The sequence below is a fragment of the Diabrotica undecimpunctata genome, chromosome 1, assembly GCF_040954645.1.
Source record: "Diabrotica undecimpunctata isolate CICGRU chromosome 1, icDiaUnde3, whole genome shotgun sequence".
NCBI lineage: Eukaryota > Metazoa > Arthropoda > Insecta > Coleoptera > Chrysomelidae > Diabrotica > Diabrotica undecimpunctata.
In genome coordinates, this window is record NC_092803.1 from 134,249,363 (window position 1) to 134,537,720 (window position 288,358).

The following is a 288,358-nucleotide window of genomic DNA, read 5'->3' on the forward strand; positions in this document are numbered from 1 at the left end:
ATTATTATGTAAATATGATCCAATTTAATTACCTATGTTAAGTTTAAAATAATGAAAAAAGGCCAAAGCACAGATCAAAGTTAAATTGAAAAGAAACAAATAAACAAAAACAATAAATAAAACAAAATAAAATTAATTGAATCAAAAGTTATAATTATTTATTTTTCGGCTCGTAGGACCAAATGTTTTGTGTAAAACTAGAGGTCGGTGGTTAAATAAAATTAGAATATTAATAAAGAAACAATGTAATATTTTGTCTGTAAATAAATTGGCGAAAATTGCAAATATTAATTGTGAATAAATTACGAAAATTAGCTGGCTTTTACTCATTGCTGTTACCTGTACGAAGAATGGGAATTACTTTTGACATATTGGTGTATTAATCGTTGTAGTCAATGAAGTAGAGTTGTATCTGCCGTCGTGACCGACGCCCGGCGTCAAGTCATACAAAAGGACGAGAATCGGTAAACTGGGTGCGTTTCGTTTTCTGTCTCGGTAGAAAGTGTTTCTTGAGAAGGTCAGAAAAAACGTTCTGGTCATTCTTAGGTATGGTAGGTCTACGGGACAAGTGCTCTTCCATAAATCAGCGCTATTGTATGACGCTTTTGAATGGCGATAATCTAACTTAATAGTCACTTAAATATGATACTTTACAGCGGTTTGTGTGCTGGCGACATAATTATTTCTAAAACAACAAAATAAGTCAAATTCTTTGAACGTAAAAACAGACTAAATGTGTTTAATCCAGTTTAGCAATGAGATTTTACTAAATAACAAAAAATAATATCTTTTAAAGCAAATGACTAGTTAAAATAGAACATTAAATAAGACCATAATATAGTACAGTAAAAGAAAAATATTAAATCTAAAATATGAAAATAAAGGCTAAATACTTTCTAAAACAACTCCCAAAATCTATTAATTCAAACTATCCACAACGTATGCTACCAATTAAAAGATAAGAACGAATTGCTTTATATTAATTGGACTCCATCTATTTAGACGTAGATATTACAGGAAATAAAAATGCAGATCAAGCGGCTTAAGAAGCATCCCGTTTTCATATTGCAATAGAAAATATTCAACTTGGGGTAGATTTACAAAAGACAGTTAATCTAATGTGTTTAAGAGCATGGCTAAACCTCTGGAATAGGAGAAGCTCAAAATCCTTATACCAGCACTTTGTAGAAGGGACAAATTTTTCATAATAGGACTAAGAATTGGACATTACCGTGTTACTCATGGTTACCTAATAAGTCAAAGTAATTTTCCTAGATGCCACATCTACAATACTCGTGTCAGCAGCAAACACCTACTAGTTGAGCGCCTGCTATACACTAACACTCGAAGACTAAACAAACTGGATGGAAAACACTGTTAGTGACAATAGAAACGTTAATAATGTGATAATATTTCTCAAAGCCTGTTAGTTATACTGTTCCATATAGGTATTGTTCTGATCATTTTGCTCACATTATAATTCTTTTTGAATATACTGTATACTCTTATTTTGTAACCGTGTCAATGGCCTTTGTTGCTGAGACACGTAAGTATTCAAAAAACAAGAGTGGTGTTGTAGTAATATAAACCAATCACATACTATCCTTACTTGTCTAATAAATATTTTTAAAATACTTTAGTGTTTCTTTCGTATTACACTGCTCCAAGAAATTAACGCACCACTTTAAAACTTACCATATAACAGGAAAATATTAACTAAAATGAAAAGCATTTTATTTCGTCTTACTTTACTTTGTAAAACAAACGTATTTAGTGATGTTGTCGCTAACCATCTTTAATATTCATAAATTTAACACAATCTTAAAACAATTAACAACAAAATCTCTAATTCTAAAAATAGAAATTGTTAATTTTTTTTTGCTTAATAAGACGTATTTCCACCCCTGCTACGAATGACAGCTTGGCATCGACAATTCATACTTAAAATAAACGGTCTTAAGGATTCTGATCCAGTTCATTCAAATTTAGATACTACGTTGTTCCAGTTCCTGCAGAGTGTTTGGATGATTAGGAAAATTCCGTAGACGTCTACCAAGCAAGTATCAAACATTCTTTATAGAATTGAGATCGGCACTATTCGCTGGCCATTCCATAACGTAATTTTGCACTATATTTGCAACGTGCGGTCATGCATTATCGTGCATTAGAACAAAATTTTCGCCAATATAAGGAGCAAGTGGCACAACGTGGTCTTGAAGAACGTCAACGATATATCGGTGAGCGTTGATGGTACCGTTATTCAACACCTCCAAGTCTGTACGACCCGTTAAAGAAACGCCATCCAGACCATAACCGACCCTCCACCGAATAACGTCGTTACTCGCATGTTACACTGTGGATACCGTTCGTTCTGACTTCGGTACATGCGAATACGCCTATCACAATTGTAAAGACAGAATTTGCTTTCATCTGTAAACAGAACTCTATTCCAATCAGCCTCCAACCAATGGATATGATTTCGTGCAAATTCTAAACGCGCTCTGCGATGAGCTACGGTCAAGGCTGGCTCTATGGCAGGTAAACGATTTACCAAATTACCTTTCTTGAGACGTTGGCGAACAGTTTCACAGCTGATTCGAACATTATGAACATCTTCAAGTTGGGATTGTAAGCTTCTGGTAGTTACAAGTCGTTGTCTTTGGGTGCGAAGTCGTAAAAAACGGTCTTGAACGGACGTTGTTACACGATGTCGACCTTGTCCTGGACGCCTAGAGTGACTACCGGTCACTTTATACCGTTCCATTATTCGTGAGACCGATGTATGGTGTACGCCAAACCGTTCCCCTAAATTTCTGTAACTCCAACCTTCTTCGTGCAAAACCACTATTTGAGCATACTCTTCATTAGTCAAATTTCTCGTTGCATTTTGATTAAAAGAATAGCAAAATGTTACCACCAAACAGCAATAGTTCAAACAACGACTGAAAAATGACACTAACCTCTTATCGACATTAACAAATTTACAGCACCTTTGTTTTGTGTTGCTTAGAAACCGGTAGAAACAAAAAAAAAAAAAGAATACAAGTAACCTGATAAAAACATTCCAAATACATGGTATATTCCATACAAAAATGAATCGTATTCCATACAATTAAATTTAAAACTCCAATAAATCGTTTTTTTTTGTTTTTGTAAATGGTGCGTTAATTTCTTGGAGTAGTGTAGTTTCCTCTTTTAATAAATCTTTTGTCCAAAAATAAAAGTATCGTAAAATATTTTGTAACTGATTTTTAGCTAACTAGAATATCAACAAATCTGCCTTATACATAAGTAAATAAATGTGTTTGCTTTATTTCAAAATAAAACTAAATATACATAGTAAATGTTGTATCTCTTTTTACCTAAAACAATACAAATCACTACAAAAAGACCACTAAAAGATACGATCAAAGAAACACTACTGTATTTTTCAGAGAAATTGCATCATCTTTCTTGGCGTCAGCCGTGTGGTGATATACATCGAGATGTTCCAGCTTTATATTGCCCACTCATTCACTTTGAATTTGATTTGATTGCAAATCTTTCGATATCCGGATCCACTATCGTCTGCATATCGTAAACTGGAGATTTTTCATTTCATGTCTCGTTTTGCATGCAAAATATATTGGAGATGAATGTTGTGATCCAACGACATATACGAATTAAGTAGTTTTTATCGTAATCGAGTTTCGGTACAATGTTGACGAATTTAGTACCTTTAATAGGAATTAATCAAAATTGAGTTTAAAATGCGTTTATTTTGACGTATGTCTTTTATTTTAATACTTGGATAGACAAAAAAATTCTTTTAATAATCTAATTTTATCTACCGCATTCATATTGAGAATTCAGACATATTTTATAAATTTTAAATAAATGACTTTAAAATGATATTGTCAATATTTTTGAGTTCCTGGGATGACTCTATTCGAAGATATACTAAGTGACATAGAAATCCGAACACCCAGTTTAAATGATTTTATTTTAATAAAATTTTGTGTAAGTACTTAATGAAGCATAATAAGTAAATGATTAAAATTTTAAAATGATTGCATTGCTTTAAAGCCCTTTTACCTTTTATAATGTGTGGATGCACCCCGATGTGTTACGCATTCTCTAACGCGCCTAGGCATGCTTCTGATCAGGTGGTCAATGTCCTCTTGTGGTATCTCATTTCAGGCAACTACCAACTCCTCTCGAAGTGCTTGTAGAGTCTGAGGAGGACGTTGCAAATTGAGCAATCTCCTACCCATCATATCCCACACGTGCTCAATTGGGGATAAGTCGCCATTGGCCATGCTAACAATGTGACATCATTATGTTAAAAGAAGTCTATTGTGACTCTTGCAACATGTGGTCGGGTATTATCTTGTTGGAAAGTTGGATTTGCCAGGCTGTCAAGATAGGGTGAAAGGTGGGGTTCTAGAACTTCTTGGATATAACGCTGCGCGTTCATGTTCATACCTCTGATGAAGATTAAAGGTGACCTGGAAACATAAGCTATAGCACCCCAAACCATAACTCCAACAGTGTGATGAACATGTCTTTTAACAAAAAACTGTGGATTCCCCCTTTCACCACGTCGCCTTATAACCCTCGCTCGACCATTGTGCATGCATAAACAAAATCGAGACTCGTCACTAAAGACAATACTGTTCCATTCCCGATTCCAGAGTGACCGTTCTCTGCACCACTGAAGGCGATTACGGCGGTGTTCTGGAGTTAAAGGGAGGACCCAGTGTGGTCGGTATGAAAACAGGCCAAAACTTCTCGTTCGTCGGTAAACACTTTGCATGCCAATAGGTCTTTCGTGTTCTGCAAACCATTCATTTGCAATGGAGCTGGTAGTGGAGAAACGGTCTCTTAAGGCCAATAATCTTAGGCGGCGATCTTCACGGTCTGTTGTTCTACGGTGGCGTTCAGTGCCCCTTGCTCTTTGCGTACAACCTTCTTGAAACCATGCCTGACAACACATAACCACGGTGTCTACACTTCTTTGCACTCTAACTGCAACTTCCCGAAAAGAAAGTCTAGCTTCTAATATAGATAGAGCAAAGGATAATATTTTTTTATTAAAACACATGTTAACTAATTTTTCTCTTCGAATTTTGGTTAAAACAAGTAATTTTTGCAGAAAGACGGTATTAGACTTAATTTCAATGCAGGACATCTGCAAGCCGCTTATACGTATTTCAACCACATTAGGTCTCATCAGAGCCACATATGCAGGTGCTCTTAATCGAACCAAAATCTCTCCCGTCATCATCATCATCAATGGCGCTACAACTCTTCGTGAGTCTTTGCCGCGTTTACTATTGCCTTCCATGTTTGTCGGTCCTGTGCCAGTAATTCCCATTGTCGCACTCCCATTTTCTCTAGATCTTCTTTGACTGCATCAAAAAAAAAAAAATCTCTCCCGTCATAGGACAATATTTATAAAAATAATTATTTACAGACGTTACAACGCCATCTAATAACTCATTATTAATTTCTCATGAAGAAATTATTTTGACTTAGAGCAACTACATATGTCGCTCTGATGACACCCCCCTCCTCATTTTTTTCTCCTTCGTAAGGTTTAGTGGCGTCATGTAATTTGTTTGACCGTTTCTGTCCAATTATCTCTCTCCTGTGCGTATTGTTTTACTTCGGAGAATAAGTAACCAGTAATCTTCTTTATTTGGTCCGACCATCGAACTGGAGATCTTCCACTGGATCTTTTACCCGCTACGTTACCTTCAACTATCATTCATTCCATGATTTCTCTTCTTCTAGTTATATGTCCAAAATATCTCAGTATATTTTGGTTAATAGTTGTGATAAGTCTAATTTTTATGTTTATTTGTGCGATGAGCGGTCCATGGTATGCGCAACATTCTACGGTAGACTCACATTTTAAATGCCATTATACGCTTTGAATCGGCTTTTTTTATTGTCCAAGTTTCTGAAGCATAGTTGGCGATAGGAAATATCAATGATCGAACAAGGCGTAATTTTGTGTTTTTTGTGATGTCAGTGCCAAGTTTTTGTGAGTTATGCGTCGACGGATCTCGTCTTCGCTTTCTTCGCTGTTAGTAATAACGGGGCTTAAGTAATTAAATTGCCTGACCACTTCGTAACTTGCCGTGATTATTACCTCTGCCTGGTTGTTTCTAATTCTATCGATGATCGTCACTTTGGTTTTCTGCATATTTATTTACATACAAACCATATTCCGTACTTACCGTGCCTAGCCTATTCATAATTTGTTGCAGTTCTTTTGGTGATGACGCCAATATAACAGTGTCATCAGCATAATGTAGGTTTTTGATTTTTCTTCCTCCTATCGTTGCTCTACCTTGCCATTCCTCAAAAACTTGACGCATCATATTGTGTTCACTTTAAATATTGAATAGAATATGGGATATTGTGCATCCCTGTCGAACTCCATATTTTAATTTGAAGTTTATCGAAACCACAATAACCACATTATTAACTCTTATATTAGCAGTATTGTTTACATATAGTTTTTGTAATAAATAGATTAGATATTCTGGCGTATCCATTTCTCTAAGTATATGCCACATTTTATCCCATTTTACGAGATCGAAGGATTTGGAATAGTCAACAAAGCATAAATATGTTTCTATGTTAAACTCTCGGGATTTTTCGACAATTTGACGAATATTAAGAATATGTTCTCTTGTTCCTTGATCTGGGACCTTATTGTTCTTGGGGAATTTGTGGTAAGAGAATTGATTTTAGTCTTTCATTGATGTAGTACGATCATTACTGCAATCTGTCGGTGAACGTTTATATATGTGAATAAATGTATGTTTACCAAAGTCATATGACCACTTTCCAATATACCAGATCTCATTGCAAATTCTAAGCACTACTTCCGTCCCTAATTCTTTCATTTCTTTGAGTGTTTCAGCTGTTTTTCCATCTTTTCCTTCTGCTTTTCTGAATTTTAGCTTTTTAAAGCATAAAAACATAAAAATGTTTTTTACGGGGGTACCCAATAATTAACATTTGTTACGCCAACGACACCGCTATAATCACAGACAACGAACATAATATGCTGTTGATGCTCAATAAAATAAATACTGTATGAAAAATATATGGCCCAAAGCTAAATGCTGAAAAGACTAAATGCATGGCAATAGGAAAAAATGCCCTTTTAAGTGTACAGCTGCAAGTAGATAACAAGTGAAAACATTCAAATACTAAGCAATCGTAGTGAATGACCTATGGAAATACTTGGGAATCAACAAGAAAGAAAATGCCGTACCCAACAAGCAAGATAAGGTTTTATTAAATTTAAACCCCCACTATGTAACCGCAATCTTTCCTTAAATCTCCGCTACAGGACAGTGAATTGCTATATATGGTCCATATTGTTATACGGCATGGAGACTTGAACGCTAAAAATATCCTCCAATAATAAATTGGATGCCTTTGAAATGTGGACCTTCATTAAATATTCAGCATACTATGGACAGATAAGGCCAGAAACAAGGAAGTTTCAAGAAAGAAAACTACTGAGAGAGAATTACTCAACTTGATCAATGTACAAAAAATTAGATATCTTGAAAAAAATACTCAATGCCTCAACTAAGCATCCAAGGAAAGATTTAGCGCACGCGTGGGTGGCAAACAAATGTAGTGGCTACGAAATATAAAGAACTGGATCATCATCATCAATCAGCCAGTCCCGTCCACTGCTGGACATAGGCCTCCCTCAGTTCTTTCCAGTGTTCTCTACACTGGGCCGCTTGTAGCCAGTTTCCCGCTACTCTTTTTATGTCGTCGGTCCATCTAGTCGGTGGTCGTCCTCGGCTTCTTTTATAATTTCTGGGCCTCCATTCTATAATTTGTCTTGTCCATCGTCCATCTTGTGTTCTGGCTAAGTGTCCTGCCCAGTTCCACTTAAGTCTCGTGGTTCTTTCGATGACGTCTTGAACTCCTGATCTTTGCCTGATTTGTCGGTTTGTTATGTGGTCTCGGAGGCTTACATTCAGCATTGCACGTTCCATGGCTCGTTGTGTAACTCTTAGTTTATTCGCAGATTTCTGCGTGAGTATTAAAGTCTCTGCTCCATAAGTTTGTACAGGCAAAACACATTGGTTATAAACTTTTCGCTTGAGACACATGGGAATTGAACTTTTTAGAATATGGCTTAGTTTGCCAAATGCTGCCCATGTCAGGCCTATTCGCCTCTGTATTTCATTTGTTTGATTGTCTCTGTTTATTTTGATCTCGTGTCCCAGATATTTGTAAGTGTCTGTTTGTTGTATGGTATTATTGTCGATAGTTATATTTCCACTCATTACGAGATTTGTCATAAGTTTAGTTTTCTCAAAGTTTATCTTTAATCCTGCTCTTTCAGACAGACTTTTAAGCGAATGTAGCATAGAAACTGTATCCTGTAAGTTATCTGCGATTAATACGACATCATCTGCAAACCTCAAATGATTTAATCTTTCTCCATCTATATTGATGCCCATATCTTGCCATTGGGTGTTCTTAAATATTGACTCTAGAGCTGCCGTGAACAATTTTGGTGAAATATTGTCTCCTTGTCTTACTCCTCGACCTAAGCTGAATTTTTCTGTGTCTTCGTGTAGTCGTATACTTGATGTAGCGTTCTCGTAGATGTTTTTGATTAGTGACGTGTACCTGTAATCTATTCGGCTTTGATTTAGGGCTTCCAGTACGGTTTCAAACTCTACAGTATCAAAAGCCTTCTCGTAATCGACAAATGCAAGAACCAGTGGTATGTTGTACTCGATGCATTTTTCAATTAAGATCTTTATGGTGTGCAAATGGTCATTTGTGCCATATCCTCTCCTAAAGCCTGCCTGTTCTTTGGGCTGATAGAAATCAAGTTTAGGTGTTAGTCTCTTTGTTAAGATTTTCATAAAGAGTTTATACATATGTGTCAAGAGGCTGATGGGTCTATAATTTTCTAATTTAGTAATATCACCTTTTTTGTGTAACAAGACTATCACTGCATTGTTCCAGTCTTTAGGAATCGTACCCGCATGTAAGCATTTATTAAACAGTTCGCTTACTGATTTTAATAGAATTTCTCCTCCTGCTTTTATTGCCTTTATAAGAACTGGATACTTATCAATAATATTGGCCGTAAGATAATTCGCCAACGCATTATAGGTGCACGGCACTATAAGAAGAAGAGGAGTCAAAATTACTTGTTCTAACGAAAATTATTTTTCAGACGCCAAAAATGTGTTAAAATCTGTTTTATTAAAATCTGCTTATTTTTTGTCGTATATAAATAAAAAATTTTACAGAATAGGAAAAGTGGAACACAAAAACATAGAAAGAGATCCCATATCATTTCCAATAAGCAATAGGAGAAAAATAAAAATACCGTGCATAAAAAAAGGAACAAGTGATGCCTTAAGTAATATTTCAGAGAGCTGATAAACTCTGGGGGATTAGAACAAAAAAAGATCGGTGAAAAAAAAAAAAAAGAATTAAAAAAAAGAAATAAGTAACTCTTCTGAGTTTACAATCATAAAAATAAGAATGATCAGGGAGGCGACGCCAGTTTCTGATTCTGTCTCTGTACCACATATTAAGCCAGAGAGTGTTCTCAGAGAAACAAACTTTAAGTTAGTAATCAAGAAACGCCTCTCTGAAGCTCATAAAAATAGAATGGAGGAACGGACAACAATGGCCGTTGAACCATAAACCATAGCAAAACCGTATAAAACCAATGCCGTTGTACCAGCAAATCCCGAGAGTAAAAAGAGACCTCGGAAGAATAACAATACCCCCGCAGCAAAGATTTGCTAAAAAAACAAGTAACCCTAACAAGCAGACTATAGATTATATAGCAATGTCACAAAATTATTATTTAGGATGCATGCTAGCGGCACAGACATTATCCTAATATTCAACTATATCAGGATCAAGCAGACCTGTTTATCAACAATATTATCAACAATAATATTACCAATCGCCAATGCTCACTCGCATCACCACAAAAAAAAGCTGATAAAGCAATTATAAGGACCTGTTAAGGAAAACAAAATAATAACCTTCAGACGGAAAATGGCTGTTGAAAAATTGTAAAATTGAGGAGAACGCGTAAATCTGAGTGCATACAATCGACAAGTTTTTCTGCAAAACATTAAAGGTTGCTTATTTAAAGGAGTATTGTAGATTTAAAAAAGACATCCTTTAATGACACCGGAGGCCTTAATCGATCCAATGAGGATCCTGGAGGGTAAACTCCAGCATAGTAAGGAAGCTTCGGCAAAATTTACCGTTACTATGTGAACATTAGATGCAGCTTTGATACAAGAGTCCTTGGTTTACAAGGGCAAAATAAGAGGACAATCAGGCATTGGTGGAGACCTTGTATATAGCCTACCTGCCGATATGTCGACGACTTGTATAATATTCAAACGACATATTAAAACACTACCGTTGATGAATCCTTGTTTAAGTAGTTTCACGACGGCAAAGATAAAAATCATAGAGAAAGTATCAAGAAGATAATTCTCCAACCAACACCAAGGAGTTGGAACAGCTAGTGAGAGATTGCAGGAAAAATAAAATGCAACTGATCATGATGGTTGTGATTCGAATATGTACCATACCAAAAACTTTACACAACAAAAAGTGTCAGATAGATCTTGTTTAGACCATCAACATACCTGTTTTGAAATAACAGGTAATGAGTTTATCAAGAAAATTCACCGCCATAATCGTAAAATATACTGAAAAACATATTAAGCAGACCTTAAATATTATTTAGACAGGGTTAAAGGAATGATAAGTTATACACTAGACCTAGATATGACCGCCGAATAATTTCAAGAGGTTGTTATATCTGTGTTTAAAGACAGTTGTAAGGAAACGGCAAGAAACTTAATGAAGAAAGTACTTTAATTAAATGACAACCTTGTAAATTTAACAAAATTCAGACACTAATTTCAATCTGTCAAAACTAAAAGGAATAGATAAAACAACATGAATTAATTATACACTGAGAAGGCGTGTGCTATATACAACGTTACTGTAGGATGCAGTGTCAGGGAGTATCGGTGACGCAAATCCACTTCAAATGTAGCACTTAACGTAAGCTCCCAGAAGCCCAAAACCATGAAAGTTAACTAAGTTGAGAACTTAGAGGAATTGGGTTCTCTAAGCCTAAATGGTACAAATCTAAATCTGGTTAGTAAACTTTTCTATAGTATTATTAAACTCGAGAATTACTTGGAATCAGCATTTAGAACAAATAACCAAAAGAGCGTTAAATACGCTTATGCTAGACAGACGCACTCACAGCAACATATGAGGTTTAAAACCAATATTGGATTTATACCATGGTGATAAAACCAACAATTATATATACATCAGTAGTATAGTGACCGAAGATGCAGCAAAAAATTTCTAGCTTATGTATATTCAAACTAAGCAAGGTGCAAATACTTGCTTGCCTTGAACTCTCAGAAACTATAAGGAGCATACAAATGGTAGCTGTGAAGGCCTTAATGATATTTGCTCCTTTACACATAGTTACAAGATGGAAGGCTAAAATGGGATTTATAGACTGTAGGAAAACCCCAAGCAACGTACCAGTTAAATAAGAACATATGAACACAATAAATTAAATTAGGGAGTACGAATTGATCGTGATGTCTGATGATGATGTATGATTTGCATACAAAAAGGATGCGACAGAGAAAACCCTGGATCTTGATTGCAGAATCTTACCATGTACACAGAGGGATCTACAACTGCATAAGAGTCACGTGCAAGAATATTTAGTAGTGGTGGAAAATTAAACATTTCTATTGTACCAGAAGAATATAGCTCCACATTTTTAGCAGAGCTTTTTAAAATCTTGGAATATTCAAGAGAAATTGACATAAGGGCTTTCGAACTAAAGCGAATCAATATATGTACCGATAGCAAAGTAGTAACGGGAGCTCTACAATTTCGGGAATACCGAGAGGAACTCGACGGACTGGACGAACTGGCAAAACATAACAGTGTGATATTGGTATGAGCTCCAAGATCAGAGGGGAGTATACGGCAATAAAAGAGCAGATGCACTTGCCAGAAGAGCACCACCTACAAAATACTTCGGTCCAGAGTCGGCCATGGGATTACCAAAATGCATTATCCGCAAAGTCCCGATCCAAAGGCAACATATCTCCCACTGGGAATATACCTATTCAAACACATTGGCAAAATGTGTATTGGACAGACATGTGCTAATAAGGCAAGTGACTCCAAATATATATGTTATCCATCCACTTGACCTGTAAAAGCTGGAACAGGGTTCCAGAATTCTAGAATTAATATTATAAAGGAATGGTAGAATAAGCCAACTGGCTGCAGTCCAAAGGATTTGCCACAGACAGCTTTTATGTAAATTGTGAACATTAAATTATGTAAGCCTTATGTTATTTATGTGATTATCGTAGTATAGAAAAAAATTAAACTAAGTTTGTCAATTTCCATTAAGAAGGAACCTAATAGAAAAACAGGAAGAAGTCTGTCTTAAATTGTGCCATTTTCAGCAGCAAGAATCTGATGAAGCTCAATAAGGTTTAATTATCAGTCAATCCTCTAATATCCTACTGATAATTTATTTTAAGATATTCTAATAATTCTTCCTTTTTCCATTCATAAACGCATTAATTTCAAGCAGTTTTTATTTTAAATAATTATTAATAGCTTCCATCTTGTATGCATGTTATACTTCTTTATTTGTATAGATAAAGAAACTAAAGTATAGTCTTTACATCTATTCTTCGGAGTAGAATGTTGGTTTCAGTGGTATTTGAACTCAACTGTAAACAAAACGCCTCTGTCAGAACTGAAATGGGTGATACTGAAACCATAAACATCCAAAGAGGAGTTAGACAAGGTTGTATACCTTGTATCACCGTTAATATTCAACTTGTACTCAGAGGACATCTTTGAACATGCTCTAGATGAAGCACAAGAAGGAATAAAAGTCAATAGAAAAATCGTGAACAATATCAGGCATGCCGATGATACAGTACTGATTGCTGGCAGTGAAGAAGCACTATAAATTCTGTTAACCAAAGTAGTGCGAGAAGGAGAACTATACGGCCTTAAGGTGAATGTAAAGAAAACCAAAACAATGGTAATTAAAAAAAAACACACCAGTTATAAACATACTAGTCAACAACAATCTAGTTGAACAAGTAAAAAAGTTTAAGTATCTAGGCTGTTGGATATATGAAACCTTAGACCAAGAACAAGAGGTTAAATGTAGACTAGAACAGGCAAGAAACACCTTCTTAAAGATGCAACAGTTACTAACTACCCGTAATATTGATTTGTCCCTACGATACCGCATGATAAAGTGTTATATATATAGTGTATTATTACACAGCGTGGAAGCTTGGACGTTAACAGTCAACTCGATACGACGTTTAGAGAGCTTTGAGATGTGGGTATTTCGTCGTATGCTAAAAATTCCATGGACCGACCGCGTTAGAAATGAAGAAGTTTTAAGGTGTATGAAAAGAGAACTTGAACTCACAGAAATTGTCAAGAAGCGTAAAACGTCTTCTCTTGGACACATATTTAGACACGACAGGTATAACTTCCTTCAGATTATTATAGAAGGGAAAATAGAACGCAGACGCGGCCCGGGTAGACGACAAATGACCTGGCTGCGCAACATCAAAGATTGGACAGGATTAGGCTTTCAAAGTTTAATAAGGAAAGCCCAAAATAGGGAAGACTTTGCAGAGGTCATCGCCAACCTTCGCTAAGAAGACGGCACCTAAAAAAGAAGAATGTTGGTTTCAGTGGTATTTTAGTTTTTAATAAAATTGTCCTCCTGGCTGGGATGGTGGCATGACAGAAACCATCAGACAAATTAAGGAAGAAATTATTACTCCTTTAACTTTTCTTATTAAGGCATTTTTTTACGTTGGTTATTTTCCAGAATGTCTGAAAATAGGCAAAATTAAACCTCTGTTTAAAACACGAAATAAAGAAAACCTGATTAACTACAAAACAGTCTCTTTGTAGTCTTTTTTTTTCAAAATATTTAAAAAAAATAGATTAGTATGTTTTTTGAAGAGGTTTAGTATAGTATCGGATTGCCAATACGGTTTTAGAGAAAGAAAATCGACACAAGATGCTATTTGTAAACTAACATCACAAATATCAGAAGATTTTGAGTCAAATAAACATAGTTTATGCATATTCGTCGATCTCTCTAAAGCGTTTAACACGATGTCTCACGTGATCTTGTTGAAAAAACTTGAGAAGCATGGTCTGAGAGGACGGGTTTTGACGTTACTAAAAAGTTACTTAACTGACAGAAAACAATTTGTAGAAATTGATGGTGTCAAAAGTGGTCCTGAAGTAATTAATTATTTGTGGCGTACCACAAGGGACCGTTTTAGGCCCTCTACTTTTTACGCTCTATGCTAATGACATGCTTAAACTAAAAATTGTTGGAAACATAATTCGTTTTGCTGATGACACCGCAATTTTTTATATGGCCGATAATTGAGAAGATCTTAAAATTATAGCAGAACAAGAATTCAAAATTATAAAAACATGGTTTTAAATAAACAAACTCACATTATATTATGAAAAAACTAAATATATACCTTTTGCAATATATAAAAATTCCCTACCAACTTTTATTTACATTAAAAACAAATAAAAAACAAAAAATATTTAAAGCAGAGTACATCAAATATTTAGGAGTTTTAATTGACACGCACCTTAAATGAGGCTTAAAAATTAAAAATATTATAAGAAAAATGCAAGGACTGCTACCAAAATTCCGCTATCTAAAAGAGTTTTTGGATGTTGAACAGCTTAAAATGCTTTACCTATCTCTAGTACAATCTCTATAGATAAAGTCACGTTGAGATGGCAGTGTACGGATATAGGATAACAGCGTTGCCAATTCTATTGCCACTGTAAGTTTTGCTACTTTTGTAAAATAAGCAGGGCCAAACTCACGGTAAACTAAGATATGTTTAGGTAAGCTAAAGTTGTTAATAGAAAATTCGTGAATGAAATAAATGGTAATAATTCCTAAAATGCTTTTATACATAATACCGCAGTTAATAGGGAAAAAATATGAAAAATATTCTACAGGTTTTTTAATGTTCTAAACGGTAGATAAGGGATAACTGATGATAATTCCTTGAAGAATTACAGCCAATTTTGCTTTGTTTATTTTTTAAAGAAAGATGAAGTTTGGAAAAAATCATTTTTTTTGCCTATTTTGTTCCTCGTGCATTTTAGGGAAAAATGTTTTAAATAAATGTTGCAGATCTTAAACAGTTTTTTAATTTTTTAGTTTGTAAATTAAAATACATAAACAAATGACTGAGATAATTGCAAAAAACCCCTAATTGAGGCCCCTAGAACACAAGGGTGTAAGTGCAGTTGCTTATCACTTAGCAACTGATATCTAACAACAGGCACGTACTTTTGGCTTCAAACTTTCTACATTAACAACAATAACACCATCAAAAATTACATGTCATTGAAAACATGCTGAAAACTGAAAAAGTGCTACCTAGGTTTTTAAATTTATATCGAACTTTGAACAAAGATTTTTAAAAACTTTGTTTTTGGCACTTACACCCCTTGTGTTCTAGGGGCCTCAATTGTGCACTAATTTATTAAATGTTCAAAACTTTATTTTTTGCATAATGACGTCTAATATAACTACTTGAAATTATGTCGATTAATGAGTTATTTAAGTGTGCTACATTTCAACCAGATCAACTAAATATTTTATTACCTTTACTGAGAAAAGAATACCCCCGAAAAACAATTTTCAATCATCTTCATTTTCATAATCTAGTTCATCTTCAGAGTCATCGTTTAATGAAATTCTAATAGGTTCAATGTCATCTTGAATGTTGTCTACTGTCCAAAAATTATTCTCCAATTTTATAACATGGTTGACGTAATTTTTCCAATGTCCATTGTTCTGTACTTTATCATAACCTTCATAAATCAATGTTTTAACGTCGTTTTGTTTGAAACTTGAATTCTTAGAGGACACGTACCGTTTCACTTCACTCCACACCATTTCTATTGGGTTCAGTTCACAGTGATAAGGCGGAAGTCTTAAGATATGTACATCTACGCGGCATTGTTCGTCACTGTGATTCCTGTATTTTTCACCAATACAATCAATTTTGTATTTGTCATAAATATTTTTAAATACATTAGCAGTTTCCAGAAGTTCATTTTTTAAGTAATCTTCTTCAAAATAAATGTCCTTTTCATAGAGCCACTCCTTAATTTGACGTTTCACCCAATATTGTTTGGGAAAATTTAATTTCCTAGAGTGATAAGATGCATTGTCCAAGATAATGACATTCTTTTTATTTTTTGGGAGATTCGGTATTAACATCTCTTCAAACCATTTTTCAAATAGATCTCCGTCCATCTCTTCATGGTAATCTTCAGCACCTTTTTTTGGCAAGAAAAGTGATGTCAGCACCTTCAACAAATCCGTCTTTGTTTCCTGCATGGACTAAAACAAATCTTGGTCCTTTTCCGGTCGACGTTTTTAAACCTGTGGTAAGTCCATTTACGAAAGCCTGTCGGCTATTTTTTATTGTTGTATCTTGCCATACTTGCCCATTGGTTATTCCAGTATTAACCCATGATTCGTCTATATAAATGATATTGGCTCCTTCGTTCCTCAGTTTCTTTATTTCCCGGAGATAGTGACGCCTCCAAGCGACTATTTCTTGTTTTTCTATTAATATTGAATTTCTACCTTGTTTGCCATATATAAAACCCATGTCGTGCAATAGTCTTCTCAACGTACTCTTGGAAAAATTCGGAAGATGCTCCATTTGCTTAATTTTTTCTAGTACTACGTCAAGGGTTGGAGGAATATTGTCCATAAAAAAACCGTGCACTACTTGTCTTATTCTAGACCGAGTTGCTTCATCATATCTATTCTCACGACTATTCAAATAACCGGTTCTTTTTTTTCTTATAGAAGTTACGAGTGGACCATTTTTACTTTCACTTCTATATCGGAATATCGTTCGCTCAGAGACTCCAGTCATAGCAGAAACTTCCCGCACTATTGTTGATACACTTTTATCATTATTACTGTTTGATAAATAGTTAAAAACATTTAACACTATTTTTTTGCATTCACTATTTAACAAATTACCGTTTTTGAATTTTATTACACTCGCGGCCATTTTGACACTGACACGACACAAACGTCTGATATCAACTGAAAATTCTTTTAATGACTCTCAAGTATTTACCTGAATTTATAATTGCTGGCATTAGACAATAATTTTGAATTTATAAATAGGTATATTTTTTTAATTCTAAATTATTTTTTAATGTCTGTAACTGTAAATGCAGGTAGAGAAAGTGTGTCATTAAAAGGACATTAAGATCAAAAACGGATTATACAAATAATTATTTCATTTCCACGAATTGTAAACAATTTTGAACAGAAGATATAATTCCGAAAAGACCAGATTTCCGAAATATAACTTTCTATTTTTAAAATATCAACAGAAAAATTATATAATTAAAAAAATGTAGTATTTTTCCGTTTCACGTTCATAAATATTTCCGAAATTATAATTCTTTTATAGGAGCCGGCCCATAACGTACGATTGTAGGTACGATTAAAAACTGACAACAATGTAGTTATTTCTGGCATATAGAAAGTACAGGCCTATCTCTGGAACGCTGCCATCTGAATGTGAATTTATCTATAGTTGATTGCTATCTAGTGACGCTTTAAAATACTTAGAAATGGTTTCTCAAACTAATATTATGGAAAACGAAAAACATATCAGACCAACTTTTTTATGAAACTCAGGTTTTTGATGTTCGGCAATTGTACTGGTTAGAGCTACTTAAAAATATTCATAAAGATAAAATTCCTCTTAAAATAAAAGTGTCAAATTATGAAAAAAGAAGAAAATTGAATGTCGAATGTCTTCAAACTTTAAAAACAATCACGCAAGGGTCAATTAAATATTTTGCTTTAAGAATATACAGTCAATTGCCCATAAATTATAAAAATATCAAAAAATTTTATTTGTATAAAAAATTAATTACTGCTTGGGTAAAAGAAAAACGGGAATTGTGTAACAATTTAATAAATTTAAATTATACTAGATAAAAAAAAATATAGAAATTAGAGTAGAAACTGTGAAAATAAAATAATGGTTTGTAAAAAAAAAACAATAAACATAAACCTATCAATATTAGACATATTAAGTCAACAAGCATGTTTATGCTTTTAAGCTTTTTTTCAGGTTTATTTTATTGTAAGTAAACTGAAATTTTAAATTAATGTAATAACTATTGATTTAAATAAATGTATATTATTATTAATATCGAATAACCTCTTATTTTTATTCATTTAAAATAAGATGTTAATACAGGTAAACCCTACATGTATAATTTTGAATTAAATTACTTTACGTAGGAAAAGTGCCAGCAAATTGGTTTAAAGCTATAAAAATATATTAACATATGTAATCTACAATAAACAGTGTATGGTCTTTTAGCGAAGTTTATCAAGTATAAAACAAACGATACCAACTAAAAAACTTAACCTTGTACACTTGGTTTTCCTATAACATCCATTTTCCTTAAAAGGAATTTGTATCCTGTTTCCGTTTGCAATTTAGTGTAACTCGCTTTGGTTCTCTCAGTGAAAAACATCCTTTTAACTGACACTTAAACAGGATAAATTAAATTATTTACTAAAGTGGAAGTAAATTCAATGAATCAAATTATAAGGTAGAAGCAATGTAATTAAAACAAAGCAGGTCTTCATTTGGATGCATTAAGTTGATAAAACGATAGAAGCTGAGTAGGAACGACAGCTATTAAATTATTAAATAATTTATGCTATGTAGATATATAAATATGCATAAAGGAATGGATACAAAATATTTACTGTAAACGCGGACTACTTTGGCCCATTTCTTAAAACCTTTTATATCGAATCTCAATAAATCTTAGCATTTTTCTACTACTAAGCTGTTGTCACCTGTTTTACATTAGTAAACTATTATCAAATAATATGCATAAAGCGTTTTAGTGTTTAAAAAAAATATTGCCTTTTCAAATTTTTTACCTGGACCAATGTTATCCTTATGTTATTATTACTTCGGCCCAATATGATTTTACCTACTTTAAATCATTATATACATAATAATAAACAGTTCGGTACCTCGGAGGTAAAGGACACTATGTCCATTTTCTTACTTTTTCAGGACAGCAGTTTTAAAAATTTTTAAATTTGTAATCAGTAAATACTCAAATGTTTCTTATATTTAACCAAAATTAATATATTATTATTGTGGTGTGTATAATCGTTTTTCATTTCATGAAGTGTTATATACCTGAGGTTTACCGTTCATTATTTAAAAATTTTTTAAAATTGTGTAGTTGGACATAGTATTGTTTACCTCTAACAACTTTTTTTGAATAATGTGGCATTGAATGTTAAGGTCTTTACGAAATAAACAATACAAGCACAGTAAACAGCCTATACTTTTATTTTATTAGAGGTAAATATTATAATGTTATAATAATTAAGTAAAATTATAGAAGTTTCAAAAGTGTTAAAGATGCTCCATATCATCTTCATCTTCTTGTAGGTAATCGTTTGTGTCTACATCGCTATGTGTTAAATTTTGATAAAACGCATGACAAACTAACGGAACAAAAGGCAGTAATGCAATTAAGTCATTGTACTTTTGTTTTGTGATTGGTATTGGAATTACTAAGACTTGATTTAATTGGGCTGGAAACGTTACTTGCTGTCTTCGATACCTCATGAAGTCTACTTCATACATATTTTGATTATTGAAATCGGTCTTATAAAAGAACTTTTCAATGTGTTCTTGTTGAACTTGTAAGAAAATACATGTTGACAGTAGAACAAGGTCTTTATCAACATTTTTTTTCTACTTACAAAATGAGGATTAGATGAAAATTTCGTATCGAACAGCGTTTTAAAGTTTTTGAAATCTGCAAGTTCCATATTGTGCACTGTGTATTTACCTGATGTTTGCCTAACTAGTTGTTGCCAGTCCCATGGTGTCCAAATTGGAGAGTTTCATCCTTTTTCTATCGATTAAAGCATGAACAGTGTCTGCTTCCATATGTGTGTGCCCTTTAAGTAAAAACTTTTGAGCGATCGTCTTTATTTGCAGTATCCAAAAATAGCACATTATAATACTTATATTTTTATTTTGTCCATAGCAGTTATTGGTCCAAAGAGTGATATCCTCTACTTGACTACCTGGAATTGTATTGTAAGCCCATTTCAAAATTGACGAGGCAATTTCATTTGCACCTCGGGTTCCTTTCATTTCGTCCCACATTATACATTGTCCAGAAGAATCACTGGCATCGTGTAATGTAAAATTTAATATCCAAAGCTTCCTTTTGTAGAAACTAATACAATTGTTTTTTAGTGGTGAAGGCAAACATTTTTGCAAATCACCAGATAGTACTTTGTATTTTGGTGACTCTTTAGCTATTATAAAGTCCAATTATTTTAAGTTATACCGAGTTTTAGATTCAATTAGGTGAGCATCATGATCAGCCTGTACACTGGTTAGTTCATCTGCAGTAAGATTATTTTTTAATTGAGCGGTGAATGTACTGCATGTATCGCAGATGTCTCTTTCGGGCGGTTTAAACGAAATCTTGAAGTCTTATTTAAAAATATCTGCGTACAACCACTTTTTTGCTCTGAGCTTTGGATCTACATGTCTTTCATTGCATTCATCAATGTACAGTTGATACATCTTTTCTATTGTAAGTTCTGTGCCCAGATAATCTCTCTTACTCCTTTCTCTGGAATAATAACTCTCGTATTTTGGGAATGATTTAATATTTTGATGTATACTATTTATGGTTTCGGTAGGAGTTTTATTGGTTGGCGTGTGTGTGCACCTCTTTGATCAGCTTTTATTAAACCTCCTGGCTCAATTTTTTTCAACATATTTACTACTACTAAATTTGATATACAAAGTGTGTTTACAAACATAACCTTGCACACCTTCAATAGCTGATTGTTCACTGTAAAATGGTAGTGTAGTGTATTATTTTTAGATTTGGTAGAATTTAGATCTTTTTTTATTGGTCGAAGAGTAGGTTGAATGTCGATACATGAGAAAATAAATTGCTTTCTAAGATCTGAAACGTTTGTCTTAATCCAGTATGAGTTGAAAATTTTTTGTCTTTCGTATTCTGGCCATCTTTCAGAGAATTTCATGCGACACATGCAAGGAGGCTTTAACATTTTTGCAGGCATGTCTTTGCCTCTTTTACTGAGACACTCTTTCCCACCAGCTATTTTTCGTTTGCGAACATTACAGGCAAAATTTTGTTCATTTACTACACGTTTTTTACCTTTTTGTTTGCACTTAGTTATATTTTGTACATTTCTTTTAACACTTTTCTCTTCTTCTAAAATAACTTCATTATGTTCATTGAAATTGCCTGCATCACTGCTTAGGGATAAATCATCCTAAAGAAGATTTTTTTTAATGCCCCACTAATCGCTTATCGTAGGAGTAATAATAGCTTTCTCTTTTACCTTTGTTTTCGCTGGTTTACTTATACGTCTCATATCATTGTCGTCCGATTCTGAGCATTCACCACTTAGAGGCTTATAGATTTTATCAATATCCAGCTAACAAATCAGCTAAAAGAAGGTACTTGAATCGTGTTTTATTATAATTTATGAAAATATTATAATTCAAAAATAATGTTAAAAAATAAAAAATTTGGACATGACTTTAAATTATTATGTTTAATTTCAAATCGAGAGCTGTCATTCGTTTCTCGTAAAGTGTAGCACAAAACTGTATTGAGTTGTGGCGTACTAGAATAAATAAAAGACACTGAAAAAATTAAAAATTTAATTTGAAATTAATACAAAATGAATAACTTTTACAGTGAACAAGTCTGGAATTTAAATATATGTATTATAATTCAAAACTGCTGAAATAATAGTATTTTGTCATATCTCCATTATTAAAAAATTCTTCAAACATTTTGGACATTAACTCAACCGTCTCTCTGGTTATTAAATTTATTAGATACCGTTTTTTGGTGTTAATAAAAAAAATAATATTTATCTAAACACATTTTTGAACGTTATTTTTTTTATTTAGATTTAGTGCAATTCCGTTTTCTGTGATGGCAACAATGAATTGTTTCACGAACCATTGTCTTCAGTCTGAACCATAGATATGTAAGAGAGGCTCTCTTATATCTCTGGTCTGAACACTGGTTTACATTGGGAAAAAAAAGTGTACCATTTCTATATGACGGGAAGTATAGAAGAGTACATAACACTATGCACTGTGCACACATATAGTAGAGGTAAACAAGACCAAGTCCACATGGTGTTGTTTACCTCTGACTGTAAGTGGACTTGGTGATTATTAAAAAGTCGGTAACTTGCCGTAAAATTGTCTCTGGACATAGTATGGTTTACCTATGTGTAGAGCCAGAAAAGTTATATTTAAAAGTGCAATAATCTAAATTTCGATAAAAATGGACATAGTGTCGTTTACCTCCGAGGTACACAGTTAAAGAGTTCAAAGAAAGCATGAGTTTATTTATTACAATATATTTATATGATAAAAATATGTATCTCAAATAATGTTTTTTTAGAAAAGGTACAAAAATGAAGAAAAGGTGCAAAAATAAAGCTTTAGCAAATAGATCATATTTTTTACAATTGCTACAGGAAATTAGTACTCTTTTTAACAGTTTTTTGGATAGGCCTTTTTTTTAATAGCACTCTTTTTTTAGGTCAAAGAGACCTTTTTTTTTTTGACCACTTTCAAAACTTCTTGGTACGTCCCGTGCATTCAACAACAGCACCTTCTTCCAACACACTAACAGCTATCCCAGGAATCTGTATTCTTATTTCATTCAACAAAAACTGGTAGAATTAAACAAACATTTGTTCAACAAATTACGATGGCGATCTTCCTACCATTTAGAGCGTACTAAATCATGTAATTATTTCCAAATCGAAGGACCACCTACTGACGAGGGAAATAAGAACACAAGCATTTTAAACAATATGTAATTTAATAATTGAATGTTACTACAACTAAGTTGTACTTGTAAGTAATGGTACTTAAACCATCTAAGATATGCAGATGACGTAGTGCTAATAGCCGACAGCTGGAAAGAACTGAAGACGATGATCGATGAGCTTCATACGGAATCCATAAAAAAAGGACTGAAAATGAATCTGAGTAAAACTAAGCTAATGTCGAATAAAGATGATCAACCGATGATAACCATCCAAGGAACAAAAGTCGAACATGTAGAAGAATACATATATCTGGGTCAGAATATCAAGGTAAACAAAGAAAACCAAACTACCGAAATAAGCAGACGAGTAGGAATGGGATGGGCCGCATTTGGAAAGCTCTCATACATACTGAAAGACAAAAAGATACCCCAAAACCTTCGAACCAAAGTGTTCGATTCTTGTATCCTTCCCGTTCTCACTTACGGAGCTCAAACCTGGACATTCACAAAAAAGAACATGGACAAGATTCGAAAAACTCAGCGAGCCATGGAACGACAGATGCTTGGTATCTCACTAATAGATCGGCAAACGAACGAAGCAATCCGGAACAAAACAAAAATAAAGGACGCCGCGAAACAAGCAGCTAAATTAAAATGGAAATGGGCTGGACACAACGAACGTCTCGAAGATGGTAGATGGAACAAAGAAGTCGGAAACTGGCGACCGTACGATGCGAAGAGACCAAGAGGAAGACCTCAAATGCGCTGGAGCGACGATATCAAAAGAGTCGCAGGACCAATGTGGAAACGCCTAGCACACAACAGGGATGAATGGCGAGAAATGGGAGAGGCCTTTCAAAAAAAAAAAAAACTAAGTTAACATCTAGCCAAGGTTTTAGCGCAAAGTTTTTTATTGAAACCGCCGATCACTGTCCACCTTACATTAGTCCGCGAAACACTACATGAGCACTGATACAGACTAAAATGTTACTAATGATTATCACTTTAACTAAGGATGTTTTTTTCGATATTAATATAATTGATTAAGAATGAGTGTTTAGCTTTTAACTATAAGCTTTGAAACAATAACTAGGTAACTACTTAACTAAGCGACAGTTAAAACTCTGAAGCAAGAATGTGTGTATGCGATACTAACTTATAACATTAAACTTTCTATCAAAGTAAGTATTTGATATGTCCACGATTTTCTTCAATGCATTTATCAATACGTTCCATAAAAGATCGTTAAATAGCATCACTGGTTCAAAAAAAAACTGCTGCAGTATTTATTTTTTCCCAAAGTTGGTCGCGAATGTTTATAATATTATTCTTGTAGACATGTTGTTTCAATGGCCTTATACACCAAAATCGAGCGGATTAAATTCTGAGCTACATAGTGGCCAAGGAAAATTACTACCAAGACCAATACACTGCCCTCGTATAATGTGGTGGTGTACCATCTTGCATAAACCTTATATTTTGCCTTAAATTGAATAGCAATTCTACCAACCAAACAACAAAATCATTGTTTTAAAAATGTAAATAGTTCTAACCATTCAAATAATGAGGTAACTCGCATGGTCCTAAAAAATAAACATCAACTATTATTTCAAACCATACGTTAATCTTAAATTCATGTTAGAAATGCATTTTATCAACGAAAGAGTGGTCAAGATTTTGACTGTTTCGGATATCACTATTTGCAAATATGCAGCATAAAGCTGAAGCTGCTGGTAATAGATTTTGCACAGGTGTAAAATGGTAAGGCTGAAAATGCTCACGGTGTGGGATTTTTAAAACTGAAGTTGTGCTGATAACTAATGATGAAAATGAACATCGTGTACTTACTTGAAAATAGTCATCAACGCGAACCATTACTTCATCTTCTTGATCACGCGTAATCATTTTCGGTCGGCCTAAGTTGTCATGCTTGGGACGAAATGAACCACTTTCGTTAGGATTCCGAAATAAATGTTGAAAGGTTGGTGATTAGGTTGCAGTCTGTTTGGGTATCTTTTTAAATACTCTCTTTTTGCTGCATGCCAGTTAAAGTGATGCTGACAATAAATAGCAATCCTATCTCTTATATCCATATTAGAATAATTATAACGCTTCTGCATTTTCTGCTTTCTCTTTAATAAACCAAAATAAACTAGGTATTACAAAAATCACTGATTTATAAAAACGAGACTTATTTTTAGTTATTAAAAGCATTCATGATATCAGCCTACTATGTTAAAATTTCCCTTAATGCATTGGGGTCTTCTAATGATGACATCAAAACTGACCTCAAAAAAAAAAAAAGATTTTAGGTACAGTAGTAGTTACTGTAGACTAGCACGAAGCTTCATACTAATTTTTCTATATTTTTTAAATTTAAATAATATTTTTAAAATTTAATAAAGTAATTTTAAACAAGTTATATTATAATAAAGTAATTCAATAAATTATTATGTTTGCTAGTAGCGCCACCTTCCAACGTATCCACGAAGTATACGTTGTTTACTTCTGACAAAACCATCAAGGTCAGAATAAATATTAAATTATTATTAAAATATAAATTTGATATTTGATCATTAATTTATTAATAAATTTAATTAATATACAAAATTAATAAGATGTTTAAAAATAAAATTTGATTATAGTTTAAAAGAAATTAATTAACTAACCTTAAACAAATATATGATGACCAGAAAGGAATTGATGGAAAATAGTAAATTGATGTGAAAACCGTTTTTTCCTGTCGTTACTTGTGACGCCGTCTCGTGGCGCTTCTTTTGTGACGCTCGCCTTAACATTTTACTAAAGCGAGAAAGTTATAAAACGCCAGTAAAGAAACTTTTAGAAGCGATGAAGAAAAGTTTCAGGAAATTGTAAACATAATGACGGCCAACATCTGAATACGCACACGGCACCTAAAGAAGATAGAAGCAAAGATTTTCTTCTTTGGCAAAATGCATAACAAAGTATTTTGTGATATTACGTTACCATATCTAAATTATTCTTATAACAATAAACTAATAATTATGCTGATCCACAGGTATTCAGAGATTTAGCGCACAAACATCACAACTAAGAATTATTATAATGCAGCTGATTTATATTTATTGCAGACAGCTTTGATCAGACACAGATATTGCTCCAAGAACTCCATACTGCCACAAAAAGAGTTGGTCGTAAAATAATTTTTTCAAAAACACAATTTATGACAAATTTAGTCCACAACAAAAACATCTCAGTAAAAGACAAAGATATTGAGCCAGTTTACTCCTATAAATACTTGGGCCATGAGATCAGAATAAGTCGAGACAAAAAAACAATCGAGCTGAAAAGAACAATAAACCTCGCTTGGGCAGCATTTGGAAAGATGAAGGATATTTTTAGGTCTAAGATTCCAATGTGTCTAAAAAGAAAAGTATTTAATCAGTGTATTTTGCCAGTGATGACCTACGGCGCAGAAACCCTAACACTCACAAGAACAACAGTAAGTAAACTACAAGTTGCAGAAAGGGCAATGGAGAGAAACATAAAGGGATTTCTCTACGTGATAGAATACCCAGTGTTACTATACGCAAAAGATCAGGAGTAGCAGACGTTATTGAAAGGATAACAACACTAAAGTGGAAGTGGGCAGGTCATGTAGCAAGATCAGTTGATGACCGATGGACAAAAAGAATTTTGGAATGGAGACCCCGAATACAAGCTAACAGAAATAGAGATCGACAGATGATATAAAACGAGTGACTACAAATTGGATTCAGATGGCGCAAAATCGGACTAAGTGGAAAAGAATGCGAGAGGCCTATGTTCAGCAGTAGACGTTAGAGGCTAGTTAATGATGATGATTTATAAAATGTGATTATCTCGAAAACTGTTAAGTTTTTAAGTTATTATCAGGTATACCTTTTGTTGTTAATATATTGTATCTTAAACTTTTTTGACAAAAATAGCGCAACTTGAAGAGCAAAAAAGTTAAACGTAAATGTATGCCACATATGTGGCATATGTGGCGCCCTCTGTCATCTACATCAAAGTCTGCTTACAATTATAATTTTTCATACTCAAGAGCACCCAGTTGTAAATTTTTAAACATAAATGTTTACAAACACGAAAGTTACAGCGAAACATAAAATTTTAAATTTCCACTTTAACGAAACTCAGCAAGATCTAAATACTCGTCTGTGTTTTGTGGGAAGGGACAAAAAGACTTTGTGGAATAAATTTCCCGTAGCTGTTTCAAAAAAAAAGGCCCTGAGCAAAAATATAGTGACTCAATCTTCTGGAGTAATTGGAAAAGCCAGAGAAGCAAAAACCATTATTGATGCTTGGTAATTGTTTTTTCCAGACTCCGTCATCAGCGAAATAGTTGAACACACAAACAAATATATTCTAAAGCTTAGGACAAAGTACAGTAGAGAAAGAGATGCTTCCAGTACAAATATGGAAGAAATTAAAGCACTTATTGGTCTTCTATATTTTGCTGGAGTCTTGCGGTCATCAAACCTACATTTGAGAGATCTGTGGGCACAAGACGGAACCGGCGTAGAGATTTTTCGTCTTACAATGGGAATTAATCGAAACAGTACGATAAGCTATCTCCTATAAGATAATTTTTTGATGGATTTGTTGAGCGATGCAAAGCCAATTATACTCTTAGTGAATTTGTAACAATTGATGAAATGCTTGAGTCATTTCGCGGCAAATGTGGATTTCGACAATATATACCGAATAAACCAGCAAAGTATGGAATCAAAATATTAGCGCTTGTTGATTCCATGTCATATTACACTTATAATCTAGAGGTGTATGTTGGGACTCAACCAGATGGGCCCTATAAAGTTGACAATAGCGCCTCTTCAGTCGTACAACGATTAATTAAACCAATTTCTGGAACTGGAAGAAATGTAACTTTCGATAATTGGTTTACGTCGATACCTTTAGCCTTAAAATTACTAAAAAAACACAAACTAACTGTTACGGGCACAATTCGCAAAAATAAAATAGAAATTCCTGAAATTTTTACTGCAAAGTTAAAGGAGCGTAAAGTTACTTCGAGCATTTTTGGTTTCACCCAAGACATGACTTTGGTATCCTACAAACCCGAGCAAAACAAAATAGTTACATTATTGTCAACAATGCATTACAAAGACGAGATTGATCCAGAAAGTGGCGATGCATACAAGCCATCAATGATTATATTTTACAATGCAACAAAGGGAGGTGTTGATACTGTTGATGAGCTAAAAGGAACTTACTCTGTGTCACGAAAAAGTTGTCGATGGCCTCTAACATTATTTTTTACTTCCTTGAATATATCTGGAATAAATAGCCATATCGTTGCTGACAAAAATAACAATACTCATAGAACTCGCCGAAACTTTTTGAAATCATTAGCAATGAGTCTCATTACACCGCAACTTGAACGTCGTCGAGAAATGGTTATGTTACCAGTAACTATGAGAAGTCGTATAAAAGAAATGTTGGGCATCCAGGAGGTATCTACGTCACATAGCCAGTATGACGTTCCAGGCAGATGTCATTTTTGCTCATCGAAAAAGAACAGAAAAACGAAGATCCTATGCGTACAGTGTCAAAAGTATATATACCGAGAACATACTTCCCAGGTTTGTACTGAATGCTATAAAAGCCAACAATAAATGAAAAATTGTAACGTACGTTTAAAATAAAAGATTTTTGGTATATATTTAGATTCTACTTGTTTTTTTTTATTAATTAAAACCAAAACTATGTCTACGGTCGATTTGACCGTGCGCGTGTTACAACTTAAGTTTTTTGGCGCGTGTAATGTCGGGTTAATACACTGTATCTCTCTTATAAAGTGAGTTGGCTTAAATCGTAATATTTTAAAGTGTTGAGTCTACTGTTTCTTTTAGTACAATTACTTAAGGACCATCCTGTACAAAAGCTATGTGAATTCTCAAAGATATAATATTATATTTTTTTAGAATGAATTAGAAGCAAACTTCAACTTTGTTTGTTTATGTAAAAGATTAATTAATTTTACAAAATTCGAATGAAATACCCGGGAAGGTCATAAATAAATAAAAAAAGATAGAATGAAGAGCAGCTTTTTTCGTTCACTGGAATACGATGTTTTAAATCCCTTCAAAATAAATTAGTACGGCACGTTGTACAAACACACCAGCTGATCTAATTGATTTATATGTACATAACCATCATGCTTTTGTTCTTTTTTTATTTTTTATAGCATGTAGTTTTTAGTCAGGTGTGGACTTTGATATATTTAAGCGGCGAAATAATATAATTCGAGCACATACATATACGCCTCCACGTCTATAAATTGACTTCAACGTTTAATGTATTAAGCTTTGTTGGCAGTTATAGGAAGATATTTTAGTACTAGCGTCAAAAATATTTAAATTTGTATTACTATTGCTTAGAAGTATTAACGAGTTGTTCCTGCGGTGTCAAGTGAAAAGGGGAGGAGTCTGAAATCATAGATTTTCGGAAAAACAAAATTACATTATTATTCATAATATAAAATTTTTCCTATTAATCTGTAAGAATCGTTATTATTCATTTCGAACGTTTATATAAATATTTAAGTTATATTATTTTGTCCTGTTAATTACTAAATATATTTTTTTAGTATTATAAAAAATTAGGAAATTTTGTCCTACCATAAAAAATTTGGAAAATTACTTATCTCATTCTTGCTAAATCTTTTTTTAGTGGAAAAATTCATTTTACGTACTAGTAATTTTATTTAGGAATAATGTTTATGTGACTGATTAAAATAAAGGGACAGGTAATTAGTATTACATAAATATAATTGTTCAAAACGTTAATTATAGAGAAAACATCAGAAACTAATACACATGTAAATACACATTGTTTGTAATATAAAGTTCTTCGTACTCCTCTAAATCAAGATCTGAATTACTTGCATTAGCATACAGGGTAACTTTTTATGAAACTCATGATTAGATTTTACAAAATATGCATACAAATTTTCTAACAAAAACTTATGGCTTCTGTCTGAGTACATATATTTATATATGGAAAAACTTCGTTCAACATCAACTGATGTAACGGGAGCATTTTTCAAACTAACCAAAACATTTGGTTCTAAATTAATTGTTTCCGAAATATTTCCAGCTAGAACACTGACTACTTCAGAAAGAATATGGTAACCTTTATTTTTTCCATAGTAGCTTCAAATTTTTTTAAAATATCTTTTCCAATATTACCTCTAACGTTCCGACAACATGACGCAAATTCTTTTATTAATGTTGTACTTTCGAACAATGACAGTTTTGGTGATTCTAACTGAGTAATTGTTTTTTTGAACAAAACTAAAATTTGATTTTATAAATGAAAGTTCTTGTTGAAGCAAGTTACTCTGAAGAGTTTGTTTAGAATCCAAAAGAGATTGGAAACTTTCATCTGTTAACGTATCAATTATGTTCTTTATTTTAACAAAATGATCTGCATAAAAATTAGCTGCTTCTAACCATGTTCCCCATCGCGTTAAAATAGGTTGTGGTGGAAGAGGAATGTTAGGTAGCATTTCTTTATAAAGTTGAATTCTTATAGGAGATTTAAGAAATACTTTTTTGACACTGGATATCATGGTATTTACAAGAGGAAACTTTTTTCGTATTTCCTCTGCAACTCTGTTTAATCCATGCGCTAAACAAGTAACATGTATTAAATCTGGGAAAAATATTTTTAAATTTTGTCCTGCTTTCACCATATAAGGAGCAGCATCCGATAAAATAAGCAGTAATTTATTAGAAGGAATAGTTGTCGGAAGAAAAAAAGTTGCTAATGTTTCTTGTATAAAACGCGAAATTGTTAAAGCATTTGTTTTCTCAAGTTGCTGGCATGAAATAAGATGAGATTTTGGTAAGGTATCTTCTTTAAGAACACCAATCAATAAATGAGCAATATACTTTCTTGAGGAATCAGTGGTTTCGTCTACAGATATGTAAAAATAATTATCTGCAATTTCTTCCTTAATATTAATTAACACCGACGAGTATAGCCCGTTCACATTATTTCTTCTTAGAGACCGATCACTTGGAACATTAAGTTTGCAATATTTTTTTAGAAACGAACTAAAATTTACATTTGCTAATTTTGAAAGCGGTATGTTTGCAGACACTAATGCGCGACACAAGTCTTCATTAAAAGTTTCTTGCTTATCTAATTTTTTTGAAGTAGATTGGAAACATTTAGCCATTGAAGTTTGATGTTTTCCTCCTATTTTTCCTTTTTTTGCAATGTGTGAAGCAGTTCTCACATGTTGGTCTATCTGAAATTTCTTCTCACATGCTATCTATAAATAAAAATAAAAACCTTTATTTTAACCCAACCTTTAAAATATAAAAATATACAAGGTGTTTTTGGTTAATCAAATAACTGGTTTGGAAAAAAAACACTCGCTAAGTGTTTTAAATGCAGTATTAATCCACAAATTAGTTTTTGTTACTAACCATTAGTACATCATATAACTTATTTTAAAATTCAACAAAAGTTTTTTTTTTGTTAATTCAATTACAATAAAAATAATTGTGTTTTAGAATAGCTGACTTCATAAAAAAAACTAAAGGAGAAAAATTTTTCTAAATACACACCATTGTATTGTACCATGGACAATTTTTATCATGTCTACTCATGATACTCAGCTTCAATTAGGTGTAATATGCATAGAAGATCCTTTAATTTATCTTGGATTATTGAGTATTGTGATAACCTTTATTTGATAATAAAGTAGTCTTAAGCTTCCCTCTTCAACCAAATAAAATTTGTTTAAACGGTTCTGACTGGTTTATTTAGACTTGTTTTGAACTTTAGTTCACTTGAACGTTTTTTCCGCTTAAGAACAATCATTTGATATGGCTCTAATAAAATTGATCACTACAAATATCGACTGTTCGTAACTGCAATGGACCTTTGTATAAATCTAGAATAAGTCCAGAAACATATCGTTCTTCATAAACACAACTCGGTAATATTGTGACTTATCGATCTTACAAGATTAAACCAGTCACTTGGCAAGTGAATAGTCATATTTGTTTTCTTCTTTTCGCGCTGAATTTGAGCACGAATGAGGTCACATTCAATGTGCGTGTGTTCTGGAATCAGAAAATTGTGAAAAAACTTTAAACCTGGTCTAATTTTATTAAAACATAGAAACATTGCATCCACATGTTTTTGTTTTTGTTTCGACCACCCCCACGTATGTGAATAAACGTCACCGTCTTTACACAGGAAGGCAATGACAATAAAACCTGATAAAAACACGATGCTATTTGATTTGCTCCGCGGCCTTCTTCGTTTTTGTGCCACTTGTACTGTATAAATTTCTTACTGCAGTAGTCATATATGGTTAAATTAAACGTCAATAAAAAGCGCTTGTAAAAAAACCGTGTTAGTCTTTAGGTACGGAATTAGAAGACACTGTTGAAGGTCAAACTAATAAAGTCTTTTTGACTCATTGTATTCATTTTTGTTAGCATTTATCATAGAATGAGCAGTATTGGTTTTCAATAAGTGGACGTCATATTTATTTTGAAATGTTGCTACTTCTTGTGCTGGGGCTTATTTTATTTTTATTTTATATGAATTACAAGTATCCAATGAAGGTTTCTTAAATCACAAACCCATTGAACGGAACACATTTCCAAAAACTAATACAACACAGGTTTGTCAATCTTCTTCTTGTAAACTTAATACATAATCGCGATTGATAGACATGATAGTAAATATGTTTAGTTAGTATATTATCGGCCGTAATGTGATTCATACAAAAGAAAAGAATTTATGTGATCGATTATTAACTGAACCTCATGGTCTGAGTTACAATACTGAGTTAGAAATGAAATTAAAAATAATAAAACCATATGAGTTGGTTTATTACAGAATAAGTGTAAAAGCACAGAGAAAGTTTGTGTTTAAGTTAGTTGCATGTTAGTTAGTTGCGTTATTTATTATATAAAGTAATCGTAGGGTAAGCTGCATAGGGTAACGATTATGCTGCAGAAATAAGGGTCAGAATTAAAAAAGCACTTGCCAACTTCGTGAAAACGAAAAAGATTTTATGCAGCAAAGATCTGACATTGGCCATCAGAATAAGGCTAATTAAATGCTACAGTCTGTCCCAAACCCTTCTTTTAGTGCGTCACTAATTTTGACACAATATAGGATTTTAAGAATGTCGCGAATTATTGCATGACATTTTAGTTAAATTGGACAGTTGCAGGATCGTAATTCGTAATCCCTCTTTTTCTAATTGAAAATAATTTAATAATTTATTAGTCTTTGTTCTTTCTCGATATATCTCGGCATATTTAAAATATTTTATGACAATTAATACAAAATTAAATTTTCACTGTAGAATATCTGATAATACTAACCTGGAATGACAATTATTTTATCAGTTGACGTTGTGAAAGTAGTGTGACGTTAATTGTAATCAAATTATATTTATGTGCATCATTGGTTGGATATCTATTTAGCGTATTCTAAACTCCAACCAATTATACATCCGTAAGTAGAATTAGCTTTACGATAAATAATTTTCTAAGTTCTATATATAATACTCACAGTCTCACGTTTTTCTCTGTCACTTCTAGCTTAATGTGTTAGAGAGAATTCAATCAACTATGACGCACTAAAAGAAGGGTTTGGGACGAACTATATGTAAACAGTGTACTCTACTATGGAGCTGAATCATGGACTTTAAACCGGAATACAATAAATCGACTTAAAGCGTTTGAAATGTGGACATTTAGAAGATTGTTAAGGATTCCATGGGTAGATAGGGTCACGAATACAAAAGTGTTAAGGAGAATAGGCAGAGAGAGGGAAATGGACAATACAATAAAAGAAAGAAAATTGCAATATCTCGGACAAGCGTAGAAAGAAGACGCATTTCCTGGATGAAGAACCTGAGAGAGTGGTTTGGTTGAAGCTCAAAGCAATTGTTCAGAGCAGCCGCCTCGAAGGTCAGAACAGGCATGATCATTTTCGTCGCGGAGATGGCACTTAAAGAAGAAAAAAGCTTTAATAATTAAGTTTCCGTTACTACTTTAAGATACTAAACTGAAAAACTACTTATTGGTCAGTATTGACCAGATCTTAACCATCAGGCACAAGCTGATTTAAAAGTTACACATCACACGCATATAACTGTCAAAAGAACCGAGTCTCTGCCATCGTATGCCAGGTTCCTATTTATAAATCATTGAAAAAAAATTTTTTATGCTTTCAATTTGTTTAAGTTTAAAGAAATATTTATTTACAGTTTAGGCCATTTAGCAAACTAAATTACAATTTTTGTTGAACTATATTTCTAATTTCATCCAATTCCTTTTTTTTATTCTCTTAGAGGACATCCGTTCGAATAGGGCTTTGCAAATGTTCAAATAATAACTAATTATCTAATTTTTGTAAACAATCGCTTCGCCAACCATTCGGATTATTGGTAGGTATTTTCTTTACAAATAACGAAACTGTATCAGCAATATTCAATCAGCTATAAAATATTGCCAGTGGCCACCTTGCATATATTCTCGCCCCCGAAAAATTTTCTTTATTTCAAGAATAGCGTCGTCAAAATACACGGAAGGCAGCTTCATTATTTTGGGTTTAAAACATATTATTGTTACATTTTCAGAGAATCGAAAAATCGAGCAAAATAAAGATATATTCTTTATTTGTAAGAATATAGGGCGTATTTTTTCTAAACGTCGATTTATTACAGGTATGAATGTGAACCAACTGTAGAATGTCACGTTTCTTCCGGAATCCTCAATTCTCTGTGTTAATCTCATGACTCTGTTCACTGGTTTATTACTTTGTTGCTATAAAAATTATATCGGATAGCCAGGCGGCATTAAAAGCGCTGGAATCGAATCGAACTCAGTCCAAGTTAGTTTGAAATAGTCTGCAGAATCTGACTGCGATCACAAAAAGTAACAAAGTGAGCTTACTCCTAGTGCCTGGGCATACTGGTATTGGTATTGCAAAAAAGCAGACCTAATTGGCAAGGGGGGGGGGCAAAAGAAAAATCTATAGGCCACGAAAATTTTTTTAGCATAGCAAGAAGAACAGCCAAATGAACGATATCGGACTGAATGAAACTTAATCACTGGTACGAACAAGTGGCTCCTAAATATCCAAAGGCTTTTATACATAAACTTTTAAAGCAGAGATCCAAAGATCTACCATATATGAATAGTTCCTAATAGAATACTGTCGTTTCAAGGGGCACATGAATAAACAAGGACTGAAAAAAAATGCGGTTTGCAGATTTTCTTCAGGCTGAAGATTAGACTGTAGAATACTTTCTGTACAACTGTCCAATGGGTATAATAAGGCTCAATACATATAAGCATTATGAATTCAAGTCCTACGATTTTGTAGAAGTGTCACCAAAGGACATAATAGACTTTGTTAAAAATATTGGGTTGAACAGAACAGACTTTACCTTAGGGATGAACCACAATGGACATCTTAGGTCTAGTGGAAGTGTGGTTGAGCACCCACTCATATTAGACACAACCGTAACCTAATATAATTTTATGTATGATCCATATTATAAAAATACACAAAGATTTTTTGCATTTAAACTCTTGATCTCTATTTAAACACTTCTTTTAGGGACGTTCGTAGCATCTCTCTTACTGTGTACGTTGATCCCCTAGCTTAAAAAGGATTAGATATTGCTGATCGAGTAATCTTTTAATCTACTCTTTCTATCTGTTTAATGTGATAACAATTATTAAAATGTATCTTTGTTAATTTAGTGGATTGACTTTATCAGGGTTACAATGTAGAATAACAACAAACACCTTTAAGGCACTGGCATTGATTATAAACATTTGATGATGATCGTGAGCTAACATCGCCTTTTATTTCTGACAGAATTATTGTAGAGCATTTGGTCTGTGTTATCTACCAGATGTGTTCTTGTGTTTGTTTTTATCCTTGTGCACTATATTCGTAGTGTATTAAAAAAGAATCATCATTTTGTATATTTTTTCGTATAAAAAAGAACTTTGAATAAAGTGAACCTTTATATTTTCTTATTATTTTGTATATAAAACATAGATAATAATATAAAAACGTATTTATATACAAATAAAAGGTTAGAAAGAACAAAGACCTCACTAATAAAAAGTTTTTATCAGCTGATTAAAGCACAAACAATATAGTGTTTAAAACTGGTATTTGTAAAGAAAACAAGAATGTCTTCAGATATAATAACCTTAAATAACCTATTATACCTTAAATTGTAAAACGAATTCCACAATTGGGCAAAACCGACTCATTTTATTTGCTCAGTGTTAAGAAAAAACTCATTATATTATCACTTTTAATTACCAAAATGTATCTTATTTTTTTTAGTCGATAACAAACAAAAGCCCAAGCTTGTTTTGCCGCAAATCCCTCTCTGTCTTTTATAGATTATGGATGTCCACGGATTATCAGACCGGTGTCATACCACGGCCGGATGTGTCAATGTGTATCGAATCGACTTTTTTCTGTTTTATTGCTACATATACAATCTCGGTGGCCTATAATAAAGAAAAATGAGAACTTTGGCTTCGGTCATTCATTATAACTCTATTTCGAAAAGGATTACATATTTCTCCATTCTCGGATACGGCTGCAGTCGATTAAGTGTTTTATAGCTTGTTTTTGCACTGCAGTATCCTATTTCTGTTTTAAATAGAGTTGCCATGTTGAAAAGTGTTCAAAGTAAATTATTTGGTTTAAAGGATTACTAAAAAATTGATTAAGCAGGAAATATTTTCCGATTGCACTTTACAGTTTTAGTTTTTAATAGTAGATAGTAGAAAATAATAAAGATAAATGCGTTTTTGGGATGTTTATTATGCAGAACAAATTTATCATTGATCTTCTAAATAAAACTTTGTTTATTGAAAATAAAGAAATTGTCCTAAATTTGGAAGAATCGATACCCCAAGAATGAGATATAATAAGTAAGGATACAGAAATTCCTTAAAATTCTGAATGTATCGTTTTAGCGAGATTAAGTCAATAACCTGAAGATATTTTGGCGTTTTGGAAAGCGAGGAACCCATTAGTGACGAAATTGTAATAGGCAGGTGACACGTTAATGTAGATCAGATAATTTCAGTAACGGTTGCTAATTTGTTTTAAATGTAGATCTAATAATTCCAGTAGGGGTTGCGAATTTGTTTAAAGAGCCTTTTACAATAAAGAATGATCAACAACTAGCATTTTGCAGGCCAATAGAAAAAATAAGCAAATGCGAAACATATTTGAAAAAAAAAAATACAGCTTCAAGTTACCCAGTTGACGCTAGCCTCGCGAAACAACTAATTAAAAATTTTAATCACTTAACAGCTAAAGCATTAAACAAAATTAACGAATTTATTAATCAAAACTACGACATTTTTAAATTCTAGAAATCTACACCAAGTATTAGTTTGGTTTAACATAGAATTTATACTGAACACGCTAAATGAATTTGTCAAGTGACACGGAGATTGCCATTTGCCAGACAAAACGAATAAAACATAATAAAAGACATGATAAATGCCGATATCAACGAATGAGCTTTGGTCTCCTGGTGTTCACCAGTAGTCTTAGTAACTAAGAAAGATGGATCTACTCGCTTTTGTGTAGACTTCAGAAGATTAAGCCAGGTTACACAAAAGAACAGTTATCTACTGCCACGTTTAAATCATACACTAAATACTTTATCAGATGCTAAATGGTTTTCGACCCTAGATTTAAAAAGCCGCTACTGGCAAGTAGAAATACATCCTGATGTTTGAGACAAAACAGCATTTTTAACCGGCAGTGTTCTCTGCAGGTTTGAGTTCTACCATTTGGTCTTTATAATGCCCCAGATATGTTTGAACGCCTGATGGAGATATTTTTAAGAGGACTTACCAAGAAAACATGTCTAGTGTATCTCGATGATATCATGAATATGTCCAAAACTTTTAATGAACATCTGAAAAACTCAAGCGAGGTATTTGATAGATTGAGAAATGCCAATTTAGAGTTAAATTATACAAAATGTTCACTATTTCAAAGAGAGATATATATTATTTCGGACATATTGTTTCGGTAGAAGGAATTAAAGCTGATCCAGAGAAGATTTAAGTTGTTAATGATTGGTCTAAACTAGGAAATAAAAAGGCAATTTTCTTAGACTCTGTTCATATTACCAAAAATTTAGTAAATATTTTGGCCGCATTGCTAGGTTACTTAATCGACCAATCAAAAACAACATTAAATTTGACTGGACATCGGATTGTTAAAATGCCTTCACAGATTTAAAAAAAACGGCTTACAACAGCACCTATTCTAGCCTATCTAGAAGAAGTCGACAAATTTCTGTTGGATTTTGACGCACTCAGCATGGTATTGGTGCCATATTATTACAAAAACAGGAAGGAGAAAAAAAATTATTGCATATTTTAGTAAGACAATGGGAAAGGCTGAAAAGAATTATTGCATTGCCAGAAAAGAGCTCCTAACCATCATAAAAGTCCTAGAATATTTTAATACAAAGAGTTAGACCTATTTGGTAGGAAATAACCAAATACAGTTGAACTATATAAGCGTACTGGGTTTCATGGGAATCTCTGTATCTTACCAATGTTCTATTGTATCGGAAGTTGGAGAGTCCTGATGGAGTACGTACAGGGCAATAAGTGGTACCGCCAAAATTACACGTTAAAATCGTGTTACAAGAACTTCGTAGCAGCCTTTCGGGAGGTCATTTCGTAGTTAAAAGAACACTTGCCAGAGTTCGAGACAAATTTGGCTGCAGATATGTAGAAGATTGGTGTAAGAAATGCGATTTTTGTAATAGTAGAAATAAACTAGAAGATGAAGTCGTGGTAAAATGGCACAATATCTTTCCAGAGAGCCTTTTCAACGACTAGCAGTGGATATTCTCGGTCCACTTCCGATGGCAGAGGGAACAAGTACTTAATGGTCGCAATTGATTATTTTTCAAAATAGCCTAAAATTGTACCCCTTCCTAATTAAGAAACGATTACAGTAGCAGGAGCATTCATAAGACATGCCGTATCAAGACATAGAGTTCCTTTAGAGTTATATTCTGCTCAAGAACAAAATTTCAAATCAGAATTATGGTAAGAATTAATGAAAATATTGATTATTAAGAAAACTCGCACTACGTCTCTCCGTCTGCAATCAGATACAATGGTCGAAAGACATAATAGAACTGTTTGTTAATACCTTTCAGTATTTATCTTTGATAATTAAAAACACTGGAATACTTTAAATTATTTCTTTTTGGAAGATTGCCTCCCAGCAAAGAAGAAGGTTCATCGCTGACGTTCAGGAAAATTTGAAAGGAAAATTGGAAAAAGTCTACGAATTTGTTCGTAAAAGTTTGCAACTTCGAAGTGATAAAGCCAAGGCCAGACTCATATATTTTATCAGTTCATTAGGTATAGCACTTTACCTGCACCTTTTTTTGTCCTTGATCGTGAACAACTTTTGAATCTTTTGTGTATTTACATGAATTTTCTCGTGTTTGGTTATTTGTAATGTGTTTTCTCGCTGTAACTTTGTCATGTCCCATTTTTTCCGTCAGTAATTTAGAGAGCCTTAGAGCGATTCAGCTTAACAATTAGTTTGTATTTATCTGTCTTTCGCCACGAAATTTCATCTAGTCCAAGAAATTCAGCCCGGATTTTTTCATCACATCTTTTGTAATGATTTCTCTTGAATCACCACTGTAAGTTATGTTGTTTTTTCGTAGGGTTTCCATTATAAATTCGTTATTCTACTTCTCGAGTTGGTTGTCATTTTTAAATCATTTACGCGAAAGGCAGAGTTACAAAGACACACACACACATATATATACATATATATATATATATATATATATATATATATATATATATATATATATATATATATATATATATATATATATATATAATTGGAATATTGTACTTACATAACTGTATAATTTTTAAAATAAGTTAAGTTTTAATGTTTTGCAAATTTGAAAATTTAATGGATTAACCTCATGTTGTAAGTTTTTTTACTAGTTTTATACAATGCTATTTAGTTCTAATTTCGTTGTATTTACTGATACCATATTTTAGCATATCCTGAAGAAGCAAATAAATTTTGCGAAAGCTTGATTAAAGAACAAAGAGTTTTACTTTCCTGCCCTATTAATGACTGCAACCTCAATATAAAACTTTATTTTACATAACGTGTCAGTCAATAATACCTAACTACTTTATATATATATATATATATATATATATATATATATATATATATATATATATATATATACTGAAATTATAATACCGAACAATTTGTATTATAAACCTATAACATATCATCAACTTTTGTTTACCTAAACTTCCAACTACCGTATCGATTACGAAGTTACTTAAGTATAACAATACGTTTATTATTTCAGCCATTAAGTATTAATAGCTCAATTAGAAATTTCCCGAGTGATGGTTTTCCCTAATGTTTTACATTGAATAGACTCACGGTCGTTTAGTTCTGTTTCTGCTAATGGCGGCGGCATTAGTAGAACTCCATCTTCTGGAAGCAATTAAAATTACTTGAAAGATAATAAATTTTATTGTTAGGAAACGGTTTTCACCGGCAAGTGATGAATTAGGAAATGTATAATTTTTATTTTAACTTAAATAAAACTATAGAGCTTTATATTCAAGCTGTGGGGATTAAAATTACGTATGAGAGTTGCTATGCTATGAAATTACTTTATTGGCAGCACTGGAGAAGAAATATCTCAGCTAGCATTAGCACACTATATAAATAATGAGAGCTATAATCGGAGTTTATAATTTGAAATCAGAGCATAAAAATATTTATATGTCTCTGGTAGGTACCAAAACGGCTATTAAACTGTGTGATTGCAGAAATAATAAATATTTATGGGTTATCGGCCGGCCGTTTTTGGGCCGGCTATCGTTGTTTGCCTACCAAGTCTTAACGAATTAATGCCAAATTATAAAAATAGAATAAACATCATCTACAAAGTGACACAAAGTTAAGTAGACTATATGAGTGAAAAAACAAGAGCCTATTTTCTTCTTCTTCCTCCCCTTCTTTTTATGTAAGTCTGTTTTTTAATGTACCGTCAGTAAGTGTTTTCTAAGTGTGACCTCTGCTATTTCTAATATCCTTTTTGTCCTGTCTGTGTTAGATTGTGTTTCTGTCGTGGTTGTCATTATTGGTCTAATGACTGTTTTGTAAATTCTGCCTTTCATTTCTCTCCCGATATTTTTCTTTCTCCATATTGTTTCTTTGCGGCAACCCGTGGTTCTGTTTGATCTATTCACTTGATTTTTCACTTCTCTTTTCATATTTCTGCAGTTAGATAATGTGATGCCTAAATATATAAACACTTGTACACACACTACCTCACTTGTTTTATTATATAATCTTTCAACTCAAATTTACATCTTAGTAAACTTGCTGTTATAAACTTTTCTGCCGGGTGTATTAAAATGGTGCAGCATACGTTGTAAATCATCTTCACTTGGAGAGAGTAGTATTGTGTCGTCCGCAGAGCAGATAATCTTAAGTTATTTTTCCCCATTTTGTATCCTTTTTTAGTTCTTGATTTTTAAATTATTTCATCCATAATCAGGTTAAACAATAGAGGACACAGAAAATCACCCTGTCTTATCCCATTGTCATCTTAAATAGGCTCAGTTAGTTCTACTTCTACTCCTACTTTTATTGTGTTGTTTTTTTATTTTCTTCTCTTATTGTGTTTTCACTAGCAGATGAATAACGAACCTTGTTGTTCTTTTGCTAGCGTTATAATTTTATTTAGTTTATTTGTTATTACTTTATTATTACTTTGGTTGTTAATTTTAGTGTTGTTCTAATAAATTAATTTCTCTGTTATTTTCTGGGTCCGATTTTTCTCACTTTTTGAAAAGAGGTATTAGGATGCTTAACCTCCATTCTTCAACAAATTTTGTAAACATGCACTATTCATCATTCAATCTTCGCTTATCCACTGCTGGACATAGATCTCCCTCATAATTTTCCATCTATTTCGATCTTGTGCCTCTTGCATCCAATTCCTATGACAACGTTTTAGATCGTCAGTCCAACGTGTTGGTGGACGACCTCTGCTTCGGTAGGCATCATCTTTTGGTCTCCATTCCAGTATCCGTTTTGTCCATCTATTATCTGTCATTCGAGCCACGTGACCTGCCCAGTTCCATTTCAGTGTTGCTACTCTCTCTACTGCATCAGCCACTCCTGTTCTTTGTCGTAGCTGGCGATTTGGGATTTTGTCTCGTAGTGAAACACCTAACATAGCACGCTTCATCGCCCTTTGTCTCGTAGTGAAACATGCACTATTAGGGCTAAAGAAATCAAGCCTTAATCAGCTTAGGGTCTTGACAGGCTTCTTTACTTAACATGCTCCAGTTAAAGAAAACCTGTACACAATAAAGATTCTTAAATAGTCAACCATATGTTGCATGAATGAAAGGCACTCTGTCGGATGTGGCAACTAATTTTTTTGAGACTTTCGGCGACTTCAAAAATTTATGGTACCCATCTTCTAGAGCTCTACAATCGGGTGGAGGGTTACAGAGTTCTGTAATGGGTATCACGAATGAATCGAAGATGTACGAAAAGCCAACTGCCTGTTATTTAGACTTAACAATATTATAAGATAAGATAGTAAAGAACCAGTTATCGATTTGCGAATTTAAGGAAAAGAGGACATGTAGTAGGTGCAACATGGATAACATTGCGAACTCTTAAAAAAATAGCCTAAAAATAAGAAAACTTGAAGATGGCAAATAAGAACAGTTTTTCATGCCTGGCAAAAAACGAGGAAAGTGGTTCTTAAAACACAATAATTAGACGATTTTAATATCAATATTTAAAGATAATATTATCAGTAACTACAATTCCTAACAGAAGCAAGTGTCCACTTTAAAGAAAGTTTATTAACAATTTTTAACAAAAAAATAGCATAAGGTAATAAAAAAACTTGGGATTTTGTTGAATAATAAGAAAAACCAACAGAGAGCCAATAGAGACAATTAAAATGAATTAATTTTTTGCAAATTACAATACGTTTTTTTCGCTAAATTAGAAATAAAAATTGATGAGAACACAAAATTTAACAAAATAAACATTCAGAGAAAAGTAAGACAAGGCGAAACAATTTCTCCGAAATTATTTACATTGAATCTAGAAGACGTTTTCAAGCAGATTAACTACGTGCCAAATAGTTTAGATATTGACAGATGCTACATGTTTGCTATTAATTATGACATCTCCACTTAGTAGACGATATGGTCATAATTAGTAGAGAACTAAACCAGCTACAATCAGTGGTGGATCAAGAAGTAGGGGGGCTTCATGGGTCTTGAGGGTGATTTTGATATAGGATTTTGATTTAGATTTTTGCACCTTTACGATTGATATGACTTGTGCCTCATGTAAGGGAACCATTTTTTTAATAATTATTTTAAGCGATATATTAAACCAATGAGTTATTAAAATCCAAATACCCTCCGGGTGGAAAAAAGGATACAACATTAAGGTGTCTTAAACTTTAACCAAAAAATAATAATTTTAACCCATATACTCTATGATAGTAAAATTAAGTGTACAAGACTATTAAACCAAAAGAAAGTTATTAAAATATCATCATTATTATCATTGATGCTACAACCCTATAAAAGAGCCTCGACCTTCCAAAGTCTATTACGGCAGTCAGTTCTATCCGTTGCCAACGGTTGCCAGTTTGCTGCGCCTATTTATCTACCATCCTCATCTACACTGTACTTCTCATATGTCTACTCAGTCAAAAATAACATTTGTTTGCTAGGATTATTCTTCGCTTGATTTCTTTCGTCATGACGTTCTCTTTGGTGATCAGGGAGCCTAAGTATGTGAATTTGTCCACCACTTCAAAGCTAGAGTTATCAACCGTAAATTGGTGGCCGATGTTTCTGGTTCTATTATTGGGTGTTGATGCCATTATCTTAGTTTTCTCCTCATTTACTTACAGGCCCATATTTTTTGAGGCGTTTGACAAAGTGGTATACATTTCTTCTAGCTTGCGTGTTGTGCGGGCAACTACGTCAACATCATCTGCAAATGCCAAAATTTGGGATGATTAATAAAAATGTTTCCTCTGTTGTCTATTTGGGCTTACCTGACCGCCTTTTCCAGAGTTATGTTAAAAAGGAGACACGCCAGCGCATCTCCCTGTCGCAGCCCAACATACGTTTCAAATGCCTGTGATCGTTTGCCTTGTATGTCGACTTTGCAAACAACTTTACACATTGTAGCCTTCACCAATCTTATCAGTTTATCGAGGATGTGGAATTCATCCATGGCTTCATACAATTTATTTCTTAGGACACTATTATAGGCCGATTTAAAATCTACGAAAAGATGGTATGTGTCGATATTGAATTCATTGTTTTTTCCAGTATTTGCCTTAGCACAAAGATCTGGTCTGTTGTTGATCGACCAGTTCTAAATCCACTATGATAGTCGCCAAGAAGCTCCTCTGAATATGCACTCAGGCGACCATATAAAATACTCGAAAATATTTTGTATGCTGTATTAAGGAGGGTTATTCCTCTCTAGTTTCTACATTCCAATTGATCATCCTTTTCGTGTAGCGGGCAAACGATCCCAATACACCACTCTTCTGGGATTTGTTTCTGATTCCAGGCTCTTAGTATGATATTATATATATGATTAGTCAGAGTAGCACCTTCACATTTAATAAGTTCCGCGGGATTCCGTACTTCCTGAATTGATCGAGGCTCCAATGGTGTATTGTTGTTTGCTCCTGGCGTGGTTGATTTGGATTTTCTACTCCGATAGTAAGTAGTTCTTTATAGTGTTCCACCCACCTTTTCAATTCTTCTTCTTTTGTATTGAGTATTTGCCATTCCTTATCCTTACATAGTCCGATCCTTTGATTTAAATTATCTTCTTGCTTTATTTAGATTTTTATAGAATTTTCTGATTTGATTTTTCTTTTTTAATGTCTCAAGTTCTTCCAATATTCTATTTTCATAAGTTTGCTTTTTCCTCTGAGATCTTTATATTTTTGTTCTGTTTCTCTGGTTTTTCTTCGCTGCATCAGTTTCTATACATTGTTCTTTTTTCTTGTAATGTCCTCGCACTCAGCATCGAACCACTCATTGCGTGGTGGTGGTATTTGCAGCCCTACAATGTTATTTGCTGCATCTTTAATGTAATTTTTACACATTTCCCATTGTTCACTAATTGGTAGATTCTCTTTAGTTATGTATTTAGTTTCGATATAGTTTTGGAACCTTTCTACCGTTTGCGGGTTTTTGATTAAAATTTATTAAAATATAAAAATATAAAAACTGAAAAATCAAGCACTGTCAATTTAAACTAGGTATGCTAAAGACAAGTAATTTAAACCCACCTACCTATGGCTACAAAATCAAGAAAAAACTAAGGGGAAATAAGTATAAACCAAAGTTAAGTAATTTAAATGCAATAACTTAATGTAAGTGTAAAAAGTGTATGGATTTAACATTCCTAATAAACTATATCTTATCGTTGGATATACGATATCAATTATTAAAAACATTAATTTATTCCTTATTGCCATACCAAGTGGAAACATAGACTCTCAGAATTACAAGTATGAGGCGTATAAGAAGCTGTGTGTTTTTTAAAGGATGCTGAAGGACAGAGCACGTGACCAACAACGAGGAGCTGAGAAGAATGAGGACTGAGAGAGAACTCCTAAATATTGTAAACAACATAAAAACTAGGACATATTTACTGAGTTATCTAGGACATATTTACTGAGGAAAAAAATATAATTTTTTTCGACTCATAATGGAAGGGAAAGTAAAAGGAAAATGAGGTCCAGGAAGAAGAAAATGCTCATGGCTTAAGAATATAAGAGACTGGACAGGCATGGACACACATACGATACTAAGAACAGGTCTAGATAGAAAGCAATTTGCTGTAGTTATAGGCACCCTTCCGTAATGAAGAAGGAACCTTAAGACGAAGTGTAAACAGCATTTTATTGAAATTAATTTATTCAACAAAAAGCATAATATAATTTAAGAATAGTTATTTCTATAATTAGGCATATCAGGCTACAAATAAGTGACATATTTTATTACTCGATATTGAAATTTTTCTCACCAATTATTAGCAACAGCTGGCAACGAGTGGTAAAGAAAAGTTCAGTGATTAAAAATACTATACGAATAAGATAGATAGATATAATTTTATAAAATGTTTTTTTTTTTGCTTATCACATTGATGAGTGTTAAACCAGTTAACCTTTCATCCGAAGTTCTATTTCTAAGCCAAGTTTTTAGATGCTTAAGCGTAGAAAAACTACGCTCTGCTGTTGCTGCAGTGACTAGCAGTGTAAATAATATTTGCAGAAATATTCTGATATTTGGATACATATGAATATCGCAGTTTTCTAATACTTCTAAAATAAAATGAGGAAGTTTTCCATTATTTTGCACGAATCTTTTTCCACTTCTGAATCCACAGTAAAAAACTCTTGTTCTACTGTGGAATATGCAGTAGATAGTCCAATAATACCCTGGAAGGTGTCAACAATTTTTTTTATTCAACTTTATCTTCTAGTGTGTGATCAGTTTTAGCTAAAACAACTCGAAAATTAAATAGATTCATAACTTTCGGTGAAAGTCGTTCTACTTAATCAGTTAAGATATTGTCTAAAAGGGATAAATTAGATCTTCGGAAATATTCTTCGCAAGAGTTAGCAGGTGGTTTTAACGACAGGTTTGACGAGAAACTGTACGAGACATCTTCAAGTCAATGTCTAGTTGTTTAGCTATTTCCTTTACTTTATAGTAAAATCTGCTAAAAACAGATTCAGCATTTGTTTTTTATTTTGAAGAATGTATTTATTGTCCTTTATGGCCTCAGTAGCCTTATTCAAATCTAATAGTTTTAAGTTAACCAGTTTCACAAATACCTTGGACAGCAGCACCCAGTTCCCTTATTTGTGTTCACTAACGTATCAGGTAGAGCTAATGCAACAACAACATTCACTTTGATATTGATTTTTATTATAGATAAGTTATAAAACGTACCACACAGTCTCAACAATTATAATACATAAATTCTACACTTACCCCTAGAATAAATGAGTTTGAATAAGTAAAATAGTTTCGAAACACAATTCAGATATCTGCCTTAATCTGAGCCTTTTAAAAATTGCAAGGCATAGCCAGACGTTGATAAAGATGTTAATAGAGACATGGGGAATCTAAAACTTGCATTCCAGGACATGTCTCCTCAACTAAGCAGAAATCGTTAGCGAATTGGTTTCTTGTACTCATACAGAGTAGATCCGAATAAAATGAAAAAGACAGTCAAGATTTCATTTCACGTACAAATCGTCTATGTATCTGTTTATACGTATTTCGCTTTATTAAAGCTCATGAAAACAGCTATTCATATAACGGATTTAATATCAGATGTCGCTATTGCATCCGTTTCGAAGCCATTTTATTGTTGCTTCTTAAAGACATGAAAGATTTATTTTTCACGTGTTGAGAACGCCTATGAATAGCTGTTCTCTACAATAAACGATTTTAGAATTAGTTCTTTAGAGAGCTTGAAAATTAATCTAACGAAGACCAATATTCTTACGTTGGAGGAAGTATTACTTTCTATAACGCATTGTAGTGCTTCCTAGGCTACAGTTAAAGTATTGGCAGAACATTATAATAGTGTTTTTTCTGCAACTGAAGAATTATGTCATCAACAAAAAAATTTAGACACCAGAGGTGCTGCATATATAGTATTATACCCGCTGTAATTTCACATTTCTTTGTTATCTTTTCTTTTGGAAAATTGTAATTTGTTTAAGAAAAACAAATTTTTCTCAGATTGAAATGCAAAGTATAGACATAACCGTTAATCAATCAACGACCTTAATAGGAGCACTCCGTCTTTATATTGAAGAAAAACTTTTTGCCACAAAAAAATTTTTGCCACCGAACGACGAATTCGACGTCAAAAACGAGTGGCTGGTGAGTTAGCTATACAGGGCTTACACTTCGAGCCGAACTTCAAAAGGATATGTTGAAAAGTTTTATATGCATATGTTGAAAAGTTGTGACTTTTACCAAGGAGAGGTATCACATGCAGACCTCCTGCTAGAAATACCAAGGCTCAAAAGACATTTACAAGCCGCCAATACTACAGCCTCTAAATGGTTAGCTGTCGACTTTTTAAAATTCAAGCAACACAAAGCATATATATATATATATATATATATATATATATATATATATATATATATATATATGTATATATATATATATATATACATATATATATATATATATATATATATATATATATATATATATATATATATATATATATATATATATATATATAGAAGATGTAATTTTACAATTTTCCGCTATTAAAGCTAGAAAAAAATATTTTAATTTATTCACAATATAAAACAAAAAATAAATAAACTGTTATGTACTGTAATTCCGTTACTTATAATTCTTAATTTTTTCGTTATTCAAAACATACGTTTATCGGATTTTCGTTGATTTTAACAATCTTTATTTTTAGGATTTGGGGTGGCACCATCGATTACCGCGTCCGGTGTCACCCATAGTAGCTATGCCACTAGCTGTAGATACTCATCTTATTTCTATACATTTATTAAAAATGATAAAGGTTTGAATCTTTGTCTATTTAATTAGTGCAGTAAGTTCTGTCAGTTTTTATTCGCATTCGGTTTGTTTTCCGTTTAAGTTCGTCAATATTTATTGTTTTTCTGCCTGGCGTTTATAAGTTTTCTTCTTTCTGTCTTATTGTTAATTCTTATTCGTGTTCTTAGCATTCTGTGATCGGTACCGATGTTTATCGTATTTAACACTAGTCTATCTACTATTACGTTCTTGTCGGTGCCTAATATAGGGTCTGTTTTATTCTTTGTTGCCCTATTTGAGCTATGCCTGATCGATCTTATTAAAATTTTATTCTGGATTTCTTATAAAGGCAAAACTTTCGATCACTGTGTGCTGCCGGTACTGACACATGGAACTGAAACATGGGCTTTTAAGAACAACTTAGTCCACAAACTCCAAGTGACTCAGAGGACATGATATTAGATAAAGAAACTTGTGTATTAATTTTTCTTTCCAGTGCAACTAGGTATTTGTCTTTTTAACTGAGATTTTAAATCATTTTGCTGTTGTTTTATTTTATTTTCTAAATAGTTTTGTTGTTCTATTTTATTAGCTAAATCAGTTTTTAAATCATTTTATTGTTGTAATATTTGATTTTTTTTATCGTTTTTTATATCATTTTGTTGTTCTTCTAATTTATCTATTTTACTAATAAGTTGACTTGCCTTACTTGATTTTAAGTAATTTAGCTTAGAAGTTTCATGACTTCGAGATAACTCATTTATTATTTCTACCTCTACTTTTCTAAGCTTCTCTCATTCCTCTTGCCTACTCGTTACGATTCTTTCTCTTCTTGTCTACGCTTCTCCTTCAGTTCTTTCTTAAATTGTCTACGCTTCTTCTTTTCTCCTTTCATTTTTAAAAATCATCCGGGGGTCGGGACGTATCCATTTCTTTGTTAAAATCAGTAGATCTTGTATTGACAATTAACAATTACTAAATATTTCTTTGATCCCAGTGCTATCACCAATGTTACACTTTTTAAAAATAACTTCAACTTTTAATTTTTTGAAATTAACGTGGTCAACAATCCGTTATTTGTCTGCAGTGGAGTACTTTGTGTTTTCCTTATTGCCCCTTTTTTCCGTGTAAGAAGTTTCTTCCGATTTTAAATATTTAACAAGAGGTTCAATCCGCCTTTTAATTACTGAAAACACGTCTTGAGAGGTCCTCTTGCACACTTTCACAATATTCCCTGATCCATTTAGAACACTAAATGAAATAGATGTTTGTTTATGAATGGATTCGGCTATTACACCTTTACGCAGACGGTTTATAGGTAAGAGATTTCTCAACCGCCTTAAGTAAGTATTTTGTACATCATAATCTTTTATTTTATAAAGTCAACAAATAACTTCAGTTTCTGTTAATGTTCAAACTGCTTGCAGTTATTTTTACATTTGCATAAAACCTAAAAGTAAAAATATAAAATAATAATTTTATACGCTTATCTACTAAAGGACACTTTTTTCGGCAATCCGTTTATATCTCCAACCCTTTAAACATCTTATTGCGATATTGTACTACAACCTTCACTAAGAATGATTTTAAAGCCGACATAACCTATAATCCTAACTTTTTATTACTATGAACAACTTGGTTTACGTTACAGTATAACACCAAGCTGGATTAAGAGTACTTATACTATAAATAAAACACTTACTTGTTCAGATGGTGGCTGCTTAGCCTGTTTAGACTGTTGATCCATTATTTTATTTTTTTAGTTTTGTAGAATATTCTTGCCAATCGCATATTTTTAAGTACGTTTGCCATGACCCTTTCCCTTTCTTTCGCCTTCGTTGTCTCTCATTATCATTCATATCGTAATAATTAGATCAAAACTCTAAATAAGAGATTAACTAACACACCTTAACACAACACAATCGCAATAAACTAATCAGAAAAGTAATGGTTGCAGCAGTTACCGACTTACTACAGCTCACACTTGACTCTGACAAGTGATGTGGCTATGCACTTGGCCCACTATATTGGAAACGAAACGCTGTATTTGGCGTGGACGCTCTATATGTTGGATTTATTTAGAACTATTTAAAATGCAACTCTCACTTGGCCCATAATAAGGGTTAACAGCTTTGTTGCATAGATCATTATAATGGCAAAAATAGAAATATTGATTTTTTGTCACTGGGCCCGTTATATATATCCACTCTTAAAATTATTTTAAAATAAGAAGTGTCTAGCATTCAAATTTACACAGGAGATTCAATTTTTTTATTAATAGTCTAGAACATGACGGTTTTCTGCTAAGAATTCTTTTTATATTTTATTTGTTTGAAATTTTGACAGTAGGTAGAAAATAGATCAAAGATCAAAATTTACCTTATGCCAATATGTACTTTTCTCTTGGGGGTGATAACCACCTCAACTCGAGGGTGGAAAAAGTGTATCAAAAAAATTCTTTTTCGAAAAGTCAATATTTTTAAAGTTATTTGTGACTAAAAGTTGACAAACAACACGTTAAAAGAGTATATTTTTAAACGGTTTTTCGCGAATAATTCCAAAAATTTAGATTTATCGTGAAACCTGTGTAGCACACGATTTCTTGGTGAAATTGATTTACAGCACAAATTTTTTGTTAAAAGTACTAATACTTGAGGAAAGTAGTGTCAAAATGTAAAAAGAAAAAAGTTAAAGAATGTAGTTTAATATAGTTTTTTTTACTATAGAATAAAAATTTAAACTTAAACACGATATTGGTACTTCAGTAAACAAAACATTTAATGAATAATCACTTGGATTTCTGATCGATTGGTTATATAGGAATAACAAATCTTTCCATATTAATTAGTATAAACAATTATTTTATTATTATTAATTACGTTAATAGATATAATCAGAAATTACTCGTCTTATTGGGTATTAGGTTTAAGCTAAGACCTAACTCACCTAACTTCTATTGTGTGTAGTAGCTTTCTTGTTTGGACTTGTTTATCGAAGATAGTGTTACTACCCCGCTAATTTTTAAGCTGCCTATTAAGCCGAATCCAAAACAAACAATCCACCGAATTGCGGCTACGACAGGGGATAAAGCTAACTCAATTAGATGAGAGTGCGGCTCCCACAAAGGTTTCTGCTGTTAATGCTACCCCAACCGTTCAATTTTACATGTACCGTATCGACAGAAAAATCAATGGACCCATTGTTTTCGTTCCGCTTTGAGTTTATTCTTCTAAATATACGAATTAATAAATACAATTAATCTAATTCTTTTAAAAAGCGTTCGACGTAGCTGTCGGATTATATAAAAGAAAAAAGGATTCGTCAGTCATGAAGCCATTAATAAATTTATGTCGAATATGGTGTTGATAAATAATGATTTATACAAAGTGACAAGAATAATTTAGATACAGATAGTCAGTTATTAACTAATATTTATCATACTACGTAATCGAGAAATCTTTTATAGTGAAATAACTAAACTTTAAGAGGAAAGACATTTTAAGCAAAAACCGTTAAAGTTTAAACACTTTCTATATTTGCTTGCCATCTTATTCAAACCTGGAAGTTATAAATAATAAACTAGTGCATCATTCTCTTATTACATTGACATACTAATAATTCTGGATATAGATTATATAGAATGCACGGAATTCCAAATGTTGCTGATTTAAGTAAGGAAATAACAAAGTTGTTTCGGTAATTTCTTTAGTATTTATGGCTCAAACAAAAATAATTTAAGAAAAATCAATTTTAAAGCAAAAGATGCTGTTCAATTAAATTTTTTTAATTTTCATGTTCTGAAGTTATTGAGTACATAAAGAGTCTCAAGGAATAACTGAGTTATGGTCCTAATAATATTCCTACATATGTCTTAAAAATATGTGTCTACAGTTTATTCAAACCTTTACATGCATTATTTATTTTCCTTTTGAGACTAAACACATCCCTAGTAAGTCGCGTGACAGTTATGTAACTCTGGTATTTAGTAAAGAGAATAGGGATCGCGGTTTTTGACAAATCACCGGTTTTCAGTTATAACGGATTTTTTTTGCTTACGGTTTAACCTAGCGGTTATAACCGGCCACCAAAAACCGGTTTTCGGTTCTGTTAATCCAATACTTTACAAAGTTACATTTACAATGTATTTTGCGATACTTCTCCAAAATAATACCTAACCTAATCCTAATCACCGTAAAAACCTAATAACCGGTTTTTACTTTGAAAATAAAAAACCGGTTATAACCGGGACAAAAAAACAACCGATAAAACCGGTTATTGCGAAGTGAAAAAACCGGTTTTCGGTTAGAACCGGCAGGTTTTTCCCATCCCTACCAGAGAAATAAACTTGTTTTGTGACACTTATCACTTATCGGGCCAAGCAAACGGCAGTTCTTTTAAGTAGTATGGACCTCTATAACAAAAACTTATAAAATTCCTGTAGTTAATTTTTTGGACCTAATTAGTTATTTACAAATTAAAGTCAAAAAACAGTAAATTTTCTCCTTTTTCGTCTATCAGCAAAAACTGAAGATTTTGAAACAAATTCAAGAGCAATAAACTCATAAATCACATAAAAACCTTCAAAATAGCGTTTTTTAAATGTTTCTATCCTAATTTGTTACTTAGAAAGTTGCAAAATAAGTCAAAAATTTCGATTTTTTTAAAACGTAAATGACTTTTTTAAAAATAAACTAATAACTAATAATAATAGCTAATATTAGCGCTACTTATATATACAGGGTATTATATACTAGAATATTCTGGAATGGTCCACCTCTATTCACTTGCATTAACGCTTCGATTCTATCCCGGTCGATACATCCGGAAGGTTCTCGAAGGCAGATCATCGTCGTCTCGAGATGCAACCGTGATATGAGCTACGTCGAAATAAACAAGTTCGCTACATTGCTCCCCTCTTACATCTGAGCGTCCCGATTAGCAACTCTATATGTAGGCCCAGGATGGCGGACTCTACACGACTCTCCAGCTTAGCATAAACCCCTCAGAAAGAAATAACAGTCTACTGTCTTTGAAGGGCACGATCTCCTTAGATTAATGAAAGACACAGTAATTCGTACGCCGGTTTCTCGGAAGATTACTTTAAGCATTCTTCTGACAATCTTCCAATCCAGATTTTCTACTGCATGACCTATCTTGGATAAGGCTAAATTCTTGATGTTAAATTGCACACGATTTTCTTCAAATTAGTTAGAGCACGCCATATATCCTCGTAGCTTGCCCTGTCTGTATACGACTTCCTGGTCGCCATATACAGCAAAAATCGAGGGCCATCTTCTAATCTCAGTACTCTTCCAACTTTAGGCTGCTGATTTTTTAACTCATCCAAACGACCGAACTTCTTTTAAAATACAGACGAGATTCCTTTAGTCATATTAAGGTCTTTGGCAATGCAGTGGACTAGAAAAACTTATGCGGGACACTAAAAAGATCCTACGGGCCTTCTGTGGTCACGCCGAATCTAGCTCTTTCTCTCTGCGCAATTTGACATAATTTCATTAGAGCTTGGTCGCCGGTCATCTTTGATCTCATGTTAATGGGTTGGTGCTTCTTCTTTTTTTTTGAGCCAGCATAAAGTGCAAGACGATTTATGTAAACTACTTTTGGTTTACCTTTCGTTAACTTCTTAATTCGTTATAATACGGCATTTATTCTCTATTTAATTTCATAGGGACCTTACCATTAACTTTGTAGTTTAGGAGATAAGCCTCGACGACGTTGTGGATTATAAGGCCAAACGAGATCACCTACATCCGGCTAACTGGATGTATTGTAGGGCAAGTTTATAAATGTTGTCGACATAATCTTCGCTTGCAACATGTTCTTCGGAAGGTCTGAAGAAATTTCTTCAATCATTTGCGAAACATTTTCAAATTGATTATCATTTTCTCTAAAGTTTCTTCAATCATTTGAGACCCATTTTTTATTTTCGTTAAAACTGCGTCTTTTGCTGACTGGAACTGGAATGTCTGTTGGTCATCTCCATTCTTGTTGAAAACATCCTTCAGTCGTTCTTAAAGGATCTTCTTGGACCAGCTGCAGTCTTTATCGCGTTCTTCTAGTTGCCCACGCAACTGTCTTACTAGCAGCATCTTTGGTCAGGCACACAAGTACTTTTTAAATGTTTTTTCTTACAAAGATGTTCTTGACAAACTTTTCATAAGTTAAAAACTCTTTTTCAAAAGTCACTGTTGAATTTCTTTTTAATTCTTACACCGTAACACCAACTGTAACGTTTTTAAATAAAACGAGCGGTTCTAATTTATGTAAATATATTTATTTATAAGTTTACAGCACAAAAAATATCTTATCAACTAACTAGCTAATATCAGCGCTACTTATATATGCAGTTTTTTTAAAAACCTTTTTAAAAAAATCTAAAACACGTCGATTTTTAAATTTAGTTTTCTACATTTACAATAAAATTTCAATATACAGGGTGATACACATTACAGTGATGACCTCATTGGCTCTTTTTTTAAATGTAACACCCTGTATTTTAGAATATTTTTAGATCGATAAAAATGAGCTGATTTTAAAAAAGTATAATACTTGGGTCTAATGGATATAATTTAAAAGATATGCGCTCAGAAAATAAATTATTTATTATCAATTGCAAAAAAGTAGCCTACTTCTAGTTTTTGGTAAACTGTAAGTATTTTTAGTAAGGTTCAATACTAAAACGAAGATCTAAATGGAAGATTGTATAAGTTATCTATTTTCAAATAATCTTAAATACGATTCAACTGAATATTGCCCATGTGCAACCATAAACCCAAAAATACTTTGTCATGAAACGGTTAACGGTTTCCAAGTAGTTATTCAGGAGTGCTCTTTTGCTATTTTTTTTTTCGCCCAAAACAAATTTTCAGCGTACGTATTAGTTGCTGCCATGTTCAAAAACTTGTAAGTAAACTTGTTTTGAACTCAGGATTATTACCAGAAATTAAAAATTAATAAAATTTGGTAAATCACTTCATAACAGCACATTATTTATGTTACGTATATTTTTATTTAAACGAGTATGTAAATCGTTAAGATTTTCTAAATTAGTTTTATCTACGGCTTCTTCTTCGTAGGCCGTAGAAAAAACAGCCAAAATTGAATACCTCGGTCACATTATGAGGAACAGCGAAAGTTATGGGTTGGTGCAATTAATTCTTCAAGGAAAAGTGGAAGGAAAACGAGGACCAAGAAAACGAAGAATTTCCTGGCTGAAAAATACGTTGAGCCTACGTGGTTCAACACAACAGCCACAAATCTTTTCAGAGTCGCAACATCTGAAAAGGATAGACACTACAAGAAGAAGATATTGAATGCACTTTACAAACTATTTGAAAAACAGAACTGTAAATATCTACCAATAGTATATTAGTATAGTAGTCTATTTAGTATATTTTAAAAATATCTAGCAATAAGCCGAAATAAAATGCACAATACTTCTTGAAAGCCTAAGCTATACTGAATTAATTATGTCATACGGTGCGCTTGACCCAAGAGTTGAGTCATCGGTCTGTAAGTATAAATCATCATGACTCATCTCTGGAGTCATCGGCAGTCAACGAGTTAAAAAAATATTATGTGAAATAAAACGTTCTATGTCAATAACACGCGTAATCGTTTTTAACTATCTGATCCCAGTGGCAATAATTGCTATAGCTCCTTAGGGTACTCTAGTGGTCGAAAAAAATTGAAAAAAAATATCAGTTCCTACTGGATGTTTACAAAAATGCACCAAAATAGTTTTTATGTTAAGTCAAAAAAGTCAGAGCTGAAAGAGTAAATATATCTTTATGTTTAAGAATATTATTAGTAATTAAATCCCAGAAATCATTTTACGTTGTATAGTAGATCCTTTAATATCAGTTATTCTGCTGGTTATAGTTAATTAACATTTTTTTATGCTTTTTCGCAAACAAAACAAATTCTCAATCTTTTAGCGGAAACCAATCATCCCCAATGTTTCCAATATAATCGAAAACCCCGTTCGCCCACTTTTAATCCAGATAACGGTGAAACATCCACCACGCAAGTATAAAAACGACCGCCGTTGTGATTCTAGTCAATATCACGAACAATGCTCTCCCAAGCATCAACATTTTTGTAATCGCACAAAATTAAAAAAATCGTAATTATAGAGCTTATTTTCGAGAAGGCCATCCAAGAAACAAAAACGTGCTGGAAACAAAAGAACTCGTTCGAAACGAAACAAAAGATAAATTATCTGCTGGTCTAATAGAAAAGGCCACACTCGGGCTTCGAGTTTTTCTTGAAAACCGCCTCTTCTATGAAGGAGGGACGGTAGTTAGGAGCGGTCCCAGGTGACAGCCTGTATTACTGGGGAGAGTAGATATTCATATTTATGGTAAAGCAGTAACAAAAGACATTGTATAACAAGAAAATTTTTTTCTTGTTATACTTCTTTTAAGCTATAGATTTAATAATAAGGTTTAAAAAATGCCAGAAAGATAAAAACCACCTTTATCTGAAAAGGCAAAAAATTTTTAAGTTAAATTATACAAGTAAATTATATTTACAGTGATACATAATTAACATTAAATAGTAGAATCACATGTTTAACAGAAAGAGATCAGGAAGTAATATCAAGAATTTTCATTCTTAACACGTTAAGTGCCTTGGTGGATAAACGTTTTCAAAAATCACCATTTTCAAAAAAGAAATATCTTTAGTAGCTGTGGTGAAAATGCGATATGCACCAGCTTAGAATTTATCTTTAGCCATGATAGGTAACAGATTTGCACCAAACCACTAGTAGTTCATTTAAAGACGTTTCTAAAATACATACAAAAAAGGTACTACACTTGGTTTCTGGAAATATGACAAGTATCTAAAAATGGTCCCCCCAAAACTTTTTTAATAACACAAATATATATTCATTTTTTTATTAAATTAAATCAATCAATAAATTTGTATTGCAAATGATGCAATGATGCAATCAAATTGCATCGCCTAAGATTATAAAGAGAAATTTAAATTGCCACAATCCACTCTGGGGATCTTATAGATTTAAAAAAAGAGAACACATTTTAGAAAATGTCATTAATAACAAGATTACTCTGCTTAACAATGGATCTGTAACAAGATTTAATTCTTTTACTGCAAACACTAGCTGTATTGAGAGAGAGAGAGAGAGAGAGAAAGAGAGAGAGATTCTTGCAGATCTTTCTTTAGTAAAAAGCATAACTTGGGAAGCTAGTAAACAACTGTATGGAAGCGATCATTTTCCTATAGTAATACATTTGGAAGACAAACAAGATATTGAACCTTACACTAAATGGAACACAGAAATGGAGGATTGGTCACCGTTTACACAATAAATTAAATTATTTGTCAGATCCATCTCCGAATAACAATATAAACGACTTAGTAAATAAATTTTCCTCCGTCTTACTTGCCACAGCAGATCATTTCATCGGAAAACAGAAAATAGTAAGAAATTTTACAAGAGTACCTTGGTGTAACAATCGCTGTCAAGATTCTATACAGAAGACTCACAGAGCTTTCAGTAGATACAAAAAACAAAAAAATATTCTGGAATATAAGAAGTTGAGAGCTATTAGTAGAAAAGTGATAAAAGAAGCAAAAAAGGAATCGTGGAAAAAATGTTTATCAACAATAAACAGTTCTACCCCAGCAGCAATAGTGTCAAAAAGATTAACGGGACGCCACACAATATCTTCAATAAGATATTTAGAATATAATAACAAACTTTATACATCTACATATTTGAGATTGGCAATGTATCAGCTTCATCGTACAAGTCATATTCAAGTAATGAAAACTTTTTTTAAGAGTTTTTAAAATTTAAAAGAAAAGAAGAATTGGTAGAATTTAATTATGATAAAAGCAATAAGCAATACTAGAAGAAGAGTTACCTGAACCTATAAATTCTATTAAAAACTCTGTTTCTGGTCCAGATTATTTTCCTAATATTTTCCTTAAAAAATTGCTTAAAAATAGGACCGCTATCGAGGTCGAAGTGCTCGAAAAATTAATTAAACAACGCCTTATTTGGACACTAGAGCAAATATCTGTTCTATCTAACAAACAAAGTGGATTTCGTAAAGATTAACTTTACAGAAATTAGGCATACAAGGAAATATTTCAAATTTCATCACCAACTTTTAAAAAATACGAAGCTTTTAAGTAAAATTAGACGATTTCATTTCTAATACAAGAATACGCAAATGATCTTATGATTTATTGTAAAGGAAGAAACACAGAACTAATAAAACAAACTTTACTATTGCTGAATTAGAAAAATGGTCAATAAAATCGAGAATAAAATTTTGTTCCAACAAAAGTAAATCTATCCATTTTACCAGAAAACGTACTGTTAGTATTCCAGAACTTACAATATTTCAACATAATGAAAGTCCTACTAAAATTATGGATGTAATTAAGATATAAGGCGTTGCCGATATAGTAAGGGCGAACTCAACATTGGGTCAAATTTTTTTGTTTGCATAATACCATTTTAAAATACATTTCCTACCACTCATAACGGTTAAAATGTTAAGTTTAACCTTGTTTCACCTTCAAAATAAACACACTATAAACACACTTATAGGAATAAATCAATTTCAATCAGACGATAGCCGAGCAGGTAGTAAGGGCGAACTCAACATTTTCGCGCGGAGCAAGCGACAGAGGCCGGCAGCCTGGTAGTGTTAGTGGACTATTCTTTATTATTTATTGTAGTTGAAGCTTCCCGCGTGTTAAGTTCGTTTATTTTACTGTGCTTACGTTTATAATTCGTGCATTTTCATTTTTTATAGATTATTATTAAGAGCAGAACTTTCCGATAATCGCATTATGTCGGGTTATTCGCGAAAGAGACCTGTTAGAATGAATGATTGGCAGAAAAATGTGTGTAAAGTGAAGCGAAATTCGGGGAACTCTTACATTTTAAGAAATACCAAGAGAGAAGTTGTTGCCCGTAAGATTGGACCTCCTTATAAATGTGGATGTTTTGAGAAAATAGGCGCAGACCAGGTAACCAATATTTTCGAGTCCTTTTGGCAAATTGGAAACTATGATTTACAGAACAGTTACTTGTCAAAGTTGTTAATATATAATGACGTTAAAAGGTCCTACGTAAAGGGGCAACCAAGCCGTACATTGAGACGCATTCAGTATAATCTGACTGTTGATCACGTTACTCGTGCAGTTTGTCGTACTGTTTTTTATAACATTCTTGGAATCTCTGAAAAACGGGTTCGAATTGTACTTGGGAAAACTAACCAGACTGGCACTGTTACCATGGATCAAAGGGGCAAGAGTGAACCAGCGAAGAAAATACAAAATGAAGATCTGTGGAAAGTAAAGGAACACATCATGGCACTACCTACTGTCACCAGTCACTATAGTCGCGCTAAAAGTCCCCATCGAAAATATCTACCAGTTGGACTTAACATTAAAAAACTCTATTCTCTCTACAACGAATGGCTTACAGAAAATTACCCTGGTTACAGCCCGGTAACTGAGCACTATTATCACGATACATTTAATAGGCAGTTTAATATTGGTTTTAAGCCTCCAAAAAGCGACACTTATAATTATTGCGATAAAATAGACATAAAACTAAAAAATAACCAAGTCAACGATTCGGAAAGTGTAACTCAAATAGAGAACCTTAAACAAGAGAAGGAGATACACCTGACTCGTGCAAAAACTGTTCAGTCCCTTCTTAAGAATCTTAGAAGTAATGCAGACGACTCACTTCTGGTTATAGCTTTTGATCTACAGCAAGCCTTGCCGACCCCAAAACTATTTACTGGGATTCAGTACTACAAAAGGAAACTGTGGACCTATAACTTTTGCATCCACAATGTCAAAACTGGTTCTTCAACGATGTATCTTTGGGATGAAAGTACAGGAAGACGTGGATCATGTGAGATCGTCAGCTGCTTGTATGATTATTTGTCTAAAACTGATGTTAACTTAAAGAAAGTTTTTATGTTTAGCGATAACTGTTCTGGACAAAACAAAAATTTAAATCTTGTTTTGACAAATCTACACTTTATACTCAAAGACCGGTTCACAGAAATTAAATACTATTTTATGATACCTGGGCACTCGTACCTTCCTTGTGATAGGGATTTTGGGAATATTGAGCATGAAATAAGAAATAGCACTGTATATACCTTAGATCACTATAAGTTAATGATTGAAAGATGTCGCCGAAAGAACCGGTTTACCGTTGTCCAACTTACGCAGGGTATGATTTTAAAATTTTCCGATCTTCAAAAGAAAATAACTAAAGTTCAGATGGTTGGTGCTAAGTTTAAAGATAGAAGGATCTTTGAATTTACAGAGAACTTCAAGCAAGGCTTCTTCGTTCATTCTGCTTATAAGTTTGAAGTGAAAACGCCAATCAAACTACAAAAAGGCAAGGGGCAAAATTATGATCCTAATTATTTTAATTTGGCCAATGAAGCATTGACGAGACTTTACAGCACCGCCATTAAAATACCAGCCTCAAAAATAAAGGATATTCTTGACTTATTGCCGTATATACCTCTACCTTGGAGTCGATACTTTACTAAAATCATAGACACACAAGAAGCGGTCACAGATGAAAATACACAAAACCATTACGTTGAGGATGATGATCAAATAGAATACAACCCTTGAGCTTGACTAATTATTTGTTTTTGTCTTATAGTTTTTTATGTTAGTTTTACTCTAGGTTTCCACCGTTTTGTGATTTGTTTCAAATACCTTAGTCACTTGAATTTTTGTAAGAATAAAACGTTTAATTTCTAAAGGTGTTTCAATTCAATAAATTTTAATACAAGTTAAATTTTGAACAGTTTAAATTAATTAAAAATAAAAAAAGTTACAGAGTACACTATCATACGTAAGTAAATAGTAAATAAGTACAAAACCATAATTTTGTCTACCTTTTGTTGAGTTCGCCCTTTGTAATTTTTTTAAACCCAAATTTCTCGAAACTTGCTTTCGGTGAGTTCGCCCTTACTATCGGCAACGCCTCATATTTTATGCTATTGACATATACAAAATCCTCATTAGATCTAAAGTTGATTACAGCTCAATAGTATATGGGTCTACCAGTTAATAACTTTTAAAAGAATTGCAAACAATCCAAAATGCTGCTGTAAGAATAACCTTATGAACTTTTTTTACCACACCGATAGAAAGCTCACTATTTTAAGTTGGAGAAATGCCTTTGGAATTAGAAAGACAATATTTTAGCCTATTTCATGTGCTAAAAACGTTTCAGGAAATATTGAAAATTCAGTGAGAAACAATATATTTGCTTCTCGTTTCCACACAACATAACTTTAAAAGAAAATATCTAAACCCCTTTTCTACGAAACACTTAATAGGTACATGACCAGTAATACTATTGTTTTCCCCAAAATATAAAAACGAACTTCTTAATCGCTTCCTCTTGTAGGTCAGAAAAGTCCCACTTCCTAGACATGAGTTTAACAAAGACTAGTAATCAACTTAGTGCTTCATCTATGGTCTATCAGAACAAGGAGTGGGATGTGCCTTCATACACAATGACTATATTGCTTCGTACAAAACCTTAACTTTTAGCACACTATGTACAGGAGAACTATTCACAATCTACAGAGTATTAAAATATGCCCTGAACGCTAACTTAGACAGATGCCTAATAATTACAGATTTCTCAAGTTCCATGAGCAGCTTAGGCATCATTTACCCAACTCATCCGTTATTGAAATTGAAAAAAAAACCATTTGTACCAACTTTAGCAAAAAACGCCTTTGTAAAATTTATATGGATTCCATCACATATAATAATGTATACATAGTAACGAAACAGTAGATACTGCCGCCAAATGTTCAACTAAAGACGAAGAGTTAACAGAAACTACATATAAAAAGATTTTTGTCGCTGGATTAACTCGACATTGAAAGAACGATGGCTTCAAGAATGGAATCAGTCTCAACAAAAACTACGAGACATAAAAATTATAGTTACAAGATGTAAGAATAAGTGTGACAGAAGGAAAAACCAAGATATAATAAACAGAACTCTTGATGTAATACAAAAGCAATAACAAGAGCAGTATTAGTACCTAACGCAACGGTTGAATTCGGACGCAATTTTAAATTTACACTACTATTGACCCCCCTAAAGGTAAAAATAATAAAATTTGGGGCAGCTTGTCATGTTTTTTTTCGTTTAAACCGACTGAACTATATAGAAAATCTTATACTGTAAGCAGAAAGCTGTCACACTTCTACTCGTTGAAAGGTTCATCGACAAATGTTACATTTGAAAACAGATGTCCAGATTTTTTATATAGTCTTTTAATTCTTTGGTTGTCCAGTATTAAGGGTTATCTGTGTGCTCTGTGTGCGCAGTCTTTTACTATGTGCCCAATCGTCTGTATCACAGCGCCGTAATCACAAGAACGCAAGAGAAGTTTACCCCGCGTGTAATAGGAGTCGGTGCATCTTCCGCAGTTTGTGCTGATTTGATTAACGGTTTTCCAAATGTTACAGTGACGTTTGAATCCCTTAGGTTTGTCGATAATTTTCATTTTTTCCTCCATCGGACATCTAAGGTAACCCGGATCAAAGATGGTTTCTATATATACAATGTTTCTATAAAGGACACTGCTATCTTATAGGTGATAGTCTTCAAAACATTTAAGTGTTGTTCGAATGCCTTAAACATGAAGAGAAATGAATATACAAATGAATGGCTTTAAGAAAAAAATATGATATTTAGTTTCCACAAGACAACCCGCCACAGATAAATTAACAAAATACTAAGACCGTTACTCACTTTAATTATCTGGGCACCTATATTGAGGTAACAAATATTCCCAAGCAAAGACATTAAGTGCAGAATTGAGGCAGCTCGTACAAAGTTTATAAAAATGGAATCATTCAACTGTAGTCATAACTTAAACAAAAAATTACGTCAAACAATAAACAAATGTTAGGTTTCGTTAATGTTTTTACATGACACAAAGACCTGGACTTAGAAAGCTAATACGAATAATCGTCTAGAAATATTTAAATGCGATTTAATTAAAAATACTCCAAGTACCATGGACAGCGATGTAAACCTATGTAGCTGTGTTAAATAACGCAAATGAAGTTCGTGAATTATTTAAAACTATTATGATAAGAAATATTTTATGCCTAGACCAGACCATTACAGAATCGTTCAGCTCATCATGAAAGATAAAATTAAGGTCCGCAAAGAAAATGGAAGAAAGAAGATCTGATAGCTCAATAGGCAGTGCAGAACAACATTTTTATTTGATGAAGACAGTAAACAGCTTATCAATAAAGTCGGGGAATATATTTGGCACAGAAAGTTACGTGTGAGAACCATGGTTATAAAGAACACTTAGTATAGCACATTTATATTCTAAAAAGTTATAGAGCAGCCTTACATACATGAGCTTCGATTGGTAATTAAACGTCCTATGCACCTCATTCATCCTTTCTCTCTACGTGCATAACAATTTACCAAACCTGTATATCATGCATACTCACTCCTTTATAATTTGTGCCTAATCTCTCTTCTTAAAGGCCTCTCCATTAAATATTCTTTTCATAATACGGCGAGCGATAACGGTCCCGTGGCCGTATAATATAAAATTCAGATTGCCCGCGATCGTTCCTATTTGTTTTTCATGAATACTTGAAATTTATGTGAGATTTCGTATCATTTGCACGTGTGGAGAAATTCAAATTGCCATTTCCAGTCTAATAAAATTTCTCCATGAAATATGGCAAATTACGGATCGTGCTTTAATATGTTTTAGCACTCGGGAATATGGGGATGCACCATCAAAGATTCCTAAGCCGTATTTTATTTCCGTAAGTAATATTATTAGGGCATTATTTTTTATGCATTAGCTTTTTAATGTGATTTTTTATTTTAAGGGAAAAACTGTTAAACGTTTTGCATACGCTGAAAATTTAATGTTTCTGGTTTATATAACCATTTCAGGAAATAGGATAATACGATTTATATTAGATAATAAAATTAAGATACACGAGAATCCATGTATAAAGTTATATAATTTAAAGCGAATAATGCTACATGAATACAAGAAAAAGTATGGTTTCGTGTAACAAAGTCGTTTTAGTTTTGTTTGTAGTTATCGTTTGATTTATTAATATATCATTTGAAAAAGATATAAACGTCGTCGTTTTGTGTCAACCTCTTGTACTGTAATTATGTGATTTTTGTAAATGGTTTTTGAATAACTAGTTAGTAGAAATAAATGACAGACTTACTTACAATATATTTATTTAGTAAGCGACGAGCGGTTTCGACCACTGCAGTTTTCTGGTCATCATAAGGTCACCGCTAAAGTACAATCTTTACAAAGCTAAAAAATTACATATTGTAATACTACTAATTTAACCAAACTTTACATCACGTATGGTACAAAAGGTGCCAATATTATCTATGTTAGATAAAATTGAGGGTGCGGTGATTGTCTTTTTATGAAATGCTAAGATGACATTAGTATAAAGATAATATAAGCACTACCTACATTCCGGTACCAGGTCTACTGTTAAGACGGCGTGTTTAAAATACTCATTTTTGGTAACGTATCGTGTATGGGTTTTCAACTTTATATACAAGATGAGTTATTAGTGCAACATCGGTCGATAATTCCATTATGGTATAGAATATCCAAAAAGCTTATTAAGAAAAAATGTAGGCAACGATATCCTGCGTACTTTAAAAATATGTGGAATTTTACAGGGTGATTAATAGCTACGTGGTGTAGCAAACATAAAATTTTTTATTCACTATGATGCCTCAATATGATGCCTCACTAAATACTTGGGACGGTGAGGCATCACTCTAATGCCACATTACAGTTTTGTATTCGGGACACCGTGACAGCAACTGTGCCCCCACAGCTATATAAATTACATTGTAAGTTGGACAGGGTGGTCCAAGGAGCAAAATAATATTTCCTGATCGAAAGTGAGACGGTTTTTACGAAAGATATGGAAATTATAAAACTTATAAAAATAAAAGATTGTATTTAGACCGTGTAAAAATAATTATAATAATATAACATCTTATTATTTTAAAACAGCATTATGTGTTGAGAAAAAACAAGAAATACAATAATGTTTCTTGCATTGGTTGCATAAAAGTTTAGAACGGGAACACTTTTTTTGAGCTTCCTTCCGCCCCAATTCATTCTTCATTCTGACGTAGCAAACCACACATCTGATTTTTCTTCCTTTTACAAGCTTATGACTGACATCCGTGTTATCGTCGATATTAGTTTTAATAGCGGACATTTCACCCAGTAGTTCTATAGTGACTTCTGTTTTAAACTCTGTTATAGTCAATTTAGTTTGTGCAACCTATATATATACAATATGAGCATTCACCAAGGCACTACCAAACAATAATTCTGTTGCTAATTTCCTGTACCATTTATTCTTTCGTCTCAAGCAATGTGAATACGCTTGTTTCTAATCTAAGAGATTAATAAAGGATTTTGAATCATTGTAATCAACAATCATTTTGGGCTTTTCAATTTCTTTGCCTTTGTGTAGACGTTTCAACATTTCATTTCCATGCTTAGTACTAATCATCAAAACATCCCTTTTGTCACACAATTTTAACATTACAACTACGGAATTACTTTGTAGGGCAATTTTTTCATTTTTTTTAGGTTTTTTTTGAAATCATCGGGACGATTAATTTTTCTGTTTGACCGAAACAGTGCCTACAAGGTGAGTTGTATGGCTGAGCAGTGTATGAACAAGGGTGACGCTCGTATAATAATTATCTATGAAGAGAGTACGACCACTATCTAACAACCCTTATATAAGTGATAGAACAACAGATAAAGAGTCATTTTGACCACCCTGACTATCTTTTCCACAGTAAATTTTAAGGTCATAAGTGTAGCCGTTTTCTATGCGAAGCTTATATAATGTGATACCAAATTTGTGTTTTATTTTTAATATATTGCTTGAATTTCAAGCGACCACGATAAGGTACCATCGTCTCGTCAATACAAACATTTTCTCTTGGAGTAACAATTTGCTGAAATCTAGAAATACGTTTTTGAACCAACGGAGATATTTTGTGAAGCCGATCAAAATCCGGTAAGTTTGGTTGTGGCGCTGTTTGATTATTGTTGAAGTGAATATTTGAAAGTAATTGCTCACAACGATTACTAGACATTTTATGTCTTATATTGGTAACAAATAAGTAATTTCTGATCCAATAGTCGCGTAATCATGGTGCTTTTAGCAATCCCATCCATATAGTTACCACAAAGAATATTTCCATTTCTTTTCTTGTAGTTGGTATCCAACGTTTACATTTAGATTTGGATACAACAGGTCGGCCATCTATCTGTTGATCTGCGTATAAATTCGTTTGATCAACTATATAATCGATCAAGTCATTAGTCACAAATAGTTTGTAAAAGAAATAAGGAGTTTCTATAAAATTGTTGTAATATTCTAGTCTTACCGGAAAATTTTTCAACTTGGAAGTGTCAACTTCGCTCCATAATAAATCTGAACTCTCCTCTTCATCTTCTTCTGCGACAACAGCAAATGCAGAAATTACAGTTTCTATTGTCTGTTGTATCAGGTCATCCTAAACAGAAATTAGGTATGACTTTCCAGAATGAACATAAAAGTTTAGTAAAACTTTGCTAATTTTCAACGGCCCGTAACGCTATTTTTGATATACCGCTAGATTGTTATACTGAAAGATTACGTTCGTCCGGTACTTCACTGATGCCATGTAATTTTCTCAGTTTCCTAGGAATTTCTTCGGAAGAATCTGATGATCCAGAATTTGCATAAGATCCACTCCTACGTCTATATCTGACATAAGCTCTTCGTATAAACTTACAAGTCTTTTCTGTTCTTTTTCGTTGGAATCCATCGAAAAAATTCGTGTAATCTCATATTTTATAGTACACCCATACAATAACCGTACGCAAAGAGCACCGAACAAAGAATGACTCAGAATATAACGTCAAATACTTCCGTCGCTTCATTCAGGAATGACCAAGTTTGAGGCATCACATAAATGCCACGCTGTCCAGACAAACAAATTTATAGTTCTCGAAAAGCGAGGCATCAATGTGATGCCTTAAAAATGTTGTGCAATAAGTCGATTGTCAAATATTTTTTTTGAAAATGAATCAGAAATGCGGAAAGGCATCCACGACTCCCGTCTTATTTACAAAAAATAAAATGCCGACCAATGGACAAGAAAAAAATTACAGTGGAGTTGAACATGTTAGTATGTTTCTTTTAATGCTATTTGAGAGTATACTGACGAAAAACTAAATATTTTATTAATTACGATAGATATTACAGTTTTAAAACCAGCCGTAGTCTGGTAGACTACACATCAGTACTTAAGGGTTAATATATACTCCTATGGTTAGAGACGGTGGGTTACCACTCGAAGGTTAATAGAGTTAATACAGTCAAATGTAAAATTATTTTTGTTTGTTTATATTTGATACAACAAGCTACATTCATTTACCTTATAAATTATTTTCTTTAATATATTACGTAGACTTTATATACACCCTGAATAGAGAAGTACTTTAATAGTGTATTAAGTTACTAATTGGTTTTTCTATCATGTATGCAAATATTCCTGATTTACTTTACTATCATCGGCATCTTTGACGAAAATTCATCCCGTTTAACCATCTTCTCAGATATTACACAGTCGAAATGATTCCCTGGCAAATTAAATCGGCCCGTGTCTTCTATCTCTTTCTCTTCCGTCTCGTGGGAATTTGCCTACAGCTAATTATCGCATTTGTCAGTCTCAATTAGAAACTCGGGGCTGAAGGGTGTGATTTAGAAGCTTTGAGAGAATTGCCAGAGAATGACGAATACTCTAATTATTTCGGTATGAATTCCATATGAAGTACTTACTGCATACGCTTCGTCAATATATAGGTAAGAGTGAATTTGCTAGTTGCACAAATGTGATTATAAACAAAGCTCAATTCGTTTCTGAATAGGAACATACATTATGTAGAATTATAAATTATAGTTTACGTCAAAGGTTACAGATTTGATTTAAGGCAGTAGAATTTAAATGAAACTATATTGCCATATATATTTAGTAAAAGCGAAGGCAATGACCAAAATGTTGAAGTTAAGCTATTTTCTTGTGGCATTTCTTACATGATTAAAAAAAAATCGGTATTAGAGTATATTTTTAAAAAAGCTTTCCTTCTTTTGGATGGGTGGTTATTCCCGTATAAAAATTCTACCTTTAATCTACCTTGTTTACAATCTCTTCTTTTTATTTTTAATATAAATTTAATGAAAATAAGATAATCCAAAATACTTTTAAACCGTTTTTAGTATTTTTTAATTTGTAGTTTTCTATTATTAATTTTATTATTATTATTTATTACATTTAAAAGTCATCATTCTCATCATTCTGGCTTTACAAACCCAATAAACCTTAATACGTGCTTGGCTTCTCCGCCAAGCACGTATTCCCATATTTCTTATGTCTTCATCGATGTTATCAAGGAACCTTGTTCTAGGTCTTCCTCTTCTTCTCTTACCAATGGGTTTATCAAGGAGCGTTTTTCTAGCTGGGTTATTTTGTTCCATTCGCATTATATGCCCTATCCACCTCAGACGTCTTATTTTAATATGTTTTAGGATATCAGGTTCCTGGTATATTCTGTAAAGTTCGAAGTTGTATCGTCTTTTCCACACTCGATTGTCATTATTTGCTTCATACATTCGCCTTAGTACTTTTCTTTCGAAACATCCTAACATGTTTTTATTATTTTTTATAAAAGTTCAGGTCTCTAAACCATATGTTAGGACTGGGCGTATTATTATTTTGTAGAGTTTTATTTTTGTATTTGTCGATATAATTGTAGATATAAGGAGAAGATTGAGCACAAAATAGCATCTGTTGGTTGTGAAAATTCTGTTTATATCTGCGGTAGGCTCATATGCGTAGGTGTAAGCACACGGCCCAATAACAATATCTGCCTTATACTGCCCACCTAAACATGCCGTTAAAAAAGAATATTTCAACACTTTAGGGAACAAATTCATTGCAGGTGGAGATTATAATTCAAAACATCCGATGTCAGGCTCTAGACTAACAAAACCAAATGGCACAGAATTAGCTAAAGCAATGTTAGAAAATAACCTGCAACAAATCTCTACTGGCGAACCAACTTATTGGCCGTCTGACTTAAACAAAATACCTGATACCATTGATTTTTGCATCACAAAAGGCAAAACTGAATACCAAAAAATGTAAAGCTGAATCATGCTTCAATTTATCATCAGACTACTCACCGGAAAAAATGACAAGGACGGAGAATACAAAAGACTAAATAGAATAATTCGAAAAAAAAAATAACCGAAGCAAAAGAGAAATGGCTGGAAACAAAATGCGTGGAAATAGAAGAACTACGACAAAGGCATGATTTTTTTTAATTAACATAAAGGGGTAAAAGAGTTTACATCGACTACCAACTGAACGACTTTTCACACCATGCTGAACACGAATGGCAAACTGCTAGAATCAACGGAAAATAAACTGAGAGAATGGGAAAACTACATTAAAATTCTTTTTCACATCATACGAGAAGAACCAAGATTGGAAAATAACAACGAAGGGCCAACAATTCTGAAATCTGAAATCATAAATGCAATTAATCATCTTAAAACAAATAAAAGCCCAGGTCCAGATGGAATATACCCAGAAACATTAAAATTAATCAGCGAAGAAAATATCGAAATATTTTTCCTTTTATTCAATAGCATTTATGATACAGGTAAAATACCCCAAGATTGGCTGGAGTCAATATTAATCCCACTAGCAAAAAAGCCAAACCCACAACACTGCAATGAGTTGCATCTGATAAGCCTTATGAGTCATGCAGTAAAAGTCCTACTAAAAATCGTACATAATCGTATCTATAGAAAGTGCGAAACAATCATCGGAGACGATCAGTTTGGATTCAGAGCATTTGATAGAGTAAGACACGACCTACTATTAGAACGTTTGTAAGAAGTCGGTTTAGATGGAAAAGACATCAAATTCTTAAAAAAATTGTACTGGAACCAAAACGCCAGAGTTAGGATCGAAGGTTCCACATCCGCAGAAGTAGAAATTAGGAGGGGAGTTAGACAAGGATGTGTTCTGTCGCCTCTGCTGTTTAATCTTTACTCCAAGTTTCTATTTAAAGAAGCATTGGAGGATTCCAAGGATGAAGTCAATGTGAATGGCGTAAATATCAACAGTATCAGATACGCCGATGATACAGTGTTAATTGTGGATTCCGACTTAGGTCTACAACGACTCATCGACAAGACCAACAAAAATATGGAAATAAACATTAAAAAAACCAAAGTGATGTCAATCCGAAAAAACCAAAACGTACCTCAACCTTGCACAATAAATGGGCACATTTTAGAACAGGTCAATAGATTTAAGTACGTGGGATGTTGGATCGATAGCAGCCTAAATCCTGATCTAGAAATAAGATCGAGAATAGAACAGGCCAGAAAATCTTTCGAAAAAATAAAAAAACTGCTTTGTGATTCTCGAATAAAACTTGAAATTTGACTACGTTTATCACAATGCTACGTCTGGTCGATTCTTCTATATGCAGTTGAAACGTGGACCCTTAAAACATCAACTGTAAATAAATTGGGGGCCTTTGAAATGTGGATCTACCGGAGAATACTCTACGGGGTCATGGACATCGCATACCTCAAACGAAGAAGTGCTGCATAGAATAGACAAGGAAAGAGAACTTTTTAACACAGTAAAAGTTAGAAAAACATCATACCTAGGCCACATACTGCAAAATAATAAGTACCAATATCCCCAACTTATAGTGAAAGGAAAAATGGAGGGAAAGAGAGGCCTAGGAAGGAAAAGACTATCGTGGCACAGAAACATCCGACAATGAACAGAACTAAATTTTGAACAGCTAATAAGAACAGCTAAAGATAGAGAAGAGTTTAAAATTGTAGTAGCCAACCTCCATTGAGGAGAGGGCACTTTAAGAAGAAGAAAAATACTCACCGTTTATAATAACAATCTTCGAAATTACCTTAAGCAAAGTACATCAACCAACTATGCATAACACCTTGACTAACTGGTCCCAATTTAGAAAAAAACTAGACAGCCTGATCTCACTAAATCTGTCCTTGAAAAATGAACTCCAACTAGAATCAGCTGTAGATAACGTAACAAAAAGCATACAAATTGCTGCATGGTATACGACTCCCAGCTACAAACCATCTCCAAACAGAAATATTGTGTCTCCCATAATTAAACAAAAAATTTCAGAAAAACAACAATTACGCAAAAATTGGCAATAGTCAAGAACGGCAGAAAATAAGACAAAACTTAAAAAAGCAACAAAGGAATTAAAGGAATTATTCCATGAAGAAGAAAACTATGGAATTCAAGAATATTTAGAAAATTTAACACCGACTGAAGCTACATATTACTCACTCTGGAAAGCCATGAAAGAACTTAAACGGCCACAACAGTATAACCCACCAATCAAAGATGAGGCAAATACCTGAGCTAGGAACGACAACGAAAAAGCTGATCTTTTTGGCAAGCACCTTGAAAAAGTATTCACGCCATACCTTTCTACAGTATCTACAGAGGAAGAAACAGAACTAACCAGATTCCTAACACCACCGTTTCAAATGGATATGCCTCACACGAAATTTACAGTTAACCAAGTAAAACAAACAAAAAATGAAGTCAACATCAAAAAAGCCCCTCGATCTGACCTAATCTCTGGCAAGAATCTAAAATAATTCTCGGATAAGTGCATAAAAGTAATAACCTTTATATTTAATGCAATCCTTCGAGAATATTAATTCGGTTTCAGAGATAAACACGGAACCATAGAACAAGTGTATAGGCTAGTCAAACAAATAAACAAGGATTTTAACGCCAAAAGATACTGTTCTGCTGATTTCCTTGACATATCTCAGGCTTTTGACAACGTATGGCACATAGGACTACAAATAAAATTAATAAAGCTCCTACCCTATCCTCACTTCCAGCTCTTAAAATCCTACATAGAAAATAGACCCTTTCTGGTGTAGCAAAGTACCGAGCACACTAAGTTATATCCTATTCACTTGGGCATCCCACAAGGCAGCGTTCTCAGCCCAATTATATATCTTTTATACACAGCGGGCATTCCAACATCTAGTACAACTACTGTTGCAACGTATGCAGATGACACTGCTATCCTGGCAAGCCACACAGATCCATCAACAGCATCAAGAAATTTTCAATCAAACCTAAATAGAATTCAGCAATGGATGAAAGTATGGCGCATCAAATCTAATGGACCTAAGTCGATACATGTTACATTCACGTTACGTAGAGAAATATACCCCTTATATATATTGATAATTGTCTAATTCCTTAATCTGAGAACGCTAAATATCTTGGCATGCACTTGGATCGCCGTCTAACTTGGAAAAAAAACATATTCGTAACAAACGAAAACAGCTTGGACTTAAATTGGGAAATATCTATTGGGTCATTGGACGCAATTCAAAAGTATCTTTAAATAACAAAATTTTACTGTAGTCCATCTTTAAGCCTATATGGACTTATGGGATTCAGCTATGGGGCACTGCTAGCGTCTCCAATACAAACATCTTACAGAAATTCCAAAACAAGATGCTGCGTGCCATAGTAAATGCGCCATACTATGTATCCAACGAGGTGATTCAACACGACATCCCCCTAGAATACGTGAAAGAAGCCATAAAACGTTTTAGTGCTAAATACTGTGAACGAGTGCTAGTGTATCCTAATGCGTTTGCTCGACAACTATATGTGCGGAACTTCTTTGAAGTGCGTAGACTAAAACGGCAATTGCCGTCCGACTTCTTCAACTGAACATAATAAGTGTATTCAAACTAATAAAATTTTAATTTTAGAATTGTAAAAAGGTTACTCACTGGAGTAACTCTCTACATGTCTGCATTTTTTACCATACCAAATTCTTAATGCCCCATGGGCAGATTGTTGTACTCAATGGAGTTATTAAAAAAAATCTCTGCGGTGGTATTATTTTCAGTGTTAAGGAGCGCTCTCAGGTACACAAATTCGTTGACTGCTTCGATAACGTCGTTTTCTATAACAAGTGGTTGTAGTATTTGTGCTGGCGTGCTGTTTTTTATATACTTCGTTTTGATGGTGTTTATTATTAAACCTATTTTTGTAGCTAATTCTTTTATTGCTACATACACCTCTCGTGCAGCGTTTTCCGTTCTTCCAATAATAATAATATTGATATCATCAGCATATGCCAGGATTTGCACTGATTTATTATATGCTGAAGTAGTGGTTGTAATTTGTGATGTATTTGATACGTATTGCTTTTTCCAGAGCTAGATTAAACAGTATATATGAGAAGGGGTCTCCCTAGTGCAGTCCGTTTATTTGTTTTAAAAGGTTCAGACAGTTCTCCCTTAATTCTTAATCTACATTTAATATTTTCAAGAGTTAGTTTTGTTAAATTTACCATCTGATTTGGTATTCCTAGCTCTTTCATTGCTTTGAACATTTGTCTTTTATTCGTTTTTTTTTTATTTACCACCTCTGAAACCAGCATGGTATTTTCCTACTATTTGTTCTGCATATGGTGCCATACGATGACAGTTCTGTGGAAAATATTTTATATGCTGCATTTAGAAATCTGAAGAAGAGTTATGCAAATCAAATTAATGAAAGAATGCGAATAATAGAACAAAATGATGATATCGAAGAGATGGTCAATGATATTAAAGGAACGATTCTGGCAGTAAACAGGGAAGTTAAAACACAGATCAGAAAGAGAAAGCATAACGAATGGATGACGGACGAAATTATGGATCTAATGGAAAAGCGAAGGCAACATAAACAACAACGTAATCAAGACAAATACAAACAGATACACAAAGAAATTCGCCAGAAAATTAAGAAAGCAAAAGAACGTTGGATGGTGGAAAGGTGCAACGAAATAGAACAATTGCAGGAAAAAGGAGATAGTTTTGGACTACATAAGAAGATCAAAGAAATATCGAATATACACAAAAGCCACCACAGAACAAGAATACGCAACGACAGAAACGAATACATAGAGTCAAAAGAGGAGATAGCAATGGCGTGGAAGGAATACACAGAAAGACTTTTTAATGAGGAAAGACCAACACAACCAACGCGCAAACTTCCTTCTGAAAACTTATCAGGGCCATCAATAATGCGAAGTGAAATAGAATATGCAGTTAGAACCACAAAGATGCATAAAGCAACAGGTCCAGATGAAATTAATATAGAAGCAATAAAACTACTAGACGAGGAGAATATCGAAATCTTGGTAAAGCTGTTCAATAGAATTTATGATACTGGTTACATTCCGCGAGAATGGCTGCAGTCATCCTTTGTGATGATCCCAAAACAGCTAATGCCACAAAATGCAATGAACACCGCTTAATCAGTTTAATGAGTCACTTGCTGAAACTCTTCCTTAGGATATTACACTCAAGAATGTACAAGATACTAGAAGAACTTAGCGGGTCAACACAATTCGGTTTTAAGGGAGGACTAGGAACAAGAGAGGCAATTTTATGTTTGAACACCTTAATACAAAACTGTTTAGATCAACGAAAAGATGTCTACCTCACCTTCATCGACTACGAGAAGGCATTTGACAATGTTAAACATGATATCATGATGGAACTACTACATAGGGCCAACATGGACCAGAAGGAGATCAGAATTATTCAGAATCTATACTGGAACCAAATGGCAAAGGTGAGGATTGATCAAGACCAATATACGGATGAATTTGAAATCCGGAAAGGTGTCCGCCAAGGCTGCATACTCTCTCCGATGCTTTTTAATTTATATGTTGAAAATATATTTGCGGAAGCATTAGAAGACACGGAATTAGGCATTAAGGTGAACGGCATACCAATTAGCAACCTACGCTATGCGGACGACACAGTGATTATAACTGATAATTTGGAAGATCAGCAGTTATTACTTGATAGGGTGAATAGCATAGGTAAAAAATATGGCCTCAAAATCAACAATTTGAAAACGAAATATATGGTCATTAGCAGAAACCCTCCAGAAAACCCGATAATATGCATAGGTGACGATCGCATAAAACGCGTGAAAACTTTTAAATACCTTGGCACCACAATCAATGACCAATCGGATCCACAACAAGAGATAAAAACCCGAATACAAATGGCAAGACAAGCTTTTGTGAAATTCAGACCGCTCCTATGTAATCAAAACCTAAATTTCGAAATACGCTACAGAATTGTCAAGTGCTACATATGGTCCATCTTGCTTTATGGCATGGAAACGTGGACTTTGAAAAAAACATCTATCAACAAACTTGAAGCATTTGAAATGTGGTCATTGAGAAGAATGATGCGCATACCTTGGGTGGATAGAGTTCGAAACGATGACGTCCTTAAGAGAGCCGGCGTGGAAAGAGAACTCTTTGAATTAATTAAAAAACGCAAGATTGGTTACCTTGGGCACATATTGAGAGGAGCAAAATATGAAATACCACAGTTAATCCTACAAGGGAAGATCGAAGGTAGGAGTGGAGCCGGCCGCAAACAATTATCCTGGTTAAGGAATATTAAAGAATGGACAGGAATACACAATACAGGCGAGCTGTGTCACGCCGCCAAGAACAGAATTCTAGTAATGAGATAGTCGCCTACGCACTTTGGTGTATGGCATGTTAAGAAGAAGAAGATTTAGAAGCCGCATTCCTCTGTGGTTAAAGCATCCAAAGATATCTCCTTTTGTGTATAGTTCTGTATATATCTGTAGGAATGAATAAGTATCTACCTTCATCGTAAAGTGGATAATAATATGTATACCATTCAGACGGGTTTAAAAAGACACCAAAGCATACCCGTCATGGGGCCAAATGACGAATGTATCGTCAATATATCGTAGCCAACATGTGGGTTTGAGCATTAATATGGATAGTGTTCGGATCTTCCATAAAGATATTGGCAATTATTAAAGATACTGTGAGCCCATTGGGGCACCATTTATTTGCCTATAGAATTGATTTTCGAAGATAAAATAAGTGTTAAACATACAATGCTTATTGAGAGATAAGCGGTCTTGCTGGATACTGTATTTATTTTTCAGAATGTTTAGAGTTTTGTCTATAGGAATGTTTTTAAAGAGTGAAACGATATCAAAACTTACTTGAATGTCTGACGGTGAGCAAGGGTATTATTGACGATGATGACGACGAAAATGATAAGAATTTTTCATGAAGGATGGAGTATTTTCAGCGACATGTTTTGTAGAGTTTTGGCCAAGTACTTGGTTAATGGTTGTGTAGAGCAGTTGTACGCACTGGCCTTGGAACGTAGAGGAATATCGGGTTCGAGAATTTTGGGTAAGCCATATATTCGAGATGTTCTAAAAGACTTTTCACCAAAAATTAGAGGTTGGTTTATGTCAAGAGGAAGAGAGGTTTTATTAATAATGGCTTTTGTTGTTTACTCTAGATAGGTTGTTGAATTAAATTACTAATTAATTAATCGTACTATCCGCGGATATCTTTCAAAACATTTTATTCGCCTCTACAGGGAGAAATTTTATCAGCTCACTAAATCATATAGCAATCTGCTGCTACGTAAGAATCGCCTTTTTGATTTAACATACCTTAAGGCTAGCCAAGTCCATAATGTATAAAGGTAAGTTATTGTTAAATATAAGTTATTGTTAAAAACTCTTCGAGATCTTATAAATGAAGTTTTAGGTTTAATTCATGATTCCAAAGCTTACAAATATTAATTTTTTACCAGTTATCTATTTTTATTGCGCGTTTTAAGACCTTAGATTGTTTACAATTTAATACAATTTAAAACGGTGCATTTAAGAGAATGTTGCTAACAACATTTTTGCACAAAATGAGGCAGTTAACCTAAAAAACTTGTTACGAACAAAAAAACTTAATTTTACAATTCAAACTATTTTGACCATATTTTCTTTTCTCGACAGATTTTTGTTATAAGAGCATTATTTCAAGTAAGATTGTGCAAGAATATGAAATGGGAATATTTTTCCTAGCCAGTGAGCCCATACTATCCGGACTATATTAAATATGCAAGGCAAATTCAAATAATGAATTTATACTTTAAGAAGTTATAATTTCTCATGATATATATTATTATGTACACGATTTTTGGTCACAAAAATAAATATGTTTTTACTAAAAAACTGATTTGTTTAAATTAATTTACAGTATATGGAAAATTGTTTTATAAATAACATTTATTTATTATACTTAATTATATTTGAAATAAATAAACAAAAAAATAACAATAAAAAGGCGACTTAAGAAAATATTTGTATATCCTGTAGTTATTAGCTCTTTATTTTGAATGAGTTTGCAATGATAATACGATAACTGTTATTAACGTTGTATTCCCGTTTAGAAAAACAAATAAAGCAAATTTGGTCCAGTATAATTCGAGATATGTCATTTTTTCCTAGCGGTCTATTTTGAAACTGTGTTGGATTTTTTGGAGAACGCGGCTGGCACTTCAGTCGGTTACCCTTACTCCTTTTACTCTGGTCGGAACACAAAGTAGGTACTCTTTGGTTACAACACTCCTGTTTAACTATTTCTTAATAATTTTGTTTGATAAATATATTTTTAAAAACTTTGACATTCTTTACAGAAAAATTCGTTTATTTTAGCCTTTAATATTGTTAATTAACGTAACATTGATTAAAAAAAAAGCTATCTTGGCTCTTAAGGATCCCAGAACATTTAATTTTATTTTAAAAGTAGTATTTTTCATTCAGCTTTTTAAATATGTTTTAGTCATTTAATTTAAACTTAATTTTTCGGAGTTATTGTAAATGTTTATAAGCTTAAAAAGAGCTCTTTATTGATCAGTAATTTTGTGTACATAGATGTAATTTTTATTTTTTTTCATAAGTTATTAGTAAACGTCTTAGAAAAAAAAATAAGCCCCGTATTTTTGAGAACCATGAAACCTAAATGCCTGAGTAGGTTCTCCAATACACAAGGACGACACAAAGAAATAGTTAAAAATAGTTCAGGGGACAGCTTAATTGAGTTCTATCAACTTTTTGGTTTAAAAATAAGAAATACCCAATGCTAACATAAAGATATTCATAAATACACTTGGAAACGACCTTAATTCTAACAGAAGTCGATCATAGACTACACAAATTATGAGACAAAAATTAATCTTCTTATAGCTAATTTTTTGTGCCCTTTAAACCATACTACAAAGAGAACACCGAAAGTGAGAGAAACAATACTACACAATATAAAAGGGAGAGATATAAATTGTACCTTTTATTTCAACCAAGTATTAAACATATTTTTCAATCTAGATTAGAGAAGGAACTAAATGAGATGAAAAGAAATATGGATGTAGAACAAGAATAAAAAATGGTTATGAAATATTAGGAACAGAGAACAACGACAAAAAATACCACGAACGACCATGGATGACAGAAAACGTAAAAGAAATGATACAAGGAAAAAAACAAAATATATAAGAAATGACTAAGAAATAAAACTTCTAGCAATACATATCAAAGAAAAAACGGAGAGTACGCAATCAAATAAAATAAGCAAAATGTGTCTAAGTTGAAAATTTAATTGGTGGTTCTCAGACTACGGAAGCATGGCGAACGATCACTAATCTAAAAAAAATACCCATAACTCCTTAAGCAACTTAATTTATATGGAAAAGTGGGAAAATTACTATAAAAATTTACTTCAAGAGTTTAGATTGGAATATATGGGAGAGGAATACAGTATGAAGAGACAACCAAATACTACTACTAACGAGATCCGTACTGCGTTAGTTAAGATAAAAAACGGGCGATCTACAGGACCTGGCAATATATCTGTACAGATACTTAAAGCAGAAGGTCCACTCCTAATAGAACGAATAGCATTTCTAATGAATCAATGCTGACAACAAATTAAAGTACCATCTAAATGGAAAACCGCACCAAGTGTCCATCTTTAAAAAGAGTAATCGAAAAAATCCTAACTGCTATAGAGGATTAAGTGTCCTACCTACTTTTGGGAGATTGTTTGATAAGATAATAAATGGAAAATACAAGATGATGTAGGACATCTAATTAGCAAAGACCAAAGTGGATTTACGCTTGGTAGATCTTGCACTGATAACTCCAACAATTAATAGAAAAAAGAATAGTGATTGGTACCGAAGTACATCTAGCCTTCATCGACTTAAAAAAGGCGTATGATATGGTTACAAGACTTAAATTGTGGCAAGCTTTACAACAACTCGGCATTAGGATCCATACCTTTTAGGAATAATCACAGAAGTATACAGGGATAACACAACTTACCTAAAAATCGTAAATAGGCTATAAGAGCCAATAAAAGTAACTAAAGGGCTAAGACCGGGATGCAGTAAAAAAAAACGGAATATTTAGTTATAAATTCAGATGCAAGGTTTGACGTGTTGATAGACGAGGATGTGGAAATCAAACAAGTAAAAAAATGTAAATGTTTAGGTGCAGTGATTGATAAGAACGGCTTGGGAGAAAAGAAACCGAAATTAAACGCCGAATTAATCAGGGACGTAAAATTTTAGGAAGTCTAACTCCTTATGGCTGGATCGCAACATTTCCAAAAGGAACAAAAAAAGAATATGGCAAACTATGGTTGAATCAGTGCTTTGTTAGGGCTCTGAAGATAACTGACTCGAGGAGAAGATTGATGGCAGTTAAAATGGATTATTTGAGAAGTGCTAGAAAATCAAGGCCGGAAAGAAAGACTAACGAATCTATAAGAAATAATATGAATGCAACAGAAACAGTCATTGACAGAATAGAAAGAAGAGGTTTAAAATGGTTTGGACACCTATTGAGAATGCCTGACGAACGTTGGCCCCAAAAACTTAACAGATGGAAGCCCTCTAGAAGAAGAAAAAGAGGTAGACCTCGATGCTCAGGGAATGAAAGAATTAGAAGAGCGATAGAATCGATAGGTTTGGAGGAGGAGCGCGCCTTGGACCGGGAGGATTGGCGAAGGAGAACGGGAATACGGCGATAGCCGTCTCCAAAATGTATTATATTTATATTATATTATTTATATAAGTTGGATCCTGTAATATATATATATATATATATATATATATATATATATATATATATATATATATATATATATATATATATATATATATATATATATGTATACATATAATGAGTTTGATGTTTTGATTGTTTATTTAAAAATATTTCCAGTAAAAAATTGATGAATACCTAGATAGGAGTCTTTTTGTAATATGTTATACTACACCTTTTAACTCATCTATAGAGTTGTGTCGAGTAAAAAACTTAACTGGATAACCTAATATTGGCCTATAATAAGATGTTGGTATATCTAAATTATACATTTTTAAATGTCCTAAATATGTAAAAAAACCCTTATTAATTCAAATGCATTTTTATCTACCAGCCAATGTTTGCATCCTTGTCTCTTATTTTAATAAAAATATTTACCATTTATTGGCTGATTTTGTAGTAAAAACAAAATGCCAATTGGTTAATTAGTAATTAATAGACTTGTGTGGTGTGCCATTACACACACACATAATCTGCAAGAATAATCTTCTCGAACGTTCTCCATAAAAGCTGGAGGCTACTCAATTATTAGGCGTAGTCCATATGTTTTCCACAATAAACGGGGGATTGAACGTTGAACGGTGTTAAGCAAGGCGACAAAATCGCGCAGATAAAGATATATTACGTATCTTTATAATCCTATTTTATTTTGACGTCTTTTGAAGTTTTCTATTTCCAAAAATTTAAACAGTGGGTTATTTTATACATTTAGCAAATATTAAATATAAAATTTTAAAATGTGTATTCTCTATAAATATATTACTGATTGTAAATATGATTAAATTTTTTGTTAGTAACATAAAATAAATCATTCTCTGATTTATGGAATTTAAGATTCCTGGATTTCCTTTCCCACGTTTTTTGCATCAGTCGGAAATATATCATCTTGTGACTTAGTCGGTTAAAAATAATAATGGTGGGCACGGTGGGAACACTGAGTGAGGCAATAGGGGCACAGCACACGCCGTTCAGAACAACGTGCGGCAGAGTGATTTATCATTCTGAGCAAATTGCTGAATTTGGAGTCTGTGGTGATGTTTTATAAACTAGAGCGCCAAACGAGTATTTTGTTACGCGTGTTTCTAGGACTATATATTTTCGGTAAATATTATTGGTACCTAACATTTTTAGTCAAAAAAGTTTCAGGGTTAATAATTTAGTTTATATTACGCGTTATATAAAACGGATTTAAAAAGGCGCACAAGAGTGGGAAGCCAAAATAAGTAAACATTTAATGCTAAGAGATTTTAAATTCTATATTCTGTGACCACATCTATTTATCAGAAAAAAAGATCTATATGTCAGTGTTAAGTCAGATCTATGATATGTAAGAGGGAACAGAGAATTTAAATGGTGTATAGAGTTTATACAATAAAATATTTATTTATGTAGTCATATGAGATTATTCGGAAAAATTAAAAAATCTACTTATTGATATTAAAATGTTTTTCTACGGACTCCAATGAAAACCTAAACATGGCATTAAGATATTAGGGTAACCAAATATTGAACATTGAGTTAGTCCAATTCGTCCTGTATTTTATAAAACACTCAACTAAGTAGAGTACACTGACGTTAAATTGAGCATCCAAACTTTGTTTGAAAGCGGTCTATTATAAACCGATCATATTGCAGTCAATTGGCTTATTGTACATTTTTCTGGAACCCTGTACCAGCTTGTACCAAATAAAGGAAAATGACAAAAATAGTAGCAAAAGAATGGGAAAAATTTAAAAATGCTAAGAAAAATACAGCACAACTAGTATGTGGGACCACAAGAACTATCAAGAAATAGTCAAAAATGAGAAATAATAAGCTGGGAGAAGTTTGGAGAAAAACAAAAAAAAAACATTAAAAAAATGTAAAATTGTTTTATAGAGTAATAAAAAACCTACAAAGCAACAAAGAAATGTAAACAACGCAGTTGATTGATCACAGGAAAATATGGAGGAAACAGAATTTATACAGGAAGAAGAACTAGAGAATGTAATACGAAAGATAAAGACTGGGAAAGCTCCTGGAATTAATGAAATTAGTCCAGAGATGTTGATAAAAATAGAATAAAAAGAAAAGGAAATATTATTCTACACATCCTAAATCAGTGCACAAAAAGAAAAACACAAGAGACTGTCAGAGGCATATCTCATAGAACCTAAACTAAAGGACGTACCAAGCGGATTCAGAAAAGGACATACCACATAAGAATATATTCACTATGCAACAGATAATAAATATAGAAAGCCTTAAAGAAAATTATAAAAGTATACGTAAGTTTAAAAAGCATTTCATTCAATCAATGGTAAAAACTATATGGGAGAACAGGATAAAAAAACAAGTATGTGAAGGCCTAATAAAAGCAACTAAAAGTGTATACATATATATATATATATATATATATATATATATATATATATATATATATATATATATATATATATATATATATATATATATGTATATATATATATATATATATATATATATATAAGCCTTGACAGAATGCCAAATTGACTATCGGTATATAAATATAATTAAACATATATACCAAAACGCAACAGCCAGTGTTAGAGCGGGTGATCGTCAAACCCAGAAATTCCCGATACAACGTGGAGTACGCCATGTAAAAGGGCAAAACTGACCGACAAGGGCATAAACATAAACGGAGAAAAGCTTAGCCATCTAAGGTTTGCAGATGATATTGTACTAATAGCTGATAGGATAGATGAGGCCAAAGAACTTTTAAATCAGCTCTACCTTTCCTCGCTAGAAGGGGGATTAAAAATAAATATATCTAAAACCCAGATAATGACAAATCTTGTAGTCAGCGAAGATATATGCGTAGGAACAAGATCCATAGACCAGGTAATGGCCTATAAATACCTAGGTCATGAGATTCGCATAGGAAAAGATAACCAAACCGTTGAGCTTCTCCGTCGTATAAGACTGACTTGGGCAGCCTTCGGCAAGCTGAACCATATTTTCAAATCGTCTGATATACCAATATGCCTTAAAAGAAAAACGTTTAATCAGTGTGTTTTGCCAGTGTTAACTTACGGTGCCGAAACGTTGACCATGACAAGGAGAACAGTTCAAAAGATCCGTGCGTGTCAAAGGGCGATGGAGCGTGCTATGTTGGGCGTTTCACTACGAGACAAGATCCCAAATCGCCAGCTACGACAAAGAACAGGAGTGGCTGATGCAGTAGAGAGAGTAGCAACAGTAAAATGGAACTGGGCAGGTCACGTGGCTCGAATGACAGACAATAGATGGACAAAGGGGATACTGGAATGGAGACCAAGAGATGATGCCTACCGAAGTGGAGGTCGTCCACCAACACGTTGGACTGACGATCTAAAACGTTGTCATAAGAATTGGATGCAAGAGGCACAAGATCGAAATAGATGGAAAATTAGGAGGGAGATCTATGTCCAGCAGTGGATAAGCGAAGATTGAATGATGATGATATATATATATATATATATATATATATATATATATATATATATATATATATATATATATATATATATATATATATATATATATATATATATATATATATACAATTATTGTTTTCATATAACCGTTATTATTTGAACCAACGCAAGGAGATAGTTTAAACCCAGTACTTTTAATTCATGTAATAGATGAGATAGTGAAAGAATGTAAGAACCCATTAAAAAAATACTATATAGAGTGTTGTAGAATGCAGAAAGCATCGAGGATAATAACAGATTAGAATGTAGAGGAAAACGATTTTCAGCTGTAAATAGAGGATTTCTCATTAACAAAAAAAATCAAGGAAAATGAAGATGACAATAATATGAAACAATATATGGGCCAACGCTGACATACTGAGCAGAAAACTCGATCTGAAAGAGAAGACACCAGAGTAGTATATAACCAGCAGATACGAAATACCTCAGAAGAACGATAGGGGGCAAAAAGGACAGACAGACTTAAAAAATCAAGAAATAAAAAACATACTTAAACTCAAACCGTTACTTGATAAAATAAAGATGCAAAAATTTGCAAGATTCTGTCATGTAACACAAATGGACAATAACAGAAAAATAAAAAGAGTGTGGGAAGCTAAACCAATACAGAAATAAAAGTGGCAGGCCAATAAAAGAGTGAAACAGCGACTTAGCAGAGATATTACAAAATAAGGGCAATCATCGCCAGAAGAAACATAATTGACGAAAAACAGAAAATAATGAAGAAAATTTATCAAACGCTAGAATTACCCTCCTTAACACCTAACGGTAGAAGAGAAACGATTATGTATGTGTATGTGAAACTTATAGAATACCGAAAGAAAGAGAAATTAACAAGTCTTGATACTATTCTCAGTACCTACTACGAGCTTGTACGTTGAATAAGAGAAAGCGCTATATTTTGACTATAATAAATATAATAAGGTTGACAATAAAAATGATATAGTGTATACTCATAATTTATCGTAGTCCAGTGAATAAAATAAAACGATATAATGAGTAATACAAATCACAAAATATCCATAATTAACTAAAAATCCGATCATCATCAACCACTTGTACTCCATCCGAAGTTATATTGTATTATCCCAATTATTTCCAAATGTTCAGTGATGCCTCTAAAACTCGTGAAGAACATGCTGCTGCATACTACAACTGAAAATACACTACTCATACTATATCCATACCTATGGACTGCTACCTATGAACTGCTGCATCCTCACAGGTGAGACCACAGTAATTTCGGAAGCCTTATGTTCACGGTTTTCTTTCTGTATACTTTGGTCAGCTGCCTCCAAAACAGTATGTTTAATTTTTCCCCACATGTCTTTAATATTTTCTTTTATTATCTTCTCTTTAGTGAGAGCTATTGTCATAGACTCTAACTGCGAGTGTACCATGTCTTCATACTTCTGTTACTGTCCTTGGTCAGCACTACTCCATGCTATTCTCTGACTGGGTGTAGCCTTGTCTACTCTTTTAATCGGATAGTTGCGACTACAGGATTGTGGTCTGAATTTATGTCACAGCTTGGGTACGTTTTTACATTTAGAATACCATTACGGAACCTTTTGTTAATTGTAATGTAGTCGATTTGGTTCCTCAAAATATTTACTTTGCAATCTTGAGGAGACCTCCACGTATATAGAGGTCTTTTAGGTAATTTAAACCATATATTAAGAACCACCAGGCTGTTTTCTTGCCAAATTCAACAAAGCGTGTGCAATAGTAATTTAATATGTTATTATATAATATTATTTAATTTATTATGTTAATAAAGCAACGTTTTCTGTAAATTAATTTACTGATTTTTATTTATTTAATTTTTAATATTTTTTAAAAAAGCTCGACGTTTCCCAATCGACTTTTTACCAATTTGACAAAAAATTTAAGTATTTGTGTGCTTTTTTCAAGGACAATATTATTGCTGAATGACACTTATTGATAAAACATGTTTTGCAACCAAAAACATGCCAGCTTAAATTTCTAATTACCCAGCTTTGCTTTTTCCAACATTTGTTTTGATTTATAACGCAACATTTAATTATTAGCAGTGCTTCAAGAAATCTTAAATAAAGATATTAATTGGTAGGATTTTGAGGTACGTTCTTTTAATTTTTGAAGCTCGGTTTCTCATTAATCCATTTCATTTGGGGAATTAATAAAATGCTCACGGAGATCTGCTTAAGAAGTATTTAATTGGATTTCTCCAAAAGGAAATTAAATACGCTTATTAAATAGGTTTGTTTAATACGGGGACTAGTCAGAAATTACATTCTTCTTGAATGTGGAATTAAGTTCGTATTAGATTATCGTAATACAGACAATGAAACATCAAACAGAAAACCAGTGCAAAAAGCTATAAACTAATTAATACAGCTGCCTATTATACTAAATCACAGAAGTCAGAAAATTGGGGAATTAAAATCATTAAAAATGCTTTTAGCTTGTAACCATTGAACGACCCATCAGAAATGGTGGGTGCCAATGGGTAACAATATAACTCACAACTTTCTCTTTCTTTACAACTAAATTGTTAGGTCTCGTCTACGGCGATTACACTTTCGTCCAAGCCCCTAAAATTGAGGTATACAAGTTCGTTCAAAGGGTCATGTAAATTTTCGTAATGCTTTTTGAAGAAGCAATTAATATTAAATATATAAATATGTACGAATCTTTGAGTTTATTCATTTGTGAAAATATTCTCAAAGTATTTATATTGCTATGGTCTTGAAATGTGCTATGAAAATCATTTATTCTTAAAACGTTATGGAGAATTTCGACAAACGTATGGTGGTAAAAAAAAGTGCAACGAAAAGAGGTGCTCCTTATTTATTCGTGAATAACTATAAATTCAATTTTGCCGAAAAGTTATAAAGTTGGGACTCACGCTGGAGATGTCGTACCAAAGGTTGTAACACTGCCGTCTACATAATTGGGGATGATGTAGTAATTTCTAGACAAAACTTAAATTATTCTCATGAAAGTCTGGAGGCCAACTGCATTAAACAACAATTTGTAAGAGTGGCAGCTAAGCGTAAAGTTGCAGAAGATATAAGTACTTAACCCAGGAAAATTTTACATCGCGTTTTAAGTGAAGAAGAAAATACCAATTTAACTATTATGAATTTGAAATCAGTGAAACGAAGTATTTATAATGTAAACAGAAAACTACTCCCAGTTTTACCAAAAACGTTAAAAGAAGTACTGGAATCATTGGAAAAATTAGAGGACCCTATCATCACGTCTAGAAATGAAAACTTTTTATTGGTTAATGATAAGATGCAAAACTGACTATTATAGTCTGTTCATAATTTGTTGATAGCTCACTACAAGTTTAACCCTAATTAGAAAACTGAAATACAGAGAGGATAGGTAATACTATATAATAGTAAAAACCAACCTAAAACTGACGGTTTAAGACGTTTTCGACTAACCCACCTTATATCTGAAGGAATACAATACCTTATAATCCTATTACGGGGGTATTTTGAATGGTTAGAGATGAACGACCAGTGTCGTAGAGTATATGATTGAAACATTTATTTGAACTAAATAAATATATTTTTGAAATTGTACTTATGTAAATTGTATTTGTTAATAAAACTTATTTATTTTATTCAAAAATAAAAAGTTTCTTGCCATTTGTAAAAGATACATTTATTTAATTAAGGAAAAAGGCGCCAAATGTCGCCTGGCAAAATTTCCAATGTGTTTTAAATGTATCCATTATTTTCGAATCCGGAGAAAACTAATAAATATTTTTGAAAAATTTAAACGCAGAATGAAAGATTATATTATTACTCAGGGCATAAAGTCCCTGAAAACTTCTACAATGTTTATTTTAATATGTTATGTAACAGAGGTGAAAATAAAAGAGAAAATATAGTATAATTTTTAATTGAAAATATTGCATTCAAAAGAAACTTTTTATTTATTCTAGAAAATACTTCATTCTGAATTTAAATTTTTCAAAAATGCTTTTTAGTTTTCTCAGGATTTGAAAAAAAAAAATGGATACATTTAAAACACATTGAACATTTTGACAGGCGACATTTTGCGCCTTTCTCCTTTAATACCTTACGATTACAACTACTATTACTTACCTTATATAATTACGATTAGAAAACTATTCAAATTCAAAATAAATAGGATCAACTTAGGAATCCGAGTCGTCTTGAGGGTTAATATTTAGGTTAATAACCTCTACGGTCGCATCAATTATGTTATCAAGATCCCACATTTTTTGTTCTTCTTCTATTACATGTCTTACTGCATCTTTCCAGTTTTGTTTTGTAATATGTTATAAAGACTCGTATAACAATTCACGTACAGCTTGTATTTTATATGACATATTTTTTCTAGCCACATAACTTTTCGTTTGTGCCCAAATGAGTTCAATTGGATTTATTTCGCAGTGGTAGGGTGGAAGTCTAAATACTGTGATGTTTCGCCTTTCTGAGATTTTGTCAACTACGTATTTCTTGAACTTAGATTTGTGTTGCCGGGCAATTTTTAAAAGTTCTGCTTTTACCATTCCATCTTCGTAAGGCAGATACTTATTCCGCAGCCAGTCAAGAATATCCTGTTTCTTTCACGCATTCGTTAGAAGTCTTTCTACTAGTCGTGAATGATAAGGTGCATTATCTAATACTATAATTAAATTTGGTGGTATGTGTTCAATCATTTGCTCAAAATACTCTTCGAAAACATCAGCTGTCATCTCCTCGTGATAGTCTTGTGCTTTTGGAATGAAATTCCAACAAACCATGCTTAACAAATCCTTTTTCACTGCCAATGTGAGAAATTATTAATCTACTGCCTTTACCAGAAGGTGGGGAGATACCAGTAGACCAACCTTCCATAAAGGCTTGCCTGGAGCTTAATATATTTTTTTTTCAAATTTTTTTTAGAGTATGACCTGAGTTTACCCACGTTTCATCCTGGTAGAAGATGGGCCTTTCTTCAGCCCGGAATTTTCGTATGAATCTTAGATAATTTCTTCTCCAACATCATCTTCTCCTCCCGGTCAATCAAAAGTGATTTTCGGTCTGATTTCTCCCACCGGAAATTTAATTCTTTTAAAACTTGCCACAATTTAGTTCGTCCGATATGAGGCAAATCCGGGTCGTCTCTAACTTCTTGTAAAATTTTGTTTAGGTTTGGTATTTCTTTTTTGAAAAAAAATCCATGAATTTTCCTTCGAATACTATTTTTTTCAAATTCATCAATTTCAATAGGCTTTTTCCCTCTCTTTAAGTTTTCGTTTGTGTTTGGGTTAGCTATACCGTGTTTTTTTCTTTCTGATAGGAACCTATATAAAGTTGACTCTCCTACGCCAGTCATGTTGGCACAACTTTCGACTATGTTGCGAACAGTGTTTGTGGGATTCTGAGAAACCAGAGCATCATGAACATTCAGGACAATAGTCTTCTCTCTTGGTAAATAGACAGACTTACTGACTGTACGCAACAGTACCGGTGTAAAACTTGATGATGAAGCCATCACAAACAATCCAACAAAACCAGCACGAGCGAAAGGTACGTATGTGTTCGTAGGTATATGGAATAAAAAATAACTCACGCATTGCATATAATTCGCAAAATAAATATTCGAGACGCTAATTACTGCCGTAGATGCGGAAACACCGATGAGCCGTAAATTACATGCGATCAAAAACGTACTAAACAAAAAAATTGTTTTCGTTCGTAATAACTTTACCCTTTCAAGTTAAGTTTTGAATATAATTATATTATTAAAAATCTGGGGAATTCCATCTTAATTATCTTGCAACGAATAGTACCTTCGGATATGAATTCCAGGTTTTCTAGTAAAGTGATTATACGCGAAGATTAGTATTGAAATATCCAAAGAGATAAGGTATTCTTATTAACAAAATTGTTAATGGTTAAATTCTTATTTTTATTAATATAATATAATAACCAACATTAGTCGTGAAAGTTTTAATTGTTTTTTTTGCTAAATATATTAGTTTTAAAATATTATCAATATTATCTATAACAGTATTAAAACATTATATTATTATTTAATGAATAAACACCTTAGGAACGCCTATGATTTACGACCGTTTTATGAGTTTGAGGCATATTTCGTGCTCTCAACAATTTGTGAACAAAAAATATATCTTGTGAGACAAATTTCAGACATTTATGTAACTATTCTAGAATATATATGAATGGTACATTTAAACATTGCCCAAAAATCTATTATCAAATGTTTACAATTCATGGATACTACAATGGCCACTACATTCCACTAGTATTTTGTTTATTACCAGATAAACTATCATCTACATATGAAACATGTTTCAATTTGATAAGGATAAAATGTTCAGAGCTAACTTTAAAGTTTCTTTCAAAAGATATAGTCATTGATTTTGAAAAATCAATTCATAAGGCTGTTAAATCAGTTTGGGGTCAATCTAAATCGGATGCAGATTCCATCTTTCGCAGGCTTGGTGGCGTAAAATTCAAGAAGTTGGCTTAACAAATGATTACAAAAACAGAACTAAACTGGAGAAATCAATTGGTCATTGCTTTGGTCTTCTTTTTCTAGATCACCAAGAAGTCGGAGATTGTTTAGTTTTTGATCTGATCGAAATTATGCACGAGAGTGTCGAACTAAATGCTTTTGTTGATTATCATGTTGCTTGTAGAAACGATTAACATGTTAATAGTTTTTAGGAAAGTTATAATTGTAGTTAAGGTTGTTGTTTGTTATCTAAATAGGGATAAATATGACGAACTTTGATTATCAAAGAGTGAAAAAAAGTGGGAGAGATAGATGAATGAGAGTTTAGCTAGATTTTAGAGGAAAAAAAGATCATGAGTTGTTTTCCAAGGGTGCAAGGCGAACAGTCGTAGTTCTTTGGCGGTTCCCAAGTGATAGTAAGCATTAGAAGTGAATGTTTGTGAGTTTTCGTGGACTAAGTGTATCCTGACGGAAGCTGATCCAGTAAAATATTGTAAGTCATACTTTTATGACGAGACCTATGAACCATACCATACCTATGAACGAGAGATTCAGTTTATCGAGAGGAGAAGAAGTTTATCTTTTGAACGATACGTGCATCTGAAGGAGATCATTGAAGACGAGAGGCTCGCAATAGTTTGTTGTAAGATTGCTGATTACCTAGGGAACTGCTAAGAATAGATAGTGTAGGCTACAAGAAACAATGATTTGAAAAACTCATCATCAGAGAGATAGTTTTTTTTTCATTCGTCAGTTTTTCCTTTATCAACAAAGTTTTTTTTTAATTGCTTTAGAAAAGATAGAATTATTTTATCAGGAGATATAGAATAACAATTTTGATTTGAAATTTTAATTTATATAGTATATAGCATTAATTTTTGAAGGTTCACGTACGTAGAACAAAATTTTGATAATCATTGTATGAAATATTTTTTGTTTAAGATATTTGAGTGTGAATTTTATTTCAATATATAATTTTGTATCATATATGTTTATTATTCCGGTATTCCTCAGACCTTACCTATCATATGTAAAGCATAGAAATTGAAGCACGAATATAACCCTGAGATAAGAGAATTAAATAGTGTGATAAAATCATAATTGCATCATTTAAGTAAGTTTAATTAATTAATTAATTAGCTAATTAATTGCTTGGCGCATCTCTGACTTTTAATATCACATTAATATATATATATATATATATATATATATATATATATATATATATATATTATAGATATTACTTATTTACTATATACTATAGAAATATTTACTATATAAAAATTTGTATAAGTTTAGAATACTCAGTTTTTAGCTTTGTTTGTAGAATCAGAAGCTTGTCACATAGGCATGTATTGATGACACATGATTTTGTCCGCATAAAACTTTAGTAAAGAAAAGTTCAATAAATTACGAGTATAAAATAGAGCAAATTTATTCCAACTAGATACACAGCAACAGTCTGATGCGTAAAATCACATTCTAAATACAGAGAGACATGTGGTACAGAGAAGTGTAATGCGCTTATATTCTTAGTGTGATTCATTTCATTTTGTGACATGTATGTTGGGACTGGATCTGTTAATTCCGCTGATATGGATTCAGTTTTAGCACAAAGCTGCCGCCTGCATTACTCAATTTAACTACTATATATTTTATGAATCCAAAAATGGCTGTAATATATTTTCAAATTACATTAGTATCGGTAGTACAGTTGAATAAATGTCGATTTTATGTCCCGGTGTATCTAATGCATTTTCAGTGTTTTATGGACGTTTTACCTTTTTGACTGACTAACAGCAAATAGTAAAAATTTATGCCATGAGCTCTTTTGTTCGTTAGTGATTAGCTACTTTTAGTTTTATCAGAATATTAAAGAAAATACTTTGCTAGTTTTTTCTTTTATAATATTTTTTTTTTCAGTTTTTTTAAGAAGTTATATCACGAGTGGTCTCTCCTAAGAAATTAAATTTAATAATTCCAAATACAAAAGTATTAAAACTTTCATTCCAAGAAAAACTAGTTAAATATTTATGTGCTAATTTTAAGGATATAAATGTGATCAATTTAATTAAACTTCCAAAATGTTTGCAGTGAAAGAGTTTCTAGTTTTCCTGATATAATGTACTTATTTATTTGGAGTGGCTCAATAACCGTTTTCAAATTAAGTAACAATGAATATCTTTTCTCTCTGAAAATATTTATCTTAAAAGAATATTAAGAGCAAAGCTTTGATGCACAATTCTACAACAAAGTTAGAAAGCACATTTAATATGAGTGACAAATTCCGAAAATGCAAATATGAGGTACGAATTTTGTCGACAAGTTTAAAATGGCCGAGATATTAAACAAAACCAATTACGCTCGCGCCTTTACCTCAAACGTACGACCTTATTTTAGCAAAAAAAAACAAAAATTATATAAAATATAATTCTTTTCATTTTTGTTAAGGTGCGTTCATGTTGTAAAGTAAATAATAAAAATATCGGCCGCGCGACAAAATTTTTAAAAGTAAAATTATAGAAAATTGGATTTGCAACAATTTGAAATATTAACATGTTTGTCAAAAAGTTGAAAATAGCGGAGATATTGAGCAAAACCGGTTCTCCTTTTTTATTTTTAAATTTAAGCTGGTACCTTACACAACGGGGAATGGAGTCGCGATTTTAAATTTATACTACTATTGAACCCCCCTAAAGGTTATAATAATAAAATTTGGGGCAGCTCGCCATGCAAGGTTAGGTCTTTTTTCATCTAACCCGATTGGATTAGAAAATATCTCATAAAACGAAACAATTTTTCCCCAATCGAGATCTTGATCTAACTATAAATACACAGTATTCAAGTATATGGCATAAAACCCTGGACGATATTCCGCCATATTCTAAAATTTCCACAGACTGACCATGTAAGAAAGTACCATAGACCCAAGGATTGGAGAGAACTAGACCTCTAAATTCTAACAAGAAAAGAACAGAATAAAGATGCATTTGCAGAATTCGCGAGTCCTTCTTGTATAATATTTTTAACCTCACATTTCTTTTAATTGTTAACGTCCACTGTATCCTCGACATCTGACAAATTATCAGCCAACTCTTGTTACTCAGTGACTGTCAAATATTTTTTAGAATTTTTATAACTTTTTTTACAATAATTTACTACAACTAGCTCTAAGACCTTAAAGTAAATTTTATCACAAAAAAAAACATGTTTACTTAATAAAAAGTAATAAAACCAGATAAAATTCGAAACCAGTTTGCTTTCATTATCAGCTAAAACTCCTATTACTTTAGCGTCTCTCTGACACGTAAAGCAATCATATACCGACGCGGTATGTGCCTCGTAAGTAGCCTAATAAGTATAGTCATTTGAGAATAGCGAGACGGACAAGCGGATTTAACTAATACACCTTTACGAAATCTTAAAATTAGTAAAAAAGCGGCGCACAGGACCGATAGCGTGCCCTCCGGAGGGTTAATATTTGTATTATTGAGAATTTGATTTAATATTTTAGCAATTTAAAATCCATTTTTATAGAACTATATATATATATATATATATATATATATATATATATATATATATATATATATATATACAGGGTGTCCCAGACTAATTTACCCACGCTATATCTCTTAAACGAATAGAGATTTTCGAATGAGACAAAAAGTGGTCTCATCTACTTGTATTACACTTAAATATGGCGTAGAAAAAATCATCCCCTAAATATTAATCCCTTAGTTACAACCCCTAACTTTAATTTTTTTAATGGCACCCTGTATATTTTTTTATAGTTTTGGATGTGGTCTTCTATCGTCTATTCAACAGATTTATTAAAAATAAAATCGGTTTGTAAATAATCAAGAAATCAATTTATTTTTTATTTTTGTTAATGGTGTCCCAGATTAATTTATCCAGGCTATATTTATTAACAAAATAGAGATTTTTTTAAAGGGACAAAAACTGATCTATTCCATTTGTAATACAGTTTAATATGGCGAAGAAAACATCATCCCCTAAATATTCATCTCTTAGTTACAACCCCTAACTTAAATTTTTTAATGGCACCCTGTACATTTTTTATAGTTTTGGATGTGGTCTTCTATCGTCTATTCAATCGATTTTTGTAAAAATAAAATGGGTTTGTTAAGTATCGAGAAAATATTAGTTTATTTTTTATTTTTGTTAAAATAATCAAGATAGCCTTAAAAAATAGAATAGAAAAGAAATATTATGCTTTATTATCATTGAAAATTTTACTATTTTAACTACGTAGTATAACTTCTTACGTGCGTAGGAAGTATACAGTCTTTTTATTTAAACGTTATTTTTAATTTTTCAAAATTTAACTAACTAATATTATTTACATTAAATGTTCGAATTGTAACCCACCTGCTGCAACACACATTTCGAATCGTTCCAGAAGATTTCTGGTACATGTGGCTCGAATCATTTCTGGAGTAATTTGGCGACATGCTTGTCTTATTTTTTCTTTTAATTCCTCTAAATTTTGCGGTTTTGATTGACAAACAATATCTTTTATCGCTCCCCAAAAGAAAGAGTCAAGAGGTGACAAATCACATGAACGTGCGGCCCACATAATTTCTGGAGAGTTGTTTGCTATCCAGTGGTTATCAAAACGGTTTTGTAGGTGGTCGCTAACGATTCTCGCATTATGTGGAAGAGCTCCGTCTTGTTGCCACCACATTTCTTGACGCTCACGAAGAGGAATATCTTCTAGCAAATCGGGTAGAATGTTTTCTAAAAAGTCTAAATATCGAACACCTGTTAGAGTGCCGTTAAAAAAGTAAGGACCTATAACACGGTCATTAAATAAACCGCACCACATATTTATACCCCAAATATTCTGAAATTTTGTTTCTATCATCCAATATGGGTTCACGGGAGACCAATAATTGGAATTGTGATGGTTGACAACACCATTATTGTGAAATCTAGCCTCATCACTTCACAATATTTTTGATAAAAAAAGTGGATCATCACTGATTTTTAACATCATTTTTGCAATAAACTCAGGACGTCTTTGGTCATCACCAGGCTGTAATCCTTGAACTAGGTGCACTTTAAAAGGATGGTACTTAAAATATTTGAGAATTCTATGCACAGAACTTTTTGGAATGCCACATTCACTGGCGAGGGTTCTAACAGACACCTTGGGATTAAAATTAACATATGCTAGTACATTAATAAGGTTTTGGTTACATCTTACTGTGCGTTCAATTGTACCTCTTTTATTATCAGGAAAATGTCCCTGTCTAAGTGAGCGTTCCAAATTCTTAAAGGTTTTTTCGCTTGGAATGTTTTGATTTGGAAACCTTTCTTGATATAATTGTCGGGAAATTCTCCTATTTTTTAGGCATTCTCCATAAATCAAAATGATATCAACATACTCGTCAGGCGAAAATAAATAAGGCATATTGAAATGTTATAGATACACAATTACAACAAATATAATTATTACTGGTCTAATACCAAACGCCAAAAATAATAATTGTTGATTTGACAGATCAAATCATGGCAACCTGAATTAAGGGTAATATCCAAGACGTAAAATAACCGCAAAAGTTTTTCAAATATTGTATTTTGTTAATTTTTGGACACTTGAAGATAACGTATGCTCCTACAAAGACCAAATTTTGAAAAATTAAAAATAATGTTTAAATAAAAAGACTGTGTACTTCGTACGCACGTAAGAAGTTATACTACGTAGTTAAAATAGTAAAAATTTTCAATGATAATAAAGCACAATATTTATTTTCTATTCTTTTTTTTAAGGCTATCTTGATTAATTTAACAAAAATAAAAAATTAACTGATATTTTCTTGATACTTTACAAACCCATTTTATTTTTAAAAAATCGATTGAATAGACGATAGAAGACCACATCCAAAACTATAAAAAATGTACAGGATGCCATTAAAAAATTTAAGTTAGGGGTTGTAACTAAGAGATGAATATTTAGGGGATGATGTTTTCTTCGCCATATTAAAGTGTATTACAAATGGAATAGACCAGTTTTTGTCCCTTTAAAAATTTCTATTTTGTTAATAAATATAGCCTGGATAAATTAGTCTGGGGCACTTAATTAACAAAATTAAAAAAAATTGATTTCTTGATTATTTACAAACCGATTTTATTTTTAATAAATCTGTTGAATAGACGATAGAAAACCACATCCAAAACTATAAAAAAATATACAGGGTACTATTAAAAAAATTAAAGTTAGGGGTTGTAACTAAGGGATGAATATTTAGGGGATGATTTTTTCTACGCCATATTAAAGTGTATTACAAGTAGAATAGATCACTTCTTGTCCCATTCGAAAATCTCTATTCGTTTAAGAGATATAGCGTGGGTAATTTAGTCTGGGACACCCTGTATATATATAATAGAATAAAGAATAGAATAGAATAATAAGAATAGAATAATTAAAATAAAGTTTTGTTTTGAGGTTGCAGTCATTAATAGGGCAGGAAAGTGAAACTCTTTGTTCTTTTATCAAGCTTTCGCAAAATTTATTTGCTTCTTCAGGATATGCTAAAATATGGTATCAGTAAATACAATGAAATTAGAATTAAATAACATTGTATAAAACTAGTATAAAAACTTACAACATGAGGTTAATCCATTAAATTTTTAAATTGAGAAAACATTAAAACTTAACTTATTAAAATTACATATTTATGTAAGTACAATATTTTAATTTTATTTAATTTTGTATAAATTCTTTATGACATTGATTATTATATTGATGTTTCATTTATGTCAGAAAGACACTCGTTTCTGTTTATTATATTTTTTGTTGTTGATAACTAGCTCTTGATTGTTATTATTACGTACAAAGTGGCGCCAAATATGAATATTTAAATTTTTTGAAATTATAGCATTTACAGTCAGAAAATCTAATATTCGAAAATTATAGTATTAATTTTCGTAAGACAGAATGTAATTATAGATATTGCTTAGTTTATCAATATCAGTTTTTTTATTAACGCATTGATATTTATTTATGCATACCATTTCTAAGAATTCTCTTTTATTTAATTGGTTTTCACGTCTTAATATATTAGTTTCATTAAAATTAAATGAATGATTTTTATTCATTGCATGATTAATAATAATAATAATAATAATAATACCATGCGAAAATTGTGGTAAGTCATACATCGGACACACATCTAGAAATCTAATAGGCAGACTAACATCACATAAAAGTGACCTTAGAAATATTAAAACTACGTGTGCACTAATAGATCATGCTTTCTCCTTATTTTATATTTTTCGCTAGTATTTGACTTCTTCGTAAGCTCTCACTATTTTTCAAATTATCTTAATTTACTATATTTCATATTTTCTTCAATCTTCTATTTCTACGTCATCCGTTATTTTTTTAGTCACCTCTTTTATACTTAACTTATCACTATTTAACCCTTCAGTGAGCCCGCCAATTTATAACATGCAGGGTCGCGCACGGACTCTAAGTCCGCACTTATTTATGACCTTGTCAATTACCTGAAAAAATATTGTATTTCTTTTAATTAAAATAAATTGTTGCTATATTGTTGATGACTATTGTCATCCTTGTATCTTTAAGATTCTTTACTTACTAAAATTGCCAGTAGTAACGAAATAATACCCGCTATACATTAGAGTTTCTATTATAACAAATAATACGCATAATCAGACTTGATCCGCTCCGTGGAAGCGGCCGACAGAGATGTGACACCGTCTCTGTTCTCCCTCCTTTCTGGAGAAATGACCCTTTTAATAAGGATTGTTCAATTTAGGATTATCCCCGATCAAAGGTTTATTTAATTAACAGCTACTTATTGCAACAAAGGTTGGTTGGGAATGGAGATAATTTTAGGTCGGGCAAACGGCACCCCGATTATTGGATATCTTGTACCTTGTTTGCATTGTACCGCAAATAAACGATCAAATATCTCCACCTCATAATCTGGGCGTTATTAGGAATAAACCTTCTTGAGTAATAGTTTTTATTTTACGCGTTAACATTACTATTATTTTAAAAGTTTTAGTTGTAGCATATGCATTGTTTTCAAAAAGTTTGATGCAGATAAACTTACATATTAATATTTAAAACAAATTGTTTATTACAAATTTAATTGTCAAATTACCGTCTTTTTACAAAATATACTTTTTACCCTTTTAATGTTATAATGTCTTCTCTCAGACAGACTAAAGTGAAATTTTGCCCTAAAATTTAAACGTATAATATTAATGTGATACAGGACTCATTATTTAAGTTGGAATTTTATGTAATTTTATATAAATTACTGCATATATTTCGTATTAGTACACAACAAATATTCTTTACGTTTTTAACATAAAATCACATCATATCATCATTATCATTTTATTCTAAATTTATAAATAAATGAGTACCGATAAAAATGCATGAATCTATTTTTAAATCACATCTGCTTAATTTCGATTATAAATTAGGACTTAAACCTGCTGTACCGTTCAAGTCAACTATGCAAATGTACTGGTCGGGTCAATATGACCCAACTATTATTTACGGTCCTTAATCGAAATCAAATAAGCTAATGGTGCTAAACAAAACTTTATTAACAAAAAATTATAGTTAAAGAAACAAAAATTATGTTGTTTATGTAAATTAAACCTACAAAATTTAATTTAGTTTACAACTGGGACAGTAATAAAAAGAATGGGTTTTACAAATATGTTTGTGGCATATACAACATAAAATATTAGTCTTGTTGCTGTTTTTTAAGCAAAATATACAGCGTGCTTGTTTAGCAGGCGGAGTTGAATTGTCCATAGACGGTTTACCAGAATTTTCATCTTCTCTACTCGCTTCTGTTCGTGTTCTTTTTACCAGTTCTTGTAAATCTTTAGTTCTTGGTCAATTTTTTCTGGAAAGGATAAGTGGTTTCACCAGGGTTTTCCCAATTCTTCAAGAAAAATTCGATGTTTTGTAAGTTTGTTGGTGTTCCATTGAGGATTTATTGATGTCCATAAAATGAACGCGGTGTAGGCAGAAATGTCCAGGATATTATAAAAAACAATCATAGGCCAGCGATTTGTCTTCCTCTTACATGTATATGTACCAACAAGCTGATCTAGAGTATCCACTGTTCCCTTACTGGAATTGTAATCTAAAATAATTTGGGGCTTTTTGTCATTTCTGTCACTCATAGCCTTATCAAGATGTAAAGTACTCAGAACAATAACATTTTATTCTTTTTAGGAATATAGTTAGCAACAGTGGTATCTTGCGTGAAGTAAAAAGACGAACTATGAACTTCTTTATTCGCAATTTGTGCTGGAAGCTCTGGCTTATTTTTACTTATAGTTCCCAGCATTGTATTTTTTCTTTTTAGAAGAAGTTTTTCTAAATTGTATGATGTAAAAAGTTATCAAAAGCTTCAAGGACAGCAGGGTTAAGCTAGCGAAGACAGATAAGCGAAATCCAATTTAACCTACGCCATATTTTTTCACCCATTTTTCACTAATTTAATACCACCCTAATCATTTTTCACCACCAAATCACCCTGAGGGGGAGCGACTCTGCTGGCTTGAGGTTTAAGTTGGCAAATCTGGCAAAATTCAAAAAAAAAAGATTTGCCTATGTCATATTTTTTTACCCATTTTTCACTAATTTATTCTCAACCCGAAAATTTTTGACCCACAAACCTACCCATAATAGATGCAATTTTGCTATATAGGCATTTTGTATAATAATATTGTCTTAATGAATTATATTGTAATAATTAAAATTAAGTAATAAGGTAAATTAAATTAGATTTAATTGTGAAAATTATGTTATTGGTTAACAAAGTCAAGTTAGTTGCTTGAATGGAGTTATTGCATGCTCTTACATTTAAGCAATGACGTAACTTGGTTGAAAAGGTGTTGCGAGTTAATATAATAGTTAGATAAATTATTGCATATTCATAATATTTATGTTTGCATAACAATGATGTATAGAGCATAAGAAGATTGAAGATAAGATATACAATCCTAGCCAATCAGCATAAGTTCGAGGATGGTATATCTCATCTTTAAATTAAATACAAGATATAACCTTAAGGTAGACCTAGACTTATGCTCCAACGACTACCCACTCGGATGAAGAAATTGGAGAATTTTATTAGGACCTAGAAACAGCGTTACATACCACACCAGCATATTACACAATAATTATGGGTGACTTTATTGCGAAAATGGGGTTTAAACAAGATGATGCAGAAGTAGCAATTGGTAAGTATGGGTATGGCGAAAGAAATAAACAAGGGCAAAGATTGCTGAACTTCGTAGACCAGGAAAATTTATGTGTAATAAACTCTTTTTCCGAATAAATGCCTTAGCGTAAATGGACATGGATCAGTTCGGATGGCAGAGTCAAAAATGAAATAGATTATATCGCAACAAAACAAAAAAGAAATAATCAAAGTCATCGAAGTACTCAACAAGTTTTCAATAGGAAGTGACTACAGATTAATTCGAGCTAAGATACTATTAAATAATAACTAAAAACTAGAAAAAAGAAATGGATTCCCCCAGAAAACAACGACCTGTATGAATATACACTAACCAGACATATTACAAGACTTGCAAGATGAAATAGAAGATTTAGAATAAGCAAATGATGGCATAACACATGCTCTGATGGAAACGAAAAGGGCACTATTCCTGACCGTTCTGAACCATAAAGAAAAACTAAGCCAAAAAACTAAAGAGCTAATAGGTAAAAGAAGACAGCTGACGGAAAAATACGGCTCCGACTACACAACAATGACGAAATTAAATAAAGGTATCCACCGGTCAATGCGAAAAGTCGTAAGAGAAAATAATACAAGAAATACAACTAAAATAATTCAAGAATACAAAAGAATAAAAGCTCTAATGCAAAATATGAAGAACATAGGCATCAAAAATATGTAGAAAATAAAAAATAAAGGTGGAAACATTACTACTGATAGAACCAAAATCCTTGAGGTCGTCGAATCCTTTAATCGCGAAATGTATGAGAGCACCGACCAAAGACAAGATCAACCCCTGCAAAAAATCACAAACCAGGAATCAGAATTAATACCAGAAATAACGCCATACGAAATCAAAACGGCACTTTTAAAAATAAAAAATAACAAATCCCCTGGCAATGACAGAGTAGTGATCAAAGCGATCAAACTAGGTGGAAATAAAATTATTCAGGCTTTGGTCAAGTTTTTTCACCCAATTCATCTACTAAAGAAAAACTTCTTAATGAAACAATGCAGTTATTATTTTATTACAAGCAAGGACACATAACAGGATTAAAAAACTGCCCTTCCTATCAGTTTGCTTTCACACATATATAAACTTTTCACAAAAATTATCAAAAAAAGACTGGACGTATTTAAGAGTGAAGACCAAGGAAGTACAGCTCGTCAAGAATTGCAATGTCTCTGAGTTTTGACAAGAATATAAATTTGGAGGGGAAGATCCGTCAGTAGCCCGAATATACTCAGTTCCATTTTGTTAGCAGAAGCAAACAGATCAGATGCATATTAATTACACTGGTGTAGGACTTATTAATCCGGTTCCGTTACAATGGAATTAAAATCAAAAGTTTATCATAAAGTTTTGAGTGGTCAATCTCATGAAATTATAGATAATAGAACTAACGAAAATTCAAGAAAGTATTTCGCGCGCAACTGGTGTTAGTGTTGGATCTGTAAAGCAAATTTCAAAGGAAATGAGATTAGTTGACGATGGTGAAAGTGATTCGTTCCATACACCCAATATTAAAAGTAAAAAAAGTGCGACCAAAACTAAGTTAGATAATATGTGAAATAAGTTTTCACGTCCATGAAAAAAAGTTCCTACATTGAGAGGCATACACAGGAAATTTGTCAATGAAATTCATTACACAGGATCGTACGAAAAGTATTACATAAAATTGGTTTCCGTTGGCGAAAAACTCAGACAAAGAAAACATTGCGTCGAAAGTAATAATTATATAATAGAAAGTAAGAATACGGACGTTATAGAGCAAAAAAAGAATCGTTAAACAATTTATTTTTTCTTCAAACGTCAAATAATGATGACATTACTTATCTAACTTGATCCTGTCAAAGTTTGATGTCTCCGCCGGCAGCAGTTTTTTTTCCCATTTCTTTACGGCGGAGGGAAAAATGTTGTCATGGCAACAATATGAAACATGTCACAAAGCAACAATACAAATGTCATTAACATCAATTAAACATCATTTTTATTTATAGTAATATTAAAAGTACAATTAGTTAATGAGGCATTTTCAAGTTGAAACCGTGCAAAAATGTTCCCGACTCTTGATACGCATTGGTAATTTTTGATGATACTGATCATCGAGAACAACTTTCAGCAATCATTCCCGATTCCCGGCGGCTTGCGAACAACAATAAGCTGTCTTTAATAATTGCAAACAACTGTCAAACAACTGTAACCAGGGAGATGCAAATCCCACCGACGACTTAATTATTTTAATTTCTAACATCTAGATGACTTTGATAGTTGTCACAGTTAATTTCGAGTAAAAATAGCGTATGAATTGTACTATTTATGGTTGAAAATTGCTATGTTTGAAGAAAAAATATTACTTTATTCGGCAAAGAAGCGACTTTTCTTGTCTTGACGTCTATTACGCGGCTCACTTCGTTCGGCGCGTAATATCGGGCGCGTCAAGAAAAGTCATGCTTCTCCGCCTCATAAAGTAATATACTATTATTTTTATATTTCAATATGATCTATACAATGCTAAAATGATCATATAAAGAAAAAATGATGGTCGACGTTTTTTAATTAAAAATAAACTAGTTATGTTATTAATAAAATTCTGGTTTTGGAAGATTAACTTGATTATAAAATTAAATGACCATTAATATATTATAAATCTTTAAAGTTTGTTACTATTCTAACAGCCACTTTACTACTTTTCAAATTTGGAAGTTTTGTTTTGTTAAGGCCATTGTCCTCCGGAGGCGTGTCAGCCGGGAGCTGACAGCCGTGCCGGACGCATCAAGGAAATTGGATATCGGTCAAAAATACTTGGGAATTCCAAGTTTGGCCAAATCCAAATTTCTAATGACTCGATGCAGGGAAATTCCACTTTTGCTACGTAAAACAAAGGATTTGTTTTACATAAAAGCAGGTAAATTTTCTCTCATCGATCAGTCGAGCTTGCCTCTTCTACTGTAGACCTAGTCGGTGCTATTATTGTTCCAACTAAGTTATTGTTTTATTTCTGATTTCCTATATACCATTTTTATTTTAGCATTATTGTATATTCAGACCTTTTCAGGTTAGAATATTACATAGATCTATATTTGTTCATGTACTGATTGTTTGATATTTTATTTAATTATTTTGATTGTTTATTTTTCTTGTATTTTGTGTCTAAGTTGTTCTTCCGTAAGTTAAGAACATTTAGAAATATTTATCTTGCTTTTTCTATTTTATATTTTGATTTGTACTTTGTCTAAGTAGTTCTTTCCGGTAAGTCAAAGAACTCTTAGAAATATTTCTCTGAATATTTGACTTGTTATTTTAATTGTTTGTCTAAGCCGTTCTTTTCCGGTAAGTCAAAAGAACACTTAGAAATATTTTCATAATCAGTGTTGCATTATTATTTCCGATATTTTATCTAAGATATTTTCTTCCTTAAGTTAAGAAAATACTTAATACATTTGTCTCTTTCATATCAATATCAATTTTTTACAATATATTTTATCTTTCAAAACAATAAAAATCGATAATTTTCATCACATAATATTACGTGGAATAATTGTTCCCAATTATTTAAATTTCAATACATATTGAGTTCAATTGGCCCTCCCCCAGTCGTAGTTCCATAATAAAATAATTTTAAAATCCGAACGCATTTGCTATCTTTTTTACTCCGAATGCGTTCTCTGTTTATTTTTCGCATCGCTAGAGTTTAAACTGAAAGACACAGCTAACTTTGACGAACTGTAAGTAATACGAAGCAGAGGACGCCCACCAACTAGATGGACTGACGACCTGAAGCGTGTCAGCAATAACTGGATGCAAGCAGCACAAGACAGAGACAGATGGAAAGAGCTGGGAAAGACGTATGTCCAGCAGTGGGCGCATAGAGATTGATGATGATGATGATGCGCACAAAACTGTGATGAAAATGCAATTGTGATGACTCAATATTTAAATATTGAAAAGTTTGACATTATTCTTAATAAAGCTTTTTAAATTGATTACAGAAGAATTAAGATTAACAGAAGACCCTGCAGCCAAACTCCAATTATCACCCTTAATGGAACTCCATTCCAACTAGTTACTCATCACAAAATATTTCGATTAACGTTTAACAGTAGGCTAACTTGGAAACAGCATATTAGTGTAGTAAAGAGCAATGCAATGAAGAGACTCAATATCATCAAGGTACTTTCAAAGTACACTTTTAATCCGCTCAAAACTGGACTACGGCAGCTTTATATACATGTCTGCATCAAAATCTGACTTAAAGCTACTGAACTCTGTGCATAACATTTCTATTCGTTTGCTTAGGCGCTTTCAAATCTAGTCCTATAGACAGCCTTTATGCGAGGCTAATGAACAACCTCTCTAGATTCGACGATAGTAACTTCTTCAATCTTACTTTGTTTCTGTATCCGCAAATCCATCCAATCCAGTCTACCATTTAATTACTTCAACATCGCCTGTGGAGACTCCGCAAGGGATCCAATCAATAATAGACATCCAGAAATTAACTCTAAGAAAAACCATAGACCTTACTAAGACACATCCCTTCCCAATTTCGGATAGTCCGCCTTGGAATAGACCAATCCCACATTCTATTACTTCTGTATTAGAATACAGTAAACATGAAACCTCAAACCTTTTTATAAGGCAACACTTCGAAGAAATCATAAGCAAGAACCAATTCCAAAAAATTATGTATACAGATGCCTCCAAAAGCGAAGCAGGCATCGGATGTGCCGTTACCGCATATGATGAAATAATAAAAGCATCTTTTTTACCGAATTTATGCAACGTATACGCTGGAGAACTTTATGCGATACTATAAGCTTTTAAAAAACTAAAAACAGATGATAAAAACCAAGCAATATTCCTCCCCCACCAAGACTCCCTGTCGTCACTACAATCGATAAAAAGTCTATACCCTCAGCATCCCTTAGTTCAAGAAATCCATAGAATTTACAATTCACTCGCTTTTCAAGGTGTAAATGTCACGACCATCTGGCTACCATCCCACATTGGCATCCCCGGCAATGAAAAAGCAGACCAAGCAGCCAAGCAAGCTTCTTGTGTAAGCAGTCAATCCTTAAAAGCCCAATATACTTAAATCCGTAATGACCTAAAGCAAATATTTAAGCAACAACAGTACAATACCTGGCAAACCCACTGGAACACAATCAAGAGTGCATTACATGAGATCCGGCAGACTGTTGAAAAATTTGAACTTCTAACAATCTCTAGAAAAGAAAAAGCTGTCATCCGAAGATTAAGAATAGGAGATCCGAGACCCGACTCACACATGAATACTTAATGAAGTCCGAGCCAACTCCCAATTGCCAAATCTGCTCAAGTGTATTAACTGTGAAACACATCCTGATCGACTGTCCCGGTACGCAAAATACAGAATGCAACATGAACTTAAGTCAAATATCAAAGACGTTCTAGACTCACCCGATCAAGTCTTTAACCTAATTGGTTTCTTGAAAGACATTCAGTTGCTCAACAAAATATGACCCCTTGTTTTCCATGTACATTACCTTTAACTTATAACTTAGTGATAAAACTGTTGTATTATTTAGTCATAGGTTCTAAGCTTATAGATTAACTGTAGCAATTAGTAACATGTATTTTTTGTAATTATTGTACATAATATTGTTTGTATCATGAATGTGTTGCTTGTGTGAGTCCATTTCAAAAGGTAAAAGAAATAATAAATTAGACTTACTCACAATCAATTTAATTTAACTATAAGATAACCGGTTTCGCTTTCTACAATATGCAAAGCATCTTCAGATCACGATACAAAGTTAAATAAATGCTGAAAATAATAAACCCATATTAGGGTGTTGTCTAATAAAGGTAAAACAAAGATAGGTGATATAAATTATATAAATTACAGTAATTATGCCAATATTACATGTCTGTGGTTTTTAAAAATGAATAAAATGTTTAAGCAGACAAGGTAAGACCCACAAATTGCTAAAATAGTCTATTAAACTGTAATGAATCCATAATACTTACATGCCGGTACTCTATTAATTGATGGTTGAAAGAACATGGTTCAAACTATCTTATATTGTTGATTGGAGAACTTAAGTCAACTATTGTAATTGTTTAACAGTAAACGGGGAAGTGACTTTAATGTTAAATACGTAATGGTATAGATTACCTTAAGTGGAAATTGATGAAAGTCAAATGAAAGTATTTTAATTGCATGTAGATGTACATTTTTTTAATGTTTCGGGGAAATTAAATAATCTATCTAAAACTGGAATACACTTGTTATATATTGTAGCTTTCCTCACCATTAAGATTTATAATATATCCGTTCCTTAGTTATTCAACTATAAGAAACAAAAAAATTATTTGCAATTTCTAAGGAATTAACTTTCTTGCACTTGCTGCATTGTGACTATTTTAGAAATGTAAGTAATATAAAGCTAATTTCTTGTTTTGAGTAGGGTATATATACTGATATCTGGCATCTGTATGACATAATGTGCGTAGTATGTGATATTTTATAGGATTATCTGACTCGCTGCTTTTTATTTTTATCTGATCTTATCTGTCTTTTTTGGTACTCTATTCCATTTTCTTTGACTCTTATACCCCTTGATTTTGTGTTTATACGTCTTTACAATATTTTCTTAAATATTTTGTGTTTTATATTATTTATTTTGAATTATTTATTATTATTTTATTTTGTTTTATTTTATTTTATTTTATTTTATTTTGAAAAAGAATTTTTATTTTTAAGAAGCTCTAATTTTATAATATTTTGTATGATGACACGATAAGTTTAATAATCGATTTTACATTTTTATTTTTTGTTATATTTTTTATAAAAACTTTATAGCTTTTATCTTAATGAACCTCTTACTAGACTGTTAATCTTTGCTACCCTCTCGTCTATTTTTGTTTCTACCTTACATTCGCGGTTAAGTTTCAAGTTCACTTAACAAATAATGACTGACAATGACAAACGCGACATGTTTTATTCAAGCCCTTTTAAAAAATTTACGGTAACAAGTTTGAATAGACTTTTAAATTATTTTACAACTGTTCTACAAGTACTTCGCTCATAGTTATAACGAATGGAGTTGAGGCACAAGTTTGAATTGTTTCAGTTAAAGTTTAACTATGTCTAGGTATAAAATACTTTAGTTTTAAACAATAACGTAGTCACACTAAGTCAATATTGGATCAAAATTTACAGAAAAGGAAGTGGTATACAATGTTTTTTAAATATAGTTTTAACCATTGGGCCTTTTGACCACAACTTCACGAATCTTTGGAAGTTTTATATATATATATATATATATATATATATATATATATATATATATATATACATATATATATATATATATACATATATATATACATATATATATATATATATATATATATATATATATATATATATATATATATATATATATATCCTTTTAATCAGCTGTATACCCAATTAACCTCAACCCCCTTTATATATATATATATATATATATATATATATATATTCTCTTTATTCAGAGTAAATAAGTTTGTAATATCAGTCACAACTCTTTTATATGGATAATAAACAGTTAAAATAAGTGTTCAAAATTTTAACTACCTATATTGGCGCTATTGATCTTGACAAGGGCTACTTAGACATAGTATTTTTTAGTATGTAATATATTCTGGATTATATTACATACGTGCCAATATGCCGTATTAATACTGTGTGAGCGATAATGATATATTTAATGTATGGATATATTTTTCCCATTCCTATTTACTATGCACGTGTTTAAAAATAATATTTGAAAAAAAAAATATTGAAGGGAAGTACTTTAACGTATGGTAGCGACAATCAAATTTATTTCTTACACTTAACGTTTTAAAGGTTATAGTAAAAAACCATGAAGTCGGGTCAGAAGTGCACTAGATCATAATTTATATTTACTTGGATTATGTGCAAAGCGTTTATTATTTTATAAATTTAATGACTAACTGTCGATGATTTCATTGTAGATAAATCGATTGGATCCCCCGTCGCATGCGACGGGCAAATTTGCTATAGTCTGTATCTCCTTGACTTTACAGTACACGGACATACGGCAATGCAATCCTTATGGGAGTTTTTAGCGCGGCGATGCCGATTTTCTTCAAAAGAATTTTCAGTCGAACATTACCAGGGTCCTAAAAATGTAGGCTCCTAAAAATGGTAAATTAAAACTAACCCGTTCCAGTCAATAGCATTGTTGTAAAACAATATTTTTCATTGTTTTTTGTGAGTGATAGTCATTTTCGAAAAGTAATCAGCAATTTTATAATCGATATGCGTAATAATTTTTTTGGTAAAGAATGTTAGAATATTAAACATTAAAAGTGGATGTTGTTCTATGGTTGTTAATTTATATATTGACAGTATAGACAGTTCTAAAGTAATGTCAAGAAAAACATAAAATAGATTGTCCGTCAAGTTTAAGTAAAGTTTTATATTGCCTTACAGTTGAGAATAAAAAAATTATAATTGTTGATTGTTGATGGTTAGTTCACCTAAATTAAATTACAACAAAGAATATCAAATAAGCTTATAATTATTACTGATAACATTGTATTGAGTAGCTCATTGCTTATTTGGAAAATTTGGATCCTAATTGCAGTTTTTTGTTATTCTTAACGACTGATTTCCAACCTGAAATTAATGTCACTTTAATGTGTTTACACCCTCATTAAAATTTATTATAAATTCTAAACTTGAAATTAATTTCAGTTAGTTCATTTTTTAGTTAGTTCATTTGACTCGTTGTTGAAGTTCATTATTTGTTGGTTAGTTCAGTTAGTTCATTTGATTCATTGAAGTTCATATCGACCACAGTTATTATTGTGGTTTTTTGTGTTATAACGATTGAATTTAGTAATGGTGAAGAGTACTCTGAAACATCTCCAGCGGAAGGGATTGTCATTAGGGGAGAAACAAATCTTAGTCAACATGGTGAATTATCGTGTAAATCAAGGATATGATATACTTTCAAAAATAATACAAACAGTGGCAGTAAAAACCGGCATTTCCGAAAAAACAATTTACTCTGTAAGAAAAGAAAATTCCTCGGCACTTGGATTACAACCAGCAGAGAGACGATTCAAGAACAAGCTAACTCCATTATCGCGTGATAAAACTTACGATGAAGGAACCAAGAATAGCATTCGTCGAATAGTGCATGATTCTCACATTCTCTATTAGCAGTAGTAAATAAAGACGAATATGTACCTAATTTTTCTGGAACTACACTGCATAGACTAATTAAGGACATGGAATTTGTGTATACAAAACGGGACAGAAAGTCAATGTTGATAGAAAAACTCGGAATTATTTCTTGGCGCCATCGATATTTGCAAAAAATTCGTACATTTCGGGGGAACAAAACTACAACATTGTATATTTGGACGAATCATGGGTAAATATTGGTCACAGTGTCAATTATAAATGGAAGGACACTTTCGTATCGTCATATAGGGATGCATTTGTTCGTGGACTCACTACATGCTAGAAACTCCCTACTGCACGTGGCCCACGCATTGTTCTACTGCGTGCAGGAGGTAAAGATGGTTTTATTAATGAAGCCAAACTAACTTTTTTAGAAAAGAAAAATACAGCAGACTATCATGACGAAATAAGTGGACATCTTTTCGAAAATTAGTTTAAAACTAAACTTCTTGCAAGTACTCCCGATAAAACTGTAATAGTAATGGACAATGTGTAATGTGTCGTATCACTCCAGGTAGTTGAAAAGAATTCCGATTAATTCTGACAATAAGGAAGAAATAAAGGAGTGGTTGCGTTTAAAGGATATTTATTTCGAAGAAAATTACCTAAAATCTGAACTGTTGGACGTTGTAATCAATCATTTTAACTTGTAGTATGATGAGCGTATCGTAGATGAAATTGCAAAAAGTAAGAATGTTAAGTTGTTAAGATTACCTCCATCTCACTGTGAACTTAATCCGATAGAGCTGGTATGAAGTGAAATAAAATGATTCGTGGCAAGACATAACACAAACTTTAAGAAGGAACAAGTAGAAAATCTAATACATGAAGCGTACTTTTAAGTTACTCCACAAAAATGGAATAATTACGTGCAACACGTAATAACCATAGAAAAACAGATGTGGAATGTCGATAATTTACTGGATAATATGAACCCAGTTATAATAAACCTGAATGACGACAATGGCAGTGAAAATGAGGAAGACGGGAGTATAGAAGAAATGTAAAATACACAGTTTAAATACATTTTAATTATTTATATAGGTACCTACGTATTTGTTAAGGTATTACATATTTATGCGCTTAAATACATTATTATACAATATGCAAATGCTTTATACAAAATTATTTTTATTTTATTCACAATAAGGTATTTGCCGAAAAAAAAAATATTTTAGAACCCCTGACAGCCACAAAATGTCAATAATATTAATTCCTAAGTTATTGGTTATTTTATAGAAAAAAGGATATTTACTTCAAACCTGTTTCTGATAACATTTGGCATCATTGTTGGTTGTATGAACCTGTACTCTTAAGTCAAGGTGGGACAGACTATAGTATCTTATAATTGTAATAGTTACCACTGCCGGTTACAAGTTTAAGATTACATAATTGAGTAATTTGTGTGTTCAAATTATTTATAAAGTTGAAGAATTTGGAATTTAAAATTGATAAAACTAATTATAAATCAAGACTGCAGATTTATTGGGCCAAATGAAAAACACGATTTTAAATATCTAAATATGGCACATACGATGATGATACAGAATTCATATCGTTAGTTTCATATACGTGTTGGCCTACATACATAGCAATTTACACGTTGCCCTTTTTGAACGCCATTGGATGCATTTGTAATATTATGGAAACTTAGTATAAAAGCGTTGGATACGCCTGCAGAAAATTGGAATGCAAAGTTGGCCAAAGCTATTATTCCGATTTCAAATTAACATGGCACCGTGCATTATTATATGCTCGATATTAATTTGTGAATGGCCATTAGTAATTTTGTTTGATATTTTCACGCTTGACGTGTTGGGTTGCGGTATTATCCAAACTAGTGCTTCAAAGATATTAAATCTATGTTATTTCTGTATTAAAGAGTATTGGCTAAATGATATTGGCTGCCTTAAAAATCTTCTAGATATCTAAATATAAATACGTAGAAATTGGTGGTTTCATTAGTGTAAACATTCGTAATACAATTGATTACAACATTAACTATAATTTCTTAAAGATACATTCATTGTACAGAATTAACAACAAGAAATTTATAAAAATTCCAATTTTTTTTCTATTCTCGAGCTTATATAATAACTTTTGGGATATAATTTCTATCACGAAAGTATCTATTTTACGCTGTATGTTCTCATTAGGTAGTCCCTTTCAACTATACTACTACATGAAATTCGCCGTTATTCTAAGTAATCCTTCTGTTTCGGATGTAGCATAAATACTCAATGGGGTTTGGTCATACTAGTACATCAATGCCAATATCACTAAGATAGTGTCAAGCAAATTTATTTTTAAGTGCTTCGTGAGAAGGGTATTAAAAGATTAAAAGGATCATACAGGCTTTTAACGAAATTTTTTTTTTTAGAAGACACATCCATGAATACCTCAATAACCAAACTGTACGACAAATGTAATTCTGCTCATATCGTTATCCAGAACATCTAAAAACACGTTAACAAAAACGTAACATCAGATAAATGTATTGTGACTTAAAACTCACTTCTGGAGAGGTAATTAAAAATTCATTTAAGTTGACATGAATTTTAGAAACTTATAAACAAGCATTGTCTACAGAGATGCAGTGGTCAGGATAGAAAGATATAAAAAATAGTATCTAAACTCGGATTTACCAGTAGATTTCAGCGTTGGCTCTTACGGGCAATGTTAATCAAATGGAAGAAAACGCTGCAGCGTTGCTAGTTCATCGTCGGCCTCAACGTGGCAGAGCTGGCTTCGAACTTAACACTCGGAGTACTTGCACACGGAGCACTTGCAATTTTGCACTAACATTTACTGATTTGCCCTAATGACTGTTCCAGGAAATATTCGGACGTCGTCGTAATATAGTGCTCAAGAATTGATAAGGATCATAATTATGATTTCAAATATTTTAAAAGTTTTTTGAGATCCTAGTATGATGACTTGAATAGAATAAATAAAAATAGACGACTTTAATATTCAACTTTTTGCCGACCCTAGTAAAAAATGGCCATAATGGCAAAATTTATTTTATTTCGTTTAAAATTGATAATAAAGTCGGGATATTAATATTACATTAAATTATATCAAATTTTTACAAACTTCGGCTATTTCTGGAGTAAAATATAACTTGCAACTCATAAATATTGGCAATATCATTTTGATATCTTCTACTTTAAAATGTTTAATATGTCTGATTTGTCGATATGAATTAGTCAGAATAAATTTAATTATTAAAAGAATTTTTTTACAAACAACAAAATTTTTGTAATTGATTAATATTTTGTATTTCGATAATGACCTCCGAAGTGAAAGTCGTAGAATTCGTAGAATAGCTTACTGACTAATGGGCGTTTGTAGAAATGGTTTATCCGTGTAGAAATTTCGGTATTGTTGTAATTAAATACCCATTTAAAATTTTCCTGATAATAGTAGGGGAGAGGGGGGCAAGTTGTTACATAATTGATTCTATTATTTATTTGGGCAATAGTAGATCTTTTATATGAAAACTAAAATCGGATTAAGGTAGTTGATACATTTACACAAATAATTTTAATTTTAATTTATTTAAAAAATCATATTTAACATTTTGTTATTATCAATTTAACTCAACTTGTAAATTGTAACAACATACCTCACTATGAGGCAAATTGTTACAGTCCATGGGGTAAGATGTTACAATAGAAAAAAAAAATTCTAAAAACTTCCCACAACATTATTTAGTGGTCACAGAAAGAACCCTTGCTTAGCTACAAAAAATATTATAAACATAACACAAAATGAAATAAAATAAAAAATGCAAATCTGAACAAACCTGTTTACAAGAATGTTAAACTAGTCACTATCGGACGAGCAGTGAATACAAATATAAAAATCATCGTCTTTTCCACAAGCAATATGTGCCCACTTTTGACACACAATGCACTGAATCCATTCTTCGTTTTTGGACTTCGAAAATGGAGCTAAACATACCAGACACGTCGATTCCTCATCCTCTTCCGAGCTTTCAGAATCTGATTTTTTGAAGGTGTTTTTGGTAATGACGGTCCGTTTCTTACATTTTTTAACAGTAGTTTTTACCTTGTTTCTTGATTCACCTGATATGTTTCTTTTGGTTGCCCCCACATTTTTTTTTCTTTGTCTTGCCTTTTCTTCCTCCTCCAAAGCTGATTTAATGGGAGTATCAGTCAAAACAGCGGAAGTTCTTTTCTTCCGACCCCCTTTGGATTTCCTTGGCATTGCTTTTGGATAAGGCTTTAACTCCTGGGGCGTTATATGAGTAGGTGAATCGACAGGTTCATTTATCGCCAAGTTAAAATCTGTGCTTGTAGAAGGTTGCTGTTGGGAAGGAGTTCTATATGTTTCGGTGCCAATAGGTGCCGGATCTATGACTACTGTTGCGTTTATATTTTCTGTTATTGGCCTATTTGTTACCTCTGCAGGCAAGAATTCATCATCTTGAAAAATTTCTCTGTTGTATGGCCAAATTCCTGTCACACTAAATCCTTTTTGTATATTGAGAGGTGTAACAGCAAGAGGAAATGAATCTTTAAGAACGATAGGTATATCGTAAATGTTCATTACTTTACCGGGATTAGATCTTAACCATGCATCTGCAGCACTATTAAAATATCTTTTAAGTGGGCCAAATACCGTCCTATCAAGCGGCTGCAACTTGTGTGATGTATGTGGCGGGAAACTTAAAAGAACCACTCCATTTTCTTTGCAAAAATTCAACACCGGAATAGACAAATGAGACTCGTGATTATCTAATACCATCAAAACGGGTTTCTCTTTGCTACATCGTACAAACTGGACGAAATGTTTCATAAACAACAAAAAGTTATTACATGTCATCTATCCAGAGGAATGAGACGCACCTACACAACCAGGAGGTTCATTGGCTACCATAACATCTTTGAATTTCGTTCTCGGAAATATTAAAAATGGAGGTACAAAATTTCCAGTTGCGTTGACAGCTAATGCCAAGGTAACAAGTTGACCTCTTTCTCCAGATGTGATAGCACCTACCTGCTTAGTTCCCCTTTTTGCAATGATTTTTGTAGGCCTTTGGACAGTTGTAAGTCCAGTTTCGTCCATATTGTACACTTCTTGGAGCTCAAATTTATATTTATCATAAACTTCGCCAAGATTATTAAAAAACTGTGACACATTATGACGATTAAACGCGGTAGCTCGACCCATACTAGTAGCTTCAGGTGTCCGGACTGATAAAGTTCGATGCCTCTTCAAAAATCCATATAGCCAGTCTCTGGAAGCTATTTCATTAACCTTCCAATTTTCCGGAACAGATATTTGGTTGGCTGTTGCATATTGAAATGCAAATTTTCGCAAATCAGAAGTTGTAAGACCGTAATAAATTTTAGCAAAATGCTCAGTATATTCGGCAAGTTCCTCTTCTTCAGCATTGTTAAATATTTTTCTGGCCGTAGCGTAGCCGACTAAGTTCTTGTTACTGTTTTCAGCACCTAAGTTTGATTTTCTTTTCATATAGCGGTGCAATGTCATAAAATTAACTCCATAGCGAGTAGCAGCATCCCTAATTGACAAGTGTTCTTGTAAAACCGATTGCGCCGCCCTTTCAAATTGTTCGGTTGGAATAATACCCCTTGTGGTTTTCTTGGTATACGTTCGCACCATGTTAAGCTATCTGAAAACAACCAAAACAATTTCATGATAGAAAAATTTAATAAAACCTAATCTGTGTTTCTAACATGCTTTGCGAAAATAAATGTAGGTAGGTATGCTATTCATTACAAACAAATTACTATCTACAAAATATGTCTGATCATAATATTGGATTTTTAGTGAAATCATAAATTATGGTAACCATATTGTAACCATTGTAGGTATTTCGATATATTCTTACATTAACGTGTTCGGGGCAAGTTGTTACAGTAACAACCTGGCCCCAGATTATTGTAACAACTGGCTCCACGTGTACGAAATGAGGTTAAGTCAACGTTTTTTGGTAAATATTGAGAATCAATTACTAACAATAGCATGCCAATAACGAGAAATATATACGCTTCAAAACTATATAATACACATATTTACACTACTTACCAATTTCTCACAAATAAAACAAAAGCCACCTGACAACGGTACAGTTTTAGACCCGAAACCACATTCTAAGCAATAACACTATGATGGATGTCTGACTTGAGTATCAATATCCGTTCACAGATGACGGGTCGGTTGACCCAACTTTCCATAAAATATCGGCAACTCATGATACTTGCTGCGTTTTAAAATAATTGTGTAACAACTTGCCCGTGTAACAACTTGCCCCCCTCTCCCCTATCTACTAATTGTTATACGAGTGCGTATATCTATAGCAGTTTTGCAGTTTGTAGAAACGGTTTAACTGTTTTGTGTGTGCATTCGATAAGGTACGTTAACTTGTCAAAAAATAAGTGCAATTTTTTTTTTATGTACTGTGTCAAAAACATGGAGCATTTAGAGGTGAAAAGTTTCAAACAAGGACAAATCTTAGATTTATATGCGCGACAAATTATTTTGAATATGTTGATATATGTTGATGATGATGATGATGATGATGATGATATATACAACAAAAACAAATTCCGATCTGACTCCAACACAAATTGTTTCTACAACAAGTACAGCGCTGGGTGTTAGCGATAGGACAGTCTGGAAAATTCGTCAGGAAGGATTAGAATGGAAACTTACCCAAAATTCTGAAAATCCCACGTAAACGGACCAAGAAGGAAACCAATCGGGAGTTTACCTACGATGAGAATATCAGGAGCCAATTGAGAAGACTTGTTCACATGGAATTTTTCGTAAAGAACATACCTCCCACAATCAAAGCTATCCTGGATACCGTTAATTTACACGAACATTTGCCTAAATTTTCCAAAAGTACTCTATATCGACTATTGCGAGAGATGGGGTTTGTTTATGAAAAAGGAGGAAAGAAAGCAGTAATGATGGAACGTCCTGACATAATAAATTGGAGGCATAAATTTCTTAAAAAAATACAGAATTATCGAAATCAAGGATACAATATTTTCTATTTGGATGAAAGTTGGGTAAATATTGGACATACCGACATTTTGAAAAAAGATTTCAAAGCAAATAGTTTTATTAAATTTTGTGTAATTTTCAAAATCTTGGAGTTGTAAATAATGTTACATTTACTTCTAATGGGATTGCATGATTTAATGTTATCGTACAGGAGGGCCAACGCGGTCCTGTATCACACCTGCAGACTATGAACGTGCCTAGTGGCCTAAGCGGCAACGTCGCTTCTCATAACCACTGTACTGAAATCCTCTCGTGAATTTGTCTATAGTTATAATCTTTTGTAACTATTCACTCAATTCTAAGGCTGATACAATTAATACCAATGGATATCAATACTAGATGCTGTTCTTTCTAGAAATGAACTTAACTAGTGGATTTATGTTTTTTTAAACAAAAGAACAATTAAACAAAATAAGAATAAACTATTAGTGTATGAATATATGAAAACGGCTACCACAAAACCCAAATCAATAGAAGCATTCAAAAACTTCTAAACCCCATTCCATCCAAAAAAGAAACCTTGCCGCCGGATCAACCCAAAATCTTTCTACCTTTTATTAAAGGTATCACTGACAAGATCAGTAGAACTCTTATCCCTCTTAATATCAAAACCATCTTCACCACTCACTCCAAATTGTCCAATCTCGTCAGATCCGTAAAAGACCAAATCCCCAATAAAGACCATGGTGTCTACGAGATACCTTGTTCCAGTTGCCCACGTAAATACGTAGGACAGACAAACCGACGAATCCATAACCGTATTTACGAACATTCTCTATCAGTCAAACATTCCGATAGAGAGACAGTTCTTGCAATATAGAACACGATACCGGTACGTCTCGAGTGAGGGGAGTAGGCAGATTGAGACCCCGAACTCGAACCGAACCGTATCACTCTTGATAATGGCTCCAAAATGGGTGCCGAAACGTCGAGTTTTAAATTCTCAACGCGGTTCTTCCCGAGAACTCAGTAATTTTCATTTATCTGACCGCGGAAACTTATCCGAACATATATATATATATATATATATATATATATATATATATATATATATATATATATATATATATATATATATATATATATATATATATATATATATATTGTGACGATTAGGGTTTATAGAAAATAATTTATAAGTTATATACTACATAATATTAGATATTTGGTTGTTTTAAATAAGTTATATACTAGAAAATTTAATAAGAATATATTTATGTGAGGGCATTTTTAATAAATTAGCATATAATCATTGTAAAAAGTTGTATTTTAATATTGTAAATATATATAAGTGAGCCATGTGCTTAGGCAACCAAAAATACTCTCGGAGATTGACAGATATTTATACTCTGAAGTGACGTTTACGAATATTTACGAATATAAGTGGGTTATAATAATATATTGTTTGAAATGTGTATTTTATTAAATTAGAATGTTAAGTTACTAATTTAATTATATATTCTGATCTGAAAAGCCTAAATGTAAACAAAATTATTAATAGAAAAGAATGGAATTCTCTGGATCTCCGGAGATGGCCATGTTTGCGAAATGGTTTGTTCCAGAAAATTCATACAAGTATGAAATAGAACAAATTGGAACATGATCTCTTACGAGATGGTTCTAGAATGTCCAAAAGATATAAATACCCTTGATTTGGATTCAAGATGGCAGTTTTGGAAGTTTTTAGTCAGAAGTCAAGCAGTTTATTATGAAAGTTAGTTGGAGTCAGTGAATCAAGTACAAATAGTCAAAATGTTTAATATAGTGAGTTAAATGAAGATTAAAAATTATGCATATAATTAAATGCACATTTATAATTATACACAAATAATTATTGAAGATAAAAAAAGGTATATTGGAAGAAATTAAATTATATTATGGTTGGAGATTAGTATAAATCAACTTATAATAATTGGATATTGGTATATTGAAAAGAAGAATAAATATAAATGCTGTTTGCTGGTTTGGTTGGTGGTGTATAGATGCTGGTGAAGAAAAATATATCTTAAATTGGTAGAAGCTGATAATTGAAAAAAGTAATTTCACAAAAAACAAGGATAACTGAAGTACGAAGACATTCAGTGGTGATTAGAATCTATATACTTAGTGGAAAATAGTTCATTTAGGCATTCAGTGAAAGAAAGGTACAAAATTTTGTTAATATAATTTAGTTAGTGTCATAACAATTTCAATTTTGAAGATAGTTTGTTTAAATTTTAGATTGTCTATAGAATTTAATTAGTTTTATAAGAATATCAGTTTAAAGATAGTTTATTTTAAATTTACATTGACTAGGTTAGATATATATGTGTGTTTCATAATAGTTATAATAAAGATAATTTAAAAAAGTACTTACAAGCTAATTCTTTGAGAACCGCGATAAAAACCCTATATTATTAAAAATACTCATTGCTCATCATTCAAACAAAAAACACATCATAACAATTTGGCACCCAACGCGGTGGCTCTCTATTTAAAAGAATTAGTTTGGGAAGATAAGTGCTCTCATATAATTAAATTAATTATCAGTAGAAAGGAAAAATAATAGATTTTATTATTAATTATATTTGAACAAGTAAAGTCTCAAAATGTCTCAAGGAAAGAAAGGTACAAGAAGCAAAAAGAATGAAGAAGATGTGGAAGTAGAAACACAACCTATACAAGAGGAGAGTTTAGTTCAAGTTCCACAAGATACTGCATAAATGAATCCAGAAATAGAGGAAAATGTCAATATGGCAGCTTTGATGTCATTAATGATGCAGATGAACAAGACAATAGAAGAGAATTCAAAAGAAATCAAAGAAAACATAAAAAAATTGGAAGAGAATTCAAAAGAAGTCAAAGAAGACATAAAAAAATTGGAAGAGAATTCAAAAGAAGTCAAAGAAGACATGAAAAAAATAGAACAAAAAATGGAACAGAATTCACAAGAAGTCAAAGAAGACATGAAAAAAATGGAACAGAAATTGGAAGAGAATTATAGAAAATTAGAAAAGAAAATAGAAGATAATAATAATAAAATTGTAAAACAAATGGAAAAACAAATGGATAAAAAACTTGAAGCTGCAGAGAAAAAAGTAGCAAATGAAATAAAAAGTATACGGAATGACTACAAGAAAAGGATAGACAATGAGAGGACAGAAGTAAAGAGGATTATTCAAGATAATAAAATAGATATAGAACAGAAAATAGAGTTACAGAAATGTAACTTAGAAGTAAAAATTAACGAAGACAGGAGAAACACAGAAGAAAAATTAGACGATATACAACAAAATATCCAAATAAATAGTAATCAAATAAGAAATGTGGAACAGAGAATAGATGATATTTCACAAATGAGAGACATAGGGAGACCTTACTTAAATTTAACAAATGAGACTGGGATTAAATTCTCTGGTAATATAAAAAATTTGCATCCTAGAGTATACATAAATAGTTTAAAACATAAATTAAGATTTGTGAATAATATTAATGATATTAAAGATTATATTAGAGTGACATTAAATGACAATGCAGCAACTTGGTTTGCTAGTATTGAGAATGATTTAGATAATTTTCAAACATTTGAAAATAAATTTTTAAATTATTATTGGGGTGAATTAGAGCAAGCCAAGTTTAGAGAAATTCTATATTTTGGAAAGTATAATCAAAATTTAAAGTCAAATATGGTAGATTATGCATTGAAATTGATAACAGTTGCAAAATATTTAGAACCACCACTTAGAGAGGATGAAACAGTCTTAAATGTATCTAGACATTTTGATGCTGATGTTGTGCAAACCGTAACTGTACAAAATATTCAAACAATAGATAGTTTTATTAATTTTATTCAAAGAATACAAAGAGGCAATATGACAAGTAATAATAATAACAGAAAAAACAATAGTAACTTTCAATATAATAGAAATGATAATCAACAATATAGACAATCATATAATAATTATAGATATGTTGATAGTTTACAAAATTTTAATAATAATAATAGTAATCAAAATAGACAGAATTTTAATAACAATACTAGTTATAATAGACAACATTTTAATAACAGTACTAATAATAATAAACAAGATTTTAACAATAGAAGAAATACAGAGCGACCTAACTATAATAGACAGGTAAATTGTGTTCGAAGGAATAGAAGCTGCGAAGACAGGGAACGAAGTAGTACAAGGCAGGAAAATGTGAGTAGAAGTCATAGTAGGGAAAGACATAGGACATTAGATTCAAGTGGTCAGATACAATCTGACAATTCTAATAATCAAAATTTTGTGCAGTAAACTTTCTGAATTACAAGTTAGGCCATTGCTATTATGAAAAACCTTCTGAATTTATTTCTTTAGATGAAGATAAAATTATTGAATCTATTAATTTAATTTATATAAATGCTTTGGCCAAAAATAAAATGATTAAGATTATGATAGATACTGGTTCAGAAAGTACTTTAGTCTCGGAGAATTTTATTTTTAATACATTAAAACTATCAGATATAATAAAGATTCCAAAAATTAAAATTATTGGTGCAAATAATAAGAAGTTGGGTGAAATTGATAAACTAGCCAATTTTAAAATTAATATTCTTAATAAAGAAATTAATATGCAAGGATTTATTGTCAAGGATTTATGTGTTGATATATTAATGGGAAATGATGAATTGGAAAAGAAGAAAGTAAAGATAGATTTTGAAAAAAAAATGGTAACTTTGGAAGGGCAAATAATTAAATTTATGCAGAAAGATGAGGTGGAAGAAGGAATAAGAGTTGATAGGATATTATTAAAAGAAAATAATGATGTTTATGAAGAAGAAATGTATTTTGATGATAGGGAAATGTCCCAGAAGAATGTAAAGAATAATTATTGTAGTGAATATTTAAGGAATGGAAATTTTAAGCAGATGGATGCCTACGAGGCGGAGTGCGTAAAATTGGAAGCAAGGAATAATGAGTACATAATGAAGAATAATTTTATTTGTAAAGAAGAAGATATAATGAAAGTTTTAAATTGCCCTGAAGAATATAAATCAATAGTCGTTTCCATATTGCAGCAACACAAGGGACTTGTCAATAAAGAAAATAGAATTGCACAAAATTATATCCATAATATAAAAGTTAAAGAAGAAAAAGATTTTAAAACAAAATCATACCCAATACCATATAAATACAGAGAAGAAGTAAACAAAACAATTAATAATATGTTAGAAGATGGAATCATTGAGAAAGCAGACACACGTTTTATAAATCCCATAGTAGTAGTACGAAAAAGATCAGGTGAAATCAGGTTATGTTTGGATGCAAGGAATATTAACAAGATTACTGAAAAGCAATTTGAAGCACCAATGAGTATAGATGGAATATTAGGAAGAATTACAGGAATGTCATTTTTCACTAAAATCGATTTACAGCATAGTTTCTGGTTAATACCTCTAGAAAGAAAAAGTAGACAGTATACAGGATTTCAGATAGATGGAGTAGTATATCAATTCAAAGTAGTACCATTTGGACTTCAATCATCTTGCAGTGCTCTATGTAGATGTCTTCATGATATTTTGGATCAATATGAACATTTTGTAATTCACTACATTGATGATATATTAATTTTTTCTAAAACGGCTGAAGATCATGAGAAACACCTAAAAATTATAATAAATAGATTAGACAAAGTTGGACTAAAAATAAATCAAGAAAAATGTACATTTTTTCAAAAAGAAGTCATATATCTAGGTTATAAACTTAACACTAAGGGAATCGAAATGGATCCAGAACGGACACAAGTCATTCAGGAATATAAAACACCACACAATTTAAGAACTTTAAGAGGATTTATTGGAATAATTAATTATTATAAAAGGATGATACCAGATCTAAGTATTAAAGAAATTCCATTACTTGAACTACTGAGAAAAGGTGTAAAATGGAGATGGGATCAGAGAAGAGAACTAGCATTCCAAGAAATTAAAAACATCTTTCTGTCAAATTTGAAAATATACTATCCTGACTATACACAGCCATTCATACTAAGAACAGATGCATCAATAGAGAGATTATCAGGGGTATTATTACAAATACATGATGGGGTCGAATACCCAATACAATTCATTTCAAGAATTACAAAGCCACATGAAAAGGGTTACTCAGTTTCAGAATTAGAACTAGCAAGTATAATACACTGTGTCACAAAATTAAGATTTTATTTGTTGGGTAATGAATTTACAATAGAAACAGATCACCAAGCTTTAACGTCTATATTAAATAACAAATATGGAAACAGTAGAATACATCGGTGGAGTCTAATACTTAGTGAATACTGCTTTGAAATCAAATACATTTCTGGAAAATCCAATATAGTGGCAGATGCTTTATCAAGGTTAGAAAATACATCACAAAAAGGGCAGCGAACAATAAAAATTGGATTAAATCAATTAGTAGAAAGTACTGGATTATATTCTAAAGAAGAAATTATAAGAGATCAGATCAATTTGAGTGAAAAACAAAAAGTCCTTAGGAAAGATGGGGTATATTATAAAATAATAAATGGCATAGAAGTATATGTAATAACTAGAACTTTAGCAAAGAAAATATTGAAAAATTTACATAACAATTATATGCATATTGGTTCAAGAAAGCTATGGATGCTATTTAGGGACAATTATTTTGCAAAGAATGACATAAGTATAGCAAAGGAAATTACTACCCAATGCCCAATATGTCAACTAAACAAAGAAAAGAATTTCAAAAACCAGAACACATATAAATCTAATGTTGTATATGAAAAACTAAATACAGTTTCCATGGATTTTATTTCAAATTTAGTTCTCAGTCCAACAGGAAAAAAGCATATACTAGTGATAGTTGATTTATATACAAAATTTATTAAACTATATCCCTGCTCTAGAACAAATGTTAAAACATTAAAATTATATATTAATCAATTTTTCGAAGAAATAGGACCATTTAGAAATTGCATAATAGATAATGCTACATATTTTAACAACCAAAAATTTCGGACATTTTGTGAGAAAAAGGGAATCAACATTCATTTTACAAGTATCAGACATCCTCAGGCAAATCCTGCAGAAAGATATATTAAAGAAGTTATAAAATATTTAAGGATACTGTGCCAAAATCAACACGAAACTTGGCAGCAACATATACCACAAGTAGAGTATTTTTTAAATAATACACATAATTTGAATACAGAGGAAGTACCAGAATATTTAATGTTTGGCCATATAGGAAACAGAAAGTGGATTAGTGAATATAATCAGGATATGTTAGAACAAGTAATGCAGAAAGTGAATAACCGAATTAGGAGGAAAGCTGAAAAATATATCAGAAGACAAAATCGAAATATAAAAAAACCAATCACATTTCAAAAAGGAGACCTAGTGTTAATTCGTTCACTTAGAAAAAGTAATGTTAAAGAAAACCGTTGTAAGAAATTACAACCAATGTTTGAAGGTCCATATACAATTGAAAATCAGAATGGACTAAATAGTTATGTGTTAATAGATGCAGAGAACAGACTAAGAGGCATATTTCATATCAACGACATTTTTCAATATCATGAAGAGATTGAATAATATTTTCTATACCTTTAACACAAATATAATAACACTAATAACTTACTGATATATCCATTTTATTCAATAGACTTGATTTGTTAAATGGTAGATGGTAGATTTCATTATTTTGAATAAATTTGACATCATACTTGTTGAATTTTGTACATATGGAAATTGTTTGATACCCTAAAAATCATAATTTGGGGTTCGATACTATAATTGCTATAAAAATGTCTTTCTAATATAATAAAGTGGAAAAACTTACCAATTTATATTGATGAAAGTTATTTGAATGGAAATAATTCCTAGATTTTGTCTATAAATAAACAGAACACAATATCCATTATATTTTTAATTAAGGTTATATTTTATTCTCTGATATCGCATCCATTGCTTCATTTGACATGACAGTTTGACCATAGAATAGCCGAACTGTGATCCGTTGTTCTCTGCTTTGACATAGACAGCGAACAGGGATGTATTTAACACCCTTTAAATAATAAAAAAAAATTGAATTATTAATTTATTAAATTTAATAAGGTATGAGAAAATTAATATTTAAAAAAATAATAAGTAAATTATTTATTTTAAATATTATTTTTGGGGTATTGTGACGATTAGGGTTTATAGAAAATAATTTATAAGTTATATACTACATAATATTAGATATTTGGTTGTTTTAAATAAGTTATATACTAGAAAATTTAATAAGAATATATTTATGTGAGGGCATTTTTAATAAATTAGCATATAATCATTGTAAAAAGTTGTATTTTAATATTGTAAATATATATAAGTGAGCCATGTGCTTAGGCAACCAAAAATACTCTCGGAGATTGACAGATATTTATACTCTGAAGTGACGTTTACGAATATTTACGAATATAAGTGGGTTATAATAATATATTGTTTGAAATGTGTATTTTATTAAATTAGAATGTTAAGTTACTAATTTAATTATATATTCTGATCTGAAAAGCCTAAATGTAAACAAAATTATTAATAGAAAAGAATGGAATTCTCTGGATCTCCGGAGATGGCCATGTTTGCGAAATGGTTTGTTCCAGAAAATTCATACAAGTATGAAATAGAACAAATTGGAACATGATCTCTTACGAGATGGTTCTAGAATGTCCAAAAGATATAAATACCCTTGATTTGGATTCAAGATGGCAGTTTTGGAAGTTTTTAGTCAGAAGTCAAGCAGTTTATTATGAAAGTTAGTTGGAGTCAGTGAATCAAGTACAAATAGTCAAAATGTTTAATATAGTGAGTTAAATGAAGATTAAAAATTATGCATATAATTAAATGCACATTTATAATTATACACAAATAATTATTGAAGATAAAAAAAGGTATATTGGAAGAAATTAAATTATATTATGGTTGGAGATTAGTATAAATCAACTTATAATAATTGGATATTGGTATATTGAAAAGAAGAATAAATATAAATGCTGTTTGCTGGTTTGGTTGGTGGTGTATAGATGCTGGTGAAGAAAAATATATCTTAAATTGGTAGAAGCTGATAATTGAAAAAAGTAATTTCACAAAAAACAAGGATAACTGAAGTACGAAGACATTCAGTGGTGATTAGAATCTATATACTTAGTGGAAAATAGTTCATTTAGGCATTCAGTGAAAGAAAGGTACAAAATTTTGTTAATATAATTTAGTTAGTGTCATAACAATTTCAATTTTGAAGATAGTTTGTTTAAATTTTAGATTGTCTATAGAATTTAATTAGTTTTATAAGAATATCAGTTTAAAGATAGTTTATTTTAAATTTACATTGACTAGGTTAGATATATATGTGTGTTTCATAATAGTTATAATAAAGATAATTTAAAAAAGTACTTACAAGCTAATTCTTTGAGAACCGCGATAAAAACCCTATATTATTAAAAATACTCATTGCTCATCATTCAAACAAAAAACACATCATAACAATATATATATATATATATATATATATATATATATATATATATATATATATATATATATATATATATATATATATATATATATATATATATATATATATATATATATATATATATATAAGTATCGCTGGTGCCTACAAAATCGAGGCATATTAAGCCAACTGTTAGTTTTGAAAAACATACCGTAAAATGGCTTGTAGTTGACCGCTCATGTGAATTTGACTGAAAAGTTCGAAAATATTCCATCATGCGTATTTTTTTGGTGATTATTAATATTAGTAAAGTTTATGCTAATTATGTTCATTGTAAATGTATGTTAAACATATTTTATGTAAAAATAAGAGTTTTTTTTTCTTGTATATACTAAAAATACGGCTCCAAATTTTTAACTTCATTTATAAGAAAATGTTCTTAAACTTTGATATAAAAATCATTATACATTATAAATCATCATACTTACTAAAAATATTGTTGGAAACTGTTTGGAAACTAAAGTTTTTAAGTTTCGTTATAATCTTAAAATTTTTCAACTTATGCACCTTTCGCTTGTAGAAGCGTAAAGATGGTGCAAAAATTCTTAAGCAATACAGTGCGAAAACGCTAGAAAAGTGTTTAACAGAAGTTTTAGATGGAAAAATAAGTGCTAATGCAGCATCGAAAAAATAAAAAATTTCAAACGGTACGTTAATGAACAGAATACATGGGCGATGCAAATAACATGGTGGTCAAACTGTTTTTACCAAAGTTGAAGAAGTTGATTTTGTGGATGCAGTGATTACTTCTGCAAATTAAGGTTTCCCATTAAATACATTTATCTTTGCCAACCCCTTGACGTCAGCTTCTTTGGACCAATTAAAATTATTGAAAACAATTACTGCACGAGTGGAAGAAAGCCAATCCAAACTCATCGTCTGTTGAGAACAGTTTGTTTCTAAAATTATTAAAAAAACTTAAGAAAATGGCGCCGTCTGCTCCAGTTAACGCTAGAAAGGTAAACAAACTTAAGAAAACGGCGCCGTCTGCTCCAATTAACGCTAGAAAGGAGTTTTATGCTTGTGGTGTTTGTCCTTTGTCTTAAGATAAACTTTTACCAAAAATTCCTAGTGAGAAGCAAACCACTCATCGAAACAGTGCTGATGTATCAGAGGTACTATTAGATTATTTGAAAGAACAGAAAAATCCCAAAAAACATGAGCCTACAATAAAACGAAAGAAACTGAATGTTATACCGGGAAGATCAATTGCAGACAGTCCAGAGAAATAAATTGACGACGAACATGCCTTCTACAAGCAAGAGACAAATTATGAAGAAAAAAGTTTTTGAAGAAAGCGATGAAACAAGTTCCGGAACAGAGAGCGTGAGTAAAAATTTTGACCAAGAAGACCATGAAGTTGCAGATATTCAAAGTAATATTTCTGAGGAAACAGAATACTTTCACAATATTGATATAGAAGCAAATTTATGGGTTGTAATAAAATATCAACCTAAGAAAAATGTTAACCACTTTTTTTCCTTTTTTTTTATTTAAAAAAGAATGACCCTGCATCAACTACTAAGAGTTATTGGCAGAGGGTGCAAACACAAATTACAAGTAGTCAATTTCTTACAATGTATATATAACTTAGATATATTCTATTAAACACTGTAAAATTTAACGTCTTTCAAATATTTCAGCACTTGGTTAAACTGGCAGCTTAGTAGATCCTTCATGTTGGTAGAGAGGTTATTTTTTCTTCTTTTTTGGGTGTATGTGTATGTTTTGCATTCTACCAGAATATGTTTCACAGTGATTTGGATCTTGCAGTTGTGGCAGAAAGGGATAGCTTCTTTATGTATTAAGTAAATATGGGTTGGTATAGTATGTCCTAATCGTAGTTGAGTTATTGTCACTTCTTCACAACGTTTGAGTGGGAGTGGTAAGGTGGTGCCGACAGTTTCTATAACATCTTTTAATTTGTTGGATGTGGAATTCCAGTTACTCTGCCATAAGTTGGTAATTTGTTTTTTAATGGAGGTTTTATGGTCGTTTCTTATTAGCATGTGTGACACAGGGATGCTTTCATCTAGTGCAGCTTCATTCGCAAGTTGGTCCACTGCTTTGTTTTCCTTGATTCCCACGTGTAATGGCACCCATAAAAAAGTTATTTCTATGTTTTTTGTTGATAGTAGTATGAGTTCATTTTTTATTAGCATTATAATTTCGTTTGATGAATACAATTGCTGTAAAGCTTTTAGTGTACTTACTGAGTCAGATATTATAATATAATGAGATGAGGATTTTCTTCTGCAAACTTTCAGTGCCTCTAAAATAGCCAGTGCTTCTCTAGTAAATATGCTACAACTCAGAGTGAGTCGTATTTTAAAATGGTCTGCTCCATGTTTGTAAGCCGCTGCTAGTTTTGATTGAGTTTTTGATGAATCAGTGTAGATATGTTCAGAATTTGGATATACGGATATTATTTCATGGTATGTTTGATGTATTACTGTTGGGTTAGTGGATGTTTTGAGATAGAGAGTAAGGGATGTATTTACAATTTGTGGACTAGTTGACCAAGAGGGAAAGTTTTGAGTTGGATTTATGATGGCTCTAAACTGCTCACAGTAGTAACCACTGAATTTGATTTTTTCATAAAAAGGGAGCGTATTGATACGTTTATTTTTGTAATTACTGATACATTTAGGTTTTAAGATATTTGAATGCATGGGATTTTGATGACTTGATGATACACGAATTGCATAATTTAGTGACAATTGTTGCCTTTGTAAGTGTAAAGGTAATTCGTTAGCAAATACTTGAAGGCTAGTGTTTGAGCTAGTTCTAAATGCGCACAGAGCAATTCTTAGTGACGTTGTTGAAATTAAGTTAAGTTTTTTTAATGTAGTTTTTTTGGCAGTACCATAACATATTGAGCCCTAGTCTAATTTGCTACGTATAAGTGATAGGTATAAGTTTAAATTGAACATTTTGAAGGACAAATTTCAGCAATTAAAGATGATAAAACTAGGGTTCCTAAAACTCTCAAAATTGGGAAAATTTATATGGCCTGATATTCTTAACGAAGACAATGTTCCTCTAAGTAACATAAAAAAAGTATTAATTATTTAAGTATTAATATTAAAAATAAGTAACTTTCTTTTTGTAATAAAAAGTTTTTATTAACCGTTATGTCAATACCCAAGTACCTGATACGGGAGTCTATACCCGTGCTACCCAGGTACCCGGCATTGTTTGGGTAAACTTCGCTTGTACATTCCGAAAAAAACAGACAATTGGGATTTTTCTTTGTTTGTTATCAGTGTTTATTTAACTGTGCTTACAAGTTGTTAATATTTTTGTGACTATATGCGTGTTTTATGTTGTAATTACTTGTAATAAAGGCAAGAAGAGAAGTGAGTGCTAGCGAATTTAGAAGGTAAGTTATTACTGTTTATTTTTACAATGTTTTATACATAGATCATTCAATTTTAGAATATCGTATGAAAAGCAACAGAAGTACTTGCAACAATTTATAGACGATATAGATGAGAAAGTAGACAAAAATATCGAAAACCAGGAATCAGATGAGGACTATGTTTCGCAAAGCAAACCGGATGGAGATGAAGCTTCTGACGTAGAGGACGTTTTTACTGATATCAATAATAAGATTGAAATCGATACCGACGGCGACGATAGTAGTGATGAACATTTTGACGATTTTCAAGAAAGTTCTTTCCAAAGTGATGTTCTGGTTGCAAAAGATAAAACGATTTCGCAACGAAAACCGTTTACTGCAAGTCGAACACTGAAATGTAACCTTTTGCGTGAGAAAACGGGCCCAGTACGTTCTACTAAAACTCTTTTGATTAGAGATACATTCAAATGTGTTTTCAGTGACGTAATGTGTGACATAATTATACGCGAAACCAATCGAAAAGCTAATAGCGTTTGTGAAAAGTATAATGTTGAAAACCCCGACAAACCTTGAAATGTTTGGAAGTCACTCACAACAGAAGAATTTGATGCATACTTAGGTATTCTTATTACAGCAGGAGTACGGCATTCAAATTCAGAGCACTCGAAAGATTTATGGAAAACAGACTCTCATCCTTTGTACCGAGCAAGTATGGGCATAAATCGCTTTTGGAGCATCAGCAGATTCTTACGATTTGACAATGACAAAACACGTGCAGAACGTTTGCAAAATGATAAAGCTGCAGCTATTACAGATATATTCAATCTTCTCAATGATAATTTATGTCGTAACTATGTACCGTCGGATTCTCTTACTGTGGATGAACAGTTATTTCTTTTTAGAGGTAGGACACGTTTCACGCAATATATGCCAGCAAAACCTGCCAAGTATGGCATCAAGGTTTGGTGGGTTTGTGACGCCAATAATTCGTATTCACTTACTGGACAATTTTATACTGGAAAAAATTCGACTGGACGTGAAACTAATCAAGGTGAACGCGTAGTAAAAGATTTGTGTTACCGATACAAAAATTCTGGACGAAACATAACAATGGATAATTTTTTCACAACTCTTCAACTAGCCCGTCTCCTGTTGTCTTGGAATTTATCATTAGTTGGTACATTCAAAAGAAACAAACCATATATTCCACAAGAAATGCTGCCTTCGCCAGAGTGTGAGCCTGAATCGTCATTACACGGATTCAGTGCAGATCGTGTTATTATTTGTTCATATGTACCAAAAAAGAAAAAAAGCGTTATCTTGCTGTCAACAATGCATGACAACGATAATGTAAGTGGCCCAAAAAATAAACCTGAAATAATTCAGTTCTATAATACAACTAAAGGAGGCGTAGACAACATGGACAAAATGGTTTCTCATTATTCCACTAAACGCAGAACTTTGCGTTGGCCAGTAGCCTTCTTTTACAATATCCTAGACGTAGCTTGCCTAGCAACCTATATAATTTATGCAGAGAATAATCCACAGAGTTCTACTGAAACCAGTAAGCGTAGAATTTTTCTACAAGACTTAGGGAAACAACTAGTGATGCCTGCAATTTCTGCTAGATCTAAAGTACCAAATGTATACCGAAATTTTTCATCAAGGTCAGGAATTGAGTGTATGTTAGGAAAACCTCTACCTACAGATTCAAGTAATACTGCAGAGTCATTACCACTTCGAGATTCCACTGGACGCCTCAAAATTGTTGGAAACTGCTACATTTGTCTTTAGCGAAAAAGCGGCTAAGAAAGACACGAAAATCATGTAATGTTTGTAATCGTCCACTATGTAACGAACACTCAGTAAATATAAGTATTATAAGTGTGGACAATGTGTTTAAAATGTAACTTTTATTTACGTTTCCATATCACTTTGATTATAAAAAAAAACTAGACAGAGCTTCATAATTTACTAAACATTAGTGTTACCCGGGTGCCACGGGTGTGGACGTAATGGTGTAAAAACTTTGACAGGTAATTTTAATATATTATATGCATTTTTGTCTTTGGTTTTTATAATACATCTCTTCCTTCTAAATAATTTTAGGAATAACTAGAAGCTCGAATAAAAATATTTATACTATCGTCAATGATTCAGATAAAACAATTACCAAGGTTACCCAGGTACATGTGTATAGACACAAAGGTTAAGATGTTTATTATAATTTAAAATAATTTTAGTCTGTTTATCTTCACCCCAGTTAACTAAAAATCTTTTTTATTAAGTGAAACCATAGGCAGTCAACTTTACCCATTCGGGATGAAGTTGACCCAGCAAGCAATTTATTTTTTTTGAGTTCGATTTTTAAAATACCCGATGTTTTTTTCTACTAAAATTAAAGATAAGACTTATACACATATTATACAAAAATACATGATACATTTTATTTTGTTCCTTAGGAAATATCTTTGGTTGAAGTTGAAAAACGGTCAACTACACCCCATTTTACGGTAACCCGCTAAATAACTTGATGGTTTTCCTTTTCGCACAATGTTTTATAATCTTTTTTGAAAACGATAATTAATATCTATTTTTTAAATTATTCTTTTGTTATATGGTCACAACAAATAGTTTTATTCTCTTGTGGGTCCTTGTTTTGAAATTTGTGTTCCGACTACTATACACTATCCACAACATTTAATTCTTTGGTACAAAACTTTATACTTCAATAATTTATTCTCATTTCAATTAGTTTTTTTTTGTTCAAAACACAAATAACTTGAATGTACCAGTTAAATTAATTTATAGAAGCAGCACCATTTAGTATTGATACGCGTTGGTTTAATTTGTATTTACTTTGACTTGAGGATGGAGTGCAAATTGTGTAATCCGGTACTGGTTGCACAATTAAAAACTTTTAAATATATTGTAAATTGTGACCGTTACTATATAAACTAGTTATTATGGTCTCACATAATTATATACCGGTTTCGCCAGTTAAATATATTAAATACAGTATTAATTGGAGACAAAAATTACTGTACTTACAACAATAATTTATACTAACTTCAGTTAATTGCTTTTCTGTTTAAAAATCAAACAACGTCACAGCACCGAGTAATTTATTTAGTACTTCTAAAAACAAACCATTTAGTATTGATAGGCGTTGGTTTTCTTTGTATTGACTCGAGGATGACGTGCAAATCAAATCACACAATAAACAGAATTTAAACAAAGTATGAATTTTGACCATTACTTTATTATAAAGTGGTTATTATGGACTCACATATATATACAGTACTTTAAGTTGTGTATTAGATATTGCAACTACATAAAGCGCTTAAATTCGCAACATTATCTCGTACGAGGTAAATTCTCCGATCGCCTTCGACATCTAGACTCCTAGACAAAAAACGAGCAAAAGAGCAAACCATTCAGTAACATATAACAATGCATGGAATATACATCTCCGTCCGTCGATTTTTGTTTTCCTTACGTATGCCCGGTTCATTTCTTATATTATAAACTAGATAAAAATACACTGGCCTTTATAAGGCGGTATATTTGTATCGGTTTTTAATATTGTGGACAATGTTTTGTGATTGAATTAAAGATAAAAGCCTATTTCTTTAAAAAGATAGAACAAAAAATATACTTTTATTAAAAACAAAAAATAATTCCGAATAAAATAAGAAATTATTCTTTATGCCCTACAGAAATGATTTAAATCTATCCCAGTCCGCATCACAATTTGTCATAAAACTTCTGCGAACAGATGTGTAAGAGTTTCTGCTCTAACAGAAATAACGACTTCTCTTATTCGGTTTGTTAATTCATCTAACGTTTGACCTCTAGCCTAAGGATGATCGTAGATCATCGTAGGTCATACTGAGGCTAGATGCTTTTTAAATGTTCCGAAAAAAAGAAGTCCATGGGTGTCAGATCTAAAGGTCGCGCAGACTACTTAATATCGCCTATTTCGCTGATAACTCGATTCGAGAAAGTATTGATTAAGTGCTACCTAATTATCCTAACGTTGTAAACTGAACCACCATCTTGATGGAACCAAACATTCTCCAGATTTACTTCAGGAAGGTTGAGAATAGCGGAACAACAGGATTTTGTAACAAATCGAGGTATACTCTACTATCCAAGTTGCCCTCAATAAAAAATTAACCTATTATGTGGTGTCCTAAAATGCCAGTCCAGATGTTAACGATACAGTAGATTCATCAGTAAATAAAATGTTTTTAATAAAATTGGGTTCATCATTAACTTTCGGTATTAGAGTTTCACAAAACTGTATTCTTCGAAAGTAGTCGTCTGGATAAAGCTGTTGTGTTTTCGAATATTTAAAAGTATTGTAACCGTGCTTTTTTCATACTTCCCTTACAGTAACATTGCTAAAATCTAACTCTCATCTAACTCTAAATATATCTCGAGCATAACATTTTCTAAAATTTTTGAGGCAATAACAACTCTCAAATTTTTTAACAATAATATGAACTAACTATAAGCAAGAAATTGGTCTTCCCTCAAAAACCACAGAAAATAAATCTAGAAACTGTTGTCCAGAATTGCCACTAAATAAATTAAAAATCTACACTGTTATTGCTTTAAACAACCATTATATAATGACAAATTGTTGGCGACGGGGCAACGGAGGTTCGTGGAAAGTCGACGGCGCGCAGTGTTGCCATTTATAGTGTGTATATCTAGTTTAAAACTTAACGTACTGTATACAGATTTCATACTTTAAAAATAGTAATTATTAATATGAAGAGATATGAACAACATAGAGAAAAAATTAACGAAGAAATAATAAATCGTAAGGGAAACACCTCATTGAATTTTGCACCCATAATGCTTAAAAAAAAATTATAAAAAAATTTTACGGCGGAGGCAGTATCATACCTACAGAAGCATAAAAAAAGTAAAGTAATGATTATGACACAATAAAAATCACAAAAAAATATCGGTGATAGCCTATAAGTATGAATTATAAAACAGAGGAGCTCCAGCACATAATGTCATCAACTCTTAAAACAGGATGGACAAACTGCATTTGAAATCAGAGATTACTATTCAAGACATTTTAAATTGCAAGCACCCACCAGACTGGTGGATGACCAACATTGCCATACGGGTAAAAAATAAGATCAATGCTAATATTTTACAAAAATTATTCTTGCTCGCCACAACTCTTAATTTATCAACAAAGATATTCGTTAATAGGATTCATGAGAAATACATAGTCACCGAAAATTAACAAAACTTTAGCAGGCTTTAACAAGCAAATTAGCAAAAAAGATACCTGCTTATAATATGTGCTTTTTGGATATTAAAGGCTTTTGCTGCTTTAGATTAGAAACTGTGGTACAATTAATAAAATAAAAAAAAACTAGTCGAACAAAATGGTGAAGATAATGGTGAAGATATTAACTCTAGAAACTGAAAACTAAAGTCGAGAATGAAATATCATTGGAAGCAGATACCAACTCGAGAATCCGTGAGGGACATTTAGGCTCTTGATTATGTAGTTTAGAAAGGAACTACAACGTTAAAGAAGTTTTACTGTTTCATATGGTCCATGGACCTTCAAATATAAAATAACGCGAAGAGCGACCATTTAAAGGGGTGCGTTTTTGAGAAAATGATGAATTAGTCTCTATGTACTAGGGTATATTAGGGTGAATTCTATCCACTTTTCGTACACATGCATCTATAAAAAAGTTTTTCAAAATAAAATTTTCTATCTAAATCAACTTTAACAATAATTTTTCTTGACAAAAATAAATTCAAAAAACTAATAAAAAAAAACACGAAACATGCAATTTTTCTTTTCTGTCCCATAACTTTTTTTCAAGGGGGTATACGTATAGGAATTGATTTAAAAGAAAACTTCTATTCTTTTTCCTCAAAATGATGTAAAGTTTAGGTTTGTAAAATTCATAGTAGCCGAGATACGATTTTTCAAAGTTTGTCACTCACACTACTTTTTGGGTAATTTTTTATATTTTTTCGCCAACTTTGTTCTATAACATTTTTCTACGCAGTTTTAGGTATATGCAATAGTAGATTAATAGGAAAACAAAAATTTTACCCTTAAAATGATCTACAAACAAAGACCCTAGGACTAATTTTGAGCCAGATACGGTTCTTCAAAGTTTTCTAGTTTAAACGATTCTCGCTATTTATTTAAGTACGGCAAAATGCAAAAATTACGTACGTAATTGCACTCTTTACCTTTAGAATCCATTTTAATTTCTATCAATAGGACACTCTATTTAAAAGCTATTGTTATCATCGAATTGATACAAATTATTTTTAAAAAAAAATATTTCAGACGCACCGAATTGAACTGACATTTAAAACTGCCGGTCGCTTTAAAACTTGTTTCTGAGAGAACGGTTTATTCGAAACAAAAACGGGTGTGGCACTCCAATGGGACTGCCGGTAGAAGTTATACTTCTATACACGCGTTCGCCGTTACAAATTTATATGGGAGTCAATCTGCACAATCATTACGTATTATGTAATGCTATAGGTAAGAGAGAGCAGAAAGATAAACATAGGTATATGGTGCATCGTTTTCTGTATATAAACAACATTTGACCTGTAATAGGAGTATAGTAAATAAAGGATTGAATCAATATTTTGATGAAAATGTTGAATGCAAAAAAAATTTTTAACACATACTCTGCGGTAAAATTCATTGTTTATTTTGTTATTAATATAAAAATACAATACAATACACTGCATCATAATTCAATATAATAGTACAATACAAATTAAAAGGCAATATTCGTAAGTATTTAAAACTGACAACATACATAACTTACTTACGCATATGTTTAATTTACCATGATAATAATATTAATAAGGTAAAAATATTTTTTTCGTGATACAACTGTCAATTTGTCTGACATTGAAAGATAGAAAATTTAATTATTGATTCTTGTGTATATAAGTACACATTTGAACTTTTTTGCTATATTTACAAGTTTTAATTTATAATTTAACATGCCTAACGAGGCTCAAGACAATTCTGAACAGAATGGAAAAATAATAATAATATTAATAAATAATAAAATATATTAAAAAATATATTAAATCTTGGGAAGCATACAACGAACGTTTTATTAAAGTGACGGTTCTCCTAAGAGGAACACAAATAACAATTCTGGGGGTATATGCCGTAAATGATGACTACTCAGTGCAAGAAAAGGAAGCTTTTGAAGAAGACTTTAGAAAAATCCTGAACGAAATTCCTAACAGCCATGAGATTATATGCGGAGGAGACCTGAATGCCAGAGTAGGAAAACAAGTTCAAAGTAAAGTGGAAGGCATGCATGGAGAAGAAACTGTTAACAACAACGGAGAAAGACTCATAAATATATGCCAACAATATGAGTTAAAGATTTTGAATGGTTTTTTCGCCCACAAGAACATACATAAATACACCTGGTATCAGCACACAAGAGGTCTAAAATCGATAATAGATTTTTTCATAACAAGACAACAAACTAAGTTAAGAGTACAGGACGTAAAGGTGAATAGAGGAGCAGAGTGCGGCTCGGACCACTGCCTGATAATAGGAAAAATATATATACACCATTCGTAGACAGGAACCACACAGACATCAACAAAGAACACAGAGAAAAAATAGAGAGAACTACGTACACCGTAGATAATCTAGATAACGAGAGCACACAGTTACTTTACTCCTGGAGACTAACACAAAAACTACAGGAATCACACAGATCAACGACGGATGAATACGAACATATAAAAAACTGCATGAAAGACGCAGCGCTGGAAGCCTTAGGGCCACAGGTACGAAGAGTAGATAAACCATATTGGTGGGATAAAGAAGTGGAAGAAAAAATAAAAAGAAAGAAGGAAGTATATCTACAGTTATTACAACAGGGAGACGAACATACAAAACAACAATATAAAAACTTGTATAAAGAAGTCAAACGAGAAGTGGTTAAAAAGAAAAATAGTACATGGGAACAAAAATGCCATTACCTAGACAACCATATAGGAGGGACAAAGAGCTCTGAAGCCTGGAGAACTATAAAAACGATGAGAACAACGACAAAAAACCAAGTCATAATAAATAGAATACCAGAGAACACATGGGTAGAGCATTTTGAGAACTTATTAACAGAGAGAAGAGAAAGGTTTAAACAGACAAATGAACAAGTGGAAGTAGAAGGAAGAATCGAAATATCAATAGAACAAGTGAATGAAGCAGTTAAGGGAATGAAATTAAAAAAATCTCCAGGCCCAGGCGGAATACATCCAGAGTTGATTAGGTATGGATCATCAAAACTGTTTGAGATGATCCGAAAATTGTTCGAAAGATGCTTAAACGGAGAAGAAGTTCCAGAAGAATGGAGACAATCGTATATCTCTCTAATACACAAGAAAGGCACAAAGATGCACGAAGATAAAAACTATAGAGGGATCGCAGTGATTGCTACTATAGGCCGACTATACTCAAAAGTACTACGAAACCTGATAGAAAATGATATTAAAGACAAACAACCCGAAGAACAAGCGGGATTTAGGGCCGGACGCTCCACTATGGATAATATCTTCACATTAAAAATTGCAATGGAAAAACGAGTGCAGAGAAATAGAGAAACTTATATAGCTGTAATAGATTTGGAAAAAGCATACGACAGTGTACCGATCTCCCAACTATGGATAGAAATGGGTAACTTGAAAATAAACCCAATTCTTATTAACGCCACTCAAAAATATTACGAACAAAACTTTGCAAGAATTAAAATGGGACAAGAAATCACCTCTCCTTTTCAAACAACAAAAGGACTAAGACAAGGCTGCTGTCTGTCACCCACCTTATTTAAAATCTATTTGGACAGATCCTTAGTGAAATGGGTGAAAAAATGTAGAAATATGGGAATAACGGTGGAAGAAAACAAGCTATATACACTTTTCTTTGCGGATGACCAGGTAGTAATTGCCGAAGACAGCTACGATCTTAGCTATATGGTAAGAAAACTACAAGCAGAATATGAGGTGGCAGGTCTAAACATGAATATGACAAAATGTGAATATCTCTCAGTGGGAACAGATGAAATATGTGACCTAGTCTTGGAAGACGACAAAATCAAAGGCGTGCAATCCTGCAAATATTTGGGGGTCATTTTCAACAAGAAGGGAAATAGCGCAGATGAAATCAGGGAAAGAATAAACAAGGGCAGAGCAGCGACCCGTGCCTTAAACTCTCTTCTCTGGCAAAAAACAATTCGACGAGAAACCAAAAAACACATTTACGGTAGTATAGTCCAAAGTATTACACTTTACGGTTCGGAAGTATGGGACGTCACCAAAGCTAATAGAAACAAACTTATGACGACAGAAATGGATTATCTGAAACGAAGCTGCAGTAGATCGAAACTGGAGAGAGTTAGAAACGAACAAATAAGAAACGAAATGAAAATGGAGAGAAATATCAATGATCACATAGAAAGAAAACAATTAATCTGGTTCGGACATGTTAAAAGAATGCCAGAGTACAGATGGCCTAGGAGAGTACTGGAATGGATCCCTCCTGAAAGAAGAAAGAGAGGACGACCACGGAGAAGTTGGCGCAACGATATTGATGAAGCAATGGCGGCAAGAGACTTAGAAGAGGCAACTGCATATGATAGAAAAATATGGAAATTGGGGGCGGAGAAGCGGCGACAGCCGTAATAAATCCGTTATTATATATATAAATAATAAATATATTTACAAAAGGAACATTTTTATTCTCGAGAGAGAAAGAGAGAGAAAATATATCTTCTGTCTCTCTCTAACCTATATCTTACGTATTTATGTAATGATTTTGCCGATTCACTCCCGTACAAATTTCCAACGTCGAACGCGTGTATAGAAGTATAACTTCAGAAAAACTGCTAATAAACATTGTCTTTTTTTCAAATTTATCTCAGCTACATTTCTTGTCTAATATCTTTTTTTCTATGGCATACAAATTCTTGGTAAATCAATGTTTTCAGTTTCTCTCCACCTACAAGAGGGGTTTTAAGGGAAAGCCATGGAATAGGAGTGATAAACTTTTTGCATCTTTTTCGGGGTCTTAAAAAATTACATTCTCACAAAATTAGCTTGTTTGTATGATTTTTAGAGGTTTATTATTATTTTCTTGTATATTTCGGTATGTACAAGTCATTGCAAGCATCACAATTGGATTATATATATGTTGACTACCATTCGTTCTAGAAGATTTTACAATAGACTATTTTAAAGTATAGAAAATAAGCTTTCTTTTTTATTTAGCTATGTATTGATGTACCAGAAAAAATGTTATAATGAGAAATTTAGTAAAACTTAGCACAAATCATTAGAAGTAGAAAATATGCAAAAAATGATGTGATATGAGAATTTTTAAAAATCGTCTCTGGAATAAATGTTAATTCTAAAGTCTTCTTCCAAACTTCACTTTGAAGAGGAAGTGTACAAGTTTTTTGTGTTAAGCAATGCCCATAACTAATAAACTAACTAAATAGTGTTGGCAGGTTTAAGAAAATATCAGCTAAATATTTAAGATTAGACTAGACTAGATGTTAAGTGACACTATTAGCTAAAAATAAAACACAAACAACTAATATTCAGTCAAAGCATCGATAATTTTATGAACCTAGATGGAACATCTGAGTGTATAAAAATATATATTTTTGGAGATTCAATAGTATACTAGAAACATGTAAAAGAGCGAGCGAGATACAGATAAAATCTAGGAAAACATTAAAACCAATAAACATGGCTAGAGGGAAGAAAAAGTGAAAAGAGGAAAGCAAATAAGGCTCGTTCCAACTGAGAGAAAAACTTTTTATTTATTATGAATACATTTTCTTTTTTTGTATCCCCAAAAATCCCAAAAATATACTCTTATTACATGTATTCATAATGATACGATGATATTAGTAGGAAATTTTAAAACAAATAACTATTTTATTGTCGATTTAAAGCTAATACACTCACATATAAATCATCCGTCTAATAGCAAAAGCTACAGTCGAGTCGTGACAACCTTCATTTGATAAATTCTCTATACACCGAGATACATTCTTCTATAAAATATATCACATTATTCTAAAAATAAACGAGTCTCCAAAACAAATTTTATGCTGCATTTGTTCACGTTTATGACGGTTTATGAAGGTATTCTCGAAATTGATTTGGAAAGCAGCTCTCGACCGTTAGACTCGGAGACTCAGGAGCATCCAAACCATCAGATTTGAAATTTTATTATATAAATTGGAATTGTTTGGATAGTTTCCGATCTACTTATGTGAAATTAAATTTTCTGCTTCCTTTTCCAAGGAAGTCGGCGGACCAGAGATTTGTGCGGAGGTTTTCCGAAGTAATCCACATTTCTAGATTTATTTGTTTCTGTATTACGATACCGTCATGATATATGAAACTATCCCGTCCGATATTTTTATTGCAGCAAAATTGGAATCTTTTTTATAGCTACATTTAATAAATTTTGCACATAAATATTCGGTACACGTAATATATTATAAGCTTAAAAAATAGGTAAAGTTTAATTATGTTATTCTCATTAGATCACTAATATTATGATTGACACTAAATTTTAATTTTTTTTATTAATTTGGCTTCAACCACAGGGTTATTAGCATACAAACAAAAGCATAGCAACAAAATACAAAAAGTAATAAAGAAAAATACAACATACATAGATATAAAATATGAGTGGCTCAGAGCCAGAGGTGTTTATCCAACATTGTTGTAATTTTTAAGGTCAGTGCAACTCTGCAAATTATATTTTCGTCTAAACAAGAGCCACACATGGTTATATTTTAGATAATTTTAGAACCTACGTTGCAACCCATTAAAAATATTGCTAAACACGAATGTCACTTTCGTTAAACGATAGACGTGCCTAGGCAGCATTCAAGATGGCCGAACCGTTGAGTGATGTTGATTCTTTTTCCGGTTTATTATAAAGAAGAGGAGTATAAGCCTAGTAAAAGTGATAGTGAGACAACAGGTATGTACTTTGTATTATTCGCGATAAGACAAAATGATTTTTTAATAAAAAAAATATTTAAAATCCTTTATAAAAGGTATATAATTAAAATACCCAATCGGGCTATATCACAAAACGTTTTCGGAATCTGCATTCTATCATCAGTGTTTCCTAAAAGTATATAATCACTTTATTTAAAGAGAACGTGAAATTTAAATTTTGACCAAGGTTAATACAAAATGTGGTTAATACTTACAGGTGTACATGTTTTGAGTCACTAAATATTTGGGTAAAAACCCGTTAAATGTTATTAGTTTAAATTTAGATTACATTATTCGATCTTCAATGTTAAGATGTTAAAGTTATCAGTGGAAATGATAACATGGTACTGCACGACTCTACATGATGTTGCTGGTTCTGAGACAAAGTGTCTACGAGGATTTGTTGATGGCAACTGATTGAAATGACAATATTGACATGTTAGGACGGAAGTCGAAAAAAAGCAGTCAGTGTAATTTAAGTTATATACCTATGTCTAAATATGACAGAAGCCAGCAATATTTAAAAATTGAGTAAGTTAAAATTATAATAATATAACAGTAGCAATCATCAATATTGTAGTTTGAAATGTGAATTTGTCCTAAATTTATGTTAAGAACATTGAAAAAAATGGTTTTATTAATTAATGTAGGTGGACTGAAGTGTAGTAAAATTTTGTGGGTACTGATAGGCAACCAACTATACAAAAGTCTAAATTAAGTGGTTGTAAACTAAAGATTTTAACAAAAGGTCCTTTATGTTTTGTAACATTTGGTACCTAGAAAATGGAAAAATAGAGATATGTGGGATCTTTAAACTTTATTGTTGAGGAGTGAAATAATAAATGATGTATTTGAAAGAGCTATTGAGATGAAAATGTAAATAGAATAAAAAAAATTTGTAATGTAATATTCATGTAGTACTTAACTTATAACTTAAGCATGGAAGGCCCTCTATAGTTTTTAAGAGAAATATGATCAGAAAGAAGACCAATAAAACGATGGAACGACAACTTACCGAAGGCACATTAAAAAACAGAAATGTCTTTATAAAAACAGGAGAAAGAAGAGAGTTTTATTGACATAAGCTTGGCTTCAGAACCAACTTATACCTAATTTACCACCACGTATTTTTGTTGTTTTTTATAATGTACCGTACCATACTCTGAAGATTCTTCCATGTTAGTAATTCAAAAAGATGAAGTGAAACCGTGGTTACGAAGTAAAAACTAATTTTTAGATGATATGTAAAAGGTCGATGTGTGCATTATTAAAATGTACCTTAAGAACAATGTGATTACAATACTTTGAGGTTACCACCTTATCACTAGGATCTTACTCCAATTGAGCTTGTCGTCAAGCAATATGTTGGAAGTAAAAACACAACTTTTTTTTTACACATCAGATGTGTATGCTAATATTGGCATAATTACTAAAACCTTTTTTGATCTATAACTTTTTTGATCTATATCCTTATAAGACAACACCCTAATATGGGCTTTTTATAATTTCAGCATTTAATTTACTTTGTACCACTGACCTGATGATGCTTTGCAAATTTTAGAAAGCGAAACCGGTCGTCTTGGGTAGTAAAATTAAACTGATTGTGAGTAAGTCTAATTTATTTCTTTTTTATCTCTTTTTAAAATGGACTCACACAATATGGACTGTAACAATGTATATGCAGTAGCCTTTGACTTTATGTAAAATCTTCCTTTACCCAATTTAACTACAAATAAAGTTTTCTACAGCAGAAAACTTTGGTACTATGTATTTGGTGTACACGACATCGGAGGAAATTATGTCCATATGTATACCTATCACAAAAGAATGGCTTAACGTGGTAAAAAGGATGTAACTTCCATGATATTTGATTATCTTAAAGATCATATACTTGGTAAAATGAATGGAATATCGTTTTTTTTTCTGTTGGTTTCTCGGGTCAGAACAAAAACTACATCGTTACCCGCTTTTCATATATCCTGGTGCGTGTACTAAAATTAGCATCAGAGATAACACACGTATACCCAATACGAGGACATACCTTGCGATAGTGACTTTAGTCTCAGTTCTCGTACAAAAAATGTAGTTGTTGATGTTCCAGAAGAATGGGATGATCCTATTAAGCAATTAAGAGCTACACCTCCTCCATTTAAAGGCAGGTAAACAAACTGACTAGTTTCTTATGGAAGTTTTACTAGGATTATACTCCAGTGAACTATTTAGCGAGGACAATAGCAGTGGTGGCAAATATACATTATAGAATTTTTTGTTATTTCTACAAGGATATTATATTTGTTCATTTTGCAATACATTTTGCTAATTTTCTACTGATTTTTGTTTAAAATATCAATAGAAATATAAAATCAACTTATACACTCGCGATCATAAAATCCGGGTCACCTTGAAAATCACCGATATTTCATTTTTAACGAGCTTTATCGTAAATAATAATAACACAAATACAAACTAATGCATGTTTCTGAGAATTGTTGCGGTTTCCTTTGTAACAAAGAATTCCAATAGTGCCGATTTCGCGGTAAAGTGCACACTTCCCAAAATGAACGCTACCTGTAACTCCGCTTGTTTCAAATGTCTCGTTTGTGCTTCGACTTTTTGTTAAAATGCAACGGACAAACTTTTATTATTGCCACCATTAGTGTTTATTAGTGCCATTATTAGTCTTTATTTTTTGACAAAAATGCCTTTGACTGTTGAAACGGTACAAATTGTTGCACTTGTGGAAGACGGTCACACTCAACGGCAAGTCGCAAGAACTGTTGGCGTAAGCCTTTCTACGGTTCAACGAGTGCTTCAACGCTTTCAGGAGGCAAGTTTGCTAACCAGGCGACCTGGCTCTGGACGAAGAACAACGACCACGGCACTAGATGACCGTTTCCTTGTGTTTCAGTCTTTACGAAACCGGACCTCAACAGCGGTTATGCATCAAAATCGTCTAGAGGAAGTACGAAATCGCAATTTTAGTGTTGCAACAGTCAGAAGAAGACTTCGTTCTTCTTGACTATTTTCTCGGGTAATGGCTAGAGGACTGCCACTTCGTCGGGTGCCTCGAGTTGCACGACTAGCTTTTGCTCGACAATACGCGCGTTGGGGAATTAACGATTGTAGCAAAGTGTTATTCTCAGATGAATCCCGTTTCTGACTAACTGGATCCGATAGACGTGTAAGAGTTTGGAGGAGAACCGGTGAACGATTTTCACAAGCTTGCATTGCTCCAAGAATGCCATTTGGTGGAGGCTCGGTCATGGCTTGTGGAGGTATATCTTCCGACTTCCACACAGAATTACCCTTCATCGAAAATGGGTCCCTAACTGCACGATGGTACATTACGGAGATTCCGGAAGAATGCGTATGCCCAATATGGCAGGGCTTGGAGAAAACGCCGTTTTTATGCAGGACAACGTGCGATTGCACGTTGCCAGGATCAGTATGTAATGCTTGGACGAAGTTGTAATTACGAGGGTAGCCTGGCCAGCTAGGTCTCCGGACCTGAATCCCATCGAACATCTCTGAGACGATTTGAAAAAACGTATTCAAACCCATACACCTCCTCCTAACAACGCACAGGAGCTTAAGGATCTGTTAGTGAGTGAGTGAAATAACATACCACAACATGTAATCCGGAGAAAAATTGAGAGTATGCCCCGTCGTCTGCAAGAGGTTATTAGAGCAAGGGGAGGCAATACACAATATTGGTCATTGAAATTTCACTGATTTTTTTACCACGTTCTGTATTTTCCATATTTTTTCGTATGTCTGTTTTATCAACAACTTGATTTGTTTTCTGTTTTTTTCAATAAAAACAATAAAAAACCATTTTTTTTTCTTTCAAAACAAACATTGATGACAAATAAAAAATACATTAGCCAAAAAAAAGGTTATTACTGCACCAGAGGCAAAAATATTGAAGAAACTTGAAATTTTCAAGATGACCCGGATTTTATGATCGCGAGTGTATTAATATCAACATTCCTTCCAATGAATATCTTAGTAAAAGTAAGATTTGAAATAAATTGAAGTTGGGCAGTTTGTCTTGACTTTCCAAAATTTAAATTTTTGGACAAGTGTTGTTTTTCAAATAAACGCTTTAATTTATTTACCAGCAGAGATTTATTATTTCATTTATAAAAATGTGAATACCAAGCAAGAAAAAACTTGCGGAAAAATATATTAGAGAAGTATCCTATACAAAATTAAAAAATCTTTGGTAAAGAAACTCGTAGACCATATGACTTTCAAGTTGATGTAAATGAGAAATTCTTTTTGTAAAATGAAATGATCATAAATTTGTTACTATAGCATCAAATTTTAATAATATAGAACCTCCCGCACAAACTAGTTAATGGAATCACAAGCTTAAATGAAAACAGGTATTTCTTAGCCGCAAGTATATAATATATTTGAGGGAGGCATGCATCAATACTTTTGTTTGTTGATAAATATGCCACTAAAATCAGAGCTAAGTAATATTGGCCAATATTCACACGACTGATTAATATGACATTAGTAAATTCATGGCTTCTCTAAAAACTAGTGAGTCAAATATTGCTTTATTTGATTTTCGTCGGTATGTAACAGTTCCTTACCTAAACTTATTCCATACCATACCATTAATATGGTATGAAAATGGACAACAACAACTTGGAAAGTATTTATGGATATAAGTTCGATAGGAAAGAACACTTCATGGAGAAACGTGAAAAGCGGAGACGATGTCTAGGAGAAAATTGTAGAGCCAAACCAGTAACATAGTGTGGAAAATGTACTTTAACATTGTGTAAAAATTGTTTTATACAATATCCCATAACTGTTTTCCAAATAGTTGTATTTATGATACTAAGCCCCAATGATATATTTAAAGGACGGGTCAAAATTCAAAAAACAATTTCGTGAATATGCCCATATTAAAAACAATATTACTAATAAGAATGTATTAGTAAAATTTTAAAATTTGGAAAATGGGTGAAAAGAATCTGTTCAATAACAATTCATCATCATCATCATAAGTGGCTCGATCCGTTGTGGATCTTAGCTTGCCCACAAAGAAGTCGCCACTCCTGTCAATTTTAACCTTTAACTACGGGCGCCCCTCCATTAGTCATAACTACGTGCGCGGTGTATTCTGTACACCACCGACTAAAAACGCAAATAAAAGCCACAACTAGGTATTTTTAGTACATATATTGTATATAATAAATGTAGGCATATATTTAAGAGAATGTCTTAACATAAAAAATAATACATAACGAAAATATAAAGATTAGCAACAAATATAAGAACAAAAACTCAACCACTTCTTTTTCTCTAAAAATAACCATCTTGAGATTCTTGTATATTAGCTTAACATTAAAAATATTATAAAACTAGTATATAAATCTAAAAACTAGGAGTAAATAATCATTCACAAATGAACATATTTGAGAATATGTGTGCTATTCACTTTCGTTTTCTTCCTCGTTTGCATCTACTAAATTACAATTTGCACAAATTGTAACAGAGTGCTCTTTACAAACCATTCTATTACATTTGTTGCAAGATATTGTTGTAACTCTATTTTTGCTCCTTCCACAACAATGGCACCTCCCCCGTTTTTTTGCTGGTGGTTCTTCATCGTGGTCGTCTTGTACGTTTTTGTATTTCTTCAAGAATATTTTTAAATCCAGAGGTAAACTCTGTATTTCCGCCCTCTCAGAAAGATGAGGTCTTATCAATGCCAATGATAATTCTTTTAGAAAAACTCTTCTATATTTTTGAGGATTGTCGATGTTGGCAGCATTGTACAGGATCTGGCTGTTAATTCCGGCAATATTCAGGAGTTGAAAAAACAATGCCATTGGCCATCTTCGTGTTCTTCGGGATACCGAATAGGTACTGCACATTTTGTCTACAGTGTCTACGTCTCCTTTATGTAAATTATAGTCTAAAATTATCATTGGTTTTCCTGTTTCGGGATCTACTGTAGAATTACTGTGCATGGTAGATAAGAGAATGACAGCTTTATTTTTTTTTTGTGTGTAGGATACAATGGTAACTTATTTTTGAAAACCAAAAGTGGATGATCCAATTGGTGTGTTTTTTCTTGGTAAAAACTCTGGAGGTAGTTCCCTTTTATTTCGTTTAAGTGTGCCAACCATCGTTATCTTTTCCTTCAAAAGGTCAATTGCCAACGGATAACTCGTATACCAATTGTCGCATGTTAAATTACGGTTTTTACCTTTCCAAGGTTGAAGCAGGCGATGGGTAATATCCGTTGGTGTGTTAGATTTTTTGTAGGGCCCTTCCGGTTGTTGACCACAATACACCTTAAAATTGGTGACATAAAAGGTCTGCGCGTCACATAACACAAACACTTTTAAGCCATACTTTGCAGGTTTACTTGGAATGTATTGCACAAAGTTGCATCTACCTCTAAAAGGTATCAACATTTCATCGATAGTCATTTCTTCTCCCAAGGAATAGTTGCTGCTACAGTTTTTCATAAACGTATCAAGAGTAAAGCGAATGGCAGCAAGTTTGTCAATTGATTTTCGGTCCTTTCGAGTATCTTTGTTGTCAAACCTAAGAGCAGCAAGCAAAAATAAAAATCGATGTGCGCTTATACAGGCTCGAAAGATTTCTGAGCCGGTACCATCTTTTGTCCACAATTCGAGGAAGTGTGTATGATTTTGTTTTTTAGTCCCTGCAAGAAATAATAATCCTAATAATGCCATGATTTCCTGTTTAGTCATATCTTTAGCCCGTCTTGGCCGTTCATAATTTAATCGCATTTTTGCAATCTGCAAATTTGTACATTCAACTATATTTTCTATGATTTCATTTGTAAAGAGTTTTTCAAAAGCACTTAGTTCCGTAGTAACATCTCTCGCACAAACTGTTGGCCCAGGAAATATCTTGACAATATTTTTTGAAGTAGTTTTAGTAAATTTGCTAAGAAGAGATTTCTTATACCATTTAGTTTTTCTGTCTTTTGCTATAAAATAATCATTGTCTTCCTCAAGATCTGAACTGTTTTCAATGTTACTGTTTGTGTCCGAGTCAATCGTATATTGATTTTCGTCATTCAGATCAACTTCTGATTCAGTGGCGTGCTCCGTTTTTTCTATTAGCTCGTCGTCTGAAGTATCTGGGTCTCCACCAACATCTTCATCAGATTCTTCCTCAAATATAGCTTGAGCCATAGCTCCAAGTTCATCTTCTGAGAGTTTTTGGGGATTTCTTACTGGTACACGATCCCTGCAAAGTAAATATTTTGTAGTACCTCTCGATTTATAAACGTTACGAGAAATATATAGACGCAACGTGTGTAATTTTTATTATTTATTTCTAATTAATATTTCAAAGAAAAATGACCGTATTGCTATGGAAGAAAGAACATGAAAAAACAAGACCACAAAAACAACTAGAAGGTCGTTAAATAGTCCAATAATAGGTACTCTTTTATTACATTACAACAATTACAAATTCTTTTATTCAAAACGTTGCAAAATGTCTAGCTTTTGTTACATATAAGTCGCTATACATTAATAATGCTATTTTTTAGTAGATAAACGTAATATAAATCTCACAAAATTTACTTACATAACTAGGTGCTTGGTGTACTACATACACCACTGGTAAACTTCTCCTGAATTTTTCCAAGGGTCAGTCTATCTCTGCAGCAATCAATTTTACAACTGTTGAGGTTTATAGCTGACACATCAGAGATAGGTTAGGTAGAGGGACACGTGCGCAACCAGTGCTTATCAGAAATAGCGGCCAATTTAGTGCTACTGGTGTACTGAGTACACCGTAGCCCGTAGATAAAGGTTAATAACAATTAATGAATTAAAATCTTTATATCTGATATCCTTGGATGTGATATTATAATACATCTAAATGACTGAACCGTAAACTAATTTTTCGAAACCATTAATTTCTCTGATGATCCCTTTTAGGGTAAAATACGTATAAACGGATATACAGACGCACTATACGTGAAATCAAATCTTAACTGTCTTTTACCTTTCCCCTAAATAACTGACTTTTTAGTAACAATGCATTATAAAATCCACTTTTAAATCATTTTTTATTTGCCCCATGAATAGTTATTTCTGTTGTTTTGATTTCGATCGCTTTGTGTTTTTATTCGTAAAATTGATATTCCCCATCAATTTCACAGACAACTCTTGTTTCCCAATTCAACTCTCTTTGAATCCAAAGCTCAATTAATCCGTTGATTGGGGCAGTAACAATTTCAATTCAAATCAGTGACAGAAAAACCGCACATATACAAAATATTCTTTCATTTTCGATTAAACAAGACTTCATACTGGTACGTGACATCAATGACATAAACAAAAAAATCCGGGTCGTAGGGCTTGTCATAAACAAGCTTTAGAATTGTTAGTGGAACAAACATATTGGAATCTGATTTGAATTTTGTAGAGCAGGATTTCGTAGTCATTGGTTTTATATACGAAACGTCAAACTTCTTCGACTCAAACTAAACGACTTTTTAAAACAATGTCTATATAATTTTGTAGAACTTGTTTCTTAAATATTGGCATAATACGAAAGTTTTTACTTTTAAGTCCATTTTATACTATATACAAAAATTCGTTTTTAATATGATCTCCTGTTCAATTCAGACCATTATTCCAATATGCAATAAAATTAAGTCCGAATTTAGTAAACATAAAAACGCTATAAATTTGATTACAATAATAATTATACATACTGAAGCCAAGTTTGTGTCATTAAAAAACTCTTCTTCTTCCTGTTTTCATACAGATATGTCTGTTTTTTAATGTGCCTCCAGTAAGTTGTTTCATAGTTTAATTGGTCTTCCTACTGATCATCTTTCTATCCGACAACTATCTCTCGCCCTTAATACTCTATTTATTGTCATTCGGCCTGTATGATTATTCCATTCAACTCTTCTATTTTTTACGCCGTCCTTGATGTTCTCCACCTTGCATCTACGTCGTATATCAATCTGTAGTTCTAGCTCTGTCCCAAGGTGTATTACCATCAATTTTTGTTGCTGCTACTTCCAAAATTATTTTTGTTCTTTATGTATCAGGTCGTATTTCTGCCGAGTACGTCATTATTGTTTTGATAACTGTTTTGTAAATTCTACCTTTCATTTCTTCTCCGATATTTTTGTTGCTCCATGTTTTTTTAATTTAAGCAAACTGCAGCTCTATTTACTTCTTCTGTTCTTGCACTTCTGTTTCGAGCTTTTTGTATCTAGATAATGTGATAATGCCTAGATATTTAAAATCCATCACTTAGTATCTGATTTTCCAGGTCCAATTTAGATCTCAGTAAATTTGCTGTTATAACCATGCATTTTGTCTTTTTGGAGAAATTAACATGGCCAATTTTCTGGCAGTTATATTAAATTTGCGCAAAATATGTTGTAAGTCATCTGTACTGCGACAAAGAATTATTAAGTCGTCTGCATAGTAGATTATTTTCATGTTTTTCTCTCATTTCGTATCCTTTTTTAGTTCTTATTTTTTTACCATTTTATCCATGATCAGGTTGAACAATAAAGGACTTAGGAAATCTTCCTGCTTTATCCTAATGTCAGCTTCAATTGGATCGGTAAGCTCTTCTTCCACTTTTACTTTTACTGTGTTATATTTATAGATATTTCCAATCATTTTAATTATTCCTAGAGGTATCTCTCTTGCGTACAATAAGTATATACATATATATTTATAATTTTTATTTGGTAAGTTAACAAAAATTGTTTTTTCTTTTTAGTTCAACCTTGTAAGTATTTTGTCTTTTTTAGCTCTTGATAATAATTGTAAACACAATTGAAAGCTCGAGAATAAAAAAATAGTTAACCAATAGCCCTTTTATTGACTCCAACCCATCCAAAACAGTTATATATATATATATATATATATATATATATATATATATATATATATATATATATATATATTATATATATGTATATATATATATATATATTTATATATATATATGTATATATATATATATATATATATATATATATATATATACAATATTTGCATTTTGATAACGATTTTCAAAGTAGAAATTAAAATGCCAATAAACTTATTTTAAACTTCAACAATTGTGGCTTATTCCCACTAAAATAGTAATAATTAAAATCTGACCATTCTGTAGCAAAATTGTCCAACTTGTACAAGTTCAAATCAAAATTTAACAACAATGCTAACTACTACTATAAATATAGTAGTAAATACCTTTTAACATGACGTCCCGATCACTTCAGCATATTCAGAGAACTTCACTTCATTACAATCCTCGACTACATCTTCTTCCTTCACCATACCCAGTTTTCAACAATACCTAATATTTCACAACCTCAAACATCAATCCCAAACTCTTTCTCAACAGTTGCATACCTTATCAATATATACTACTGATATACTTAAAATAAATAATACACCTATAATAGTAAAGAAGCAATCACAGCTAAGCGCATCCTTGACAAAATTCCAACCCCATCTTTACAATAACTTGAAGAAAATTTTAAAAAAGAAGTACAAAAGCTTAAAAAATCCAAACAGTATCTAACCCGTAAAAGATCTTATTACTAATAAACTTATAACGCCGATATTAAATTTTGAACAACTAGGTAACTGATTTTTAAAAATGCTATAGGATCTTCAGATAAATTAAGTCCAAGTAAAACTTTAAGTCTTTAAATTAAAACTCTAAATCTATACCCACATTATATCAAATACAATGAAATCGCGTTATATTCTGTATTAACACCTCGTTAGTCACGTGGTAAACGGAGACACGGTTGGTCACGCGGTCTACGATCGTAGACCATTTTATTTATATTATTAAACATAAAAGATTCATAGTTTCAATAATAATGCTGCATTAGGTATATTTGTTAAATTATTACGATAGATGCCACCGAAATGTTCTGTTGGAAAAAAATATCAATTTGATGGACCTACCACAGGACAAATATTTCTATTTTAAATTAACTAAAAATCAGCAAACAGCTATTCAGCAAAGTTCATGTCCAACAATTAAAATACTTTGAACATGTTATGAAAGCAGACACAGAAAACATGGAAAGACTTATTATCCAAGGAAAGGTAGCAGGCCGAAGATCACGAGGAAGATCTCCAACAAGATGGATCGATCAAAATACAGGCATGTGCAAAAGACGTATGCATGAGTTAAAATAAATGACTAGAGATAGAAATCTTTAAAGACGTACAATACACAACATTATGATGGCCACTAAACTCCCCCATGGGGGTCAGGATTGATGATAGAAGGAGAGGGAGAGAGAGAGGGAAAGAGAGATTGCAAACAACTGTTTCACGTGAACCCAAAAATTCTGATAAAGCGGCTTCTAAGAAAACAGCTACAGTAAGTAGCAAATTTTTTTTAAATTGCTCTCCTCTAAACTACGCAAAATTGAGCTCTGCACAAGAAAAAAGAGCAAAAATATAATACAGGTAATTATCTGCCTGAGATATTACTTTTAGAAAATCCGTGCTTTCTTGTCCCTTATTATTATTACTGTTAAGAGTTTTTAATTAACTTCATGGGGTATTTTTTAAAGTATATGTAACTAAACAAATTATGGCATAAGTAGTAATTCAAAGCTGATAAAAAAGAGAAAACTCGAATATCTGGGGCATATAATGAGAGGAAGCAGATACAGCATAATGCAGTTGATACTCAACGGAAATATCGCCGGAAAAAGAGGAATTGGTAGAAAGAAACACTCATAGCTCCGAAACCTTCGTCAATGGACTGGCTTATCAGCAGATCAATTAATATATGCCGCGCAAGATCGAGGACGATATCGGCAAATCGTCATGGAAGTTACTCGACTGGGCACGGTACTTAAAGAAGAAAAAGTACTTTAAAAGAAACCTTACTGGTTTCAATTACATCCGTACGACAATGTTTTATGGCCTTGGCGGTAATACTAATCCTGTGTCTGAAGATTTACCATTTGTAGTGAGCTGCCAGTTGCAAGCAAATGACTTTATACTTACTTTGCAAGAATGGCACTTTTATTTTTTTTAGAATTTAACTCTTGAATGAACAATCTGATTATCCAATGCCACTGGGATGTTCATTGGTCAGCGACTAACCTACGCCAGAGCGCACGAATTCGATCATCGGCGCCACCAACGCTATTTTCAATTCTAAAAATGACACGAGCCTTCCTTGTATTTCAGAGAGCACATCACCGTCGGTCATCCTTGAGTAGTGTGCATCGAAACTGGTTGCCGAAAACAGGATTAAAGATGCAGTTGCAACTGAACCAATCAGAAAGGATCTCCCCTGACAAAAAATGCCTTATGATATTATTATTTTCTAATACTACTTGCTGTGAAGTAATGTGGGCATTATCTTAAAGGCCTTGCACAATGCACAATATGCAGTTACTTGTTATCGATATTTATTTTTCACTGTACTTACGAAAATCCTTTACAAGGATTCTTTCTCTAATTTTTCCATTCAGCAAAATTAAGAAAGAGTTTTTTTCGTCTTTCCTATTATATTTTCCCAATTGTCATTAATTTAAGCAATTTTTTGTATGTAATGAATATTAACTTTTATTGCAATGACTATTTGATAGAGAAAATAAAAACATGAATCTATTACTTCAGTTAGATTGACTCTATAAAAAATAATGTCATATATCGACTCATGCAATGGAGACTGAAGTCATTTTTGATAGTTTTGAGAAAATTAATTTACAAGTATAAACACTGGTTAGCAATTTCTAAAATATGCAAAAATAAACTGTTTAAAACAAAACTTTTTATGCAGTTATGTTATATGTATATAAATGAAGTTCCCATAATTTATCACCAAAAAATTATATTTTTCATTAATATATTCTGTTTATATAAACTACTGTGTATATGAATATTGTTGAAGTCTGTTTTATATGAATTACTACATTTTTCGTCAGAACAATTTAGGGAAAAAATGACATACGATCATTTTGAAAGAAACATTTTAATACAAACTTTATAATTATCTATATCTTTATTATATATCTATATATTTCACAAAATAGGTTACATTTATTTCCACTCAAAGACATCTTAGATTCGCGTCTACTACAACTCTTAGAGTCTTGATGTATATCATTCTTTGTCTTGTTCCCTCCTTTGACCGTAAAGAAAAAAAAATAAATTTTGGTACAAACGCGGTATTGAAGGTGGATTACTTCTGCAAAGCTCCAATAAACCTTTTAATTTCTTACTGTCAACAGATAGAGGAGAAGTATAAAGTTTCGGCAACTCAGTAGAATGAGTTTGAAATTGAGTACGCCTACTTTTTTTCAGACATAGAATTCTTGAGATTTCTGCAAAATCGTATTTAAATTTAAATACGATTTAAATCTAATACTGTTTAAATTTAAATTTAATCAGTATTAGGTTTCTCTGGTAGCCACGACAATTCCAGCAATTTATTAATTTTTACTGGATCAAAAGTTTCGTCTATTCTCCATTTCTAATTTTTTACCATGACAAAAAATTTTACAAAGTCTGCTTGGGACATTTCTTCTACTGTATAGGATTGTGAGAAGGACACAACGAAAGATGGAGAGATCAATGCTTGGAATTGTTGCCGAGAGGGGGCATTTGGGCCTGTAGGACCCATCGCCGGCTCTTCGGACTTTTTCCTGTCTCCGGAATTGGAACGGGTGTTTACCATCTTCGTTTGTCGCTAGTGAAATGGGTCACTACTGTTGCCGTTACAGAATAACCGTTACAGCGACAAGTGTCTGTTACAGGTAACGGTTCCAAGGAACAGTTACAAAATAACAGATCAAAAATAGAAAACAGAACAGGTAAAATAATCTAAGTATTCCTTGACTTACGGAAGGAATAACTTGGTAAACAATAAAAAAAATGGTATGATAAATGTAGTGCAAAGAATATATTTCCAAGTGTTTCTTGACTTACAGAAGAAACAACTTGTAATAGAAAATAAGAAAATAAAATGCGGAAAAGATATAGAAATATAGCTAAGTGTTTCTTGACTTACGGAAGAAACGACTTAGCGTGAAAATGAAAATAACAGAGACAAGTATACGAAATATCAGAAATAAGAGTGCAAATATGGAAATACTTCTAAGTGTTCTTTTGACTTACCGGAAAAGAACGACTTAGACACACAATGAAAACACAAGTGAAATAGGAATCAGAAAAATATTTCTAAGAGTTCTTTAACTTACCGGAAAGAACTACTTAGACACAAATACAAGAAATATAAACAATCAAAAATAATCAAATAAAATAGTAAATAAATCAATACATGAACAATAGTAATATTCTAACCTGAAAAGTTCTGAATATACGACAAATGCTAAAATAAAAAGGTACACAGGAAATCAGAAATAAAACAATAGCTCAAGTTGATACAATACAGCACCGACTAGGTCTACAGTAAGAAGAGGCAAGCTCGACTGACCGATGAGAGAAAATCTACCTGCTTTTATGTAAAACAAATCCTTTGTTTTACGTAGCGAAAGTGGAATTTCCCTGCATCAAATCAATTAGAAATTTGGATTGGCCAACCTTGGAATTCCCAAGTATTTTAACCGATATACAAATTCCTTGATGCGTCGAGGACAGAATAAGCTTAAGAAATAGAATAAGAAACGAGGAAGTTCGTAGACGAACCGGAGGGGAAGACATTATCGAACATATTACAAGGCAAAAATGGAGATGGGCAGGACATGTTGCAAGAATGAAAGACGACAGTTGGACAAAAAATTGCTTGAGTGGAGACCACGGGCTGACAAGCGAAGCCGAGGAAGACCCCCAACGCTATGGACCGACGACCTCAAAAGAATCGTGACCAATTGGATAGCAGAGGCGCAGAACAGAAGCAGATGGAAAAGTCTAGAGGAGGCCTATGTTCAACAATGGACAACTCAAGGCTGATTGATGATGATGATAATAGGATTGGCCAGTTACTTTCGCCATTTTTATTAATGTCATCCATTGACTAGGGGTATAGACAGCATCCTGTCACTTTTAGCTGACTGTATTACTGCATGCATACTATCTCCTTGATTCTGAGTAAATCACTTCTCCAAAAATCTGTGTGTTATCTTTATGTTGAGAATTTTAGAAGCATATGCCAACATAAAGAAAATAAAACGGTTTCTATTTTGCCCCCCACAATTGTCGGAGTATAAGATGACACTTTCAACCCCTTTAGTTGTTTGTGTCCTCAGAAAGTCTAATAAGCAACTACTAATTTCATTTGGTCCCCGTTTCGCCACCTCTTCATACCGAACGTAACAGAATCCTTTATTATTACCTAGAGTCATAGACTGTAAAATTATAGGATGCAATTTTACTTTTATAATAAAATGTACTTACTTCTGATTGAGGGGTAACTAATACCTTTCGCAGGTCAAAACACACAACACATAAAGTTTTATCCTCAGTAGCTAGTTCTTTATCCACATCTTTCAATTTTCGGACTGCAACTTTGTTATCTAAGTGTTGATCACATTTTTCTTGCAATTTTAATTTTATGTCATTATTAGCATCTGTATGACCCGTGCATAGTTGACACTAATCCTTTTTTGGTTTAACAACACGAAGATTGCTATATTGAATTCTGAGTTGAAAATTTCAGGATATTGCCGTTCACTTGCAATCTGTACTGAATTGATTACAATGTGCTTTTAGTACATTTTGTACATTTAACTAATATTTAAATCATCTTTTAAATATATATTTTCTTTGAATGTTTTCTATTATAATGGAAAGGAACTAATGGAAACAATTTAATATGAGTTTTGACACTTTCCTTAATATCTTTTGCAATTTTGTTGTGTCTTACAGTATTGCGTCCTCGTATATCCTTTTCTAAAGTGCCACCTTCCCCAATTTTTTTTCAAGGCAGTTGTAAATCAGGTTTCCGATATACCCCCAGCAAAAAACATCGTTTAAGAAATTTGTATCCTTTTATTATCAAGCAGAAAATTATATTCTCGGAAAAAATTGCGCCTTGACTTGACAGTAACTCAATTCAGTTATCGTTGAAAATGTGGTAGGTTATTTTGAGATACTACAAAACTGAATTGTGTATTTGAAGTTGCCTATATAGATCATAAAACTACCAGAATATTCTATGTTACAGCTACGTATAGAGTAATTATTCAGAAGAAGGTAGTAACTTCCGTTATACACAAATTGAGTTACTACAGTTTTCGTTGCATAAGTCGATATGTGGGCGTCATTACGCGCAAGTAAATGTCAAAAATAAAATTAAATATAAGCAAACGTTAATTTAGAAATAAAATTCAACAAATTTTAGGATTTGTCGGTAGCTAAATCGTACTGTATATATATATCATGTACATAAATATATACTATTTATACCTTAAAAATAAGAATTATAATTTTTTTAATACATCATTATAATACACATAAAAATACTGGCCCAACAAAGAATCAAAGAGAAAATCAAGTATAGGATGATTTTTTCGGATTATAGGTACAGAAAAGCAGACATTGTCTCAACGTTAAGGATCTGCATTTGAGACACTTGATCCGATGCAAGCAGACATTTTGAGATTTATTACTTGCGTCATGATTGGCTTCCAGAGAAATTGCAATTTTGTTTCTGCATACATTTCAGTTTATAGATATTTGCAAAGAAGTCAATATTTGGAATATTTCCTTTGTTTTAAACTTAAATATGTAAAATTTGTGTAAATTGTTTGCAAAAATAGATAAAACTTTTTCTTATCACTCTTATGCGACAAAATCTATTAAACTTGTCAAATTATCTTTTGGGATTGCTGCTACATGTACATTATTTTACTTCCTCATTTACGTTTTCAAATATTTTAAATGCGTATTATTTTTCGACACAATTTGTACTAAAAGCATTGTAATGCATAAAGATGTAAATACGGCGATTGTGAACTGCTGCTAATTTTTTATTTTGGGCCACTCTTTCTCGCCTCATCATCTCTACTATCCCTCCACTTTATACTTTGTAAGACCAAAAGTTTAATAATTGTACATAAAAAGAAGCACAGTTTATTTTATAGTACATTTGAAAATGAGTGATAGTACAAATTTTATTGCACGTGAGATAAAACCCAATATAGCAACATAAAACAGTGACGAAGATTCTCTAAAATAAAATATTCAACATTACTCTAAAAATGTTTGGGTTTTACCTAACATTTGTAAACATTCAAATTTATTTCAATTCTTGTCTTAAATTTTGTACTCATTTTAATTAACAAATGATATAAGTACGTAATCTCTGCAGGTACAAAATATAGGAAAATTTCCAAAATAGGAGAGGGTCAATTTATAAGCCCTCAACTTTCTTAGAATGGATTAAAATTTCCAAGTGGCAGAACGTGTTTTGCCGTTTGTGAATCATTTCAGTTAGGATTAACAGTTTGTGTGTATAAATTTCTGTGATTATAATACGCAGAATTGTTGGTTCTATAATAAAAAGCGATATTAATAAGTGAAATTGTGTAGTAAAAATGTCACAAACGTCTAATTTTACTCCTGTGACCTGTTTGCTCGACTCTGCTTCACGGGATAGAAGCATGAACACTTAACGCGTTGACTACTAAAAAGTTGGAAGTAGTTGGATATTACTGTGGGTGTAAAAAAGAATTCTAAACATATCATGGACCGAGCATGTAACAGACAACGAAGGCATGAGAAGAGTCAACAAAAGAACGGAAATATTGGAAACTATCAAGACACGAATGCTGCAATACCTGGGACATGTTATGCGTAATGAAAGATACAATATACTTCAATTAATTATACAAGGGAAAATCCAGGTTAAGAGAAGTGTAGGAAGAAGAAGAATCTCATGGTTGCGAAACTTAAGGGAATGGTACGGATGCACATCAATCATACTATTTAGAGCTTCTTCTTCAAGTGCCATCTCTGCGGCCGAGGTCGGCAATCATCATAGCTATTCGGACTTTTGAGACGGCTGCTCTGAAAAGTTCATTTGATGTACATCCGTACCACTCTCTCAGTATTTAGAGCGGCAGCCTCTAAAATCAGAATAGAAATGATGATTGCCAACCTCAGTCGCGGAGATGACACGTAAAGAAGAAGAAATTAAAGTGTCATTTAACCATGCCAATGAAAACTTAAATGTAGATGATGCTCTTGTACATGAATATTTTACTCTTCGGAGTATATTTTCTGAGTATTCAAATATTTTTGAAAAATTTAAATGCAAAATAAAAGATTGCATTGTGACTGAGGGCCGAAAGTCCATTAGAATAAACAAAAAGTTTTTTTGAATGATATATTTGAAATTAAAAATTACACTAAATTTTCTCTTCTTTTTCACCCCTGTAACTTATTAAAATAAACATTCTAGAAGTTTTCAGGGACTTTCGGCCCTCAGTAATAATGTAATCTTTCATTCTGCGTTTAAATTTTTTAAAAATACTTATTAGTTTTCTCAGGATTTGAAAAAAATGAATGCATTTAAAAAGCATTGGTCCGAAATTTTGCGCCTAGGCTCTTGAGGACACAACTGAAAGTAAGTGGCACAAAATAGAAAACACTGGATTGATTTGGGGGAGGCCTTTGTCCAAAGTTGGATTACTTAAGGCTGAAGAGAAGAGAGATAGATAAATGAAAGGTATCTTGTAAAAAAAGTTTTTCAAGATAAATTGATTATAAATGCTCGTCAGGCATTTATTATAGGTTTTTCAACAAGGGGAAAATTTACAAATGGTAAAGGTCGCCGTTTAATTATCATTCATATTGAAGAAGATAAAGGATTTGTTGATTGAGGCTTGATAGATTTTATTTAAAATTATATGAACGACTACCATAAATAAATGACTGCTGATATTTTCGAGGAATAGCTTACCAAAATGATAGATTTATTACCGACTAATTTTGTAATAGTTATGGACAATACCAGTTACCATTCAAAAATAAAAGAACCGTTAGCTATCACTAAATGTAGAAAGCAAGAACTCTCGGGTTGGCTAATACCCAAAGAAAGAAGGTTTAATCAAAAAAGTAATCGCAGCTATGCAAATAATATTTACCAAAATTTAAAATGTATATTGTAGATGAAGTAGCAAAAGATCATTGGAGTTAAATTTCCACCTTACCACTGTGAACTTAACTCCATAGAACTAATCTGGGCTTAAATGAAGGGATATGTCGCGAGAAATAATACAACATTTAAACTTCTGACTCTTTTGAGCAGCTAAACAAATACTTTAGTATTAAAAATTTAATAAATTATTAAATAATAGAGGAAGCAATAGAATCAATTATCATTTCTGTTGGAAATAAAGAAACTGATGATAATGATGATGCCTCCTTATCGCCAGAAGACAACTTATGATTTAGCTATGTAATTATATATTTATAATACTAATTATAAGTTATAACTCAACGTCGACGGATCATACTTAAACCACTTGCGATTCGCAGATGACATAGTTTTAATAGCCGACAATATCCAAGAACTAAATGATATGTTACAACAATTAAATGCAGTTTCAGGAGCGGTAGGCTTAAAAATGAACTACAGCAAAACAAAAATACTGAGCCGAGAGCAGACAAATATAACAATACAAAATCATACCATAGAAAATGTTGAACATTATGTATATCTAGGTCATGTTATCAAACTAGGAAAACCAAATCAAGATGCTGAAATTAAAAGAAGAACACAACTGGCATGGGGCGCTTTCGGCAAATTAGCATATATCTTGAAAAACACCTCCATTCCTGTAAACACAAAGAAAAAGGTGTATAACACATGCATACTACCAGTTTGTACTTACGGCTTGGAGACAGTAGCCCTTACCAAAAAATCTGCTAAAAAATTAGAAACAACGCAAAGAGCAATGGAACGAATCAGGCTTCGAATATCACTAAGAGACAAGATTAGAAACACCGAGATAAGACGTAGAACGAAGATTAGGGATATTGTGGAAGAAATTGCAAAAATGAAATGGCGCTGGGCAGGTCACCTAGCCCGATATAATGACAACAGGTGGACACGGAGAATTCTAGAATGGAGACCAAGGACGACAACAAGAAGCACGGGAAGACCTCAAAAAAGATGGGTAGATGACATAAGAACAGTGGCAGGCAAACAGTGGATTAGATGGGCGCAAAAATATTTATATTATTTATTATCAACCCTTAACCCGAAAAATTTGTCTAACGGACCATAGCGAAAGGATAGTCTGCTAATGGCGGCAACAGTGTAGGCCGCATGCACTGTCCTTTTAAATACCTTCTTAATAGTGTAGAACAAGCATAGTTCTGCAGTATCATAGCGATCGCTTTAGTGTTTACGTCGTAGTAACAGTAGTTTTCAAAACGTGTAGGTCTAGTAAGCCAGGTGTTTCGAATTGCAGTGTTTTTATGATAGGTCTAGGAGGCCACTTGTTACGGATTGTGTACTGATTATCAATAAGGTATTTCATATTTTTTGTATAATAAACATAATGACTCTAAATTTTTTTAATTTTGTAGTGAGAATGGATAGAGCAGGACCTAGCGGAACTGGTCGTAATAAAAAAGTAAATCTGGCTGACCCAGATTTTGAAAAGAATATAAAAAGATTACTACTTGCCGACGATCAAGGTTTATATTTATTATCAGAGCAAGGGAGTGACGAGGACATACGAAATAGCCCTTCTAAATCAGATATTTGGAAGTTGTTGATTATTGATGAAATGTTGGAACAAATTGTAACATGGACAACCAAAATATTTGCTTGTGCTTTTTATGCTATCTTCAATTATAAAATCTTCTCATGAAGATATGCTTCAACTGTTTTCTAAAGATGTTTTGGGTCGGCCAATATTCAGAATGACGATGTCTTTGAAAAGATTTGAAAGACTTTGGTCGTGTCTTAGATTTGAAAATAGCATGGATCGCGAAGAGCGGAAAAAAACTGATAAAACAGCGGCTATTTCAAATATTTTTAATAATTTTGTGACTAATTGCCAGAGGCTATACATGTTGTCAGATTGTGTAACTGTGGATGAGATGCTACTTTCATTTAGAGGTCTCTGTGGTCTTCGAATTTACATGACCAGTAAACCTGCGAAATAGGGCATAAAAGTAATGTGCATGACAAATGCTCGTATTTCTATAATGGATATACTTTATATACTCAGGAAAAGATACGGATGATGTTGGACATTCAGAAGAAAAACTGAAGCTTTCCAAGCCTGCTTAATGTGTCACTAGACTATCCAAACCAATAGAGGGCTCTAACCGAAATATTACTACTGACAACTATTTTTCTTCAATAGAGTTAGTCACAGAGTTGCAAAATCGCCACCTCACGTATGTGAGTACAGTAAAAAAAATAAGCGAGAAGTTCCTTTGGAATTCCAGGCTAATAAAAGTAGGAAAATTGGTACAACACTCCACATATGGTTTCTCCAATGACATAAACTTGATATGATATGTACCGAAAAAAAAATAGAGCTGTTCTTTTATTATCCTCTATGCATCACAGTAAAGACAATAAATTAGGAAAACCGGAAATAATTTGATACTATAACAATACAAAATCGGGAGTTGATGTTTTAGACATGAAGTGTGACAATTATAGTGCAAACCGCCGGACAAGGCGTTGGCCCGTAGCCGTATGTTATACACTTATAAATATAAGTTCAGTCAACAGTTACATCCTTTAACTTTGTTAAAAAGATAATAAATTACTTCCACGTTTTAAATTTGTAAAAGATTTGGCCTTTGAACTAATTCAGCCTCATCTAAGGCAAAGACTTGAAACAAATCTTTCCCGAGACCTTTGAAAGCAGATAGAGATTTTTTTGGGAATAAATCCCGAAGTGCCTGTCGAGAATATCGGCGACAATTTTCCAGATGATAAGCTTCCCAAAAGAAAATTGTGTAGCATTTGTCCATCATCAAAAATGAAGAAGACAAATTATAAATATGTGCGTTACTCAAATGCTATTTGTTTGGAGTGTAGTAGAAAGGTTTGCGTTACCTGCGTTCAAAATCAGTAGGTAGCTGTAGTATATTTTTTGTTTTATCTAGAAATATGTATGTTTGTTTACTTAATTACGCCTAATAATGCTGTTTTCTATATTACACATTTTGTTTTATGTAAGTATTATGTATGAATACGTTTTTTTTTGCTCGTTTATACCTAATAAACCCTTTAATATTTTGCTTTTCTCTTCAAATGCTACATTTGTTTTTGATTTATTTCAATTTTTATTCATACTGGTCCAATAGATTATATTATGTTTCGCATTAGCAATAAAAGTACTATGGATCGGGTTAAGGGTTAAATTGTAAGGAAATGTCCTAAACCAATATTTAGTATTTTTATAAAAATTCATGTGGGTACGTAATATTGTGGCATTTAATTTTTATTATATTAAAGTGATTTTATGTTCTCCGTCACTGAGGCATTTAGCTATTGTTTAATCCCTTAGCGTTTGTGCATCTGCATTTTGTAACGTAGGCTTATGACGATTGTTTATAATGGTTTATGTGGTTTTATGATATTTGAGCTTTGTCAGGGTCGATTGAAAATTCGGATAAAAAGGTATCAATTATTACGTTTTTTCTGCATTGACCAATTTTCTGGCTATTTTAGATACCAGTTTTTATGAAAGTGGGTACAACGATACCATATGTAATGTTTAGGTATATTTTATTAGAGATATCAAAGGTTTTACTTTCACAAATATTGTTTTCACAGTTTTGGTGTTTAAAAACTATCTACCTTATAATTTGATAATAATTCTACCTTATAAGTGTGAAAATATTCATTTCATTTGACAATTTGTTGCAACAACCAGTTTTTATTTAAAACATACGTGTCGATTATTATAAAAGACAAAATCTGGCCTTGCATATCTATGACATAAATCTATGCTTTTGTTATACACACAGAAGCTCATGAGATTATTAGTTATGCAACTTCACATACAATAGTAAAACCTGAACAAAACCGCACACGGTAGTGCAAGCATAACCAAAATATTTTCCCACCAACTGTTCTCTCCATTTTGGATGGAATTTGACTTCTACATAGGTAATAAAATTTAAATACCAACAATAGTAGGACATTTATGTAGAAAACCGAGATTTAATTAAACAAACAAAGCTGTTAATTAATTAAATTTGTTGATTCACATCAAAGGTAAATACAATTTAAACTGAAAACAAAAGCTTGAACATATTATTTATCAACACGGGTTTACGTATGGTATTCGATAAAACCGAAGTAGTTATTACCCTTCTTATTTATCTATACGATCTCAGTATATGAGAATTAAATTAGATTATAAAAGTCGATATAATATTATACTTGGAGTAAAAATAAAGGAACCGAAGGAAAGAAGAGACTGTAAGAATTATGAACTCATCACTAATCCTTTGACAATTTATTCTTCTTTAAAACGAGAAAATTTTCAAAATTTTTGTTATTTAAAATTTATACATTTCTCATCACGAAATACAATTTTAACCTACAAGTACCATATTAGAAAACATTATAATCAATTTTTTTCTTTATACATATCTATCTATATAAAAGGTTATGATGACATTTCACACCGTTTGGCCAGTAAGGTAACAACGCCACCTAGGAAAAAAAGCTGAACTACCAACATTTGACATTTCAATTATATTTTGTTATTGAAACGATATGGTTGATTTATTGCTAATTCTATAAATTGATGATTCAAATTTTTAATCAGAAATTTTACTACGTCACAGTGATTAATTCTTTCGCAAAATTGCTAAAATTATAGGTTACTGTAAGTAGGTCATTGTAAGGTAAGATCAATGACGTATAACATATATTTATTATATGTCATTGGATAAGATAAACATACACTTGCTATAAAAATAAAATGACGTTTAACAAACGTCAACGCTTTACCAAAATAAAATAAATTTCAAACTAAATAAGATTAAATGAAATTAAATAAAGGAAATTAGGGTTAAATTAAATTAAACTAAGTTAAACAGAATTAAATAAAATTAAATAACAATTAAATTAAATACAGTAAAATTAAATAAAATTGTAAAAGCTATACCTGTAAAAACACTGCTATACCGTTTCTGCTTCTTTTTCCATGTAAAATCCCATAAGAAAATGTTTTTTTCTGTTTATTCTGCTCATTATTTGAGCGTTTTGTGGTGGGGGTAGAATAGTTTGTCGGATCGTGACGTATGATACATCATTGGAAATGAGAGGGCGTAGCGAATATGTTGATGCAGAGAATAAACACTTTTGCGGCATTGTGAAGAGGGCATTACATCATATTTCCTTCGATATTGGTCCGAATGGAGCGTATGATACGTTAAATCACAAACATATTAAGAAAGAAAACACAAACAAGACGACTACCAAAAGGGTACTACACAGTGTCTTCATTATTAATGAACGTATAGTTACATAAGAGATGTCATAGGGCACTACGGATAAAAATAATTTAATTAAAAGACAAATTTTGATTAAGTGACTTAAAGAAGGCCTCTGGCTGAGTTAAAAATAAACAAGTGAATGAATCCTAACATGCGACATAGCAAATGAAAGGGGAGGAAAAAACGAATATATTAAGTAAGAAAAAACAAACAAGGCGACTACCAAAAGGGTACTACAGAGTATCTTCATTACTAATGAACGTTTAGCGACATACGAGATATCACATTGTACTATTAAGACAAATAGATTTACTATAAGACAAATTTCGATTTACTGACTTAAAGATGACCCCTGGCTGAATACAAAATTTACAGCAGATCAAATCCTAACATGCCACATAGCAAATAAAAGGGGAGGATATAATGAATATATTCAGATAAAAAAAAAACAAGGAGACTACCAAAAGTGCAATACACAGTATCTTTATTATTAATGAACGTATAGTGACATACCAGATATCATAGGGCACTTTGGATAAAAATAGATTTACCATAAGACAAATTTTGATTTATTGATTTACAGAACTCAGGTTGAGTACAAAATAAACAACTGATCGAATCCCAACATGCGACATAGCAAATAAAAGTGAAGAATATAACGAATATATTCAGATAAATAAAAACAAACAAGAAGGATAGGGGAAATGACACATAAAGTTATGGAATTTAAACCCATTAGTGAAAGAACCATAAACCATATCATTCATAAGAGTAAGCGGCAAACCAAAGAAGTTGTCCGTAATAAATGTCTATGCACCCACAGAAAACAGTGATGACTTGATAAAACAGTTCTATGAAACATTAGAAGAAAACGCCAAGGAAATCCCGGGTAAAGATATATTAATCTTTTTAGGAGATTTCAACGCTCATATAGGTAAAGCAAATTGCTTCAGAGAGGTTGCAGGTGAAAACTCAATATATGACAAAACAAAAAATAATGGAAAAAGACTATGTAATTTAGCAGCTGCAATAAACATGGACATAAGTAACATGACATATAAACACAAAGACATACACAAAATAACATGGATGAGACTAGGAAGTCTGGAAGGAAATCAACTAGTCCATGTACTGATTAAAAAGACACACAAACAATTGATAAATGATGTTAGATCTCACAGAGGGGCCAACATCGATTTACACCATATGCTAGTGATTACAAAATGTAAAATCAAAACAATGAAGAATGGAAGGCGAGAAGCACAAATAAAATGAGACGTAGATAAATTGAGAGAGAAATAGGCAAGAAGAAGATTTGTACAAGAAGTAAACAGAGAGATGCAATTCAAACAACAACAAATGGAGAAACAGTGGAAAAAAATCAAATCAATCAATAATTGGTTTGACGATTAGTACAAATTAGCAGCGGAAGAAAATAATAAAACAAGATTAGAATGATTAAGCACAAGCAAACAAGAGAAACAAGAAAAAAAATCAAAAAGTAAAAGAAATTTTGAACAAGATAGAAACAGACAATAAAAGACACAACTCAAAACTATTGTACAAATACTTAAAAGTAGGTAACCAAAAACGCACAGCTAATGGCATGGCAGAAATATTTCGAAGAAATATATCAATTGTCTTATATAAAAGTGATAGAGAAAATATATAAACTAAAAACAGGAAAACAGAGGGAGAAGACGGAATATAATAGACTAGGATAGAAGACGGTGCAGAACTTACAAAAAAAAGTGAGGAGGTAACCTTATACAAAAAGATTTTTATAAACTAATACAGAAAATATTTAGTAAAGAAATAATGCCCAAAGAATGGAAGAAGGGAATCATAGCAACAATTCCAAAACAAGGAGACCATAGAATATGTAAAAACTACCGAACAATTAATTTACTAAATGTAACAAATAAAGTAATGACTGGTTTAATAATTAGAGACAGACTAACAATATATACAGAACAAAGTATAGGAGATTACGAGTCCGGTTTTAAAAAAGGAAGATCCACGATAGACGCCATACATACGCTAAAACAAGTAATAGAGAAAACATACGAGTACGACAGAGAAACACATATACTTTTCCTAGACTTTAAACAGGCGTTTGACAAACTCTACAGAAGAAAAATAATCTAAGATTTACAAGAAAGCAATATACCAAATAAAATTTTAAGAATGATAGAAATGACAATGCGAGATACCCAAGCAACAATAAAGCTGCGGCCGCAACGGCGCACCGCACATCGCATAGTACAACGCACAGCACCATACCCCGCACCTAGCTTAGCCTTTGCTTTGCACATTAGTGGCCGTATTGACGCACCGTGCACCGCACATTTATTTGGTAATGATAATGAAAATATACAGGTTCCCCCTGGAAGGCTCAATAATGAAGCAAAATGGATACGAGAAAACTTTAACTTATTTCTGTAGTCAATAAAATATAATTTATTATACATTTTTATTGTTTTATTTACCTGTTGTTTCACATTCCTCTGCCACTTCTTTCCACAGTTTTGATAAAACCAAATTATTGTGGTGGCTTTTGCTTTTTTGTTCCAAATTGGTTCACGAATAAATACACAACTAATAATTAATTTGTCTTTATCCATCCCTAGAATAATCACTGTGCGAAGTGCGAAGATCAGAAAATACTAAGCTCAATTTATGTAGGCGAGGCGTTGGTACCCAGTCATGTGCGAAGTAAGGAGCGGTGCGTCGTTGTGGTCACGCACACTTACGGCAATGCTTGTATTTACTTTGCTTCAGCGAGGCTATGGCCAAAGCTAGGTGCGGTGCGATGTGCTGTGCGCCGTTGTGGCCGCCACTTAAGGGACCCCGAGACCTCGGCACTGGATGAGCCACCGAAAGGCGTGTTTATTTTGGTCTCAAGTGACAATTACATGAAACACCAGTAAGTGAATATATCATATTACTTTTCATTAATATAACGTGATCAACTAGTTTTTGGTTGATTTGTAATTTAACAATTATCAATAAGATACGACTCAAGAAACATTATTCCAGTTTTATTACCTGTTTGATTACTGGTCAGGTCCGTATTATTTTTAAACACATGTTCCATGTTAAAATCAAAAATTTAACCTAATATTCAGAGTCTCTCTAACACAACACATGTATAGCAATTACAGACAAATAATAATAAAACCAATTCATTAGCAGCTTCTACACAATTTCCCTCAAAACATCAATAAATTTAGAAAATACGCGACTGCAAGATTACTTAATTTCTTTGGGTAACCTAATTTATCCCAAAAATATTATATTTTCCTCCCGACTATCCAATAATCGAATTTGCATGTATACTTGGTTCTCTATTCCCAGTCCGAACTGTCTACTGACTTTAGTAATTATTTTTTTGCGAAGTTAGTTACTTTTTGACAGACTAAAAGTGGCTGGAAATTACTATACAACCAAGCATACGAACTCATAGCCAATATTAATAGTAAACAAACTAAATAGTAAATAAAATAGAACTTTGCGAATTACCGACAATCAATATTTATTTATCTGCACCATATAATAAATACTTATGTTAAATTATAACAACTAAAATATATTTTTTAAATATATACTACCCAAAATTTGTTGGGTTTAGTATACACTTTCACTATTTAGAATAGATCTTCTTTTTTTTTAAGAAAGAAGTCTGCAATAGTAGGATACTTGAGCTATAAATACTGAGAAGTAGGAATTGTTGTGTTGTAGGTTTCCGACAATGAATCTGTCAAAATATGCCCGAGCTAAGCGAATGGAGTATACCTTAAAAACAATTAAATCGTGGACAAAATTCATGCAAAACCATGGACAAATAGAAATCCAGAACAATATTGTACAAGCTAGAAGACTAATTTCACCAGCGGAACGTATTGTTTTTTCAAACGTATGTCCAACAATACTACACATCTCCGTTATTTAATTATCTACCAAGTATTGGACTTACTATGGTCTCTCCTGTCACTTTTCTAAAAATCAGTTCCACTCTTCCCGAATATAATCATATTTTGAGTTTCAGAAAACAAATATACGTCAGTCCCTATAATATCTCCTTACCCGACTCATTCACCTTATACTTCGATAATACAACATATCGAATATTCTTATTTCAAGAAACTATGGCCTGTTATAACTGCAAAAAGTCTGGACATATCGCCACCAACTGTCCCGATAAACTGGAATCAACAACAAATTTAATTGGTTCTAATAACAGTCAACCTATTACTCCTTCCTCCCTTGACATCATACCTCAACCTGCAGTAACATCCATATCAAATGAACAAATTTCCGTCCAAGAAAAATTAGCAACTAATCTGAGCAATTATAAAATTGCTAATGGTCAAGGATAAGTTAACACCATGGAAAGCTGCAAAGTAATTAATATCGATCTTTAGCCTAAACGTAGTATCAATGATGTTCTTACGTCTCCAGAAACAAATCATACAGAAAAATCATTTGCTGTACCTACATCCAAACCTAGAGTAAAGAAGGTTAAACGACGAGAAACAAACATGCATAAAATCGAAAAAATTATATGACCTTGAGCCTGCCAAAGATTTTATTTAAAATCGTTTACCCACATTTTTTCTCAATTTTGATCAATTAAATCTACTTCTAAGCAATGTTATCGGCGTGCAAGATCCTTCTAACAAAATTCAAGAGTTTACTTCTGACCTCCTGGAAATAGTTTATATGCTAACTAAAGTTCATCCGCAATTAAAAGATAGATCAACCAAACGTCATATCACCTTCTTAAGAAAGAAAATCCTCCGACACTTGGGTAACGATATCTCTGAATCCGAGGGCGAGTTATCTCAGGTTAGCCCGTAAATTTATATTTTTCGTATATAACATACAACAAACAAATACAAAAAGAAAAATTCCCCCAACTCAGAAAGAATCAAAAGACCCACAGAACAGACACCTATGAAACCAATAGTCAAAGAGTAACCCCTGGTGTTTCTTACGTTCAAAAAACTTCAGGAAATAGTCAAGCGGATGAAATCACAAATCAACAAACTAATGTCGGCTCAAACCATTCAACGAAAATTGCCAACCTTGAAAACCTGATGACCAAACTAGTAGAGAGAATGGACATTATGATTAATATTCTTATGACTATGATTTCCAAAATGCACTAATGCAACACAGACTTAAAATAGCCGTCTGGAACTCAAATGGCCTAACGAACCACAACCAAGAAATAAAAATTTTCCTCGACGAGAAGAAAATTGATGTTATGCTTGTATCAGAAGCTCATCTAACAGACAAAAACTATATCAAAATTCCAAAATACATTATCCACTACACAAAACATCCAAATGACAAGGCACAAGGTGGCACAGCTACCATTATCAAATCTAATATGATACACCATGAGTTAAATAAATTCAGTGAAAAGTACCTGCAATTAACTAGCATTGTCATCGAAGACTGGCTAGGCAACCTTACCTTATCTGCGTTCTACTGTCCTCCTGGTCAACCAATCAACGAAAACAACTTTAGCACCTATTTCAGTTCTCTTGGACACAAATTCATAGCAGGATGAGACTTTAACTGTAAACATCATCACTGGGGCTCTAGGGTAATTACAACAAGGGGTAGACAACTGCTGAAGTCAATAACAGGAAACAACCTACAACACATATCTACAGGAGAACCAACTTATTGGCCTGCAGATCCAAATAAAACACCAGATCTCTTAGACTTCTGTGCGATTAAAGGTATCTCTCTTAACTATTTAGCAATAGAATCATGGTGGGACCTCTCTTCAGATCATTCTCCCATTCTAATTGACCTAGACTCCAAAATCATACTTAGAAATAAGCCTCCAGTCCTAACCAATAATCAAACAAATTGGAAAATATTCCGAAGCACACTAGCAGAACACATACCAACGAACTTGCCACTTAAAACAGAATTACAAATTGAAAATGCGGTACAACAACTTACTACCTCCATACAAAAGGCAGGTTGGATTTCTACTCTTGAACAAACAACATGGAAGGAAAGCATAAACTGTTCGCAAAGTGCAAAAAACCTGATCGATGAGAAAAGAAAACTTAGGAAAAAGTTGCAAAACACACACGCTCCTATTGACAAACAAAATTTAAACAGAATTACCAGAAGACTTAAAAATCTATTAAAAGAAGAGAAAAACAGGGGGATCCAAACTTACTTAGAAAATTTGACTGCGTCCAAAGACACCAATTATTCTCTATAGAAGGCGACGAGAAAGGTAAAAGGTCCACAAGACGCCATACCTCCTCTAAAAAATGTCAAAGGTAAATGGGCAAGAACAGACACAGAAAAATCTGAGATATTCGCTGAACATCTTTCTACAGTATTTAGTCCATTTAACAGAGTAGTACCATTAGAACAAGAAGAACCATTTAATTCTTTTCTTGAGGCTCCATATCAAGTGGAACTACCAATCACCAAGTTTAATATTAAAGAAGTAAAACAGATAATAAAGAATGAGATACAACCCAATAAGGCTCCGGGATTCGACCTCATAACGGGTAAGATCCTCCAGGAACTAACCAATGACTGTTACAGAATAATCACTATGATGTTTATTCACTATGATTTAATCACTATGATGATTATTTTACAGAAAAATCTTTAAAAAGTTACCTAGTTAGTATAAGCATATTTCAAAAAATAAGTTTGTCTTTTTATAGCTGCAGTAATGCAGTATATTCAAAGCTATTTTAAACTAAAAACCTTCATCACCAATAAATAAAATCACTCAACTCTAGAAAATAAAGATCAAACAATATTTCCATAATCAATAATTTCTAAATGTAAGTAAAGAAGTCTACCACTTATATATTATATCCTATATATCTAATTGAAAAATTACCACACTGTATAATTTTATTCTTTTACTTAATTTTTACATATTTTATTATTTTAAAATAAAGTTTGGCTTTCTTAACATACCTAATTCTTAAATTAGTTAGTCACAAAAAATAAAATCGAATTTTTGTTTGTGTTTGTGGTATCGGTTGGCACTAAAATCTTATATTGAATCTTACCTTCGTTCGAGACGAAGTTTTCAAGAGTTTTCCAAAATATGATATCGAATTTGTCTTGTAAACATACCTGAAATAAAAAATAATATATCATAAATAGGTATATGTTTCCAATGTGGTATAAATTATTATTTCAGAAAAAATTATCAGAGATCACTGAAAGTAGTGTTGGATTAGACAGTATTAAAACTGTTTAAACAGTAAATATAATATGCTAGCAGCCACTTTATCAGGAATAAAAACTGAAGAAGTTATCAATGCTAGAACAACTATTGTGAGAATTATTGGTTAGCAAGTAAAAGACTCTATATACTCAATATAGTTTTACAGTATCTATCGTCGCTGTTGGCTCTTTCGACTTCTTTTTTATCTTTGTTTCTTCGCCATACGAAATTCAAATTGTCTTATGCTCGGTAATGTTGCAATTTTAATTTTTTTAGATTATTTTCAGTTCTTCGTGCTCTCTTCTACCTGGAAATGTCAAGTATCAGACTTTTATCGATAGCTGCGTTTTTCCCACTCGGAATAACGACCGATACAAATTAAGCTACTGGTTTTCTAGATCCTCTCTAATATTTATTTCTAGTGTGTATGATTCGAAAATACACACATGTCCAAAAGTTTGGAATACGTACAAATAATATATCTACGCCTATGGTGGTTTTAAAACTGTTGTTGATATTCATTCTAGAGGGTTTTTAAATGAAAATGATAAAAAATTTGAATTGTTTTTGTATGATTTTGGTCACATCCAACTGATTAGCGTATTTACACATTATTTCGGTCTTTGTTTAAATTTAAATTGAGCCGTTTAAAAATGTCTAAGAAGGTGATATCTCATTTTGACAGATCCAGAGTAATTGCTTTGTTACAACAGGACTTTATTTAAAGTTATATCGCGAATATTGCTGATGTTACCCAGAGTGCTGTATCGAAAATTTAAAAAAAATTCCAAGATAAAAATGACGTCAAGGATCGTCCCAGAAGTGATAGAAATCGATGTACAACAGCAGCACAAGACCGGCAAATAACATTTATAGCTCGTAGAAATCGTCTGGAATCTACAAGTGGTATATCCAGAGAAATTTCTAGGCTTCAAGGACTGAATATTTCACGGCAAACAATAACACGCGTTAAATTAGACTAGATTAGATCGTTAGACTAAATGCGTTAAATTTGTATTGTAAAACACCGCTACGTGTTCCTAAACTAACCTACCAACACAAAATAGTAAGGTTGCAATGGGCTAGAGAAATGGTGCATCATGATCCTAACTGGAATAACGTGATGTTCTCTGATGAGTCAAAAATTGACTTGGTATCTGATTCGCGAAGAACACTGGTTTGGAGGGCCCCAGGACGACAAGCCCCACTAAAAACAGCTAAATCGCGTGTCCCATTTAAAGGTGGCAGTATTATGGTTTGGGGTGGTATTATGAGTGGTACACGGACGTCACTGCTGGTTCTGGAGAGAAGAGTCACTGGTGCTGGATACATCAAGGAAGTTTTAAATCCTGTAGTACGTCTATTCCGAGGGGCAGTAGGTGATGAATTTGTGTTTATGCATGACAACGCACCTCCTCATCGAACATCAGCAGTACAAATTTTTTTTGAAGAAGAAGGAATATCTACATTACAGTGGCCCTAGAATTCCCACGACATGAACATTATTGAACATGCTTAGGAAATTCTCAAAACATGCATCAAGAAGCGAAACAATCCCCCTATTACACTTCGAGAACTTAAAGATGCTGCTCATGAAGAATGGGAGAGAATTCCGCCAGCCCAGCTCGACCAGTTAATCGGCAGCATGCCAAATCGCCTACAGGCTTGCATACAGGCCAATGGAGGAAATACTTATTATTAGTTTTATCAAAAATATTTTTTTTCTATACTAATTTATTTTTAAATATAAGTTGTACATTGTAAGTTTTTCACTCCAAGAAAATAAATATTTTTTTCGCATATCGTTTATCTGGTTTTGAGATCTATTTAGTATTGTTGAGAATTGAAACAAAATGATGTTTAACTATTCAGAAGATTTTGTATAAAAAAATCAATAAGATGAAATATTCCAATATTCCAAACTTAACTTTTGGACATATGTGTAGAATTCTACGAAATATGTAAAGACAGCAAGACATTAGTTACGGATCCATTCCGAAAATTAGGCCGAATTACCACATGCACCCATACTACATCGAGCGACACAAACAATTATCTGCGAATGATTTTGAAAAAAGGGCAGCTTTATGTGAGTGGGCACAACAAAAAATAATTGTACAAAGAATAAGATGAAGCACTGTTCTACAAAAATTTTGACATTATGCTGTCAATCAGCATAATGTCTACTATTAGTTTGCAACAACTCCGTACCACATAATAACAGAGAGTCAAATTAGGTGGTCCTTGAACATTTGGGGTGGTATCTTAGGTAATTATAAAATAGACCCTTTCTTATTTTAGAAAACAGTAAAGGAAGTGGTATATTTCATCTTTTTAGTAAATTGTTTACCTATTTTACTTGTTATGTTCCACTCAACATCCGTCAATAATTATGTTATTTACATGACGAAGCCTCTTTTCATCAGAACGCACTTAACCAAAATAAATCGAATGATCAATTTCTTACTCATCTTTCAAATGTGCCTATCTTCTAGAGATGTTGCTGACCACATTGACCCATTTTATTCTATTCACAGCAGCTCGAAATAGATCAGTTGAGTTAGACCAGTCCACTTCCTAAGATTGACCAGCCAGGATATACGTCTACGTCCAGGGCCTCTCTTACCCTTAATCTTGCCTTGTAGAATCAACTGTAGAAGTCGGTATTTATCATTACGCATGATGTGGCCAAAGTAAGTCAATTTTTTGTTTTTTATGGTGTTAATAATTTCTTTGTCTTTTCTTAGGAGCCTCTGGAGAATATTTATGTTACTTGTGTGGTGTATATATGAGACCTTGAACATACGTCGGTAGCACCACATTTCAAATGTCTCTAATTCTTACTAATGATCATTATTTTTGTCTTCTTGCAATTTAGTTTTAGGCCGTATTTGTTACATGCTTTTACAACGTTATCAATCATTCTTTGAAGCCCCTGCGCACTATCTGTCAACAACACTATATCATCTGCATATCTTCTTCTTAAAGTGCCTATCCGTTCCGGATGTTGGCGATCATCACGTCTATCTTTACTTTATTTATTGCAGCGCGGAACAGTTCAGTGGTAGTCGTGTTATACCACTTTCGTAAATTTTGAAGCCAGGAAATGCGTCTTCTTCCCGGTCCTCTCTTACCATTTACTTTCCCTTGGAGAATCAGCTGGAGAAGGCCGTAACGTTCTTAATTTCTCATTACATGTCCTAGATATTCCAACTTTTTAGTTTTGACGGTCATGAGAATTACACATTCTTTCCCCATTCTACGCAGGACCTCCACATTAGTAACTCTGTCAACCCAGGATATACGTAAGATGCGCCTATAACACCACATTTCGAAAGCTTCGAGCCGATTCATAGATGCAACAGTCAGTGTCCATGCTTCCATTCCGTAGAGCAGAACTGTGAATATGTAGCAGTTCAATAGACGGCATGTTCGAATAATTCTTGCATATATTCTTTCCATCTTCGTAATTTATCTTCAATGGTAGTCAAAATCTGGCCTTCAATGTCTACAATTATGCCTGTATTGCGTTGTTTTCTGGTGTTTTGTACCTCTTTAATTTTTTTGTGCATATAGAAATGTTTGCGTTATAGTATTTCAACTTCTGTACATTTCTCCGTCAGCCATGCTTCTTGTGCTCCTTTTATCTCCTTTAACATAGTCTTATGCCATTTTTGGTATTCGATGTTATTTAACTTTGGCATTCTTAACTCATGGATAAAAAAAAACAATATTTGATTGGCCAACTAATTCACTAAAATTAAGTAAAGTCGACTCTTTCGTGTGGAACTATATTAAAGATCTAATGTACCGTGAACCTCCAACAAGAGTTGATGACATGAAGGTCACAATTAAAAACGCATTTTATAATGCTGTGCCACAAATGCTTACAAACGTAAGTAGATAATTTAAAAACCACCTACAAGCCTATAATGACGTTATAGGAGCTCATTTCGAACATCCACAATGAAAATTTTTTATTTAATTTTTTATTTTTTTTTGTTTTGTTTTAAAATATTTGTAAAGAGTAAAGTAAATAAAAATAATACCCCATTCACCACTACAATTTAACCACTTTGCTGAGGATAACGCCGAAAGACGTGAATCTCTTTTTAAGTCACAAGGAAGACGTCTTTCGACGCCATCGGCACAGGCACGGATCATCGTTAGCCTCAAGTGAACAATGTTTTTCGAGTCATCTGCAGCGAAAGGGTTAAAATATTATAAAAACTGTTAATAGAGGCATAGGAAAAGAGTTAATAAAATATAATAACGAAAAAATCCAACAAACGATACAGGCATACTTAGAATTACAGAAAATTAAAAACTGAAAAGAATAAAAAAATTAAATTAAAAAATAAATAGGACAAAATAATAACCAATAGAAATAACGCAATTGAAAAAAAAAAAACCAACGGATAAGATAAACGACAATCACCAGGAGATGATATACTAGTAACTGAATACCTCAAGAATAGAAGCGAGACTCTGATCCTCCAAATACGAGAACTTTTTAATTTACGCCTACGAGAAAAGTCGATATCGTCTAAATGGCATAAGGTAGTAACGATTGTTAGAACGATGATCAGGCCTATCATTAAAAATTGAGAACAAAGAACAGAAAATCGCAAAAAATGGAGAAGTTTAAGGGAGGCCTATGTCCAGCAGTGGACCTGATAAACAAAGGCTGGATGATGATCCAATATATATAGAAATGTGACAAAAGAAATAATGTTACACGAAAATAGTAAAGAATTAAAAATTCAAAGAGATGTCAGACAGGGTGACACACTATCACCATAGCTTTGTATAACTGCCCTAGAACGTGTTTTTAAAACCCTGGATTGAGATCATAAAGAAATAAATATCGAAGGAGAAAGACTACACCACCTGAGTCATACTGAATACTTATTTTTATAGAAGATGACCAAGGCAAAATTAACATCATGTCAGAAGAACTGGAAAGAGCCTACTGATAAATCAGTTTAAAACAAATATACCCAAAACAAAATACATGACGAATCTTCTACCAAGTAACAATTTAAAAATTGAGAAAAAACAAGTAGAACTTGTTCATAAATACATATATACTCCATTCCACGAATATACGACTGTTTTAAATTCGCTTTAAGGTATCGATTTAAATGGTCCAATGTGCTGAATTGTACAAAAGTAAATTCTCCCCATTTTTAAAATGCTGTTATGACAAATATAAACCTTAGATTTAAATATGAAGTTATGATATAAATATAGATTAATAGTTTATAGAACAGTAATTCAGATTTTGAAGTATATGATTATTATCATTAAGTTTAGTATTGTAAACAAGTTGGTGTTTGAACTAAGTTATTTAAACGAAGTGTAACAATACTTAAGTGATCAAATAGTGTAATTTATTTAGTCGAATATTCAATTAGTATTAAAAAAAAACAAAAAAACTTACTTATTCTCTTATTCTCCTAATCTCCTAAAACTATCATCAACGATCAGATTCACAGCCATAATCAGTCGGTGATATATGAAACTGTATATAAATTTTCGTTAGTTTTTAATATCTGTAACGACTTGTTACTTTAACTATCAATAGCTGGTATATTATACCCGTTACTTTCGGAACTTTTAAGAGTACATCGCCTCAAAGCAAACAAATATCTAAAACTAACAAAGTGAAATATTAAATCCTTTTTCTGGTTTCTGAATCATCGTTCTGTCAATTTCTTTTCATTTATATTAAAAACAGTGGCGGCTTTTGGGGGTAGGCAGGATAGGCCGAGCCTACCCAATAATTTTAAGAGCTTTAAAATTGAAAAACACATTTAAAAATTATGTTAATGCATATAAATAATTTTTAAATGTACTAAATCACTCAATACATTGCGTCCGTTAAAACAACTATGTTATTATATTCCCACAGAAAACATCGAATCGTATTCACGCATTTTAAATATCATTAATAGGCCCAATCGGAACTGGCCGACCCAGCTCACATAAGATCCCCGTACAATAAGCGTTTGAAGTTAAGCATCTTGCCGGACAACGATTTATATTGTCGTGTTTATGCTTGCTGTTTAGGCACCAGACGATCGGGCCTACGTCGACCATCGTTGTCACTTGTAACGTAATTATCGAATTGTAATATAAATTATCTTTTAAATTATGATAAAAAAATATGTAAAATAATCTATAATTGTAACATATTTTTAAACAAACAACACAATTGCAAACAAGTGCACGGTTGCCCAAATAAATTTAAAAAAAATCGTAAAATTCGAAAAAAAAAAGATTCCCACTCTCACACAAAAAAAATGTATTACACACACTGGCGGCTACAGATTTTTTTTTGGGGAGGTCATGGATCTTGAGGGTGATTACTTTTCTCTGATGCAAGGTCACTTTTGGTCTTACCACCAATAGGATAAGTGGGTTTCCAAATATTTTTAAGGGGGGGTCATGACTCCGTGACCCCTCCCTCTCTGACTACACATAGCTTTATGTTTATGTAATTTGCTGGCTTGGCCTACCCAAAATTTTACCACACCAGCCGCCACTGATTAAAAATAGTATATTTCTTTTTATTACAGTTGTAGTACCTAATAAAGTAATAAAAATGTGTAATATAAAAGAAACCCGGCACGACTCTTTGGTGTTTACATTTTACGGAAAGATTACCCAAATGTCTGTCATTATATTTATTTATAGTAGCGTTTGTGTAAAAATTTTTGTTATTTTCGAATTAAATTTCACAATAAATTGTGCGTCTATCTGAACATCTATTAACTGAAATAATTTTAGTTTAGATGTCATACTGGTAGATCCTTTTTATTGGAATAATGATTAGACCAATTTACCTTCATACTTCTACTTGCACAGTAAAATATTCGTTGTCGAAGTAATCCAAAACAGTCGTATATTCGTGGAATACCCTATACCTTAGACATGAAATTAGAATAGGCACGGACAACCAAACAGGTGAGGTATCAAGAAGAGTAGCACAAGAATGAGCAGCATATGGAGCTTTTAAAAACGCATTTAAAACAGCAAAATTTTGATTAATCTAAATCGGAAACTCTTCGATCAGTGTGTTCTGCTATTAATGACCTACGGTGAATAAACAACACGTCCCTAACAAAAACCAATGCATTAAAAATAGGAGTAGCACAAAGAAGGATAAAGCGTTTATTGATAGAAGTAACAATAAACAACATCCAAACGAAAACATATGAAAAACAACCAGAGTTACAGACGTTATGGAGAGAGCTTGCAGATTAAAATAGAGATAGGCTGGCCACGTGAAAATGATGAAGGATCCTGTATTATATTAAAATAATATTAGGAAAAATAGTCATTTTTAAGGATTTCATATCAATATTTAAAAACTAAGGCTACAACAGGTCTTTGCTTTTAATCCCTTTTTAATTATACAACACTATATAATGTATATTATTGGAACGAAGAAGTGAAACAAATTCTAAATTTACAACAACAAAATTGGTTTATTAAAAAGAATCATCTTTTATGGTGTACAAAGTTAGATAAGACTTTGTATATCTGTCATTTTAAAATGTGAAGCTTACAGCTACGTGCTATTTTGTTAATAATTTTCTTGCAATCTCTTATAATAACAGATATTTTTACAAAAGTTGATCACACTGTATATGAAAATATTAATTCTGTACAGGCGAAAAGTATTCGATTTTTCGGAATAAATCCTTAATTTTATTTTTAAATATCTTTTGAAAACTTATCTTATGTTATGAGTTATGACTATAAATCTGATATTTAATAATAATTAATTTATTTGACCATTGTATCAAATGTTAGGAATACCCTTATATATGTAACAAATAATCATATTTGATTGTGTGAATTAAACAAAATGTTTGTGTACCAAAATGTAAGAACATCCCCTATGCTAACTGCGTCAAATTAGTCGTCTATTTCGCACACACACAGGGAATTATTGAACACCATGCGGTGGTTTAAATAGATACACTACATTACGGTGGCAACGAAGCAACTAGATTTCATTGACAATGGTTTGATCGAAAATTACTGCTCGCAGTTCAAACCGAAAACGGTCATTATGGTGTATAACAGGACATTACATACCACTTCAGTGGTCTGCTGAGTGAAATTATGTTGAATATAGTACTTGCACTTGGCAGGGTCGTTCATCTTCTAGCTATTACCGGATTAGGAGAAAGACGTGTTTGTACATAGCGTTGGATTATAGGTATATACGAGGATAAATGTATAAGAAATAAATAGTTAAATTAATCTGCTCTGTTTATTTATTTATTTATATATTGATATTTGTATATTCAAATATGTTATTAGATATACCAATGAAAAATATTTGGATTTCTTCTTTTAGTGCCAAAACTAAACTGAAATAAACAATATTTAGTAGCAGTTGATAAATGTATGTTAATCCCTTTTCTTGGCAAACCAAAAAAAAAATGTAAAAATTGTTTTTTCTTTGTAGTAATGCCCTTTTAGAATTATTTATAAATTTATAAAAGAGATATTTCACTTTTTTTTTTTATTGAAAATTAACGTGCTCGACAACAAAGGCCACTTACACGAAAACGGTTACAAATGTAAAACTGTTACAATAAATTACAAGAATATGTTATAGAGTACATATTGTTAGAATACAATCAAAATTATATTTTATAATATAACTGAACGTCTCTGAGGAATTTTAGACTTGAGGTTATTTGATCCAAGTTATTGAGTATGTCTTTTAAATCACTTTGAAGGCAATAAAATAGTCTTTTTGCTGAATATTGATGACATTCGGTGAGAATATGGTTAACTGTTAGATGTGATTGACAGGTCTCACAAGTGGGTCGGTTGCTGGATGACATCAGGTATCCGTGTGTTAATCTTGTATGTCCTATTCGAAGTCTTCGTGTTACAATAGCATCTCGTCTGGACATACTGGCAGAGATCAAATCAAGGGGGCTATCGACTAACTGTTGGATATGATGTAATGCTGAGTTATTGGTGTCCCAGTGTTGTTGCCATCGGGTTCTTGCTTGTTTCTTAATGTGAGATTTTAAATATTTACTAATTTGTATATTAACCGTATTATCAGATGATGTTGAGACAAGTTTTGCATGGCTGTCTGCAAGTTCGTTGCCTGTGATACCAATATGGGATGGTAGCCAGATTAATGTAATTGTTATTTTTTGGGAAGCGATTAGTTGGTAACAATCAAGGATCTTTTGGACAATAGGATGATCAGTGAATATATTTTGGATAGATTGTATTGAGGCTAGTGAGTCTGTGCATATTGCAACTTGTTTATCAGGTGAAGAAATAGATTTGAAAGCCTGAAATATGCTAAATAGTTCGCCAGTGAAAACGCTACAAAACGAGGGGATACAAGATGATGTGATAAGGCTATCTGACGTGGTAACAGAACAGCCTACTCCTGTATCATTCTTTGAGGCATCAGTGTAAAGTACTATGTCGTATTTATTTGTAAATATAATTTCTTTAAAAGACCTTTTAATGAGTTCCCTGGGTGTTGTAAGTTTATCGAATCTTGTAAGAGATGTGTTAAACTGAGGTGTGATTACAGACCAAGGAGGATGTGGAGGTAGGGGTCGTGGTATTGTTTGTGATAGAGAGATGTTATTAAGTAATTGTGTTAAAATTAGTGGAATGGGTTTTATTGATAGTGATTTAGAATAGTAATGCTGGTTGTTAGTTGATGAAGTAAGAAGAAGATAAACTGGATTGGAGGTATTGGATGAAACGGAGGCAGCATAGGAAAGTAATAATTGTTCACGTCTAATCCAAAGTGGGGGCTCATTGGCTTCGCAATATAGACTTTCTACGGGGCTAGATCGAAAGGCTCCTAAACAAATTCGTAAGGCTGTGTGATGTATCGAATTTAAAAGGTTAAGGTGTGTTTTAGAGGCAGAGATATATATGTAACAACCATAATCCAGTTTGGAACGGATGATAGACCTATATATCTTAAGCAGGGAGTTCTCATCTGCGCCCCAATAATAGTTTGAAAGAGTTTTGATAATGTTAAGCCTCTTGTTTGCTTCACCTTTTATTTCTAGAATATGTTGTTTCCAGGTGAGTCGTGAATCGAACGTTACACCGAGAATTTTGCATTCCTTGACTACTGGAAGATTCGCTCTCTCAATCATAATATTAGGGGATTGGAAGGGTGATAGTCTACTAAATTTTATTATTTTTGATTTTGTATATGATAAAGGCAGGCCTATGGAGCTTGTTTTTTTAACTAGTGTATCTACTGCGGATTGAATAAGCTTGGAAGTTGTAGAGATAGATCGTCCGTGGCAGTAAATTATCAGGTCATCTGCGTATAGGACATGCCTAATAGGGGATATTATATCAGAGCACAAGTCGCTTATTGCTAGGTTAAACAGAGTGGGGCTTAATATTGAACCTTGTGGTACGCCGTCAGTTTGATGGTGTAGTGATGAAAAAATGCCATTGACAGAGACTCTAAATGTTCGTGAAGTTAAGAAATTTTGTATAAAATTAAATATGTTACCCTTAATGTTATAATGAGAAAGTTTCTTCAGTATAGATTGCCTGCTAATTGTATCAAATGCACCTTCAATATCAAACACTGATGCAATGACTTCTTGTCTCCTGTTGAAGGCATCGGAAATATGACTTTGGAGAAGTATTAGATTGTCTTGAGTAGAGCGATTACGTCGAAACCCTGACTGTTCTTTTGGAATTATATTATATTTGTTAAAAAACCACGTAAGACGTTTATTGATCATTTTTTCAAAGATTTTGCACATGGTACATGTTAGAGATATTGGTCGATAAGCGCTGGGTGATGATCGTGATATGTTAGGCTTTTTAATGGGTATTACAATTGAGGTTTGCCACTGATTAGGAAACTTGTTAGATGACCAGATTAAGTTAAACATTTCAAGAAGTTTAAGATGACCCAAACTAGATAGTTTTTTTATAAAAATGTAAGGAATATCGTCGGGGCCGGAAGCAGTGTTCTTAAGAGTTTTAATAACCGAAGTAAGTTCTATGTAAGAGAATTGGGAATTTAAGTAATCGATATCTTTGACAGTTGCTGAAGAACTTGGAAAGGAAACATCGACTACTGGCTCGATTTGAGAGCAATTTATTTTGCTTTTAAATTTTTTGTCGAAGTGACTGGCTAGGGTCTCACCAATTTCTTGATTGTCACTAATTACATTATCATTTAAAATTAGACTAGATATTTTAGTATTTGTATTGATTCCTTGAATTTGTCGTATTTTTTTCCAAAGATTAGTAGGACTGGTATTTTCATTGATAGAAGATACATAGTTTCTCCATGACGATTTTTTACTTTGTTTTATAATAAATCGCGACCTGGCTCTAGCTTTTTTTAATTCTGTGAGGTTTTCTGGTGTTTTATTTTTCCGATAATCTCTAAGTGCCTCCTTATGTTGTTCTACGGAGATTTTGCAATAATTATTCCACCACGGAACCCTTTTATGTTTGTGTGAAACAGAATTTTTGCCAATATGCAAATTGGCAGCTGAGTGTTTGTGACTAATGATAAATTGTAGTCAATATTGTTGGATAGGGTGAGAAAAGGTAAGGTGGCATCTGTTTTGGTAGTGTAGCTTAGCCAGTCGGCATTTTTGAGTTGCCAGTAGCTTCTGGATATAGTTTGTTTAGAGTTGGGGATATCAGTGGATATAAATATGGGGTAATGATTGCTATCGTAAAGATCATCAGCAACTTTCCAATTTAGTAAAGGTGCGGATTTTGGATCACTAAAGCTAAGATCTATAGAAGAAAATGTGCCTGATGAGAAATTCAAGTGTGTACTAGAGCCTGTATTTAGTAGACAGGAATCTGTAAAATTAATTACGTTTTCAATAGTTTTACCTTTGTTTGACGTGCTATAGGATCCCCACATCGGGTTGTGAGCGTTGAAATCGCCTACAAGAATGTAGGGAGAAGGGAGCTGATAAATGAGGTCAAGAAGTTCTATTTCCTTTAGAGAGTGATTGGGTGGAATGTATACGCTACAAATAGTAATCTTATTTGGACACCAAGTGGTTATGGCGATAGCTTCAAGTTCGGTGGTGAGAGGAAGGTGCGAAGAAAATAGTTCACTGGAAATAAAAATTGAAGTTCCACCACTGGCTCTGTTGCAGTCAGCTCGAATATAATGATATCCTTCAAAATTGTTTAGTTTAGGAAATTTAGTAATTTTTGAGTTAGTTTCTTGTAAGCATATGATTTCCGGTTGTTCTTCGGAAGTTAATTGCTGGATTCTTTCTATGCGAGGAAAGAAACCATCGCAATTCCATTGAATAATTTGAATGTAATGTTTAAATGTGATAAGTGTGGGACTACGGTAAGGATTGTTAAGAGCATTGAGAAATAGGAGCGTTAGTTTCATCGTCAGATAGGTAATCGGATGATGCACTTAAATTGTCGGAGTCTTCAGGATTAAGCTGTCTTTTAATTTTTTTTTGCAATCTTGTTATTCGGTTTTTAAAGGATCTCTCTTTTGATTGCGAATGAAGAAGAGATAAATCATTAAGCAATCCCTGGATATTGGAAGTGAAATTGAGAGCTTCTCTAAGTGGGTCCGGTATGCCGTAGGTAATTTCTAGGAAAGCTATAAATTGGTTTTCAGTAAGAGTTAGTTCGGATAAATTATTTTTATAAATGGCTTGGACTGCATTATAAGAAATGGGTGTCAATTTATGTTCTTTTGTTTCAATTGTTTTACTTTTTTTCTTTTGCGGCTGGCTAAAAGAATTAGTGGTAGATTTTACAGATAAGGGGGGAGGCATTTGATTGATAGTTGGTTCTGGAGTAGGAACTGAAGAAAGTTGAGAAGGGGTGCCAGCATTACTGTCACTGGATATAGCCCGTTTCTGTCTCTGTACGGGAGGTGATGCTAACTGTGTAACTAAGGGGATGCTTTTTGCCACATTAGTTGTAGTTTCGGGGTAAGATGTGGATGGTGCATTGATTTGATTGGGAGTGCATTCGGGTATCGTTGTATTTGTGGGCATGGATACGGATGTAGTGGGAGAGGGAAGTTCGGATTGGGCTACAGAAATTGGTTCATTGGTATAAGTTTCAGCAGTATGACCATCTTGGTTACATAAAAAACATTGTAATTTGTCAGTAGACACAAATATTCGATATGATGTGTAGTCATGAGTTATTAAAAGAGAGGTCTGGACTGAAAAGTTTTCTTTATCCGGAATAACGTACGCCACTCTTCGGAAGCTCATTATATGTGCATATTCATCACCTAGCGAGCCACATTTCACGATTGATACAGGAGAGACTATCTGTAAACCGATATCTTTTAAAGCTTCTTCGATAGTGCTGTGAGGTATCGTGGGAGATACATTTGATATAAGAATACGCTTAGCAGGTGTTATAAGTCTTCGGATAGGAACAACTGTTGAGTTAATAATGATACTTTGGTAGGCACTGAGAAGATCGTCGATTAGTTTAACAGAGTTTAAATAAATACAAATGCGGTTATTTGAGATTCGAGACGCAAAGATGAGATTTTTTGGGGTAACGATGTCTCCTATAGCTTTTATGTACTCAAATAGAACGACATTAGGAAGGGCATGTAAGATAATGGCTTGATTTTTATAAGGAAACGTAGGAGGTGGAGGTTTAGATAAAGTGGCAGCAACATAAGACTTGGTATTATTGATCGTGTTATTTTGTGAGGTCATTTGAGTAGTAGTTGAGGTCATTTTAGTGAGCGGTTCTGGATACCAAAACCACTACACATAAATTTTTATTATCAATGCAACAGATGTCCTAGTGGGACTCTGTGGACAAAAGGATTAAAAATAACAGTTACCTTAATTTTTTTTTTACGCCACTGGAAAGTCAAATTGACCAATGCACTTTTGAACCATTTAAGTTAAAATGTTTCGGTGAAATTGTCACATATCGGTCTTTACTCGTCGGCTGCTTAAATTGGAATGGAATAGGATTTTGATTTTACCACTATTCACTATTTACTCGTTCAGACTTTAAGAATAATCATTTAAATATTTAAATTTTAAGGAGAAACTTTGAAATGCGTCTATACACTTTGACAGTTGTTTGACAGATGATATTTCACTTTTAATTTATCGATAAGTACCAATTTGTTACAAATTTGTCACATTGCCAAGAATACCACAAACCTGGTTATCACTGAGGATCCATGCATTTTCTAAGATTTTAAACGATTTCTTAAAAAAGTATTTAAATAGGAAAACAGGAAAATGAGTTTTTCTACAATTTAAAAAAAAGCTTGTAATTTAAAAATATAGTACAAAAATAATTCCTAAACTACATTTATTTTGTATATTCCCAACTAACAACAAACGCACGTGAAAGCCAAACAGGGTCGTACTCAGGCATATCATATGATTTTTAAAAATATTTACTTTTAAAACTATTAGTGTGTATTTCAAGAAACAAGAATTTCTTATTTAATTTAATTATTGTAAGAAAACTTTACTCACAATAAGTACTCAGAGTCTGAGGAGCTACATGTGCTGCTGTCTTCGTCTGGATTTATTATTATGGGTTCCATATGGTTCTCTATTATATTGTCCAACTTCCACATTTTGGACTCGACTTTTTGTTGAACGCGTTGCACACATTTCTGACACGTAGTTGGACTGATATTATTTATTGCATTATAAAAAATATTTGTCATATCTGCAAATTTAAAAGTAGTGTTTTTGACTGCTACATAATTTTTTACTTCTGTCAGATGAGCTCAATCGGATTAAGCTCACAATGGTATGGGGGCAGCCTTAACACTACTTTGTTTTGACTTTTTGCCATCTCATCAATGATATATTTATTATATTGTCGCTTATGTTCCTTAACGATAGCCAGCAAATCCTTTTTTGAAGTTATACTTCTATACGCACGGTCGGCGTTGGAAATTTGCATGAGAGTGAATCTGTGAAACCATTACATATGTAAGATAATGAGTAAGAGAGAGACAGAAGATATATTTTCTCTCTCTTTCTCTCTCGAGAATAAAAATGTTCCTTTTGTATATATATTTAATATTATATATATATATATATATATATATATATATATATATATATATATATATATATATATATATATATATATATTATATATATATATATATATATATATATATATATATATATATATAATATTGTATATATATATAGAATATTATATATATAATATAATATGTATTAATATTATAATTTATGTGATATGTTTTGTATTATTTTAAATTAAACGTTTATAATTATTTTAGGCTTTTGTATTTCAAAATAATCACTGTTTTACCGAGAACTGTCAATTTTGAAATCCGTTAGTGTCATGTGTAATTGGCAAATCTTTTACGTGTTTGGTTCATACGCTGGTGGTTGTGAGTTCAAATCCCAATTATGAATTTCCTTTTTTATTTTTGAAATATTTAAAAACCTCACTTTAATCTTATTAAATATATTTAAAATTTATATAATTTATTTAAAATCATAAAATATAAAATTTTAAAATAAAATGAAAATTTACAACATAATCCGAGTTGTTGGTTTTTTATTTTTATCTTCGTAAAGTAAGTTATGTATACTGGTAGTTTTAAATACTTATGAATATTACATTTTAATTTATATTGTATTATTATATTGAATTATGTTGCAGTGTATTTATTGTATTGTAATTTTTATATTAATAACAAAATTAACAATGAATTTTACTGCAGAGTATGTTACAGGTCAAATGTTTATATACAGCAAACGATGCACCATATACCTATATAACTAATTCTTTTTCTCTTTCTGCTCTCTCTTACCTATAGCATTACATATGTAATGATTGTGTAGATTGACTCCTATATAAATTTTTAACGACGAACGCGTGTATAGAAGTATAACTTCTACCGGCAGTCCCACTGGACTGCCACACCCGTTTTTTTTTATTTCAGCTACGCTTTCATGTCAGCTTTTCTAGAAGCAGTAGTTGGAATTTTTTCCAATTTTCTGGAATGATAAGACGCGTTGTCCAATATGATGATGGAGGAGTCTTCTAATCGTGACAGTATATTTTTAAACCAATTTTCGAAAGATTTCCCGTTCCTCTTCATAGTAGTCTCCACTTTTTTTGATTCAAACACCCACAGCCCTTCTGGAACAAATCCATCTTTACTGCCAATGTAACAGATTATTAGTGTTTTTTACTTTTCCTGAAAATTTTATTATTTTAAAATTTACTTGAAGTGAAAAAGCACATAAACCCCGTAGAAGTCCATTTTAAAAACGCTTATTTATAAGACGTTACCGAATTGTCGACCCATACTTTAGATTTGGTGTGACCAGCGTTTAGCCAAATCTCCTCTAAGTAGTAAATCTTGTGGTTTTCATTTCTGTAGAATTTAATTTTTATCAGAAATTCTCGTCTCCACAAGACAATTTTGTCCCTGTCCATTAAAAGGCTGTTTCGCTGACGACGAGACTTTGAAACTTAAAATTTATTTCTTTCAAAAATTAAAAAAAAGTAGTTCTTTTGAAGTTAGGCAAAACCAGATATTCATAAACAACCCTCAGAACTTTGTCTATTGTAGGTATTTAATTTCGAAAAAATAATTGATGGATTATTCTTCTTATTGCTACTTTGTCAAATTCATCCAGCAAGTTAACAAAACTTTTACGATGCTTAACTGATTTTGGTGTGGACAATTATCCCGTAATTTCATATTCATGAACCACATTGCGTATACTACGGTTACACATGCCTACAATAGATAAAAAGTAACAATATTTGTTAAATAAAGTGAAAATGTGCAGTCTAAAATAAATAATGGAGAAACGATATCAGTACCTGTTTTATCTGCTACTCTAATAGAAATCGCACTTTTCGACATTGTAGGGTTCTCCTGCACTTCCGTTTTAAATACATTTATAATCATTTCCTTTATTTTAATGTCAAAATGTTTCTTTTCTGGTATTTTTTTAGGTGGAGTGAGGATCAAGTCAAATAATCAATATCAAGGAATTCATCGGCCGTATAAGTGCTTGACATTTTTGTTATTCTATTTATTTTCAATATCTTAATGTATTTAGTTGATTGAGAGAATGTCAAAATAGCCTAGGGAAAAATAATATTTATTGTAATAAAACCAGCATCATCGAAAATATCGGTAAGGTTATGAAACTGCATTCTATATACTTTTTCAAGTCCAGAAATATTTTATTCACTCACGATAAAACCTCTCCAAAGAACAGCTTGGATAGACATGACATTTGGCATACACATAGTTAAATAAAATGGCATACACATGGTTAAATAAAAAAAGGTATATTGTGCCGATGTGTGTTTTTGCCCTAGGGGTAAGTTTCACCCATTCTCAGGGGTAAAAAAGCATACTTTCAAAATAAGTCAGAAATTGGATAAACTGACTAATTCTAAGCAACCTTTGTTTCATAGAGTTTTTTCACCGACTCAGTACTTTTCGAGTTATTTGCGAGTGAATATGTTGATTTTTCAACAATAAAAAAAACCAGGTTTTTAGACGGTTTTTGCAAATAACTCAAAAAGTATTTTATCGAAAAAATCTTCTTAGCAAAAATATAGCTTACTAAATAGCAAAAAAAATGGTGTACGTGCGTATAAAGCCAGAAGTACATTTGTAGCTAATGAAAAGAAGGTTCTGATTCGTCAATCCCCGACAGCGAGTTTTCTTCGAAAAGTGCTTCATTTTTTTGATATTTCTCGTTAAAATATTTGATTTGAAATTTGAATTACTTTTTATTATTTACAACTCTGCTTTTACTGGGTCTACAGACTTCATATAGGTATAAGTACTTCATTTTTTTAACTTTTTTATAAACTATATTTTTGCTAAGAATATGTTTTTCGAAAATACTTACTTTTTGAGCATTTGCGAAAAACTGTCTAAAAACGTGGTTTTTTCATTGAAAAATGATCATATTCACTCTCAAATAACTCGATAGGTATTGACATTGTGCAAAAACTTTATAAAACACAAAATTGCTTAGAATTTGTCCGTTTATTTAATTCTGGACTTATTTTGAATGCATGTTTTTTACACCCGAGAAGGGGTGAAACTCACCCCGCTGGCATACGCACACATCGGCACAATATCGCTCTTTTTATTTGCCGTTGGCTATGTATATGCCAAATTTCATGTCAATCCAAGCGGTTCTTTAATATTTACAGCAAAAATCGTGAATAAATGGACTAAAAAAGAAATAAAACTTTTCGAAATATCAATAAACTAAAATATTGGTTACCATTACCTTTGTTAAAGTGATTACCGCAAGCTATTTTTACTTGTCATTAACAAATACTTTGTTTTTGGATACTGAAAGTTCATTACACAGTATAAAACTTAATACTAAACACTTAAACTAAACTATAAAAAATATCACGATTAGTAAATAACTTAACAATAACTATAACATATTACACACAATATGTTAACTTAAAAACCAACACGCTACAATTTGAATTTAAACAGACTGGCAAGTTTGGACCTGTAAAATGAGAGTCCGTCTGTAATACGACAATAAATTATATTTAATAGCCTCTTGACGAATGAAAGGGAAAATATCACACTTGCGTTTGTTGACAGTTGGGAATTTGCTGAACGAATGTACTTTACATTCTAAATAAAATTCGTTAAATCTAAATAAAATTCTTAATAAAAACAAAAACCTTACAATATAGATGCCTACTTATTTGCGATGATAGGCATAAAAACAGTTTCTTTTGTCATTTACACATGCTACTTTGTAGTGCCCGAATTACAAAACCAACATATTCCCCTTATTGACGCAGACATTGGCTGGGGAAAGTGGTCCATTTTATCATAGCGAGAGTTGTTATCTACTGATGTATTTTTGTAAATTCTTATTTTAGGTACAGGGTCTTGTTCTTCTTTAGAAAATTTTCTCAGTCCTATATAGAGCTATCATCATATCGGCCAGATCAACCTCTCTCATATGTGAGTTATACTGCTTGATAATAGCAGGACAAGGCACATCTCCTTTTGCTTTTCTTTCCTTGTCATACCTTTTTATTTTACCCACAGGGCTATCAGCAACAAACGTGTTTGATAGAGTCACCAACTTATTATCATACCACTTTACACATGCTAGGTTTTTAGTATTGCAGGTATATACTTCATAAAAACCACGGCCTTCATGTTTCGTTTCTTTGTGGTATTTAAAGGGACAATTCCTCAGTCAATTAGACCGGATAGTACCAAGTCTAAGTATTCCAAATTCAATTCGCAGATAGTTAAACAATTTAAACGAACAAAAATAACTGTCAAAATATACTGTAGTGTACGGTTTTTCTTTTTTCGTTTTGCACAGGACAACCACGACCGATCCACCCAAGCCAAGCTGCCTTTCATTTTCAGTTAGATTTATTCCTATAAAGGTATCTGCAGCTCCATATAGAATGAAGTCATAAACGAAGCCAGATACTCCACACCAAGCAAACATTTTGAAGCCCCATTTTTTGGCTTTTTTTTTTATATATTGTCTTCTTCCAGAAATATCCAGAAGTCCAGAAATATTTTATTCACTCACGATAAAACCTCCCCAAAGAACAGCTTGAATTGACATGACATTTGGCATACACATAGTTAAATAAAATGGCATACACATGGTTAAATAAAAAAAGTTATATTGTACCGATGTGTGTTTTTGCCCTAGGGGTGAGTTTCACCAATTCTCAGGGGTGAAAAAGCATACTTTCAAAATAAGTCAGGAATTGGATAAACTGACTAATTCTAAGCAACCTTTGTTTCATAGAGTTTTTTCACCGACTCAGTACTTTTCGAGTTATTTGCGAGTGAATATGTTCATTTTTCAACAATAAAAAAAACCAGGTTTTTAGACGGTTTTTGCAAATAACTCAAAAAGTATTTTATCGAAAAAATCTTCTTAGCAAAAATATAGCTTATTAAATAGCAAAAAAAAATGGTGTAGGTGCGTATAAAGCCAGAAGCACATTTGTAGCTAATGAAAAGAAGGTTCGGATTCGTCAATCCCCGACAGCGAGTTTTCTCCGAGAAGTGCTTCATTTTTTTGATATTTCTCGTTAAAATATTTGATTTGAAATTTGAATTACTTTTTATTATTTATAACTCTGCTTTTACTGGGTCTACAGACTTCATATAGGTATAAGTACTTCATTTTTTTAACTTTTTTATAAACTATATTTTTGCTAAGAATATGTTTTTCGAAAATACTTACTTTTTGAGCTATTTGCGAAAAACCGTCTAAAAACGTGGTTTTTTTTATTGAAAAATGATCATATTCACTCTCAAATAACTCGATAGGTATTGACACTGTGCAAAAACATTATAAAACAAAAAATTGCTTAGAATTTGTCCGTTTATTTAATTCTGGACTTATTTTGAATGCATGTTTTTAACACCCGAGAAGGGGTGAAACTCACCCCGCTGGCAAACGCACACATCGGCACAATATCACTTTTTTATTTTCCGTTAGCTATGTATATGCCAAATTTCATGTCAATCCAAGCGGTTCTTTAATATTTACAGCAAAAATCGGGAATAAATGGACTAAAAAAGAAATAAAACTTTTCGAAATATCAATAAACTAAAATATTGGTTACCCTTACCTTTGTTAAAGTGATTACCGCAAGCTATTTTTACTTGTCATTAACAAATACTTTGTTTTTGGATACTGAAAGTTCACTACACACTATAAAACCTAATACTAAACACTTAAACTAAACTATAAAAAATATCACGATTAGTAAATAACTTAACAATAACTATAACATATTACACACAATATGTTAACTTAAAAACCAACACGCTACAATTTGAATTTAAGCAGACTGGCAAGTTTTGACCTGTAAAATGAGAGTCCGTCTGTAATACGACAATAAATTATATTTAATAGCCTCTTGACGAATGAAAGGGAAAATATCACACTTGCGTTTGTTGACAGTTGGGAATTTGCTGAACGAATGTACTTTACATTCTAAATAAAATTCGTTAAATCTAAATAAAATTCTTAATAAAAACAAAAACCTTACAATATAGGTGCCTACTTATTTGCGATGATAGGCATAAAAACAGTTTCTTTTGTCATTTACACATGCTTCTTTGTAGTGTCCGAATTACAAAACCAACATATTCCCCTTACTGACGGAGACATTGGCTGAGGAAAGTGGTCCATTTCATCATAGCGAGAGTCGTTATCTACTGTTGTATTTTTGTATATTGTAATTCTTATTTTAGGTACAGGGTCTTGTTCTTCTTTAGAAAATTTTCTCAGTCCTGTATAGAGCTATCATCATATCGGCCAGATCAACCTCTCCCATATATTATTTATACTGCTTGACAATAGCAGGACAAGGCATATCTACTTTTGCTTTTCTTTCCTTGTCATACCTTTTTATTTTACCCACATGGTTATCAGCAACAAACGTGTTTGATAGAGTCACCGACTTATTATCATACCACATTACACATGCTAGGTTTTTAATATTGCAGGTATATACTTAATAAAAACCACGGTCTTCATGTTTCGTTTCTTTGTGATATTTGAAGGGACAATTTCTCAGTCAATTAGACCGGATAGTACCAAGTCTAAGTATTCCAAATTCAATTCGAAGATAGTTGAACAATTTAAAAGAACAAAAATAACTGTCAAAATATACTGTAGGGTACGGTTTTTCTTTTTTCGTTTTGCACAGGACAACCACGACCGATCCACCCAAGCCAAGTTGCCTTTCATTTTCAGTTAAATTTATTCCTATAAAGGCAGCTCCATATAGAATGAAGTCATAAACGAAGCCAGATACTCCACACCAAGCAAACATTTTGAAGCACCATTTTTTGGCTTGTTTTTTTATATTATGTCTTCTTGAACCAGTGCTCTTTCCCTTGTGTGTGATCATCATTTCATCTATACTCTGCTCTTTCTCCTCTTCAATGACAAGACAATTTTTTCTTACAATGTCCAAGATTGGTCGAACCTTACAATATCTATCTAAGGTATCACAGTCCAAATTATTCATAAAATGTAGTAAGCGCCTCAAACTCTGGTACTTCTTTATTGGCATCACCGAAGCTATTTCCTCCTCGGAAGCTAACTTCCTGCTTTGGGTAGTAGGAGAGGGAGAATATTAAAACTACAAACAACACTAAAAATCGATATTAAATGTAAAACTAAAAACAATAGAAGCAACGTAATATGAAAAATTATAGGATTGACATTAAATACGCCCTGTAGTAGAATTCTGACAATTGTATAAATAAAATATTTATTAAAATACTAAAAGTATAGTGAGGTTAATTAAGCTTGAACTAATGCCTAAAATGATAAACAAAAATAAAAAAACTACTTCGTTTAATACCGCAACCATTAGCGATAAAAGTTTTCTGTACAAAGAGTCATTACAGGCTAGTAGATGGCTTTTATCGATATCATTGAGTTTTTAACTTTTTCATTTATACAATGTCACTAAACCGGCTATGAACATAAATACTTTTTTTACTGTTGCAGGCTTTTTATCTTTTTTTCGTCAAAGCACTGTTCACGTTAAACAGTAGTATTAAAATAAAATCATTTTCATAAAACGGAGAGATAAGCATTTTCGAGGAAAATATAAGTGCAAATAAGTTAACCAAGGCGTAAACCAAACATAATTAATAAATTAATGAAATTATAATTCTTGAAAGAGTTATATAGAAAAAACAAAATAGTTATTTGTGAACTAAAACAATTAAGTAGGTACAGTTACTACTTTAAATGGAAATAAACCACAATTTAGGTTTAAAATAATTTTATTTCTGACGTTTCGATTTTTTCTTAGGAATACGATTTCCGAAGTAGAAATCAAAGCATCAAAAATAAACTTATTTTACGTTTAAATTGTGGCTTATTTTCATTAAAGTAGTAATTGCATTAAGATGCCACAAGAATATAACTTCACAACAATATCAGTTAAGTAGATGCTTATTTCTTGATGGCAACAATCAGATAAAAATCAAGTAATATACAAAAGATTTAAAGTTGATCTGTAGGTATATTTCCTCTCATTAGGCTGTTTCCTAGAAAACCTGAAATAATTTTATATTGCATTGTTTATTATATACATCAAAGTCATACTTTTCGTTACGTCAATTCCAAGCACCAATCTTTTACCATACTGTAATATAGGTCCAAATTTGAGCAACACTAAACTAATGTCGAACAAAGATGATCAACCGACGATAACCATTTAAGGAACAAAAGTAGAATATGTAGAAGAATACATATATATCTTGGTCAAAATATAAACATAAACAAAGAAAACCATACTACTAGAATAAATAGATGAGTAAGAATGGGATGGGGCGCATTTGTAGAACTCTCGTACATACTGAAAGACAAAACGATACCACAAAACCTCAGAACTAAACTGTTCGACTCTTGTATCCTCTTCGTTCTTACGGATAAAATAAACATGGATAAGATTCGAAGAACTCATGGAATGATAGATGTTTGGTATCTCACCGATAGATCGACAAACAAACTGAGGTCACTGAGCAAACAGCTATATTAAAGTGTAAATGGTCTGGCCACAACGAAAGTGTTGAAGATGAAACAAAGAAGTTGGAAACTGGTAACCATACAAAGCGAAAAGACCAAGAGAAAGATCTCAAATGCGCTAAAGCGACAATATCAAAAGAGTCGCACGACCAATGTGGAAACGCCTAAGTCACAAGAGCGATGAATGGCGAGAAATGGGAGAGGCCTTTATTTGAAATTTGAATAGAAAAAACGGTTTAAAAAAATATGTACAGTGTGTCCGTAAAGTATGAAATAAATTCGATATTTCCTAAATGAAAAACCTTTTTAAAAAATCTACAACACGTCGATTTTTAAATTTAATGTTCTACATTTTACAATAAAATTTCAATATACAAGGTGATACACATTACAGTGATAACGTCATCGGCTCTTTTTTTAATGTATTTTAGGACACTTTAAAACGACAAAAATGGGCTAATTCCAAAAAAGTATAATACTGGGGTCTAACGGATATAATTTGAAATATATCCGCTTAGAAAAATAATTTTTATTGATTTATAATAATATTAATAAATAATACAAAAATTATAGTAAATAACTTGAAACTACTCCAGTAATTAATACATGACTAAATCTTAAATGTTCGAATTGTAGCCCTTGTTGTATTTGACAGTAACCCAAAGGTTGTACAAATTCTTGTAGAACCTTGTTTATGATTTCTTGAGAAATATTGTTTATTTCTTTACGAATTCTTGCTTTTAAGTCTCTAATATTTGCAGGTTTCGTTTTATAGACAACATTCTTTAAATGACCCCACATAAAATAATCCAAAGGATTGAGGTCTGGCGACCTCGCTGGCCATTCAATATGTCCACGTCTTCCAATCCGCCTGTTCGAAAAAATTTCGTTTAGCTACCTTCGAACATCTAAAGCATAAAACCTCCACGATTAATAATTGTACTGGGGAATAAATTAACTAAAGTAGGTACGAGATACCTACTTAAAAACTGAAGGTATGCTGGCCTGTTTAAATTACCTTCGAAATATTAGGGTCCACTGAGTTTATTTCTTACAATGCCAGCCCATACGTTTACCTTTTGCGGGTGTTGTGTGTGATGTTCCCGCATCCAGTTGGAGTTTTCTTTTGCCCAGTATCTACAATTCTGACGGTTGACCTCGCCATTTAATTTGAATGTAGCCTCATCAGAAAAAATAATATTTTAAACCAAAATAGGGTTTCAGCGGCTGTTATCCATTATTTCGCTAAATTTTATTCTTTTATCTGGATCATCCTCGTTTAATTCCTATACAACTGTGCATTTTACTTACTTTACCTACTTTTACGTACTTTGTGTACCATTGTTTTGCAAACATCGAGATCACTACTAACCTTACGAACAGAAGTGTGTGCATCTTTTTCAACAGCAAGTAGAACATTTAATGTTGTAACATAATTTACAGAGGGTTGACCTGACTTGCGAGCATTTTCAACCGTACAAGTTTCTCGAAATTTATCTTCAAGCTTACTTATTGTTGACTGCGTGATTTGTATTTCTGGATATTTATCATTAAATAAATTACACACTTCCATCTGAGTTCGCAATTTGTCTCCATACCCAATTATCATGAGTATTTCAATTCTTTGCTTTACACTCAAACTCATTTCTACTTAAAATTAATTATAAGCAATAATACAGAACATTCACGAAATAATACAATTATTGTACTACTTAATTGTTATTGAACGTTACTAAAAATAATTACAGTTTACCAAAAACTAGAAGTAGGCTACTTTTTGCAATTGATAATAAATAATTTATTTTCTAAGCGCATATCTTTTAAATTATATCCATTAGACCCGAGTATTATACTTTTTTGAAATCAGCTTATTTTTATCAATCAAAAATGTCCTAAAATACAGGGTGTAACATTTAAAAAAAGAGCCAATGACGTCATTACTGTAATGTGCATCACTTTGTATAATGAAATTTTATTGTGAAATGTAGAACATTAAATTTAATAATTGACGTGTCGTACATGTGCCAAAAATTATCCAAAGCTTTCAGTTTTACAAATTATTGTTAAAGGAATATAAACATGATATTACAGGATACATATTATCGTGAAAAAAATGAGTCGTACAAAAACAAAACGTATATTATTTTCAGAAAAGCACTCTTTAGACACATTTTGCAACCATATACTATAAACTGTATTTAACTGCTCTTGGAAAATAATCCTGTAGCAATTTTTCTGCCACTGCATACAAAGTTTAAAGCGTCTTAAATCATCGAAAGTGAAACACTTCGAATTTCGAAGGAAAAAGTATATTCTAAATGTTTGTTTACAAACAATCGCGTCTTTCTTTTTAATTAGTTTTTCGCTGTAAACCCCATAAGTTCATGTTAAACATTTTTAATTTGCGTCTTAAGATCTTCTAGTAGAACAAACATAATCCAATTGTTTATTTACATTGACAAAAGCAGCGATGCAACTTAAAAGTTAAAATTAGGAGAATTAGCGTCGCAGCGTCGAATTTTCTTATTTTAGTCGTATTTTCTTTTTTGTGTAATTTTTTTTTATTAATTTAAAAGTTACTTATATTACTGAGAGTGGTTTATAATATTACTAGGTTATCGAGAGAAAAAAGATTTAAATTTTTAAACTTTTAAAAAAAGCATATGTTTGAAGGTATCATTATCTAATTGACATTTTTGTTTTTGTAAAATGAAATTTAATATGTCAAGATAAACTGAGTTTTTTACAATTTACACAGTAAAAGATAAAGCTATTAGATAACTACCTAGCTCTTTTCTCTATACTAAACTAACCGTTTCTTGGACAATAGGTAAATAATTCTAATAAATCTTAATAAAGACCACATAAGATAAGTGTTATGTTCCTTTTTGCTTTAAACATTTTTGGAAAATATTTGACTTATTGATTTTATAGTTTTTTATCTGTTTATAAATCCTCTAAGATATGGACTTCTTAAGTTTTCTTGCCACTAAGAGTAAACAGATGGTGGCGCCTTTTTGCCATTTAAAAAAATTGAAAAAATTATTTCAGAATTTCACTATTAGGTCATATAGTCAATCTTCTAAGTTTGACAACTATTAAATTCAGAAATTATTTTAAGTGAATTCCTTTAAAATTTAACTGATATATTTATATCGCTTTGCTCCTGGCGATTGGCCTATTAGACATATCTGCTAATCTAAATGGATTTGAAAGCTTAAAATTCAGCTAGACAGATTTTTAATAGTAAACTTATTTAATGAAAATATTTGTGAGCATGTGTTATTTCCTGTTATATTTGGAATAGTCCTTAAGTTCGGTGTTTTATTTCCATTCGGATTATTATTTCAAAATATGAGACCCTTGCGTTTTGCAACCATTTACCAGCCACGGAGTGCAGTTAGACCAGTGATCAGTTTGCAAATCTCTTCGCATCTATTTTAAAATACGTGCTCTTATTGCAGATGAGTTTGTACTATCTACAAGGAAATTTATGTTAATTGGCGATTAGTTTACGTGTACCTGCTTTTGTGAGGCGCTTACTTCGAATACAATGACTAATTTTACTGCTGCCATAATATTCTTACTCGATTTGGTTCAGACGACTTTACCGAGAAATGAGAACGCCTTATAGATTTATTACAGAAGATGTCTAAATCCAGGCAATAAACTCTACCAAGCAGCCTTTACCTTAAGGCAGGATTTTCCTTGCCCCGTGATTTTCCTTGCCCCGTGCTACCTGATTTTCAATAATTCAAATATATTTTTCGACTGTGGTTTATTAGAGTCTATAGAGCCTATTTATACAGTCGACTCAAACGTTTAAATTCTGAAAATATTGTGAATTTGTAGAAAAAAAATCAGTGAAAGAAAAAAACGTACCTTAGTGGAGATTATGAAAAGAAAAATGAAATAAAAAAAGAAAGAAGTTTTGTAGAAGATGCCCAAAATTTCTTTATTTTCCCATCAACTAGATTCTCAAAGTAATATAGATTGGAATGGTAAGTACTAGGTTTCTATCTACTAGTGTAACAATTAACATCCAGTGTCGTCTGTATTGGAGGGCTTGGGCACATTACAGTAAAGTAAAAGGGTCCTTAAAAAGGAGGATTAAAAAAAAGATCATTTTATTGTAACTTGAATTTGAAAACAAAAATTGAAAAATTTAAAACCAAAAATCTAAATAAAAGTGAAGAATTTGTTAATATCTCTCCGTCAGATAGGGGAAATTTTGGTAGCCGTCCTACCGAATACGAACTAAAAATTATTTTTAAATTGGGTCCATTTAAGCCGCAAGGACCGTTTCGTCTTGCGGCGTTATCGTAACAAACAAAGCGAGCTTTTTCAATTTATTACTATTCCTACTTAAGTAAAGCCGGTATAAAAATTAATGTCGTGGCTGTGATATTCTAATATTTTAAACAAACCATCATTTCTGTTGGTTGTTAGTAGATTGTCAAAGCAAATTTTACTGTTCGGCGTGGGTTGGTGTTTCTGTTGGAAGCAATTTCACACATTATATATATATATATATATATATATATATATATATATATATATATATATATATATATATATATATATATATATATATATATATATATATATATTATAATGTGTTTTTTGTTTGAATGATGAGCAATGAGTATTTTTAATAATATAATATATAGGGTTTTTATCGCGGTTCTCAAAGAATTAGCTTGTAAGTACTTTTTTAAATTATCTTTATTATAACTATTATGAAACACACATATATATATCTAACCTAGCCAATGTAAATTTAAAATAAACTATCTTTAAATTGATATTCTTATAAAACTAATTAAATTCTATAGGCAATCTAAAATTTAAACAAAACTATCTTCAAAATTGAAATTGTTATGACACTAACTAAATTATATTAACAAAATTTTGTACCTTTCTTTCACTGAATGCCTAAATGAACTGTTTTCTACTATATAGATTCTAATCACCACTGAATGTCTTCGTACTTCAGTTATCCTTGTTTTTTGTGAAATTACTTTTTCCAATTATCAGCTTCTACCAATTTAAGATATAGTTTTCTTCACCAGCATTTATACACCACCAACCAAACCAGCAAACAGCATTTATATTTATTCTTCTTTTCAATATACCAATATCCAATTATTATAAGTTGATTTTTACTAATCTCCAACCATAGTATAATTTAATTTCTTCCAATATACCTTTTTTTATCTTCAATAATTATTTGTGTATAATTATAAATGTGCATTAAATTATATGCATAATTTTTAATCTTCATTTAACTCACTATATTAAACAATTGGACTATCTCCAACTAACTTTTCATATTTCTTATTAAACTGCTTGACTGACTTACTAAAACTGTGAACAATTGACTTCACTAACTAATCTAACTTTCATAATAAACTGCTTGACTTCTGACTAAAAACTGCCATCTTGAATCCAAATCACGGGTATTTATATCTTTTGGATATTCTAGAACCATCTCGTAAGATATCATGTTCCAATTTGTTCTATTTCTTACATGTCTGAATTTTCTGGAACAAACCATTTCGCAAACATGGCCATCTCCGGAGATCCAGAGAATTCCATTCTTTTCTATTAATAATTTTGTTTACATTTAGGCTTTTCAGATCAGAATATATAATTAAATTAGTAACTAACACTCTAATTTAATAAAATACACATTTCAAACAATATATTATTATAACCCCACTTTATATTCCTAAAATTTTTAAAATGACACTTAGGAATGGAGGGTATAGTGTGTTGCCTAGTCACATGGCTCACTTAAAAATATCTACAAAATCATAACTACTAAAATACAACTTTTTACAATTATTATATGCTAATTTCTTAAAATGCCCTCACATAAATATATTTTTATAAAATTCTCTAGTATATAACTTATTTAAAACAACCAAATATCTAATATTATGTAGTATATAACTTATAAATTATTTTCTATAAACCCCAATCGTTACAATATATATATATATATATATATATATATATATATATATATAGACATCTTATATATATATATATATATATATATATATATATATATATATATATATATATATATATATATATATATATATATATATATATATATAAGAAAAAAGAAGTACTTGTGACTCGTTTGGAACAAATATATAACTGTTTTGGATGGGTTGGAGTCAATAATAGGGCTATTGGTTAACTATTTTTTTATTCTCGAGCTTTCAATTGTGTTTACAATTATTATCAAGAGCTAAAAAAGACAAAATACTGATACGTAAAAATATGAGTCATAGTTTTAACCTGTAAACATGTTTTTATTCACTAATATGTTTTAGATTATACGAGACCTTTCGACCAGCTGGCATAAACTCCAAGTAATAAAAAACTGGTTCCATTCGAATCTTCCGGAATTAGGCCTGTCCATTCGAGGCCAAACCAGGTCAATTGAGGTCAACATCCATGGGGTTCTAGAGCAGCTGTTTTCGTATAAATATGAGGGAACTTTTATTTTGAAAACAGTTAATTCTGCTGACGCGCTCGCGATATTTATTGTTACGCTCGCCTTTTAGTAAATTATGTATTTTTAGTAATAAATAAATTAATATCAGTTATTGTGCTTTTTAATAAATTACGATAAGAACCCTTCCATAAAGACATTATAAATTAAAGACATAACAATTAATAAATTCACAACAATACTTACAAGGTTGAACTAAAAAGAAAAAACAATTTTTGTTAACTTACCAAATAAAAATTAGTTTGGTAAGTAAAAATCACTGCTTACATCTTCAAAATATTTAATAAAAAAATGTTTTAATCTAATAAATGTTTCTCCGAAAATTTTTTAATTTTGAAAACATTTTTTTTAATATAAAAATAATTGAATTTATAAATAAGTTCAAATAGCAACCAATTACAAATAGCCTCAATGTCATAAATGCCAACATAAAATTTTTATTTTTGACAATTATATTGCCAAAAGTAAAATTTCGTTTAAACATTCTTTTTTGTTTAGTAACAAAAAGAAGAAGATTTATTCACCGTTGACAGATGTCTGAAAGAATGTGACAGATATATGGAGAATTAAATATGACATTTTACAAGTTTTATATATAAATCATAAAGAAAGAATATAATTATACATTTTGCTTAAATTTTGAATTTCAGATCTTTTGTTTAAACTATTATCATTTTTGCTAATACAAACCATTTCCAAAAAAGTCCTTTTAAATTTATTACTTTCACTACATAAAATTTTAATGTTATCAAAATCCATAATATGGTCTTTATCGATTACATGTTCTGCCAAAGCACAAGATGGTTTTTTAATTCTGCAATCACTTTTGTGAGAAATAATGCGATTTGAAAGATTTCTTCCGGTCTCACCAACATATTCAGCCTCACACTGAGTACAACTAATGCTGTACACTAAATTCGTTTTTTCAAATTTGTCTATAGGATATTTAGTTTTAGAATATAAAGATGAAATAGTTTTGATGTTCTTTGTTGCTATTTTTATATTGTCAATAACCTTTAGTGTTTGTATTAATTTAGGTGTTAATGATGGTATAAAAGGTAGTGAATGATAATAGATGTTTTGATTGTTAGATACAATGTTTTGAGATTGAGCAAAAAATGGTGTTAAATTATTTATATTACCAATATTAGAAAAAAGCATCCTATGTAGCATATCTGGAGGATAAGAGTTTTCAATTAGAATATTTTTTAATAATTGAAGATTATAATAATAAAAATATTCTAATTGAAAACTGAGGACAAACCTTGAAACGGAGCCCCTGTGAGGCTAGCTACGCCACTGGTTCTGGTGCTTCCTGCTATAAAACAAATAGTATTTAAAAACGGTTAAGTAGACTTTATTCTTAATGTTATTTTTAGCTCATACACAAAAAATAGTTTTTTCTTATGTGACAGAGATAGTAGAGATAGTGAACTATCTTATAAGTAAAGTCGTCCCAGGATCGCAACTCAACAATATTGACAATATCATTGTAAAGTCGTCTACTTTAAAATGTATAATGTATGTCTGAATTGTCAATATAAATGAGTCAGATAAAATTAAATTATTAGAAGAATTTTTCACTAAGTAACCAAAAAACAAAATTTGTTTAATTTACTAATGTTTGTATTTTAAAAACCAGCTTAACCTATGGTGCAGAGACATGGAGACTAACAGAAAGCAATAAAAGAAAACTCGAAGCAACAGAAATGGATGTATTTAGACGATCACTTCGAATATCTAGAGCAGACAGAATTAGAAACGATGAAATAAGAAATCGGATGGGGGTAGATGGATCACTGGCAACAGACATAGAAAGGAAACAACTTATATGGTATGGCCATGTTCAAAGAATGCCAGAAACAAGACTACCAAAAATCGCCATGAAATGGATACCACCAAATCGTAAGAAACGAGGAAGACCAAAAAGAACATGGAAGGAGGGAATAACAAAGGCAATGAGCTCCCGAGACTTGACCGAAGAACAATGGAATGATAGAAATTCGTGGAAATTAGGCATCGGACAACGACGCAAGACGTTTTGAAACCGATATATATATATATATATATATATATATATATATATATATATATATATATATATATATATATATATATATATATATGTATTTTGAGAACGTTTTTTTTTACGCAAGAAGAATTGTTGGAAGCCCTTTATGAGGATGATTCCAGTGGTAAAGAAGAATGTTTTGTCACTTTTAGTGAAAGTGAAGATGAAGATTATGTGTAATAAATACGACCATCTTGAAGATATATTTGATTTGACAGAATTGCAACAAGAGGGTGATATTGATTTGTATAAAAACGCCATAGACCAAGATTTAGAAGAAGATAACTGGCCCAAATTATTCGGTCAAAATAATTATATTTAGTTTACACAACCTATAATTAGTAATAGAACCAGAACTTAAAAAAAAATATTGTTTTTCATCTCTCTAGTCCAAGAAGGGAGCTACAAATACAACCAACTTAATAGAATTATGGCAACCGTTTTTTTCCTGACTCACTGATAGAAATAATTTTGACTAACACAAATAAAGAAATAGAAATTATTAAAACAAAATTTACCGTAGAACAATATTATACTCGGAAAACGAACAAAAGTAAGTTGTTAGCACTTTTTGGCTTAATATATTTTGCTGGAGTTTTAAAAGATTCGCGTTCTTTCTGCCGTACACATTAACGAATATAGCGTTCACAAACGGTTCGCGAACAGTTCTGCTCGCAAATGTGTACCCGCCTTAAGACTTAAAGGTCGGTACACATATACGAGCCAAACGGTATGCATACGGTATGCGAACGCTATATTCGTTAATGTGTACGGCAGAAAAAACCGCTTGCGTACTGTTTCATCGTGACTCGTCGCGAACCAAATTGTTGCGGTTTATTCCACGACTTCAAAGGAAGCTCGTCTTTCAGTTTGGACGGCGCTTACTAGATGCAGCGAACATTTTTACTGTCTCATCAAATCGACATTGTGTGAATGACGTGTTCCTTCATAGAGAGACGTGAGAAAACAGTAAACTGATTATTGTAATGTGTGTTCGTTGTTGGTTTGTCGCTTTCCATGGATCGAGATAAGTATGCGATCAGTACGATGTAGAATATTTTTCAAGGATCTGTACGCGTACGGTACGTATACCATTTGGCTCGCATATGTGTACCCACCTTTAGATAAATTTGCACCTATCAGAGAAATATAAGATATATTTATTCAAGGTTGTCAAAACAATTATACTCCGTCAGAGTATCTAACAATAGAAAAGCAACTGCTGGGTTTTAGAGACAGGTGCCCTTTTAAAATGTCATTCCCAGCAAGTCTAATAAGTACGGTTTAAAACTTGTAATTATGTGCAATGCAAAAACAAGCTATATGTGTTCTGCTGTGTCATATATTGGTAAACAGCAGCGAGATCGACAGAAAGAATCAATTCCTACCCAGTAAGTTTTAAAGCTAACTGAGAAAATTCAGGGTATCAATCGCAATATCACCATGGATAACTTATTTTTGTCGTGTGAATTAGCCGAAAAATTATTAGAAAAGGGTTTAACAATGGTTCTAACGCTTAGAAAAAATAAAAAAGAAATACCTACACAATATTTGGAAACAAAGCGATTAGAAATTTCGTCCTCAGTATTTGCATTTACGCAAAAGTTGACAATAGTATTACATGTTCCAAAACAAAACAGATGCGTTCTATTAATCAGTTCCATGCACTCGTTAGACAAAGTTGATCTCGTAATTACCAAAAAGCCAGAAATAATTCTATACTACAAAAGCATTGGGGGGCGTCGATATCTTCGATCAACTGTGTCATGCAAAAACCGTTTCAAGGAAAACAAGAAGATGACCACTGAGAGTTTTTTATGGAATGTTAGATGGAGGTGGAGTAAACACAATGGTTTTGTACAGACTGAAACATTCTGAGGAAAAAATTTCCCGTTCGAAATTTTTGAAGTCCTTAGCTGATGCATTAGTACAAGATCGTATGCAACAAAGAATGAATATTATACGGCTTCCGAAGAAGTTAATGAAATCTATTTGTGATTATTTGGGATATACAGCCAAAATACCCACTGTAAATCCTCAGAAACGCAATCGTTGATGTTTATATTGTCCAAGAAGTAACGATAGAAAAGGCCGCCATATTTGTATTTATTGCGAAAAAACATGTATGCAGAACACCAATTTATTATTTGTGGAGAATGTAAACAATATAAGAATAAACTATTCCATTCCTAACTAGTTTTTTACTTTACTATTGATATCTTAAAAATTATTAGTCAAATATGTGCTTTTATATTTTGACTCACTCTGTATATTAGTTTTGCTTATTGTTATCTTACAATACATTTTCTGATTAGAAAGAAAATCATTAAGTAAATTTTTTGACAAATAACTGTAAAAAACATTAAAATGTCTTTTATTTTGAATAATATTTTCGGGTCGCCGGTGACCCCACCTTATGAAAATCGTTTCACCCATTTCACCTTGTGGTTCTAGGGTATATCTTATACGGTTATGTTTGATTTTCAAATGCAAATTATACACAAGAGTATTTGGGTATCCTACAGATATTTAAATTTTTCGGCTTCATATCTTGGTACTTTTCTCTGAGTATCAAAATACGTTAATACTTAAATTTGTTTGGTGAAGAAGACAATGTATTTATCCAAGCAAAAGTAAAGATTATAGCGGTATTGTTAGTCTATGAAGAGATTTCAACGTAATATTTTACTTAAAGGAACATGAACTTCCTTTCACGTTTACTGGTGTTTTATTTCAGGAAAAGCTGAGGCAAAAGTTCAGCGTTCACGTAGGAAAAGGAAAGACGCTCAAACAAAAACCATGACGACTTTTCGAACGAATGAAAAAGTTTCGTTACAAAAAGTTTGATGCACAAAGAATAAGTATAAGTATTTTAGAGTTTTATGAGAAAAGGTTTGACTTTTAATATGAATGTTATATTATGGTCATTATAAGAAAAGTTAAGAAAAGCTGCAAACAGAAGACTATTGTACCCTCTGGAAAATTTATTTAAGTATTATTAAAACTGTTTTATAGGGCGATTCATGATTATGGGATAATATTTTATTGTATCAAACACTTAAATGCCAAGAATTCCTGAATTGTGCTTAAGAATGACGAGGACTAACATAAAGGTAGATTAGAATTGGGTATGATTGTCGTCGGGCAATAGCGAAATTTACCTTACCTGATATTAAAAATATCACTTTGAGAAAAATATTAATCTACTTTATATTTAGCCTGAATAAACGGAGTAGGGGAGAGGGGGGCAAGTTGTTACACAATTATTTTAAAACGCAGCAAGTATCATGAGTTGCCGATATTTTATGGAAAGTTGGGTCAACCGACCCGTCATCTGTGAACGGATATTGATACTCAAGTCAGATATCCATCATAGTGTTATTGCTTAGTATGTGGTTTCGGGTCTAAAACTGTACCGTTGTCAGGTGGCTTCTGTTTTTATTTGTGAGAAATTGGTAAGTAGTATAAATATGTGTATTATATAGTTTTGAAGCGTATATATTTCTCGTTATTGGCATGCTATTGTTAGTAATTGATTCTCAATATTTACCAAAAAACGTTGACTTAACCTCATTTCGTACACGTGGGGCCAGTTGTTACAATAATCTGGGGCCAGGTTGTTACTGTAACAACTTGCCCCGAACACGTTAATGTAAGAATATATCGAAATACCTACAATGGTTACAATATGGTTACCATAATTTATGATTTTACTAAAAATCTAATATTATGATCAGACATATTTTGTAGATAGTAATTTGTTTGTAATGAATAGCATACCTACCTACATTTATTTTCGCAAAGCTTGTTAGAAACACAGATTAGGTTTTATTAAATTTTTCTATCATGAAATTGTTTTGGTTGTTTTCAGATAGCTTAACATGGTGCGAACTTATACCAAGAAAACCACAAGGGGTATTATTCCAACCGAACAATTTGAAAGGGCGGCGCAATCGGTTTTACAAGAACACTTGTCAATTAGGGATGCTGCTACTCGCTATGGAGTTAATTTTATGACATTGCACCGCTATATGAAAAGAAAATCAAACTTAGGTGCTGAAAACAGTAACAAGAACTTAGTCGGCTACGCTACGGCCAGAAAAATATTTAACAATGCTGAAGAAGAGAAACTTGCCGAATATACTGAGCATTCTGCTAAAATTTATTACGGTCTTACAACTTCTGATTTGCGAAAATTTGCATTTCAATATGTAACAGCCAACCAAATATCTGTTCCGGAAAATTGAAAGGTTAATGAAATAGCTTCCAGAGACTGGCTATATGGATTTTTGAAGAGGCATCGAACTTTATCAGTCCGGACACCTGAAGCTACTAGTATGGGTCGAGCTACCGCGTTTAATCGTCATAATGTGTCACAGTTTTTTAACAATCTCGGCGAAGTTTATGATAAATATAAATTTGAGCTCCAAGAAGTGTACAATATGGACGAAACTGGACTTACAACTGTCTAAAGGCCTACAAAAATCATTGCAAAAAGGGGAACTAAGCAGGTAGGTGCTATCACATCTGGAGAAAGAGGTCAACTTGTTACCTTGGCATTAGCTGTCAACGCAACTGGAAATTTTGTACCTCCATTTTTAATATTTCCGAGAAAGAAATTCAAAGATGTTATGGTAGCCAATGGACCTCCTGGTTGTGTAGGTGCGTCTCATTCCTCTGGATGGATGACACGTGATAACTTTTTGTTGTTTATGAAACATTTCGTCCAGTTTGTACGATGTAGCAAAGAGAAACCCGTTTTGATGGTATTAGATAATCACGAGTCTCATTTGTCTATTCCGGTGTTGAATTTTTGCAAAGAAAATGGAGTGGTTCTTTTAAGTTTCCAGCCACATACATCACACAAGTTGCAGCCGCTTGATAGGACGGTATTTGGCCCACTTAAAAGATATTTTAATAGTGCTGCAGATGCATGGTTAAGATCTAATCCCGGTAAAGTAATGAACATTTACGATATACCTATCGTTCTTAAAGATTCATTTCCTCTTGCTGTTACACCTCTCAATATACAAAAAGGATTTAGTGTGACAGGAATTTGGCCATACAACAGAGAAATTTTTCAAGATGATGAATTCTTGCCTGCAGAGGTAACAAATAGGCCAATAACAGAAAATATAAACGCAACAGTAGTCATAGATCCGGCACCTATTGGCACCGAAACACATAGAACTCCTTCCCAACAGCAACCTTCTACAAGCACAGATTTTAACTTGGCGATAAATGAACCTGTCGATTCACCTACTCATATAACGCCCCAGGAGTTGAAGCCTTATCCAAAAGCAATGCCAAGGAAATCCAAAGGGGGTCGGAAGAAAAGAACTTCCGCTGTTTTGACTGATACTCCCATTAAATCAGCTTTGGAGGAGGAAGAAAAGGCAAGACAAAGAAAAAAAAATGTGGGGACAACCAAAAGAAACATATCAGGTGAATCAAGAAACAAGGTAAAAACTACTGTTAAAAAATGTAAGAAACGGACCGTCATTACCAAAAACACCTTCAAAAAATCAGATTCTGAAAGCTCGGAAGAGGATGAGGAATCGACGTGTCTGGTATGTTTAGCTCCATTTTCGAAGTCCAAAAACAAAGAATGGATTCGGTGCATTGTGTGTCAAAAGTGGGCACATATTGCTTGTGGAAAAGACGATGATTTTTATATTTGTATTCACTGCTCGTCCGATAGTGACTAGTTTAACATTCTTGTAAAGAGGTTTGTTCAGATTTTTATTTTTTATTTTATTTCATTTTGTGTTATGTTTATAATATTTTTTGTAGCTAAGCAAGGGTTCTTTCTGTGACCACTAAATAATGTTGTGGGAAGTTTTTAGAATTTTTTTTTCTATTGTAACATCTTACCCCATGGACTGTAACAATTTGCCTCATAGTGGGGTATGTTGTTACAATTTACAAGTTGAGTTAAATTGATAATAACAAAATGTTAAATATGATTTTTTAAATAAATTAAAATTAACATTATTTGTGTAAATGTATCAACTACCTTAATCCGATTTTAGTTTTCATATAAAAGATCTACTATTGCCCAAGTAAATAATAAAATCAATTATGTAACAACTTGCCCCCCTCTCCCCTACCTTGGGTAAAACCAGGGCTAATAACAGACACTGGTATTTTAACGATATATGCGGCCAAAATTATTTTTATGTCTTTTTGTATTTTAAAAAATATTACTAAGCCAAACGAATAGTTTTTATGAACAAATAAATTATGAACAAAAAATACTTTATTTTCATATTTTTATTATTATTATTTACAAATTAAAATATTAAAAGCGAACATCTGTAAAAACAAGCCGTATAGCAGAAGACCCGTTGGAAGGTCGCCAAAATCGTGGAAAGATAATGTACAGTCAACAACGACTGAATCCGAATAAGAGGCAGACAAACAGGAGTAATCCTAGTCGCGCGAAGAAGAAGAAGAATAATAAAAATAATTCTATTTCGATATAAATTATTGTAGTATATGTGTTTTATTGCTACAAATAACATAGTTATGAAACACTATTATCAAAAGGCAAATTATATTCTTCGCTTTAATAAAACTAGCCCAGCTATGTTCCTATCGTTAACAGTATTCTCAATGTTTTAAACAGGTTTCTTTTTTTGTTTGCTTCTTTCTTCTGTAAAAGGTTAAGCGCCACTGCGGACACTGGTGTTCGATTTGAAATTCGCCGCCTGGACCAAGGCGGACACCGATATCCTCTTGACTTTAAATTTTTCATCACCTTTACCCGGCCGCGAGAACACGATTTTATGCGGTTTTAACTTAGGAATGTGTCCACTATGGCTGTGCAATATAGAATGTTGTACCAGGTTCTGTGTAGAAATACCGATTAGAAAAATCTTAATATAATCTTAAGTATAGAAATAAGAATGCCTACAACTGATAAAAAAATGTATTAAACAAATAAGCTATAGAAATACATATCTATTATAGGTGTGTACATACATTTCTTCTTCTTCTTCTTCTTCAGCCTTCAGAAATCCAACTTTGGACATAGGCCTCCCCCAAATCAATCCAGTGTCTTCTATTTTGCGCCACTTACTTCCAGTTGTGTCCTCCGATCTTCTTAATATCATCCGCCCATCTCATTTGTGGTCTTCCTCTGTTTCTCTTTCCTAACCATGGCCTCCACTGTTGTATTTCGTGGTTCCATCTCTTATCCTTCAGTCAGACATTGTGTCCTGCGAAGCTCCATTTTAATTTGGCAGCATGTTCTCCTGCGTCTTTTACTTTCGTTTTGCTTTTAATCCATTTGTTTGTTTGTTTTTGTCTATAAGTCTTACCCCGAGCATCGATCTTTCCATCGTTTTTTGTGCTTTTACTATTTTATCTATATTGGACTTGGTGAGTGTCCACGTCTGTGAACCATACGTGAGTATAGGGAGGATACATTGATCGTAAATTCTGGTTTTCAAATACTGTTCTATTTTAGTGCTTTTCAAGATCCAACTCAGTTTTCCAAATCCTGCCCACGCTAACCTTATTCTTCTGGTAATTTCGGCAGTTTGATTTTCTTTGTTAATTTTTATTATCTGTCCCAGGTAGATGTATTCGCTTACTGTTTCTAAATTTATGTCGTTCAATGTTATTTCTGGAATGTTCGGTGTATTTGTCATTATTTTTGTTTTTTCCAAGTTCATCTGAAGACCTGCTTTTTCCGAAGCTTGAAATAGTTGCGTCATCATGGTTTGTAGTTCTTCGAAACTTGTAGCGAATATTACAATGTCATCAGCGTATCTTAAATGACTCAGTTTTCTTCCATTAACATTTACTCCCTTATCTGCCCAGTTAATGTCTTTAAACACGTCTTCAAGTCCAAGTGTGAATAGCTTTGGTGAGATAACATCTCCCTGACGAACTCCTCTGTTGATTGGTATAGCTTTGGTTTTCACATTAATTTGTATTTTCATTGTAGCTTTCTTGTAAATATTGTGTATGAGCATTCTGTATCGGGAGTCTATCCTCCAGTTGTTTATGACTCTCTCTATTGTCCAAAGTTATATGGAGTCGAATGCCTTTTCATAATCAACGAAGCCAATATATAAGTTCAAGTGATATTTATTGGCTTTCTCTATTAGAGTTCTGACTGTAAGAAGATGATCCGCTGTACTGTAACCTTTTCGGAATCCTGCCTGCTCTACCGGTTGATAGCTACATACATTTATTTCAAAAAAATTAATAAGGTTTGTAAAATAAATTGAAACATTCCAGACTATTTTCGCACTGGGCACAGTACGTTATTACTTTCTTCACTTTATTTTTGTCTATCACTCCATCCTGTTTTCTCTTCTAACATCCCTTGCAGTAACGTCTATTTCCCCGTGACTTACAGTCGACTGCATATCGAAAATCATTTGTAAATATGTTTTTCTCTTCGGCTTCTTTGTAGATGAAATGGGCATTAACAATTGAAGTACCTAATAACATTTCTATAGCTATTTTTTTGTACCAACGAACAGTTCGTCGCAGCGCCGTACTGTAACTCGACATCTGATCGGATAAATCAATTGGACCATTCAGGGTTGTGGCAGATGGATAAAACCAAAACATCTTTTTTGTTATGCCACTTGAGGACACATATTCCTCTTTCATTTTATCTGGTAACCACTTTACTTTTTTAAGTTTTTTATTTATTACTTCGGCTGGATTAACCACTTTTAATGTGACGGTTAACAGTAATAGCAATGAGAGTGATAGCGACGGCAGTAATAGCGATGACAATGATAACGATGATCTAGATAAAGCTTTAATAAATATGTAATGTTAAACCATAGTAAAATTTAACTATTTTTATCAGACCTATTATAATAATTAGAAACCTATATCTGTCGATTTTAAAAAAACAAGTATTTATATTGCATTATTTTGTATTCAACTATATGTATCCGCTTATTGGTGAAATAAAGTTAACTACATTTACACCGTGCTGATTACTGCTCTGATTAGAATGACACGTATATCGGCAGTATAGTAGCAACACGTGCCCTAGTGTTTTGGTATCACTGATCTGCATAAACCAAACGTTCCGTTCTTAACGCGAAATAAAATATAGCACTCTCCCTGTTACCTTTCGTGTATACCGTAGACCCAATAGCAGCAGACTGAAAAGAAATCTTAATATAGAAATCTTCTTTTTCCGATTTGCATATATTTTTAACTAATTATTTTAGTTAGTCTAGTTTTTTTTTGTATTTTGATTGTATCATTTTAAATATTTTGTCAGAAAAATATAACCACCATTTTAAAATAAAGTTTATATTTGACGTTTCGACTACCAGATCGAACGCTATACCAGAATTGCCGTAAGTCTTATAATTCAATGTCTATATTGTAATAAAGTCATCGAAAGCGGCGATCGGGGTAGATACCGGCATACCTGAATTGCACAAACTGTCAACGCCACCTGACGTCCCAATTGATTAACCCGTATTACTGTAGAGAACTCGGACGCTCATTTAATCGACCTGAATGCGACCATTAATTAGCTTATCGTTTAAGTCAAATCATAAAGGGATGGTGCAGGTATCCAATATTTCGATAACAAACGAATTGACTGTAGTAAAACATTTGATTGCTAGATGTAAAAATCATGAAACAGTGAGGTATTTTCAAAAATATCCAAAACTCACATTACAAAAAATTGTAAAGTACATTGGGTAAAAGTAAGAGTTAATCATACAATCGATACAAAATTGGATTTTTACTATATAGATTGCAGTAACAAACCAAAACCAATATAACCAAAATATTAAATATTGATTAATTAAGGTAACGATGCAGCCAAGTACATTCCACTCTGGTGAAACGTAAATATCATGCTATATACAGTTGGATTTGTTATTACCGGTATATTACGCCACGTACAGAGAAATTTAAGCAAATTAACACGTTCACGACGGCATTAAATTTGTCAGTAACATTTATTGACGTTATCAGATCCCCGTATCTGGTAACACTGTCTACTACTCGGACGATACCAGACCTATGGGTCTGGTAAACATATCTATAAATAAATGGTTTCTGTGACTTTGTATTTGAAATTACCTTGAATCTAACACTGCCATCTCATAGTAAACACTCTAATCCATTTCTGGCAGACATAGCACCAGATTCCGATGCCCGGTAAAGTATTTACGGTATATAAAAAATATACTGATACTGATGTGACAATTTGAAATATTTTACTTTTAAAAAATAAATAAAATCATCAATTTTTATTTGAAGTAATATTAAAGTGTACAAAAATATATAATAATTAAAATAGTAATTAATAATTAGATATGTCTATCATTAAAACAAGTTAAGCACAAAGCCGGTTTCTTTTCGCAATTTTCACAAAAAATGTTTACTTTGGTCACCTTCTTGTCAGCTCCTTTACTTTTCATAGTCTGTCTCAACTTCTTGTAACAATCAACGCAATTTCGTCTACGTTTTATACCAGGACCTTCTTCTAGTTGCAGACAATGTTTTCGTTTTGATAAGTTGGTTTCAGAAATACACTCATTTTGATTTGAAAGTTGTAATGCTAACTGTTCACGAAATGTTAGCATTGGTATCTTTTTTTCGATGTTTATTTTATTATAGATAATCCAGCTGTTGATTATTGTAGCACCAAAGATTAGTTCGAAGACTACCGTACGATACCACTTAAGACCTTTTCGTAAGGAAGAATACTAAGCTGCCATTTGGTCACTGTAATCTACACCTTTTTAGCTTTGTTGTAGTCTTGGATAACTTGCGGTTTAAAAATATATTCCACTGGTTCCTCCCTTGGTTTTGATCTCTTTTTCTTGCCCATAGTGCAGAAGTTTAGGGTATGCTCAGGTTTACGGGATAACATTAATACCGATCTCTTGTCTTGCCAACGGACTACCTTTATATTGTCCTTATTTTTGATGCCCATTATTTCATTTTTCTTTAGTTTCTTTTGAACTATTCCCTTTGGAATACCTTTCCGATTGCTTCTAAGAGTCCCACAATAAAAAGTTTGGCGATCTAATAGATCTTTTGCAAAACGAATGCCCGAATAAAAGTTACCAGCATATAAAGTTCGTGGGGCATCTAACAAGCTATTCATTAAGGTCAGCACAACTTTCTGAGAATGGCTTTTGTTTATCATATTGTTTTCTTTTCCACAGTAAACCATCACTTTATATGTATATACACTGACGGTACATAGTTTATATAATTTAACGCCATATTTATGGCGTTTGTTTTTTATATATTGCCGCATACTCAAACAACCACGCCATGATACCATACTTTCGTCTATGACTACATTCCGTCTTGAAGTCATGATTTTCATAAATCTGTCATTACGTAAGTCTAAAACATGTCTGATTTTGTATAATTTATCGTTGCTTTCTAGTATACCGTCGTTATTTTGAAAATGTAGATACCGTAGAATTAACAAAAATCTGTCCCTAGTCATAACTGAGGAGATAAACTTATTGTTATAAAGGTCATTTTTGGACCAATATAATCGAATATTAGGGACCTTCGTGAATCCCATGCAGATCACGATACTAAAGAATTTTTTAATTTCTTCTTAATTAGTCGGAATCCACTTACTGTTAGATTTTTGTTTGATACTGTGTACACCAATTTCTTGTTCTGCATATCTATTGGTTTCTTGAACAATTAATTCCAAAATTTCATCTGTGACAAATAGACAAAAAATATCCAACGGGCTCATATTTTCACATTGAATATTTATTTTAGAATCTGTAGGATATTCATCAAAATCTAATTTATCTGTTTCCTGAATGTCAGTCCATACATCTTCCTCAGCATCACCTAAAAATAAAGATAATGAGAATCAAATTATCAGATTCATTTTTCTTTTTACCAAGTTCTTTTTCCGATTCATAATTATCAGTTTCTATATCACTGGATAATTCTTCGTTCAAATATATGGATTCGTCCCCATCAGAATTGTCGCTATCTTCACTAGGAATGTATTCAGGATCTTCATCAGACAAGTTTTCAAATGGATCACTATCAGATTCACTTTCAGTTTGTATCCAAGCATTTTGGTGCTTGTTTAGCACCATTTTAACCATTTTTTCGCCTCTAGACGACATTTTTATGGATTTTAATAAAAAAACAACAGACTTGTACAATGTTTACTATAACACTAATAACCAGATACGGAGTTCCGGTAAATCCCATAGCGTAAAAAATATCTTTGTGGGACGTTACCAGGTGCTGGCATCTGGTAACTTAAAACAGAACTAAAATATAAAGCACATCATGACGATTCCGTAGGTACCTATATCATAATATTTCGTTCATAATTAGCCATTTTATCGTTGTCGGCGCTAGCGCAAGATCTCCAAATTTCAGTGCCGGTTGAACGTAAAGTTCATACCAGACCCATGTATCTGGTAGCGGCGTGAACGTGTTAAGCAATTAAAAATATTTCCTATTAGTGTTTTGGTTTGAGTTGGCTAATGCAAAACGAAAAAATATTTTTTTAATACAAATATTAAATACGTCACTTCACAAAATAAAAAATAATATAAGTTACTCTTATACAATACGTTTTGGTTGGAAACGTACGTAAAGTCACGTATAACTTGGAAATTATACTCCCCGTTTTCCGCGTGATCAACGTGACGGCATTTAGCGCTCGTATTGTGGCATGTTAATAAACTTTTGACGAGACTCTAGTTTCAGTTAACTCTGTCTAGAGTTATATTTTTATACATTATACATATTTTTATATCGCTCTGAATACGTATAAGTGTGTGTACTTAAAAGTTCTCTGTTCGTAATAAATTATGTTATGGTAAGAGTATTCATGTGTTCCCATAAATGAGCACGTTTTCTTTTTAACCTTTTAAGCGGTTATGACGCATATGTTAGTCGTAACCAGTGGCAATACACTGCGTTCATGACGGACATATCCGCAGTTAAGAAATTTAAGTAACTTATAGTGGGCGTGACAAATATATCGGCATGTGTTGTCCTAATATTTTTAATGTACTATGCAGAGCTCTGTACATCAACTTGTTTGTAATCTGCTGAAATATTAAGTAGTGTAGATGTTGATTTTGTATAAGGTGCACGTGTTGACGAAGCATTTCAATGCACTTTACGTGATTCAACAAATTGAAGTGCAAACAGGTTAGATAATTATTGTTTGTTTTTGTCTCAAAACATGCTTGTAACTTTTGTACATTTTTTAGCCATATCAAAAAAAAAGAGAAATAAATATTTCTGACAGTAACGACTCAGATAGCGGAGAAGATTGGTTTTCATCAGACCGTTCTGAAAGTGACAGTGAATATAGCGATGATGAAACCGATATTATAAATAATACGAACTTACCACAGCCAGTAGACGTTTCTTGGGTCAATTCTGGTACCTATACCTCGACCACCATTTCTATTCACAGTCAATACAGGCATACAAAAAACTCTCAATAAAGAAAACCTACTGGAAATATTTGAAAGTTTTTTTACCGATGAGCTTATTGAAATTATTGTTACAGAAACTAATCAATACGCCAAACAATTTAAAAATCAGCTAATTTTAATTTTTTGCGTAGGCAGATTGAGTTGGCGACAGTACATTCCTTGTAAGAGAAAAAGATTTGGTATGAAATTGTATTCGTTGTGTGAAAGCGAAAGTGGGTATGTATATAATTTTATCATTTATACAGGTGCCTGTACAATATATGAAAACTCATTATACACTGATGAACCGTTACCTTCCAGAGTGGTTTTGGAGCTTTTACATTCACTTTTTTGGAAAGGTTACTGTTTGTTTTTGGACAATTATTATACAAATAAAATTGTGACCTCAGTGATAAACTGAAGATGCAAAAGACTGATTGCATTAAAACCATGAAAATAAATAGAAAAGGGATACTACTAGAAGTAAAAAACACAAAATTAAAAAAGGATAAATGTATTCCAATGTTTCGAGAGAAACAAATGATTTCAAAATGGCGAAATAAGAAAGACATAGTCATGGTTAGCTCCATCCATAACAACAGCAAGCAAGAAGTAAATCTTCAAGGGGAGCATACGATAGAAAACTCGAAAGTTGTTGTGCATTACATCAAGAACATGGGGGAGTGGATTTAAGCAATAACTTTTTGAGCTTTTATTTATCTGCTAGGCAGAGGTTAAAGAAATATTACATGAAAATTTTTCGCAATTTTCTGGATATTACCACGTTCAATTATTATCAAATTTATAAAAAACTTAAAGGCAAAAAAAAACAGATTGAATTTCCAGGTTGATCTCGGTGAAATGATAATAGAAAAATACGCCAGTGAAAGGAGTGTTTCCAACCGTCGATCACCATTAAACAGAACTTGTTCTGTTATTCCACCAAAAACTAAACAAAAAAGAACAAAATGTTGAACACTGTGTTATGCTAAAGCCAATCATAAAAAATCCTATACTGGTGCCCTGACTACAGGTTAGGATTATGCCCTGCTCCTTGCTGTAAGATGTAGCATTCCAAGGAAGATAATTTTAAATAGAAAACATTTATTTTGCAAAAACTATCATTCATTATATTTTATAGAATTTACAAATCATTACGTTTAAATCATAATATTATAGCAGTAAGTCATTTTATGTTATTAACATTTAAATTAGAATCACTGTTATTCATGTTTATATTAAAATAGACCTTAATACATTATAAAATAGATAATAATATATAATCATTTATTTACTTAATGAGAATGACAAGTAAATTCATTATGATGGTGGGTATGACGAATATGTTCGCAAGCGGCAAAACAGATCCACACGCCCAGTTATGCACTTTTCCTTTTCCATTGCGGCGCTTAAGAGGTTAACTACTTTATTCAACTATTAAAAAAAAACCAAAATCCATCAGTTTTTAGTCCGTTTAATCTTCGAGCAATATGCATTTTGGCATAAGTATTCCTTTTTTTGAAGTTTAGTAGTGAAACCTGCATAACATGCGAGAAGCTAAATAATTTTTTTTTGACAATTTATTGTTAATAAATTCTATATTATATTATGAGATTTTACACACTATTTTTTTTATTGGCGCCCCCGAACATTTAATGCCAGGTTTTGACAGAAAAAGGTCCATAATGGGACTTTGTTCTTATTTCATCGCTTTATTTTGTCGAAAGACGACAGCTAGTTTGGCGATTAGAAAAAAGTCATTCGAAATGCACTTGTTTTCGCCAGTGTCAAATTTTCTCTACGAATGTTATCAAACTATATTGTCAGTGACAAATTTATTGACTATTTTTGTTTTTTTTACGGTTAATTGTAGACGTATGTATATATGTATTAAGTTTTGTAACTAAAGTATAGAATTTATGGAATTTCTGTTTTATTTCTTGTAACATAGTTTTAAGACCAAAGAAACAATGAATATTGTATTTTAATTAGATTGCAGTCCAATATTTATTTAATTATCATTTTTTGTGTTGAGATATTAAAGTTTTAATTGAATTAATTTGCGGATGAAGTCTATTTCAGTTATTTAAAGAGGAACAAGAAATACAAAAGAGACTACTGGACGAAAGCGGAGCAATGAAACCAATAAGAAATCTTTTAAAATAAGAACAATGTATGTAGAGTAGCTAAAATTCGAATATATGAAACAGTTATCTTAACGGTACCAATGTATGCTTGTGAGGTTTAGACAATGATTAAAAAAGATTAAATAAAAACCAAGATCTGGGAAAGAAAAACTTGCAAATAATTTTATATGACATTGGGACAACAGAGAGAAACTGGTAAATAAGAACAATTAAAGACGTAATATGTATTTTATGGAGTACCGAAAGTTCATAAAACAAATATATCACTCAGATCCATTTGTAGTACCATGAATTCTCCATGTAGTGAACTATAAAAATTTTTATTAAATATTATACAACCATTTGCAAATACAAATGACACATTTATAAAAAATACACAACATTTTGATCGGAACCGGAAGGAAAGAAAACGATAAAGGAGTGAGGAGATTTGAAGAGGATGAAAAAAAAGATAACGGAGATCGTCTGATTCAATTATGCGAACTGTACAACCTAAAAATCACCAACGGATTCTTCAGACATAAAAATATTCATAAATACACAAGGACGCAAGAAACACGAAAGTTGAAATCGATAATAGACTACATAATAATCAAACAAGATACCACAATAAAGATCAAAGATTTGCGAGTCAGAAGAGGAGCAGAATGTGGAACGGACCATAAACTACCGACAGCAAAAATGGGCATTAATTCGAAACATAACAAGACCCCCTCTACAGAAGAACCGTTGAATACTATAAGAGAAAAACAATACAATATAGAATTACTTCAAAAACAATCAATAAGAGAACTATACCAACAACGTCTAGACCAAAAATTAATAGAATTTAGATACGGCAACATCGAAGAAATATACGAGCATATTAAGGCGAGTATAAAACAAGCAACATTCGAAGCCTTTGGAGAACAAGAACATAACAAATAAACAGCAATATTATGAAATAAATGAACCAACAAAAAGAATAATTGAAGAAAAAAGCAACTATACAGAAAATGGCTGACTACAAACAACGATGAAGTTTATAAATAATATAGATAAAAATATAGAGAAGTAAAAAAACAAATAACACAAGAAAATAATGAAGAATGGGAAAGAACTTGCTTAAATATTAAACAAACATAGGAGGTACAAGAACTTCGGAGTCATCAAAAGTACTGAAAGGATTGAAACAAAACTCAAAAGAAAAAATTAAATTAAGAAATATACAGGACAAAGAATGAAAGGACTATTACAAGGAACTGTTAACAGAACAAAGACCACACTTCATTGTAAATTGTGAAGCAGATCCCCACAACAAGAAATATAAATAACAGATAGGGAAATGAGAACGGCCATAAAAGCAATCAAAAATAAAAACGCACCGGGACCTTGAGGCATCTCACCTGAGCTTATAAAATACGGATAAAAAAAATTACACCGGATTATATAATGGATATTTCAGAAAGCCATAAATGGAGAACAGCTCCCAAAGGACTGAACTGAAGCATATATGACATCTATATTTAAGAAATAAGATAGAAAACAATGCGAAAACTACTGAGGAATGAGCGTAATATCATCAATAGTAAAATTATATCGGAAGATACTGCGAGAAAAGATAGAGCAAGTGATAAAACTCAAAATCGGGAAGGATCAGGCGGGCTTCACGGCATGAATATCATGCATAGACCACATATATGCACTGAAAGATTTGTTGATAAAAAAACAAAACATAGAGATATACATTTGGCATTTGTATATAAATGAATAGAGCCCCATAGGAAGGAGGAAAAGAGGACGACCCCAAAAATCCTGGAGGAACGAAGTAGACGACGCAATGAGAGGCCTAAACAATGGAGAATGGGACAACAGAGAAAAATGAAAACGGTTGAGCGAGGGAAGGCAGTGAATACTGTAGAATCCCTGAAAATATATACACAACATTTTTTAAATAAATTATCAAATATTGAATTTAATTCAAATAATATTTTGGTAAGTTTTGACATAAATAGGTTATTTGCGAATGTGCCATTAGATAAGACTTTAAATATAGTCAAGACAAAATTAGAGAGTGATGGTACAATGGCAACTAGAACAAGACTTAACATATCAGCTATAATGGAGGTATTATTATTATGTACTGATAATACATATTTTCAACTAAATAATGAATTCTATAAACAAAATTTTGGTCTAGCAATGGGCTCTATTTTATTTCCATTATTATCCGATATATTTATGGATGATTTTGAAATAAATATTATTTCTAAACAAAATTTAAAACCCACAGTATGATACGTAATTGATGTTTTCTCAATATAGCCTCATGGATCAGAGTTGACGGACACATTCCTGAATGTACCTGAATGTGAATATAAATGATAAAGAAGAGACAATAACATTTACCATGGAAAAGGAATATAATAACACACTACCTTTCCTGGATGTTTTAATCTCTAACAACGATACTGAATGTAAGACTCAGGTGTATAGAAAATGAACACACACCAACAGATATTTAAATTTCAAATCAAATCACTCTATTAATATTGAACAGGGGATCATTAAGTCCTTATACGATAGGGCCAGAATTGCTTGTTCTAACGAAAATTCGTTCTTGAAGGAAAAACATCTGTTAACATCTGTTGTATTGAACAATAATTATCCTTTATCGTTTATAAATAAAGAACTTTCAGAAATCGACCGAATAGAACAGAAAAACTTAGAACGATATCATACAGCATACACAAGGAATAATACGAGGAAAATATCAATACCATACATAAAAGGATAGGAAATAAATTCAACATTTTAAAAACATTCAAAACAACAAACACATTGAGATCTATTTTGTCTAAAACCAAACCTAACAATGAACAAAAAAGGACAAAGAATTGTATTTATAATACACCTTGGAAATGCGATCAGTTTAATTTAGGTGAAACATCAGGGCAATTAAATCTTGGAATAAGAGAGCATCAATCTTATATTAAAAATAGAGAATTTTAAAGATCTCAAATACGTAAACACGCACGGGATATTGAACATAGGGTTTAATGCAGGGATTCAAGTATAGTCCTAAAGGAAACGAATGGTAAAAAGAGAAACACTTTTTTTTTCAATAACTATTCAAATCATTGTTCTGTTTAGTTTAATAAAGTTTACATTATTTTTTTTTTACTAAAACGTCTTAATATATTTACCTATTCTAAATTTCTACAAAATAAAAAATAAAAATTCTCTATGTCTGTTTTTTAGACCTACCTGATCTATAACACCGGGGCAACTAAACTTGTAAGAAACTATAGCGTCACTATCCAAAGGTTAAAAATATTCTATATTGTACCCTATAGAAATTATTTTCATAGTCGATAAAAGATACATAAATATTTCTACTTTAGCCGCGGCGTTTTGGAGAAATATATTGAAGAAAACACAGTCTTAAAACATAACTTAAATCCAAACAGGATTTCATCTATTTCAGTATTCTTCCATGAGCAATCTGAGAAAAAAATATTTTATGTGTAACTCGTCAGACTAATTAATTCGTCCAACTGTAGTCGTCGCAGATGACTAGTACTACTTACCAAGCAACTATTTTTTCACTTATTTTTAGAAGTTGTCTGAGTTGCAAGTAGACATACTTTTCTGATACATTTCTGTTATTGTTTTTCTATAAATGCAAAATTTTAATTTAATTTCTTTTATAAAACAATTTACAAATAGCTTATCTTCAATTACAACTATACGTCATACCCTTTCGTGACATGAATCCCAATAACTGACATTCCTATCACCATCCGACATATCTCGCCGAGAGAATCGAATCGTCCCCTTATAACAGATGAGCTGTCTGCCTCGCCGTCGCCGTCTCCCAGTTGGCCTAGCCCGGCCTTACCGCCGCGACGCTCGTCGCTTGATTCCAAACAAAACACGTCAAGGCACACTCGACTCGACTCTCGACTAGCTTGACCATTGTCCCTTGAAGATTGAACGTACGTGCCCGGTCGCAGCTGACTTTGTTGTTGCGAAAAATCAACAAATTTCTACGGGACCTCCAGGGAGTCATTAACGTTGTGATGAAAAAAGAGACAATCGAAGTTGTTCGCACTGGAGGCAGAGTCAAGTAACTTGAAAAGAACGTAGATGGTTTTATTTTTTGCAAGGAGTCTGAAAGATTATTGAGAAAATTGTTTGGTAAGAGTTTAATTGGCTTGTCAGCATGTAAGAAAACTTGGTATATTGGTATTGGTGGTATTTAAGTAATATACAGGGTTACAATGCTAAATTCTTAAAAAAATTAAGAGCATTATTAATAGATTTCATGCAAGCTAAATAGGTAGCGTGAATGTTCAGGATCGATTTTATTAACATAATTTACATAAAGCGAAGTGAAATATAATTTTATTAGGTAGACTGAGAAGCGCTTAATAGAGGATTTAGAATAGTGACAGTTAAGAAGACTCTGAAATTTTGAGAGTACGATAATGATTTTAAAGTGGTATTTAATATAATAAATAATTTGATATTAACCTAAAAACAAATTCTACAAAGATAAAAGCGGTAACTTTTAGGTCGATGTTATACTGCATCAGAATTCTTAACAGAAGTTTGTTTATTATGGAGTAATTTTGCTCTGCTTCTAATTTTACGTTTTCTCTGTATTTTATTTCCTGTTTTTGTTTAGGGAATTGTGTTTAGATAAGATTATGTGAGGTCGTTAAGGCCATACGGCCTTACCACACAACCTATAGAGATCTTTTGTGCATACCTTCATCTAGTTAAACTCTAGAATGCCAATACTTCTGATGAAGTTGATTAGCTTCCTAGGTGACTTGTTTCCTATGTCAAAGGAAGCCAGACTGACCTCTCCTAGGAATTTTAGTCGTTTGCAGAACAGTGCTACGCAGTTGCATAGTATATGTTCTGCCGTTTCTTTTTCATTGTGACAGATATGATGATTTGGTGATTTTTCTTCTTGAGATGATATCTCAGAGGGCAGTGACCAGTGAGAAGTTCAGTGACCATTTTGATATCTTTTTTACTCATTTCGAGAAGGCGGTTTGTTGCAGTAGGCGACACTTTTATGAGCCTTTTTGCTTGCGTTTGTCCTGGTGTGTTAGACCAATATGATTTTAGTTGACTGAGTTCCCAGGTACGGAGTTCCTCTCTGATGTGGCTTTTCGATAGTCCACAGAAGGGTTCTGGACCCTAGAATGGGGTGTTAGCTCCTTCTTTTGCGAGGCTGTCAGTTTCGTTATTTCCTGCAATTCCCTTGTGGCCTGGCACCCACGTCACAGTTACATTGTTGCGTTCCGCCAGCTTCTTCAAAGATTGTTTACAGTCCCAAACCAACTTTAACTCACGTGTAAATGACTTTAGAGCCTTTAAGGCGACTTTGCTGTCTGATAAAATAAAGACTTTTGATTTTAGTTGACTGAGTTCCCAGGTACGGAGTTCCTCTCTGATGTGGCTTTTCGATAGTCCACAGAAGGGTTCTGGACCCTAGAATGGGGTGTTAGCTCCTTCTTTTGCGAGGCTGTCAGTTTCGTTATTTCCCGCAATTCCCTTGTGGCCTGGCACCCACGTCACAGTTACATTGTTGCGTTCCGCCAGCTTCTTCAAAGATTGTTTACAGTCCCAAACCAACTTTAACTCACGTGTAAATGACTTTAGAGCCTTTAAGGCGACTTTGCTGTCTGATAAAATAAAGACTTTTGCCCTACGGTTGAGACATTCTTGGGCACTTATGTCTATAGCATGTATTCATGCCTGGAACATAGTTGGGGCGTTTCCAAGAGACATAGATAGCCTGAAATTGGGCCCAGTAACTCCCACTCCTGCCCTTTCATCTATCTTAGATCCATCCGTATACCATACGAGTTAACCTTCTTCCACTTTTGGTTCAATTTCTTCACCTATTTGGTGGTGTTTTATGACCACTTTAAAGGGTATTTCAAAGTCGAATTTGACTGACATAGCATCTGTCGGCATGTCCTTAGAATCCAATGGAATTTCTTATAAGATTTTCAGGTGGTCAACTAGATCTCCAGGTTCTATTATTTGTGTCTGTCGCAGCTTTAAGGCGGTAGTTACTGCCTCCCTCCTTATGCAGAACTGCAAGAGAGGAAGGTTCAGCATCGCCTCTAGAGCTATAATGGAACATGTTGACATTGCCACTGTGATTCCCAGACAAGCTAGCCGCTACACTTTTGCAGCTTGGCGTTAGCTGTTGTTGTGTTTTTGGCCACCATACGAATAATGCGTATGTGACCATGACAATATGACTATTTCAGGTGAGATTTGGATCTAGGGTTAACCCCAGATATTTTACTTCCTTGGAATAGACTAATGTAATGCCATTCATAGTTGGAGCCTGTAAATTGTATTTACGTCTCCTTGTAAAAGGTATCAAAGTGGTTTTACTAGAGTTGACACTTAAGCCCTCTTTCGAGCACCAACTTTTAATTTCGTTAAGAGCAGTTTGTATGAGACTAGATAAAGTCTGGTCGTGCTTGCTTCTAATTGTAACAACTAAGTCATCTGCGTAACCTTAGGTTATAAAACCAGAATCATGTCAATCAATTTAGTGAGAAGGTCATCCACAACCAAAGACCACATCAGAGGCGATAATACTCCCCCTTGAGGGCAACCCTTTACCGCGGTCACAGTTACAGATTCTCCTCCAATACCAGCAGTGATGATTCTCGTTTTTAGCATTGACTGAATCCATTGTATTAGTGAGACTTCAATGCTCCTCTTTATTAGTGCTTTTTTTATGGATTCAAATGAGGTATTATCGAGTGCTTCCTCTATGTCAATGAAAGCGCAAAAAGCTATTTCTTTTGCCACTATTGTCTGGTCTGCCAGTCTGGTAGGAAAACTAATGTTTGTGAAGTGGTTTTCTGGCTAATTTTTCGCTTCTTATGTAGTAATCTACTAGTTTCTCCATTGTTTTTAGGAAAAAGGAGGTCAGGCATATAGGACGATAAGACTTCGCTCCGTAGGACGTTTCCCGCCTTTGGTATAAATACCACCTTTGCGCCCCTCCAAGTTTTTGGCCACCATACGAATAATGCGTATGTGTATGTATTTGGAAGAACGAATCTAGATGACCACATGAAGATGATTGTAGGGCCATATGGTCTAGGAGATAGGAATGAGCGAGGAGACCGACTATTAGAATTCTGCAACCAAAGGAAATTTTCTGTAATGAACACGCATTTCAAGCATCATCCGCGTAGACTCTATACCTGGAAATCACCTGGAGATGGAACAAGAAATCAAATAGACTTTATTCTGATCAGTTCGAGATGGAAGTCTTCAATTACCAACGCAAAAACATTTCCAGGAGCAGAATGCGGAAGCGGTCACCAGCTCTTGATGGCTGATTACAGAATACGTTTCAAGAACATACGCAAAGCTTCTCCCCGTTCTTTTAGGCTAACGGACCCCGAATTAGCTACCTTTAAAGAGAGAATTTAACCAGCACTAACCAGAATAGAGAACAATCAGGCAGAACGAAGTGTGGATGAAGCCTGGACAGATATTAAAGAAACCATGGTAACAACAGTGAACCAATGTCGCCAACCATCTATAAATAATAGCATTAAACCGTGGATCAGCAGAAACACGTGGAAAGTGATTGAACAAAGAAAGCAACTTAAAGTTGGCCCCTGTGATCAACAGACATATAAAGCTCTCTCCAGAGATATTCAACGAAGATGCCGAAAAGACAAACAAGAATACATCTCTGAAATCTGTCAAGAAATAGAAAATCACGGATATCGAAATGAAACCAAAGACCTCTTCCGGAAAGTGAAAATTCTTGCGAGAGAATTTAAACCCAAGAACTATGCAATAGAGGACAAACATGGTATTATCATAAGTGATATCGACAGAGTGTTGGAAACATGGAAAAACTATTGTTCAGAGCTCTACAGGGAAGAACACGTAAATCTAGGCCACACTTCAGCCCTCGAAAACATCGCATACAACCCTGAACCTGAAATTCTGCTGTCCGAGATTGAAGAAGCTGTAACTCACCTCAAGAAGAATAAATCCCCTGGCTGCGATGATATCACGGGAGAACTCCTTCAGAACATGGGAGACAAAGGATGTTACATAATGTGGAAACTTTGTAATAAAATTTGGAGATGCGGAAAGTGGCCCAGAGAATGGAGCACATCATTGTGCATACCAATCCATAAAAAAGGAACAACTACAAAGTGTAGTAATTATCGTACCATCTCAGTGATTTCCCATCCAAGCAAAATATTACTAAGAATCATTAAACGCCGTTTGCAACAATACTTAGACAAACAAATTCCCCAAGAACAAGCAGGCTTTGTCAAAGGGAAGGGTACGAGAGAGCAAATCCTTAATATGCGGCAGCTCATAGAAAAAGCCCGCGAATTCAAAATTCCAATAATAATCTGTTTTCTAGACTACCAAAAGGCATTTGATTGTGTGAAGTGGGAAGTTCTCTGGACAGTTCTTCATGAGATGGGAGTTCCAGATCATTTGGCAATATTAATTAAAAACTTATACGAAGATAACTCAGTTAAAATAAGAATTGAAAACCAGCAATCTGATACCTTCAAAGCCAGCAGAGGTGTGTACGACAAGGGTGCATACTATCTCCAGACCTGTTCAATTTATATGGAGAATACATAATGAGGAACGCACTCGATGGATGGAGAGGCGGCATCTCCATTGCAGGAAAAAAATCTCAAACTTAAGATTCGCAGACGATACAACACTGATAGCAACATCTGAAGAGGAGATGTCGAGACTGATAAAGAGAGTAGAAACCGAAAGCAACAAGTGTGGGCTCAAGATTATTAATCAGAAAACAAAAATCATGATTGTGGACCACGCGAATATCCTCCAAACAACAGGCGCCCTAAATAAATTCGAGAAAGTAGACGAGTTCACGTATCTAGGATCTTCCTTAAGCAATGCAGCCTCCTCCCATACGGAAATTCGCAGAAGAATAGGGATGGCCAAGAACGCGATGAGTCGACTGTCAAAAATATGGAAGGACCGCTCTTTATCCAAAAAACTCAAAATGAGACTGGTACGGACACTCATTTTTTCAATATTCAGTTACGGTGCCGAAACATGGACAATAAAATCAGAGGATAGGAAAAGGATTGACGCATTCGAAATGTGGTGCTGGAGACGAATGCTACGCGTCTCGTGGACGGAGCACAGATCCAATCAGTCGATTCTCGAAGAGCTAAACATTCAGACCAGACTCTCCTCTCAGTGTCTTGCAAATGTTTTAAAGTTTTTTGGCCACATTGCGAGAAGAGACAATGACAACTTAGAAAGACTAATTGTGTGCGGAAACGTAGAAGGACGTAAAGGCAGAGGACGCTCACCTATCCGATGGTCAGATCAAGTACAGAAAGCCACTGGAGAGACGTTTTCCGAGTCCATAAAAGCAGCCCAAAATCGCAACAGATGGAGAGAATTGACAGCCCGCATTGTAGGAAATCACGATCCTCAGCAATGAGGAAACGGCAAGAGAGAGAGAGAGATGTATTTGGAATGTGACCTAACACAAGGCTTGCTACGAAAAGCCGCTGTAGTTGTGGCTGTATTTGTATAAAGCCTTTTTGGAGTAAAGCAGGAAATATTCCGTCCTTACTAGGGGATTTAAAAGGTTTAAAACTTTTAACGGCCCATTCGGTTTTAGGGAATTCTGCTTATTTAGAGTTTTAATTAATGATTTGTTTAATGGCTTGCAGGTTTTCAACTTTTCCCAACTTTTATTGGAAATACTCAATTAATTATTAAATGGTTATTATTTTAACCTCGTACCGGCAACCCAAACAAAATCGGAAGATACGCATTAAATGAGAAATAATCACAGAAGAATTTTACCTGCAAGATGATCTCGTCCATTTCGCTTGCCTTTATTTCGCACTATAATCAGTGTATTCTTGTCCAGAAATTCGACCACGTTTTACAACGTTTTTTTTTTATATCGTTCTACATTAACAACACCTTTTCTTCGTTTTTGTTTCAGGTATCGTGAGTCATGAATGCCTATCACTGTCACTATCACTCATTCTTGAAAAAACTAAAACGTTTTTAAGTTAAGCAATGTAACCACTGTAGCATAACCTCAAACAACAATAATATCAGTTGAAGTAGACTAGGCGCAGGTTTGTCAACTTGCTACTTTAGTGCAGAAAAGTTTCTCAGTCACTGACTTGGGTTCTTTTATGTAGTAAATGAAAAGTACGCCATACGATTTCTCTATTATAATACAACAATATCGGGTCCCGTTTTACAAGAAAACGATGTGTCTTCCTTTATATTGAATGAATCCACTCTTAATAAAATATAATAAAAAACTGACTCAGTCCCTCTGAATTAAGTTGTGTTTATCATTTTAATAACATTACTTTCAGTATAAAATTCGACTCACTTGATTTTATTTTACAGAAATATTTGTCAATATGTTTTGCAATTACTAATTTATTACTACCAATTATATCGTTCATAATTTTATTGCTAATGGTGTATAGTTCTTTTTTCGTTGCCTGATATCATTTTACTTACTGCAAATTAGTATTACGAAGCATAATATATGGAGACATAGTATGTCTACATATGTAACAAACCACTCATACCTCGTTAGCAACCGTCTGCATTACCGTCACAGCCATAATATGAGCATCTTGTAACTGAAACATACGTTGCGCAATTGTTCCATAACTGCCCTGTACGATGTTCCTTAATCTCCTGACCACAAGCACCTAAACAACATTCCAACCACTAAATCGTTTAAACCGCAAGTTTGTTACGTTTTAGTCTCTACAACAAACGGCAACATCGCACGCTCTCCAGAGAACTGGAACCGCAACGACGCCCTTTCTCCATATACAATCACGTTGGTTAGACCAGTGGAATTTATTTTATTTCAAATAGGGCGTACTGTTTTTTTTTTTTAAATTTATTATAACTATTAAAATAGTTTTGAATTAAATGTAGAAGGTTAAACACAGTTTAGAAATATAAGTATGTATAAGTAATATAAGTATAGAATAAATTATGTGTTTATTTGGAGTGATGACAAAAATATTATATTAAATACTTTAAATATATATAGTTATAGCTTAAACCCATAGATACTTTAAATGATTTTATTTTATAACTTATCTAAGAGATAATCTGTTGATGAGCCATTCCAAAACAAAACTTTTTCCTTCCACAAGTAAGCGGAAACGCAAGTACTTTAACGATGTAGCATGCTAAATTTATTTATTATGTGCCTGTATTTTTAGTCAACTATGCATTGTGACTATTCATTTTTGTGCTTCTAATACGTATAAGTGTTTAAAAGGCTGTTAAACTTTTTCTAATTCTTTTAATAATAAATTATGTTGGGGGTTAAAAAATTCATACGTTCTTATAAACGAATACGTCGTCTTTTAAACCACTCCATTCAAGTATTAATTATACACAATCCCTCTCAAAATTTTGCAAAATTTTATTGGTTTTTTGTTAAAAGTGTTATTATTTTCTCAAGGGAACAAATTTCAAACTTCCGCGTATCAAAAATCAAATAGTTTCGGTCTAATTTATAAAAAGCCATAATCCGATTTTACTTCTTAGTTGCCAGTTATTATTTGAATATCAATATGCATTCAGACGTGCATATTTGTAGTTAAGTTACTATCGAGAAACTCACAATTTTATGATTCTTACTAACAATTCATTTTTTTGCTGCTAGTATTTACAGACTCATTTTATCTGATTTTTTTGGGGTATGATGACATCCACTACCTGTCCCTTTGGAATTCGATATATGTTTTTCCCGAGGCTTATGGCTCTATCTTCAAAGGCCAACAAACTGTTATGTGAGGGTAATATTTTATAATGAAAATGTTTTATTTTGCTGTTAGAGACCTTAGGTTTTATGATAAAAATTACTAATTTTATTGACAATAAGCAACGTTTTTTTCAGAGTTTATTTTTAGAGTCCATTGACTTTGTTACTAGATTTAATGTATAATTCTATAACGTTATGTTTAGAATAAAACGAAACAACGGCCAATAGAATTCGTTTAGACTGCAGTCAAATATTCATTTGATTATCTTTTTTATGTTAAGAGGTATTAAAGTTTAAATTAAAGTAATTTACGTTTTGAATTATTTTAAATTATATAAAATACTTTATTCTATTTAAAGAATAATATTATTGATAACAATATGAGTCATTATGTTTTTTTTTTAAATTTATTTATGGTTTTCTAGATATAGCAGACTACCCTGCTATACTCCCAAAGCCGCGACAGCGGTATAAAACGGGAGACTATTATTATTATTATTATGTATTTATTCATAAAAAATGTTAAGTATTAATAAAAGATGTTTATTTTTTTTATAACTCGTGTTTAAATTTAAAAATTTAATAAATATAACTTTTTATTGTGACGTAATATCTTATTTTAGCAGAGACGATATAAATTATTTAAATTTTTTGGTAGGAGAAAATTTAAGTCTAAGTAAGATTATTTTATTGAATATAATAACCTTTTTTACAGCTTATGAATAAATATGTAAATTTTTCATGATTTTTGTTGATAATTTGTTATTATATTTTCTTACGTGTGTTTTTCTGGTGTAAGGAGATTTGTTTGTTTAGTTTATTTAGTTTTGATTTCCTTTATGAGTTTCAGGTTGAAATTGGTTGGCGACCATAATGTTCCTCTATTCCGTGTTTCTTACTCGAACTATTCTCTTTTGTTATTAATTTCGATCGTTCATCTATCTGTTTTTGATGTGCAATTGTTTATCATCTATATCCTTACCCACCCCCAATGAAGTTCACAAACTGAGCACCGTGGTCTTCGTCCAGTATTGTGGTCCAACAGATTTTTATTATCATTTTTTTTTTCATTTTTTTACATTACTTATAAAATAGCTCCATAGAACGTAGTGCATGTTGTTTGTGTATGACACATCAATGGCTCCCAATGTGGGGCCTGATTGTGTCATTTTCTGCATTACATGATCTTACTTTTGTATATTACATGATATTATTTTTCGTAAATTTTATGATTGTATTTTTGTATATGACATTAATTGGTTTTTTATGTCGTAAAGCGTAATCATAATTTCTGTAGTTTACACTAAAATATCGTGATCTTTTCACTTGTGCACATTATTTTTGTAAATTACGCTTAAATTGATCTTTTTATTTTCTTATATTACATAATATTTTCATTCTGGTTCATTCACCCTAAAAGGTACCTGACCTTCTTTTCCTTTATCTTAATAACTATTTAAATGGGAATAAGCCACAATTAAAGGTTAAAATACGTTTATTGACGTTTCAATTTCCACTTCGAAAATCGTTCTCAAAATACAAACATTAGTAAATTAAACAAATTTTGTTTTTTGTTACTTAGTGAAAAATTCTTCTAATAATTTAATTTTATCTGACTCATCTATATTGACAATTCAGACATACCTTATACATTTTAAAGTAGACGACTTTAAAATGATATTGCCAATATTGTTGAGTTGCGTTCCTGGGACGACTTTACTTATAAGATAGTTCATTCGATTACATGAAATCAACTTTAACTTGAGAATATTCGTCAGAAAAGATCATAACATGTAATTCGTCTTTAAAAAGACAAATACATGCCATGATGACAGTAAAATTCTCCTGTTAGGGATTCCATAGTAAATTATGAGGGAAAACCCAGGAAAAAACCTCATAATACTATCCCGACATGGTAAGTATTTGATCTTGCATTTAGTTTACCTTCAATAAACACCAAATTCCGATTTTATATGTTTGTTATTTAATACTAGCAATGGGCTCTAGTTTATCTTCAATATTATTAGCCGAGTTGTTGGACACATTCCTAAATGATATAAACGATAAAGAAGAGACAATAACATTTACCATGGAAAAGGAATATAATAACACATCACCTTTTCTGGATGTTTTAATCTCTAAGAACGATACTGGATACGAAACTCAGGTGTATAGAAAACCAACACACACCAACAGATATTTAAATTTCAAATCAAATCACAATATTAATATTAAAAAGGGAATTATTAAATCGTTATACGATAAAGCCAAAATTACTTGTTCTAACGAAAATTTGTTCTTGGAGAAAAAACATTTGTTAACATCTGTTTTATTAAAAAATGATTATCCTTTATCGTTTATAAATAAGGAATTTTCAACAATCGATCGAATAGAACAAAACAACTTAGAACGAGATCCTACAGCATATGCAAGGAATAATACGAGGAAAATAACAATACCATACATAAAAGGATTATCGGAAAAGCTTAAAAGGATAGGAAATAAATTCAACATTTCAACAACATTCAAAACAACAAACACGTTGTGATCTATTTTGTCCAAAACCAAACCTAACAATGAACAAGAAAGGACAAAGAATTGCATTTATAAAATACCTTTTGAATGCGATCAGTTTTATTTAGGTGAAACATCAAGACCATTAAATGTTAGAATAAGGGAACATCAATCCTATATTACAAATAGAGAATTTGATAGATCTCAAATCTGTAAACACGCATGGGATAATGAACATAGGGTTCAATGGAATGATTCAAATATAGTCCTAGAAGAAACGGATGGTAAAAAGAGAAAAATCAAAGAAGCGGCTCTAATTATGCTAAATGAGATCAATTGTGTCGCGAATTCCTCGGCAGAATGTAGTAGGATCTGGTTACCCATATTGAAAGAGGAAGTTAGTAAAAGGAAAATACCAGTATTGGTAAGTCAGTAACATATAGATAATACATCATTTATTTTTTTTAAATAACAAGCATATAAAATCAAAATTTGGTGTTTATTGAAGGTAAACTAAATGCATGATCAAATACTTACCATGTCGGGATAGTATTATGAGGTTTTTTCCTGGTTTTTTTCTCTCATAAGTTACTATGGAATCACTAACAGAAGAATTTTACTGTCATCATGGCATCTATTTTTGTCTTTTTAAAGACGAATTACATGTTATGATCTTTTCTGACGGATATTCTCAAGTTAAAGTTGATTTCATGTAATCGAATGAACTATCTTATAAGTAAAGTCGTCCCAGGAACGCAACTCAACAATATTGGCAATATCATTTTAAAGTCGTCTACTTTAAAATGTATAAGGTATGTCTGAATTGTCAATATAGATGAGTCAGATAAAATTAAATTATTAGAAGAATTTTTCACTAAGTAACAAAAAACAAAATTTGTTTAATTTACTAATGTTTGTATTTTGAGAACGATTTCCGAAGTGGAAATTGAAACGTCAATAAACGTATTTTAACCTTTAATTGTGGCTTATTCTAATTTAAATAGTTATTAATTTAAAATGCCACAAGAAAATAGCTTCAGAACAATATTTCCTTTATCTTGTTCGGCTTTCGGATTTAGTCATCCAAATAATAACAACATAAATCACCTGTTAAAATTTTTAAATTAATTCTCGTGTTAAAACAATTTTATATAAATAAAATTATTTTTAAATATTACTTAGTTTATATAAAAATTACATTTACTATCAAATGATATTTATTATATTTTATTATTAATTTTTTGTTCGAATTTGACAGGTCTGTGACAGGTGAACAACGTATGCTTTGTTTATATGATAACAGGTGGCATCAGGAGCAAATATATAAGCAAACAATAATTTATTGATTTTTTTTTTAAATCTAATAAATAATAAAATTATTTTATTTACTTTTAAATTAAAAAAAAATACAGAAAGCAGTACTAGTCTACAGTAAAACCTACTCTTTTACTTTTGTTATATTATTTCTCGTTTTAAAATAATTTGATATAAATTAAAACATATTATTTAGTTTATGTAATAATTAAATTTACTATCAATTGATATTAATTTATATTTTATAATTAATTTAATATTAGATCTGAATTTAAGAGGTGTGTCAGAAATAAAAAAAGGTATACTTTATTAATACGTTCATATTTCGCGTTAGGAGAGGACACATCTTCTAACATAATAATTTATTAAATTTTTTTATAATACAAAAAGTTAATAAATAATAAAATTGCTTTATTCAATTTAAAAAATACAGAAAACCCAGTATGCTGCGTCGCGCTAGTTAGCCCAGTCTGGTTAAAAAAAAGGTGGAAAAATGTTTTGCAGATATCTGAAGCTTTTAAGACATAGGTGGGGGATACTAGATGATAAATAGATGAAAAGATACTCCTAGTTTTACCTTGCGGTTTTTTTAAGCAATAATTTATGGTCACAATTTGATTTTTGTCTATACATTTTTTCCCTTATATTTTAAATAAACAATATTTATATCATTTTTTTATGTTAAGAATATCTTTATTTTCCCGTTTTTTTAATTAAAATTGATAAATAATTTACAGAGATATTTGCAAAAAAGCAGTTTTTTTGCACTAATTTATAAATTTTATTAATTTTTTTATTAACAAAATAAAATGGTATTAATACATTTAAACATCAAGGAATTACCGTATTTTAGATTTGTGCGAAATTTCCCCCCGATCAATCAAACATTTTATAAGTTATTTAATTTGTTTATCCCTGAGGCTAATTATGTAAACTATTGAGCTTGCCCTATGCATGATGCTAGACACATTCAGCAAATTTCATAGGATTCTTTAAGACTTAGACTATCTCAGAAGTTAAATGCATATTGAGTTTTCATCGAAATTATTTACAAAATAAAGGTTTGAAAAAGGGTTATGTTTTTTACTTATAAACAATTGTAATAACTTCTATAGTTTTCAAGCTACAGACTTGTATGTACAACCATTGGATAGCTGGTAAAAAAGCTCACATTAAAAAATATAAAACCTTCTATGACCAATAGGAACGAAGTTATTGAGTATTTTTAAAAAAATCATATCTCTATTGTTTATAAACATTAAGAAGTAAAATTTGCACAAATTTTAAGTGAAAATCTAAACTTTATATTGAAACTTATAGCTATAAAATTTATCTAATTTTTCGAAACGACGGTACTTTCGAAAGATCGACATAGGAAAGTGGAGAGGATATCTGTTTCAGCTCCGTTTTTTTTTCGGCATCGGAACTTCTAATTGCAACACGTAGGAAAAATTTACATTATCTCGGCTTCCTTTGCAGCTGCAAGCCTCTTTTTTTTATTCTGGGGTAGCTCGTCGAAATATGAATAACTACATAGTTTTCACTGGCCGGAAAATATGGGAAAACTCGGAAAAATTGAGTCCATTTGAAATTCACCCTAAATACTTACTTTTTTTTAATTTGCTCGGATATTCTGTCGCAGTATTAATAATGATGACATAATTTTCACCCCCCATAAATCTCGGAAAATCCCGGAAAATCAACATATGTTTTTTCATTTTATATCAATGATGTAATAATATTTATATATTTTATAAATTAAATTTCAGGTAATTTTTTACACATTATATTATTATATTCCTTATATTAATTATAATTGTTTGTATTTTTATAATTAACAATATTGATTTTTATTCTATTTTTCTTACAAATATGATATACAATATTAATCTAATCTGCCTTACTGCTTTGATAAAATAAGTCGATTTTTTCATCACTTGCCTTATTAAATTTTGCAGTGTTTATTGAACTTTACTTTTTTTATTTTCTTTACATATATTGGTTTAAAAGTTAAAATTTGGTTCATTTATTCGACTTCACTGTCAGGTCTGAACCTTTTTGTTGCAGGTTGTTTGTCTTCACTTATTAAGTCAGTCTTTCCATACATTAACATATTAATGGGCGATCTTAATGCCAAGGTGGGTCAAGGTAAGGTAGGAGAACAAGTAGGAAAATATAGGCTTGGAAACAGAAATGACAGAGGAGATCGATTGATTCAATTTTGCCAAAGTGAAGACTTCGTAATAACAAATACCTTTTTCAAATTACCTCCTCGACGGTTATATACATGGACATCTCCACAACATACCAAAGAAAAAATAGTGAGAAATCAAATAGACTACATACATTATGATAGCAAGGAGGTATCATAATGCTGTTAAATGTACTAAGACGTACCCAGGAGCTGATATAGGCTTATATCATAACCCGGTAGTTACTCTGATAGAGGCGAGACCAAAAAAGATTAGAAGACCACACAGAAAGGCACTAGATTTAAATAAACTTAGAAACAAAAATATACGACAAGAAACAGGAGAAGAAATAAATGAAAACCTCCGTTCAGTGCAGCAACAAATTAACGATACAAACAAAGTTAACCAAAAATTAAAGTACATAAATACAGCTATACAAACAGCAGCAAAGAAACATCTTACAAAAACAACAAAAAAGAATAAGGGGTGGATGACACAAGATATACTAGACTTTTACTTCTTAATGTTTATAAACAATGGAGATATAATTAACAAAAAAATTGTCGCTAACTTCGTTCCTATTGTTCATAGAAGGTTTATTTTTTTTTGTTAATTACCAGCTATCTAATGGTTGTACGTACAAGTCCGTAGCTTGAAAAATATAGAAGTTATTACAATTGTTTATAAGTAAAAAAGATACCCCTTTTTCAAACGTTTATTTTGTAAATAATTTCGATGAAAACTCAATATTCATTTAACTTCTGAGATAGTATAAGTCTTAAAGAATCCTATGAAATTTGTTAAATGTGTCTAGCATCATTCATAGGGCAAGTTCAATGGTTTAAATAATTAGTCCCAGGGATAAACAAATTGAATAACTTTTAAACTATTTGACCGATCAGGGGGAAATTTCGCAAAAATTTAAAGGACGGTAATTCCTCAATGTTTAAATGTATTAATAACATTTTATTTTGTTAACAAAAAAAAAATTAATTAAATTTATAAATTAGTGGAAAAAACTGCTTTTTTGCAAATATCTCCGTAAGTTATTTATCAATTTTAATTGAAAAAACGGGAAAATAAAGATATTCTTGATATAAAAAAATGGTATAAATATTGTTTATTTAAATTATAAGGGAAAAAACTTATAGATAAAAAATCAAACTCTGACCATAAATTATGGTAGAAAAAACGCAAGGTAAAAGTAGGAGTCTTTTTATCTATTCGTCATCTAGTAACCCCCACCTATGTCTTAAAAGCTTCAGATATCTGCGAAACATTTTGCCGTGAAATCGATGATTTTTGTATAACCAGACTGGGCTAAGTCTACTGCGCGAATCTACTGTTTTCCACTTTTTTCTAATGGGGGTCGTTTTTTTACCTCTAAAAAATAAAAAGCAACCAAGGAAACAACTCCAATTTTGAAATGCAGAGTAAGTATAACCTAAAGTTAAATTTCCATGCAAATCAATGAAGACAAGGTGTTTAATGACAATTTTTTTAATTATAACTATTCTAGAAGGTGAGATTTAGGTGTTAAACTGTGATAAAATCTTATATTGTTCAATGCAAATTGATATTCATTCACTTCATTAAAAAATTATTTGAATCAATTAATCTCTTTAATTTACAATTATACTATTTTTTGCTGATAGAGGTAGTTATCATACTTAATAAATAAAAATTAACTTACAGCGCAAGTCCAAAAGTGAAGTAGAGGGTAAGTATAACCTAAATTCAACGCAAATAAATTTTTATGTTAACAGGGTATCGCCGTATTTCTCGTTCATTTACTGGAATACTATAGTAAAATTCCACTTATTGGAAGAGTAAGTTCATCGTTTAAACGCTGAATATTCTCAAATTTAAATGTACATAGCGGCCTTCGAAAACTACCCGTTCAATTCGCTTTTTCCCATAAAAAATAACAGAATGTATAATTAATAAATTTATCATAATTGTTACAAAGTCTTAAATTCAGAAGAGAAGGTACTGGTACAAAATGTTTATTAAGGAATTTACGGCAAAAAATTGCATCAAATGTTAGACAATCGGTTGACATTTGTAAAAATTTAACAAAAGTATCCATTAGCTGTATTTATCGTGTGCTTTAAAATACATGAAATAATAAAATGCAAGAAAAAGGTAAAACTAGAGGTACAAAAACTTTGTGTCGGATACAAGAAAATGTTATACGCAAAACATTTTATTCATTTTATTTTCGCAGTGAAATTTTAACACTGAAAACAATTTTTTCATAAATTCCTCATAAATTTGATGTCCTTGTAGATTATTATCGAATTATTGCAGCGATATCTGTCATATTTTCTCCCTGAACGCTTTCGATTTGTTTCTCAAGTTGTATTTTCCATAATTTATTTCATCAATATTTTAAATTTTCATTAGTCAAACTGTCCCACGAGTCCGCTAACATAGGACAGCAGTCTTTTAAATTTAACTGTTTCGAAAAAGTGATCATGCTATCTTCGTCTCGTTCAGCGATAAGCAAACGTTGTAATACTTGCTTTTGTTACAGTTTCTTACATTTAACAATGTTTCCCTGATCCATAGTTTGGAAAAGAGACGTTATGTTAGGGGAAAAACATCACCACAAAATCTTCGTCAACTACGTTTAAACGCTCTAATCCAAAATGAGTCAGCGCATTGTCAATAAGCAGCAATACTTTTCCCGTCTTCTCTTCTTTCTCCCTGTGTTTCTTTACTTCTAATATAAACATCTCAGAAAACGACTCCATGAAGATTTCTGAATCCATCCAAGCACTTTTTTGTTCTCTATATGTCAAACTTGCGTTTGAACATACCATGGCTGAGTTCTGTCCTTACTTACTTTATAACCAGGAGCTTTTTTTCTCGACGACATGCGAGGGATTTGCTTGGGAGCGCACACCAATTTATACCTGTCTCGTCTGCGTTATTAACGTCATCTCTTGAATAATTTTGAGATATTACGTGCTCGCTGAATTTTATTTTAAATGCTTCTGCTATAGCACTGTCACCCGACAGAACTTCTCCTTTAATGTAAAGTTCTCTAATGCCGTGCCGCATTTTAAAATTTTTTAACCATCCGGTACTTGTTTGAAGTCGATTCAGCTTTTTATTTAACTGTAGGGTTTTTTTCACAGGGGAGTGGGCCAGATATTGGTTCGCCCAAGCTTCGCCTCTGAGTAAACCATAAATAAACAGAATCTTCCAACTTTGTGTTTTGTGAAGTTTTTAGCGTTTTCCTACATTTTGAGACATCATCCGAATCTAGTTTTGTCGTATAATGTAGTATAGTTTTCCGTTTGTTTTTAATATCGGTAATTGTCGCCTTCCCTACTCCATAAAACTTGGCCAGGTTTGCTCCAGATTGTCCCTTTTTCAGTCGATTTAAAATCTCAATTGTTTTTTCAATCGTTAGGGTTTTATGTTTTCTTTTCCTGCTCACAAAATCAGCAATTATGTATGTAGTACTTTTGCAGTAGCAAATCTGATACACACACTCAAACACAGCAAATAAAGCTTTCACAAATTTAACACGTGAACTTGTCTAAGCAGGAATGAACAACGCACACACAGTACAGCAAAAATCGAGCGACTAACACATATTTATTGCGATATTGCGGTCTCCGACAGAGTCCGAGGCATTAGGCGCGGTTGCCAACTTTCATTTATCGCAACGAGGTGCGTTTGCAGTCGAGAATGTAATTTATTTAATTTCGGTCCGCGGTCATATTTTTTAATTTTATAATTTTGTTTGCGTTCGGATTAGCGAACGTTCGGATTACCGAACGTTCGAATTACCAGGGTTTGGATTATCGACGCTCTACTGTACTTTACAAGACATGCACTTGTAAGTATATATTACTGTTTCTATACCTTATTTTGTAGTTTTAGGTCTTTGAACTAATACTTGGGTAATATTTTTCTAATATAAAATATTACAAATTCACCTCAGTAGCAAGTTAATGGATTTTTGATGACACACGATTTTTTTGTATTCTTTTCGGTTCAATGTAATCATCAATTTCTAAAAATGTTCTTACATTTTTCGTTTTTATTCATTTTTAGTAGATATATATTGTAATAGATACCAAGATATACTCTTTAACGCTGAATATGAAAAAGAAAGAAAACAAAAAAGAAGCAAAAAGACGGCGTACCGTTTAGACTGCTACAGCTGTAACATTCATATCTGAAGTTTAAAAACCTTTTTACATTTTTATCTTAGTTTAAGCTCAAAGTATAATTTTACCCCACTAAACAACGTTTCTAAATCCTCTATTCCCGATTTCATAGTATATCCCTCTAGCTGCTGCCCGCTGGGGACCGTTTGTACATTTGTACAACGCTACAGCGGTTGGAGAAAAGTATTTTATTTCGGACTCTCGAATAATTATGGGATTAGAGCAAGTAGTCGTATCTTGCATATTTAGCTAGATGCGGTTATTACTAGCTTATTTATATGGACAGCTAATTATATAGTATTATATACGTATCAAGCTGTATTTAACGGGGTTATTAAAACGAATGATATGTAAAAAAATTCAAATACTATTATAACAAGAAATACGACGTACACAAATATTTACAATAAACATTGCCAATTAACTGCAAGAGTACGAATCGTCAATATTAATTTTCACAATTATTTGTCGAAATAAGTAGTTAAACAATTAGACCCTCTATTGCATTAAGGAACCAACTGTGCAAAATGTAGATGAACTGCATTTTGAAGATAGTGAATTACTTCCAACCAACATATTGCAGTTCAATTCTCCTTACAAATTGTTTAGTTTTTTTTTGACACCAGATTTTATAATTGAGGTAGTTCGACAAACTGTTATATATAGCCCTCAAACAAATCCACAAAAGCCAATTACCACAGTCATGTCCTGTAGAAATTGAAAATTTTGTGGAACATAACTGTGGATGTATCTAATAATACAATTTACTACAAGACGCTATTGGGCTTCGACAACACGGATTTCACAAGTTGTAGACGTAATAGCAATCAGTCGTTTTGAAACGATTAAAAGGTTTTTATTATATTATTAATATTTAATCTGATTCTTCTTCTTCTTTCAGTGCCTATTCGTTCCGAATATTGGCAATCATTCTGGCTATAATTATTTTATTGACTGATGCTTTAAATAGATTTGTTGTTGTTGTGGAGAACCATTTCCTCAGGTTCTTTAACCATGATATTCTCCTTCTCCCAATTCCTCGCTTTCCGAATACTTTACCCTGTAGGATTACCTTCAGTAATCTGTATTTAGTGCTGTTTCTCATTATATGTCCGAGATATTCCAACTTTCTCCTTTTAATGGTATACATCACCTCTCTTTCTTTGCTCACTCTTCGTAATACGGTCTCGTTGGTTATCTTGTCTGTCCATGATATCCTTAGAATTCGCCTGTATAGCCACATCTCGAAGGCTTCAAGTTTTTTCTCCATTGCTTCAGTTAGTGTCCAGGATTCAACTCCGTAATACAATATTGAGAAGATATAACATCGTAGGAGCCTTACTTTTATCTCCAGATTAAGATTGTGGCTTTTAAAGAGTTTGGCCATGTTATTGAATGCACTCCTAGCCTTCTCTATTCTACATTTTATTTCCTGTGAGTGATCCCATTGTTCATTTACTGTTTTTCCAAGATAGTTATACTGTTTTACTCGGTCCACTGGTGTATTATTGATAAGTAGTTGAGCGTCTCTAACTTTATTTTTGCTGATGATCATAAATTTAGTTTTTGTTATATTTACTTGAAGTCCAAATCTTTTACTTACTTCATTTACTTTGTTTATCAGTTGCTGTAAACTGTTCAAACTGTCTGCAAAAATAACGGTGTCGTCTGCATAACGGATGTTGTTTAGGCGTTCTCCATTTAGAAGTATTCCATGTTCGCATTTTTCCAAGGCTTCACTAAATATTTCCTCTGAATATAGATTAAATAATATAGGTGAAAGAATACAACCTTGTCTAACGCCTCGTAGAATCTGGATCATTTCCGTTGGTTCACCTCCAAAATTCGTTCTTATTGTGGCTGATTGGTTCCAGTATAAATTTTGTATTATACGCCGATCTTTAATCTGATAATGGATGAAATCATAACGAAAGTTAAAAACAGAAGAGGATATAGAATGGAGAAAAGAAAATAAGGATAATATGCTACGCCGACGACGCCATAATAACAGCAGAAAATGAAGATAACCTACAAAGATTAATTAAAGAATTCGAAGATACGGCGCTCATATACAAACAACATGGAGATCTCAACAGAGAAAACTAAAACGATAGTTATATCAGCGGAACCGAGACGACGTCGTAAACTAGTCGTAAATAACAAAATAATGGAACAAATGATGAAAACTGAATACTTGGAAATAAAACTGTCAAGCTACGGAAAAGTGGAAGAAGAAATACAAAAACAAGTGAACATGGCAAACAAAGTAGCACGATGTCTCAACAACACAATCTGGAGAAACAAATAACTCACAACGGAAACGAAAACCAGGATATATAAATCAACAATAAGACCGATAATGACGTACACAGCAGAAACAAGAGCAGATACGGCGAAAACACAAAGACTACTTGAAACAACAGAAATTAAAGTTTTACGAAAAATAACAAACCAAACTCTAAGAGACAGAGTAAGAAGTGAGGAAATACGAGCGAGATGTGGTATATAAGAAATAAACGCGTGAACCAAAAGAAGAAAAGTGGAATGGAATCAACAGGTCAAAAGAATGACAGAAAATAGAATAGTACGAATAGCAAGAGACAAATCGCCAAATGGAAGAAGATCATTGGGACGACCGAGGAAAAGATGGTCAGACAACGTCAATTAAGGCTAAAACCGAAGTAAAACAGGCATTAAGCCTATTTATAAAGTAGGAAGAAGAAAAGGTTTTTTTCATTTTAGTAATAATTTTGAAAGTACACGGAGTCTTGATAAAATCTCGCCCCTGATTGAACAAATAAAAAGATCGTGTTTGCAGATACCTTTAGAATAACACTTATCTTGTGACGAACAAGTTATATCGTTTAAAGGACGTTCGAGTATAAAGACATACAATCCCAAAAAACCGCATAAATGGAAATACAAGATGTGGGTGCTCTCAGGAATCTCAGGATTTTCATATAATTTTGAAATTTTGGCTGGAAAAGATGGCTACATAGAATTACCGAATGAAGTAAATTTGGGAGTTGCTGCTAATGTTGTAGTTCGATTGAGCAGAGAGATACCGTCCAATAAACACCACACAAACATAAATAACTCTTTTACGCTAATTATGTTTCAAGTATACCACTGTTGTCAAATTTGTTAAAACGAGATATACATTCTATAGCAAAAATCCGTACAAATCGAATTCTGAATTATAAAGGTTGGCATAAGAAAGAAATTAAAAAATTACAAAGGGAAAGCATTCAGGAACACTCTGATACTTATGAGAATACTGCATTACATACAGTCCAGTGGAGTGACAACAAAATTATGTTTTTACTGTCAGTTTATTGTGGAAATCAACCAACAGCCAAAGTGAAAAGATTTTTTCGTACCGAAAGAACTAGGAAAGAAATTGATTGCCCAGACATTGTACAATACTATGACAGGCACATGGGCGGTGAGGATCTGCAAGATTCCTTATTGGAATTACATCCAATCAAAATCAAAAGCAATACCTCAGTTTTGAATGATGAAGCAAGACGATCAACCCAATGTTCCGTCACGCCATGAATACTATAAAACACCTTTTTACAGACTTAATATTCAGCAAGCCCAAAACGGATCTGTAACAAAACACTATATTGTTATTAAAACAATACATTGTGACTCATTCGTAACATAGCATATTACTAGTGGATTGTATTTACCTGAATCAAGTTTATGTTTATCACAAAAAAACTATTTATCGTATTACTGGCAATAAATCTGTAAAAGTTGACTAATTTTTTGTTTGTAAACTAGTACTAATATCATAAATAAATAAATAGTTCTTATATCATAAAATTCTTATTAAAAGTTTTAAAAAAACACTAATTAAATTAAAGTAAAGTAAAAAAAAAGTAGAAATTCTCTCTCCTGTTGCCGACAAGAATATAGCGTAGAATAATTTTTTAAATAATTTTAAACTGTTTGTCCTTCTTTAGTGTAGTGTTATGTACAATTTATGTTTAAATTCATGTTTATTACAGTCTGCGTTTGCTGGATAGCCCAAATTTGACGAAATGCCCTGATGATGCTGTAGAAAGCCAAAGTACTTGGGCAAGATTTGATTATTAAAATTATGCTCGATATTTGCCTTTAATTTTTTCAAGAAAAAAAGTAGTATAACATACTATTATGAAAACAAAACTTCTTTTGGATTTCCTTGTTATTATGTTGGTCGCTTTCTGTGCACTGATTTTAAAGAAATTGATCCTCCCAAATATAAGTCTTGGTTCTTTTTATGTTTTAATTCGTTTAAATGTGAGAGAATAGACATTGTTTGTGATCAATGTTGTCAAAACATTTAAGTCGGCAAGTGCATCGTTTTCCCCTGTTATTTTTGGTACAACCTTTTTACCTGAATTAAGATGCTCCTCTTCACAGGCATAATAATTTTTTTACATTTATTTGCCACCAACTTTCGTTTCTTACTTGTTTTCTACCTGTCTTCTTCGTTAATGTTGTCCGATCCAAATGTCTGCGAACTTGCATTTTTTTGTTTTAATTTTTCTTCTATTGGATGCACAGCTTGTACTAGGTTGACACAAATTACTCTGAGCATAATTATAAAACGTATTATACTTATCACAAAAATACAACGTGTTCTTATTAACAAAATGTTAAAATTGAAAACAAAACACCTAAACACCAGTACAACTCTACCACCGGCCTAGTGAGCGTTATCCCTACTTCGACATCTCCTACTATAAGCGACCATTTCTGTGCTAAAATCAGGTAACTCCTGGACTTGCCTAATTCTTGCACGGTAATGGTTTGTAACGAGTCCGTCACTTCAATAATTCTTTATTCACTTTAAATAAAATTTTTAAATCCATATCCTCTTAATAATTTCCTTAATTCTTAAATTTTAAGTTGGTAGTCAACAGAGACACCAAGCGTGTATATTTGCAATCATAGTTTAGCTAACTCAAAACAAGTGCTGATTGCTCACTTCTGCTTCGACGTTCGGTAGAGACACTTGGGTTTAGAGGTAGGGGCCAGAGAAGGCATAAAAGGTTTTTATTTAGAATATTAAAATTTTTTTAAGAAGAAGTTGCAGGAAGTTTTGGTTCGGTTTTTTTTGTGTCCTGTTGGTTTATAACCACTCTGAGCCGGTAAGTTTATCCAATTATCAATAAAATGAAAATATAAAAACCATCAGCCATTTTTGAGATCCTCCAGTATTGTCATTTTTCATTTGATTCGATATATTTATCTGAAATGTTTCCCATCATTTCATTAAGAAAATTCAACATGTAAATCGAAGGTGTTATTGATATAAAATCATATGTATTTTAATTTTACTTCTTGGCCCCAAAAAACATAATTATCTATATTTAAAACAATTTATTATCTATTAAGAGTATCGATAAAAATATTTTGTCGTATACCGTTCATTATATTATAAAATATATTATTATCCATATCATGCTTTTCGTTAAAATTGTCGATATAATTAATCCATTTTACTTAAAATACGGTCGAGCCATACGAAGGTCACATCATTTACAAAATCATTAAGTTTTTGCTTCCACACTTCATAAGTAACCTTTATAAAACCTTTCAAGGTTCATAAACCTTGTTTTTTCCATACTCGGTATCAAGAGTAAGAAAGAACTCTAAAACAAATGTTTTTTTAGCCTACCTCTGGGAGTGAAGCAGAAGTCGAGGGAAGAATGTTTGATTTTGTTTTTTTTGGATGTTTTAAGAAGAATTTTTAAGTTAATACCTGGTCAGAACTACACCTGGTTCCAGAGTTGATTTTTTTTTCGACGTGGCTGTTCCCTAGAGGTCCAAAACTGGCCTTGTTATTCTCGGACAATTTGAGAAAGCAGCGAGAAGTATCTTCCTCCTTCAGAATATAAAATCTCGTATACCTGTATTAAGTTTATTAGTTTTAATCTTTTTTATATTTTTTTTTCTTTTTTACTTTAAATCATACTATTTTAAAATAATAATAAAAAAACCATCAGTTTTTTTTCTAAAATCTAAAAAAGTCTATAAAGTCTAAAGTCTATTTAATCATATTTAGGGACTAAGTAGGTTGAGGTTTTAAATCCTCCCGTTTAACTCATTTGTACGATTTCTTGTGTACACATTTAATCTGAGAGTTATTTTTTGATAGTTTATTATTATTATATATTTAAACCTTTGGACATCTATCCCTTCAGGATAGTGTCCTTATTACTTGTTAAGACATTTAATTGAAAGCCGAAATACAGAGTTACATCTCTAGTAGGCAAGTAAATTACCTTTTTAGGTATAGTCATTAAATTTGTTCCTATATTTTATTATTTGTAAATTCAGTTTATCAAGGATCAGTTGTGTGGAACCAGGGTATTTTTCTTTGTATATAAGTAACTAGATTAACTGTACATAATTGGTGGTGGGTAGCTATAAAAAAAATATATTGTATATACTTGGATAGGGATTAAAATTTGTGGTGAAAACTAAATATTTTAATTATTACCTGTTTCCCGTTTATTGCAGCAAACAGCTTTTCAAGATACCTTGGAAGGTATATGTTAATACTTTCCTGGCGCCCAATCATATCTTAGAGCAACTTCCATAATTTACCACTTTCATTTACTTAATTTCTATTTTTTTTAAGTATCCTGTCCTTCTTATTCTCACTTTACGGTCTATGTAGGGCATGCAAATTGGCCGAATCCTCTTTTTGAGTGTCAAGTAATCATTCTCCGGCACATTCAGCTAGCCAGCTTTAATTTATTTGTTTTTGTTACATCAACCCTATTTGTTTTTGTTACAGGTTGATTAGATAAGCACGCACGTCTATTCGATGAAATGTCAGAAGTTATAAATTCAATGCGAATTGGTAAATATAAAAGACTTATTCCATTTTAAAAAGGAATATTGTCTACTAATAGATCTCTGAAAGAGTTACTTCCTTATCATCAAGCAAAATACAACGTTAACCATATTTTTACTTCCAGGTTGAATCAAGATGTACTCGAGAAGTTTTTTCTTATATTTGAGAAATGGGTGGTGCAAATGATCATCCTTCGTCAATAAATTTTAAATATAGATTAAAACATTTTATTACCTTAAACATACATAACATACATTAAAAAAATTAATGGAAAACATTCGGCGGCGATGTTTACAGAATGTCGCAATACTATTGAAACTAGTGAATCCGGCGTCAGTAAGTCCTCAATTACCAAGCGATATTTCGGTGTTAGAAGCTTAAGACAAAAATTGCTAATTTGGTAGAAACAACTGAAGCTTCGAAAGAATCTGTCTAAAGATGACAAAATACTTTAAAATCCATTTATAGAAGCTCACTACTTGGAGGAGAATCATATAATTGACGATGACATTTTGAAAGTCGTAGATAATTATGAGGTGCAAAAAAATTCATCGGGACTCTTTAAAGTATGGTGCTGGTTTTGTTGCATACAAATTCAACTATAAATATAGTTTAGGAACCCTACAAAACTGTAAGACATATTATGGAGCCAGATTGGCTACAGACAGTTTCTAGAGGTTCTCTGTTGTACCTAAACGCAGCAGTTTTTTTAACTTCACGAAATAAACTTTAATAATGTAGTATAAAATATTCAATAAATCTTTATTGTGAATTGTCGGCCAGAATCATTACTGGAACATTGTAAATTAAGCTTACACGATTTTGGAAATATTTCAGTAATGAATTTGACCATCGAAATATGTATACAATGTATTGAAATATGTATTATTTACAATAGAACTAAAACCAAATTATTTAAAAATTTTTTTACAAAAGGTATATATTAAAACACCCTATCGGGCCACATCACAGAACGTTTTCGAAAATAATATGCCATCCTCAGTGCTATCTGAATGTTCATGTTTTGAGCCATTAAATAATTGGATAAAAGCCCTTTACATGTTGTTAAATTAAATTTGACTTACAATATTTGATTTTATGTACTAGGATATTTAAGTTACAACAGAAATATATAATAATATATAAATAATAAACAATAATATAAAATCAAATAATGTAACTCAAATTTAATTTAACAACATTTAAAGGGTTTTTACTTAAGTATTTAAGTATTTAGTGGCTCAAAACATGTACTGATGTATATTTATATACTGATGTGCTACCAGATAGCACTGATGATGGAATATTAATTCCTAAAACATTCTGTGATGCAGCCCGATAGGGTGTTTTAATATATACCTTTAATAAAGGAATTTTTAAAAACATTTTTTGTGATACATGGTATACAGCCAGCTACAGAAATTTAGTTTCCTTGTGAAAATAGATTTAATGTTTATGCTTATGAATTGAAATGATTATAAATAAATAAATATTCCTACATGATTATGAATATACACACTTTGTGTAGAGAAATGTCGAAAAAAGGTGTTTTATTTTTCAATAATTCTAAAACCTATACCCAAGAAAAATAAAAGCATTGTAAACTTCACGTCTTATAATATAAAGTACTAAATATTCAGTGTAATAACTTCGGTAATACTAATTACCTTATCCCCCTGTCAAATATGTCAGGAATATTAATAAAAAAATTAAAATATTTAAAAATTACCAAAAACATCGTCTAATTATCTTGCTTATAACTTATAACTTTAAAACGATCCATTTTGGAGCAACATGATACTGAAATAAAATAGCGATAATTAAATGTTTTATAAAGGCGGACTTTCACTACTCGTGTATTTGGCCAGTACACCAATATTTGCGTGCTTGACAAATATACCAACGTTTAAACTGAATTTAAAGTAAACCGATATTGGGGTTTTTGACAAATATATCAGCTTTTTTCGCCCCTCGGCCTTCAGACTTATTTTGTTTTCATCATGACTCCTTCGAATCACAGAGTTTTTACTGGCAACCGGCGGAACTCCTCAAGTGGCAAATAATTGTACAAATAATGGCTAAGTGTACAAGGCAGTACATGACACATATATACTATTAACAAATATTTGTCAACTGCACAAGTAGTGGGAGTCCGCCTTGTGGCAAATAATTTTATTGTAGAAATAATGGCTAAGTATACAAGGCAGTACATGACACATATTATACTATTAACAAATATTTGTCAACTACACAAGTAGTGGGAGTCCGCCTTATGGCAAATAATTGTACAAATAATGGCCAAGTGTACAAGGCAGTACATGACACATATATCTATTATGTAATATATGTCAACTACACAAGTAGTGGGAGTCCGCCTTGTGGCAAATAATTGTACAAATAATGGCCAAGTGTACAAGGCCGTACATGACACATATAGACTATTAACAAATACTGGTTAAATACGCGAGCAGTGGGAGATTTATTTAAGGCTTGGTTTGTTCAAACTAATTTACTTTATTACCGTTTCTGCAATAAAGCAATAAATACAAAAAAGGAGGGGAAAAAAGCCTTTTTATTCAAAAACTTAGATTGTGCTTAGGACCTTTTAAGTTCGTCTAGAAAATCTTTACATTGTATCAAAAAGTTAACTTAATTTTATTAAAATCGATTTAGTCGTTAGAGCCAGTATTAAAAAATATAAACTAAAACTACCGACTGCTAGCTCTGTCAATAAAAAAACCCGAATAATAACTTTCGGTAATGAAAACTCTTTTCTCGATATATATTATTATTTTTACTCAAGAACGTAAACTTTAGAAGGAAAAACGTTTATTTCGAAAAGGTTTAGATCTTCTTTAGGCTTTTAAACATATTTAACACTAGAAAGTCGGGCTTAGCATACCTACCTAGAAAGCCCGAAGGGTTAAGAAATTATATAAACTCTTGACGATAGAATTTAATTTAATTTTTTAGTTTCATTTTAAATATTTGGAACACCATACAGTTTGCAGTTTTTGGCATTTGCCACACATTGCCTTGTTACAGCCGTGGCACTCATTGGAAGTATGATGTCCTTTAAAAAACATTTTTAAATGACATTTTTTTCTTTTTTGGTTAGTAACAGTGCTGGTGGTTGGTAAATCCGGTGGTACTGGGTATAGTACTAGATTTCGGGAGGCAAGGTATGGAGCTCGTAATTCTTCACACAGCTGAAGAATAAACTTACGACGACTGATTTTACTTCCAGTAACTTCTTTATAAATAATCCATGCATTTATTGCTCCTAAGTCAAGAATGTTATAAAACACGTGCATTGGCCATCGTCTTGAAGCAACTTTTGTAGTATAAAGACGCGCCATTTGGTCCACTACATCAACCCTGTATTTTGTTTTATTATAAAAACTTACTGTTTGAGGAAGTTTTTTTCCATCGACAGCAACATCCACTGATTGATGTAATGAGTTCAACAAAAGCACATTTTTGTGACTCTTTCCTTGGTATGCAGTAAGTGTTATCTTTTCGTCGCTCTAGAATATATGGGTAACATATAATTCTCCATTTTTACTCTTTACGCTTAGAGGAACTTCCTTTCTGTTGCGATTCAAAGTACCCACAAGACTTGTTGATTTTTTTTGCAATGCCTTGGCCAATTTTAACGATGTAAAGTAGTTATCTGTCGTAACATTTTTGCCCTTTCCCAGTTGATTTTCCATTAACCGCAAAACAACATGTTCACCAACACTTGTATCTTTCTTGCGTAGATGATCAGTGCCAGTATAAGGGTAACCATTTACAATATATTTTGATTCCTCGCATGTCAAAAGCCAAAATTTTATGCCAAATTTATCCGGCTTATTTGATATGTACTGTGTGCCTGGACACCTGGCTTTAGAAGGCAGTAGTTGTTCGTCCACAGTAAGGTTTATTCCCGGTTTTTAATATGCACCACTAATTTCTATAAATCCATTCCAAACCACAGAGGCTAGAGCAAATTTGTCGGTTTTCAATCGTTAAGATCTCGTTTGCTTTATGTCAAATCTGAGATATTTTATAATATTCTTGAATCTGTCTCGTGGCATAGTTTGCCTAAAAAACTCAGGACCCCATACTGTTGACCACAAGCTGTTGTTTGGGAAATTTTTGCGCCGTAGACTCCTCTTGCGTACATAATAGCAAGGGCAGCCTCCAGTTCTTCCAAAGTTTTAGTCCATGTGTCATTTTTCAAACATCGATGTGCTTCTGCAATACTGCATTCTTTTATATGACGTAACATGCTGTCGTTGATTATTAGATGCCAAGCACTTACCACACAATTGTTCCTCACGTTCCTTTTTGCATACGAGGTAGGACCTGATTCCTCTCGATAAATGTTGTGCTGAGCGCGGCGTCCTGTAATGAGCAAACATTCAATGAATATGAAGATACTAAAAATCATAATCTTACCAGGTACTGATCAAGAATCAATATCTTTCCACGTTGTTCCGTCTTTCGATTGTTCGGTGTCTCCGATTGAAATAGTTTTTCCTTGTTGACCTCTTTTTCTCTTGTAACTTGGCTTAGATGCACTTGGATTCACGATAAAATTAGCTGACTCGTGCTGTTGAGTTGTAGAAGCAGTGTTTACATAAATTGGTAAGTCTTGTACAATAAAACTTTCTAACTGCTCTGAAGCATCAGAGTCACTTGAATCATTATTTTGTGGTGGTACGTATTGTTCATCGTCTGACTCATTATTTTCTGCTAATTCAGATTCACCTCCCGAAACATCTTCTTGTATTTTTCGTATTTCTTCAAGAAGTTCAAGCTCTGATAGTCCACGACGAGACATCTTTACAGTCGTCTTGAATTTTCACAATTGAACGAATGTTTTAATATTCTAGAAACGAGAGTCAGCAGAACCTAATAAACCGCTCAATAAACAAAATACTTTCAAGGAACAAACAGTATGTAACAAAATACCTTCTAGGAATAAACGTACATAAACATAATTTTATCTATCCGACAGAAAGTTAAAAGAAATTGTCAAATTTCCGAGAAAACGATAATAGTTAATACAGGGCCAGTTTGGCCCCTTCAGACTTCTATGGTAGGTTTGATAGAAAATCCATTTAATAAATTTAGTAAACAATATTTTTTTGCGTTAAATAAGTTTTTGTATCAAAATATTAAAAGTCATAAAATATGAAATTATTATTGTGTCAAATAAAAGAACTACAATAATTTCAAATCGCAACAGGGGCCAAACTGGCCCCTCCGACTTTCTAGTGTTAAACGTCTCATTATTTGTATTCGTATAATTTTAACCTTTTTTCTAACAAATTTTCAACATTAATTTCTATTTAATTAAGATTGTTTCTTTATTTGTTTTTATTTTCAATTTATTTGTTTTGTTTTTACTGCGTTCTTTTACCTATTTTCTTCTTTATTAAGTAAATATGACAGCTCCTATATAAAAAAACATAATGGCAGTATGAATTTAAACAAAAATTAAATTTTTACACTATTACTTCCTTTTTTCTTTGTCCCTGTAAGCAGTGTTAACTCCGTCAAACGAGCCAAGCTCAGACAAAAATTTTAGAGGTTTTAAAGAAGAAAAAAGGAGAGAAACACGCAAAGTGTACATTATGCCCTTTTTATGAGTTTTTGTGAATAAAACAACATTGTAAATTATCCGGTACACAACCGCGACAAGAAATACGAAAATAATCCCGCACGGTGTTTTTTGCCGTTGGATGGATAAGTACTAGCAGTGGCGAGTCGGTCAATTTGTTTAAGGAATATTTTATGTGAAATTTTTGTTAGGTTTGTTAAATTGGGGTTGGTAGGAACATATTCTTTTACTGCTTGTATTATATTTGCAGATGAAAAGAGACTTACTATTTTCATGTACAAAAGTAAGAAACTTACTGACCATGATATATATTTCCTCTTGGTATTTTCCACAGTACAACTAGATCAAAAAACACATTATAATTATCAAACACCCGTCATATTTGTAGAGTTGTATTGCATTTTGCAAAAGTAATGGTAAAAATAATTTACAATGACTAAGATTTATATAAAAAAATGTATACAAAATGAACGACGTAAATAAGATGTAACGTGTTATAAAACAAACTTCAATAAGGGACCAAGTTAGATAAAGGACCAAGATTAAGAAAAATGTTGTTATAGGAAAAAGCAATTTTGTGCTTAGCATATTATGAGTTAAGTAGAAAACCAACTAAAGCAATAACCGTAGGAACACCTGCCAAAAGATAGTACAATACAGGTAGTCATGAAATCAGTATAGCAACTAGAACCAGACTGCCTAATATATCCAGTTTTCGTATATGCATCGCAAGGTTGGTCCTTTAACGAAATCGACAAAAAGGACATAATGCGTTTGAGATGTTTTAATATATACGTATGCCGAGAACTCCTTAGAATTGCAGAATAAATGTGTCAGTACTAAAAGAGCTGCTAACTATAATTAACGGGAGATTAAAATCAATACTTCTACCACAGATCCCTCAAGAACAATGTGGATTTATTCCTGGAAGAGGCACACGAGAACAAATTCTCAATCTTAGAGAAATTATAGAAAAATCTAGAGAATTTAATCTAGAAACATACCTATTTGTGCCTCGTCGACTACTCGAAAGCGGTTGATAATGTAAAGAGGCATAAAATGTGAGGAATACTGAGAGACATGGGTACCCCCGAATATCTAATATACCTACTGAAACAACTGTATATCAACAACACAGCAAACGTAAGTGTCAACAACATTACTCAAATAATTTTAAACTATAAGCCGGTGTTCGTCAAGGATGTATTATCTGTCCCACCTTATTCAATATATATACCGGACACACCATGCGCATTGTACTCGACGGATGGTAAGGAGTAATATCAGTCAGAGGCCGAAAAATCAGCAATCTCCGCTATGCTGACGACACTTTAGTACTAGCATCATCAAAAAATGACCTTTAATATATCATGAATAGACTAGATACTATTAGTCGTAAATATGGACTTAAAATTATTGTAATGAAGACCAAGGTAATGATAATCTATCGAATTAGAAATAACCAGCCAGAAATAAGAAATTACACGCCTTACAACTAGGAACACGAAACTGCGCCTAGTACGGACGCTTATCTTTCCTATCGTTACGTATTCGTCAGAAACTTGGACCATTAAAAGTCCTACTTACGACGTATATTGGCCTTTGAAATGTGGGTATATCGTAGAATGATGCGTGTACCCGGGACAGCACATCGCAAAATTGTCTCAATATTGACAGAACTCGACATCAATACTAGGCTTACCACAATTATCAACCAAGGTACTTTGGACACCGAGGTACTTTGGACACATTAACAGACGAATGGAAGGTATGGTGAGGTTGGTAGTTGAATACAAGGTAGATGGTAAAAGAACTTGAGGAAGATCGCCACTCCGATGGTCAGACCAAATAAAGTGCGCTACCGGTTACTCTCTGTCTGAGGCAGCACACCGCGCCCAGGAGAGAGAAGAATGGATAACAACCATTCGTCAAATGCCGTCACCACACATAACGTCACCACATCCTTACGAATGATAAGGGATAGAGGAGGAGGACTAAAAGAACTAAACATTAAGAAAAGGTTATGAACATATAAAACCAAAGCAAATAATAGCCTATTTTTGATACGTTTTTCGAAAAAATTGAGGAACTCACAACGTGGCGTGCAGGTTAAACAATCCAGATGCAGATCTCTTTTAAGGTACACTGACTATGTCTTAACCATTGGAGTTCTACTACTAGAATAAGCAAGATTAAATAAAGACCAACTAAAGTGGGAGAACATTGGCAAGATCAAAATATAATAGCGCAATATATCACGATATCTGTATCAGGTTAGCGAGTAGAACAATATATCGTACGTCAAAGCAATATTGCCACACCCTCTGTATAGCAGATCGGCTGAAGTCTCAAATACTTCTATGGTTGACAACTATGTACAAAACGTGTTAGATCTTTTTTAGATAAAGTTTATTTTTTATGTTTTTCATACAATAGACAATTTCGCACCAAGCTGTGATGTTGAATTGCAGTCTATCGTAAGTGCTTAGTCAGACAACACCAAGCAATGCACCTCTGTGTATACCTGTTCGTTGATGAGCAGTGCGTAGCTTCCATGGCACATACTTTTTTATCCAGTATTTGTTTTACTGAACCATAGCGTTAGAGTTGATTTAATCTAATTACAATTTTGTATTATTGATTTTGAAGAGCACATTTTCTAACATAACTAATTTTTGACGACTTTTATAATATTTTTGGTGACCTAACTTTGACCAAGATTAACCTTTCCGTGGCCGTTCGGGGTATTTTAGGTACCCCAGATGCGGTTCTGTTGTTATAACTTTTTAAAATATTTTTTTTCGTTCCTCCAGGTAATCTTAGAACATACATTACTAAATCCTTTTTTATAACAATAATTATATTTAATTTTAATTTTCCACTAAAATCGAAATTTATTACTTGGGGTACCTCCGTTACCCCGCACGGCCTACTATGTATAGAAATCATGAACTTATATTCCTGTCGTCGGCCAGCTAAATACATAAACAATATTCTATTTTTAGATTACTGTTAGTCTTTTCTTTGCTTTGCTTCACTTATGTGTGTATTTCGGAGAAAAAGAAAATAGCGCGACGTAAATATTATACTGAAGAGAAATTACGTAGAATTTTCGAAGAAAGTGACAATAGTGACGATGAATGCGAGCTTAATGGTAGTGAATCAGAAAGTACGGACAATGTCAAAGAACAAGAAATAGTTCTAGATGAAATTACAGTCCTTGTAAACAAAAGCGAAAAATCTACTTTTAAGCCAGTTGCCGAAATACTAAAATCGAAATCTGGATATGAATGTAAATACACAACACAACCACCTGCACCTACAAGGCGTAGGGCTAATAATATAGTAAATTGTCGTGAAGGTTTACAAAATAATAGGTGAGTATACATTTTGAAAATAAACAAACGTTTTGATAAATTTGTAATTTGCTTTAGCATGGCTCTTACTTTAATAAAAGAAGCATTCCAATGCTATATAAATGAGAATATGCTGACATATGCACGCACACAAATCGACACGGAGAAGTATATACTGAAGTAGAAGTATATACTTTAAGTATATACTTATAGCTGAACTATTAAACTAAATGAACTATTCAAACAACCATTTTTTACTGCTGTAATGTCTCGAAAGAGATTTAAGATGATCTACAGACACAAACGATTTGATGACCCCTCCACAAGAACAAATAGAATAATAGAAACCAAAGATAATCTACAAGCAATTTACAATATATATGATCAATTTGTGAAAAATTGCATTGATAATTATTCACCTGGTGAAAATATCACAGTTGATGAGAGGTTAGCTACATTCAGAGGAAAATGTCCATTAAAGTTCATATAAAAAGTAAACTTGGTTGATATGGAATAAAAATTTGGGTTTGTTCGGACTCTGATACTGCTTATATTTTGAACTATTAGATATACACTGAAATAATAGAAAAACAACGAGAAGTAAATCAAGGTTTTTGGGTTAGTTTTAGATATAGTTAGACCCCATTTTGGATCGGTACGTGGAGTTACTACAGACAATTTTTTTACCTCGCTTTCCTAAGCCGAAGAACTGCTAAGACATCAACTTACAACTACAGGAACTCTAAGGGCTAACAAAAAAGAGATTCCTGCCGAATTTGCTCTGAATTCTGCTCGCGAAGAACGTTCCTCTATTTTTGAATTTTATAATGATCTCAGATTAGTGTCCTATGTACCTACAAAAAAGAAAGCAGTTATTCTTTTATCGACACAGTTTTACAGCAACGAAATGTTCTTTGGTGAAAAAGCAAAACTTAAAAGACTAAAATTAATTTACACTATAATAAAACTAAAGGGTCCGTTGATACCGGAGATAAAATGACCAGAGAATATACAAGTGTTCGTTTAAGTAGGAGATTGACATTTAGGATTTTTATGGAAATTATTGATACGGCTGCACTTAATGCCTATATTATATTCACTAAAAAGTTTCCCGATTGGAAAAGTAATGACCGAAGTAGGCGATGGATTTTTTTACAAAATTTGGTACAAGAACTTGCACTCCCAAACGTTATAAACCGGAAACAGAATATCAATAATTTTCACAAAACTGTAAAAACCGCGATAGATGTATTTCTTTCTAACAGTAATGCCGCAGTATCAGAAAACCCTGCTAAAGGAACTCAACATTATACAAGATATCATGTAGTATATTCATGTGTAAAAATCGTGTATTCAAAATCCATGTGCAACATATATCGAGAAGAAAGTAAAAAGTTTGTGTGCCCTGACTCTAAAAATAATGAATTTAAAGATTTTGGTTAAAGGTAAAAATAAAAACAATGCATATTTTTTTAATAATAAAAACAATTTATTTTAGTTACTAGTGCTTTATTGTATAACTTCCCCAACTTCTTCTTCTTGCAGTACCGTCTCCTATCGGAGGTTGGCTATCATCACAGCAATCTTTACTTTGTTAGCTGCAGCTCTGAACAACTGTATTGAACTGCACTAATACTACTCCCTTAAATTTCGCAACCAGGAAATCCTTCTACGTCCCACATTTCTCTTTTCCGAGATTTTTCCTTGGATTATAACTCTAAGCAGAGAGTACTTTTTTCCTCTCATTATGTGGCCCAGATATTCCAGTTTTTTCGTTTGTATGGTCTTTATGACTTCGCATTACTTCCCCATCTTCAGCAGAACATCTTGATTTTGGCACTCTTTCTGTCCATGGTATTTTCCACATTCTCCTGTAACACCACATCTCGAATGCCTCAATGTTTTTGATGTTTATCTTTTTCAGTGTCCAGGCTTGCATGCCGTACAGAAGAACGGAGAAAACATAGCACCTTAACATTCTCGTTCTTAAGTTAAACTTAAAAACGTAAGAACTTCCCCAACAATAATGTATAATTTAAATAAATTAATAAAGTATTTTAATAATTCATTTTACTCTACACGGCCTTAACCGTAAGTTTTTGTAGTAAAATTCAGTTACTATAACACCCGAGCTACCCGACCCTGTGCCAGCAACATTTTCAACTAATACAATTAAATTTTTGTTTAGGAATGGTGCTCAAAATCGACATTTCTTAATAGTTTTATTTATTTTCTTTTTATTTGCACAAGTTTCATAATATTTCTTTAATTTTTCCAATAAAATATTCATTAATTATAGCAAATTAAGTTAATGATGATTACCTAAAAAACTTTAAGTTATTCTGTGGAATAATCAATTGCAATTACTCGAAGAAAAAACCTTGAACTGCTTTATTGCTTAACCAATAGTTTTCAGTTTCTATCATTTTCACCGACAGTTCGTGATTCTCTAAATAAAGCGGAACGTAAAAAATTTATTTTTATAAATAGAAAATACTTAAAATAATTTTCCACTGTTTGCATAAATAATAACTGGGCGTTGTTCATGAAGATAAAACAACTGACCATTAAACGCCTCTATCGCGTGTTGTTTCCTCGTTACGTTTTCTCTTATTCACGCGAATTATCAACCAGTGTTGCCATTGTTAATTGTTACTACACAAATGGATTTTGCTATTCGATGAAAATAGCACTGACAACCTCGTTCTCGTCTGTCTTCTTCTTTAATACACGCATAGTTTGCTTGATTTCATATGTATTTTTAAAATATAATGTGATTTCATCGTTTTGAGTTCATTCTAGTATATTTTAAATACGAAAAAACCAATAAAAAAGTAAGTAAAAGTAAACAACCTGAAACGACACAATAAACTGGTAAATTTGTAAAGTAAAATATGCTAATAAACAAAATGGGACGAAACTCAAAATCTGGAGCATGAAAATCCCAACCCCCAATCCTCAGTATCTTTCGCAATTAAAACACCGTAAGGCACCTTTTTTAACTGAAAGCTGTGTATATTATAGTTTTAATGGACTAGATTATGTTCGTAGTTAGGTTTTTACAAATTAATCACCCCTGGTATAAATTTTTAAATATTTTTGTTTCTGCACATCCTCCACATTTAGTTAAACTTGTCCGAAATCATGTAATTGATCATGATTTTATTATTGACAATAAACTAATCAACAAGGATTACTTTGAAACGCTACAAAATATATCAACTTCAGAATTGACATGTGCGCATAAATTGACACTACATCATCTCTGTATAAAAGTCTCTATGAGGCAAAGTATGAGACCTGCAGTTCAATTATTGTCAAATTCTGTAGCAAAAGCTATTATAAGTATATATAATTTATAGTATAGTATAGTATAAGTTATATTATAGTTATGCTGGAGAAAAAGGACTTATGCCAAAAGATAGTTACTGGAAAGACGCTGCTGTAATTGCTTGTAAAGTAACAGCTCAATAGAAAGTCCTCAATTACCAAGCGATAGTTCGGCGTCAGAAGATATTTGCTTAACACAAAAAATGCTATCTAATTTGGTAGAAAAAACTGAAGTTTCGAAATAATCTCAGTCTAAACACGAGAAAGTACTTTGAAATACAATTATAGAAGCTTACTACTTGGAGGAGAATCATATATAATTGACGGTGACGTTCTGAAAGTCGCAGATAATTATGAGGTGAAAGAAAAAATTCATCGGGACTCTTTGAAGTATGTTGCTGGTTTTGTTGTATATAAATTCAAATATAAAATAGGGAAAGAAACCTTACAAAAACTTATAATACATATATGGAACCAGATTGGCTACAGACAGTCCCTAGAGGTTCTCTTTTGTACCCAAACGAAGAATTATGGGAAGCTACACTAAAAATGGAATCATTGTTTTGTATAATCCATGGAAGCTCTTTCATATATGTCTCAGTAGGACACGCACATAATATAAAAGATTAAGAGAAATGTACAGACAGATTAGTTTCAGCAACGATTAAGGAAAACTCGACAAAAATATGTCAAAGTTTGTTAACTTTAAGAAATAAATTTTAATAATAAATGAATAAGCTAATGTTGGAAAATGCAAGTCAAAGTTCGAAGATATTTTGTAACACATTCATTTAAAACAATTTTTTCTAATTTTAAATATTCAGGTAACACATTCATTTGAAACTATTTTCTCTAATTTTTAATGTTAATGAAGTGATTCAGAAAGTGTTTTTAATATTTAACTATTCTACATACTTTGTTCAAAATATACGATTTTGGAAATATTTCGTAATGAATCCGGCCATCGAAAGATATATAAGATAGAATTAATTTTTTTGCTTATTAATTGAAAAGACATTATTATATTTCTACATTAATATGAATATACATACTTTGTGTAGCGAAACGCCGAAAAAAGTTTTTTTATTTTTCAATAATCAGGAAACCTATAAAAACATTCTAAACTACACATCTTATAATATAAAGTGCCAAATATTCATAATTATAATTATATATATATATATATATATATATATATATATATATATATATATATATATATATATATATATATATATATATATATATATATATATATATATATATATATATATATATATATATATATATATATATATATATTTATATATATTTGATTGCCTATATATTTGATATTACCCGACTAACGGGGCAAGCGTTAGTGTTCTAATAGAAACTTTGCTTCGCAGGTGACGTCACACAGTGCGAGAGAGATAGAGCTAGCGTGCGCAATAGCATATCGGTATTTGTGTATCGTGTTTCTACATATTAAAAAAATTAAAAAAAAAATGGAATTCATAAAATATATTCATATAAGATTTTATGTGTGTTGGAAGTTAAATTTAAATTTAAAATATAAGGTAGAATTAAATGATGTATTAATAGAAAGTATTTCGTTTTAAAATTAGCGAAAACCATCTAAGATTGTTTTTTAACGAGATGATTACGAAACAGCGATTAACCTTATTCAGCTAATGTTTTGTCAAAAATATCAAAGTTAAGAAATTTAATTTATGCAGATTCGATTGTTGGGTGCGTATTGAAAACATGAAAAATATAAATTTGATGTATTTCGTAGAAACTGAAAATTCTGTTTGTTTGTTTAAAATACTAAAAATCATTGGTTGCAAAAAGTAAGAGAAATAAGAAGTTGTACGTTTGATGGGAATTTAAAAGTGAAGAAAAATAAAGTCTATTCCTGTTCGTGAAAAGAATTACATCTGAAGCTAAAAAGAGACTGAATGCCGGTAAATTTGTGTGAATTAAAAAGTAATTTTATTTTCGAAATTATTTAAAAAGAGTGGTAACAGTCTCGATTCCATGTATGCTGACTGGTAGCAGTGTAGAAGATTGTAAACAGCATTTGTAAGTACCAATAAGTGATCATTGCACCGGCAGAAGCTTAGGCTAGGTGAATTTAGTATCCAAGAAAAAATAGAAATTTTGGTTAGGACATCGATTATTGAGATCTATTATCTTTAAAGAGTTTTTGTTCTTAAGAGTTATTTAATCCATATACATATTTTTTGATTTTTATCTGTGATGATGTGACTTTAGATCTAACAAATCTTCTAACTACTAAAAATTAACATATAATTACAAAATATGGATTGTATGCCGATGTACAGCGGGCACATCAAGTAACAATAAGTTAAAAGACTGTACGAAGTCGTCTTTACGAAATTAATATATTTAGTAAAAGACTACTTAGATACTCACCTCTCTCAGAGATAATTAGGTAATTATACTGCAAGAGAAAAGTGGTACTAAAAATATTAAGACTGAGTTGAAAATGACTAGGTTAAAGTTTGTCAATCGACAAGTCGAGATTTGAATTTACTTTAGATTTTTGTTGACTAAGAATATGAAAACCATCGAAAAATTTAAAAAGTTCTGGAAATGAGTAGGAACTCTACGTAGATCGAGCTGGAATAACGGTATGACGAGGAGAACAATTATTGATAACAGAACCGATCTTTTTTTTTTCAAAATTGGTTTCTAAGCTGAGCAGTACCTTGATACCATTATTTAATATATTGTTTATCCATCTGCAGATTCATCCATTTATTTGTAAAAATGTTCACCTTGTTGCTTATAATGCTCGTCCGCATGTTAAACGTATCGTGTCAAAAAGGTAAGCTACCTACTTCTACTTCTTAACGTGCCCCATCCCTAAGGACATTGGTGATCATCGTGGCCCATTTGACGCTATCTGCAGCCGTTCTGAAAAGTTGTATTGACGTTTTCGCACTCCATTGTCTCAGATTCTTCAGCCAGGATGTACGTCTTCTCCCCGGTCCTCTTTTGCCTTCCACCTTCCCTTGTATGACCAGCCACATCAATTCGTATTTCTTGTTTCTTAGTATGTGGCCAAAGTAGCTTATTTTTCTTTTCTTTATAGTGTTGAGTATTTCTTTACGTTTTTTCATTCTTCGTAGCATTTCCGCATTTGTTATGTGTTGTGTCCAAGATATTTTTCACATTCTTCGATAACACCACATTTCAAAGTTAATGAGTTTTTTCTCTATCGCCTCTGTAATTGTCCAGGCCTCAACTCCATACAACAGGACAGAGAACACGTAGCATCTCAATACTCTAGTTCTAAGTTCGATGTTGAGTTTTCCATTGCATAATATTGCTTTCATCTTATTAAAAGCACACTAGCTATCTCAATACGCCTTTTTATTTTCGTACTTCTATCCCATTCTTCATTTAGTTCGCAACCTAAGTACAGATATCTGTGCACACTGCCTAAAAGTTTTCCTTCAGCATAAACACTGTCTTCCTCAATCCTGTTCTTGCTTACCACCATGATTTTTGTTTTATTTATATTCAGGGCCATTCCATACCTTTCGCGCAGTATTGGGTAATGCATTCAAGCAAGATCTGTAGTCCTTCTCTGCTGTCCGCAAGGAGTATTGTGTCATCTGCGTATCTAAGATTATTCAGAAGTGCTTCATTAATAAATATGCCTTTATTTACGTCTTCTAATGCCACTTTAAACAATTCTTCTGAATACATATTAAAAAGTAAAGGGAAAGCACACATCCTTGTCTTACTCCACGATTTGTAGGTATTTCTTTCGATTTTTGTCGGCCTATTTGTATTATGGCTTTCTGATATCGGTATAGATTGGCAATGATTCTTACGTCTTCGTCAGCTAATTCTGTTCGGCAGTATTTTTTGCCATTCTTCGGTATTGTACTTTGTCGAAAGCTTTTTTGAAGTCGACTAGACATATATTGCTGTATTTCCATGGCCAGTATAATCTCCAGATCTCAATTCTATTAAAACATTATGGGACATGCTTTAACAACGAACCAATCCACACATGGACCACAATGACAGTATATTTCTCTTTAGATAGCTTCTTACAACAGAGTGAAAAAAGTTACCCTAAGTGGAAAATAATAATAGCATTTTAAAATAAACTTAATTTTTTACTAATAGATACTCTATTATTTCTTTTAATTTTAACATTTGTTTGGATCGATATAGACACTGAACACGCTTATAGATAGATATAAGTGACTCAGCTTTCCTGTTTTTGACAACTTTATAGCATATAAGTACTCTTGTTATACTACTGTCTTGTTGTACTACTGTTGTTCTTCTGCTCTGTCATCATTAAATATTTTATTTAGTTACATGAACCAAGTTGTCTAAATTTCTCTATTATTATTTTTCCTATCGAGTCTATGATTGTATAAGAAATTTTCTTGTGATACAGGTCAGCTATTTCTGCTTTTTATTTAACATATTGAATGTTTTATTTTTGTAGTCTACCTTTTCTATGTCAATGTATTTATCCTTAATGCAGTTTTCTTTGGCGACCTTTATCTGTTATTTTATTTCTGTGTTCTCTTATATTACTCCTTGTTGTTTCTCTATTGTCGTCGCTGTTATCATCGTTCGTTAGTCATTAGTTGTTGTTTTGTTTTTATTTTGATTCTTTTTGGCATGTTTTTTTATTATTTACAGAGCCAAAATTTTATACGTGTGGCTGGATATGTTAAATATTGACTCGAATTTTTCCCTACGATTCCTGTACGCCCACGACAAAATTTGGAAAACAGGTAATAAAAAATATAAAACATTATATGGTTAAATGCTCTAATATATGAACTTTACTCGAATAAAAGGCAGATATCGAGCACAGTTTTTATTAAATCTTGTCTATGTACTTTTGCTCCAGAACAACTTCAGGAGCATCTGAAATAAGACAAGAAACGTTTTTGAAGTGAAGAAAGATTAGTTAACTTCAAAAAAACTCAGTTAATGGATGATAAAAAATGTTTATATATTGTTTTAGACTTACTTTGTTAAAAATGTTGGCTATCCAGCACGTCAATAAATATGTTATACATTCGATACATTTACACAAAAACTAAAACTAGACAAAGTACAAACAGTTTAAAATTATTTTAAAGCTAAATTGTGAGCATCAGCAGAAATGAGAGTGGCTCTTGGTCTTAACGGAAATGCTAAAGTGGCATCTGCCATATAACAACTTGGATGAGCAGTCACAATCATGGTGATCTGCACATTATAAAATAATTCTATGGTAAACTGAACATTGACCAAAAGTCCAACTGACCACTATTATAGGAAATGCTAATTATTCTATTTCCTCGTTCTTGTATGTAAGCTTTAAATCCCGTTTCTTCTTCAATACTAGCCTCCTAATTTGTTTAAATTATCGCACCATCTTTTTCTTGGTCTGCCAATAATTCTTCGTCCAATTTGTGACTTATTTCGTGCTATTCGTACTATCCTATCCTTTGCCATTTTACTAATGTGTTCGTTCCACTTTTGTTTTCGTTTTGTCACGTATCCATTTATGTCCAATATATTGCATTCTCTTCTTATGTTTTCGCTTCTCTCCCTATCCAACAGACTTTTACCTTATATTTGTCGGAGTATTTTCATCTCTGTTGTTTCTAGTAGTCGTCTCGTTGCTGCTTAATAGATTTTTATTATTTTTTGTCTTTTCTTAGGTGTTTGTTCTTCCAGATTGTGTTAATAAGAGATCCCGCCATTTTACTGGCTTGTAAGCTTTGTTGTCGTACTTCTTTTTTAACATCTGCGTAACTAGTTATATCTGTTAAAACTCTGCGTAACTAGTTATATCTGTTAAAATCCTTTATAAAAGGTATATAATTAAAAAACCCAACATAATGTTTTCGGAATCCATATTCCATCATCAGTGTCTAGGTGTACATGTTTTGAGCCACTAAAAATCTGGGTAAAAACCCGTTAAGAGTTATAGGTTATAATTCAGTTTACATTATTCAAACTTATATATTAGGATGTTAAATTTACCAGTAGATTATATACCATGGCAACGTACGACTCCACATGAAGTTGCTGGTCCTGAGACAAAGTGTCTACGAGCACTTGATGTTGAGTTGCTATCATCAAGTCCTCGTAGGCACTTTGTCTCAGGACCAGCAACTTCATAAGGAGTCGTACGTTGCCATGTTATAAAATTCACTGGTAACTTTAACATCCTAATATGAATTTAAATTTGATCCATCCTAATATGAGTTTGAATAATGTAAACTAAATTGTAACTTATAACTTTTAACGGGTTTTTACCCGGATATTTAGTGGCTCAAAACATGTACAGTTTTGTCTTCATGACATAGCCCGATTGGGTATTTTAATTATATACCTTTTATAAAGGATTTTAACAAATTTTTTGTGATAAATGGTATACAGACAGCTACAGTAACTTACTTTCCTAATGGATTGGTAGTTATATATTTTCCCAGATATCTAAACCTTGCTTTCTTTTTTATTATTTTCCCGTCCATTTTGATTTTAAATCGTAGTGGGTATTTAGATGTTATCATACATTTGGTTTTTTCTGCTAACATTATCATATTGTAATTCTTGGCTGTTGCAGTAAAGATGTGTATTAATCTTTGGAGCTCGTCTTCTGTCTCAGCGATTAATGCGGAGTCGACTGCCTAATATAATACTTGGATTTCTTTGTTTTCTATTCTGTAACCATGACCTTTAAGTACTTGTATTATTTCGTCCATTATTATATTAAAAAGAAGTGGGCTTAACGAGTCATCCTGTCTGACTCCGCATTGTACTGGTATACATTTTGTTAGTTATAGAAAATGCCAACTGATAAAATATGAAATTATATTAATTACTATTTGAATGGGAATAAGCCACAATAAAATAGCTTCAGAACAATATATTAATTACTATAATATGTAGATAATCCAAATCTCAGACTGAAACCTGTCAGTGATAATTTAGGTGTTAATTTGAAAGCACATGAAGTGGACATAGATTGTGAATGTATGTAAGAACTAGACTAAACAATGTGTTAGATAGTGTTAATTGACTAAACTAAAAAGGTCTACCAAGCACTACCAATACTGTGGAAAAAAGAAATTGAATTATAAAATTGAAATAGTTACAATTAAAAATCAAAGTTGAAAATGAAGTAAGCAAACTGGAGTATACTACCACTGGATCAGTCAAACCTAAAGTCAATGGGCAAACCATAAAAATTAAAAATGTCAAAGCTTTACTTAGGACCAACTGATCAATAGTGGGAGATGTAAAATTATATAACTGTGGAAATGGTATATCTAAATTATGAAAAGATATGAAAAGTGTAATTAACTGTGGAAATGGTATATCTAAATTATGAAAGATATGAAGAGTGTAATTAACTGTGGAAATGGTATATCTAAATTATGAAAGATATGAAGAGTGTAATTAAAGCAAACTGTAGATCAATTGATCACAAATAAGTTTGTTTAGCAAGTTTTTTAATTCTTTAAATGTTAATATTAATTAAAGCAATAAGTTATTAAAACTGTTAATGGATATACTTAATATGGGAAGTCTAAACAGTCGAAGTGCGTCCCCTACGAGATTAAGCTGCAATAAAATTTTCATTCTTCTTCTTAGCCTTCTGTCGTCCATGTTTGGACTTAGACCTCTCCCAACTCCTTCCATCGGTCTCTATTCTAAGCAACATATTTCCAATTTACTCCGGCTATTCTTTTAATATCATCAACCCATCTCATCTGTGGTCTTCCTCTTGGTCGTTTACTTCCATAAGGTCTCTAATATTGTATTGTAGTATTCCAACGTTGGTCTTTTTTTCTAGCAATTTGGCCCGCGAAGCTCCATTTAAGTTTGGCAATTTTTGTTGCTATGTCCTTGACTTTTGTTTTGGATCTTACTCAGTCGTTCCTCTTTTTATCTGACAGTCGTATACCTAACATTGCTCTTTCCATTGTTCTTTCTCTTGTGGCTAGTTTATTCATGATTGCCTTGGTTAGGGTCCAGGTTTGACATCCATATGTCATGATAGGAAGAATACATTGGTTGAACACTTTCCTTCTCAAGTATTGGGGTATTTTGCGGTTCTTAAGTATCCAACTAAGTTTTCCAAATCCTGCCCATGCTAGTTTTGCTCTTCTAGTAATTTCCGCACTTTGGTTCTCTTTGTCAAGTCTCAGGATTTGGTCTAGGTAGATACATTTCTGGATTTATTCTATCTCACTGCCATTTATAGTTATACGTCTGGGGTCATCTGTATTTGTCATTATTTTTGTTTTTTTCATATTCATGTTTAGGCCCACGTATTTAATATATATAATTTAATTTAATATATATAATAACATAATTTACATAATAATAAAATTTTTTAAAATTGGTTTAAATTTAATACAATTTAAATTAGTTTAAGTATTGAGACAGTGAGAGTTTTTATTTGTTTCTTTTGTAATTTCCAAATCTTTTAATATATCCAACTCCAAGCAGTTTATCCTTCTATTAATGTCACGTAAAAAAGATAAACCGGATAAAATAGATAAAATAGATAAACCGTAAAATAGATTGACATAAAAGTAAAACAATTACAAAATACTGCAAGATTCTGTTATCCATGTGATTTATGAAAAAAAAATGTATTTATATTCTGCTTATGAGTTTATTTATTCTTTTTTAGTCTAAAAGGTTAAATACCTTTTTACAAGCTGGTGGAGTTAATGCATGGTATTAAGTATATAGAAAAATAATCACCACTGTTTGTTTTTGCTTCTGGTGGTAATTTTACAAGTGTATATTGTTTTTATTTTTTAACGTATATTTTTCTCCAAACAAAAGTTTTCTAGATTTATTTTCTCACCGAATAATACTTAAAAATTTTATGCCGCCTGTTGACAAAATTGACAGGGTTTCTCGGTTTTTCTCTCCATGAATGTTTTAATGGCTTAAAAAAATATGAATTAGAAATATTGAAGTATTTCTAGAGATTTCTGTTGTTAATTTGTCAAAACTTTATATCTTTTATTTAGACACCAGCTAATTCTTTTTGCTTTTTAATTTGTACACAAAACAAAACTGTCTAATATTGCGAAAAAAAAAAGAATTAAAAGTTTTACAATATACTAAGAAACCCTTTTTCGACCAAAGGAAATTATTCTCAAATATCCGCCTTCCTAATCCGTTAGTATGTTTGGGTCATTCTTGTGTGTTTCAACAAGCTCCAAATTTCATCCCGAATCACTCAGTTAAATCAATCTAAGAACACGCTTTACTACTCAATCCCAAAAATTTCAAAGTTCAACATGCTAGGAGTTAGCAAAGCTGGAAAAGGATTTATCACCGATCTAGAGATTTTAATAGAAAAGGAACTAATCTTAAATTCTGTGACATTTGAAAGGCTTGGAAGGTCAAGGTGTTATGTTACAAATAACTGAAAATGAGATAATCCAGGTTAAAGTTTTTTTGGTTGCATTTTTAGAAGAACCTGTTAAAAAAACTCAAATTTTGAATCTAGAATCATTTGGATAACAAAAGTTCTTGCGAGCAATTTTTTTTGAAAAATATACATCTCACCCTTTAAAAAAAATTGAAATATGTACATAGCACTTTTGTCCACCAACCTATTAGGATGTATGGTATATGAAAACAAGTACATGGTGCTATGTGTAGATGAAAAGACAAGCCAAAGTCACAAATTAGCTATATTTTATTCAAAATAAATCAAAATAACATTCTGTTAGTCAATGCAAAAATGGTACACAAACATGTAGGACGCTACCCTTTTTATTGCCCTGCAAAATTGCTTCCAAAATACCATCTGTGTTCAAGAAGTACATATGGCAATAACTGCTTGATGTCTTCTTTTTTCTCTGCAGACAAACTGCCAATCTTGTTTATTCTTGGAACTACAAAGTTTGGAGATATAACACACATAGTTTTATTTGTCTTATTGGTAGACCTATAACGTCGAATATGCACTTTCTTGAACGGCATATTGGGGTCGAAGCTATATTTAAACAGATAACTACCAAATTCATCTACCCTTATCCATTTGATGCCATCTCTAAATTGAACAGTCTCTCCCAGAAGATCCTTTTTCCGGTTTACTTAGAGATGTAGCTAATTCCTCAATGTTCCTAAAATGGATTTCCATATTTATAACCTGGTTTCCTTTGGTTGTTTGCAGTATTATCTCTCGATACTCATCTGGTAAGAATAAATTAGGCTGTTTCCGTAGATTCTTTTTGATGCGACCAAAGTCACGATCTGAGTCTAGGTAAGAGTGGCCCACCTCTGGAAATTTATGGTCTATAGCTTTGAAGTACTCTTTCAAAATCATGTACTGGTACAGACAAATAATCTGGAAATTCTTATTTTGTCCGGCACAAGAGTCAGACCACACTTTCAGATGTTTTTTTTCTCGAAGTGTTCTATCACTTTCTCAAACACCTCTATCACCGCACCCAACAGTGAACTTGCAACTTCTGTACTGCCACGATTTGCTACGTCTTCTGTCCAGGTAAAAAATAGGTCCCTGTCTACATTTTTTGAAATTATATACAGGCCGACATTGTAAAACCACATCTGTCTTTTATAAAAAGCTTTTGATGTGAACAAACGAGGCAATGGCATAGTCTGTTGCAGATCCATAGTGACATATGCAACATCGTTCAACACATTGGCACTTTCCGTGTCAGCTTTTTGAGCCTCAAATGCAGATTTATAAAAATGTTCATCTGAACATTGTCCACTATCACATGTACTACATGTATCACTCTTAGGTTGTCCAATGGATAAATTAAACTCGTAATTATAAATAAATCTGTACATGGACTCTTTTACTAAGAATTCGTCTGAAACTTGGTCTAGTCTGCATTGTTCAATGTAAAGTTTCTACATTTTAGGTACGGACAACAACGGTAATAAGTATTTTTGTTTGGATTGTTGGCTCTAGAATAATGAGACAACTCAGCAGGAAACGAAGCAAAATGTTTCATAAACATATTTTTTTTTAAGTTTAGTAGGCCTGTTGTTATGCTTGCCTCGTTTGTCTAACTCCGGCTCTGACAAACCTTTTTTATCTGGTTTTGGATAAGAAATACTTAATTTCTGCCTATTTGGTACAATGACATTAGGGCTGATTTACAAATTGGCACATGAGTTCCATTTACTGTAATACTGTACTTAAAAGATGCAGTTTTATGTCTGTTTGCACCCTTATGTTTTCGCTGAGGTTCAAAAATAATTACATTTTTCCCGTTAATATCATGTTTATAGAAGTCGTTAAAAATTGATACTCTTGTATCCTGGTTAATCCTAGTTGAACATTTTAATCGACACTTCTCATTACAAATAATATTATCCTCATTAATGCGCTTAGCAGGTATCACTACAACTTTACGAGATAAGTAACTTTCTACACATTCTCTTGCTTTAGCAGCCACATTTATTTTCCATTGTTGTTTGTTTTTTTGTCGTTTCCTGGACAATTTTTTTTTTTTACTTGTGGTTCTACATCTAAATGAGTCTCGTCACTATTAATAGGGCTACTCACCACTATATCCTCAACACACCTGCTATTTGTAATTGAAATGGGAATTGGTAGGTTTACCACATCACTTTCCGCATCAGACTGTGGATGTATTTTTGCTGTAGAATTTGTACTTGTTGAAGGGGATTCTAGAAAATTAGTTTTATCTCGACAAGAAAGAAACCTTTTAGAAGAGGAAATGCGAACACAGCTTGTATAATCATCATCACCATTATCCTCACTATTACTAACGATATCTGAGTCCGGTATAAGACTATAATTATAACATTGCGTTTATTTTGTTATTTGATAAAATATTCTCTACTTTAACTTTTATCATAACCTCAAAATCTTTGATGTGAGAAAAACAATATTTTTATTTATTTGTAATGGTAATTTACTGTAGTATATTATTTTAGGTTAGTTATTTCATCAACCTTACCTTTATAACTGTCTTCTTTTGCCTGTTTAAGAGCCAATTCTAATATTTGTTTACTTCTTCTCATTTTGCACTGTATTTTACAACGTCAACAAAGCACAGTGACTAAGTGGATGAAGATGTGCATGCTGAAGACACATGACACCTTCTCCCTCCAAACATTCTGCATATTAGTGTATCATAACCCCTTCACCAGCTGAATAACTTGACAAAAATATGTACTCGTGAGAGAATTAACTTGTCAATAAGAGACTTCGATGTTGACAAACGTCAGAGTACGTTGGAGTACTTAGAGTCCCGCTCAGGCTTAGCCTGTTTTTAGTTTGTTTTGTCCCAATTAAGCACGTATTCTGTAAGAAAGATGAGAAAATCGATAATACGATGCAGTACTATGAAAGTACAACATTTAAACAAAGATACAATAAAGGCATACGTGTTTTAAGATGCAGTTTATAGAGTTTTTAAGGATAGAAAGGCAAACTTTAAGTTATAATATTTTCTAGTTTCGTCTTTTTTTCTGTTGGTATAAATTAATAGAAGCTTAAGATTTCGATGGAAACCCACGTCGCAAAGCTTACCGTTATGTACTTCAAAACACCTGACCAACGGTTTGCAAGGTGAATCGACTTGCACCTCTGTTTTTTATTTTTCTTTCAATTCAGACAAGCACATTTTTGGCGCACAACGTGGGGCTGATATACCTTTTGGAGTTTTGGACGCCCATGCTAGGGGCTAGATTTTGATCTACTTTTCATATTTTAATTTGACACCCAATTTGTCCACCTAACTTCTATTTAGAATCTAGCATACTGTTTTTTATGTTGCTTTATTAACTGAAAATACAGACCCTAATTTTTTTATTTTTCTGTGAAGCAATACATTAACCCTTAACGTATTTTTTTAAACTCACTATGTCTAAATTCTAGGTAAATTTTTTAATAGTTGATGAGGATGATTATGAACTTATATTTAGAGAGATCGTGACCAAGGGAAAGTTAGATGAGAGAGATAAGATTTTTGTAACGTTTAATGAACAGGGAAAATATTAGCGATTTGACCTTAGATTATATATATTTGAATGATAAAAAGCTGCTATATGTACCATTATATCTTATTTTTTTAGTTCTATGTTTCAGAAATTATTTTATTCAAGTTTAGTCTTTGTCAAATTAAATTGACCTATTTTTGTCGTTTTCTTCTTTGCTTATCTCTCTTATTTAAATACTTGGTCTTATTTAGCCTCTTGTCAAATTCTATTGACATTTAAGAGATCTTTTAATGTAGTTAAACGGATTAAAATATGAACTTTTTTCTGCCGGTGATTGGAATGCGAAAGTCTCAGTCACTGTTACTGTACGATTTGTTTATTAAACATTTTGTATGTGAAGAATCATTTAACTTGACCTTCTTAGTTTGTTTAACAGATGTGTTATATTTATAGCGCGCAATATTGATCGAATTCGTATATAATAATATGTATTCACGTGAATTTTTTTCCAGTTATGAAGTTAAGTTCTTCAATTTTGGATATTTTTAATATATTTTTAATTCGGTGGTGCTTTTGTGTTAATTTGTGTCGAGCAATCTGCAAAAATTTGTTTTTTTGGTTTTTTTTATAGTTAATGTACTTGGAACAAATTATTTCCTGAAAAAGAAAATAATTATTTTCTTTATCTTACAAGTCGAAGGTGTTCTTTTGTTTTACAAGTAGGAAAATATAATAATACCACTTCGTTTCTCCCTGGTGTTAAACCCAATTTGCTACATATAGACAGCGAGATTATTTTTATGCTTCTTCTGTCTGTTATTTTGTGTCTTTGTGTGGTCAGATGCTGTGATATATGTATGTTTTTGGTATTGAAACATATTTTCTGTGGTTTTATGTTTGTTTTCTTGATATGTCTTGTATGACGTACAGGCACCCGACCTGTATAGTTGTATCTTGGGATATTTGTGCTGATATATGACTCTGATATAGACCCAGCAAAATTTTTATTTTGACTTTTTTTGTGGTCTTTTAATATAGTTTTTTAGACCAAACAGAAGGGTTAAGCCTTTTTTATGTATTACTGTAAGACTCTAAATAAATAAGTCCTAGTAGAATTTGCGTATGATCTTGTGTTCATGACATGGTATAAGCGGAGGTAAAAATAACTTGCTGCTGTCTATTGTACCGCTTTGTTTTATGCAGAAGTTAAAGAACCTGCTGCAGCCTATTGTGAATTAATGTTTAGTATGTCGACATTCAGGTCACAGTTGTTAAACAGCTGAAATAGTTCTGGTACTACCGTTAAACAACCCACTTAGAATTAAAAGTCTTATAATATTTTGACTCTGTTGAAGTTATGTTAAAGAATGTTAAAATTTTTTTGTGATTTGCATGACGACCATGACCATGTTGGATTTAATTATCATTCGCAAAATGATGAGGTCTATTTCTTAATGTTTCATTCTTATTTAGTTTCCAAATTGTGTTTTCACCGTATTGATTGTCGTGAGAGAAACGGCTGTAGCCATAAGTAGTAGTAGCCTGTTGAGCTTCTAAGGAAAATAAGCATTAGTTTTCTTCTTTTGTATATATTTTATAGTTAGGCGTTGTATTGATTTGTAACAGTAGGAACCTCTATCTATATGACAATTTTATCCGGAATTTTGACTTACCGATTTTGTACCCAATTTATTGTAGGCTTACACCTTACCTTAGTTATAAAACCTTCAAGAATTTAATTAATCTATCATCTTCTTCTTCTTTACTCTCCTTGCCATTAAGTTTAAAGGCTTATATATCTTTAGTTTGGGTTATTTGTTCTCAAATTTTTTTATATTTCTTTAATTTTCTTTATTTCTTTTTCTTCTTTCTTTTCTTTCATTTTAAATATATTTTTTTTTTCTTCTGGGAATTTCTTAAGATGGGAAGTTTTCTGCAGCGCTTAATTCAAGGGGATTTTTAAGAAACTTATAGCCATCTTGTTTTCTCTCCTTTCTTTGGTAAGAATAAGTAAATGCAAACTTCAACCAGTGGTTAAAAGCTTCAAATTAGTTGTATCTACTGTCTTGGTTATCTACCTAGTGTATAACCATAACCAAGCTTGCTTAAGATGCTTTGTTGGCCAACCGCCTTTATTCAGCTGAAAGCACTCTTCTTTTTGCTTTCAGATACTTCAAAACTGGTCTGTTTTTCTTTTGGTTGGGTTAGAGCCATTTTTATACAAGTCTGGTCGTTGTGCCTAAAACCCAACGAACTGTACCTGGTGTCCATTTATCAAGTTCAGCATCCAGTTTAATATTTAATGTTAATATGTCCCACACTTTAGCGTGTTTGCACTCACAATAATTAGAACATACTAGAACAGTTTTTAGTTAAGTTTTTGTTTCTTCTTTTGTTTGATTCACTGGAGTCGGGAGGCACTTAAACATATTTCATGCTCCCCTTTAATACTCACGCTGTTACAAATGCTTAAAAATGTTCCTCTTGTTCTAACCTGAATTCTTTTTACTCTAAATAAAAACTGTTTCTATTTGTCCAGTTTTCGCTCTTAGGTGAATGTTGTGTAGCATTTTCGTTTCACTCCGTATAGCATAAAAACTGAAAAAGATTCTTAATCTTTTTGTGTTACTAATATTCATGATCTAAACATTTTGTAGCCTGTTTATAATAAACCAAATTGCTCTTTTGTTTGATCTCGTATCCGCCTAGAAATTTACGTAGGAAGTAAATAAGAATCTTTACACTTAGGCTGGTGGTAAAATGTATACTCGCAAGAAAATGAATTTTATTAATGAGTGACTTTGATGTTGACAACTGTTAGGGTACAATGGAGTAAGTCGAGTCCCGCTCAGGTTTGGCCTGTTTTTGGTTTGAGTTAACGCAATTGAGGACGTATCCCGTAAGAAAAAGGGAAAAATTAATAATATGGTGTAGTACTGCGAATGTATAATTATAACAGTTAAACAAAGATAAAATAAAGTTATATAAAGTTATAAGTGTTTTAAGTTGCAGTTTTTGGAATTTTTAAAAATAGCAGGACGAACGATTAGTTATAACATTTTCTAGTTTCTCCTTCATTTCTGATAAAACAAATTAATGAAAGCTGAAATTTTCTATGGAAACATTTAGTCTAGCCAATTTTTTAACTAATCAAACCTGAAAAAATAAGAAAACAAGAAACTTCTGATATTTAACGTTCACTAGTTTTTTAAACTAATAATACCTGGGGCTTCAAAGTACCCTTTGGTCAACTTTAATATAATAGTAAATAATTTACAAGTTAAGCACGGAATAGCTTACATAGAGATTAAGTATGTTCGTTCGATCTGTAATATAGCTTACTACTATTTCATGCAAGGCTTAGCGCTATAATTAATTTAATCTGTAAAGGTATATGACCAATTTAGCTTATATTTTATTAAATGTGTACCACAAAGCCCACTTGTATTCTGCTATGATTTTTTTATTAGTATAGATGGCAGTAGACTGATCTGACAGCATTAAATTGTGTGATTTGATTCGTGTATTGGGGTAATGGGTACAACAAAATGCATAAGGTGAAATTAATTCGATAATATTTCCTATTGAAAAATAATATTAGAAAACAATGAAGAAGGTTAATACTAAGTAGTCAATGGTTATACGGAGCTTTGAGGTTTATTGGGTTTAAATGTTTATTTATATTGAGTTTAAATGTTTATTTTCATCATAAGGAAAAACTGAAATAAAGTATTAATGTTAGTAAAGCATCCTCGAAACCTATTAAGAGTGTAAAAGGTTATAAAAACTTACGTTATTGAGATTTGTCTTTCGTGGATGTTCTACTCACATGTGACAATATCACGCACCACTCATTGATTGAGTCAATAATTAAATAATCTATAAATTGCATGGTGTAAAAGACCAAACTTGACAATTATTATTACTTTTAACACATAAGAAAAAGACAATTACAACGATTTAAAAAGCCACGTGTGCCGGCCAACAGTGGAGTGTTAGGTTAAGAGCAGCTGTCATTCCTGGACATGGCAAATGACAGAACTTCTTCTTGTTTTCTTTGTCTTATGTAGTACTACTAATATTACACATCAAAATTTAACAAGGATTGATTTAGGTTGAAAGAACAATTTTTAAGATGATAATATACTAAATGAAGAGACCTGGAAACTTTACAATGACTCCGATGTTGAAACATCATTGAAATGTGAACGTATTTATAAATACGTTCAAATTATCGGGTAAAGTGGTCTGTAATAAAAATCTTTCTTTTTTCTTAATTACTCAATATTTCTCCATTTATTTAACAGCTTCTTCAGGAGTAAACTAAAACAATTTGAACATTACAAAAAATGGCGTACAAATACATTTTAAAACACTTTATTATAAAATTTATTTGCGAAATCTTTTAAATTCTGTAAGTGTTTTAAAATGTATTTGTACGCCATTTTTTGTAATGTTCAAATTGTTTTAGTTTACTCCTGAAGAAGCTGTTAAATAAATGGCGAAATATTGAGTAATTAAGAAAAAAAAAAATTTTTATTACAGACCACTTTACCCGATAATTTGAACGTATATATATATATATATATATATATATATATATATATATATATATATATATATATATATATTGGTTAACTATTTATTATCAAGAGCTGCTAAAAAATACAAAATATCTTAAAAAGTTGAACTAGAAAGAATATTCTTTTTGTTAACTCATCAAATAAAATTAGTTTGGTTAATAAAATTGCTGCTAATACATTTCAAAATGAATTACTACAAAACTGTCCTTATCTAATAAATGTTTCTCCGAAATTTTAATATAACTTTGAAAACATTTTTTTAGCACAAAAACAATTTAATTTATAAATAAGTTAGAATAGCGACCAATTAGCAAATAGACCAATTTGAAAAAGCAGATTTTTTAAAGATATTAGTGATCTGACCACAAAAAATGAGCAATATTTTTACTTGCAAAACAACTAATCAACGACGTAGATGAAAAGCACTTGATGAATCTTTAAAACCTAAAAAAGAGGTACATGTACTTATCCTAAGTGTCACCAATAGACAAACGGAGAAAAAGTACCCCATTACTTTAGTACGAGTAAAAACATAATAAGTCATATCCTAAACAGTTAGCTCTATATATTAAATGAAAAACTAAATATAACTCTTATGTACCAAATGTTAATAGAAAAATTTTCGGAATATGCCACTGTTAATAGTTTTTACTACAAAAAAGTTTTTAAAAAAGACTTTAAATTATCATTTGGAAGATTTAAGGTATACACCCGTTGTGTGTATAAGGAGCTTGCAATGAAAATAAATGGTACGCATTTGAACGATAATGCAAAGATAGTTGCAGCCGACGAGAAAAATGATTCACCTACGGCGAGTTAAGAAATTTTCAACTCAGTTGAAATTTGTTAAAGAAATAGCTGAGTCCAACGAGAAAATTGGAGTTATTTCTATAGATTTTATGTAGTACCTTGAACTACGACAAATTCCGGAGCAAGAGTTTTTTAATCTTCCCCAGGTGAACAGGGTTAAGATACAAAGAAGTTGAATGAAGTTTTCCCATTTCTCATAAAGTATTGTATAGAGAACATTCCGTTGGTCAAATATCTTCATATTTTCTCCAATTTTAGATTTTTTCCACTTTGACTTTGCTTGAAAAATTTATGACTATTGACCAATATTTTCCTATTAGGGATCATTCCTTTCTACCTTGTGATAAAGATTTTGTGGTGATTAAAAGAAAAATTAGAAGAGTAAATTATAGATTAACCATAGAAGAATATAAATGGCTAATAAAGACTTCCTGTCAAAATAACCGGTTTAATATAGTGTTGGTCAATGCTAAAGACGTAACTGAATACAAAAATTGGTGGTCACAGTACTACAAAAAGCATGTTGTCCGAGGAACTCAGTGGCATAAATATTACAAGGAATCAGAAGGTTCAACTAAAAATAAGGCAATTCATGCATTTTCCCCACTCCTACGAGAACTCAAACCTGGTTGTAGCACACCCTTGTATTAGCATATTATCCAATCACACCTTCGGGTTTAACAATATTAAAAAAATGCACTTCAACTGGCTCACAACCATCAATAATATGCGTGAAGAAGATGAATAATCACACTTTTTGTTTTTTGATTGTAGTAATATTTTTTATATCAAGAAATACGAAAGTAAAACTCTACAAAACAATAATACGGCCAGTCCTGACATATGGTTCAGAAACCTGTACTTTAACAAAAAGCAATGAAAACATGTTAGGATGTTTCGAAAGAAAAATACTAAGGCGAATCTATGGAGAGGTAAATGAAAATGATGTCTGGAGAAGACGATACAACTTAGAACTCTATAGAATATACCAAGAACCAGATATTGTAAAACACATTAAGGTATGACGTCTGAGGTGGGTAGGCCATGTAATGAGGATGGAGCAAACCGACCCAGCTAAAAAAACGCTCCATAATAGACCTATTGGTCAAAGAAGAAGAGGAAGACCCAGAACAAGACTCCTAAATAACATAGATCAAGATATGAGAAATATGGAAATACGTGCTTGGCGGAGGAAGGCGATGGATAGGGACGACTGGAAAAAAATTCTTGGGGAGGCTAGGAGCCACACAGAATTTGTAAAGCCAAAATGATGAAGATAAATATTTTTTGTACCTTTTATTATAATTTACATTATTATTTGTATTTTGTTTCATTTCGATTCATTATGAAGTTAACTTGACGCTGAACAATTTACTTGATAAACCCCATAAGTCAATTAAGTTTGAGCTTATACTCAATCTTTTTTCAAAAAATTATAGAAAGAAAAGGTCAAGAAACACTGTGTTAAAATGGAATTAAGTTAGTTATTTAGCATATATAAATAGGTGGCGCTCCTATTCCCTCATCTTTCCTAAATATATTTAAATCAATAATTATTAAAAAGTTTATTTTAAAAAAATTAGAACCAAATCAAGAAATAAAAATTATATTGGAAATGGCTTGAAATTAATTTCCCAAAAAAGTGAATTTAAATCTTTTAGAATAAGATAAATTATAAGGAGCGTAATGGCCTGCTTTGTTATACGAAATAAAGGCCTTTAAAAATACTATACAGACAGCTAGGGTCATTCAAGATGAGACCTTAAAAATGGCAGATCAAACGAAAAACAAAAGTTAGTTGTGCTATTAAAACTCTGTTTTCATTTATAATTTTTTTATTTATATTTACCTACCACTACCTACTACTCCTTTTTGTAGTGACAAATCTTTATTTTTTTTGTACGTAACCATTCAGCATCACGAAAACTGCTTTTACTTGAGCATCTTGCTTATTTAGGCAAAAAAAGACAGGTAAGATATTACTCAAGATAATTATTGTTGTTGTGGGATGCAATGTTGATAATACCAACAAACCACAAAGCCTGAAGTTTCTCGACTCAATTTACCTAATCGCTTTACAAACCAACCCATTTCTCCGTATAAAACTCCTTGTGATTCCTGTGAATGCCTTTCCGTTCCCGTTCCTTTGAAGACATCATCCCTTATCTATAAATGCTGTCTGTGCACACACAGATTTCTCATCGTTGGCCCCCCTCGAACAACTTGAGTTTATCCCATTTTGGAACAATGCCGAGCTCAGGCTTTTTGATGTTCGCACAAGTTCGTTTATACTCTTTGTGATTGAACTTAACTCGATTTCACTTAAAATTGTTTGTCAGTTTATGCCCACATTTACTTTTCTCTTCTCCTCTCTATGCCGCGTACAAAAGACGGCCCCGAGCACCATTTTACGTGAGCGCACTCCTTTGCTTCAATGGAAATTCAAGAATCTCGTCTATTAGTACAGCAGCTTAACATCTCACAAGTTAACTTATAAGCTAATTTAATTTTATTCTTGTATTCTCCCTTCTTAATTTATTATTTATTGAAAATTCTTAATTAGCTTGATAGTACAATCAAAAAAGTTATTTTAGCATAATTTAATAATATATATATATATATATATATATATATATATATATATATATATATATATAGTAAAAAATACGACCGTTGATTAAATTTGGAATATATTCAATGGTTGAATAGCAGAGGTTTTATCGGTCAATAATTGGCAAATAAAAGTCGTCAACTACTTTATTGATTTATTCAAATACGTTTCGCTTTTATTTTTAAAAGCATCATCAGTTCACTACAAATAAAAAAGATTTTAGAATATAAGTAAACAAACCAACAGGGTTCATACTTACAAAAACAATTTGTAGGGTTTTTTTATAGATGTTATAAAAACTCTACGATAACTTAACATTAAAGATTACAAACTAAACGAGAGGCGAAACAAAAAAATACAAGTAAAACTGTAAGAACATTAGTTCATTTAATTTTAACTGATGGCTTCATTTGAACGTTGGTTTAATCTCTTTCGAGGGTCAAACCACACTAATCTTTTCGATTGTTTTGGATCAGCTCGTCATAATTTTCATATGTGGCTTGTTGTCGTCCTTGTGTTTCTTTGGAATGCATGGTGTGGGTTACGATTTACGATTCTTAAGGGAATTATCAAGAGGAACAGGGACGGACCTTTTTTTTTAAAAAAACGGGAAGAAATTTGGAAAGAAAAATGGGATTGAAGTTACTGTCTTGTAAGGGGTTTTTTTATTTATTTTGTATGATGAGGGAGTGATATATCTGACTCAAGTTGTCGATGTTGGTTCTCTTATTTAGGGAGGATGGATGTTTAAGAATTTGACACATTTCAAGGATGGATCGCTTATGATGATTTTGTTGTTTGCACAGTATTTTGGTATTCGTGAAGTCGATACTGTGTTTGGTTGAAATGGCATGCTGTGCAAGGGCACAAGATGGTTTAGAAATCCTAATGTCGCTTTTGTGGGACGTTAGTCGACCTTGAAGGGAGCGGCTGGTCTGGCCAATGTAGCAGGAGTTGCACTCTGCACAGGATACTTGATAGACGGCATTAGTTTGTTCTAGAGGGGCCAATGGAGTTTTTGTCTTAGAGAATAACTTACCTAAGGTTCTGGTATTTTTTAAGGCTATTTTAACAGGTAAGTTTTTGAAAAGTTTGTTAAGCTTGGTAGTGATTTGTGGGAAGTACGGGAGCGAAGCATATTTAGTGGTTTGTTCAGGAGTGAGGGGGGACTTATTAATCTGTATTTTGTTAGATATGGACGCTAATGTTAGCCCATTGGGTGTTTCGGTAATGGACTGCCCATAGCTTTTGGAATATAGAAATTTATTGATGAAGGATGCCGGATAGGAGTTATCTATGAGAATGGACTTCAGTAGATTGAGAGCTTTACAAAGAAGAATCTATCCGGAGATGGTATGGCATTACCAACTTGAGCCATATAAATTTGTAGAAGTGTCATGTAAGGTCATAACGGACTACCTAACCTCTGACGTCACAATGGGCGACAATTTTAAAAACATTTCCAAAGATTTCTAATTTGTGTGTATTTGTCCCATAAAAAGTTGGAAATTTGATTTTTTTTATTGTTTGAAGAATAAACAAGGACTTTTGGTTATTAACATTAATTTTGTGCGATTAATATTATTTGTTGTTCGTGAATTTGTGAGGTAACAATGTTCATGTTTTATGGTTATGTAATTGTTTGATCAAAACTTTAATTGTTTTTTACTAAATTCATACTATTACCTAAATATCGACGAAAAAATGCTTACAACCGAAGATTTAGTGACTATATTGTCTTTATTTTAGATAATTTACAGAAAAACGAAGTGATGCTTTTGTATTGCAACCTTAATGAAATATCTCAAAATGTAAAAGGTTGGAATGAAGATTATAGTAGTTTTAAAATCAATAACGACAGTGATTTTAAAAATATCACACGTCATTTTGTGTACTTCCTCTAATATTTACCACGAAGCTCACTAAAAACGGCCTAAAAATATATTTTGCAATTGAGTTCACCAAAAAAATATTTCACTTCATTTATTTCATAAACAAAAATGTTTAAAAACTCCCTGCTAAAAACCGAAACGAATAAAACTCATTGCCCCTTTAAAATTCAATTAATTTTATTTTATTTTTTATTCAAACACGCATTCTTTTTTCTTTTAGACACCTGTATTTTGTATATCTATCATTTAGTTTTAATTTTCTTAACTTATTTTTAATATTACAGAACAATATATTTTTGATAAAAAACTGGATTGTGCAGTTTTTATTCCGTATGAAAGGGTAATTTTGGAATATCTTACAGCCATTTCTACTCTTCCCCACATTTATAATGTTTGTAAAATTATAGTCTTTTTTAAGTTCTTTCTGCGTAATTTAACAAAGCATTTTTGTAAATCTAGTATTGAGATGTGTGGCATATACTATTTCCCCTATATCCTTTTGAAGTCAAACCGCTCGATGTAGAGAGTGGACCGAAACTCAGTTAACCGTTTTGTATATTATTGAAAGCAAAAATAACTGGAAAAAAATAATTATTATTTATTAAAACGCATGACAAAAACTTTAGTCTTAAGTACTCCCCACAAGGCAAAATCACAGGCCGTCAAATCTGCAATTGTGGCTCTTCTCCCTATCTACTCACTAAACTGGTCATTTAGTAACTTACGAACTTGCAATCCGTAATAAGGCAGTGTACCGTCCTGCCAAAAAATATCAAATACCTTGTAACTGTGGATTATTTTCAAATTCCTTCTTTGAATAGATGAGAAATTCCAGGTCATTTTCAGAACTTACCGTTTCATTAAAAAAATATGGACCGACAAGACCACCGCATAAATGACAGCATATACTGTTATGCCAGAAACATTTAACTCTTCTCTGATGGTTACACGAGGGTTATCAGATGCCCAATACACACCATTATGACGAATTATTCGTCCATTCAATTTAAATTGTGCTTAGTCAGACCAAAGGTTTGATCGGTAAAAATTTGCGTCGTCTTCTGTGCACCCATAGTGTATCACTTGCAAGATTGTAGCTTACTATCTGGATCGTCTTCAGATAACTGCAACAAAACGCGGACGATAACAACGCATCTCAATTTTATTTAACATACGATGAAAAGTGGTGCGTGATATTTCTAATTCACGAGATGTGCGACGTGCGGATTTTTTTGTTAGTAGCGTTAACTGACTTTTGGTCCACCCGGTATTATATTTGTTGGTAACTTTTCTACTAATAAAAACTCTGCTTCTACTTTTTTTTTACTTTGTTGGGAAACTAGGCTATACACAACACTTACACATTTCTGTTCGTATGATATGCACTATTAAAGTAATATTAGTTTGTCTGTGTTATCATCTTAAATTAGAATTTATATAATATAGAGAACAACGCCACGCGACTATCATTACCCGCGACTCGTTAGAGAAACGGTGAAATGGAGATAGACCTCCATTCTCTGTTTCCGTTGATTGTTGTTTCTCATATTGGATGGGTAATTGTTGGGAGGAAAATGCTATCACTGTGTACTATTGATTTCGGAGTTTACCAACCGCTATGAATAAATAATGGCATTCCGCATCTAGCACCGCGGTTCGTCGAAGGTAGAGAATTTCACTTTCGAAACTACGAACCGTGGTGATTAGGTTAGTGCCTAAGATGCACGTTTGCACATCAGATCAGTTTCGCGGCTTGATTACCGCTAAGAGCAGTTTGGATGGAAATGCACTCTGGGTATTTTGAGAACCATGTTTAATTTACCCCATTATTGTATAGCTGAGATTAAAAATAAACCAGTTAAAACTATTCTTACATAAATTATACTTAAATTTATTACTGCGCTTTAAACTACTTAGAAAATTATTTACTGAACAGTTTTTAAGTAAAGAAAACAATTTGTATATATAAAAACAAAGTATATAAATTAAAAAAAATATTTTAAAGTTATAAAATTTTTAAAATCTAACACAAGAACAATATATACGGTAACGGGTACAGTGATTGGCCACTTAAGGAATTGCCAATTGAATTAAAATTGTATAATTTGATAATAACTCACGTTCTTTTAATAAGAAATAATAATGTATATTATAAATTAACACACATTTGAACACTTTCAGCTACACAGCTATTGGCCATACAAACATAGTTATTCGCATACAGAATTACATGGCCATTCATAAAATTCCTAAT